We start from the raw sequence: 288358 nt of genomic DNA, 5'->3' as shown, positions 1-288358 counted from the left end.
ATTTAAGGGGAAAAGATACCTAATACTTTAGTCCTATAGAGCTTAAGCCTTGTTACCCTAAATCATAAATATTTGAAGCTGCACCACCCCACCTCCCTCTGCTTAAGCCTGCACACACATGAAGGCTCTCTGAAGAGAAAAGCCATATAGTCAGATACACCCACATCCTGCATGCACACACGATTACAAACTTTGCAACTGCTATCTCTATCTCTTTTACCCAAAAAAGGAAACTCACTGAAATATGTATTCAGGTTGCGTATGAGGGTCCTTCCTTGTTCCTAGAATGTGAGGCTGTTTATCTCCACCAATAGAGATGGAGGTCCAGGCATTAAAGAAAAGGTCTTTCTCTGAATTGTTTTTATTGGGGTTTTTCTGGTATATAAATGCCTGCCTCCTTTTTGTAAGGGGCCTCCCTACCCCAGTCCACCCTGGAGTAGGTGATGGCCAATTCTTGCATGAGACTTGCAAATAAAGCCTCTGTATTGGCCTTGAGACACCTTTGATTCTTATTTCATTTTGGGGAAATTATTGTCCCACACAGTTTTGGTGCTGAAACCCAGGAGTACCCTGGACTGAAGCAGACCCCTTTTATTGGAGCCACAACCTAGTACGCACTGGGATTTCCCAGAGGTTTCGGACCCAAGGGGAGTGGAGCTGCCTGGCCGAGGGGAACAACTGGAGAGAGGGACTAGGTAAGACATACCGCTTATTAAAACTCTGACAATAATTCAGCATACGTATGTGAGAGTGAAATTCTGGCCAGCCAGTGAGTGAGTGTGAGTAGTTAGGAAACTTGTATGTGTACAACCCTGAGGTAAGTGCTCGGGGGTCTGGAGGTAATTGGCACTGCAGTGGACTTCTGGTAGTCCAGACTAAAGTGCAGAGTTAACACCTCAGTGAAAGGATGCTGCTTAGTAGGTTTCATGGGTGACTGAGGGGGAAGGGTGACCTTCCTCGGAAGTTTAGGCTGAGACTTTTTTGACTTGGGGAGCTTGGTGAGGACATAAAACCCCTGAGCAGGAGAAAGAGCAGTCTAAAATTGTGCAGTCAGAGCATGTGAGGCACCTGTGTATAGTCCTCTAGGCAATTGATTGCAAAAATAAAATTGGAATGAATTGCCAAAGTGTAAGGGAAAGGATAGGAAGAAAATGGTTAAATATAGTTGTTTTAGCCGAAATATATTTGGAAAAGGGGTCCCCAAAATTTTGAATAAATTAGCTTTCTGGATCCATCTTGTTGCCCTTTGTTTGTACCTGTTTCTGTGTTTGTTTCTGTGTGGAGTGAGTGTGTGATCTGACACCCTGTAACATCCACTATCTCTGTCTCTCTCTGACCCCCAGTCTCCTTAGAGGAGCAGATGGGTGGCAGAGAGGAGAGAGAGAAGTATTTTATTGTCTAGGTTATGTAGTTTTGAAGGGGCTTTAATCCAAGTCCACCTGAAGGGAAGAGTAAACAAGGTTTGGAAACTCTTGAAGAGTTGTTGGAAAATATTCTCTTCCTCTTTGCTTCATTCCAGCTTGGCCAAGTTGTTGAATGTAGGAGAAAGGGAGATAAGGAGGAAGGGGGTGAATCTTTTCCCCTCAGATCAAAGGGGGGCAGGATAAAAAAGCCTTTAACCATTTCCTGCCTTACCTAAAAGAGAAAAGGTTTTTTTTTTTTGGAAATAAGATCCAAAACCAGAAAGAAATTGAATTCATTTCAATCGTTTTAAAAATCTAAAAGTGTAATGTGTCATTCCCAAATTAATGCTTAAGAAAGGTTAGAATTTATTTTACTGTTTGGCACTAAAGCAAGTTTAGCAAACAAAGATCTTAAGCAGGAAACTTAGAGTGAAAGACTGATAGCCTAATTTAAAGACCAATAAATAAGGCTATAGAGAGATAGAAGGAATTGTGCCCACCCACCTTTTGGCCTATATCCATGGGTGGGTTCTGTTAAATCTAATGTAGACACTGGCTATGGTAAAGATATTGGTTATTGTGAATTATGATTATTACTTTTTAATTAATTATCAAGCTCCAGAGGTGTCTACCTGGAGGGAAAACTGATCATATGTTGTCAGCATTGATTCAAATTCTTTAGATTTGCTTTTTACCAGGGCCAAAAAGGAGTAGTTGGAATGCTGGCCCAGCACATTTTAAGCTGACCTGATTACAATAGGTGATTCCAAAAACTTTGCAAAACTTTCAAACAAAATGTGGACATGAAAATACATATTTGGCATTAAGAAATTTATTAATTATATGGCTCCAAGAAAGCTCTCTTTACTTTAGTTCACTGTTCAGTAAGGAGATGGTCATGGAATTTACTCCTAGGATATTATGGGAGTCACATGATTGTGAAAATACTTGGCACAATGCTTAGCATAAAATGAATGCTATCTCTACCTGAATGCAAACTGTTTCAAGTTAAACATAATTGCTTCATATTCACTAACTTTATGTGGGTTCTCTTCGATGTGAAGTTTATGTCAACGATGATGAAATGAATAATTCTCTGTTGTAAGGCAACTTCAGAACACATCCAACTAAAAGTAAAGACACCAGACCGGTAGTTAATCGGTTTTGGTTTTAAAAAGTTTAAATAAATGATAATTGTTTATGGTATTGTTGTATTTCTAAAAATTTCCTTTATTGCATAATTTGGTAAACAATTGTATCAAGTTTTGTTTCTATTTAGAGGGGATTTTCAGTTAAAAATTGTTTTGCTATCATTTATGAAATTTGTGAGATTTAACTGAGCTATTGGAGTTATTTTGTTTAAATCAAGTATTTATAGAAGTATGCTTAGTTTTCTTTATTTTTAATTGAGTGGAAGAGGTTTTATGATTAAGTTTAAGAATTGTTTAGTACTTAGGAATTAACAATATTAGAATAAATTCTAAGCTGTTTCTGAGAATAGGAAATATTTTCTTTCTTTTTAGTAAAGAGCGGTTTGGTTATTTTGTTGATTATTGTTTTAATGCCAGAACCTAAAGTGGTTAATTGATTACTGTATGTGAAAAGAAAAGAATTGTGTAAAGTCTTATCAGGTTGGTTCTGCCCATACAGAACAGTCCTCCTGTATGCATGGAGGGCAGCAGGTAAAGGGTCAGCAGCGTTACTACCTTTACTACCACTAATGTCATTAACACTACTATTCCTGCTGCTATTACTATGTACATATATGTATATAGCATTTAACCCCTTCCTGGGGTCCATGTTAAATCTCACTATTGTGTCAAGTTGCAGAGACCCCTTGTAAACTATGTCCAGGAGCTAGTTCACTAGCCCCCAGCGGGGGTGGGGGAGTAGATCTATAAGAGTCCTCTATCCTTGGGGGAAAAAACCTATTTATAGATGGTTCCTTTAGAGTGACAGAAGGGGAATCATTAACAGCAAAGGGGAAAGAGCTAGCTCATACCACCTTAATCATGCAAATACTAGGGAACCTACTGATGCCCGGTAATATAGCAATAATCCACTTAGGTGGTCATCAAACTGGGCAATCATTTGAAGTTAGGGGCAATGGCTTTGCCGAGGAGGAAGCAAGGAAGGCAGGAATAATGGAAACTGAGATATCATACCAGTTATTGATCTTAATCCCCTCTTTTCCTCTGAATCTCCCTTCTCCTTCCTTTACTAAGGAAGAAATGCAGAAGGCACTGACCTTAGGAGCCTGGGAACAAGATGGCTGGTAGGTACTCCCAGGTGGAAGAGAGGTACTGACTAAAGCAGGTATGAGGCAAGTACTGTAACACCTACATCAAGGCAGCCACTGGGATATCCAAAACCTGTGTGATGTGGTCCTGAACCAGTATGTATTGCCTGGGTTTTACACTGTAGCATGACAGCTGGTGGACGGGTGCCTTGTGTGTCTGAAGACAAACAAGTCTGCGTAGCACCAGGCTCTGGCAGGAGGCAGGCCCCAGGTCTCAGACCTTTCCAAAGCATGCAAGTAGACTTCACTGAGCTGCCCCCTATAGGTCACCTTAAATACCTGCTGGTCACTTGACCTCCTGGGTAGAGGCCTTTCCTTTACCTTGGGCCACTGCTCTGGCAGTGAGTAAGGTCATGCTGGAGCAGATAATTCCAAAGTACGGGATGATAGAATGGATTGATTCGAACCAAGGGACCCATTTTACAGCTAAAATACTGTAGCCAAGAATTGGAAATCAAAGGGATGCCCATCAATTGGGGAATGGCTGAACAAGCTGTGGTATATGAAGGTGATGGAATACTATTGTGCCATAAGAAATGGGGATGATGCAGACTTCATAACAACCTGGAAAAACCTACACGACATAATGCTGAGTGAGCGGAGCAGAGCCAGGAGAACGTTGTGCACAGCCACAGATATATGGATTCTGTGAGGACCAACCCTGACATGCTGCGCTTTTCTCAGTAACCTAAGGGACAAGGACAACTCTAGAGGACTCACGATGGAGAATGCAATCTTCATCGAGAAAAAGGACTGCGAAGTTTGAATACAGACTGAGGCACACTACATGCTTGCCTTTTCTGCTTCTCTTTTGTTTTTGTTTTTGGTTTTTTTTTTTTTTTTGGTTCTGTTTCTTCTTTCTAATGATTCATTCCATTGGTCAAAATTCTTCTCCACGACATAACTAGTGCATAAATTAATTCAATGCGAATTTATACATGACAGTTATATGAGACTTCATGCCGTCTTGGGGAGGGAGGGGAGAAAAACTGGAACTCAAAACTATGTAGAACCGTGTGTGGTAAACTAAAAATAAATAAAGAAATTTATAAAAATAAAAAATAAAATAAAATACTGCAGTCCTTGGCTCAGGTCTTGGATATTACCAGGGAGTTCCATACTCCTTGGCACCCTCCCTGGTCTGGCAAAGTCGAAAGAATATATCAGGAGATTAAGAGACAACTCACTAAATTGGCCTTAGAGACCCAGCTACCCTGGACTAAATGTCTACCCTTAGCCCTCCTCAGAATTTGAACCAGGCCTCAAAGGGAGGAAGGACTCTCTCCCCTTATGAACTCCTTTTTGGACGCCCCTACCTTGGCAGAGGTAAGGGGAGTTAGGACCCACTGTGTGACAAGAAAGATAAGTTTCTGGGAGAATATATATCTTCCTTGACAAGGTACTTGCATTGTTTACAACTTAAAGGGTTAATTGCTCAAACTCCACCTCTAGGATTCAGAGTTCACAGGTACAAACCAGGAGACTGGGTTCTGATCAAATCTTGGAAAGAGGATAAACTCATTCCCAGTTGGGAAGGGCTGTTCCAGATCCGGCTAACCCCAGACACCACGGTGCAGAATCTGGAAAGGGGTTGGACGCACCATACCCGAGTAAAAGGAGCAGTTGCACCTCGAACAGTTCAGATTGTTGAGAAAACTGACCCGAAGGACTCAAAGGACGTAAAGCTTCATCGTCAGTGGACTTGAACTCTCAGTGGGTGCACGTGGTGACCCTCTTGGGTTGGATAATTCTAAATGTATTCTGGACTGTGAGTCAAAACTGTCTTCTTCCCACTTTTGAATCATGTGAATTGTAAGTACAAATGGGGACTTTCCTAACCTTGGCCCTTCTGCTAGGACTGTCCTCTCCAGCCTCCATCCCTTGGTTCCCTCAGAAAAATAATCTTGAACAATTAATGGAAACTATAGCCCAAACCTTTAATTTGACTAATTGTTGGGTCTGTGGAGGACCCCACCAGTTGGAGAACTGGCCCTGGGTCCCTGTTTCTGTAAGCCCGGCTCAGATACTAAATAAAATGTCTGAAGTCCACCTGGGTATGCCAACTTGGCTGGAAACAGAGAAACATACCTGGCCTCTAACAGAAACCCATGAAGGGAAGTATTACTTAAATCAGACAGCGAAGCTATTTTGTAGCACAGGTTGGTGCTGGACTACCTCTTGGCTGAAGAAGGGGGTGGGGGTATGTGATAAGCTCAATCTGTCCACTTGTTGTATGATGATAGATGATGTAGGGCAAATAGTAAGAGACAATAAAGAAGTTAGGAAGATTGCCTGTGTCCCAGTGCAAACCTGGTGCCCTCCTTTCAACACCTCCTGGTAGTCCTGGTTTGGAAGAACTTGGTGGAAACAAGCCCTGTGGTTTTTACTGATAGCAGTGAGTGGAGTTATACTGCTCCCTACATGTCTACCTTGTATGATGCAATTGATTACAACCACTGTGTGTAAGACGCTCTCCCAGATGGTTAAGATAGGAGATCCCACCAGAGGGCCTGTGAAGCTGATGGTTTTTAAAAAGTCAGAAGTGGGAACTGATCAGTCGGGAGGAAGACAGGTGATTCCTGATGAAGGAATCGAGGAAACTGAGAGAAGAGCTGAAGAAACTTACCAAATTTGGTGTGAGAAACTTTCAACTATGAAATGAGAAGGAAACATTGAGTGGAATGGCTGAAAGTTTCTCATTTACGGGGAAAAGATACCTAATATTTTAGTCTCTATAGAGCTTAACCCTAAATCATAAATATTTGAAGCTGCCCCTCCCAACTCCCCCTGCTTAAGCCTGCTCACACATGAAGGCTCTCTGAAGAGAAAAGCCATACAGTCAGATACACCCACACCCTGCATGCACACATGATTACAAACTTTGCAACTGCTATCTCTATCTCTTTTAGCCAAATAAGGAAACTAACTGAAATATGTGTTCAGGTTGCATATGAGGGTCCTTCCTTGTTCCTAGAATGTGAGGCCATTCATCTCCACCAGTAGAGATGGAGGTGTAGGCATTAAGGAAAAGGTCTTTTTCTGAATTGTTTTTATTGGGGTTTTTCTCTGAATTGATTTATTGGGGTTTTCTCTGAATTGTTTTTATTGGGGTTTTTCTGGTATATAAATGTCTGCCTGCTTTTTGTAAGGGGCCTCCCTACCCCAGTCTGCCCTGGAGTAGGTGATGCCCAATTCTTGCATGAGACCTGTAAATAAAGCCTCTGTCTTTACCTTGAGACACCTTTGATTGTTATTTAATTTTGGGGAAATTATTGTCCCACACAAATGTGTTTCAGAAATGAGGTACAATCTGGATAAAGAAGTGGAAATAAGCCTTGCTCTCTGGGGACTTATCTTCTTATGTGGAAAGATAGTATATAAAAGAGAGCTGAAAACCAGGGGAGAAGAGGATAAAAAGAAAGGCACTGGGACAGCAGCTACATGGAGACAAGAAGAGAGATCTGAAGACATGAATTCATGTAAGAGATCCTTGTAAAGTCCTAAACCAAGATAATGACACTGTTAATGAAGAGGTTGGAATTAAATTACTGGCAATATGAGTTAAGAGAAGTACATGAATGGGGATGTAAGATTTGTTGTGGAGGTAGAACTGATTTTAGAAACCAATTGGTCATGGAGGCAGGGTGTGGAGAGAGAAGAATCCGGAATGATTCTGAAAATGAGAATCCTCATTCCTAGAAGTATAGGAAGAATGAGGTAGAGGGAAAGATAAATGGATAGGAGTCATGATGAGAAAATGATTATGATCATTATTACAGGTTGCTGGGATAGAATGAGCACGTAGGTAAATAAGAGAGACAGTGGATATAGAAGAAGAGTTTGAGTTGAAAGCTTGAGTTCAAATCCTTCGTCAGACACAGACTAGATGTGTGATCCTTCTGTTTCTCAGGGCAACAAATTCACATTCTATTCCAATAATTCACAGCTTTCTATTTCTGTAATGTAATGGTACTAATCTTCTGAAGAGACTTCTGTTGGTCAACATCTTTTTTAGAACCATTCCAGATGAGTGGATAGTCAAAAATAGTTATTTTCTTCTTCCATGAAGAGCTGAGCATGTAACTCCCACCCCCACCCCCACTCAAGAAACTACACTGGCTACCTGTCACCTCCTGGATCAAATAGAAAATGCTCTAGCATTCAAAGCCTTTCATATCCTATTCCCTTCCTATCTTTCCAATCCTTACTTTCCATCAGGATATCTTTAATCCAGTGACACTAGCTTCCTGGCTTTACTTCAAATAGAATGCTATCTCTTAAATCTGGGCTTGTTCTCTAGCTGTCCTCCATGCCTGGGATGCTCTCTCTCCTCAGCTCAGCCTACTGACCTCTCTGTCTTCCTTTAAATGCCAACTAAAATCTCTCTTTTTTTTTACTGTAAGTTTTCCCCACCTCCTCTTAATTAAAGTGCTTTCCTCCTGTTAATTATTTCCTCTTTCCTATATATAGTTTTATAAATAGACACACATATAACACATACATACAGACATATATACATACATGCATACGTACATACATACATGCATATATATGATATGTGTGCATGATGTTTCCCCTATTAGATTGTTGGGTTCCTTGAGGGCATGGGCTGTCTTTTGCCTTTTTTGTATCCTTAGGGCTAGTGCCTGATCCATAAGTTAGTGATTAATCATCTGATGACTTTAATGTGAGGTCATTGTAGATATGAAGAAAGGACACACAGAGAAAAGTCAGAAAGACATTAATTCGATTCCTGCTTAGATCAAGTTATTTGATTTCTCAGCCTCTCCAGGTGACTCAATAATTGTCAAAAAAATTTGATATCTGAATGGGTGGGGGAAATGTTATGTATGCCCCAATGAATTTGCAGATCTAGGTCACGAACATATAAGTGAACTAAAATGTAGGTAAACAGTTAAGGTTTCACCTAGAAAAGAAGAATTTTCATTATCATTTGGCATTTTACTGTCAGTGTTACTCTTTAAATATCAAACTGCCAAAAAACAAAACAAAACACCTTGTACTTATGTTAATGTAACAGATGTGAACAGCAGGCTTGTTTTTATAGTACATATTTGTGTCTTTTTTCTTTGTTGTTTCTAAAATTAAAAAAAAATCTCTGTTAACTTGGATCCTTAGATAATCAATACATTTCTTAAATGTCTTAGATAAAAATCCTTATATTTCTGTCTTAAAAAAGAGGAGTTCTCAGATTATATCAGACATTTTAGATACAACTTTTATCTTTTCTTAAAGAGTTATTTCTTCTTTGTGGTACGCTGGCTTCTTCCTGCCAAGACAGTGTTGATTCTTTATGATCTCTACGGAAGGATAATGACTGCAGTATCCCTGAGTGAGTACCTCATCTCAAGAGAACATAAGATTATAGTTTTACAATGATAATGAGATTGAATTAAATTTTGGCTCAGTAATGAATTTACACTGTTTCATTCTTTGTCCTTGCTTCAAAATTTATTTTGAAAATGAAGTGTAAGACTCTTAGCAGATGATATTGTCAGAGTGAATAATGGGAATATTGAGATATTTTCTCAGGATTTTTACATAACATGTACCATGGAAACAGTCTCTGAGCAGCAAGATGGTCCAAATTAGAAATATTCTATTCTGCTATATCCTCTTTACTTTTATTTTATTTGAGATAGTCTGCTGTTACCTATACTAGTTTTCTCATGTAAGATCCTCTGGGGATAAAACCTAGTAGTATAACCAATAGTATTTTCTGTTTGAATATTGGAGACAAAATCATAAAATCATGGCTTGGAGACTTTAGAAAACATCTTACCCAGTTTCTTCATTCAACAATCTCTGACTAGCAAAGACTATTCAAAAGAAACCAAGGATTAAGTTAAATTACTTGTTCCACATCTTGAACCTTATGGGTGGTAAGACTGGGAACAGAACCTAGGTACTCAGCTTTTAAGTCTATGAACATAATCACTCCCTGATCTCCTTGCTGCTGTTAATGAAGTTCCATGAGGAAACAAAAATCTATCACAAGGTGTTTAGGGATTTCATAACTATCAAGATTCACAATGCAACCAAATACTTAAGTATGAGAAAGGAGAGGAAAGGCAATAAGAATTTACATAACATCTACTGCACATCAGGCACTAAGTTAAGCACTTTAAAAATAATATAGCATTCCATCCTCACATCAACTCTGGAAGGAGGTGCTATTAGTATCTTTATTGTACAGTTGAAGAAACTGAAGGAAACAGAAGTTATAGGACTTGCCCAGGGTCATACAGCCAGCAATTATCTGAAGTTGGATTGGAATGCAGGTCTTCCTGACTCCATGTCCAGTGCTTTATGTTCTACCCACTGGGAAACCTAGTTGCCTGTAGTAATTTTCAGACAATTAGTAGAAAGGAGACAGAAATAAAGCTGTGTATTTATATACATAGTTTTTTAACCCATTGGGGAGAATTGGTCTCTTTTCATTAACGATCACCAGACTCAAAGAGATTAGTCAGTTATTCACAACTGTGAAGCTCAGTAAGAGAAGAGGCACCATCATGTCCTAAGTTATCCCTTTGGCAGGTATAGATATTAAGTTAGAGTTCAGCAGCAGCACTAATATCACATGCTTTATCACAAGTATAAGCCATTTTCAGAGGCAAAGCAAAAACAAAATGCTTAATATGAAGAAATATGTGTACGCCTACATATCCAATAATATATTCAACTTGAAAGAAGCTGCCTTTTTGACTTTTCCGTGTGAACCTAAAATTGTCCATTTTTCATTATCTAAGGTTATAAATGTATTTTCTAATACACAGCCACTCTAATTTATATTCCCTGCTGATTGCAAAACACAAAACAAATCTCACAAAAGGCATCAAGTTAATTAAAGTTAGATTGAGAATATGAATGTAGAGATAACTCATGTTTCTGGCTTTAAATGTATATATACCTAATGCTGGACTAATATTCAAAACCTAATTCTATTGGATCTTTAATAAAAAAAGCCAAAAATAATAGGTAGCATCGGAAGATATGGGCAAATTATCTGACTTTGTTTTGTACCAGTTGAGAGTAAAATAGAAAATTTTTGAATATGGACTATAGACAGATTCATTTTACAAAACATAATTCTACTTCTTGTTTTCCCCAACTATACTCCACAAAATATATTATCTTAAATGTTTTTAAAATGCAAATACATCCTTAAAAATGTGATTTTTACCGTAAATACAAAATACCCCAAATGGTTTAAAATATATATAGATATAATTTAGTTCATTAACAATGGTTTAATTCTGGCAGCTAAATGATGCAGTGGATAGCGTATTGGGCCTGGAGTCAGAAAGGCCTGAGTTCAAATCCTTCCTCAGACACTAGCCACGTAACTTTGAATATGTCACTTAACCTCTGTTTGTCTCATAGCACCTATGAACCAGGGTTGTTGTGAGGATCAAATGAAATATTTTTTGCAGAATGTTTTGCAAACCTCGAAGTGCTACATAAATGCTAGCTATTATTAACATTATTGTTGTTGTTATAGGAAAAAAAAAAGGTTTCCCCACTAAAAATGGCATCATTTGTAAAGTGGACAAAAAATTATGTAGTATAGGCTTCCTCACTCAAACAACATACTGCTAGGTGCTACTTTCTAATTCATTTGTCTACCCTCCTCCATTATATAAATGAATTTATAATTGAATGTAGCCTTACTCCTGTAGCACAGTTACAGCATGGTTTTATTTGATCTTAACTGGTTTTTCAATTCTTTCTGTTTATTGTATTTTTTTTCTTTTTCTAGATTTGTGGGGTAACATTTTTGCATGCCTCCAATTTGTGTTTTCTTCCAGAAGATGATTAGTGAATTCTTTCCTTTTTAATTTGCTCTATAATTCTAATATGTCTTGCATAATTAAAAAGATCTTGAATTCTTGCATTTAGGATTTTTTTTTCTTTATTTGGCCATAAGCCATTCATTTCTCTGAGGCTCTGCTTAGAGATATTTAGCCAGATGAAACAAAGATGAAGTCTGAAAAGAAATGCTAGATGGTCCTCTCGTCTTTCAGGTTTACTTCATGGATTTTTCTTAACCCAAGTAATTTCTTCCTTAAAAAAATGTTTTCTTCAATCAATAAGGATTTGTTTTCTTTTGTCCACACATCCTCTCATTAAAAAGCAATACATTTAAAAATATTTCTAATAAAGATTGATATTCAAGCAAAAAGTTCATTCTGTTTATTAAGTTGCTTACTTGTCTGTCATCAGTACTATAGAATCATGTTTTGATAATTGTGTGGGTTTGTTTTTTTTGGAGGGGGAAGGCAAGGCAATTGGGGTCAAGTGACTTGCCCAAAGTCACACAGCTAGTAAGTGTCAAGTATCTGAGGCCCAATTTGAATTCAGGTCCTCCTGACTCCAGCACTGAAGCTCTACTCATTGTGGCACCTATCTGCCCCTGATAATTGTGTTTTACTCATATGTCCAATCTCGTTTCCAGAACTGGGAATTTTTTTGTTTTTGTTTTTGTTTTTGTTTTAAGTCAAATTTTCTATTCAGCTCTTGTCTTTTCACTGAGAAAGCTTGAAAGTCCTCTATTTTATTAAAAATCCATATTTTGCCTTGGAGCATGATACTCAGTTTTGCTAGGTAGGTGATTCTTGGTTTTAATCCTAGCTTGATTGACCTCTGGAATATGGTATTCCAAGCCCTTCGATCTCTTAATGTAGAAGCTGCTAGATCTTGGATTATTTTGATTGTGTTTCCACAATACTCAAATTATTTCTTTCTGGCTGCTAGCAGTATTTTCTCCTTGACCTGGAAACTCTGGAATTTGGTGACAATATTCCTAGGAGATTTCCTCTACTTCTCTAACTTGCTTTTCCAAATCCTTTTTGAGCTCTTCCATGGCCTGAGACCAGTTCATGTTTTTCTTGGAGGCTTTTGTTGTAGGTTCTTTGACTTTGTTGACTTCTTCTGGCTGTATATTTTGGTCTTTTTTGTCATCAAAGAAGGATTCCAAAGTCTGAGACTGAATCTGGGTGCATTTTCGCTGCTTGGCTATGTTCCCAGCCAACTAACTTGACCCTTGAGTTTTTCAGCGGGGTATGACTGCTTGTAGACTAAAGAGTTCTATGTTCCAAGCTTGGGGGGATGCACCAGCTCTGCCACACCAGTACTCCTCCTTCCCCAAGAACCCCCAACCTGGACTGGACTTAGATCTTCAGCAGGCTCTTCACTCCTGCTCTGGTCCGCCACTTAATTCCTCCCACCAGGTGGGCCTGGGGCCAGAGGCAGTTCTGTAGCTGCCCCACCTCCGCTGCCCCCCTTCTGCTGCCCCCAGGGGCGGTGGCTGAATGGCAAACTCTGTCCCTGTTCCCAGCAGCTTTTCCCCCTAACCTACTCTGTTGTCTTTGGTGTTTGTGGGTTGAGAAGTCTGGTAACTGCTGCAGCTCACTGATTCAGGGTGCTAGGCACGCTCTGCCTGGCTCCTGGTCTAGTTGGTCCGTGCAGCACACTCTGGGCTCTGCTCCGCTCAGCTCCACTCCCCTCCGCTCCCAGCTCTGTGCGGGATAGACCTTACCCAGAGACTATCCAGGCTGTCCTGGGCTAGAGCCCTGCTTCCCTCTGCTATTTTGTGGATTCTGCAGTTCTAGAATTGGTTCAGAGCCGTTTTTTATAGTTTTTTGGAGGGACTTGGCAGGGAGCTCACACTAGTCCCTGCTTTCCAGCTGCCATCTTCAGAACTGGGAATTTTTAGTGAGTTGTGAAGGATATTATTGTTTTTGTCTCTTCCATAGTCTGGATATCTGGATGCAGTGGCTTGGACCTGAAAGGGGTGACTGGGATCAAGTCCCATCTATACTATGTTTTTTTTCTTTCATTTATTGGAGGTCCCACACAGGTGCTAACCTCAGTCCTATCTCTTTCAACTTACGCTAAGTATAGTGCAAAAATAAGTAATCTCCATCCACAGCTATGATTCTAATAGACCCCAACTGGATATCAGAAATGATGATGATCTCAGGCCACCTGTAACCCAGGCCCTCCAAAGTGGGTATTCTGCCAGGGACTTGGTGCTGCCCATATCTTCTGCTGTGAATCAGATGGGAATTCTGGTTTTTGACTTCTTGAGACCCTTGCATCTGTGCACAATGCCTAGCTATGTGTCCTTGAACAGCAGCCTCTTTGGTACTAGCTCTGTCACTTCCTGTGCCTCCAGTAGGCCAAGGTGGAGATCATGCTGGCTTCAGGCTCCCTTTACCTGAGTTAATAATGACTTCCCTTCTTTTTCCCTAACCTTGCTCCTTCCAACCCCACTCTACCCCTTTGAAGTATATTCAGGCTTTTGGCAGTTTTCTAGTACAATCGTGGTCTGATTAGAAGAGCTTCCTGGTGATTTTTTTGGTCCATCTTGTTTATTTTTTTTCTGGTGTTCTTTTAGATCTTTTCTGTATATTTATGTCAGGATACATTTTATGCCATCCCAACCAGAAACCCACCTCTCCTTAATCTTAAGGTTTCAGTCTAGACTTTGGGATTTTACCTCGGATGACATGCTTACACTGGAAAATGAATGAGTCAGTCCTTACCTCATCTACTTTATCCATCTGGCCCAAATCCATTGTTTGATTCCACCCAACCATGCAATTGGAAGTCTAGCCACCATAAGCATTTTGCTGTCTACTTGATTTCCACAGGATGACCACTCCCCTGTCCCCTATAACTATCTTCCATCTCTTGCTCAGAGAACAATAATCAAATATTACTGTCTTTACAGAAATATGCATGTGTCTACTGCTCTGAGTCCACATACAATCCCTGTGATTTCTGTACCAAATCTCCCTTCCCTAACCACTGTTCCCCATTTCATGATGTTATTTCACTAGAAGATGAATTTATCAGTGACAGGGGATATACTATTGAGCCACAAGAAATGATGAACTCAATGATCTTAGAAAAACATGGATAGAGTTGCACAAAATAACGAAGAGTGAAATGAGCAGAATCAAAAGAAAATTGTATACAGTAACAACAATATTGTTTTAAGAGCAACTTTGAATGACTAAGTCCTTTTGATTCTTATAAATACCCAAATTAACTACAAAGGACCTATGAAGGAGGATGCTGTCTGCATCTAACTGCTAGATAGAAGTCTGTATAGAATGATACATATTTGTGTCTAATGCTAGTCATCTTTAGAGTGAGGGGAGGGAAAAAGAAATAAAAAAGAAAATTACGTGATAACTTTATTATATATTTAAAAAGAATAACAAGTTATACCTAATAGATTTGTAGTTTGATGTGCAATCAATTGCCCCTCCCCCCTGTTCTAGTATGTTATGGAAATGACTGTTTTATTTCTTAAGCTTAGAAGAAGATACAATAATATTTATATCTCCATCACCATTTTTGGTGCCTGGTACTTCATGGGTACTTAAAAATTCATGTTGATTGATTGATTTATGGTCGTATTATTTAATTAAGGTCTCATTCATGCCATTACAGTCATACTAAAATCCCAAGACCTTCTGATCAACCACTAAACTTCTTTTCCATGATCATAAAGATAGTCATTTATTTAAATATTTTCAGGTTTGTTTCATGCAAATATCTTTACTCCCAGACTAACATCATGTACAATATAAGTGCTGAGCCTTGGCTTCTACTCATGTAATTGTGTTCACTTTCACATTTACAAAGTTTCATGCTACGTACCCTTGCTGCTTGATTTTACATTAACTTTTAAAATGACTGTTTCTTCAATGCATATGTTTTATGACTTTTTAAAATTAAATTTCATCTTTTCTCGCTGGTAGAATGTTTCAATTAGTGCCAATAGGTAGTTTATTCTTCTGATTTCATGGAGCAATATTCTCTGGATGGAAAATCAAGTGATACTAACTTTGTGATCAATTCTTCATTTCTCTTTGAAGGAAAGACTTGTAACAAAACTTGTCACTCAACAATCACACAGTGACCTTGGCTCACCCAAAATATCTTTGTTTTAATTATTGTTTGACTGCTCCCATATCTGGATTTACAGTATCCTGATTAGATTTCCTTAGTCCCTTGTCTGAAGGGCTGGCTAATTGTTGCTTAGATTGTACTACATTTACAGTATTTCAGAAAATAGAATCTGAATATAGAGTTAGAATGTATATTAGAGGTCATTTCACAGATCATTTCATGGATGAAGAAATGGAAGACCAGTGTTGAGGGGAGGATGGAATTGAGTTTAAGTTACTTGTCTAACTTCCTACACATAATAAATAGCAGAAATGAAATTTAGATGCAGTTCCTCTGGATTTCAGCAGAATTTGAAATGTACTACTGTATTTCCAGGCCCCTCTCAGCATAAAGAAGCCAGACTAATCCCTTTAGAGATGCCTCAGCTTGGGAACAGATTTATCTGGGAAATGGAGGGGTAGTTTCCTTTGGAAAACTTTCTAGATTTGAACATAACAGCCATAGATAATATTTAGCCTCCTCTTGTCTCTTCTTACCATATACCTGCCCTCAGTTCCCCCACATTTCACTTTAGGAAGTGAAAAGACAGGAATTCTGTTTTACACTGTCCCAGTTTTCTATATTAATAAAAATAGAGAAGTTCTGTCCTGTCATTGTATAAGAAAATTAGAATTATAGTAGAGAGTCAACAAGGAAAATTAATTAGCTAGAAAATTCATTTTGATCATTATGTATCTATTTTATAGAAATGTCCATCAGTATCTACTTTTAAGGCAAGATATTTTCTGAAAAAATGGAATCACACATTTTAGACCCATAGGCCTTTTACTTTCTCATTTTCCCTGCTGAAGCAAGTGCTAAGACCAGGAAAATACAAGAATCCAGTAAATCATCAAAGAGAACACATTTCATGAGAATTTATTAACTGTCAGACTTTAGAAATCCAATAATCTTTACATTACTGGAAGTATATTAACATTAGAAAGTCATTGCCATATCCTCTAAGGTCTAGTACCTCAGAAAAATGACCTTTCCCATCTTTAGTATTGTTAGACTTTTTTTTGACTATAGGATAATGACATCATCATACTGACTTCTAAAATGATTCATGTAATGTGCATATGGTGATAATTTTCCTAAAGATATCTGTTGAAATAATTTGTTTTAATATTATTATGTTCAAGTACTAAAATCAGATCTTTTATTTTCATCCTAGAAAGCATTAGGAATTAATTCATGTTTTCTCATTCATCAATTATAAATTGTATGTACGTAATGTTTACCTGCATTGGATTTCTGAAGGGGGCAACATATTTCCCTGTTAGAGATATAGCACCACTTTTTGCTTTTTTTTTATTATCAGAACTTAAATATACAATAAGAAAAGAAAAAGAAACATAAAATTAAATATTGAAACTTAACACAAAATAAGAAAAGAAAACAAAAAGAATGTCGTGCAGAACAGAACAGAGGATATAAAATATATAGGAATAAAATTCCATTTCAACAAAGTCTACATAATAAAGACTCCTCATTATGTTGAGAGCAGTCCATCTTTTCTTTTCTTCCTTGTTGTTTTTCTTTTGTTCTCTGCTGTGCACTTTTAATTTTTGTTCTTTTTTCCCCTCCCCACCCAAGAAGGCTGCAAGCAAGATCAGATGTATCTATACATACATACATATATATATATATATACCCATATACACATACATACATGTATACATACCATACATACATAGACATATACTTACACTAACAAATTCTATTTCTGATCTTTGTTTTTATGTTTGTGCATATCTCTTATTTCCTATCCCTCCTTATTCCTCCACTATACTGCTACCCACTACCTTGTGCTCATATTACTTAACCTATCACCCTCCCCCAACACTCCCCCCTTATCCTCCCATTCCTATAATTCCAAATATACCCCACATTTAGCCTATTCTATACCCCACCTTTAGTCTATTCCCTCACCCCCCTCATCTAGAGATCGTTTTTTTATCCTCTCCCCTTCCATATCCCCTTAGCATTTTATTTCTTTCTGAACTTAGAAGACTTTTATACTCTTCTAGATGTATATGTATTGTACCCTCTTGAATCCATTTCTGATGAAAGTAGGTTTCCAGAACTATCAGCCCTCTTCCCCAGTCTAATTCCTTTGTGTCAATTCTTCCTCTTGTACCTCATTTGTATAAAATAATTACTCTTTTTTAGCTGTTCCTAAACGGTTTTACTTTTTAAAGTCATATATTCAGATCTATCCCAGTCTTTTTAATGAACTACCTGATTACTAATAGCAATCTTAGACATAAGTTTTACATTTTACATACATTAAAAGTAAATAACCTGTCCTTATTGAGTCCTTTGTTATTAGTCTTTGATATGTACGTGATGCTTCTCTTGGCTCTTGTATTAAGTTCATGTTATTTTTTTTAAAACAAAGTCCTGAAAGTTTGACAGTTCACCAAATGTCCTTTTTTTTTCATTCAGGATTATGCTTACCATTCCTAGGTATGAAAATTTGGGCCAGAACCTCAGTTTGTTTCCTCTTCTATATATAGTGTTCCAAGTCTTTTAGTGTCACCACTACTAGGTCTTTGTGTGATTCTAATTGTGGCACTGCCATATTTAAGTTTTTTTTTCTCTCACTGCTTGTAATATTTTATCCTTGAGCTGGAGGTTTCAGAATTTGACTATAATATTCCTATGGGTTTTCCTCATAGGTTCTCTTTCAGGTGGTGATCGATGGATTTTTTGTATTTCTACTTTTCTATTTCTATTTCTACTTTTCTACAATTTTAAAAATTCGTTCCTGGATTTTTGTATCAAGATTCTTCTTTTTGATCACAGCTTTCGAGTAGTCTGGTTATTCTTAGGTTTTCTCTTCTTGATCTTTTCTCTAGATCAGTTATTTTTCTTATGAGATGTTTCACATTCACTTTTACTTTTTCATTCTTTATATTTTGTTTTATTATTTCCTGATTTCTTATAACTTCACTGGCTTCTCCTTGACCAATTTTGATTTTCAAAGAGTTGTTTTCTTCCTTAAGATTCTGGATCTCATTTTCTAATTAGTCGACTCTTATAATCTTGTTTTTCTTAGATTTTTCTTATTTTTTTAAAGTTTTTCCTCAGTCTCATTTGATTTTGAAAGTCTTTTAAAGTTCTTTTATGAATTCATTTTGAGCAGGTGAACATTTGATGTTACTCTTTGGTGTAGAAAAGGGTTTTTTTTGCTTCAGTTCAGTATCCTCCTCTGAAGATGAACCCTGGTCTTCTCTATTCCCATAATAATTCTCTATGGTTGGATTCTCTCTCCTTTGCCTCTGCATTTTTGAAAATTTGTAGTAGAATAGTTTTTTATAATCATGTCTAGTCCTAGGGTATGGGGGTTGGAACCTCTGTCCTAACATCCTCCTTCAGTTCTCACCTCTGGCTTGGAACTGGAGCCAAGACCTCCATCCTCCTGTAATTGCCCATATCCATCGGCATCCCCACCCCACTGCTTCTGTGTTCACCGGGCATGTTCTAGTTCCTTCTTACCCTCTTCCCTGTCTCTGCAGCACCACTGGTTCTGGCATTCCTTGTCAGCAGAGGTTCCCTAGATCTTTCCAGGCTGGGATGCCTAACACCTTTCACTGTCCCAAGGGTAAAAGTTCCCATGGCTGAGGCTGAGGCAGCCTCCCAACCCAGCTAGTCCCAGAGCTTGCTACTTGTTGTTTAAGGGAACCTAAGATCTAGCCTGGAGTCATTTACTCTTCACAGGGACCAAACCTAGTCCTGGAACTTTTCTTCAAATCTTCTTCAGGTGTCCCAGGAGGGCCCTGTTCTGTTCCTGCTCTTATTTATTTTTACCACTCAATATTTCTCTGAGGAATTATTTCATTTCTTTTCTGGGGGAAAATCTTGAGAGCTTGGAATTTTCTGACTTACTCTACTATCTTCCCAGAATCCTCTCTCTGTAGTATCATTTCTTAAATTAAGCAAATGAGATTGTTTTCCCATGGGAAAAAAGTCTAATAAATGAATAAGCATTTAACAGCTGGGGATATAAAGAAAGGCAAAAAGCATAATAGACTTTCCTCTCAAGAAGGTCATAGTCTAATGGGGAAAACAACATGAAAACAACTATGGACAAATAAACTATACTGTACACTTGATAAATTGGAAATAAACAATAGAGAGAAGTCTCTAGCTTTAAGGAGTATTGGGAAAGGCTTCTTTTTGTTGGTAGGCCCTGAAGGAATTCAGGGAAACCAAAAAGTTGGATATGAAGAAGTAGAGAATTCCAGGCATGGGGAGGACCAAAAGAAAATGAATGGAGTTGAGAGGAGTATCTTGTTCAACATACAATATAGATTGCCAAGTGGTGATTATTTTAGGTTCCTTTTAATGAGTTTCTTAAAAACCTTGACAGGAATGAAAACCTTAAAAGTCTTTCTCAACCTTGCACAGGACTTTCAAGTTGCTTCCTGTTTCTACCTGGTACATGGATAAGATAACTTCATTTCTTGCAAACACACCTGAGGACACAGTGGATGTCTCCTACATTCTCATATTAATTTAAGTGCTCCTATGTTGTATGCCAGGCTATCTGATATTCCTGTTATTTTCTTGAGAAGCTCAGTCTCTGTGTCCCAAAGGAATAAGGGACCATGTCGAAAATTCTGTGAGCAGGAGGCACAATGGGTGTTGTTACAAATTGGTCCTGGAACCACATAATTGGGATTGAAATGCTACTGTAGACTTATGAAGTAGTCTCTAGGTACCTTTCTGGGTGGTCCCCCAGTAGAGAGCTGGGCACAAGGGAAGCTTCAAGAAGACTGTGGGAAGATAAAAAGGCTTCTAGGGCAATGAAGTATGTTTTAGTCCTTCCTTATGTGTGTTTCCTGCCTTTGTGATTTACTCCCAGAGTATTCTAAATTTGACTCCACTTTTCCTATAGATTCTGTGTCTATTTATGAGAAAAAGTAACCCAGACTTTTGGGGAGGAGAAGGTTTGTACCAACTATTCTTATTATACCTCTTTCTAAACTGCCTTATGGAGGCTCAAGAGTTGGAGGGTTGGTGTAGTTACCTACAGGATTACTCTTAGAACCCTAAGAGTTGTTGTTTAGTTGTTTCTTAGTTATGTCCAACTCTTTGTGACCCATTTTGGTGTTTTCTTGTGGAAGATACTGGAGAAGTAGGCATTTAACTCTGAGTACTTATCCTGAGTACCTGAATGCAGTAGTCAAGAGAGGTTTTCAAAAGCAAATAGTTAATTAAATAGCAGTTAAAAGAAGTAGCAACAAAGCATTTCCACTATAAGTCTAGGGCTCTAGGCTGTACTCTCATAAAAGTCACATGAAAGCAATGACAGCAACAGAAGGAAAGTGGCCAGGGCAAACTCGTACAAGGGCATACTTGTTGGAAAACAAACAAAACAAAGCAAAGCAAAACAAAACCAAAACTATGTGGCTAGGGCGTGCAAATGAAAATAGTTTTGCTGTTTTTGGTGGTACAATTGTACTGCTCCTACCAGGCTTGTTCTCAGCTGGTCTCCACTATGATAATCTCTGCCAGCTGTTCCCTGGACACGTGGTTTGTAGCCAGATTCTATTTGTCTGGCTTTGGACATCAGTCCCTCCACCAGTCACATATTTTTTCACTATATGCTCCTGGTAATTGTCCACTTGGTCATATGGCTATGAAATTTCTTTTTTATTACAACTACTGGCTTCAGATGAAGTCCTTCACTACAATGCTATTATTCCCTTTTTCATATGGGTCAAAGAATCAAGGCTTTTAATTTAGTAACTGTTTTAGGAAAAAAACAGAAGCCTTTACTTCTATCATAGAGCTTATGTTGTGGGGTTCAGAAGTTTTCAGTAAATGAAGAAATTATGTTAATTTAGCACTACTTGTGTTTGATGAACTTTATGCTGGCTCATAGTACTTACTACTGTATTTCCTTTCATATACATATATATGCATATACATACATACATATATATATATATATAAATAAAATCCCTTTAGTCTCTATGTCCCGAAGGTAAAAACAAGCACGTTTACATTCTGGAAGCAAGAGACAGCCTGTTGGGGTAGATACAATATGTTACTATTCTTGGAGTCAACATGAGTGGAATTCAAATGTTTTATAGACTCAAAAAAAAGCATAACCTGGAAACAAACTGAGTAGTCCGCTCAACAAAGAATTGTACCCAAGGGTAACTGCTTTTATAATGTATTTTTTGAATTTTATCATCAAGTTTTAATTAAATTATTGGGTGTGATAGTTCAGTAATGAAGAGAGGTTAATGTGATTTTTGTGATTGTATCCATTGAATAGCATTATATTGCAGTATATTACTCTCCTTATATGTGTGTGATAAGATCCTGAAAATTTATAATATGGATTATTTGAATCAAATTACTTTCTCAGTATAATTTCAGAAATGCTTTTCAAAATACATTTCGCCTACCACCAGGTTTAATTAAATCAATCCATCAATAAGCATATATTAAAAATCTATGAGAGGTAGAGACAAGATGACTGAATAAAGGCAGGGACTTGCCTGAGCTCTCCCCTAAATGTTTCCAAATTCTTTTAAATAATGACTTCAAACAAATTGTAGAGTGGAAGAACCCATTAAAAAAAAAGATGCAGTGTAACAATTTTCCAGCCCAAAACGACTTGGAAGATCAGCAGGAAAGGTCTGTTGCACCAGATGAGAGAGGAGTACAGGTCAGGACAATTCAGAGCAGGCTGCCCCAGCACAGACTGGACCCCAGCAAACTGGGAACAAGCCACAGGGCAGCTGAATCTGTAGCATCAGTACCAGTTTAAAGAATTTTGAGCCCACAGAGACAAAGGACAACTTGGAGGGTCAGCAGGAAAGATCTGACACAGCTGAGTAAGAGTGGAACACAGTCCAGTATAGGCTGTGCCAGCACAGACCTGGCCCCAGCAAACCAGAAGCAGGCCTTGTGAGTGACTGAATGAGCAGTGGCAGTGGCTACATCCGTAGCTCTCAGCCCACAGTCGATAAGGGGGGTCAAACAACTGGTCTAAAGGGAGTTTATGGGGGGTGGTTCTTTAATAACACTGAATGAGGCAGGGCTCTGTTGCTTTGCCTATACTAGGATCCAGGTCAAAGTCCTGGGTGGCAGTCCCAGGGCCAGGAGGAGCACTAGCACAGCAGATCTTGTTCAAACAGTTGAGCAAAAGAATCTCATCACAGTTCCATGATAGAAAAAAGTGACAGACATGGAAAACAGATCCAGGAGACATAAATTGGAAATTATTCGACTACCTGAAAGTCATGATTTTAAAAAAGAGCCCAGACATCATCTTTCAAGAAATTATCGAGGAAAACTGCCCTGATATTCTAGAACTAGAGGGTAAAATAGAAATTGAAAAATCTACCAATCACCTCCCAAAAGAGATCTCCAAATGAAAACTGTCAGGAATATTGTAACCAAATTCCCAAGCTCCCAGGTCAAGTAGAAAATATTGCAAGAAGCCAGAAAGAAACAATTAAAATATTGTGGAGCCACAGTGAAGATAACACAAGATTTAGCAGCTTCTACATTGAAGACTCGGAGGGCTTGGAATATGATATTCCAGAGGGCAAAAAAAAAAAAAAAAAAACTAGTATTACAATTGGAAATCACCTACCCAGGCAAACTAAATATGATCTTTCAGGGAGAAAAAATGGATAATTCAATGAAATAGAGGATTTCCAAGCATTCTTGATGAAAAGACCAGAGCTAAATAGAAAATCTGACTTCAAAAAAAGACTTCTGAGGTGCATAAATGGGTCAACAAGAAAGAGAAATCATAAGGGACTTAATAAAGTTAATCTCTTTAAATTCCTATATGGGATTATTAGGATATTTAAGAGTATATATAGACAGAGGGCACAGGGGTGAGTTGAATGTGAAGAAATGATATCTAAAAACAATAAAATTAAGTGGTAAGAGAAGAATGTATTGGGAGAAAGGGAAAGGGAGAGATAGAATGGGGTAAATTATCTCACATAAAACAGGCTGAAAAAATAACATGTAGGGGAAAATGGGGGAGCTGAGGGCAATTGAGTTAACCAAACTCATCTGAATTGGCTCAAGGAGGGAATGACATACACACTAAGTTGGGTATAGAAGTCTATCTTGGCCTACAGGAAACTAGGAGGGAATGGGGATAAGATCAGGTGGGGAGTGATAGAAGGGAGGGTTGATTGGGGGAGGGGGTAATCAGAAAGAAAACATTTTTGAAAAGGAACAGGATAAAAAGAGAGAGAGAATTGAGAAAATGGGGGGATAGGATGGAAGGAAATACAGTTAGCAATAGTAAATGAAAAAACAGTTTTTGGAGCAAGTTTCTCTGATAAAGTCCTCATTTCTCAATCATATAGAGAAGTGAGTCAAATTTATCAAAATAAGACTCATTCCCCAATTAACACATGATCAAAAGATGTGAACAGTTTTCAGATGAATTAATCAAAGCTATCTATAGCCATATTAAAAAAATTTCTAATTCACTATTGATTGGAGAAATTCAAATTAAAACAATTCTGAAATACCACCTCATACTTATTAGATTGGCTAATTGGACAGAAAAGGAAAATGACAAATGGTGGAGGGGATGTGGGGAAAACAAGACATTAATGCACTGTTGGGTGAAGTTGTGAACTGATTCAACCATTATCTAGAGCAGTTTTCAGCTATGTCCAATGGGTTATAGAACCATGCATGCCCTTTGACATAGCAATACGACTACTAGGTCTGTATCCCAAAAGATTTTTTTAAAAAAAGGGAAAGGGACCTAAATGTACAAAAAATATTTATAGCAGCTCTTTTCTGGGGGCAAAAAATAAGATACTGAATGGATGTCCATCAATTGGGGAATGGCTGAAAAAGTTGTAGTAATGATTTTGATGGAATAATGTTGTTGCATCGGAAATGATGAGCAAGATACTATCAGAAAAAACCTAGTGTGAGTTGATGCAAAGTGAAATTTGCTATGTACAAAGTAGCAATAGTATTGTAAGATGATCAACTGTAAATGACTTACCTATTCTCAGCAATAAAATGATCCAAGACAACTTTGAAGGAGTTATGATGAAAAATGGTGCCCATCCCCAGATGAATGTACAGAATGCAAAATAAATGTAAATACTTACAAATACGTAAACACTTAAAATACAATACTTACAAAATAAATGTAAATACTTTAGCGAGGGAGCACATTAGTAGTAGCATTCAGGAAAGGCTTCACGTACCTAAGTTTTTAAGGAAGTTCTAGTTGTTCTTTGTCCTAAGTTTTCAGAGGGGACCAATGTCATCACCGTGTTGTGATAAAATAGTGGATGATGGGTGATTTCTTGAGTTGTGTATATGAACTGGATTTAAGCAAGGTAGAGATTGGCAAAGTTGTCAGATTCACTCTCTCTTTCATAGTCATCAAAGTCCAGTTACAGAACAAAAGTGAAAATAACTCTGGCCTGGGATGCAGTGGATGACCTCAGTGTCTTTGAAACATATTGGAGCTCTAAGTGCTCCTCAGAGCATGCTTCAGCTGACCAGTAGGAAAGAAAACAATGTTATCATTTGCCCCTCCCTCCATGGGGAAGTCTTCACATGCTTGAAGTAGTGTTATGTTAATGGGAATGGGAAGATCTTTCCCATCCATTAATTGGCCTATGTGACCTTCTTTGAGCCAGTCACATAGAAGCCTGAATCACATGAGCATGTGTCACATGGAGCCTGTGGTAGGAGGAGTTTGCTGAATGAGTGAAGCCAGAAGTGTGAGTGTGGTGGATCTGAGAGAGAGAGAGAGAGTAAAGCAGCTAATGTGGGTGAGAGAGGGGCCTTTTGCCTACAGGAGCTTGTTTGTGGGGAGGCCTGAGGGAGGGAAGGGTTGGGGGTAGCACAGCCTCTCTGCGTTGGTAATGTATATAGACTTCTTTATTACTGTGATGGATTTGGCTTTCTGGTGTTTGCATAAATGTCTTGGTTTCATCTTTGAGCAAGATAGTGTGTTATATTTTGCGATTCAAACCTGAGAATATGCCAGCATATTCATAGCTGCTGCTGTGGGTATCACACTGGGGATATAAGTAGACATCCCCTAACTCACTGATCAGTTTGTGCCCTGTCACTTACCTTCAGCCTGGTTCAGCCTGTCCTTAGAGATGGTTTTTACTTAGGGTGTGGCCACTATGCATGCTACTGCTTCATGGAGCCACAAGTGAGAGTTGGGTAACAGGTAGATACCAAAGCTTCATGAGTGGCCCTAAATAGGGCTCAGCAAGCCCTGACACCAGAGGTGCTAGTCTTCACTGAGCACTGCCAACACCCCTTAAGGAAATAAGGGATTTTTTGGGATGGTAGTGAAGAAAAAGTGCATTCCTTCATTGGCATGGAGACCAGAGGTGGCTCCTGTATATGAAGAGCAGCAAAAAACATAGATTTCCTCAATTTAAGGTGTAAGATGGCGGGTAATATAGAATGAAGTGGGAAATTAGTTGGGTCAAGGTTTGAAAGGCTTTAAATGTCCAACAGGAGTTTATGTAGGGAGTCACTAGAGTTTATTGACTGAGAAGTAACGTGTTTAGACCTGCACTTAAGAAAAATCAGGGATAGCTTTTGGGGAGGATAGACCAGAATGGGAGGAGTCTTCAGGCAGGGAGACATATTAGGAGGCTGCTGCAATAGTCCAAGTGAGAGATGATCTGTGTCTCTTGGCACATGATTAAAAATGATATTCACTTAAGAGTTTTTTGCTTTTGACCATGTGCACCGATTTTCTCCATAAAACACCCATTTGAAATGGATCAAAAGGAAGTATTTACATGGTTTTTGCACCTATATCTAAAATGCATTAAACATTAAAGCATACTATGTAGTTTATATATCCCTGGATATTACAAGCAGTCCTGTGAATCTAGTGTACTTACAAAAACACACTAACAGTACCATCGCATTATTGTTGTTTCAAATATCCAAAATCCTTCACAGCTTAGTGACTGTCAGTAAACACTCAATAAATGCTTGGTGACTGAATTTACTTCGAGTAATATCTGATACATTTTTTTTTATGGAGACCCAAATTTTTAGCATAACCCTCTAAATTAAGAGGTCTACATCCATCCCTAAGGTGTTTGAACGTGTCACTGTGAGGTAAGGAATTAACTCTAACCACCATGTGTTAATTTATCTTCTGAGGAAATCCAGACCACAGAGTGGTACTAAGAATTTGAAAGACTGTAAATATGGAGAAAATGTGGGACTCAACTGAGACAAGGAAATTTATTCTGATTGATAGTTGAATACTGTGAGATTTTTTGTTTGTTTGCTTTTTTTGGTATTCCTTCTACAAGGTGAAATGAAAGCTACCCTATATCTAAATGATGATGATAGTAATGATGAAGATTATGTTTCCTTGTCTGTTTTATTTCAGGGTTTCAAAATTATTCCTTAACTCTGTTTAGTGACCCAGTATACTCAGGGCCACCTTCAATTTATCCATAGCAGTCCTCTTGTCTGAACTGGGAACTTCTCATACCTAAGAAAAGTAAGTCAGGGTGGGGCATGGGTGCATTTCTATTTTCTTTTCATGTTACTCCTCTACCTGGTCACCTTTATTCCAGTTCTTAGTCTTCCCATAGATAGAGATGAGATTCATGGTGAATTCATTAAGTAAACTTTTATCATTTCCTACTATGTGGTATGCAATGGGTTAAGCAGTGGACCTAAAAGTCAAAAACAAAATAGCCCTTTCCCTAGAAGAGCTGACACTCTACTAGTGTTGGATCCCTAAAAGATTATATCCTCAAAGCATAGCAAATATGTCAGCGCAGGATTCTGAACTATTACAAGCAGAGTATGGCAATCTAGTGTTCAAGGACAGCCTAGAAATTGAATTGTGAATTCTACACTAAACCTGGGCCTCACTCCCGTTTCAGATCTTCTAGCTTTTTTGGCCACAGGTTATCTACTCATCTCCCTTAAGAATGGCACAATTCTTAAACTGGTTTTAGAAAATGATGTTAGCATTGTATTTTTTTCAGGACTCTTTCCTAGATGTTCCTTTACAATTCACATCTCCGTAGATAAAGGGTAGGCCTGGGAAATTCTGCCAACCTCTCCCAGCCATGTACCTTAAGATGACATTTATTTTGCTATTATCCTGTCAGTATCATGGGCTGTGATAGTCTTTGATAAGGCTTATCAATATGTTGGGAGAGCAACTGGAAAGCCTCTTTTTCTTCAAGTTAAAGCACCAAGGATTAACTGGGGTACCTCATCCCTTCAGTCAGCATTAACAAAGGTCTCAGTGGATTAGGACTGAGTCTATTTCCTTATTTTTTTCCATTAGAAACTTTAATTTCAAATTAAATTTTAATGCAGTAATTTCTTTCCCTTGTAAATTGAGGAAGAATAAGAATGACCTTTATCCTTTTTTTCTCATGTAGAACAAAATTCTCTTCAAAATGCAGGCACCTCATGAGTCTTACTTTTTGTTTAAGCTTAGAACTGGTTTGTTTGAACATTTACTTTGAGCCTTTCTTGGGAATCAATGAGGTTAGGTATTCATGTAAAGATGGGAATATTTTCACTTAATCTTCAAGTCCACAGTCTTGCTACTTAATTCATAGATCTTTTATTTTTTGAAAAAAAAAAGGAAAAATTCATCAATAACTCATGGATGCTAAAACATACATGAGTTTTTCTTTTTTAAATATTATTTTATTTATAGGCCTGAGGAGCCTCTTATCATACATATTAATACAATTCGTAAATGGCAAGAAAAAACGAATATAGAGGACAAATAGTACATATCTTTCATAAAAGTACTAAAACTCCAAACTCATACTAATTAATTTCTCACATATGAACTAACAACAAGCAATTTAGTACAATTAGTTCTAGCTGAATTACAGCAGAATTTTAAATAAAATTTAGCAGGGATTCAAATCACTCCTACATTTGACATATATTTGCATTTAAATATCTTTTAACATTGTTTCTAAATTATTAGTTATTCAGGGGGCAAAATTTATGATTATTACATTGAAGCTTTAATGAAAAAGGGTTGAGCATATTTTAATATAATTTCATGATTATGAGAAATGAGGGTAGATTAACAATGAAAAATGCATAATACTATTTTTCATTATAGCTGGGAGGTTAAGGAATTAATTTTGTAGAATAAGAAATGAAAATATGCTTCTCCTCATTTTAGAAACCAATGTTTAGATCAGTGTAATCAACCGAAGCTTTCAAATACAATGTCATCTAGTCATCAGCTGGTAATGTACCTACATTTGCAACTCTATATTAGATTAAACTATGATTCATGTTATCCAAATAAGAATTAGATTATAGCATTCAATTATCATGTTATATTACCTTATGCCAAAATATGAGTGATCTTATAATCTTGTTTCCTATTTTTCTATGTTAGCATAAGGATTAGTTGGTTCCCATCACTAAAAAATAAATATATGATTGACTTTCCTAGGTGCAACCCTTGGACACTAAATAGTTTAACTTAGGAGCTGTATCTACAATTTGAGAAGCCTACACAACTAGGTGGATGGTAATGAATAAGTAACAAGTTAAAATAAATTATTCTTGGTGAGAAGAATAACTGATTAATGGAAGTTTTAGGCCTGATTTAGGTATAAATTTGAAGTTATGAATCATGGGATACTGATTCTCTGAAGAATGAAAATTTTAGGTGAGCAAAAAGAGAATATGGAGATAAATGGTGGGCATAAATAGGCTTTGGGATATTACTAATGTTGGCTTATGCCCAAGATGTGGGATGTATTTTATTCAAGAAATATATTTTAAAATGGAGGTGGACCAATCAAATAATGAACATGAAGGTCAATTAAAGGTTACCAATTCTCCAAAAAAATGTACCAGTTGTCCAAAAAAAACTTAAAAGTCCAGAGGAAGATCTGTAGTATTTATTATAGATACTCAAAGGTGATTTTATGGAAATACATATATATGTATGTCTCAAGACAAGAAGGCATGTGTGATTCAGATTTACACCACTGGAGCAAGTTTATGATTTATTTACTGTTTATCATCACTGATAGGAGCATGGATCCATAGAAGCATATTGAAGTAGCATTGGGCTAGTTATTCAGGCAACTATTGTAAACAAAAGCAAAATACCCTTATATTTATTAAGCAGCTACTCTGTGTTGCCATCATTTTAGGCACCAAAGATTCAAAGAGAAAAAAATAAAAGACACCACCCTCAAAGTACTTACATCCTATAGGAACAGCAGGGCATGGTGGGATGTAGAGAGGTTTAAATCTAAACCTTTCCATCTCCTTTTAATTCTACTGAATTCCTTCTGTTAATAATTTCCTATTTACCCTATACATAGTTTAGTTTGTATATATTTGCTTGTGTGTTGTCTCCCCAATTTGAATGTAATCTTTTTTTAATTTCTTTTTTTTAAATTTATTTATTTTTAGTTTACAACATTCAGTTCCACAAGCATTTGAGTTTCAAATTTTCTCCCCTTAGCTTCCCTCCTCTTCCCGCTTCCCCCTTCCCCAAGACTGCATGCAATCTGATATAGGCCCTACATATTCATTCACATTAAATATATTTCACATTAGTCATTTTGCAAAGAATTATAACCAATGGAATGAACCACAAGAGAGAAGAAACAAAACAAAAAAGAGAGCAAATAGTATGCTTTGATCTGCATTCAGACTCTATAGTTCTTTCTCTCGATGTGGATAGCATTTTCCATCATGAGCCTTTTGGAGTTGTCTTAGAACCTTGCATTGCTCAGAAGAGCCAAGTCTATCAAAGTTAGTCATCGCAAAATGCAGCTATAACTGTGTACAATGTTCTCTTGGTTCTGCTTCCCTCACTCAGCATCAATTCATTTAAGTCTTTCCAGGTTTTTCTGAGGTCCATCTGCTCATCATTTCTTATAGTACAATAATATTCCATTGTATTCACATACCACAGTTTGTTCAACCATTCCCCAATTGATGCCCATCCCCTCAATTTCTAATTCTTTGCCACCACAAAAAGAGCTGCTATAAATATTTTTGTACATGTGGGTCCTTTTCCCATTTGTATGATCTCTTAGGGATATAGCCCTAGAACTGGTATTGCTGCATCAAAGGGTATGCACGTTTTTATAGCCCTGTAGGCATAGTTCCAAATTGTTCTCCAGAATGGTTGGATCAGTTAACAACTCCACCAACAATGCATCAGTGTTGCAATTTTCCCACATCTTCTCCAGCATTTATGATTTTCCTGTTTTGTCATGTTGGCCAATCTGACAGCAGAGATGTGGTACCTAAGAGTTGTTTTGATTTGCATTTATCTAATCAATAGTGATTTAGAACATTTTTTCATATGACAATAGATAACTTTAATTTCCTCCTCTGAAAACTGCCTGCTCATATCCTTTGACTGCTTATCAATTGGGGAATGGCTTGTGCTCTTATAAATTTCACTCTGTTCTCCACATATATTAGAAATGAGGCCTTTATCAGAGACACAGATTGTAAAAATTTTTCACAGTTTTCTGCTTCCTTCCTAATCTTTATTGCATTGGCTTTGTTTGTACAAAAACTTTTCAACTTAATCAAATTATCCATTTTGCATTTCTTAATGTTCTATATCTCTTTTGGTCATACATTCTTCCATTCTCCATAAATCTGACAGGTCAGCTATTCCTTGATTTGGTATATGGTATAAGATATTGGTCTATGCCCAGTTTCTGCCATACTATTTTCCACTTTTCACAGCAGTTTTTGTGAAATAGCAAGTTCTTATCCCAGAAGCTGGAGTGTTTGGGTTTATCAGACAGTAGATTACTATAGTTATTAACTATAGTGTCTTGTGTACCTAATTATTCCACTGATCCACCACTCTATTCCTTATTTAGTATAAAGTAGTTTAGATGATTGCTGCTTTCTAATACAATTTAAAATCTGGTATGGCAAGGCCACCTTCCCTAGCATTTCTTTTCATTAATTCCCTTGATTGAATGTAATCTTCTTGGGGGCAGGAACTGTCTTTTGCCTCCTTTTATATCCCCATTACTTAGCAAGTGCCTGACATATAGTAGGTAATTAATATATTTTTATTGATTGATTGATGCTAAGTGTAATGAAAGGTAGAGAGTGTTGAAGTTGAACAAAAAATCAAGAAGAAATGTTTAAGAAGGAATTAAGGAAATATTGAATGGTTTTAGCTGACAAGATCAGGGAAAGCTGCAAGGGGCAATACCTGTGAACCTTTTGTCAAGTAGAAATGAAGAGAGTGAATCACAGGGGTGGGAGGTAGACTGAGGAATGTGGGCAGAAAGGTAATGTCATGTTGAGTTCAGGAAAGGGAGTAGTCCTATTTAGCTAGGATATTGAGGATATGAAAGGAAGTGTGTGAAATTAGATGTAACAGAGGGGTAAGTTGGAGTCAAATTATGGAGGGACATGAATTCTAAGGCAGAGTTTGTGCTTTATTTTAAAGGCAATACATAGCCATTGAACAGTTTTGATCAGTGGAGTGACACATACACACATGGTAGTGTATATGCAGAGAAAAGGATGGAAGTGAATAACTATGTTGAGATAGAATCATAGAAACAACAGGCAACCAATAGCATGTACAGCCTCTGGGAGCTGAAGGAATTAAAAATAACTTTTGGTTTTAAACCCAAGTGACTGGAGAATGGTTTTACCATCAGGTGAAGAAAAATTATGGAATGCATGGATGGATTTCTGGAAAAAGGCTTCATGATCTGATATCACAGAATCCTGAACCCTGTATCACACAATGATTATATCCACTTTTCTGGACACTACATTTAGCTTAATGTGATCTAGGACATCATTTGCTTTCTTTGCTGCTAAATCACGCTATTGATCCATGTTGAACTTTTCAAGTCTTTTTTGTAAGAACCGTTATCAAGTTAAGTCTCTACCAGTCTATTTTTGTGATGTTGCTTTTATAAACTCAAATGAAGACTTTTATATTTAATGTAATTACATTTCATCTTCAACCTACAGGGTTAGTCTATTGAGATCATTTTTGATCCTTACTCTGTCATATAAATGTTAGCTTTACTATTCTACTTTGTGGATTTGTTAAGCATATCTCTTATACCTTCATCTGATACATAGAGGTAAATAGATAGATCTAGTTTTTATTATGTTCTTACTATATGTCAGACATTGTGTTAAACTCAGAGGATACAGATGCAAGAAAATAAAATGATCCTGCTATTGAGGATTATACATCATACATTTGGAGAGGAAAGCACATAAAGTGGAAGTGGAAGGGGATAGGGTGGGGAAGAGAAGGGTCTTATCACAAGGAAATGGTTTCTCATGAGGTGCTTAAGCAGTCTAATCCAGTGGGTGATTGGAGATGGAAGTGAAATAAACATGACTATGTTATCTCTTATTTATTTATTTACTTATTTTTAGTTGAGAACACTCAGTTCCACGAGTTTTTGGGTTCCAAATTTTCTCTCCCTCCCACTCTTCCCCCAAGCCCCCAAGAGGGTATGTAATCCAATATAGGTTCTACAAATACCTTCACATTGAACTTCTTTTCATAATAGTCCAGTTGTAATGAAGAATTATTACCAATGGAATGAATCATGAGAAAGGAGAAGCGAAACCAAAAAAAAAGAGCAAAAAGTTTGCCTAAATCTAGTTTAAGGTCCAGAATTCTTTCTCTGAATGTGCGTGGCTTTTTCTATCATGTGTCTTTTGGAGCTGTCTTTGAACCTTGCATGGATGAGAGGAGTCAAGTCTATCAAAGTTAGTCCTTACAGATACCATGTGTCTGTAACCATGTATAATGATCTCCTGGTTCTGCTCCCCTCCCTCAGCATCAGTTCGCATAAGTCATTCCAAGTTATAATGAAGTCCATCTGCTCCTCACTTCTTATAGCACAACAGTATTCCAGTACAATCATATACCATAACTTGTTTAGCCATTCGCCAATTGATAGGCATCCCCCCACAAAAAGAGCTGCTATGAGTATTTTTGTATATATGAATCCATTTCCCACTTTTATAATCTCTTTGGGATACAACCCTAGAAGTGGTATTGCTGGGACAAAGGGTATGCACGTTTTTATAGCCCCTTGGTTATAGTTCCAAATTGCTCTCCAGAATGGCTGGATCAGTACACAACTCCACCAACGATGTAATAATGTTCCAATTTTCCCACATCCTCTCCAGCATTTATCATTTTCTGGTTTGTCACGTTAGCCAATCTGACAGGAGAGATGTGGTACCTAAGAGTTGTTTTGATTTGACTTTCTCTAATCAACAGTGATTTAGGGCATTTTTTCATAGATATCTTTAATTTCTTCCTCTGAAAACTCTGTGTTCATATCCTTTGACCATTTCTCAATTGGGGAATGACTTGTATTCCAGTGAATTTGTTTCAGTTCCCTATATATTTTAGATATGAGGCCCTTATCAGAAATACTGGTTGTAAAGATTTTCTCCCAATTTTCCACTTCCCTCCTTATCTTGGTTGAGTTAGCTTTGTTTATACAAAAACTTTTCAATTTAATATAATCAAAATAGTCCATTTTGCATTTTGTAATGCTCTCTATGTCTTGTTGGGTCATGAATTCTTCCCTTTCCCATCAATGTGACAGGCAAACTATTCCTTGCTCCCCCAAATTTCTTATCGTATCAATCAGCCTTTTTTCCTAAATCATGAACCCATTTTGACTTTATTTTCGTATATGGTGTAAGATGTTCCTCTGTGCCCAGTTTCTGCCATACCATTTCCCAATTTTCCCAGTAGCTTTATGAAATAGTGAATTCTTAGCCTAGAAGCTGGATTCTTTGGCTTTATTAAAGAGTAGATTGCTATAGTCGTTGACTTCTGTGTCTTGTGTACATAACCTATTCCACTGATCCACCACTGTGTTTCTTAGCCAGTACCAAGTAGTTTTGATTATCGCTGGTTTATTGTACCGTTTAATGTCTGGTATGCCTAGGCCACCTTCCCTAGCATTTATTTTCATTAATTCCCTTAATATTGTGGACGTTTTCTTATTCCAGATGAATTTTGTTATTATTTTATCCAGCTCGGTAAAATAAATTTTTGATAGTTTGATTGGTATGGCACTGAATAAATAAATCAATTTACATAAAATTGTCATTTTATTATATTAGCTCAGCTTAGCCATGAGCAACTGATGTTTTTTTTTTCCATTTATTTAGATCTGGCTTTATTTTTGGGAAAAGTGTTTCATAATTGTGTTCATAAAGGCCTTGGTTTGTCTTGGCAGGTAGACTCCCAAATAATTTATAGTGTCTACAGTAACTTTAAATGGAATTTCTCTTTCTATCTCTTGCTGTTTGGCTTTGTTAGTAATATATAGGAATGCCGAGGTTTTATGTCAGTTTATTTTATATCCTGCAACTTTGCTAATTTTTTTTTAATTTCAAGTAGTTTTTCACTTGACTCTCTAGGATTCTCCAAGTAAATCATCATATCATCTGCAAAGAGTGATAACCTAGTTTCTTCTTTGCCTATTCTAAATCCTTCAATTTCTTTTTCTTCTCTTATTGCTAAAGCTAACATTTCTAGTACCAAATTGAATAATAGGGGTGATAATGGACATCTTTGTTTCACCCCTGATCTTACTGGAAATGCCTCTAACTTATCCCCATTACATATAATGTTTACTGATGGTTTTAGGTGGATGCTACTTTTAATTTTAAGGAGGATTCCATTTATTCCCTTGCTTTCTAGTGTTTTTAATAGGCCTGGGTGTTGTATTTTATCAAAAGATTTTTCTGCATCTATTGAGATCATCATATGGTTTTTGCTAGTTTTCTTGTTGATATGATCAATTATTCTGATAGTTTTCCTAACATTAAACCAACCTTGCATTCCTGGAATAAATCCTACCTGGTCATTGTATTATCCTCTTGATATATTACTGCATCTCTTTGCTAATATTTTATTTAAAATTTTTGTCTCAGTATTCATTAGGAAAATTGGTCTATAATTTTCTTTCTCTGTTTTGACTCTTCCTGATTTAGGTATTAGTACCATATTTGTGTCAAAAAAATTTGATAGTACTCCTTCTTCACCAATTTTCCCAAATAGTCTATAAAGTATAGGAATTAATTGTTCTTTAAATATTCGATAGAATTCACATGTAAAGCCATCTGGCCCTGGAGGTTTTTTCCTAGGAAGTTCATTAATGGCTTGCTCAATGTCTTTTTCTGAGATGTGGTTATTTAGGTGTTTTATTTCCTCTTCTGTTAACCAGGGTAATTTATATTTTTGTAAATATTCATCCATTTCCCTCCGGTTGTCACCTTTATGGGCATATAATTGGGCAAGATAATTCCTAATTATTGTTTTAATGTCATCTTCGTTGGAAGTAAATTCACCCTTTTCATTTTTGATACTAGCAATTTTCTTCTTTCTTTTTTAAAATCAAATTGACTAAAGGTTTATCAATTTTATGTTTTTTTTTTTTTTTTTGGTAAAACCAGCTCTTAGTTTTATTTATGAGTCCAACAGTTTTCTTGATTTCAATTTTATTAATCTCTCCTTTGGTTTTCAGTATTTGTAATTTGGTATTTAATTGAGGATTTTCTATTTGTTCTTTTTCTACCTTTTTCAGTTTCATGCCCAATTCATTGATCTGCTTTCTATCTATTTTATTCATGTAAGCATTCAGAGATATAAAACTTCCCCTAAGAACTGCTTTTGCTGCATCCCATAAGTTTTGGTATGTTGTCTCTTTAGTGTCATTATTTTGAAATTATTAATTGTTTCTATGATTTGTTCTTTGACCCACTCATTCTTTAGGATTAGATTATTTAGTTTCCAATAAATTTTTAGTTCATCTTTCCATGGTCCTTTATTACAAATAAGTTCAATTGCATCATTATCTGAAAAGGATGCTTTGACTATTTCTGTCTTTCTGCAGTAGATTGAGAGGTTTTTATGTCCTAGTACATGGTCAGTTTTTGAGTATGTGCCATGTACCACTGAGAAAAAGGTATGTTTCTCTTTTATCCCCATTCATTTTTCTTGCGGTCTATCATATCTATCTTTTCTAAAATTCTATTCACCTCCTTAAGTTATTTCTTGTTTATTTTGAGGTTAGATGTATCAAGTTCAGAGAGGGGGAAGTTGAGGTCCCCCACTAGTATAGTTTTGCTGTCTATTTCTTCCTGTAACTCCCTTAATTTCTCCTCTAAGAATTTATATGCTATACCCGTTGGTGCATATATGTTAAGTAATGATATTGCTTCATTGTCTATTGTACCTTTTAGTAGAATATAGTGTCCTTCCTTACCTCCTTTAATTAGATCGATCTTTACTTTTGCTTTCTTTGAGAATAAGATTACTACCCTTGCTTTTTTTTAACTTTAACTGAAGCATAATATATTCTACTCCAGTCTTTTACCTTTACCTGTGTGTATCCCCCTGTTTCAAATGTGTTTCTTGTAGAAAACATATTGTAGGATTGTGATTTTTAATCCATTCTGCTATCCACCTCCATTTTATTTGGGGAGTTCATCCCATTTAGAAAGCAACCTAATTGTATCATTACAATTATATCCAAATCTCTGCATGTTGATGAAAAGAACAGCACAAGAGACTTGGCAATTTCTTTGCTAAATCTTCAACTTTCTCTGGATCTAAAATTCTTATCTACACTGTCAAAAAACTTCATGACCTGTTGTTTTTTATGCTACACTTGCTTTTAATGATCACTGATTTGTTACTAAATGCTCCAAAGTCATTTGTTTAATAATATGTTCTAGAATTTTGCTAGGAGTAGAAGTTATACTGATGAAGTACTACTACTCTCATTCCTTTTTTTTTTTTTGCATTTACTTTGTCATATAGGCAAGGCATCACTAAGGTTTTCAAGGTTCCACTGTCAAGTACCATTTTGGTTTTCAGTCATGACCTACTCAGGGGGAGGGTAATGTAGAGAGTCTGATTGAGGATCAAAATGCAGCATAGACTTCATAAGGCATGCTCAGGAAGGACAAATACCTTTCACATGACAAAAAGACAGTCTTTTTCTTGATTTAAATTTTCACTATAAATATGAACTATGAAATCTAAGTCACTTCTTTGCCTTCTGGAATTTTGGTAAGAAGCTGTCAGAAAAGATGAGAAAAGAAGAGAGACTGAGGGAGAGAGACAAAGACACAGAGAGACACAGACATAAAAATGCAGACACAGAGACAGACCTGGAATATGGCTGGCAAGCATTTATAGTAATGTTGCTTTTTATTTTTTTAAACTGTCTTTTCTTCCTGTCATTGCAAATCAGAATCACAAAATATTGACTTGTTTACTCCCTGAGTAAACATTACCTGACTAGCCATTATGGGATCTTAGCTTTGATTCAAAGAGATAACCTAAAATGATTTAAAATAATTGTTAGTGTATTTCAAGGGAGACAAGCAGTGAACACAAAGTGGACCCATGGCTTCAGTCTAAACTAGGTGTCCAAAACTAATATTATTCTTATCTACAATAACTCAATTGGAAGACAAGGGAACCTTGTATACAGTTTTTCTGATTTTGTTGTTGTTGCTCAGGCATTTCAGTCATGTCCAACTCTTCTTGACCCCTTTGGAATTTTCTTTGAAAGGATAATGGAATAGTTTGCCATTTCTTTCTGCAGCTCATTTTGCATTTACCTAAATTTTAGTAAAATATTTAATAAAGAATCCTATGTTTTTCTTAAGAAAAATGAGGATATGTGGGATAATCAATAACGCAATTAAAACTGAGAGCAGTTTAAATGACCAAACTCAAAAACTAGTCATTAATGCCTCCATTTCAACTTAGAAGGATGCATCGAATGAAGCAGCCCAGTGATCATTTTTTGATCCTGTGATGTTGAATATTTTTATTGATGATTTGGATGGTGTATGTTAGAAATAGGCTTGACACTGAAATTCAGATATCAAGGGCAATTTATTATTATTGAGGAATTCAAAGGAATTGGCAAACATTCCTGGCCAGGAGTGGACTCCACCCTTCTTTAGGAAGGGGCAGTGGAGTGTACAGAAGTGAGACCAACTTTATTCTGTTAGACTGACATAGATTGATGCACCATCAGCTCAGTACCTCCCTTCAGAGAACAGATTCGTCCACTCCCTTCTAGGTCACAATCTTCCCTATACGCTCCTAACATGCAACTCCTTGGCATGTTCCATCCTCTTCAGCATATGTCCCATGTTCAAAAATGGTGGAAAACTCCTCCCTGTGGGTGTGTAAGGTAATATTCAATTAGCGAATTAAGCATGCGTGGTAGCCATTTGACCTAGTTTTCTCTTCAACCCTGCCCATTATCTGGCCAGTTTAGACCAGTTTTGCCTATATCCTGAAACTGTGGTTTCTGCAAAACTACAAACTCTATTCCCATTGGCTGAGCACTCTCATGCTGGTTCATTTTTACTTCTTCTTTGTTCAGGCTGACACTTCATTAATTATTCTATGGAACCCAATTAACTCTTCTGTGGAAACCTTACTTTCCTTAACTTTTACCCATTTCTCACACATATTTATAAAATTTTCAGATGACACAAAACTTGGAGGGATATAGCTAATACATTAGATGATAGTATCCAAAAATGACAACAGGATAGAACACTAGATGGAATCTAATAAAATGCAATTAAATGTGAATAAATGTGTCTGAGTTAGGAAGCATGATTAGATGGCAATTTGAAAAAGAACAGGGTTCGACTATAAGTCACTAGAAAAATTAAAGCAATCTTGGATTGTATTGAGAGACATAATTGTTACATTAAAGAGGCAATAGCTGCATTTACTCTGCCCTAATCACTATATAGCTGTACTGTTCAGTTCAACTCAACTATTCTGGTATAGGAAGAACACTGATAAGCTAGGAAAAAGTCCAGAGTAGGGGAACAAAAATAGTGGAGGCCTCTTAAATACATTCCTTATGAAGATTATTTGAAAGAATTAGGGATGTTTAGCATGGAAAAGACTCAGAGGGAAATGAAATCTTTCTTCAGGTATTTGAAGACCTGTTATTTGGGATATGATCAAATGTCTGTTTTTCTCTGTAAGATAGAGTAATTAGTGAAAGCTACTGCACAAAGTCAGCCTTTGAGACAGAGTCAGTCTGAGTGACCCCCATGTTTTAACCTGGCTCAGCCTATGGATATGGTTGCTCAGCCAGCCTATAGAGAGAGCTTGGTCCCCTTAGGACTAATTTCATCTGTAGACTAATCCTGTCACCTGTAGGTTAATCCTGTCTCACAATGATATTATAATGGGGGAGGAGCTAAGGAGATACTAATCCCACTTCTTCATTGAAACCAGTCTACCAAGATTGCCTTTATCCTCATGTGTGAGATTGGCTCCTAGAAAGCACATCATGCACAGTGGCCACACCCCAGTAAAACATTTCAGCAGAAAGGTTAAACCAGATTGAGGGTAACTGACAGGACTCAAACACCAAACCCGTTGGTGAGTTAGAAGGATGTCTACCCAAGCAAGTGCAGACTTCCCCCAGTAGAATGGTCACATGAGAACAATTTATTCCAAAGGCCTTGAAAGAAGCTAAAGCAGGCACTGTGGAGTGCTTAGAGCTTGGTCAGACGTGGAAGGTGGTGAGGTCATCCACTGCATCTAGTCATTCTGACTTTTGTCCTGCCTCTGGACTTCAATGACTCTGGAAGTGAGAGTGAGGCTAAATACTGTGTAACTCTGCCTCACTTAATTCATGAGCGAGTCATTACCCTATGATGTCATTGGTCCTTTAGGAAAATGAAAGACTGATGACAACAACACTCATATGTAAATTGTTCTACTCCTGTCTAATAAAGGGAGCCCCATGTTGGAAGTAGGCAACAGACTACGCTACAACTGCCTGATACCTTGGAGTGCCAATGAACTCCTTTTGTCTTATTTCCTGAGTTTGCCTTTAATTGACTAGGGTGAGTTCTGAACCAGCATTTTCTTTCAGCACAACAAAGAAATATATTTAGTCTTGTTATTGAGGGGAAGAAAGAAAAAAAACTCTTCCTAATTATTAAGGCAATACAAAAATGGAGCAGACTCTCTTGGAAGGAAAATGTGTTCACATTATTCTATATCTTTGAATAGTTCAATCCAATCCAAGTGCCTTCTATGTGCCAGGCACTGTGCTAAGCACTGGGGATACAATTAATAAAAAGACAGACAATTCCTTACCTCAAGGAATTTAGTTTAATGAAAGGAGATAATCTAATTGAGGGAGACTGGGTGGCTCAGAGGATGGAGCACTGACCCTGGAATCAGGATGACCTTAGTTCAAATCTAGCCTCAGACTCTTAACAATAACAACACCAACAGGAGAGGGAGATGACATACAACAGGAGGCAGGAAAGTGGGATAGAACAGGGGAGAAACCAAGGCTACCTGATCTTGTTCTGTGAAATTGGATGCATGCAGAGTAGCAGATACAGAGTGGAAGTGAGGCAAAAATGTTAAGTTAGCAACAGGGTGATGAAATTAGAGGAGATGAGCTATAATACCTGGGAATGGCATCTTATTGTATGGCATGGAAACCAGGCAGAGCAGGAGAATGGTGACTCTTTACCTTTTAGGTGATAAAGGATATTCTTTTCTGTTTGTTGGTTTGTTATTGTTGTTATGATCCCTCCCAAATCTGGAATTTTGTGGTCCTACAATAAGTATATAGGTTAATATTACTTCCTTGTGATGTTTTCTTGTCACAGTATAATTATATGCTTACTTATATATAATTACTTCATAAAGTATTACTTTATTAATATAATATAATATTACTTTATTACTAAATTATTTCATACTTATATATAATTACTTATACATACATATGTGTGTGTGCGTGTGTGAAGTGAATGAATGCACGCAATGGGATGAAATCTCAAGTGATGGCTGTATCAGAAGTCAGCAGCAGCCATATACATACGTATATGTATGTATACACACACACTTATATATAATTACTTGTATGTAATTACTAGTTAGTATGTGAGGAACTATGGGCTCAAACATTTGGTGTGTGCCCTTGGTTTAGAAACCAATGGAATGAACTTATCATCTGTGGGACTATGACAGAAAGCCTCTGTGTCAGAGCTCTTCCCAAGCCTAAGGATATTGTGTTTCTGAGATGCCATGGTTAGCTTCAGTTAGTCAGTGCCCTAACTTGTTCTACTGCATTCTCCACTTTCTATATGCAGTCATCAGATCCTTAAGTACTAGTAGTAAGTAACCTACTTCTATTTCAAACTGTCATTTTTAGTAGAACAGATACCTTGCTAGGATCTGTGGAATGTTAGACCATAACACAGACCTTCCTCATTTTATTTCTTACCAACTGCATGAAAGTCCCACACTTCTAAAAGTCTTAAAGCTTAACTTTGGTCTCTAAGCTTAAGGATAGATGATAAGATCTCACCTGAAAATTGTTCTTCATTATGATAGACCAACAGGACAGATAAAAGTAAGAAGGTATTTATAAAGAGATAATAGTCGTTGGAGAAATAGTGGATAAACATTCATAATAAGAATTGGAAATTAGTTGTAGAATGTGAAGTAACACTTAGCCTTTAACTACAACTCTTTTTTCCTTTTTCTCACTTTTACTTAGATGAACCCTGACCAGGGTTTTCTGTCCTTCCAAGTCTGAAGATCATTCTGTTTGGACATAAATGCATCACTCCTTGGGCCCCTTTTGCCCTTGAGTTTCCGTTAAAGAGTAATGTATGAATATATATCAACTCAGAACCATGAGCCCCACTGATACATTTACATTTACCTAGCTGGCAAAGCCACACTCAGTGCAGTGCTATGCAGTCTTAATGAAATAACATCACTAGAAAAACAGCAATATAACATTCCCAAAGGGAATTTCGCCCAAGTCACTCTCACAGAGGGACAGTTCATGCCTTCATTGTTGTAGGGCTCCTGCTGACTTCTTGTGCAGTCATCACTTGGGATTTCATCCCACTGCATACATTCAACTTCTTACTCTCAGTCTATTGTCACTTATTACATCTGGCTTTCTCAGGTGAGATCTTATCATCTATCCTTAAGCTTAGAGACCAAAGTTAAGCTTTAAGACTTTTAGAAGTGTGGGACTTTCATGCAGTTGGTAAGAGACCAAGGAAAAGTAACATTCTCTACATTAGTTATATATTTTGTTAGCTTCCAGAGACCATGCTCTTTTGGAAGATATGCAATCAAATCAACTAATTAAATCCTCCCACGAGAAATCAGTTTATCTTTTGAACACACTCCCACCATACAGCAGGATGAATATATCTACTATATGCCTTTGTCTGACTTAGGGTTAGAAAATCCTTATAATACCCATTTATACCCTGACAAGGATCCTGTCACCTTAAAACTCATTTCAGGGGACTATTTCAGAGACAAATTAGAGGAGATGTATGAGTACCATGGTTTTCCTTACTAAGTCTCCCATCCTATAGGTTAGAATGCAGATTAAAAGGAGTCTTAGACAAGAACAGAACAAAAATATGTAGAATGTTGCAAAATCCCTGTTTTGCACCACAGTTCCTTTGTTCTAGGTTCTAAATTCCACATGAAAGTTTGGTAAATAACAGCCTCTATAGGTGATAGAAGAGAGAAAAAGGGAGGAAGAGAAAGAGGGAGAGTATTTGAATAATTTTTCCTTTACTTTGTCTTATGTCATTAACCCTTTTACCTAGAAGACTATTCTTTTTGTTTTCCTTTGTCCAACATACTTAAAACATTATTTATTTGTCATTGCTTTCCTTAGTATTTCTGTTAAGGCTCTGACTTTTCCCATCACTGACTTTCCTCCACTATCACCTGGTCTCTTTAGCTAATCTTCAGTATCTCTCTATTATTCCTCTCCTATTACCTTAAAAAAAGCCACCCAAATCTTTTCTATCCTTAAATAATATACCTTAGTCTTTCCATTGCTCTTAGCTATTACCCTACATCAATTTTTCTCTTTCTCTTATATCCTATTTTGTATATATTTGTTTAAATATTGTCTCCTTGGGAACAGGGATTGCCTTTTGCCTCATTTTGAATCCCCAGGCCTATCACAGGGCCTGACTTGTTCTAAGTGCCTGTGGAAACCCTTTTTCAGGGCTGCTCATCCACCTTTGGTATACACTTATCATCCAGCTCTCATTTGCAGTTCCAAGAAGCTGTACCATGCAGAGCAGCCAGACTCTGTGAAACTCTCTGGCTGATGGGTTAAAACTGCTAAGCTAAATTGAAGGTAACAGGTCTCAAACTCATCAACGAGTTAGTGGGATGTTTATCTCAAGCATGTAAAGCCTTCCCCATCCTTGTCCCTCCCATAACCCACCCCAGAATAGGTGGATGAGAACAATTTTTTTTTCTTTCAGTGGCTATGAAGCTGGGTGAAACATTCTCTATGGAATACTTAGAGCTTGGTTACACATCAGAGACAGTGAAGTCATCCACTGCGTCCCAGGCCCTTATCAATCATCTTGATTTTTGTCTTTTCACTGGGCTTTGATGACTCTGGAAGAGAAAATGAGTCTGACTACTTTGCACAACTCTACCTCACTTAAATCCAATTCATGAGCAAGTCAAAACATCACCTTTGTGATGTCATTAGTCCTTTTCACAAAGGAAGGACTAATAACAACTGATTGAGTCTCAGATAAACTCTTTATAAATTCCTTTTTTTATACTTAGTTCTTTTATTTCTTTTCCTCTGACTCCCTTCTGAACCCAATGAAGTCTAGCTTCCAGACTCATCATTCAACCTATATTGCTCTCTGTAAAGTTGCCAGTGATCTCTTGTATACCTGCTTCAAACTTTTTCCATAAATAACAATAATCCTCATCCTTCTTGATCTCTCTGAAGTATTTGATCCTCTGGCCACCTTTTCTTCTTATGTTCTCTCTTCTCTCTCTTTTTTTTGTTTTGTTTTGTTTTTACTGCCACTATTTTCTTTTGGTTCTCTTATCTGTCTGACTGATATTTCTTATTCTTTCTTAGCTGCTAGATCTTTATCCATGTGATAGTCACAAACTCTGGGTCTCCTGTAAGGATTAGTTTTAGTCCTACTTCAATTTTTTTAACATATTCATTTGCTTGGCAAAATTATCAGTCATATGGATAAACTCCCAACTTACTTTCTTTAAAGAAATGATTCACAGAAAAAAAAAAAAACAAACTAATAAAATAGATAAACTTTTGGTTAATTTGACTTAAAAAAAGAAGTAAAAAGAACTAGATTATCAGCATCAAAAATGAAAAGGGTAAATTCACCACCAGTGAAGAGGAAATTAAAACAATAATTAAGAACTATTTTGCCCAACTGTATGCCAATAAATTTGACAATCTTAGTGAAATGGATGAATATTTGCAAAAATATAAATTGCTCAGATTAATAGAAGAGAAAATAAAATATTTAAATAACACTCTTTCAGAAAAAGAAATTTAATAAGCCATCAATGAATTCCCAAGGAAAATATCTCTAGTTCTAGATATATTTACAAGCAAATTCTATCAAATATTTAAAGCACAATCATTTCCAATACTATACAATCTATTTGGGAAAATAGGCAAAGAAGGAGTCCTACCAAATTCTTTTTATGATACAAATATGGTACTGATACCTAAACCAAGAGGAGTCAAAACAGAGAAGAAAATTATGGACCAGTTTCCCTAATGAATATAGATACAAAAAATTTAAATAAAATATTAACAAAAAGTTTGCAATAATACACTATGACCAGGTAGGATTTATACCAGAAATGCAGGGCTAGTTCAATATTAGGAAATCTATCAACGTAATTGACCATATCAACAACCAAACTATAAGAAATCATCTCAATAGATACAGAAAAAGCTTTTGACAAAATACAACACCCATTCTATTAAAACACACTAGAGAGGATAAGAATAAATGGAGTCTTCGTTAAAATGATAAATAGCATCTACTTTAAACCTCAGTAAACATTATATGTAATGGGGATAAACTAGATGTATTTCCAATAAGATCAGGGGTGAAACAAGGATGTCCATTATCATCACTGTTATTCAAGATGGTACTAGAAACATTAGCATTAGCCATAAGAGAAGAAAAAGATATTGAAGAAATTAGAACAGGCAAAAAAGAAACAAAGCTCTCACTCTTTGCAGATGATATGATATCCTTAGGGAATCCTAGAGAATTAAGTAAAAAAATACTTGAAATTATAGACAACTTTAGCAAAGTTGCAGGATATAAAATAAGCCCACATAATCATCTGCATTTCTATATATTACTAACAAATATGACCCAACAGCAAGAGATAGAATGAGAAATTCCATTTAATGTTACCGTAGACATTACAAAATATTTGGGAGTCTATCTGCCAAAACAAGCCCAGGAATTATATGAAAAGAATTACAAAACACTATTCACACAAGTAAAGTAAGATCTAAGTAAGTGAAAAAAAAAACACTTGCTTAGGGTAGGCTGTGCTAATATAATACAAATGAAAATTCTACCTAAATTAATTTACTTATTCAGTGCCATATCAAACTCCCAAAAATATTTTATAGAGCTAGAAAAAATGAAAAAAATTCATCTGGAAGAACAAAAAGTCCAGAATATCAAGGGAATTAATGAAAAGAAATTCTAGGGAAGGTAGCCTACCCACATTAGATCTTAAATTGTTTTAGAAAGCAGAAATCATCAAAACTACTTGCTACTAGCTAAGAAATAGAGTGATGGATAAGTGGAATAGATTAGGTGCACAAGACACAGTATGCCAATGACTATAGTAATCTACTATTTGATAAAACCAAAGACTCCAACTTCTGGATAAGAACTCAATATTAGACACAAACTGCTGGGAAAACTGCAAAATAGTGTGGCAGAAACTGGGCATAGTCCAACATTTTACACCATATACCAAAATAACGTCAAAATGGGTACACAGTTTAGATATTAAGGTCAATACTATAAGCAATTTGGGAGAGCAAGGAATAGGATACCTGTCAGATTTATGGAGAATGGAAGAATTTATGACCAAATAAGAAATAGAGAATTGTAAGAAATGCAAAATGGATAATTTTGATTACATTAAATTGTAAAGTTTTTTGCACAAACAAAGCCAGTGCAACTAAGATTAGAAGGGAAGCAGAAAGTGGAAAGAATTTTTACAACCAATGTCTCTGATAAATACCTCATTTCTAAAATACACAGAGAATTTTGTCAAATTTATAAGAATACAAGTCATTCCCCAATTGATAAATGGTCAAAGGATATGAACAGGCAGTTTTCAGAGAAAGAAATTAAAGCTGTTGAAATATGAAAAAATACTCTAAATTACTATTGATTAGAGAAATGAAAGTCAAAACAATTCTTAGATGCCACATCACACCTATCAGATTGGCTAATATGATAAAACAGGAAAATGATGAATGCTGGAGGAGATGTATGAAAACTGAAACACTAATTCATTGTTGTTGGAGTTTTGAACTGATCCAACCATTCTGGAGAGTGATTTGGAACTATGCTGAAAAGATCATAAAAATGTGCATACCCTTTGACCCAGCAATACCACTTCTAGGTATGTATCCCAAAGAAATCATACAAATGGGAAAAGGACCCACATGTACAAAAGTATTTATAGCAGCTCTCATGGTGGTATCCAAGAACTGGAAACTGAGGTGATGCCTATCATTTGGGGAATGGATGAACAAGTTGTGGTATATGAAGGTAATGGAATACTATTGTGCTATAAGCAATGATGAGAAAGCAGACTTCAGAAAACTTGGAAAGACTTGAATGAACTGATGCTGAGTGAAATGAGCAGAACCAGAAGGACATTGTACACAGTAACAGCCACATTGTGCGATGACTAACTTTGATAGACTTATCTCTTCTTAGCAAAACAAGGATCCATGACAACTCCAAAGGATTCATGATAGAAAATGCTGTCCGCATCCAGAAAAAGAGCTATGAAGTCTGAATGCAGATTGAAGGATATTATTTGCTCTTTCTTTTTTTCTTTTTTTTTTGTTTCTTTCTTCTTTCTCCTGGTTCCTCCCAGTGGTTCTTCTTTACACTGTGACTAATGTGAAAATAGGTTCAGTATGAATGTATATGTAGAGTCTTTATCAAGATACACACCATTTTGGGTGTGTAGGGAGGGGAGAGATGGGGAGAAAATTTGGAACTCAAAATCTTATTGAAGGGAATGTAGAAAACTAAAAATAATTAAAATTAAAACATAATGAAAATGAGAAAAACTGAAAAAAAATAAATGATTCACAAATGGATATAAGCAGTGTTAGTCTCTTGAAATTTAGTTCTATATTACAAAATTCAACACTATGCCCCAGAAACCTCTTCATCTTGGAAAATTCTTTAAGTTCTGGAACTCACATTTCTGAAGTACCTCTGTACCTGGAGCCCCTCTCTCTGATTAAATGGCTTCTTCCAGAACCTCTCTTTAAGGGAGGTACCCAGGTCAACCATGCTATCATTTCTCACAAGCTATATGTAGTACTCTGGATGTCTCCATTGTGCCTCCCCCTACTTCCAGCTTCCTTTTTTGTATTCTCTTACCCATTAGAATTAAGCTCTTTGAGGGCAGAGAATGTCTTTCTTTTTGCTTGTATTCATATCTCCAGTGCTTAGCATGAATCCTAGCACATAGTAAGTGGTTATTAAATGCTCCCTGACCAACTAATGAATTGTCTATTGGGTATGTAAAATTATGTGTCCTAAAAGTATATCAAACAACTTTTCCAAAACAGAAGTCATTGTCTCCCCTAACCCATCCCCGCCACAATATACTCTTCTAAACATATCTATCAATATCAAAGACATGAAAATTCTTCCAGTTACTCACATTTTCAACCTTGGTTTAATCCTTTATTATTGACTGTTTCTTACTGAACAAATCCATTCAGCTGTCAATCTTGTTTTTGTTGTTGTTGTTGTTATTGTTTTTAAATTGCATCTATCTCAGGCATTCCCTTATCTCCTGTCACAGAAGCATCACCCTTTTTTAAGAACCTCATTCCATATCATCCAGATTATTATAGAGACTATCCACTGTCCGGTCCATTCTTTTCAGTGCTACCAAAGTGATTTTCCTAAAGTGTGTGTCTGACAATGTTCTTAATGTGGTTCCCTCTCATATTAAACTTCAGTTTTCCTCTAAGCCCAAATATAAATGTCTTTGAGATTTAAAACTTTGAAATCTGAACCTTTCTACTCTTCAAAACTCTTTATATAATTCCTCCTCTATATAGTTTATGCTACAATCATACTAGCCTACTTGAGATTCCTCATACATGTGTCTTCATCTCCCTTCTCCTTGCATTGATTGTCCCAATGTGCCTAGAAGTCAAGTCAACAAACAATTATGAAGCACTTCCTTTCTACCAAGTACTATTTTAAATAATAGGAATAAAAATACCAGCAAAAAAAACAGTCCCTGCCATCAATAACTTATATTCCAGAAGGATAAGGACATGCAAAGAAAGCTAAAATTGGGTTGGAGTGGATGGTTTTCATATTGAAGCATTTTGGAAAGTCATGAGTGGAGCCAAAAGAACTCTGGAATGAACCTAGGTGATCTGGGAACTTTCAATAAATAGATCTTTTGATAGGAATTGACCAAGCATAGAAAGGAGAAAAATTCTAGGGTAAGAAGCATGATGGATTATTGTGTTAAAGAATTTTGAGAGGTTAGGTGTGGAGCCCAGAAATGAATGCAGAAGAACCTAGAATGTTCCATCTTAGAATCCCTGACACCTTTCTGGAACAGAGACTTTTAACCAAGGCCTGTGGGCTGTGAATTTCAGAGCCCATGAACTGGTATGGGAAAAACAAAACAAAAAAAATCTGACTAATATTTAGTCTTTTATTTAATTACAACTAAGAAAAAATATTCTGAGAAGGGGTGCATAGATTTCTCCAGACTGTCAGAGATGTCTTTGATACAATAAAGATTAATAAGCCCTTTTAGACTCAGCTGCATGACACCTACAGTAGGTCTTTACCATCTTTTCCATCTATTAATGCTTTCACCTCTAAGATTTCCTTGCCTTGTATTTCATCTATACGAACTGTTTATATAAATATTTAGGTACATATATTATATGTGCTTGTATGTTTGTGTATACACACATATATGTAATATATACACACATTTAGATGTGATATATATATATATATATATGTGAGATACACACACACACGTATGTGCGTATTTATATTCTATGAAATATAAGCTCCTTAAGGGCAGTGACCTGGTACCATGCCTAGTACAAAGCAAGTAGAAAATAAATACTTATTTGTTTGACTGATACAGCATTCCTTCTCAGTCAGTTGCCTATTCTTCATAAAAACTGAATTTCTTGTATAGCAATGGATCCCCCTAGCCACATCTTTCCATCCCACTTTACTCTCTCATATTAATTACTTATGCTTATAACACCAGTGCTTCATCCTTAAGAGCCCTCCTATCCCTATTAAACTTATAGAATATCAAGTCATGCTATCCAAGCTCTCTTCAATAGGTTAATCATTAAGGGAGGTGGCCTCCATGCCCTTGTGCAAAGCTGAGTTTAATTAATCTATTCAAAATAAATTCATATTAAAATGCAAGTAAATGAAAGTGTTCCCACTGCCATTAATTCTATCAAAGGTATTTGCTTGTTGATTCAAATATTGTTTAATTATTGGGGAAGGAGATTTCTGTCATTTACACATTTACACATATCACACATAATTGCTAGAAATAGGTGGAAGAAGAAATGGTTGCAGTTTCCAGACCCCATCCCTTCCCTTGAAGGTGGAGCATGAAGAAATTGACTAGGATAAGCTGCTTCAAGGGCCTCTGAACATCCTTCTGCAACAAAGGGAGTGAGCCCTTCACAACTTCCCTTGTAGAATAATAGTAGAGATAACATTTAGGCAGAGAGGTAAAATAGTAGGTAAAGTTTTAAATTTCTTGACTTAGAATATAGAGGAACTAAGTTCAAATCATGCCTCTAACACTTATTAGCTGAGACCCTGGATAAGTCTTTTTAACCTCTGTTTCCCTAAATTTCCTTGTCTCCAAAGAGGGGATAACAATAATGGCTATGTACTGGGGTAGTTTTGAGGATAAAATGAGAAATATGTTCAAATATTTTGTAAAAATTTAAAATGCAATGTAAATGTTAGCTATTACTGTTTTTATTCCTATTTGATTGTGAGACTTGCAAAATGCTTTACACACATCATGTTATTTAACAACATAAGAATGTTATTGACAGTCCCATATTCTTTTTTTTTAATTTAAATTTATTTATTTAAAATATTTGGTTTTCAGCATTGATTTTCACAACAGTTTGAATTACAAATTTTCTCCCCATTTCTACCCTCCCCCCCCACTCCAAGATGGCTTATATTCTGGTTGCCCTGTTCCCCAGTGAGCCCTCCCCTATATCACCCCCCTCCCCTCTCATCCCCTTTCCCTTCCTTTCTTGTAGGGCAAGATAAATTTCTACGCCCCATTGCCTGTGTGTCTTATTTTTTAGTTGCATGCAAAAACTTTTTTTGTTTTTGAACATCTGATTTTAAAACTTTCAGTTCCAAATTCTCTCCCCTATTCCCTTCCCACCCACCCTCCCTAAGAAGTCGAGCAATTCAACCTAGGCCACACATGTATCAGTATGTATAACCCTTCCACAATATTCATGTTGTGGAAGGCTAACTACATTTTGCTCCTTCCCAACCCATTCTGCTTTATTGAATTTTCTCCCTTAACCCTGTCCCCTTTCCAAAGTGTTTGTTTTGATTACCTCCACCCCCATCTGCCCTCCCCTCCATCATCCCCCCCCCTTTTATTTTTTTTATCTTCCTCCCTCTTCTTTCCTGTGGGGTAAGATACCCAACTGAGTATGTATGGTATTCCCCCTCAGGCCAAATCTGATGAGAGCAAGGTTCACTCATTCCCCCCTCACCTGCCCTCTCCCCTCCTCCCACAGAACTGCTTCCTCTTGCCACCTTTACGAGATAATACACCCCATTCTATCTCTCCCTATCTCCCTCTCTCAGTATGTTGCTCTCTCATCCCTTAATTTCATGTTATTTCTTTTAGATATCTTCCCTTCATCTTCAACTCACCCTGTGTCTGCTCTCTCTCATTTACATATATATATATATATATATATATATATATATATATATATATATATATATATATATACAGACACATATATGAAAACACACATATATATACACATACATACACATTCACTTATATATATATATATATATATATATATATATATACATAAACATATATATACATATATATATATATATATGCATATTCCCTTCAACTACTCTAATACTGAGGTCTCATGAATCATACACATCATCTTTCCATGTAGGAATGTAAACAAAACAGTTCAACTTTAGTAAGTCCCTTGCGATTTCTTTTTCTTATTCTTTTCCTTGATTACCTTTTCATGCTTCTCTTGATTCTTGTGTTTGAAAGTCAAATTTTCTATTAAGCTCTGGTCTTCTCACTGAGAAAGCTTGAAAGTCCTCTATTTTATTGAAAATCCGTATTTTGCCTTGGAACATGATACTCAGTTTTGCTGGGTAGGTGATTCTAGGTTTTAATCCTAGCTCCATTGACCTCCGGAATGTTGTATTCCAAGCCCTTCGATCTCTTAATGTAGAAGCTGCCAGATCTTGGGTTATTCTGATTGGGTTTCCACAATACTCAAATTGTTTCTTTCTGGCTGCTTGCAGAATTTTCTCCTTGATCTGGGAGGTCTGGAATTTGGCGACAATATTCCTAGGAGATTTCTTTTTGGGATCTATTTGAGGAGGTGATCGATGGATTCTTTCAATTTCTATTTTGCCCTGTGGCTCTAGAATATCAGGGCAGTTCTCCTTGATAATTTCTTGAAAGATGGTATCTAGGCTCTTTTTTTGATCATGGCTTTCAGGTAGTCCAATAATTTTTAAATTATCTCTCCTGAATCTATTTTCCAGGTCAGTGGTTTTTCCAAGGAGATATTTCACATTGTCTTCCATTTTTTCATTCCTTTGGTTCTGTTTTATAATATCCTGATTTCTCATAAAGTCACTAGCTTCCACTTGCTCCAATCTAATTTTTAAAGTAGTATTTTCTTCAGTGGTCTTTTGGACCTCCTTTTCCATTTGGCTAATTCTGCCTTTCAAGGCATTCTTCTCCTCATTGGCTTTTTGGAGTCTTTTGCCATTTGAGTTAGTCTGTTTTTTAAGGTGTTGTTTTCTTCAGTGTATTTTTCAGTATTTTTTTGGGTCTCCTTTAGCAAGTCATTGACTTGTTTTTCATGGTTTTCTCGCATCCTTCTCATTTCTCTTCCCAATTTTTCCTCTACTTCTCTAACTTGCTTTTCCAAATCCTTTTTGAGTTCTTCTATGGCCTGGGGCCAGTTCATGTTTTTCTTGGAGGCTTTTGTTGTAGGCTCTATTACTTTGTTGTCTTCTTTAGGCTGTATGTTTTGGTCTTCTTTGTCACTAAAGAAAGAATCCAAAGTCTGAGACTGAATCTGGGCACGTTTTCGCTGCCTGGCCATATTCCCAACCCACTAACTTGATCCTTGAGTTTTTCAGTGGGGTATGACTGCTTGTAGACTAACAAGTTCTATGTTCCACGTTTTGGGGGGAGGTGCCAGCTCTGTCAGGCCCATACTACTTCTTCCCCAAGAACCCCCAGTCCAGACTGGGCTTAGATCTTCAGCAGGCTGTTGCACTCCTGCTCTGATCTGCCACTTAATTCCTCCCACCAGGTGGGCCTGGAGCTGGAAGTAACAACAGCTGTAGCTGCCCCACCTCCGCTGCCCCCGGGGCTGGAAGCCGAACCTCGAACTCCCACTCCCGCAGCTTTTCCTACTAACCTTCTCCGCAGTCTTTGGCGTTTGTGGGTCAAGGGGTGTGGTAACTGCCGCAGCTCACATATTCAGGGCACTAGGGCCCCCTCCGCCCGGCTTCTGGTCTGGATGGTCCACGCTGTTCATGCTGGGCTCTGCTCCACTCTGTTCCCAGCTCCCAGCTCCCAGCTCTGTGTAGAATAGGCCTCACCCAGAGACCATCCAGGCTGTCCTGGGCTGGAGCCCTGCTTCCCTCTGCTGTTCTGTGGGTTCTGCCATTCTAGAATTGGTTCAGAGCCATTTTTTATAGGTTTTTGGAGGGACTCGGGTACGGAGCTCACTCTAGTCCGTGCTTACCAGCCGCCATCTTGGCTCCACCCCCGACAGTCCCATATTCTGAGAAACTCATTAAAAAGATCTTCTCCTATATTAGGACACATTTCAAGGTAGACACAGGGTAAAAGAGAGGAATCTGGCCTAGTGTTATTTTCCTTTTGCTTGGATGTGGCATGCATTTACTTAGAGATCAATATTGGACTGCTTAGCCCCTTTGAAAAGAGAAAAATCTTGGGTGAGGGGGCAGCAAGTAGAGGAGGCAGGTTGATGGTCAGCTCCTTCCAGTAGATAAGAATCCAAGGAAGAGTGCGTTTGGTGTCTGGAAAGAAAAGCGGGGTGGGGTGGGGAGGTTTGGAGCCTAAGGAACAACTAGGCTCTGGGTATCATGGGTACCAAGGATTGTACTAGATCTCAAGAGCTAGAAGACTCCTCAAAGGATCAACTCCTTTTTACAGATGAGGAAACTTATTTCCCCTAATGTTCCCTAGGTAGTAAAAGTAGAGTGAACTGACTCAGAGAATAGCATGTTACCTCTCCCTAGAATACTTCAAGTGAAGACAGTATGAACACTTGTGTACTATGTTGTTGAGGTGACTTGAACCCAGATATGGACTGGACTAGGAGGATTTTGATGGTCCTTTTAACTCTGAGAGTTGGTGATTCTCCTCAGTTTTCTCCTCTTACCACCTCTGGTTAACTCCAGACATGCATGGTTGTATAATGCTACTTACATGTGTTTTAACTATTTAAAGTGACATATACACATGTGTATGGATCTATATTGATTGCCACTAGATATATGTAGTCATATACATATTTATATACATATACATACACACACACAAACATACACACACACACACACACACACACACACACACACACACACACACACACATATATATATATATATATATATATATATATATATATATATATATATACATACATTTTCAGATTAACTTTCTATAAATTGTCTAAAATTGTAACATTCAAAAGATTCTAGTCCTGGCTCAGGCAATATCTAACTTTCTAAATTAACTTTGGTTAATTTATTAAACCTCTATCAGGGCCTCAGTTTACAAATTTTACAGTTGTGGAAATTGATCTTCATGACTTCTAAGATCTCTTGTATCTTTAATTATATGAATATAAGATTATAAATTATTTTTTTGTATGTAGATCTTGAAAAAGTTTCCCTTAAATCCCATGGGCATCCAAAAACAAGAACTAGAAAGATTGTTTATTAAATGTTCCTTTCTCTAAATCTGCTTAATTTAAAAGGCACTTTATAACATAATCATTTATATTGGTCTCTGGGCATACTACTCACTCTTATAACAAATCACCAAAAGTTAAGTACTCTCATCTAAGGACACCATTTTTCTTCTCAAGAGCCAAATATATCCATACCCATGTAAAGAAAATAAAAGAATAATCACTCTGTATTTATTCGATAACTGAACTCTTTGGTCAATTTTTATTTCTTTCCTTCCAAGATATTTATCGACCAATAATGCAACTGATTAATGCTATTTATTAAAGATAAATGCCAATACTTTTAAAGGTTTTAGTTGAAACACAATAGGACTGGAATCTGAGTTGGCAAACATTTATAAAAATGAACTATTCTGACAATATTGTTCAAATACTGATGACTTGATAAATTCACATTGGTTCATTATTTGACAAATTTGGCAAGATAATTTTTAATAATAATTAGTAAATTAAAATGTACTAACCTTTTCATGAGTAAATGGAGCTTCAAACTATATGTATTATTATAGATGCTTATATATGTACATATATACATATATGCATATATACATATATACACACATATATACATATATACACATATAAATATATACATACATATACATACACGCATATACATACATATATACATATATACATACATATACACATATATACATATACATACATACATACATACATACATACATACATACATATATATGCCCACATAAGCAGTGGTGGGATTCAGCAGGTTCGCAAGGTTGGGCCTAACCAATACGTAATATTATGTTGAATTTGGCAAACTGGTTGTTAAAATGGCACTTGTAATCAGGGGTCTCTAAGGTTGGTGCCTGGGCAGCTGCTCAATGTGGAAATCACAAATTTATGTTCCTTATTCTTTTTTAACGTTCACATGTGCAACAGTGTTTTCTAAGCACCTGTAGTAATGTTCATTCTGTCCATAGGTGGAAAACATTGATGGAACTATGCTTGTAATATTTATTTATTCATTTCTTAAAACTCTTTATACCTTTGATGAAATGCTACATTTTCATTCCCACGTATTTGTTACTTCAGTAAACAAACATATAACTTAAAGAGAAAAAGTGCCAAAGAACCAGGGGGTGACAAGTTGTCATTTGTTTCCACTTTGTGTTACACCAAAAATTCCCCCGAGATATGAATGCGCTGGTGTTCCCTGAACGGTAAAACCAATAGGAAGCTGGGAGACAAGGATCCAATAGAAATATAGATTTCAGAGGTTATCTTATCACCCATTTCAGAAGCCATGGAAGCATTAGAAAAAAAAAAATATTTAGAATAGGTAGAATGAGTTTTAATTCTGCATATATTCCAACATTTGCTGCTGTGGTCACGTGGCTGCTTTCGCTCCCTAAGGATATGTTTGTGTCAGGTATTATTTAATATTTATTCATTAATATTTTAAAACTCTTTCTTATAACATATTCTAGTTTTGTGTACCTCTTTTATTGTTCTTATTTGAGTATTAAATGCATCAAATATTAATCTACCTTTCAGTATATCTTTTTGTATACTTAAAAACGGTCATTAGGGAAGAAAATTGGTTTTTTAATTTATTTGAATTCTACTACTGCAATAAGTTATGTGTGTATGTATGCATACATATATACTATTAAAACTTAAAATTGTTCTAAGACTTTCGGAACACCATAAATATGCACATACACATGTATGCATGTATGTATCTATGTATAGACATATATACATGTGTATTATATATAAACATACATATTTAAATAATATACATGTATGTGACTTTATATGTTTGTGTGTTTACATACATATGTGTGTATAACAAACAGAATAAGAAACAAAGATTAAGTCCTAACATCTCATGAATATTAAGTAATAGAGACTCAAGATTCAAACTCATATTATAAATTGAGGTACTCTAGCCACAACTTCAACACTAAGAAGAACCTCCTAGTTCCTAGAGAGTAAGGCAAGATATCCCCTTCCCCATAACTCAGATGCTTAAGTCCTATTGCCTACCAGCTGGAAATTCATTCCTTAATCTTGATCAGACTTTTCTAAACTCTGGGATATCCTTTGCTTGGGAGGAGAGAAACTTATGAAAGAAATAGCCTAAAACATGAGACAGTTGCATGTATGCATCCACATAAATACCGCCATACTGTTCATTTAAAAGAATTTTAAAAATCAAATCTAACAATGCAGAAAAAGTAACCATTCCAATGCATTAAATATGCTGATCAGATTTCAGTTGAATTCTTTCTGTTCGCAAGGTAGTATTATCTCACACTGCAATCATCAGTTGGCAGAGGCTCATGACAGAGATAAACTGTATTGTTCTTATGATTACTAAATTTTCAGTGCATTATTTAAAAATTAAATAATCTTTATATGATTACTGAAATATGTGCTTCTTATATTTCTCATTGCCGTTCATTTTACTAAATTCAATACAATGAACTGTTTTCTTGGTGGGAAAAAGCACAACTTGTTACAGGAGGATCTGAGTTTAAATCTGACCTCAAGATACTATCTGTGTGACCCTGGACAAGTCACTTAACCCTGTTTGCCTCATTTCCTCATCTGTTAAATGAACTAGAGAAGGAAATGGCAAACCACTCCAGTATCTTTGTTAAGAAAACCAGAGTCATAAAGAATCTGAGATGACTAAAACAACACAATAACAACATAATACTTCAAAGGGTTACTTGTATTAGGTGATTCACAGAATTGATAGGTGTAAAAAACATTTAATAGCATGAACATTCATACTACCTATAGCTATTGATAGTGTCAAAATTTTGTTTGGCATATATAAATATGTTTATGTTTATTTATGAACATGTGCATGCTCCCACACAAGCACCTTGTTATAGTTTCTCTCACATATGATATTGTTGATCAATCTCTTCTCTTTGGTACTCTCTTGGTTTTCAAGATTCTGCTGTCTCCTGGTACTCCTCCACTGGTGGATCCTAATATAAGTTATGCCCACTAAGTATAGGTGTCCTACAAGGTCCTGTCCTGGGCCCTCTTCTTTTCTCTGCCTATACTACTTGTAGATTTCATCAGCTTCCAGAGATTCAGTTACCATCTCTATTCCAATGATTTTCAAATATGTTTATCTAGGCTAACATTTTCCTTTGACCTTTCATGTTACCTCTCAAAGTGACTTTCAGAAATTTTGACCTGGATATCCAATAGGCATCTTAGATTCAACTCAAACTAAGAGAACTCCTCACATCAAGATTAGAGGATTTTTACTGCTTATAAATCCCATGGAATTGCCTGAAACACCTATGATATTAGGCGATTTTTCCCTAGTATCTCACAGCTAGTTAAAGGTGAGGTTTGAACCCAGCTGATAGAAAAATCCCATAACTACTCTGGGACTTGATTATAGCACCTGAAAATTGAGGGAATCGGGTCAAAACAGTGATTGTTAATCTTTTTGGTTTGGGAGTTGCCTTTTAAAAGAAGTAAGTTTCACAGTTTCTTATGTTATAATAATTTAAATACTATTGCCTAATGCCTATAATATCACAAAGCTAATATGAATTCAGAAATAATTGAATTTTATTTTTAAAATAACGCTTTATTTTTGTTTATGCTTTAATATCACATTTGTCTCTAAATATATCTTTCTCCTGCCCCAACCCAACAAGAAATATTTGTTTTATTAATCAGAACATCTACACACAATTGAGACCTAGTGATACAAATTTATGTGAAACATTATAATTTTTTGCTTAAATATTTGCTGAATTGTTATTTTGAGGGAATATTTGATAAGTAGACTTAAGGTATTTGGAGAAGAATTCATTTTTTTTCAAAAAATTTTTGGGGAAGTAGAAAGCAGTATGGCAGAAACTGGGCATAGATGAATATCTTACACCCTTTACCAAGATAAGGTTGAAATGGATACATGACCTAGATATAAAGAGAGATATTAAAAGAAAATTAGAAGAACATAGGGCATCATACTTATAATAAGACTTGTGGATAAGGAAACAATTTGTGAATAAACAAGAGAGGGCAAAACTAGGTGTAAAATGGATAACTTTGATTACATTAAATAAAAAATGCAAAAAATACATATGGCAAGGTCAGAAGGAAAGCAGACAATTGGTGAAAAAAAACAGTGTAGACAATTTCTCAGATAAAGGTTTCATAACTCAAATATATAAAGAACTCTGCCAAATATATAAGAATACCAGTCATTCCCCAATTGATTAATGGTCAAAGGTATGAACAGGCAGTTTTCCAATGAAGAAATCAAAACAATTTATAGTCGTTTAAGATGTTCTAAATCATTATTAATTAGAGAAATGCAAATTAAAAAAACATCGAGATATCATTTTACACATATCAATTTAGCTAAAATGATTGAAGGGGGAAATAAAATTGTTGGAGGGGATGTGGAAAAATTGGGACATTAATTCATAATTGGTGAAACTGCAAACTGATCCAACCTTTTTGGAGAACAATCTGGAATTATACCCAAAGAGTTATTTAAACTGCCTATGCCCTTTGACCCAGCACTAGGTCTATTTTCAAAGATGATTAAAGAAGACAAGAAAAGAACCTATATGTTCTAAAAATGTTTATAGCAGCTTTCTTTGAGGTGGCAAAGAACTGAAAAATTGCATGTGTGCCCACTGATTGGGGAATGGCTGAACAAGTTGTGGTATATGATTGTGATGTGATGTGATGATTACTGTAATGTGATGTGATGTAATGATTACTGTGCTATAAAAAATGATGAGCTCAATGGCCTTAGAAAAACATGGAAAGATTTATGCAAAACAATACAGAACAAATTGGGTAGAACCAAGAGAACATTGTATACAGTAACAGCAATACTGTTTCAAGAATGAATTTGAGTGAATAAGGCATTTTGACTACTGTAAATAACCAAATTAACTATAAAGGAGATATGAAGACAGACACTATTTGCATCCAGAGAAAGAACTAATAAATGGAAGTAGGTATAGAACAATTTTACGTACATATAAATATCTAAATCTCTGTCTATGTGTATATATATGTATATATGTATGTATATATCTATATATTTATGTATAACTTTTTTGTGTATTTAAAAGGAATAGCAAGTTGTACATGGTGAGTTTGTGGTTTCATGTACAATCATCTTTTTTATTGCAGTATGCTATGGAAATGTTTGTTTTATTCCACAAATTAAAATAAGTTTAGATCAAAAAAGCACTTTTGATTTTCTCAAAAAATTCCAATTGCTTTTACTGTTCTGAAAAATAGCCATTTGAAAAATTGTGAGAAAAATAATAAATTGTCTATCAAGTCAAGTAATGATTGAAAGTACACATATGGGCAACATACAACCCAAATTATTTTCAAACATGTAACAGCATGTCCTTACTTTTCAATTTAAATATATTTTAAAATACATAAAGATGAAAGTAAACATTTCTTTTCAACATAAAGCAATATTATAAATGGGAAAACAAATATGATACTGTATACAGTAAGAGTATAAACAGCTCAGATAAACCATTCTAGCAGGAGTGACCAGGCAAAATGAAAAAAAAAAGTCAAATTATTTTTTCTCATCAGGCATAAATAAAGCCTTGACAATATATACCCATCAACATAAAGTCTATGATCCATGCTGCATAATTTGTTTGAGGGAAATGAAAGAAAAAAAGTGACCATTGTGGGAACACATGGATTGTAGATGTCTCACTGAAAGCCTTCAAGGGATCCACAGATGGGAAATCATTGGATAATATAATCTGTCCTTTCCTTTTGAGTCTAAAATAATAATACTTTTAGTTTCAAGTTGAAAGTTTAAAATCCATTACAATATTTATTTAGAAAATATGTTTTACAAGGTCCCTTTTTTAAAAAGTTATTATAATAGTTTTACTCTTTATAATTAATGTAAATGCCAAGAAATGTGGAATAGTAGATAGAGAACCAAACTTGGAGTCAGGAAAATTGGGTTCAAATCCTGCTTCTGATACATACTGACTTGATTATCATAGAAAAGTGAAATAAATTCTCATTGCTTCGGAAAAATTTCTAAGATTATAGATTTCAGGAGCAGGTTGGTGGAGGGAATTTCCTCATCAGAAAATCCTCATACCAATGTAAACAGAGGTTCACTTCTTTTTTTTTTAAGTGTTTAATAGCCCATTGTTGCTTTGAAAATTGTATATATATATATGTATATATATACATATATACGTATATATATATATACACTGTACATACATATATCTATACACACACATATATAAATTTTCAAATCAATAATTGGATGCATGCATTTATGGAAGTATATACTCACATGCATAAATATACATACACATATTACTTTCAACCTCACTGCTATATTGTCAGGTAAATCTAGTCAATTAGGAATGAAACCTCTCACATTATTTTACTAGTTTAAGTAAATTTGGCTCTATATTATGGTGATACCCATTCAATATTATACAAAGTAAAAACATAAAAAAGTTACTGGAAGTTTTTGAAGCACATTTTTTATATATTTTGAGAAACATTTTTAAATGAGACTGTTGTCATATTTTCAAATATTTAAATTAACAAATGAAATGTATTTTTCAAAGGAGATACTTAATGTAAAAGTTTACAAAAAGGTAATCCGAATTGAAGGTATATTTCTCTTTCCTAAACTGTAAATATATATCACTTATAAATAATGTATTATGGTCATTTAATTTTATAGTATGAAGAGACTTTAGAAGTGGTCTATGCCAGTAATTATTCAAATAATGAATCCTATCTAAATAATCCTTTATTAGTATTCATCTAGTCCTAACTTGATAGATAAACTTGCAGCAATCAAAAACTTGCTCCCTCTTGACACAGCCCATTCTAGTTTCAGACAACTCTGATTTCATACTTCCTCATGTTGAGTCTGAAGATGACCCCAAGACTCTTGTTTCTCCCAGCTGTCCTCAGGCCAAGAATAAATATAAGCCATATTGTTTATGCTACCTCCTCCAAAACTTAACTATATTATCACACCCACGCAAGTCTTCTATTCTTCGTACTAATCGTCCTCAGACATTTATGATGATCCTCATATAATCTTGTTACTTATCGATAGCCTTCTTTTTAGACAGGCTTTAACTTGGTGATTTTCTTGCTAAAATATAGCTACCAACAGCTGTACAATGTTCTAGACACATTCTAATCGGGACAGAATATAACCTGAACATAGGAACCTTACTATGATCATTATATTAATACAATCCTTTCATTAATACAACCAAATATCATTCACTTTTTCAGCTGACAAATATTTCTCCATGTTTCCTTGCCTCCCTTATTAACTATTTGAAAAACAGCAACTTTGTTGACCAAAAGGTTTCTTGAACAACATATCCTTTGTACATATCAGAATAGACAGTCAATTTGAAACCACTTCAATTTATAGTCAGTTTGGAAAGTCTGGAGAGGGCTTCTGATGAAAAGCACTAGCCAGTGAGCAAGTAAAGACAGCATATATTAGCTATAGGTGAAAGATGTGGGGTGGTGGGGAGTTAACAGGGTATGGGTGAAGGGGAATTAAAGCTGGATGGACAGCCAGAATAGTCATAGAGTGCAGAAGGAAAACTCTGCAATATACCTGCCATATACCTACTCAGAGAAGTGTTATAAGAGATTGAGTCTGCACAGAACTGAAAGAGGAGAGTTTATCACTTATGCTTTTATTTTTTCCTAGGTGCTTTTATACAAATTTTATTTCTATTAAATTATAAATAAAACTGTTCATGTATTATGACATATGAGTGTACATATTAGTAAGGGGAACTAGTGACAAAATCAAGGGGGAGGGAATGTGCCAGGTACTGACATTTCCTAGATGGGTTGGGGGTAGTGAGCCAGAGAAGTGAGAAAAATCCTAAAGTATACTTGGGTTCTTCATGTCAGGCATCAATTTTCAGTCAACGAGCACTTGTTGGACACCTATAGTGTACCAAAAACTGTACTAAGCCTTGGGGCTATCAATAGACAAAAATGAAATAATAAATAAATAAAATAATCCTTGCTCTCGAAGAGGTCTCAGTCTATTGGGGTGGGCAACATAAAAATAAACATACATATATGCAAAATATTGATACAATACATAGGAGATAGAGATAAATTACTAGCATTAAGTGGTATGAAAGAAGGCTTCTTATATAAGAACAGACTTCAGCTGGAACTTGAAGGTGACCAGGGAAATCAGGAGAAGAAAATAAGAAGAGAGATAAGTCTAGGCATAGCAAATAGGTAGTGGAAATATCTATACCAAGGGCATGGAGTGTCTCATGGGGGTAAAAGTAAGGCCAATGTTACTGGACTGCAGAGTAAGTGCAGGGGAGTGTGGTATAAGAAGACTGCAAAAGTAAGAAAGACTCAGGTTGTGAAGTGCTTTTGAGTACCAAACAGAGTTTCAAATGTCATCCTGGAGGTGATAGTGAGCCATGGGAATTTTTTGAGTAGGAGGGTGACATGTCTAGACTTGTAGACTTTTACTTTAGGAAGTACAAATTGAGTGGAAAATGGACTGGAGTGGAGAGACCCTTGAATAGAGGATACCAACCAAAAGAAGGTTGTTACAACAGTAAAGGCATGAGGTAATAATGATGTGTGTCAAGATAATGGCAGTGTCAGAAAAGAGCAATTAATATGCTCATTGGACTAATATTGGTATTTGGCAATACTTATCTGTGTGAGAAGACATTTTTTGAAAGATGAAAATATATAAAGTCTCATAACATATCAGCATTAATAAACATCCACAATTAGTTTTGATGATGGAGAACACTGACCTTGAACCCCCAATTAAGCAATATATTCACACAAAAAGAATTACATACTTCTCAATTATTACAAAAATTCTCAAATATTACAAAAAGTACTCTATTAGTATGTTTAAATATTACTTTATATATTAAATTATATAATTGTTATAGAATAATTATGATTATTATATGCATATCACTATTCTAGTTTGAATTTTATCAAAACAAAATTTGAGAGGTAGGCACCATTATTATACCCATTTTATAGATGAGAAAACAGGTAATTGACTTGCCTGGTATCACATGTCTAGTAAGTATATGAAGGTCAGATTTGAAATTAGTTCTGATTCCAGGGCCAATTCTATCCAATTATCTACTTTTGCTGTCATTTTCTATTGTTTAAGACCTCTCATTATTACCTTGTTGCCCCATGCCTTAGTTCGTCCAGGAATGAGGGCCCTGTCTTCATATCACTAATATTTCTAAGGACTAGGGTGCTGCCTCAGAGTCCTTCCTGGGAAATCCTGTTTTCATTTAAAAATTAGACTTCCTTGATGCTAATGTCTAGCATAAAGTTGGGTCTTTTCACCTAAGTGTAATGGTGCAGTGCAAAGAGAACTTTAATTGAGAGTGATAAGAAAGACTGGGCATTGACCTCTAGCTGCCCATGTGTCTGACTGTAATGTAAGTTTCTACTTCCTTAGATGAAAAATAAAAGGATTAGATGACATCTAAGGTCTCTCACAGCCTTATAATATTCTTTAACTGTCTCAAGCCTCCCCACTGCCTACCATCTACCTTATTTTGTGAATAGACTACATTAATAAGTTAACATACCTTTAATGAAATCTGTTTAAGCCTCTACTGATTACCGACGCTCATACTCGCTTGACATTCACCTTCCTGTTAGGCCTCAGCTGCTCACTGTTTGGATTTTCCTGGACCAACTGTCAGGTCTGGGACTTGGTTCCTGACACCATCTCCCAAACAGCAGGACTGGCACCTTCTACTCCACCGGATTTGAATTTTGATGAATTGCCAATATTTCCATGAAATGAACATGCTTCTATATAAATACTGACCACGGCAATGATTGATTAAGGTTTGATGCTTGTGGATAAGTTATACTTTATTCAAAGCTAAAGGCACCTTTAAAGGATGGGATGATGCATGTATAATCTATGTGTATTTAAAACCTACATACACATTCCAGTGTTAGTTCAAGTGATTTCTGTGAATTTCTTATACTTCAAAAAGAGCATCATACACTCTGGTGTATGTCTAGTGAGACATTGACCCTTAATTTGAAAAGAAAATTGTAATTATGCTTTGATTGTACCTTCAGGCATTTTGATTTCTCATATTTTAATTAACATTATATTCAAAACTATTTTAATTAAAATGATTTAATTCTGTAGGGTTTAAACCTTCTATTACCATGATTAACTTGATGTCCATGAGAATTGCAGTAAAACTTCACAATTATGTCACATTAAAAAAATCAAACAGTTATGTACAAACCTAAGAATTGCATGTAGAAATACTGTCACATTTCTAAACTTTTGGTAATAGATTAACATAATATATTGGCCTGTGTCATTTAGCTCTAAAAGAATGTGAAGCCCTTGAGTGTAGTGACTATTTGACTATTTTCATTTTATTCACAGCACCTCAAACAGCACTTGTGAAAAGTAAGTGTTTAATAAATGCTTATTTATTAGTTTATCATTAGTTTATTAGTTCTCTCTCTATCATAAAATATTTCTACTAAACAAGTCACTTAACCGCTGTGCCAGTTTCCTATAAGTTTGTTATGAGAAGTAAATTACATATGCAAAACACTTAAGAAACTTTAAAGTACTACAGAAATGAAAGCTGTTTGTAGAATCTTCATGGTGTCTGTCATGATTCAGGCCAACTAAGCATAAGCTAACAAACTCTGTTAAGTGGTTTACTGTATGAGTAAAATGAAGTCACTTTATTATGAAATTCAGGTCCAATTTGTCATCACCTACAGTGACTGACTTTAAGAATAGAGAGTCTTTCTAAAGTATGGTAGTATGCTACAGGACCCTGTCCTCAATTCTATTCTTTCTGACATTTTGATCAATGACTTGAATGAAGGCACAGATGGTCTGCTAATCAAATGTATAAATAACTCAAAGTGGGAGGAATGGTTAACATACCTAATAAAAGAATCATAATACAACAAAGATATCAACAATTTGAATGATGTGCTAAATCTAACATGATTAGATTTAATAGGAATAAATATGAAGAATTGTGCTTAGATGCAAAAATCTCTTTCATAAGCAAATATGAAGGGAACACTGATGTGTAAAATTTTATTCACCAAGTATTAAAGGAAAATTATTTCCACCAAATATCAAATGAATTACCTTTGATACAAAGAGATACATAATGACAGATGTTTTTTCTTCATAAAAATACATTTGGAGATTTTGTTTGAATTCAAATTCAGTGTATCAATGATGTGGCATCAGCCAAAAAAGAACTAATGAAATTGCAAGGCTAATTAATTAAATTGCAAAATCAAAAGCAGAGTGGACAACCTGGAAAACCTTTTTACTGACAGTGGAATTTTAGTTGAACCTTGAATAGCCATGAGGATAGCCATAAGGCAGAGACAAAGAGGAAGAACATTTGAGTTGTGGGAGAATGAATAAAATAATGAAAAACCAGTATTCAATTCTGTTCAGCATACCACAATTTAATAGGCAGACAGTGAGAGATCAAGCCTATGCCATGTGAGGAATGGTGGAAGGAACTTGGGATATTCAGGGTAAAGATAAGAAAACTTGACTGACACCTTCACTTTTCAAATATTTGAATGAATATATAAATTATATGGACATTTCATGTATGTATATTACATACCACGTACCGTACTAATCATTGGTTACTCAAATAGAAAAAATAGCCATTCCCTTATCAAAGGAGTTCACCTTATATTTAGAGGAGACAGACATTGTAGGAGGGAGAGCTCAGTGGCAGGATTGATAGAAGGACCTGGAGGTAGTAAATGTGTAGCTGCAAAGCCCAGGGATCCTTAGGGTACATTGGGAAATAAGTTATTAATGACTTTGGGTCTAGAGGGTATAATTGTTGGGCTATGATAAAGTGATATTTGATGCTATATGTAGAAAAAAGGATTAGATTTGCTTGTTTGTCTTGAAAGAGCAGAAATTGGGTCAATAAAGTGAACATTGCGGGTGGGAAGATATCAGTGGTCTGAGAGACGTCAGCCAAGAATGTATTCTTTATCTAGGACAGCAACTAGGATTGTCATTTAGTGAGAGTAAAGGATAATAGATTGATAGGTTCTCTAAGTATTGCACTAACTTGCACACAGTATTCAAAGAACCAGAGGAAGTCTTCTGGAATGTTGGTTAATTTCTCTATACAGAATCCATATAAAGAGGATGGGTAAAATTAGTACAGGATCAGAAGGCATACATAGATTGCAGTGTCCACCATTTTTGGAAGTACTCACATTGATGAGTTCACAGATACCACATAAAGAAATTATTTATTATAATTAGAACTGTCTGAACAGGGAACAGATTGCCCCAGGAAGTAATGAGATTCCTGTAACTGGAGGTGTTTCAGCAGGTATTGGATGATCAGTTTGGGGGTTGGATATAGTTAACTCTAAGATTCCTCACACGCTAAAGACTCTACGATTTCATGGTTATAAGGAGAAACTAAACATATCTTTGGAAAAGAAGTAAAAAGCACATACTTTTTTATAAATACTAGTTTATTTCATAAAAATACAAAAATATAAATATACATTTATAAAAATATGAATGAATCAACACAGACTTCTTCAACTCAATAAATATGGCAGTAATAATTATTTAGTTTTTTTATATTAGTTTACAAAGTAGGTGCACAACGTCCCATATAATAAAGGGGATTGTAAGCAAGATAAGAAAAAAAAATTAGTTTCCTTCTCTTTGCAAAGGCACAAAAAAGCCTTTTAAAGTTCTCTTTACTGATGTGGTGCATCTTCCTTCCAAGATTTTTAGGCAGAGAGTGTGAATATTTCTTATAGCTATACCATTCATATTCATTCACATGAACATATTGATTAAAGCAAACCCTTACTACACAGTTATTTTGTTAGTATGTTTGAGTTTGTATTTTCCCCTGGGTAAGAGAATGCAGGCCACTTAATTTAGCAATAAAGACATTACTTTCATTAATACTGACCCAGTAAGTCCCTGGTAACTTTTATCAGTCTCGATCACTGTCATCTCCCCCATACATATCCGCAAGTTTTTTAAATCGAGGTCCCCAGTCACTGAGATAATCATAATCCTGGTTACCATCTGCAGTAAGAGATTCCAAAGAGCTGAGGGAATCTGCTATGGAATCATTCCCTTCATAAGCATATGTTGCAAGGGAATCATAAGGTGGAGCACTTGGGTCTGAATCATTCTCTTTTAATCTTTTGTGAATAAAGTCTTGTACATCAATGTTTTCCCACAATGGAGCAGTCCTCCTTATCTGAAAAATAGTTTCAGGCATTACATCCCTTCGGAGTTTACTGTCTTCTCTGGCTTCTGGATTCCGTAGTGTCCCAATGTCAAAAGCTTGGGTGTCTTCTTCCCCACCCCCTTCATCATTGTAGGTTACAATGTTGTCTCGAACATCATCTTTTGAAATGATCAAGGGTTCCTTTTTCCTCTGTCTCTTGAGTGCAGTAAATAGCACAACTAGAACTGAAAAAGGAGATGAAAATAAAATTTTAATGATTGTAAGTAAAGCATATTATGGGGATCTGAATTGGATAAAATTGTCAGATAAAAGGAGCTAGTTATTCTATGGTATCAGAGAATGTTGAGATTCAGGAAAAATATAGCTCAGCCTCAAAGAGTGAAAATAATGAATCCGGGTGAAGTGGTTACATCATTCAAATTCACACTGCATATTTCCATTGGTTTATACTCAGTCACCATATTTTATGAAATTATAACTCCTAATAATGTTTGTCCTTTTCCTGTCCAGGCCAGGAGTTTTGTCTAAGTCTGACTACAAATTACACAGCATTCCTCCACTGAGGAAAGAGCTAGGGAAAGTCATGTTGCACCTTGCATTTACTTATTATCTTAGGGTTTGCTGATATTCCCAGATTTAAAGAAAGAGCTTATGATATTATGTCATATGTGTGGGGGGCATTTTTTTCTTTACTCTTCAGAAAGCAGACAGAACTTGATAAACCATTTATAGGTATTTTTTGAAACACAACTAATTGGTATGGTGCAATGACACATGGCACTCCAAAGTCTTTACATGTAACACCAAAATTTTAGATATACTCTATACTTAACTAGCAGAGTCTTATTCCACTTTCTTAACTAAATATAATTCAATATAACTTTACCCCCACTGAAATTCCAAAATATTCTTTGGATTTCTACTTTTTTTTAATCTGCTCATAATTGTCTACCTCATGCCTTCAAAATTCATATCTCCTACCTTAACCCCAAAGGTGGCTATCATTTGGGAATGATCTCTTACTTGTTTTTTATTTAAAGTGTGTGTGTTTGGGGGGGATGTCACTGCCTAGCACTATAGCTTTCAAAAGATGGTTGTGCATATTACAACACTGCAGCCATTTTTACTCACATAAGGAAAGACAAAAGTAGGTTAAGAAACACCTGTTAGTATGTTTTTCTGAAGAATTTGTGCTTTGCAAATGAGTTAGGTTCTAGGATGGGGGTTAATTTTAATGGAAGAAAGCTGGAGATAATGGTGAGAAAGTGAAAAGAAGGTACTTTGGACTTTTCTAGTTGTTTATAGTTAGAAAAGGGAGAAACAGGACACCTCCTTTCTGTAGAGAGAAAAGTTGTGGATTGTAATTGATAAAGAGAGATTATCCAAATTCAAGGGATTTATTGGAAATTGGCAGTATTCCTACGTATCACCATGTTTTACTGATACAGAGAAATATACAGTGTACATATGTGTGTGTATGTATCTCCTCACACACAGATATATAATGTATACACATCGATATACATGTGTGTGTATATATGTATGTGCATATATACACACATGTATGTATATATGTATATGCATATACATATATACACACACATGGACCACATATAAGTATTTCCATATATAATTATAGGAAATAAACTGGTCAAAATAATAGTTCCTTATGGATAAATGAAATAAGATAAATTCAGTAGGAGTTGCCAGCCATCATTAATCATGACTGAATCATCTTGGAGACATAAAAATATTTTTTTAACATATGTGAATAGTTGAATCCTGACAGTTGGTTGCATTTATTTGTGTGTTGGCTGTTAGCATAATTTGCCCCTACACCTACTTCAAGAAAATGTTTTTTTGAAAATATTTGGATCATTTTCACTACACAAATGATTTCTCAGCCATTTCCCTTAGGCATCCACTGAAGTCCTGCAAGAGTTCCTGGCCAATGGGAAGTCATCCAGGTGGCTTATGAGGGTTTTCGGTGAAAAGCAGCCAGCTTGGAATAGCATTTGAAAATAAATTTGGCTGGCCTCACTGTCCTCAGCATAAGGATTTCTGGCTGAACAGCTAAGGAAATGAATGTTTTGGAATTGTTTGACAGTGGAACAACTGTTTAATTGAATCAAATGGTTGTCCTGTTAGGACACATTCAAATAAAACATTTGTTTTTGTGAAACCCACACTTATTTGGAAAAAGAAAATATAAGCCTTGATGTGGTCATGGTGACAGTTCAAAATAAATACAATCTTTAATTTCTTTAATTGGGGTATTATACCTTTATAACAAATTTATATTGCAATAATTGTTTCTTGTAATTAGTATGAGCACTACAAAAGATTTCATGCATTTGCCTATTAGACACCTAATATTTTTAGCAAATTTATTCTTAATTTGGCATTATTTACAAATACCAGCAGCGTCTGTCTGTCCTTTTCAACATAACTAAAAAGTTGCCAATTAATGTGAATATGTAGGCCTTATTAAGAGAATATGAAAATTAAAATGGCATTGTTTATTCTCCCCCTACAAATGTTTTCCAGATGTAGTGCTGATAAAAAGAGAGGTAGATATTTTGCAAGTTGAAAGAACATTTATTTACAGAGTCACTTACTAAGCAGAATGAGGATGCATAGGAGAATAGCAATGAGAGCCCCTGTACTCAGACCAGCTGAAAGGATCAAAGCCTCTGCATTGCAGGACTGCATATTCCCTTGGTTATCACAGGCGCACACACGGATAGTTAGTGTTCCAGTGCTACTTTGGATTGGATAATCGTTGTCAAATATTAAAATTGGTAGGAGATAAGTATTCATTTTATGGCGGCTATAGCCATCCTTTCTAGTCAGTATGCCAGCTGTGTTATCTATAATAAAGCAAGAATAAAATATGATAAGCTATTTGATATCTCAGAGAGGTAAACAACAAATGAATTTGATGAGTAAGGCTTATGTATACCTTTATTATCTACAATTGTGAAGTTTGGATTAAGAGGAAATTCTGGTACTGGTTCAAAGAAGAATTTGTGTCCCCGAGGAGGGTCATCTTTGTCCATAACACTGATTGTCTGAATCAACTGGAAAAATAACAATTAAATTGTCATTAGAAGGAAATTTAAAATGCTTCGTATTCTGGAAAATTTTGCCCTAAAAATATAGATTTTTGATTCTTTTTTCTTTAAATTTCCAATGTGGTTAAGTCATTATTGAATTGGATACCCTTTTTAAAAAATGTAACTATCAGAAAAAAATATAATTTATAATATATAGGATTTTTAAACAATTTAATAGTTTCTTTAATAGCATAATTTTTTAAAAGGCTTTTAAATGAGTTTCCTAAAAATGGATATAAAGATTTCAAACTTCGAGTAATAATTTACATGTAGGTATAGAACTTGGGACTATATATATACATACATATATGCAGACACATAAGCACATGCATACACATACACACACAAATCAATACCCATATCCCTAACTATATCCATAAATAACTGGCCCCAGGAAGTAGATAGTGTCATGGTCTACTAAGATAGTACTCAGAAAGAAGATAGACTACAGGCTACCTATAAAGGGAGCCTGGTGATAAGAGTGACAAAACATGCCAATAATACCAGAGCTGTCTATACATGATATCATTTGGGGATTAACAGAGACTCCTTAGAATTGTCAAACCTGGTACCTCTTACTCATTCCATAATGTTCATGGGAACTAGTGATAGTAACAAAGCAATCTGGATTTTTGAAAGATCACGAAGCTTTGGGCAGAAAACTGAATGAATTATTCAGCAAAAGTTGTATTTTCATCTCTGTTGTCAAATGAAGTTATGAATTTAAGGTGAAAAAATGTATAATGCAGTTCCATTTAAGAGATGGAATAGAAGTTAGCTGGGAATGAGCTTGGCTTTGCAATCTACAAAAATTATGTAGTCTTGGCCAGGGTTGGAAAATTTCTAATAAATGCAGAGGAAAAAAAAAGTATCATCTTGAAATATTCGCTATTCCAATTAAGAGAAAGTGAAAGGAGAGAAATAAATGAATTATAAATCAGATGCAATAATAAGGGTCAAGAGGTAGATTATAGAAGGGTAGGAAGAAGAATATCAGATTCATAGTAGAAAATTATGGAAAAACCATTTATATTATGGATTCAGTTATCTAAAAGCATGGGATATTGAAAATAAAATATACTAGCAATTTTATCATAAGAGGCAAATGTATCTTTTAAAGGAAGGTGAAATTAAGAATTGTTGGGATGCATATCAATACTGGAAAATGACAATCAATAGGTACAACTAGTTAAAAAATAAAGAGGTGAAACCTTTCAAAAATGAAATGGGAATAACTTGGTGAGTTATGAGGTGTCCACAGTAGAAAGAACAGGCCGTAAAAAGTAGTGAGTTCTTTAATACAGGAAAAAAAAAAAATTCAAGTTGAGGTTAGTTGACCATATTTTAGAAGGGATTTATACTTCAGGTAAGATAGGATTGCCTTAAGGATCTCCTCAAATCCTAAAAATCTATGATTCTAATACAAAGGGAATTGGGAAGCCTCAGATAAACTCCTTTCCTAAATCCACTGTCCTGGCCTGCATGTTCTTTGTATTCCACATCCTGAACAAAAGAAAAAGCAAAACAAACAAACAATAACAAAATCTTAAGTGTTGCCATATTGTTACTGTTTTATTGCTCATATTATTCTGATCTTAATATATTTTCATAATATAGATGTTAGCCAAGTACATTATAATCACTGATTGCTGATATAAAAACCTACTGTTTATATGACAGGCATTTAGAATTACTACTTTCTGAAATGATGCCAGCATATAATGAATCCCCAGTGTCTTAAGGCACTCAACTAGAGTATGTGAAAACATCCCAGTTATTCAAAAAATGAGTTGAATATTTCTCATTTACTGTACACATTTGTTCTAGCTTCCGAGAAGAGTCATAATTTTGTTTAATTTCTCAGTATATGTTCCTGGGAAGTTCAGTACAGTGGAAATACAAAGTTAATGCTTTGAAAAGTTATCTTTTTCATTCCTGCTTCTATATTCCTTAATAGATATTCATAATGACATTACCAATCATGACATCTGTGAACATTTCATTAGCAACTAAGGCAGTATTTTATTAGATGTGGAATGTGTAAGGAAACTCAGTCTTTGTTTTTAATCAATAAATAAAAAACATTTTATAACCTTATGCTTAATTTTTTCACATTTCATAAACCACTGAGGAAAACGTGCTTTAGACAATAGGTAAAAAATATCAAGAAACATGAAACTCTCTGAGCCAAATGTAGCTGTTGACTTGAAATGGAAGACATGATAGATAAAATAGAAGAATCAAACAAGAGATGCATCAATGTGTATATTATTTTAGTAGGACATTCATATTTTTAATCAGTTTAAATTCTTTATAAAAATTACTGAAACACATAATCATTTTATATGTAAACCATCACTTGAAATGCTTCAGGACAAAATGATATTTTACAGGGTGTGCCCCAAACTCTTAGTGCAGCTTTAAGCCACACTTTTCTTGAAGTCAGTATAGTTTTAAGTTTAAAACTATACTAAGACTTTTGAAAAACCCTGAAGAGGTTATCTCAACAGTCATCTAATTAACCACATACTATATGTTAAGCACTGTGCTAGATACTGTAGTTCCACAGAAATAAAATAAAAAGTTTCTGCTCTCAAGAAACCCACTAGCTAATAGGAGAGAACATGAAAACAATTATGTACTGACAAAATGTAGACAAGAGAAATTGAAGATAATATTGGAGGGAAGGCACTAACATTAAGCAGGATCAGGAAAGGCTTCTTGCAGAAAGTGGGATTTTAATAGCCACCAAAAGGGAAGGCAGGTAAAGTATTTTGCAAACTTTTAAGCTGTAAGATGTCAATTGTTATTATTATTATTATTATTCCATAGCAGCAGCAAAAGCAGTAGTAGCAGTACTAGTACTAATAGTACAAAACTAAGTGGGCTATACTTTGACTTCTGTGTGGTGATTTATATTCATTTCCATAGACTCTTAATGTTTTGGTGTTAGGATGATCCCAGAGGTAACCATTAGTACAATACTATCATTTTGTAGATAAGGAAAACAAAGCTCAGAATAATTTAGGTAAATTATTTCCTGCTAATTCAATATCTGATTGCAGGTGTGTCTAAATTCTTGATTTTGGAAAGTGATAACTTGGAAACTATATAGAACAAAGTAGAGTTCTAGATGATTCATTAGCTTTCCATGGTGACTGAGATTTTAAGCGACATATTTGAGCTTAATTTTAAATATCAGTAGGTTTTAAAATTAGCCAGGTAGTGTGCTCTCTACATCCTGAGATCCAGTTATATCTCAATTAGAAGTGCAGCACTCTGACATATCAGCAAGAGAGTTTGATTTTTAATAGATCTCAATACTTTAGATGAACTCAAAAATAAAGTGAAATAACTGAGATGAATAACATACTTGGTAATGGGTGTGATTATGTAATTCATTTCTCACTATAAATTCTGCCTGACTGAGCTGCCCTGAATTCTGATGATGAAGAAGTAATTACTGAACATTAAATGAAACTGACATAGTGCACATTCAAAATTCCTTTGCTCTGAAAGTCTGTCTAAAACCATTAGACTTACTAGTGGTTCTCTGAGTAGTGTGTTCTACATATAAAGCTTTCCTTAATCTGGAATTTGGGTGGGATAAGAGTGAAGCAGGAAATTAGGTGTGACGACGAGTAGAAAGAGAGGGGAAACTGTATCAAGTAGAAGTGCCATATCATATGAAGCCATTTTAAGTAGGGCAATCACTGAGAGAGAGCATGGGTATGCCTAGAGTATGGGACTAAGGGTAAGAAATAATCATTGTTTCTGCATGTGCTAGGCATATGTGTATTCACTCAGTCCATGCTCCATGCATACCTATGGTAAGGAGTGTAAGTTAGGGGAAAAACAAAACAAAACAAAAACATTTAAAGTCACTAGGGAGTGTGGCCTTTGAATAGGGCAAGTCATTCCTAGTAGAAAGAGTAGGCAGTAAAATGAGCTCTTGGAATGTCCCTATTACAATGTATTTCATCACAGTATCTATTTTTTTTTCTTTTCAACTGCTTTGTCACAAGGACAAAAATCCATTATTAGTTATTCAGTCCAATGACATATGGCTTCACAAGAACCTTCTTTTAAAGTGTCAAATCCAAATCCTTTTGTGTTCATTGTCCTTCACAATGTCTTCCTCCCCCTTTCTACCTTTCCAATCTTCTTATATCTTACATATCCCCATACATTTTCTTTTATCCAGTGGCCCTAGCCTTTGTACTCTTCTTCCCACATAAGACTCCATATCCAAATACAAGACATTTTAGCTGCCTAGCTCCCATGCCTGGAATGTTCTGCCTCTTCATCTTTCCTCCTAATTTCCCTAGCTTCCTTCAAATTTCAACTAAAGTTCCACCTTCTATAGGAAGCCTTTTCCAATCTCTCTTCATTCTAGTGGCTTCTCTTTGTTGATAATGCCTTATTTATCCTTTTCTATGCATAGCTGTTTGCATATTGTCTACGCCACTAGATTTTGAGTTTGTGAAGGACGTCTTTCACTTTTTTTTATTTTCATTTTTGTGTCTCTAGAGCTTTGTACAGTGCCTGGAATTCAGTAGTTTCTTAATAAATATTTATCAGTTGACTGACTGACAATACCCTTGGAAGATTAAGCAGGCTTTCTAACATGATTGACAGACTTTAGAGTAAATTAATTCACCTTACATTATAGCAAATTAGTTTAATGCATTTGTTGTCTTCTTTACACTAAATTTACTTCAATACCTTTGATAAGTAAAAAAGAGGAGAAACTGGAGAAAAATATGAAACTGTGCTGACTAGATTCACTATGAATTTATGTTATGTAATCTTACTAAAATGAGACAAACTTCCTACATTTATTTCTAATTGACTCACCATCCCACTTGACAGAACAGGTTTTCTAAAGCTTTTCATCTTTCTCCAAACCTTTCATAATTCCTACTCTCCTCTGATGTGAGAAACTTGCCTCATATTTCAATGAAAAAAATAAGGTCATTCATTCACAGAGAGCTTCCTCTTTTTACCCCTTCTTCACCTCCCATTTCCCAGATGCCTTTGCTGCCTTTATCTTTACCCCTGTCACACATGAAGATGTGGCCTTTATCCTTGCCAAGGCAAAGCACTCTATTTATACCAGTCATCCCATTCTCTCCTGTCCTCTCCAGTAGATATCCCACTTTTATATCCTACACTTTTTCACTTATCTTCAGTCTCCCCACATCTACTGGCTGCTTCCCTATTGGCTACAAACATCTCCATGTTTCCCCCATCCTTAAAAATCCCTTACTTGATCAATCCATCTCTTCTAGTTATCATCTTATACCTCTCCTCCTTTTTGTGGCTAAGCTCCTTGAACAAGTAGAATGGGTGGGCAGTGAATACCCAGCCAGGGGCACCTTGTTCCATGGAGGTTAAACCAAGAAGAGCTGCAGATAGAAAGTGGACTGAGAAAGTTATCTGCAATAGATGCTTCCACTTCCTTTCCTCTTTTCTTAACTGTTTACAATCTGGTTTCTGACCCCATCATTCAACTAAAACTTCTCTATCCTATAAATCTCTTATTTGGCAAATCTAATGGCAGGCAAATCTACCTAAGAAATCATACAATTGCAGATTCTCAGAGTTGGAAGGCACTTCAAATCCTACCTAGTCTAGCGAATAACTGAACAAGAATCTTCTCTACAATCTACCTGAAAAATCATCACTTATCTTTGTAACAACAATGCTACTTGCTGCTACTATAGCTGTGTAAGACCAACTGCACCAGCATGCAGGAGGGCTAATAGCACAGATTCTTTGATTTGATTTTCTAAGGAAAGCAACTTTATAAGGTTAACAATCTTACTTTAATTAAACATACATATATCATTCACTTAGTTCACGGGAAAAAGTCAGAACCCTGAACTTCAGAGAAAACACAAATAGAAAATCACAAACAGGAATTATGAGTAGAGAGAATAATAGGACCCAACAGACAGACTTCTGTTGGGTCTGACCAAATCACAATACATAGTTATTAGTGAGAGAAACACCAACATCTGGGTTTTCAAAGCTGTGGCGGGGGTTGGGGCGGGGCACATTCTTAATGGCTACCCAGAATCTCCTCTGGTCAAACCACGCGACCACTCTTCTAGTGAGTGAAACCTCCAAAACAAAATGCTAACCTCAGAGTATCTATACACTTCTTCAGGGTCAGAGGGTGTCACAACCATACGACTCAAACTCATGTGACCTAGGACTTCCTGTGACTTAAGTAGGTCATCAAAGACCCTTCATTCAATCAAAGACTCTTGATTAAAACAAAGGCAAGACTCAATCGAAGGCACTCGATCACGTTACTACGGAGAAACACTCAAACAAAAAACAGCAAAAGTCCACTTTGTTTGCCATTACATTTGAAAGCCAAGATTCATCAATGGTACTTGACTGCCTTAGTGCGGAGAAGCACTACTAAAAAAACAAAAAACAAAAAAAAAAACAAAGGCAAAAAGTCCCACCCTGCTTGCTATCACAATCTTATATTTGAAGATTTCAGTTATAAGGAACCCACTGTCTCCCAAGATAGCCATTTTCAGTTTAGTTTACTATAGTTGTTAAGAAGTTTTCCCTTATATATAATTAAAATCAAGCTTAATAATTGCAAAATTTATCAAGCTTTTAACAACTTTCACTTATTACTCAATTCTACTATGTGGGGCTTAGCAGAACATTATCTATTCTCTCTTCAATGTAACATACTTTCAAATACCTAAAGATTCTATACCTTCCACCCCCAAGTCTTCTTCAATCTAGTCCAATTTTCCATAGTTTCTTTGACCATTTTTCAAAAACCACAATCTTAAGGTCCTTCATTTTAACGGTCCTTCAGTTGCTTTCCAGTTAATGTTTCTTAAAATGCGGCTCGCAGAATGCAACACTATGATGAAAAAGTGATCTGACAAGGACAGAGTGCAATACTACTTATCCTCCCTCATCTTGTTTTGGAAACTATCCCTTTCTCTATGAAACTCAAAGTCTCCTCACCTTATCTGAGATGGGTCTCATTAATGGCTTTGAAAAAATTGCAATTATTCGGTCATGGTGATCATCCTGAAATGCTTGCTTATGAATCTTTAACTGAAATTTATACCGAACTATATTTATAATTGAATTCAAAGAATCCCTTTCTCAATTTGCTTTTCTCATCAGTTTTGCAAAGTTCTTTTCAATGGAGCTGAAAATTAAAAAAAAAACCTTTTGAAAGTTTAAAACTGAGAGAGCTCCTCCTTTGAGTGAAAGTATTATGTGCATCACAAGGGTGTATTCTTTCATTTACATCAAAATATGCTTCTTCTCCAGAGTGACTACCAAGGATATAGAAGCATGTAGATGAGTTTCACAGTGTATGCATACCCATGTAAATGTGTGCATGGTTTTATATGGACCACTGAATCATTAATGTAAGTCATGGTAACATTTAAAAATCTTTTAACAAAATTTTCCTTTATTTTATGGTTATGAATAATTTTAATTCTAATACATTTAATATATTTATGAAGTGTTTAGCTCTACTTTAAGATACTGTATCTCAAGAACATAAAATTTTATTTATTATCTATTTGCTTTTTACATTTCAATTTTATGAATTTTGAATCAGAAAATTTTGTGACTATTACTTCAAATTGTATTTCTAGTGAAAATTCCTTGCCTGGTCAATACTAGCCAAGACCATTAAAATAATGGCAAAGCAAGCTCTCCTGGCAGAGCTCCTAGGAAGCAGGTAAAACAATCAATAAAAGAATTATCATTCATCATTTTCTTTATCATAGGTAAAGTTCATCTTCTCAGACTACAGATGACTTCAATAAGGATTTCATCCCAGTAATTTGATGAGTGCCACTCAACATCAGCATAACAATGACTATGCAAAATAGTCTGGGATCTATATTATCTTCATTATATGTTTGCTGAATAAATTAATGCAAATCACATTTTTTCTCTGCTTGTATCCTAGGTATCTATAACAACATCATCAACAAGGAGTTTTCTGTGAAGTCAGTGGAAGCTCTGAGCCCATACGTAAAATAGGCAGGTGGCAGAAGGGAATGAGAACAAGCTATTCACATTGCTGTATATTGACAGGTGTAAAAGAAATTTAGGGAAAGTATCAAAATGAAATCTTCTCAAGCTCATCTGCCTAAGTAAATATAGAAAGAAGAAGGAAAGGGAGGGAGGAAGGGAGAGACAGAGAAGCAGAGAGAAACAGAGAGAGAGACACGCACGCAGAGTGAGAGAGAGAGAGAGAGAGAGGGGGAGAGAGAGTGAGAGAAAGGGCAAGGAGGATGAGGAGAGGAGAGGGAGAGAAAACACAATTATATATATATATATATGTGTGTATGTATGTATATACATATATATGTGTGTGTATATATATGTGTGTGTGTGTATATATATATATATATATATATATATATATATATACATAATGCATTTACCTGCCCAGGTTTTGCATTTTCACAAACAAATGTTTCATAATATTTGGCAAACTCCGGTGAATGGTCATTTATATCTAAAATTCTGATGAAGACAGGAATGTGACTACTTTGCTTTGGGTTATCTGGAATGAAAAACAAACAAACAAACATTATTTGTCTCATTTACAAAATTAACAATGATGTCACTTGCACCATTTGTAGCCTAGCAACAAATCACTTCTATGATTTTTCATTTTCCACATTGAATCACTTATGAATGTTTCAGTATACTTACAAAATACAAATAAAAAAGAAGGTATTAAAAATTAGAATGTTAATAATCCTGTTAACCAATTATCTTAAAATGATAAATTATTTGATTTATGTTGTTTTCTCTAGCCCATGATCAAAGAAGAGACCTAAAATGTTATGTATATATGGAGGTATGTATGCATATATGTGTTACCCTGGTACTGAGCACAGATGTATTATTTCATTGGTATAGGGAATTTTCTGTGCAGAAACAACTCTCTCCACTGATTCAAAAGGGAAACTTGTCTTTATCTTACATTCTTAGATAATTGTCTGGTGTTCCGAGACTTTGCCTTAACAATAGAATGTATCCAATCCAGGACTCGAACCTAGGTAATCTTGACACCAAAGAAGGCTTAAATTCTCTTTCTTTCTGTCTCTTTCTCTTTAATTATCTGAATGTTTCCCCTAAATCTGCTTCTGTATGTTTCTATCCTCTATCCTTTTGTTTGTGTTTGTCTGTCTGTGTATTTTTGCATTAGTTCTCCTAAATCTACCTGATTATGACCCATCAGTAAAACATACTCCTTCCTAAAGTCAATGTAGTATTAATAACAGAAAAAATATTTTCATAAATGAATATGATATAAAAAGAAAAGCTATATTAAAATGGTATAATATAAGAAAGAAAAATACAAGTTCATAAGGCTGACTCTTGTAAAATATGGATGTTTGCTAGTGAAAACAATAGCTTTGAATAGATTAATCTTTAACTTACTAATTTCAGTTGCGGTAATGGTAATGTTGTGCCAGGGACATGCTTCTCTGTCAAGGGGTTTCAACGTGAAGACTGACCCATTTGCAGAGTGGATATTGAATATTCTGTCCATATCAGTGTGTCGATCCACTGAGTATCTGTCAGGAAACAGAGACACATGTCAATATGTTTCACAATTTTAAGCTGTATTACAACTACTTGAAGAAACAGGTAATTTTACAAAATACCTCTGGATGAGTTACGGATTGTGACTCTTGAGACTATATTAACACTATTATTGACATTTTGGAATGAATCTACATACTTGGCTTTCCCAGCTTTGCTCTTCTGCACAATGTCCATGTTTCCTTTGGATTGCTTTTTTTTATTTTTAAGATTGCTTTCATGAACCTTCCGGGTTTAAGTACTGCTACAATTGATTTCTCTTATTCTAGGTTAGCTTTAGCAGAATGTGGGAGGTACCCTATAATTTGTTGTTGAATTTAGTATTATCAAAAATGTTGTAAACCTTTCTAATGGACTCAAGTCCCGATCCTATTAGATTACAGAGGAGTTGTCCCAGGTTGTTTTATTGACTGGAATTGCAACCCTAACTAAGTGATCTATGTTGTTGTTGTTATTCAGTAGTTTCAATTATGTCCAACTCTTCATAACTCCATTTAGGGTTTTCTTGGCAAAGATCCTGAAGTGACTTGCCATTTCCTCTTCCAACTCATTTTTTAACAGATGAGGACACTAAGGAAAACAAGGTTAAGTGACTTGCCCAAGGTCGTGAGCTAGTCTGGGGCTGAATTTGAACTCAGAATTTCCTGACTTCAGATACAAGTGCTCTATTCACTGTACCACCTAGCTGCCCCAGGTGATGTGTAATTAATAAAGTAGCATCAATCACTACTGCAGAAGCAAAAGTCTCTTTCCGCAATGTCCTATTTTTTTTTCTTGTTGTTATTGTTGTTGCTTTAAATCTTTGCAGTCACTCCTTATGCAAGTTGTATTATGGAGCACCAGAAAGTTCTGATTCTGCATTCATTCAGCTTTAATGAATGTGTCAGGAAACACACTATAGAAAATATTACCTTGTAATCTATGTGTGTCTGATCAGTTTCCAATCATCTACAAGTAGAAATCTCCCAGTTCCCAGAAGGCTTAAGTATTTTATTACCTTGCTGTCCAGTGTTGTGCAAAATGCACAGTGTTTTGATTTCTGTTTGTCAACATTTGGTGAGTCTGTTATTGGTGACAGCATAAAGCAATGTTTTGTGGCTGATATAGATGTGGGGCATAAAGCAACTTGGTAGAATTGCTCTTATGTTAAACTAAGAATTGAATTAGCCAAGGGGACCAGCTAGCCTGGATGCACCTTGTCCTTATCATATGCCAGGAAATTTCCACAATTGTTTGCTGCCTCAGAGACAAGGCTGCATCCAATTACTTTCTGGCATATTTCTTGCTGGCCTATTGACACTGTATCTATGGTACTTACATAAAGATATAATATCTGCCAAGCATTATAGTGAAGTTGAAAATTACAATTTATACCCTACCATTTTTCCTATATGTTCTAGCTGATATTGCCTTCAACTTTAACACTGGTTTATATCCTTTGAATAATGACTATATAATTTTAAAACCAAACATTCTGTATTTATCTGTCTACATATATAAGTATAAAACTATGCATGCATACATCTATAAACATCTGTATACATGCACATATGTATCTACCTATAGAATGAAGGATCCTCCTCTTAGTCTTCCAATTAACTAATAAAGGACACGAGTTTGGTTCTGTTTGGTAGGAGAACCAGATTTCCCTCAAACCCTTGCTGTGACATTATATAAAGCAACAATTGATGCCAGAGGCATTCTTTCATGTGAGATCAACTGTTACTCTAGCATCATGGAAATCAAATAGCCTATAATGAGGTTCCTCTACACATCAGCGTGACATTTGACTAAAAATATCCCATATTATTTATTGTACAATCTTCATGGATAGGTGTAATGGCAACCACACTGGCATACCCAGGATGGCTGCTAGTGCAGGTTCCTTTATCTGTTTTACTATGGAAAGCAACTTAAAAGGGGTCAAGGATCTTTTTTAATTAAACAGAAAAAAATATAGAGAAGAGAAATAAAGACCAACAGACAGGACTCTACTGCCTGAATCAAAACAATACTACTATGTATATGTTACATACACCACTGAATCAAGAGAGCCTTTACCTCTGAGCAATCAGGGAGCATATGGCTGAACATATGGCTACTCAGTCTCGACCAGTGAATCACAAGATCTTTGTTGTAAGTGAGCCCCCAAAGCAAAAAGCTCACCTCTCAAAATATATACTCTTTCAGCTAATAGGCTCAGTGCCAGAACCCTCCTGACTCGGTGCCTAATTAGAAGTTAACAAAAAGTGTGTAAGCCTTCCAACAAGCAAGCAAGCTTCCCTCAATGGGCTCCACATGAGGCCTATTGATGGGCGGGGAAGATCTTACTCCCCATTGACCTTACAACAGGGAGGCATTCAGTAGAGACTAGGACTCCAGATAATTGATATCACTTTTAAGTAGATAAACCATAAGTTCAGCACATAATGAAAACATTATATATTCAACTTTGCCAGGGTCATGATATTCTTGAAAAAATGGTAACAAAGACTATTCCCAAAAGGAAGTGAGGGGAAAGAATTTTTAATGTAGTAGTAAATCATAATCTTGTTATGAACAAATTAAGGGGAGCAAATTGGGAAACCCAAAACCCTTCTATAACTTGGAGTAGTTCAGCTCAGAAACTTATGGAATATAGAAAAGAGATCAAGTGCTTAGTGCTATAATACAAATTCCTACTGGGACAATTAATTGATGGCAGAGAAGAATGATGCCACAGAAGGGATAAAGGGAAACAATCTCATTAAAGTATTTCTTATAAGGCATTGTTCTCTAAGTCACACTTTCTATGACATACCTCAATGTTAATACAGATAGATTTGTACCTTATATCATTAATTCTAATGAAGTGTTCTCTCCTTTCCCCTTCCCCCCGAACCCCTTATTTTGCTCTTGCTTTTTATTTCATTTGATTGTAAATGAATTTTCAAGTGAGTATGTGTGATGAATAAGCTTGAAATATATGTTGTAAATACCTGAGCTGAAACATGAACTCAACTACTTGCTCTCTGGGAAAACTTGGATAAGTCACTTAACCTCTGTTTGCTCAATTATAAAACTATGATGGTAATAGCATCTATCTCCCAGGGTAGTTATGAGGATAAAATGAAGTAATATTTGTAATGTTCTTACCATGGTGCCTGGTACATAGAAAGTAGTATTAAAATAATATTACTACTACTACTACTACTACTACTACTACAACTACAACAACAACTACTACTACTACTACTGCTACTACAACTACTACTACTACTACAACTACAACAACAACTACTACTACTATTACTACTACTACTACTACTACTACAACAACTACTACTACTACTACTACTACTGCTACTACAACTACTACTACTACTACTACTACTACTACTACTACTACTACTATTCCTCCTCCTTTTACTAGACCAAATTTAGGGGAAAAGAACACAGAGAGAAGAGTTTATATTCATATTAGTTAAGAGAAAAATGGATGAGGAGTTATGCATGGTGAGGAATGATAGAACTGACATTTTTATTTGTATATTATTCCTATTCATGGGGCAGGTAAGTGGTGTAGATGGTTGGCCCTGGAGTCAGGAAGCCCTGAGTTCAAATCTGGCTTCAGAAACTTTACTAGCTATGTGACCCTGGGCACGTCACTTAACCCTGTTTGCCTCAGTTTCCTCATCTGTAAAATGAACTGGAGAAGGAAGTGGAAAACCACTCCACTATCTTTGCCAAGAAAACTCCAAATGGGGTCACAGATAGTCAGACACAACTGAAACAGCTGAACAACAACAAAACTTATTCATATGAATTAAACTGACTTTTTGTACAATTATAATTTTGTGTGTGTTTTTTGCTGACCAGTGAAATTAACATTGTTTGTAAAGAACATTCATAATTACCCCAAACACAACAAATTTAAATTATATTTTAATAGATACGTACATAACTAGGCATAGTGAAATCTCTTTATTCTATTGACAATAGTAGACTTACAGTAATACAAGCATCTTAGTTTCAAGATACTGCTTAGATTAAGAGCAATTCCCTTTCATACTGAATATAAGGATATATAATGCATCCCATTTGGCGCTTTCACTTCTCTTCTACACATTGACATGATGAATGTAATGCTAATACTTAATAGTTTACAACATAGACATAAATAGTAATGACTCTGGAGTCAAAGGACTTAGGGATAAATCTTATTTTAGATATTTACTGTGTTACCTTGTACAAGTCACTTAAATTCTTAACAAGGTGTAAGAGAACCTCATGATCACACTGGTATTGAGGAACACACTATTAAATACATCCTTAGGAACAAATGCTGTAATTAAGCAACATTTAGGAATTTTGCAATGGCGATATGAAAGAGAGAATAGTAGAATAATCAATAGGCAGGGAAGTTAAGGAAACTGGATTTTTATCTTGACTTCATTGATAAATAGTTTCATGAATATAGAGATATAGGTATACATACATATGCATGTATGTGTATCTGGTACACTAATGAAATCATATCTAGTCTATCTCTAGATATCTAAATCTCTTCTACATCTAGATATATTTCTGTATATCTGGATATATGTACATAAATATATGCAATTAGTTGTATATGCATAAATACATGTATGTATTTATCATTCTTCTTAAGTTAGAATATGCATACAGTATAGGGATAGGGATAGCAATATATTTCATTTATGTGTGTGTGTATGTGTAAAAACATGTATTTTGCTTTATAGTCAATGACCCATGTTAAGCATGTTTTACAATTTACTCCTCTCTACTCATTCTACTTTCAGCTAAACTGGATTACTTGTCCCTTACACATAACCTTCTGCCTCCTATCTCTATGCCTTTGTACTGGTATCCTTATGTCTGAAATGCTCTCCCTCCTCTTCTTCTATTCATTTCGATAACTTAGCTCAAAACTCAACTCAAATTCCACCTTCTGTAGGCCCTTCCTGGCCTCCCAATTCCTAGTGCATTCACCTCTGAGAAAACCTCCCATCTACTATCTACATATTTTATATATAAGTAGGTATTTATACATATAGTCTTTCCCATTATAATGTGAGCTCCTGGAGGGCAAAGACCATTTTGACCATTCTTTGTGTCCCTAAAACAGCACAGAGACCAAAAAAATATTAAGTCCTTAATAAATGCTTTTAAATTGATTGGATGATCAAATGAGTTTACATACACACACACACACACACACAACTAAATGCATTATGTAAATGCTATTATTATTATATTACATGATGAGTAAATATACTTCAATGGAACTGTGGTCTTACCAATTTGGTCACTGCTTTATTGGCTTGAACTACAACATATTTGCATCCCCTTATCCAATTCTACTGTTGCCCTTATTTTTCCAAAGATTCATCACAAAAAAATCCATCCAACCTCCTGATGTCTTTCTTGTAGATCTTTTTGTACTATATGGAAATCAGTGGAACCTCCAGGCTCTCTGTATGTTAATTCATGTCATGCCGCATAACTATTCCAGTTGCCTTTCTTATTAATATTATCATCAGTTGACATAAAGGTATCAATGCAATATGTTATACATCAATTCTAACTAAATATAAGAGGGATTTTCAGTAGATGGTAACAAAAGTGCTCTACTATAGAATATTCTATGTTGGTGTTTTTAGATAATGTGTTAATTGCAATAACCTCTTTGCCCCCATATCTTGAGGCCTTCCTTAATGAGATTAATGATATTTTAAAAGAGATATGTCTAAAATTTTATGTAGAAAGTACAAGGACAAGGAATACCTTTTCCATTATGCCATGCAGTTGAAATGAAAGCCCACCAGTACCTTGGAAAGGCATATCAAAGGATGAAGTAATTGGGACAAGGATTGAAAAGAGAGAATCCTGGATAGCTTTCATTTGGAGAATTAGGTAGTACTTTTAGTTATCCTAAGGTTCTTGGTAAAAAAAAAATCATCTCTAATAATAATGACAATAATAAATGACATTTTTAGAACTCTTTCAGGTTTCTAAAAACATTCCATTTTATCTTCAGAATAATCCTATGAGTTAAGTGCTATAGATACTCTAGATAATACTATTCCTATTTTACAGATGAGGCAAATAAGGTTGAGAGAAAGCTGCCCATAATAATAGCTACCGGTTATGTAGAGATTTAAGGTTTGCAAAACTCTTTACAAATTTTTATATCATTTGATCCTCATAACAATCCTGGTAGGTAGCTACTATTATTATCCCATTTAACAAATGAGGAAACTGAGGCAGGAAGAGGTTTAATGACTTCCCCCAGTATCATATAGCTAGTAAGTTTTTGAGGCCAAATTTGAATTTGGGTCTTCCTGACTCCAGGTCCAGAATTCCATCCACTGTGCCACTGAGCTACTTCAGATCCCCTAAGAAAGATTTGTGCTTAGAGCTTCTTGTCTCCAAATCTAGCACTCTGTTCATTTCACCATGCTACCCCTCTTACCTTGGATGTTCTTATGACAGTACTACCTGTTTGTGAATCTTGGAATGCCACAGCCTCTAAGGAACCAAATTACATATTGACTAAAGGACAGTGCAAAGACGTATTGTTGGTCCAAATAGTTAAAGTGATTTTGCGAATACACACACAGAACAAATGGCAAAAGGGATTGAATTGTTAAGAAATACTACAATGTGTTTTAGAGTAGTAAGTAGAGATCTGTTTCTTTTATTGTTCTTTAACAGAATCATTTTACTAAAAAGGGATAGGGATAGGGACTGACGATGCCCTTTCATTGGCACAAAAATGCCCAAGTAAATTTCTGCCTATAGAGGACAATATTGTGCTGTTTTTTCTGCACTGGCCCTTGTTTGTAAGAGGGGACAAATATAATACAAAAAACCAAAGATGAAAATATAATTTCGGTGCAGAAAACAACAACAACAAAGGAATAAGACTAAGAAACATTTTCCTCATGCAAAGCTAAACAGTTAAACATTGAAGGGGAAAAAGGTAATTTCTACCAAAAATCACAAGTTTAACCCATCTTGCCACATATCTGCACAGAATCTTAGAAAGCTTCTAGAACACATGGCTCTACAGAACAGTTTCAAAATATCAAATCCGAAATTTGGAGTAAGGATTAGAACCACCAGTATGTGAATTGCTGTATATTATAGTTTGATTGTTTTCACTGGAAAGATTACAGGATAACAAGAAAATATAAAGACCACCTCTCCCTGCTTCTACTACTTCCTGCCCTAAGACTTGAGCAGATTTTGTTTAAAGAGAGTGATACGGACATTTTTTGATTTTACTAGGCAACCTGGCAGAACGGTGTGGTCACTGGAGTGTGATTCAGAAGATAGACCTGGGGTCTCATCATGGCTCCCAAATAACTGACCATGTAACCTGGGTAAAGTCACTCTCTTCCCCTTGGCTTTTCCATAGGGAGAATGTAGGATTTGATGATCACTAAGTTCTCTTCCATTTTGTACATTATGTGATTTGATGCCTAGATCTTTCTGGAGTCCTGCTGAGGGATAAAATTTATTCATTGGTCTAATCCTTGGGTTATCTTTAAAAACAAAGATCTCATTCACAAAAGAGAGCCCTATGATGATTTTGTTCAGTTGGTAGTGATGTTGTAAATTCCATCTTCTATGGTCATAACATTTTGCTCACTGGATTCTCCATTGAGAAACTGAAACAAGAGGTGTTCCCTGAGCTGTCCAATGGCCTTTTCTCAATGTTCTTTCTTATTGACTTCTCTACAGCCTTTGATACTGCTGATCACACTCTTCTTGATACAATTTTCTCTTTCTTTTTTTCGTTCTGAAGACCACTCCCTTCTGCTTCTCTTCCTATATTTCAGACCGTTCCTTCTCAGTCTCTTTTGTTGGATCTTCATCCAGGTCATGTCCTCTAACCATAGTTGTCCCACAAAACTCTTTCATAGACACTTCTCTCCTCTACTTCTATACTACTCATATGGTGATTTCATTAGCTCCAGTGAATTTAAATACCATTTCTAAGCTGATGATTCTCAATTTTACCTATTCTGCCTGAACCTCTCTGCTGACATCCAATCACTCATCTCCAGTTGTTCTTAAGACATTTGGAACTGGATGTCAAATAGACATCTCAAACTCAGTTTCTAAAAATGAACTCAGTATCTTTCTCCCTTTACTGTCCCTCCCTTCTACCTTCTTTGATATTGTTGAGGGCAACATTATTCCTCTGGTCCCTCAGGCTCATTACCTACTAACGGCCTTCCTTAGCTCCCCACTATCTCTCACCCCCCATATATGATTTGTTTCTAAGACCTGTCAAGTTCACCTTTGAAAGTTTCAATGAATCCTCTTCTCTTCTGATACAGTTACCATCCTGGTGCAGGCCGTCCTCACCTCACGCATGGATTGTGGCAAGAGCCTGCTAATTGGTCTGTGTACCTCCAGTCTTTCCCTACTCCAGTAAATTTTTTAGATGCAAAGTGATTTTCCTGAAGCACACGCCTACTCAATAAACTTTGGTGGCTCTTGATTGTCTCCAATATCAAATATAAAATACTCTGGTATTCAAAGCCTTTTATAATCTACTTCCCTCCCCCCCAAAAAGAAAAAAAAAACCCTTCCCATTCCCAGACTTCTTACACTTACTCTCCACTTAGTACTTTTTGATCCAGTGACACTGACCTTTCTCTGCTGTTCCATGAATAAGATACCCTTGGCTCTGGGCATTGTTATTAGTTATTCTCCATGCCAGGAATGTTTTACTTTCTCATCTCTCCATCCTGGGTTTCCTGGCCTCCTTTAAGTCCTAACTAAAATTCTATCTTCTACAAGAGACCTTCACAAAACCTCATTTCTAGTGTTTTCACATTTTAAATAATTTCCTATTTATTCTATAGATAGCATACACATACATATGTGTTTATATACAGTACACATGTGCATGTATGTACATACATATTATACATACATACATACATGTTTGCTTATTTTCTCCCACATTAGAATATAAGCTTTTTGAGTGTAGAGCCTGCTTTTCGCTTCTTTTTTGTAATCCCAGCACTTAGCACAATGACTGGCACATTTTTTGTTCTGTTTTGTTGCTCAGCCATTTCAGTCATGTCCAACTCTCTATGACCCCATTTGGGGTTTTTTGTCAAAGATAAAAGAGTGGTTTAACATTTCATACTCCATCTCATTTTACATATGAGGAAACTGAGGAAAACAGGTTTAAGTGACTTCCCCAGGGTCACACAGCCAGTAAGTGTCTGAGACTGGAATTGAACTCAGATGCTCCTGACTCCAGGGCTGGTACTCTATCCATTGTGCCTCCCCTAAGTGCCTCTGGTACATACTAAGTGTTTAATAAATATGTATTAACAGAAACTCAATTATTGGGAAGGATTTACAAATTTTAGAAGCCAGTATCTTATTTCTTATAGAAATAGAGGGTGATATTCCCTGGCCTTTTTTTGCATAAAATTCATTTTAGCAAATGATCAATATCCATTGTGTACATTCTATATCTCAACAAATGCCCTCTTTTAATAGCACTCAGATGCTGGCAAACTAACCATTCTCTTTGGAGAAACCCACAGACTCTCTTCAGAGAACAGGGAGGGAGGAGCAGGGAAGAATATTGATTAGAATTGTGAAGTTTTTTAACCTCCCTACCTTCACATCCTCTTTGATCCACTCTTACTCCACCCCTAAGCAAAAATATCAAACATCCTCAAAACCTCATCCAAGAAAATGCCCACCAAAAGAAATCAGTGAAGGAAAAATCTAAGAGCTGAAAGGAAATGTAATTCTGTGTGTGTGTATAAGACAGAGAGAAACAGAGGAGAGAGAGAGACAGAGAGACAGAGAGAGAGAGACAGAGACAGAGAGAGACAGAGACAGAGAGAGATTTGTATGTACGTGTCGAGTTTTTACTTTAACTTGTTTATTCATAAATTGATAGTTTTCTAGAAAATGCTTCCCCTAGTTCCCCTAACACTTTGGCTCAAACTTTCTTAGAGAATGTATGGGCTAACATGAGTAAGAATTACAAAAATGCAGGAAGCTTGAGTGAATGGGGAAGCCTGTATGTACTGTATGCCTGTATGAGAGAGTCCTCACATAAATGAGTTCAAGTAACTTGCAAAATTATCAAAATCCATAATGATAACTCATATTTATGTAACTTTAAGTATTACAAACACAATTACACAATAAGTATATTTTATCTTTAAACAACTACAAAACAAAGAAATTAAAAATTAATTAATTATCAAGTTACTAGTTGAAGTCCTATTATTTCTATGTTGTAGGTGAGCTTGTTCAGTGAGATTAAAAGCGTTCATGGGATCAGACATTGAATTCTCATTTGGCTCATAAAAATTCCAGTGATGCTGGTAAATGATCTTTTTATACTCTTTCTGTAATTCTTTAAGGTCATTTGATACTCCCATCAACCCCATGGAGTTTGTGCACATGTTATTCCTATTTTACATATGGGTAAGCTGAGAATAAGAGAACTTAAGAAATGTGCCAAAGCCAAACAACAAATAGGCTTCTGAAGCAGTATTTCAAGCCTAATCTCCCAGATTTCATGCCCAATACTCTTGCCATTGAACCATGCATCCTACTTTACCAGTGAGGAAACTGAGGTTCACTAAAGTTAAAGGATTTACATTTCTCACATTCTCACAATTTACAAGTGATGGAGATAAGTTTTAAACCCAAGTCTTTTGACACTAGACTCAGTGGTCTTGATGCTACTAAGGGGACTGTGCATCAGCTTTGTTTTGCTTTTAGCTCTATAGGCACCTGGTGGTATAGTAGATAGACTGCTGGCACCAGAGCTAGGAAGATCGGAGTTTAAATCCTACTTCGTATACTTGTTAGATGTGTGACCTTAAGAAAATCACTTAATGTCAGGTTCCTTAACTATAAAATAGGGATAATGATAGCACTACCTCCAAGGGTTGTTGAACAAACTCAAATGATATAATATTTGAACTAATGCCTGGTACATTTTAGTTGTTATAGAAATGCTAGATGTTATTATTAGTTTCTTCAGAATGGGAATGTTATTTTTAGCTCCATAATCTTTGGAACAAAATTCCATCCAAAACTGCAATCTGGAGATCTAGTACAGTTTGTTATACTTGGATTTTGCCTGCAGAATTCTAACTCCTTCATCAGAAATTAGTTTCCTCACGTTCTTTATCTTTGCATCATCATCGGGAAAAAAAGCAGCTTGCTTTCTGTTTGCTGCTTCTCTGTGATAACTTCTAGTCTTCTGTGAGTCATAATGAAATACTTGGGCACCAAGTTTTGTTTGGTTATGAGCTCTTGAACTGACATCAATGGCAAGGGGTGCTCCTAAAAATAGCTGAACTTTAAAATGCAGTGAGATCATAAGGGGTGGGAGGTAGGAAGCATCTGTTCTCTGAACCTGTGAGGATATAATCAAGTCTGTAACCTGAGGGAAACTTGATTGCTAATGAAGTGAGGCAGAGCTGACAACAGCTGCTAATTGTAATGATAATCTCAAATCCTTTTTACATGTTGTAAGTGGCAGATGAATTTCCAAAAGTATGTGTGATGAATGTTTTGCTGCTTCGTGGGGTTAGTTCCTTACCTTCTGTGGTAGAGAACTCCTACTCTTATCTTTAATATATTCCTTTTCTTCACCACCTACTTGAACTCCTCTGACTTCTAGGAGAGCCGATCAGACCCTCCTGGATTGTATTCTTATTAAATCAGAATCCCAAAATCCCACTAATAACAGGACATTCTAAATTATTATCATAGATTGGATGAGAAAAGCATCATGATACATTGGAATATGTATGGATTTTCTGGATTTGCCATCAGTACTTGGATTTGAACTATAGATCATCCAAGTGTTGCTTGTGTAACTCTGGACAAGTAACATAACCTTCAAATTCACCCTCTGTAACAACAGAAGCTTCTACTGAACCACTCTTCTAATTCTCAAATTTTGTGATTTTATAGTTCTGAATGATTCTACATGTGGCATAAACTGAGAGACTAATGTGATCTCCTAGCCAGAAAATAGTTCTCCCAGCAGCTGTTATAATTCCTGGGATTCTAGTATTTTATATTCAAGTTTTCTATTAAAATGTAAATATTACTATGATTAAATTATAAGTACAAATAATTTTTAAAAAAAAAATCCCTGGGGGGTAGTTCAGTGGAATATGTTAGGTACAAAAGGCACAGTAGTTAATGATTATGGCAATCTGCTGTTTGATAAACCCAAAGACCCCACCTTCTGGGATAAGAACTCACTCTTTGACAAAAACTGCTGGGAAAACTGGAAAATACTATGGCAGAAACTGGGCATAGACCAACGTCTGACACTGTATACCAAATAAAGTAGAAATGAGTACACAATCTACATATGAAGGCTGATACTATAAACAAATAAGGGGAGCCAGGAATAATTTATCTGTCAGATTTATGGAGAATGGATGAATTTATGACCAAACAAGAGATAGAGAACTTTATAAAATGTAAAATAGATAATTTTGATTACATTAAATTGAAAAGTTTTTGCACAAAGCCAATGCAACCAAGTTTAGGAGGGCAGCAGAAAACTGGTAAAGAATTTTTACAACTAGTATCTCTGATAAAGGCCTCATTTCTAAAATATATAGAGAACTGAGTTAAATTTACATGAATATAAGTCATTCTCCAATTGATAAATGGTCGAAGGATATGAACAGGCAGTTTTCAGAGGAAGAAATTAAAGCTATCTATAGCCATGTGAAAAAATGCTCTTAATCACTATTGATTAGAGAGATGCAAGTCAAAACATCTTTGAAGTACCGCATTACACCTGTCAAATTAGCTATTATGGAAAAGGAAAATTATAAATGTTGGAGAGGATTTCAGAAAACTGGAACAGTAATTCATTGTTGGTGGGGCTGTGAGCTGATCCAGCCATTCTGGAGAACAATTTAGAACTATGTCCAAAGGTCTATAAAAATGTGCATACCCTTGGACCCAGCAATACCACTTCTAGGGCTATATCCCAAAGAGACCATAAAAATGGAAAAGGGCCCACATGTACAAAAATATTTATAGCAGCTTTAATAGTGGTGGCCAAGTGAGGGGATGCTTATCAATTGGGGAATGGCTGAACAAGTTGTGGTATATATATGTAATGGAATACTATTGTGGTATAAGAAATGATGAACAGGTGGATTCAGAAAAATCCTGGAAAGATTTGCATGAACTGATGCTGAGTGAAGTGAGCAGGACCAGCAGAACACTGTACACAGTAACAGCCACAGTGTGTGGGGACTGATTTTGACAGACTTAGACTACCTCAGCAATGCAAGGACCTAAAACATTTCCAAAAGCCTCGTGATAGAAATGCCATCCACATCCAGAGAAAGAACTATGGAATCAGAATGCAGAGTGAAGGAGACTATTTTCTGTTTTGTTTTGTTTTTCTTTCTCACAGTTTCTCTCATTCATTATGATTCTTCTTTGCAATATAACTAATGTAAAAATGTGTTTGATAGAAATGCATGTGTAGAGCCTATATCAGACTGCATGCTATCTTGGAGAGGGAAGGGGGATGGAGGGGGATAAAATTTAAATCTTATGGAAGTGAATGTTGAAAACTAAAAATAAATAAATTACTAAATTGGAAAAAAAAATATCTGTGAAGAGTGTGGCCTAGAGATAGCAAACTTTTGGTCCACAGGCCAAGCAATCATAAAACTCCTAAGCAGATCAAAATGCAATATGGAAACATTTAAGGCAATAAATAAAATAAAATACAACATAGATAATGTTAATTTGTCATTTTCAAAGTCTAGATGTAGCCTATAGGATTCTTTTCCTACTTGAGTTTAACACCACTAGTGTAGCCTATGGAAGCTTTGGAGAATGCTTCTTCCAATTCCCACTCCCCCTGACAATTCAGATTTCCAGAACTAAATTGGCTACAACTTCCCCTCAGTTCTGAGGTGTAGTTCTGAGATTTCAGAAATGCTTCTCTAATGTTATCAACTTGAACCCCCACTGATGAACCCCCGCTGCCTCCCACATTAACAGTTGAAAATCAATTTAATCAAACAATTTTAAGTAACTTAAAAAATTTACTAAGGTGGTACAGTAAGAACAATTAGCACAAAACATTCCCCACTACCTCCCCTCAAAATCTGTGATACAAGTCCATATTGAATGGAGGGGAAAACAAGCTCTATCTTAGAGATGGCATGTGGCCAAGGGATAGCTCCTTGTTACTGGAAGTGTTTTTCTCTCATTCTTGATGTGCTGAAAATGTTTTCCTTGGATTTGCTGGAGTTTCTTTTCTGGGCTCTTTATAGAGTCACCAGTCTCATCTGTCCTTAGCTACTAATGATCCAGAAATGTCCACAATCTAATTCAGAGATGCCAGTTAAGACACTGATGGGAACATCAGACTTGATCCTAGTGTGATGCTAGGATGCTGATGAGAAAGTGAGAAGTTCAGCATCTTCCAGATTCTTCCAAGGTGGGAAGTCCTCTTAAGGGAGATAAAGGAGACCTGTTTGAGGCCAAAGTCTCTCATTCTCTTTCCCCCTTCTCCACTCCCTCAGGAGCTTCCTTCTGAAGGATTTCATCTAGAGCTCTGTAGTCACTCCTAATGCTGGAATTTCCTCCTTCTCAACGGCATTGATCATTTGTAGAAGATCTTGTGGTCAAGTTTCTTCAGCCTATCATAAAACGTTTCTTGTTCAATAACACTGTAATAGAAAGACTTATTGTACTTAGAGTAAGGTCTTTGGATTGATTGATGGATGGACTTAGATGTGCTCTCATCCAATTTATCAGAGCTAAAATGAGATTGTGGTTTCATCCAACCCTTACAAAGAACATATCTTTAACCTTTATCAAGTAACATGTTAGCTAAGACTAATTTGATTGCAACATTCTTCTTATTAGAATGGGGCAGAGATAGGTGATTCTAAAGAGGCAGAAGAACCTGAAGGAAATATTAGCTAAAATAGAAAGGCACAAGAGAACAACATATCTACCTGCTTCATAATGTTGCTTTGAGACATTCTTGATTTTAACCATTTATATCATGTATCTGGCCTTAGTCTAAAGCAACAGTATAATACAACATGTTTGTTAAATATTCATAGAAAATCATGCCCCTTTAGGTTCTATAGATGACTTACTAATCTCTTAGTTTTTGTTTGTTTGTTTATTTTGCTTTCATTTCCATTTTTATACAGAGCTATGTGACACTTTTTCAATTGAAGATTGCTTTGGAAAGCCAGGAAGTTTCTTTGGGCATAGCGTAATGACTTATTACTTTGGGGGCAGACTTAATTTCCTACCAGATCAGGAAACTGTTCAGTATTCTAATATCATGCTTTAAATCCCCTCTAAACCATCCCATCAGTGCCTGTATCCTCTAAATATAAGCAGAGAACTATAGAGACTGAAAAGATTTTCAATGATGGGATATTTCAGAGTGTGGAAGTATTCAATCATTAGTAGTACGGATGTCAAAGATAAGTGACTATAGTATGACTGAAAATTTATTTTCCAGTAGTCTTTGTGCCTAAAATATCATCCTATGTTATATTCCTCCCTACATCCTTATACCAAGCAGCATTACAAAGAATGAATTTAGAGAAATTCAACATCATGCCTCTAACAGTTAGGCCAATCATAGTATTCAGCTCCTATCTAGAGGCATCAATGTCAGGTACTGCTTTGAGAGTATGCCAGACTGAAAGGAGAAATGTTTGAGGCTCCCCCCAAAAGTTATTGACTATGCTATTGTGTTTTCATTCCTTACTTTTAAAGATGTCAACTTGATGTAAAACAATTTAGCAGTTACCAGGGCCCATTACAAGCAGGTAAAAACAAACAAAATAAACCCAAACCCTGCCCCTCCATGCCCCACCCCACCAAAACCAAACAAATTTCTTCAACATATCTAGATCTTTAATTGGAGTTGTTAAACTTTTTTTGTTTTTTGGTTTACACTTTTTTTGGCAGCCTGGAAAAACCTAGGGATTTTTTTCTCAGAATAATGTCTTTAAATATACAAAATAAAATAAATGGGATTTCAAAGAAATGTAATTATATAAAAATACAATTTTGAAATCTTTTTTAAAAGTTCACAAACCCCAGGTTAAGACCTTTTTAGAGTGATTATAAGGCTATGGGAAAATTGTAGATCCTAAGTTAAACAGAACCTTTCACATTACAGAAGAGAAACTATACCAGAAAGGATATGTGACTTTGCAAAAGTGATTCAGATGTTAAGCATTAGACTGACAATATGAGCACAGGTCCTCTGGTTCCATAGACCATACTTTTTTTTCCTTACTATATTATCCTGGATTATCACCACATATCAATTTAGTGACTAATAAAGCTAAAATTGGGGATAGAATTACGAGAAAGTTCTCAATATGACCAGGTGGCCCCTGCGATCATCAGTGGTGGAATCAGATGTTGTAGTTCTAAAATTCACCAAAGACCCTGGATTATTCTGTACTACAAGATACATTCTGCTGCCTCACACCCTAGAACTTTTTTGTACTCTTTGTGGGAAATGTTCAATAAAAATAGAGAATGCTGGGAATGGAGTCAGCAAAATGTGAGTTAAAATTCTGTCAGAAAAAAAAAAAAGAGAAAAAAAAATTCTGTCAGACCTTAGCTGAGTGACCCTGAGCAAATCCCTTGGCCTTTGTTTACCTCAGTTTCTTATTCTGTAAAATAAGGACAATAATAGTCCCTACCTACCAAGGTTCTTGTGAGGATAAAATGAGATGATATTTGTAAAGCACTTTATAAACCTTAAAGCATTATATTTGTGGTAGCTATACTAGCTATGAATGAAGAAGCATTAGGATTTTAGCTGCTGTCATCATCCAGATTTAGGCAAGATATTTACACCATTGGGCATTACTTAGATTCAGAGTTGAACTCACACAGTTCAAGACTCTTATGTAGTTGACACCTGGAGAAAAATGCAGATAAAGAGGTGCTTACTCATAGGACATAAGTATACCATTTCACCCTTATTTAGTTCTTTGATGTTTACAAGGTAGTAGCCTCACAATGGCTCTATCTAACCTATCTATATGTGCATATATTATTATTTCCGTTTCCATAAATGAAGAAACTAAGAATTTATACCATCACTTATGCTCAGTCCCATAGCTATTATATGTAAGAATCAGGATTGAAACCCAGTCTTTTATCAGTCCTGTTTATCACAACAGGGGACCATCTTCAGTCACCCCGATTTATATCTTGCTATTGGACCCAGATGGCTCCAGAGGAAAAAGTGAGGCTGGTGACTTTCTACAACCCTCCCTCACTTAAATACAATTCATTTGCAAGTCATAGCATCACCCTCCTGATGTCATAGTCCTCTTTGAGAAGGAAAGACAAACAATAACAACAACAATCGTATCACAACATCTTGATAACATTCCATATTTTATTCTACTACATTTGTAAAAACTGAATGGGCAAAAAACATTTGATGGCACTTAGTCTTCCCATGTGGTCATTATTTTTTTATATTTAATTTAATATATTTGGTTTTCAGCATTGATTTTCACAAGAGTTTGAATTACAAATTTTCTCCCCATTTCTACTCTCCCACCCACTCCAAGATGGCGTATATTCTGGTTGCCCCATTCCCCAGTCAGCCCTCCCATCTGTCACCCCACTCCCCTCCCATCCCCCTTTCCATTCTTCTCTTGTAGGGCAAGATAAATTTCTATGCCCCATTGCCTGTGTATCTTATTTCCTAGTTGCATGAAAAAACGTTTTTTTGTTGTTTTTGAACGTCTGTTTTTAAAACTTTGAGTTCCAAATTCTCTCCCCTCTTCCCTCCCCACCCACCCTCCCTAAGAAGGCAAGCAATTCAACATAGGCCACATGCATATCATTATGTAAAACCCTTCCACAATACTCATGTTGTAAAAGATTAACTATGTTTTGCTCCTTCCTAACCTATCCTCCTTTATTGAATTTTCTCCCTTGAACCTGTCCCTTTTTGAAAGTGTTTTTGATTACCTCCTCCCCCATCTGCCCTCCTTTCTATCTTCCCCCCTTTTTTATCTTCTTCTTCCTTCTTTCCTGTGGGGTAAGATACCCAATTGAGTATGTATGGTATTCCCACCTCAGGTCAAATCCGATGAGAGCAAGATTTACTCATTCCTTCTCACCTGCCCCCTCTTCCCTTCCTAGAAAACCACTTTTTTCTTGCCACTTTAATGCGAGATAATTTACCCCATTCTATCTCTCCCTTTCTCCCTCTCTCAATGTATTCCTCTCTTATCCCTTAATTTGATTTTTTATTAGATATCATCCCTTCATATTCAACTCACCCTGTACCCTCTGTCTATATATAATATATATACATATATTTATATATGCACATATATAAAAATATATACATATATACATATACAAATATACCCCTACATATATACGTACATAGACACACACATATGTGTATATATGCATACACACACACATATATATATGCATATTTCCTTTCAGCTACTATGATACTGAGGTCTCATCATCTTTCCATGTAGGATTGTAAACAAAACAGTTCAACTTTAGTAAGTCCCTTATGATTTCTCTTTCTTGTTTACCTTTTCATGCTCCTCTTGATTCTTATGTTTGAAAGTCAAATTTTCTATTCAGCTCTGGTCTTTTCACCAAGAAAGCTTGAAAATCCGCTATTTTATTGAAAGTCCATATTTTGCCTTGGAGCATGATACTCAGTTTTGCTGGGTAGGTGATTCTTGGTTTTAATCCTAGCTCCATTGACCTCCAGAATATCATATTCCAAGCCCTTCCATCTCTTAATGTAGAAACTGCTAGATCTTGGGTTATTCTGATTATGTTTCCACAATACTCAAATTGTTTCTTTCTAGCTGCTTACAGTATTTTCTCCTTGACCTGGGAGATCTGCAATTTGGCAACAGTGTTCCTAGGAGTTTCTTTTTGGGATCTTTCTGAGGAGGTGGTCTGTGGATTCTTTCAATTTCTAGCTCTAGAATATCAGAGCAGTTCTCCTTGAGAATTTCTTGAAAGATGATATCTAGACTCTTTTTTTGATCATGGTTTTCAAGTAGTCCAATAATTTTTAAATTATCTCTCCTGGATCTATTTTCCAGGTCAGAGGTTTTTCCAATGAGCTATTTCACATTGTCTTCCACTTTTTCATTCCTTTGGTTCTGTTTTATAATATCTTGATTTCTCATAAAGTCACTAGCTTCCACTTGCTCCAGTCTAATTTTTAAGGTAGTATTTTCTTCAGTGGTCTTTTGGACCTCCATTTGGGTAATTCTGCCTTTCAAGACATTCTTCCCCTCATTGGCTTTTTGGAGCTCTTTTGCTATTTGAGTTAGTCTATTTTTTAAGGTGTTGTTTTCTTCAATATTTTTTTTTTCAGTATTATTTTGGGTCTACTTTAGCAAGTCATTGACTTGTTTTTCATGGTTTTCTTGCATCATTGTCATTTCTTGTCCCAGTTTTTCCTCTACTTCTCTAACTTGCTTTTCCAAGTCCTTTTTGAACTCTTCCAAGGCCTGAGACCAGTTCATGTTTTGCTTGGAGGCTTTTGATATAGGCTCTTTGATTTCGTCAACTTCTTCTGGCTGTATGTTTTGGTCTTCTTTGTCAGCAAAGAAAGATTCCAAAGTCTGAGACTGAATCTGAGTCCGTTTTCGCTGCCTGGCCATGTTTCCAGCCAGACCCTTGAGTTTTTTGTTGGGGTATGACTACTTGTAGAGCAAAGAGTACTTTGTTCCAAACTTGAGGGGATGTGCCTTTGATTTCAGAGATTTTTCTATACAGCCAGCTCTGCCACACCAGCACTCCTCCTTCCCCAAGAACCGCCAACCTGGACCTGATGAAAATCTTAAACAGGCTCTGCACTCATGCTCTGATCCACCACTTAATTCCTCCCACCAGTTGGGCCTGGGGCTAGAAGCAACTACAGCTGTAGTTCTGTAGCTGCACCACCCCTGCTGCCCCTGGGGTGGTGGCTGAACCATGAACTCTGTCCCCTGCAGCTTTTCCCACTATCCTTCTCTGTTGTCTTTGGTGTTCATGGGTTGAGAAGTCTGGTAACTGTCCCAGATCACTGATTCAGGGTGCTAGGGCTTGTTCTGCCTGGCTCCTGATCTGGTTGGTCCTACTACCGCCCATGCTGAGCTCTGCTCCCCTCCCCTCCGTGCACGATAGACCTCATCTAGCAACCATCCAGGCTGTCCTGGGCTGGATCCCTGCTTCCCTCTGCTATTTTGTGGGTTCTGCAGTTCTATAATTCGTTCAGAGCCATTTTTTTATAGGTTTTTGGAGGGACCTGGTAGGGAGTTCACACAAGTCCCTGCTTTCCAGCCGCCATCTTGGACCATGTGGACATTATTTGAAAGACATAGTATAGTATATAGCTACGGGGCCTTGGCATTAGGAAACCCTAGGTTAAATATTACCTGTAACACATACTAGCTATATGATCCAAAGCAAGTCATTTATTTTTTTGTGTTCCTAGACAAGCCTCTAAAATGTAAAGTTGCCAAATATTTACCAGTGGAATAGTGTAAGGAATTTACTCACTAAGAATTCCATCCTTGAAACTACATGACTGGATCAAGAGGGAAGATCAATATTATTAATTTTATTTCAGGCTTAAGGGGTAAAAGAAGTCTTGATATTCTTTGGGTTTTGTTTTTTCACTCCCTGGACACCTCCTTAAATGCCTTGGCATGGATTATAAATCATGTCTTATAGGATTCATTCCCCAGAAACTACAGTTCTTTCCCAATTGGTGCTTGCCTCTGTGGGCTTTATTACCAAGCTCTATCCAAGCCATACTTCAACTTCAGTACTTAGGCATCAGTATCAATAACTTCCTCCTTCTCTGAATTTCCAATTATTGAACCATAACCAAATCAACTCTTGTCATATTTTCCTGGATAAGGCCTATCAATTTATTTTCCTATGACTCCACTCTCCATACTAGTAATTTTCCAAACTGAATTAAAACCTGGCCTTGAGGACAAGGCATGACTTTGCTTTTCTATATATTTCTTGATTTTTAGCATGGCAATTAGAACATATTAAATGTTTAATATTTTTTCATTCAATATGTGTAAAATGTTAAAATAGTTTAGGTTTGTTTTTGTCTCACCAAAAATGTTATGAATTATTATATTCTGAGTGACTCCATAAGAGTTTTATATTGATAACTCACTAAGGGAAGCAGATAATGTTTAGTGCTAAAAAGGCAACATAAAGGAATATAAGTCCAAAAGGGCTCTTCTCAATTGGTACAGGCTCCTAGTGTAGGCCAGTATGTAGATGACATGGCCTCATTTTAAGGACAGATATATGAATAAGCATATCAATAGAACGTTGATATATTTTATTTTGGCCATGGTTACCCACAATGTGAGGCAAAATGAAAAAAATAATCTCTCAGTCTCATGCAGACTCATTATTACACAGTCACAATGTGGTCACTTTGTCACCAAAGAAGTAATTTTAATTCTTAAAACTCTTAAGATACAACTTTTGTACATTCATCAAATGATTGCCACAAACCACATATATGTCAACCTCTTCAGTATAGGTAAAGCCATAATTCTTAATGAAGTTGGAGTTTACTGAAAAAGAGAATGATGCAAAGATTCCCTTCAGTGAAGAAAATAAACAAATTGGCACAGTCAGCACACCATCTGCTAAAAGGCAACAAGTAACAATAAATTCTATCATGTGAGCTGTCAGTGCTAGAAAAAAAGACCACCATGGAAATTGTTTCATCTTTCATGCTAATATCTACTTATTTTACATAGTAAAAAAGGGGATTATGTAAAGGGAATTGTAATTTTCAAATTAATCAATATGATATGTATAATGAATATACCAGTAATTTAGATTTCTCATTAGACTCTGATTTGGGAGTTAGAGACTTACAATGCAGCTTGAAATGATCCATCAAACCCTTGACAATACTCTCACAATCACTGCATTCTTGTGTTTATGTACCTTAAATAAAGTGAATCAAAGATTGTAGAACCTGTACCAGTCATAGAACTCTGGTTCTGTGACCCATCAAATAAAGACTTCCAAAGAATTGAACAATACTCTTCCCACAGGATTCCAGAACACCTGTGTTATGGATATGTGGGCTTGTCATCTGAAGCCATTCAGGCCCTGGAAATGATTGTAATCCACCTCATACTCCACCTCTTCTCCTTCCTTCCCCACTTGTGATCAATGTATATAAACTGTGCTTTTACTCCAGCTTAAAGAGAAATCCTCACTCTGAAACTGATTAATTAAGCTTGGTTACTGGTACTCTCATCTCTAGGCCTGCTTTGTGTGACTGAGTATTCCCAGGTTAGAGACTGTCTCAATAAAATCCTGTTAACAGTTTATAAAGTCTATGGAAAACTTAAGATATGCCAGGCCAAGTAAGTATATCCCGTTATTTTAGTGACTTCAAAATTATAGTTGACACAGGGAGACATGGTAAAAAACAATGTTGGAAAAAAGTTCTGGACACAGAAATTAAAGAGACCTAATACTTTAATAGTATTCATGAGACTCATACTTTTAAATCATATATGGTTTCTTCAAGAAGCATCAAAAGATTCTAGTATTAGCAAGAACTATACATAATTTGTATTGCTGTTTAGTTGTAGTTGTCAATTAATCCTATCTGACTCTGTGAAAATCCCCACTTGGGATTTTCTTGGCAAAGATACTGGGGTGGTCTGCTATTTTCTTTTCCAGCTCATTTTCCAGATAAAGTAGCTGAAGCAAACGTGATTAAATGAATTGCCCAGAGTCACGTAGTTAGTAAATTTTTAAGGCCAAATTTGAACTCAAATCCTCCTGACTCCAGGGCTGACACCATCCACTTTACCATTTAGCTGCCTAAAACATAATTAAGTGCTAAAGAGTCTATGTACCTAAGGACTCACTTAATTACCTAAGTGCCTAAGTACCTTAGAAGTACCTAAGAGGTAAAAGTGTCTAATTACTTAAGCATCTAAGTGCCCATGTTTCTAAGTACCCAATTAAATGATTATCTAAATACCAAATTACCTAAGTACCTAAAAAGCTAACTACATTATAACCTAAGTCCCTATATAGATAATTACTGCTTATGTAGTACCTAAGTACCTACTTTTGTTGTTGTTCAATCTTTTCAGTTGTGCCTGACTCTTCCTCATTACATTTGGAGTTTTCTTAGTAAAGATACTGGACTAGCTTGCCATTTTCTTCTCCAGCTCATTTTACATCTGAGGAAACTGAGGCAAGCAGGGTTAAGTGACTTGCCAAAGGTAACACAGCTAGTAAGTGTCTGAGGCCAGATTTAAACTTAGGAAAGTAAGTCTTTCCTGACCCCAGTCCCAGCACCCCATTCACTGGGCCACCTAGCTGCCCACTTACTACTTACCTAAGTATCTAAGTTCTTACTTACCTAAGTACCCAAATACATAAGCACCTTATTACCTGAGTAACTATTTACCCAAACCCCTATGTACCTAAGTACTTAAGTATCTAATTACCTGAGTACCTAAATACCTCTCCTAATGACTTCCTAATAGTTAAAGTACTTAATTCCCTTAAATATCTAAGTGTATAATTCCCTAAGTATACAAGTACCTAAGTACCCAATTAGCTAAGCACTTAAGTATTTAAGTACCTAATTATATAAGGACCTAATTAGCTAAAGAACCATTACCTATATACTTAAATACATATGTTCAATACATTTCAAACTCTTTCAATCTATATTAAACTGGTTCAAACTGGAACAGTCATTTTTTTTTGTTTCAATTTCCTTATATTGTGTTGACCTTGTATATCTTTTATATTGTTTCCATTTTTGTGTAGATATCTAGGGCCAAAAATTTTGTGGATGACTTCAAAATCAGTGATAAGTAAAGAAAGGAAGGCTAATCAAAATTGGTGTTTCCTGTACTAGGAACAATCTGGAAGGGAACTTGTTGAGGAGTGAGTTTAGGGGAGTGTTGAGTGTGAGAATACCCCTGAGATTATTATGTATATTTTCAATGAGTTATCTTACCAGGCAAGTGCACTGCACACAGAATAAGCCCTTTTGCTGAAGGAACAAATTAGAAGCCTGCAGAGAGCCAAAGTTTTCCTCACTCAGAGATACCTTCGCTGGTTTGCTGGCTGACTTTGCTGAGCTATGCATCCCAAAATCAGCCGAAACTAGTCAAGTCATGTGGTCATCGCATCTTGGAAAATATTACTACCTGTTCCTGGGAAAGATCTGCCCATTCTTTTTTTTTTCCAAACACCTTTACAAACTTCCTCTTTGTGACTCTCAAGCATAAATCTCCCCTGCCTCTCCTGGGCTTTGAGCTCCTTTTGCACTTTGCCCTGGGAACCTTGGCACTAGGGTCTTATTTTCCTCTCAATAAAACTTTTCTGCTTTCAACCCAAGTTGGACTCCTCTGCATTTGAAGGGTGGGTTTCACCCCACTGACATAAGGTATGTTAATATTTTGGGTATTAATTCTCTTTCATTAAAGAAAAAACACAGGTTCACTAAGGGCATTCTATATAACATGAAAGTATCAGCATCCTGAATTGGATTGAAGTGAATTGAACTGTACTGGATGGAACTATTTATGAGATTAACTCAAAGCACACAGACAGACAGACAGACAGACAGACAGACAGACACACACACATACACACACACTCCTCCTTCATATTCTATCTATAAATCCAGTTGTTGCTATCTTGTGATTTCTAACTTCAAAATATCTTTCACACCCCTTTTTTCTACTCATACTAGAGAAGACCCTCATACATACACACATACACATACATATGGTAGTATAAATATCTAAATTAACTATAAAGGAGATGTGAATACAGAGAAAGAACTGATAAACAGAGGTATGTATAGAATAATTTTACATCTCTCTCTCTCTCTCTCTCTCTATTTCTCTCTCTCTCTCTCTCTCTCTATTTCTCTCTCTCTCCCCCCATTTGTGTATAATGGGGCAGGGGGGGGGCGTGCGGGGAGGGAAGCAAAAAACTAAAAGGAAAGAAAAAAAGAAATTTACATGATACATCTATTATATATTTAAAAGGAATAGGAAGTTTTACATAATAGATTTGCAATTTCTTGTGCAATAATTTTTATCATACTCTTATAGAAATGCTTGTTTTATTCAATAAATTTAAAATTTTAAAAAGTTATTTTTCTAAAGGACAGGCTTGATGCTGTCCTTTTCCTACTCAGTAAGCCCGAATAGCTCCCTATTACCTCCAGAATCAAATATAAAATGCTCTTTAGATATTTTAAGTTCTTCACAACCTGACCACTTTTTCTGTTTTAAGTTTTATGACATTTCACTCCCTATTATATACTCCACCATCCAGCAATGCTGGCATTTTTTCTGTATGACACATTACACCTGCCAGTTCCCTGCTATTTTCATTGGCTGTCTCCCAAAACTAAGATGCTTTCTCTCTTCATCTCCCACTCCTGTCTTCTCTGGCATCTCCTAAGACTCAGCTTATATCTCATAGTCATCATGCCTGTCCCTCCCTTCCTTTTTTCCCCTCTCCAACATACAATTTGTACTTTCCTTCTGAGATTACCTTCCAATTTCACTCTATACCTTGTGTGCATAGATTTTCATCTGATGTCTATCCTATTAAAATGTGAAGTACTTAAAGGCAGGAATTTTGTTCCCCCCTCCCCTTTGTATACTTTGTGACCAGCACAATACAAAACACAAATACATACATACATTTGTATTATATACACATATAATTGTGCAGTTGTAGTTGCATACATTTGAGCAAATTCATTGACAAAAAATGACCTCTGAAACTGATATTTTATGTATGTTGATATCAAATTTTCCCCATATACTAAGCAAATTATACAAACAATACCTGCCTACATGTAATGCATATACACTTAAAACTGGATTAAAAATTAAGTTATATTAACTATACTTTTGTTAACTCCTCTATTTGCAGAGATGATCGTAATAAATCCAAGACTGGTTACATATGTAGCAATTTGTTTTGAAAAAAAATCCACTGCAATATTTCTTTTTAAATGAGAAAGTGATCATATAGTTAAATGTTCTTATTAATATAAATATGGTGGGTTTTTTCCTATTAAAGTAGGAAAATTTAAAACCACACTTTTTTTTCAGAACAGTGACCTTACCCATCAATAAACATACAAGCACATTATATAGAAAGTAGGTAGGATTTATGAAGAGATATGAACAAGCATTATGCAGGTTGAAAAGGCAGAGAGGTAGGTCTGTGTTAATGGGTAGAGAATACATATGGATGACAAGAAAGATCATTTAAAATATTAGCATATATAAGGATATGTCCCTTAATAACCAGGAAAAAATCATCTATTATAAACAGTCAACATTGTAGCTTTGAAAATCCTTAAATGAAAAATATCAGGGAAGCTGATACAATAAAACAAAGTTTTAAGGTTTTACGAATTATTTTTAGACACAGAAAATGTATCTGATATACCTAGCAATTCAGAAAATGATAGTTATTAATATCTAATATTGGATATGGGGAGTTCTACCAGCATTCCACTATTTTTTCTTTTACATTTTGAGTTTTGTGATAGGAATGATATTTCAGGAAAAACTGTTTCAGTACTGTAGGTATTTATAACAAGAAAAATAACAATAGACTCATCATCCTATCCATTCCCATAATTTAGAATTGTATATTTACCTATGATTTTCTTGCTAATTTTGTTTTATTTCTAAAGGAATATGATGGAAGAATATAATTAATCATGACTGATGAATTTAAGAAAAACAATATAGTGTAGTATTTATTTTTACAAATAGAGTGTCAGTAATAGAATGAAGTTTTCATTTTTGTGTGACAATGTGAACATTTCTGAAGTACTTACTTTATCAAATTCTTTATAGCATCTGGATCATAAGCCATGACTTGTCCAATAATGCTACCCTCTTTGACATCTTCATCTACTTCAACTAAATAAAAGGGTTTGCTGAAGACAGGGGGCTCATCGACATCTTCCACAGAGATTTTGACAACTGCAGTATCCTTGAATGGCCCCAGGTGTCGGAAACGTGGATCAGGATGGGTATTACTTGCTTCTACTCTTAGAGTATATAGCATTTTCTTTTCAAAATCTAGTTGCTAGAGATAAAATTGACAAGAGTTTTCACATTTACCAACAGCACATTCCTTTGAATCCATGACAAATTAAAACAATAGCAGTCATTTCTTAATAGCATGAACTACAGATAAATAGCTTCCCCAAAGTAGTGATCATTCCACAAATGACAAAGATAACACTTACTTACATTTTAAAAAGGTAAGCTCACTGTAAAACAGTTATTTCCTAAATGTTTGTTGAATTAGATTGAATAAGGCACTGATTGGAAAAGTCATCCTCTATTTTACTTCAGACAGTTATCATCTCTTGAAAGGTCTATTGCAATTGCTTCATAATTCTTCTTGATTTTAGTCTCTTCCCTAGCCAATATTTCCATCAAATATCTGCCAAATTGATATCATAAAATACATACTTGATCATTTTAAATCCTACTGGAAATTCAATAATTTAAAATGGTTCACTATGATAAAATATAGAATCTTCAATCTGACTTTTAAGGACCACCATAATATGCTTCCCATCTTTCTTTGCAATTATATTTCACTTTGCTTCTTTTCACTCACTATTCTTTCTGCCCAAACTAGCCTACTAATTGCTTTCCATTAATCATATTCCATACCCTGCCTCTAAATTTTTGCATAAGTCAAGTTTGAACTCATACAATATATCTGCCTCTTATAATCTCTTGCTTTTTTAATGTTCAATTCAGGTGACACCTGCTATATGAGCCCTTTCTTAATCCCCCCTTTTGTTCTTTGTTTTGTTTTTCTGTCTCCATCTCTCTGCTTCTTGCTGTCTGTCTTTCTCTGTGTCTCTGTCTGTCTCTCTCTGTCTCTCTCTGTCTGTCTATCTGTCTCTCTCTCTCTCTCTCTCTCTCTCTCTCTCTCTCTCTCTCTCTCTCTCATGCTTCCTCAGTTGAATGTGAACTACTGTGTGTATAAATACTATTTGATATCTTTTTTGATCTACAAGTCCTAACACACAAGTGCTCAATAAAAATTTTTTGAGCTAAGTGTTAGTTTTTAGTTGCAAAAGAAATTTCCTTCTATTGAGTAGTCTATATTATCTTCAACCTTGTGTTCTGAGGAATACGAATATTAATGTACTCAATATTGCACTGGCATAGATTCAGAGGGAAGAATAAAATGTGAATTAAAATGAAGAGTGTCTGATCTGAGCTTTTTGTCCAAATCCCTTTTTAACTATGTTGGCTACCTAAAATATTCTCTATCTGAATCTTAAGAACACAAAATGAAACATTTTTATTAGTCCTTGGGAGGAAATGTTGAGTTGATTTTCTGTTAAAACATAAGGTAATGTAATACAATATTTTTAATTTAGCTTGATGTTTGCCAATTTCAATATATTTAGGGGAAAATCATGTTTATATGTAGTCTTAAAAATCACCAAAATAATTAGCATACTTGAAGAAAAATTTGTGATTATTATCATTACACATATTAGTTTGCTGTATTAGGAAATATAATATGCATGTAAGAAGCTAGACAATAACCTTCAAAAGTAGTTCTTTGTACCTTCCAGGTTCCTTACTCTCACCGCAAAACACCTTTAGTGAATCCAAATAAAATGAACTTCAAAAACAAGATTACATTTATTTTCTGATGTTAATTTTGATTGCACATTTATTAGTATTGTATGCATTTTTACTTGAAATGTTATACATGTTTGATATGTAGCAATCAGAAGGCATTATTAGAAGTAAACTGCCAAAACAATTCTCATTTATATAAATTCATAAAGGATGACTTTCCCCTAAAGAAGGTAGAAAATAAATCCAAAGAGCTTCATTGAAGCAAAAACTTCAAATACATAACTTTTTTATATTAATTTAGAAAAGAAACATAATGGAAAAAAGAAACCTTTTTGACAGTTATGATCCCTTCTTGTGTATCCTTGTCTGTGATGATGTCAAACATGTCTGAACCATCTCCTTCTACAAGGCTATACTCCATCTCTGCATTCTCTCCCACATCAGGATCATTAGCTTTTATTCTTCCCAGTGGAGTTCCAAGGGGCACAGACTCGGGAGAACTGAACTGATATGTACCTGCAAATTAAATGAGTTCTGCTTTGACATTGTGACTTTAGATATTGAGTAATATTTATTTCTCCTTACTTTCCTCATTTCAGTAAAGTGGCTTTAAAGTTGAAAAGGTGTTTAAATGATTTTCATCAGGAAGAGCTCTGACCTTTGTATTATAATATTATTGAAGTTAAGATTTGGAACAGGCCCTAGAGATTACCAAGTCCAAACCTCATATTTTGCAGAAGAGACATCTGAGGGCCAGAGAGATGAAGTAATTTTACCAAAATCTCAGAATTAATTAATGAAAGATTTCATATTCAAATATATTTCTCTTGACAAATAGAGGAAAAAAAAGAAAATCCATTTTTTTTCCTTTTTATTCTTCCCAGGCCTTAAAAATGATTGTTATACATGTGTCATTTAAGGAAAATAATATATTGGTAGTTGATTTTCCCCTGTGTTCTAAATTGCCACTAGCCTATACCTCTACTAAAATAACCACTTTCTAAATTGTTTTTGTTATTCTAATTTTGCTATAGCTTGATAAGGCATCCATGTGAGCAACAAGCCTGTTATTTCTATGAAGATGGGTCAAAGAAAATTGGAATCATTTTTTTAGATTCAGCAAATTCCTCTTTGTATGAGCTCTCAGACAATAATCAATAACTTTTCTGTTCATAAAGAAGCAGGAAGTACTGCTTATTCTCCCTGGATATAGATGAAACTAGCCAATTAAAGAAAAATATGGAGTACTAATTTATTTTTAGAAATCTAGTTTTGTTGCCTTCAATTAAATAGTCATGAAATAATTGCTAAAATTGGAAAGTAGAAGTCTTGCCTGACCAACTAATGCTCAATTGTAAGTGTAACCCAGGGTTCAAACTCATTTGTAGAAGACTCTCCTCATTGCTAGAGAATGATTACTCAGTGCCCAGTGCCTACATGAGCACAAAAGTTGGTGAGACCTTGAAATTGAGTAGAGATCCCAGCTCTTCTGGCTTCCAGCTTCCAAAGAGGAGATAAGCAGTTCTAGATTCTCTTCAGGGGAGAGATCACTGAAGGGAGATTAAAAACTCCAGAGAGAAGCTGACAGATAAAGGACCTGCAACCTTGATCATGTCCTTCAGTTTATCATGCCAGAATTTAAGGCGATTTCCCCTTTTGTGAGATCATGGACTCTACTTGTCTCATGGTTGAGCTTAGATATTTTTTTTTTTGAAAATTTTTTTTATTTTATTTTTTTTTAAATGCAATTTATTTATTTAACATATTTGGTTTTCAGCATTGATTTTCACAACATTTTGAATTACAAATTTTCTCCCCATTTCTACCCTCCCCCCCACTCCAAGATGGCTTATATTCTGGTTGCCCTGTTCCCCAGTCAGCCCTCCCCTCTATCACCCCCCTCCCCTCTCATCCCCTTTTCCCTTCCTTTCTTGTAGGGCAAGATAAATTTCTACGCCCCATTGCCTGTGTATCTTATTTTTTAGTTGCATACAAAAACTTTTTTTGTTTTTGAACATCTGATTTTAAAACTTTGAGTTCCAAATTCTCTTCCCTCTTCCCTTCCCACCCACCCTCCCTAAGAAGTTGAGCAATTCAACCTAGGCCACACATGTATTATTATGTAAAACCTTCCACAATACTCATGTTGTGAAAGGCTAACTACATTTTGCTCCTTCCCAACCCATCCCGCTTTATTGAATTTTCTCCCTTGACCCTGTCCCCTTTCCAAAGTGTTTGTTTTGATTACCTCCACCCCCATCTGCCCTCCCCTCCATCATCCCCCCCACCTTTTATTTTTTTTTTATATTCCTCCCTCTTCTTTCCTGTGGGGTAAGATACCCAACTGAGTATGTATGGTATTCCCCCTCAGGCCAAATCTGATGAGAGCAAGGTTCACTCATTCCCCCCTCACCTGTCCTCTCCCCTCCTCCCACAGAACTGCTTCCTCTTGCCACCTTTATGGGAGATAATCCACCCCATTCTATCTCTCCCTATCTCCCTCTCTCAGTATGTTACTCTCTCATCCCTTAATTTCATTTTATTTCTTTTAGCTATCTTCCCTTCATCTTCAACTCACCCTGTGTCTGCTCTCTCTCTTTTACATATATATATATATATATATACACATAAACATATATATACATACATATACACATAGATATATACATACATACACATTCACTTATATATATACATAAACACACACACACACACACATATATATGTGTATATATATATATATATATATATATATATATATATATATATATGCATATATATATATGCATATTCCCTTCAACTACCCTAATACTGAGGTCTCATGAATCATACTCATCATCTTTCCATGTAGGAATGTAAACAAAACAGTTCAACTTTAGTAAGTCCCTTGCAATTTCTGTTTCTTGATTACCTTTTCATGCTTCTCTTGATTCTTGTGTTTGAAAGTCAAATTTTCTATTCAGTTCTGGTCTTTTCACTGAGAAAGCTTGAAAGTCCTCTATTTTATTGAAAATCCATATTTTGCCTTGGAACATGATACTCAGTTTTGCTGGGTAGGTGATTCTAGGTTTTAATCCTAGCTCCATTGACCTCCGGAATATCGCATTCCAAGCCCTTCGATCTCTTAAGGTAGAAGCTGCCAGATCTTGGATTATTCTGATTGGGTTTCTACAATACTCAAATTGTTTCTTTCTGGCTGCTTGCAGTATTTTCTCCTTGATCTGGGAGCTCTGGAATTTGGCAACAATATTCCTAGGAGATTTCTTTTTGGGATCTATTTGAGGAGGAGATCGATGGATTCTTTCAATTTCTATTTTGCCCTGTGACTGTAGAATATCAGGGCAGTTCTCCTTGATAATTTCCTGAAAGATAGTATCTAGGCTCTTTTTTTGATCATGGCTTTCAGGTAGTCCAACAATTTTTAAATTATCTCTCCTGGATCTATTTTCCAGGTCAGTGGTTTTTCCAAGGAGATATTTCACATTGTCTTCCATTTTTTCATTCCTCTGGTTCTGTTTTATAATATCCTGATTTCTCATAAAGTCACTAGCTTCCACTTGCTCCAATCTAATTTTTAAAGTAGTATTTTCTTCTGTGGTCTTTTGGACCTCCTTTTCCATTTGGCTAATTCTGCCTTTCAAGGCATTCTTCTCCTCATTGGCTTTTTGGAGCTCTTTTGCCATTTGAGTTAGTCTGTTTTTTAAGGTGTTGTTTTCTTCAGTGTATTTTTCAGTATTTTTTTGGGTCTCCTTTAGCAAGTCATTGACTTGTTTTTCATGGTTTTCTCGCATCCTTCTCATTTCTCTTCCCAATTTTTCCTCTACTTCTCTAACTTGCTTTTCCAAATCCTTTTTGAGTTCTTCTATGGCCTGGGGCCAGTTCATGTTTTTCTTGGAGGCTTTTGTTGTAGGCTCTATGACTTTGTTGTCTTCTTTAGGCTGTATGTTTTGGTCTTCTTTGTCACCAAAGAAAGAATCCAAAGTCTGAGACTGAATCTGGGCGCGTTTTCACTGCCTGTCCATATTCCCAACCAACTAACTTGACCCTTGAGTTTTTCAGTGGGGTATGACTGCTTGTAGACTAACGAGTTCTATGTTCCACTTTTGGGGGGGAGGTGCCAGCTCTGTCAGAGCCACACTCCTCCTTCCCCAAGGACCCCCAGTCCAGACTGAGCTTAGATCTTCAGCAGGCTGTTGCACTCCTGCTCTGATCCGCCACTTAATTCCTCCCACCAGGTGGGCCTGGAGCCGGAAGTAACAACAGCTGTAGCTGCCCCACCTCCGCTGCCCCCCGGGGCTGGAAGCCGAACCGCGAACTCCTTCCACTCCCGCAGCTTTTCCCACTAACCTTCTCCGCAGTCTTTGGTGTTTGTGGGTCGAGGGGTGTGGTAACTGCCGCAGCTCACATATTCAGGGCGCTAGGGCCCCCTCCGCCCAGCTTCTGTTCTGGATCGTCCACGCCGCTCAGGCTGGGCTCTGCTCCACTCCGTTCCCAGCTCCCAGCTCCGTGTGGAATAGACCTCACCCAGAGACCATCCAGGCTGTCCTGGGCTGGAGCCCTGCTTCCCTCTGCTGTTCTGTGGGTTCTGCCATTCTAGAATTGGTTCAGAGCCATTTTTTATAGGTTTTCGGAGGGACTCGGGTATGGAGCTCACTCTAGTCCGTGCTTACCAGCCGCCATCTTGGCTCTGCCCCCCGAGCTTAGATATTTCACTACCAGTGGGAGAACTTATTCACTTCCTACCTTGACAGTATATGTTAATCTGTATAATTGTTCTTATTCCTGTTTGCTGTTGGCTCGAATTAATGGGTTGATTTGCTATTCACTAAGTGTGACAGTCTTTGTATAATTGGCATTTAATGGGAAGGAAGTTGTCTTTGGATATATTTTTTGGAAGCCTTCTTCCTTGTTAAGAGATAGAGATCAAAAACACAGCTTGAATCTAAAATTATTTCCTCTGAAACAACAATATTTAAGGGACAGAGAGATAAAATTCCCAGCCCCCCTCCATAAGGAGAGCAGAGTGACCAGCAACATGACATCAATATTTTGTTCCCTGCCTGGAAGGAATCAAATTTACCCTTGGATAAAGGTAAGTGGATAAAATTTTAGAGATAGCTATTCACATCTCTCTGTAAGTCAAATCTATTCTGCCACTTGACGACACACATAACCTATATGGGCATCATTCAAACACACACACACACACATATACACACAAACACACACATTTATTTTACTATATATTGGAAATAGCAGCAGCTGCTGTTATAGTCAAAATAGCATGAAATCTGGATTCAAGTACCGGCTATTCTACTTATTGGCTATGTGACCTTAGGCTAGTCACTTACTTTCTTTGGACACCATGTGTCATGACTATAAAAGAAATATAATAATGTTTTCACTGATGGCCATACAAGGTTATCATGAAGCTCAAGTGAGTTTTCATATAGAAAGCACGAAGGGAAATAAAAGGTTAACCACATTTATGGCATTATTATGACATAAACTAATAGCTAAACATACTTTGAAACAATTTTGGTCTTTAAGTGTATTTAACAATTTTTTTTTGCAATTCTTTTGATGAGGATGGTGATGATAATGAATGAGTTGTTTAGTAAAACTTTTTTTAATTGGCTAAATTGTTCTTTTTCTACAGCAATATATCATGGTAAAATGGGAAAAATAATTCTTCTTTACAAAATTCTAAAGCTGTGATGATTCTTGTGGCTGGATATGTGGGATGCTTCTTAGCTCATAATTCCCAACCCAGTAAGAACAAAAACAAAAACACTACCTAAAGAGTAGTTCCAGATGCCATTGATGACAATTTCAACCTGTGTGACTGGGTAAGTCACATAAATTCCCTGAGCCTCAGGTTTCTCGACTATAAAAAAGAAGGGGTGAAGTGGATAGCTTTTGATGTCCTGCATATTCTATATCTATGATTCTTCAATCTCCAATTCCTTTTTGCTGTTTAGTTGTTCAGTTATGTTCCACTCTTTGTGAATCTACGGCCCATAGCACAACACTATCTTTTATCCTTCACTAACTCTTGAAGTTTGTTCCTCTCCTTGTTCATTATTTCATGATACCACCTATCCATTTCATCCTCTGACATCCCCTTTTCCATTTTCCTTTGATCTTTTTATAACATTAGGGTCTTTTCCAGTGACTTCTGGTCTTCTCATTTTTTGGCCAAAGTATCTAAGCCTCAGTTTCAGCATTTGACCTCCCAATGGGTAGCCTGAATTAATTTATTTTATTATTGATTGGTTTGATATCCTTGATGTCCTAGGGACTCTCAAAAGACTTCTCTAGTACCAAAACTTGAAACCATCAATTCTACATTGCTCAGTTTTCCTCATAATCCAATTCTCACAGCCATACGTTGCTCCTGGAAAAACCATAGCTTTGACTATATGGATCTTTGTTGACAAGGTGGTGTCTCTGCTTTTAAGTATTCTGTATAGATTTTCCATACCTTTGCTTCCAGGGAGCAAGTGTCTTTTAATTTCATGGCTGCACTTGCCATCTGCAGTGATCTTTGGGTTGAAGAATATAAAATCTGATGCTGCTTCCATTTCTTTCTCTCTGTTTGCCAGAAAGTGATAGGACCTATTGTCAAGCTCTTAGGTTTGTTGTTTTTTTTTTTAAATGCTAATCTTCAATCCAGCTTTTGCATTCTCCTCTTTCACAATATCATCAAGAGGTATCTTAATTCTTCACTTTTTGCTATCAGAGTGGTGTCATCTGTATATCTGGGGTTATTGCTATTCTTCCCAGCAACCTTAATTACAGCTTTTGATTTATTCAGCCTGGCATTTTGCATGATGTACTTTGCATAAAAATTAAATAAACAAGGTAACAATATACAGGTTTGTTGTGCTCCTTTCCCAATCTTAAACCAACCAGTTGTTCCATGTTTAGTTCTAATAGTTGTCTCTTGGTCCTCATAAGTGTTCCCCAGGAGACAAGTAACATGATCTGGTACTCTCATCTCTCTGAGGACTTGCCACATTTTTTTTGTGTGTGATCCACATAGTCAAAAGCTTTAGTGTAGACAGTGAAGCTGAAGTAACTTTTGTTGTGTGCATTTGTTTTTTTTTTTCATTCATTTGTTTTTTGGTTTGTTTTTTGGTTTTCTAGAACTCCTTTGCTTTCTCCACAATCCAGTGAATGTTGGCAATTTGGTCTCTAGTTCCCCTGTCTCTTTGAAAACCCTCCTGCTTTTCGGGTAAGTCTTGGTTCACATTGCTGAAGTTAAGTTTGTAGAATCTTAAGAATAACCTTCTTAGCATGTGAAATGAGCACAATCATTTGGTAAATTTAACATTCCTTGGCATTGGTCTTCTTTAGGATTGGGGTGTAAACTGATCTTTTCCAATTCAGTGGCTACTGTTGTGTTTTCCAAATTCACTGGCATATTGAGTGTAGCACTTTAAACAGCATATTCTTTTAGAATTTTAAGTAGTTTAGCTGGAATTCCCTACCTTTTTTTAATGGTTTCCTCAACAGAACCCATTACATTATTTTACATAATTTACATTATGGAATCCCTAGGTTCATTCAAATTCAGGTCCAATGTCACATTCTACATGGGCTTTTTTTTGGTCCCTCACCCCAATTTAGTGCCCCACAAATGATTTTTCATTTATTTAGTATATTTTTCATTGACTTCTCTGTAGCAATATTATTCCCTTCCTTAAAATAAGCTCCCTTTTAGTAGACATGTTTTTACCTTTTGTGTTTGTATCCTGTCCCAAGAAGGAGGTACTTAATAAATCTTTGTTAGCCTGAATTGAATTAAATTTTACTTAGATCAAAGTTGTGGCAGAAGAGTAGGAGGAGGAAGCATGTTTTGCTGCATGAGAAGCAATCTAGAAGAAAGGAATTACTGATGGACTTTGAGTTAGGAAGTCCTGAATTCAAATCTCAAATGACTGTGTAATTATAAAAAAAGCATGAAAGTTCTCTGAGCCTTAGTTCCCTAATTTGTGAAATGCAATTAGGACTATTCATTGTACCCACATAGCAGGTCAATTATATGCCTCCAAGGGGTCATTGTATGTGTAAATGGGCTTGTTTTGGGGAAACCTCAGATCACCCAATCTGAAGGGACTCCACATCCCTTACCACATGGGTAGGAATAGTTTCTTAACCTTTTATGATGAGCTGGAGAGGCACAAAGGCTGCATCTTTAAAACTGGCAAGTCACTTTCTTTCCGAGATGCTCTTTTGACCTCACTACTGTTGCTATGGACTGAGTAGGTAAGTGGGGAATAATTTTCTTAACCTGATTTCCATCTTACTCCTTGGTTCTGAGGGTTTCTTGCCCTGTGGGTATTTATGCTGTTTTATTTCATCTATCATTCTCAGTTCTAGGTACCATAAGAGCAGACCCAAAAGTCTGGACCAAGGGGATCTTGGAACCTAGATTCGATGAGAAACGCTGCAGTCCCTAGAACATCAGGGAAGCTCTGAGAAGACAGTGTGCCTAGGATTCAAGCTTAATGGGAGTTTTGGACAGGGAACAAGAACTGTGCTCTATAGGAACTGAGCCATGACATGAACCTAACCCCCTTCCCAGAGACTAAGCTGGCACAAAAGCAAATTAAGCCCCATATGTTGGAGAGTTAAGTTTGTATATTTGTGATTATACCTATAGAAGTAAATATTCTTTTGAAAAGGTAATCTGTTAGTGGCCAAATGCAACTGGGGTTCTGGGGACTACCCCTAAACTTAGAGGAACACCATCAGTGGGGCTGAGGCCAATGGCAAAGACCCTAGGCTGTCCCAATTTCTCTTAAGAGTATCATAATGAATATTGATGCAAAAATTTTAAATAAAATATTAGCAAAAAGATTGCAGCAACTCATTACGAGAATAATACACTTTGACCAGGTAGGATTTATTCCAGGAATGCAAGGCTGGTTCAATATTAGGAAAACTATTAGCATAATTGACCATATCAACCACAAAACTAGCAGAAACCATATGATCATCTCAATAGACGCAGAAAAAGCCTTTGACAAAGTACAACACCCATTCCTATTAAAAACACTAGAAAGCATAGGAATAAGTGGAACCTTCCTCAAAATTATAAATAGCATCTACCTAAAACCATCAACAAGCATTATTTGTAATGGGGATAAACTAGATGCATTCCCAATAAGATCAGGGGTGAAACAAGGATGTCCATTATCACCCCTATTATTCAATTTGGTACTAGAAACATTAGCTGTAGCAATAAGAGAAGAAAAAGAAATTGAAGGAATTAGAATAGGAAAAGAAGAAACTAAATTATCACTTTTTGCAGATGATATGATGATTTATCTAGAGAATCCTAGAGAATCAAGTAAAAAACTACTTGAAATAATAAACAACTTTAGCAAAGTTGCAGGATATAAAATAAATCCACATAAATCCTCAGCATTCCTATACATTACTGACAAAGCCCAAGAGCAAGAGATAGAAAGAGAAATTCCATTCAAAGTTACTGAAGGCACTATAAAACATTTGGGAGTCTATTTGCCAAGACAAACCCAGGGCCTATATGAACATAACTATGAAACACTTTTCACGCGAATAAAATCAGATCTAAATAAATGGAGAAATATCAGTTGCTCATGGTTAGGCCGAGCTAATATAATAAAACTGACAATTCTACCTAAATTAATCTATCTATTCAGTGCCATACCAATCGAACTACCAAAAAATTTTTTTAGTGAACTGGACAAAATAATAACAAAATTCATTTGGAAAAACAAGAGGTCTAGAGTATCTAGGATATTAATGAAAAGACATGCTAGAGATGGTGGCTTAGCCACACCAGATATCAAACTGTACTACACAGCAGCAGTCATCAAAACTGCCTGGTACTGGTTAAGAAACAGGGGTGTGGATCAGTGGAATAGGATAGGTACACAAGTAGGTGAAATCAACAAGTTTAGCAATCTACTCTTTGATAAACCCAAAGAGGCCAGTTTCTGGGCTAATAATTTACTACTTCACAAAAACTGTTGGGAAAATTGGAAAATGGTAGGGCAAAAACTGGGCATAGACCAATATCTTACACCATATACCAAAATAAAGTCAAAATGGGTTCATGATTTAGGAGTAAAAGTTGATACTCTAAGTAATTTGGGAAAGCAAGGAATAGTTTACTTATCAGATTTGTGGAAAAGTAAAGAATTCATGACCCAACAAGAGATAGAGAGCATTACAAAATGCAAAATGGATAATTTTGATTATGTCAAATTGAAATGTTTTTGTACAAAAAAAGCCAATGCAACAAGAATTAGGAGGGAAGCAGAAAATTGGGAGAAAATCTTTGCAAATAGTATCTCTGATAAAGGCCTCATCTCTAAAATATACAGGGAGCTGAGCCAAATATATAGGAATACAAGCCATTCCCCAATTGAGAAATGGTCAAAGGATATGAACAGGCAGTTTTCAGAGGAAGAAATTAAAGCTATCTACAGGCATATGGAAAAATGCTCTGGATCACTGCTGATTAGAGAAATGCAAATCAAAACAACCCTTAGATACCACATCTCTCCTGTCAGATTGGATAAAATAACAAATCAGGAGAATGATAAATGCTGGAAAGGATGTGGGGAAATTGGAACATTGTTGCATTGCTGGTGGAGTTGTGAGCTGATCCAGCCATTTTGGAGGGCGATTTGGAATTATGCCCAAAGGGCACAGCCACAGCCACAGATATATGGATTCCGTGAGGACCAACCCTGACATACTGCGCTTTTCTCAGCAACCTAAGGGGCAAGGACAACTCCAGGGGACTCACGATGGAGAATGCTATCTTCATCGAGACAAAGAACTGCAAAGTTTGAATACAGACTGAGGCACACTACATGCTCGCCTTTTCTGCTTCTCTTTTGTTTTTGTTTTTGGGGTTTTTTTTTTTTTGGTTCTGTTTCTTCTTTCTCATGAATCATTCCATTGGTCAAAATTCTTCTCCACGACTTGACTAGTGCATAAATCAATTCAATGCGAAGTTATACATGACAGTTATATGAGACTTCATGCCGTCTTGGGGAGGGAGGGGGGAGGGAGGGGAGAAAAACTGGAACTCAAAACTATGTAGAACTGTGTGTGGTAAACTAAAAATAAATAAAGAAATTTATAAAAAAAAAGAGTATCAGAGAGTCTTAGGGCAAGGGTGAAATAATGTACCTGGTGTTTCAGGTAATGAGACCTAAGACAGACAGTGTTACATATATAAAACCATTTGATAACCTTAAAATTGGTTAGTATTATTAAAAGCAACCTGAATATATAAACTGAACAGAGAAAATACTGCCTCTTGTGCCACTTATGCAGAGATTCTTTGGGTAGTATGTTTGCCTATACTACAAGGAGACAGTAAAGATAAAGCAGTCCCAAAAATGAATTTCAAAGATTTTAAATGATCAAAATTGCTTTGTTTTAAATTTTGAGACTTGTCCTCAGTCTTTAGGCCACATAGAAGGGAGTGTACTGGAGAAGCAGTTCATATTAGATCACATTGCTCTGGGTAGAACAATCCTCAGAAACCATCTGGTCAAACCCTTTCATTGTGTAAATGAAAAAACTCAGCTTGAGGGGGTTAAGCAAAGTTCCTAAAGTCAAACATAGGAAACAAACTCTGGAATCATTCCCTGAGTTCAAACACATATTCTATAATTCAAGAATCAGTATTTTTTTCCTGCTGAGCCATACAGTCTGTTTGTGCTAAGTTAGAATTACTTATCCTGAAATGTGGACAATATTATTATAACTGGAGAGATGATTGGAAACTAAGTACAATAGTGTTTATGAACCAATTTGAGCTTCTCAAAAGAAATTATAAGAATTCCTGATCTCATAATGTTGTGATTCATATTTATAAAGTAGTCAAATCTACTAAAAATGTTTAAGTTAGCACCAAGGCATTTATTTAATGTATCATGGAACAATTGATTACAAAGAATGTCTTTCTAAATTTAATAAGTACTATTTATTAGAAAATGAGTTTAAAACACAAATAAATATTGAAGATGTAAAAAAGAGGTTTTATCTACTAGTGCAGAAGCAAATGCTCACCTTTTTGTCAATGATATAATTTATTTATCAAACACAGCAAAAGCACATGGTCTAGATCTGATAAATACATTTAAATGAAGGTTAAGAATTATCTGGTGGATATAGGTAGTTGACAGCTGAAATATAATTTAAATTTTATTATCCAAAGAAGCTCAATTAGATGGGATTTCATTCAATTCTCTGCCCCTCACAGTGGCATAAGTGAAACCATATTATGTTAAAACTTTGAGAAACATTTAAAATTTGTCAAGGATAAATTATATGCCAGGTTTACATGTACAGACCATGTTGATCATTTTTTTAGAAAAAAAAAGTTTAATAAAAGAAAAAAAATTAATCTACATTATGACAAATGACTTATTTGGACACTTCATTTCATTTTTAAGCTTCTATTTAGAGTTTTATACTTCCCAGTTATACGTAAAAACAATTTTTAACATTCATTTTTAAGCTTTGAGTTCCAAATTCGGTCTCTTCCTCTTTCCCTTTCAGCCCCCCTCATTAAGAAGGCCAGCAATTCAACATATGTTATAAATGTGTAGTCATGCAAAATATATCCATAATACTATGTTGTGAAAGAAAGCAGACATGAAAAAAAAAACTCAAGAAAAATAAATTAAGAAAAAAAGTATGCTCCAATCTGTATTCAGACACCATCAGTTATTTCTCTAGGGATGGAGATCATTTTTCATCATAAGTTCTTCAGTTGTCTTGGATCACTGTATTGCTGAGAATAGCTAAGTCATTCACAGCTGATCATCCTACAATAATTGCTGTTACTTTGTACCCATTACATTTCACCTAGTAGTGGTAAAGTTACCTCAAACAGCATAGTTTTATAGTCCTTTGGACATAGTTCCAAATTGCTCTATAAAATGGCTGAATTAGTTCACAACTCCACCAGTACTGCATTAAAGTCTCATTTTTCCCACATCCCCTCCAACATTTGTCATTTTGCATTTTCTGTCCTATTAGTCTAACAGGTAAGAGGTAGTACCTCAGAATTGTTTTAATTTACATTTCTACAATCAATAATGATTTAAAATATTTTTTTCATATGGCTATAGACAACTTTGACTACATCTGAAAACTGATCATAATCAATTAGGGAATGGTTCTTATTTTTACAAATTTAACACAGTTCTCTATATGTTTGAGAAATGAGGTCTTTATCAGAGAAACTTGCTTCAAAAATTTTTTCACAGTTACTATTGCTAACTGTATTCCCCTCCACCCTATCCTCCCATTTATTCAGTTCTCTTTCACATTTCACCCTGTCCCTCCTCAAAAGTGTTTTCTTCTGATTACCCTCTCACCCAACCTCCTCTCCCTTCTATCACCCCCTCCCCTTCTCTTATACCACCCCCCTCCTACTTTCCTGTAGGGCAAAATAGATTTCCATACCAAATTGAATGTGTATGTTGTTCCCTCTTTGAGCCAATTCAGATGAGAGTAAGGTTCACTCATCCCCCCTCAATTACACCTTCTTTTCTTTTCTCTGTTATGTGAGATAATTTGCTCCATTCTATTTCTTCCTTTCTTTTTTCCCATTCCATTCTTCTCTCACCCCTTAATTTTATTTTTTTATATACCATCCCTTCCTATTCAACTCATACCTGGGCCCTCTGTCCATATATACTGCTTCTAACTACCATAACAAGGAAAAAGGTCTTATAAGTTACAAATATCATCTTCCCATGTAGGAATGTAAATGGTTTAAACTTATTAAGTCCCTTATGATTTCCCTTTCCTGTTTAATGTTTTATGTTTCTCTTGACTCTTGTATTTGAAAGTCAGATTTTCTATTAAGATTTGATCTTTTCATCAAGAATATTTGAAAGTCCTCTGTCTCATTGAATGTCCATTTTCCCCCTGAAGGATTATATTCAGTTTTGCTGGGTAGGTGATTCTTTGTTGTAATCCTAGCTCCTTTGCTCTCTGTAATATCATATTCCATGTCCTCCAATTCTTTAATCTAGAAGCTACTAAATCTTGGTTTATCCTGACTCTATCTCTACAATGCTTGAATTGTTTCTTTCTGGATACCTGTAATATTTTCTCCTTGACCTGGGAACTCTGGAATTTGACTATAATAGTCCTGGCAGTTTTCATTTGGGACCTCTTTCAGTAGGTGATAAGTGGATTCTTTCAATTTCTATTTTACCTCCTGGTGCTAGAATATCAGGGCAGTTTTCCTTGATAATTTCTTGAAAGATGATGTCTGTGGTCTTTATTTTGATCATGACTTTCAGGTTGTACAATATATATATTTTTAAAATTTTCTCTCCTAGATCTATTTTCCAGGTCAGTTTTTTTCCCAATGGGATATTTCTCATCATCTTCTATTTTTCATTCTTTTGTTTTACTGTTTTTTTCTTTTCTAATAAAGTCACTAGCTTCTATTTGTTCAATTTGAATTTTTAAGGAATAATTTTCTTCAGCGAACTTTCAGACCACCTTTTCCATTTGGCCAATTCTGCTTTTTAATGCCTTCTTCTCCCTATTGGATTTTTTAACCTCTTTTACCATTTGGCCTAATTTGTTTTAAGATGTTATTTCCTTCTGTATTGTTTTGTCTTTTTTATTAAGCTATTGACTTTTTAAAAAATTATCATTTTTATTTAATATTTTACTTTTGCACATTGATTTCCACAAGATTTTGAGTTACAAATTTTTTCCCCATTTCTACCATCCCCCCCCATTCCAAGATGGCATATATTATAATTGCCACATTCCCCAGTAAGCCCTCCTTTCTGTCACCCCACTCCTGACCCCAACCCTTTTCCCCTTACTTTCTTGTAGGAGAGAATAGATTTCTATGCCCCATTCCCTATACATGTTGTTTCTCAGCTGCATGCAAAAAACAAGTTTTTTAAGCACCTGCTTTTAAGATTTTGAGTTCCAAATAGTTTCCCCTCTTCCCTTCCCACCACCCTTCCTTGAGAAGGCAAGCAATTCAAGATTGATCACACCTGTATTATTATGTAAAACACTTCCATAATGCTCATGTTGTGAAAGGCTAACTATAATTCCTTCCATCCTATCCTGTCCCCATTTATTCACTTTTCTCCCTTGACCCTGTCCCTTTACAAAAGTGTTTGCTTTTGATTACCTCATCCACCTATCTGCCCTCCCTTCTATCATCTCCTCTTTTTTATCCCCTTCCCCTTATTTACCTGTGGAGTAAGATGCCCACTTCAGTGGGTATGTTATTCCCTCCTCAGGTTGAATCTGATGAGAGATTCACTCATTCCCCCTCACCTGCCCCCTCTTCCCTTCCTACAGAACTGCTTTTTCTTGCCCCTTTTATGTGAGATAATTTAGCATATTCTATCTCTCCCTTTCTCCCTCTCTCAATATATTCCTCTCTCACACCTTAAATTTATTTAAATTTTTTAGATATTATCCCTTCATGTTCAACTCACCCTGTGCCCTCTGTCTATATATATGCATATTCCCTCAACTACCCTAATACTGAGAAAGGTCTCATGAATTACACACATCATATTTCCATGTAGCAATGTAAACAAAACAGTTCAACTTTAGTAAGTCCCTTATGAATTCTCTTTCTTGTTTACCTGTTCATGTTTCTCTCGATTATTTTATTTGAAAGTCAAATTTTCTGTTCAGCTCTGGTCTTTTCATTGAGAAAGGTTGAAAGTCCTCTATTTTATTGAAAATCCATATTTTGCTTTGGAATATTATAGTCATTTTTTCTGGGTAGGTGATTCTTGGTTTTAACTCTACCTCCTTTGATCTCTGGATTATCATATCCCAAGCCCTTAGATCCCTTAATGCTAGATCTTGTGTTATTCTGATTGTGTTTCCACAATATTCAAATTGTTTCTTTCTGGCAGCTTGCAGTATTTTCTTCTTGATCTGGAAACTCTGGAATTTGGTGACAATATTCCTAGGAGTTTTTTTTGGGGGGGATCTTTTTCAAGAGGTGATGGGTGGATTCTTTCAATTTCTATTTTACCCTCTCACCCTAGAATATCAGGGCAGTTTTCCTTGATAATTTCTTGAAAGGTGATATCTAGGCTCTTTTTTGGATCATGGCTTTCAGGTAGTCCAATAATTTTTAAATTATCTCTCCTGGATCTGTTCTCCAGTACAGTGCTTTTCCCAATGAGATATATTTCACATTCTCTTCCATTTTTTTTCATTCCTTTGTTTCTGTTTTATAATATCTTGATTTCTCATAAAGTCACTAGCTTCCTCTTGCTCCAATCTCATTTTTAAGGTGGTATTTTCTTCAGTGGTCTTTTGGACCTCCTTTTCCATTTGGCTAATTCTGCCTTTCAAGGCATTCTCCTCCTCATTGGCTTTTTGGACCTCTTTTGACATTTGAGGTAGTCTATTTTTTAAGGTTTTATTTTCTTCAGTATTTTTGGGGTCTCATTTAGCAAGTCATTGACTTGCTTTTCATGGTTTTCTTGCATCACTCTCATTTCTCTTCCTAATTTTTCCTCTACTTCTCTTACTTCCTTTTCCAAATCCTTTTTGAGCTCTTCCATGGTCTGAGACCAATTCATTTTTTTCTTGGAGGCTTTTGATGTAGGCTCTTTCACTTTGTTGACTTCTTCTGGTTGTATGTTTTGATCTTCTTGTCACCAAAAAAAGGAATCTAGAGTTGGAGTTTGAGTCAGACTTTGTTTTCACTGCCTGTTAATATTCCCAGGCAACTACTTGACCCTTGAGCTTTTTGTCAGTGTATGACTGCTTGTAGAGTAGAGAGTACTTTGTCCCAAGCTTCAGGGTCCAAGCACTGCTGTTTTCAGAGGTACTTCTACTCCACCGTCAGTACAGGCTCTGTCACAGCAGCACTTCTCCAACCAAGATTGCAATGCAGATCCAAGCAGCGCACAGCAAAAGAACCTGCCTTTGTGCCCACAAAGCAATTCTTGCATTTCCGCTCTGATCTGCTGCTAGATTCCTCCCACCTTGTGAGTCAGGGACTCGGGAAACAGCTGACGCTGGAACTGTGGAAGAAACCTCAGGAGTTTCTTGCTGCTGCCACTGCTAAGGCTTCACCACATATGCCACCCCCAGGGCTGGTGATTGCACCTCTCTGAACTCTATTCCGCAGTTTCCCAGTAACCTGCTCTTTGGCGTTTGTGGGTTGGGAATTCTGGTAACTGCCACAGGTCAGTGATTCATTCCCCTCAAGCCTGTTTCAGCTGTCTGACTCCTGGTCTGGTCTGTCCTGGTGTGGCCCACACTGGGCCATGCTCTGCTCCCAGCACTGTGTGATAGACCCTTCCAGTGACCATCCCAGCTCTCCTGGGCTGGAGACCTGTTTCCCTCTGGTATTTTGTGGATTCTACAGCTCTAGAATTTATTCAGAGCCATTTTTACAGGTGTCTGGAGTGATTTGGGGGACAGCTTACGCAAGTCCCTGCTTTCCAGCTGCCATTTTGGCTGTGCCCCCTTGACTTGTTTTTCATGATTTTCTTGCATCACTCATTTCCCATCCCAATTTTTCCTCTACCTTTCTTACTGATTTTCAATATCCTTTTTGAGCTCTTCCATGGCCTGAGACTAGTTCATTTTTTTTCTTGGTGGCCTTGTATGTAGAAGCTTTGTTGTCTTCTTCTGAGTGTGTGTTTTGATCTTTCTTGTCACCATAATAGCTTTAAATTGTCAGAATTTCCCCCACCCCTTCCCCATTGTTTGTTCATTTTCCCAGGTTATTAGCTGACTTTTTACTGTTGGTTAAGGTAGGGCTCTTCTTCCAGGAAGGAGGGCTCACTGTCCCAAACTTCAGGGGTTTTGTGCAGCTGTTTTCAGAGATACTTCTTGGGACCTGTAAATTTTCAGTTCTCCCAAGGTGGCATGATCTAAGTAGAGGTGTCTGCTCCTCTGTTGGCCTGTCTTGTCTGTGAGTGAACACAAACACTCTTTTCTGACCTGGAACTGGAGGAGGGTCCCCCCTCCACTACTGCCATAAGTTCTGGTGTGATAGTGTTCCTCCTAGCCCTGGGACTTCCACCCAGGATTGTGACCCAGATCCAAGCATGGGCAAAGCAACAGAGTCCTACCTCAGTGCTATCAAAAAGATTCCTGTATTCTTCTCACCAATTATTCTATCCCCTTACTATCTGTGGATTGATAGCTCCAGAAGCAGCTGCTGATTCTGCCTCTGCTGATTCAGTGGTTCTCCAGTGTCTGCTCCTGGTTTGTTGGGGTCAGGGCTGTGCCGGCAAAGACTGCACTGGACTGAACTCCACTCTCACCCTGGTGGAACAGACCTTTCCTGCTAACCTTCTAAGTTGTCTTTGGTGTCTGTGGGATGAGAGGTCTGTAAATCAACACTGCTTCTAGTCATGCAGTCACCCTGAGGCCTCCTCTTGGTTTGGGCTGGGGGTGGGGGTGGTGCTGTTCTACACTGGCAGTGCTCTGGACTAAGCTGTTCTCTCACCCTGGTACAACAGCCCTTTCCTGCTGACCTTCCAAGTTGTCTTAGGCTGGAAATTTGTTTCACTCCATCTTTTTGTGGGTTCCGCTGCTCTATAATTTGTTTAGAGTCTTATCTTTAGTGATATTTGACTCTATCATCTTGGCTCAGCCTCCCAGTGAACATTTCATTTTCCAACAGTTGTTTTGGTATCACAGTGACATGCACTGATATTAAGATAAATTCAAAGATCTGCCAAGTGTCTTGTTTAAATTGATTTTCCAAACTGGTCCCAGATATTAAACCGTACTTTGACTGGGAGACAACCTTTATACAGTACTTTATTATTTATGAAACATATTGAAATACACAATCTCATATTTTCCTCCCCACAATTGATCTTTGAAGTATGTAATTCAAGTTTTACTAACCCTGTATTAGAGAAGAAGAAACTGACTCAGAAAGTGGAAATGCCTTGCCCAAGGCTAAATAGTAAATGGCAGAACTACTACTCAACATAGTGTCATTTGATTACAAATTCACTTTTTCTCACCTCCTACCCCTAGAGAATGAGGGATGCAAAGAAAGCACAATAGAAGAGAGAGATTAGGACAGGAATCTACTGTTATGGAATTGATGGAATTCTGTATCACAAACTTTCTTAACAGGACAACTTCAAAGTATCATAGTAGTTTTCAATTTTAAGAATGCTTTCCAAGCTCCTAATATATGTTCTCTCATTTTATCCATTAAAAACCCGTTGAGGCATACTGTACAAGCAGAATCTTTCCCATTATATAGAAGAGAAAGTAGAGAATTAGAACAATTTTACTTTTCTGTAGTCACACAGCTCCGTGGCTGTACTGGAAATAAAAATCAAGCCTTCTCATGTTTAAATTCATTTTTTCCAGTGTAATCTCATGCCTAAAATATGTAATCCTCTTATGATATTGTCCAAGTTTAGTTTAGACTATGGCTAAGAATAACTTGAAGAAACATTGAGAGTCTGTCTTAATTGGCTATTGTAAGGGATACGTTTTAAGGGAATTTCATGTTCACATAGTGCTTGCAATTCACCAGCCTAGACAACTCTGAGTTTCAGAATTTTCTCTCTCAAAGATACGTCATTATTGTCATCATCATCATCATCATCATCATCATCATTATCATCCTTCATTCATTCATCATATATTTTTGAGCATCATATCCCTTTGTGTTGCTCTTAACTATAGCCAATGCCATCCTTACTAAAATGAAAACTTTTTCTTAGCATTTGAGAATTGTAAATATGATTGTATGATATAAACACACATCCAAATCTCATTTTAAGACATTCTGCGATTTTAATCTCAATATATTGGAAAGGTGATGAATGAGAATGAGAAAATATTTATGTATTAGGACAGGAAAGACTATTACTATAAAATCAAGTGAAGATTTAGGTTGCATAAAAGAGTCATAAGAGCAATATAATTGTATAATGCATCTATATAAATCACTACAAGATTTTTATTGATTTTCTCTTTCAACAAATTAAAGATGACTTTGCGTTTTTTAACACAAAGGGCTGAACTAGAAGATTCTAAGTACTGATAGAGCCTTCCAAGCTATAAAGTTTTCAAATTTTGTCCCAGTGATGAATTGTATGTTTATTATTAAAGATTCTGCCTAGTTAATTTCGAGATACATTACCAGAAGGTTGTACGTCCTAATACCACTGGGGAATATATTTTGTTTTGTTATTAATTATTTTGTATTGTGGTTTTTGTCCCCAGAAAAATGCTAATTAAGCTGTGGAGAAGAGATGTTTCAATCTGAGGCAATGGGAGCAGTAACCATACTGATGGATTTCTTGTGTTATTGAAGAAAGCTAATTTTTATGTGCTATTTTTAAGCACTGCAGTTTATGAGGCATTAGATAATTTATATCCACCTGACAAAGACAAAATAAGAAGCATCTAGGAGTGATTCTCTGATATATTTTGCTAATGTTGACAGGCATTCCAAATAGTTCAGATCATAAAAGGCACTAGGCAATTTTGAATTTATACAGCAATGCTTCCACAATAGAATTTTAATGTAAACATGTTTTAATTGAGAAAGGATTGGACTTAAAGTCTTGGGTTGAAGTTCTTCTTTTGGTAAATTCTGTATGTCACATTACTATGAGAATGTCACTTAGCATGTTAGTGCCCCAGGAAACTAGAAAGAGTATGTTACATACAAGTTAATCATCTGCATCAATGAGAGGAGTTTCTATACTTGGCATTCCTACAGGGGTGGGGTACTGTTGCAATAATCCGGCTAGGAGCTGCTGTGGGGGTGAAAAACCAATAACAACCAGCTCACAGAATGCTGCAAGCCCAGGTTCTTTACATCTGCTTTACCAAGGAAAGCAACGTTAAGGGGTTAACAATCTTATTTTAATACAGCATACAAATATTCACTTAGTTCAGGGGAAAAAGCCAGCACCCTGAACTTCAGAGGAAATACAAACAAATTACAAACAACAACAGACAGAATTTGTCTGATTAAAATCTCAATTCATAGTTACCAGAGTTTAACCAAGTCTGGACATCTGGGTTTACAAGCTGGAGGGCTCTTAACTACAGCTACCCAGAATCTCCACATCAACGCACCACCAAGAGTGTAAGCCCTAAGCAAATAGCTCTGTCTTCTCTTTTTATGCAGTCGTTAGCTGTCAGCCCTCCTCAAAAGTCATCTGAGAGACCAGAACGTAAGCTCTTCCTATTGGCTCTGGTCTTAGCAACTCCCCTTAGGACCGTGGGGGTTTCACACCTACATTGACTTAGCACCTAATAGCTAGGGGTTTGGGGCCTACTTGGGAGTGAACATATAATCTGACCTCCCTTCATGGGCCCCACCTGGAGCCCCACCTTAGTTACCTAATTTAATCAAGGAGATAAAGGCCAAGACTCTTCAAGGGCATTTGGTTGAATAAGTGCTAAGAGCCCATCTTGATCACCAATACATGTTGATTGCCAATACAGGTACCTGCATCCTCAAGGCCACATGTAGCCCTCTAAGGTATGGCCCTTTGACTGAATCCAAGCTTCACAGAACAAATCCTTTTATTGGGATATTTGGATTCAATCAAAGCATCATACTTGAGGACCTAGAGGGCCACATGTGGCCTCAAGGCTGGAGGTTCCCCACCCATATGCCTGTGAAATCACAGGTCTGCACAAATGAACAATAAATATTGGAAAACATATGAAAGAATGAAGGCTATAATATCCTATTTCAGTTAACATATATTAGACAATGGAAACTACTCTGGATCATCATAAATCCCTGATCAGATCTGAATTGGTGCTTTGTGGTGAAGCCATTTATTTGTTCACTCATTCATTCGTTCATTCATTCATGCATGCAATGCATCTTGAAGTTTTTTGTATACTTTATCGGTACAACATTCATTAACATCCAGTTGGTATTGTTGTTGTTTTGGTTGTTATCATAATGAAATGAGATAAATTTGTAGTCCTGATAGTGATGATTAGGCATTGGCATGAATGAATGTGTGTTGATTAAACTGACTAGAATTAGTGGACCTATTAATAATTCTGTCATAATTCAGACAGGCACAGGTAAAATAACTAGTATAAATAGTGTTTTATATTTGAAGAGCTGAGCTCAAAGCTTGGGGTGGTGCCAGGGAAGGACTGGAATGATTTGTCTCATTAATCTTGTCTCTATTCTGATATAATTTATGATACCTTCCAACTCCTCCTGAGTATGAGGGCTTACCATTTACCAATTTGGAATGTGGTAGCATGATATGGATTGATAAGTAAGGAGAGTTCATAAAGTGAGAAGGTGTGTTGATGAGAAGGCAGAAAAAATATGAAGGGCTATGGCCTGACCCTCTAGCTGGAGAGAAGCATGAGGGATTTAGCCAAAATAACTACAGTACTTTGTCCTCAAAATTCCTTCTACTACCCAACTCAGTCCTAGTAAAATTGAAGTCCTTTTTGTTTTGCTTTGTTTTGTTATTGAGTCGGTTAAATGATGGTGGCTAGTCAGGCTTGTCTTAGACTTGCTACCCAAGTGATCCCAGGCAAATTATTAAACATCTACCAAGCTTAAATTCCCTCATTTATAAAAAACAAATAATAATAATGGCACCTACCTCATAGGGTTGTTGGGAGACTCAAGTGAGATAACAATTGTGAAATGTTTTGCAAACCATATACATATATGTGCATATGTACCTATATATATATATATACACACATATGCACACTTGTATGTATACATGTATATTTTATCTATGTATGTATGAGCATCTGTATACACACATGTACCTATACATGTATCCATGTGTATATGTACATATGCGCATTATGTGGGCTGTGTGTGTTTTTGCATGTATATTTGTATATATACAGACGCATATACATACATATATACACACACAAGCTATTAATAGATATGTATATTTTAGAGCTTTTTCCACTGATTTATATTTTCAAAATAATGGGGCATTATGAAAGTAGTCTTCAAAGAAACTTCAAATATATGTTTCAAATATCCCTTACTCTGCGGGAATCTTGGAGGATTGTTGTTGACATCAGTTAAAGTGATGTTCACCGTGGTTGTTCCTGATAATCCACCCATCTGTCCTCCCATATCTTTAGCCTGGATGACCACTTGATACTGCTCCCTGTTTTCTCTGCTCATATCTGGTAATGCCGTTTTTATAATGCCTTTTGGAGAAAGGAGAGAGAAGTCATGCATTTTAATACTAAGGTTTTAAAATGGATTTATGCAAGTTATACCAGGCAGATGTTAATCACGGCAAACAAATAAAATTTAGGTATATTGAAATAAGCTTTTCAATCCATGGTCAATTTAATGTAATTGCCAGAATACAGAGCCTTCTAGCCCTGCCATTGTTCACTGTATGGTCTTTGCTAAATCAATTTAATTATCCTTTTGATAACAAACATTAGCTTTTCAGTCAATGCAAATCTTCTTGCCAAATGTTCTTGTTTCATTTTAAAAATTGTCACAAGCTTCAGGGTTTGTCTCATTCTTAGATTGCCCCATGTTTTAATTGTATGCATGAAGCTCTATCAATCTTTTGGTTTTATAGTTTAAATCTAGACACAAGAATTTATAGCACAGTAAAATAGTGTTTTAAAAGTAATGTACTTTTTTTAAAGAAGAAGACAACCCCCCCCCCTTGGTGATCTTTGAGTCATATAATGAATGAATTTTTTTGAACAATAAGAACATGCTTTAAATTATATAAAAAGTGAAAGATGTAAAGAATTCATTTGACATATGTCTCTAAAATGATTCCATTAGCAATAATGTTCAAATATTATTTTCTTACCGGATTCTGGGTCCACTGAAAAGTATGGTTGTCCTTGAAGTATGCTGTATACTATTTTGGCACTATTTCCATAGTTGGCGTCATCTGCATCTGTTGCCATAACTTGGATAACAGATGTACCTAAAGAAAGATTGCCGCCACAGCAGACACACAGATGAACACAGATGAGAATAAGTCAAAATGTTAAATAATGAGTTGGAACATCTTTTTTTGGTAGATTATGATGAATAAGCATTAAATCAGGGAATCATGAAGTCTTGACTTTGATAAATACTAGCATCCACGGTAATGGAAGACCCCCTGGACTTCCTCTCCCCTCTCCTCCTTTTCCTGTCTATTTTTATTAATTTAAATTAGTTTATTTTAATCTGGTTATACCCATAAGTGTACATTGAATAATCATAAGATCTTATCACATACATGGATGCAATGTGATTTATTTCTACATTTTTATCTGTTTGAAGTACTTCGAAGGGAAACAATTTTTACCACTGATTATAGTATATGCGTAATTTTCAGATAATGTAATGATTGCTAACTGAAGAAGAACAGTCAATGCTGAATACCACACTTACAGCCTTCCTGCTGCTCCTTATTTGTATAATTTTAATCATCCTTTGTAAACAGGATGGGATACAAAAAGAACCACTCTTTTGTTATGAGTCAAATAAAGGAGGGCCTGGAAATAAAAGTTTTGATATATTTTCTTTTTGTGCTTGTGTTTGTCATATTTACGTAACCACAAAATATTTATATACATCTCTGTTATTCTGCTTATACAGGAAAAGCTAGGTATTATAGTGGATAGAGGGCTGTGCCTGGAGTCAGGAAGACCTCAGTTCAAACCAATATCAGACACTTAATAGCTGTATGACCCTTGGTAAGCCACTTCACCCCTGTTTGCCTCAGTTCCCTCAACTGAAAATTTGTATAATAATAGCATATAGTAGATGCTTACTAAATTGTTGTTCTCTTCGCCTTCTTTCTATAAATAGGCTTAGGGAAGCAGTGTAGACTAGTAAATAGAGCTTTGGACAAGGAGGCAAAATGTCTGAGTTTCAATATGACCTCATGATATATTGCATGTCTGAGGATCAGTCTCCTCAGCTGTAAAATGTATATAGAGGCAGTATTAAATAGTGAATAGACATGTGATCATGGAATCAAGAATTAGTTCAAATCCTGACTCTTAGAAATACAAGATGTGTGACTTGAACTCTATGCTCCTTGTTAGAAGTAGATTCTCAGCTAAATCTTCCCATATTGAGTAAATTGCATATTAAGTTAAAAAATAGAGGTAATAATTATACCTAGATTTCAGTTTAATTGTAAGGATCAAATAAGCCAATGTTGGCAAAGTACAAAAAATATTAGAGAGAGAGAGAGAGAGAGAGAGAGAGAGAGAGAGAGAGAGAGAGAGAGAGAGAGAGATAAAGAAAGGGGTGGGGAGAATGTCAGCTTGAATTTTGGCAATTTAACAAATCTTCATGTTTAATTTTCTCTTGCCAAAATCATCTAACTGCTTTTCTTATACCTAAATGATAATAGAATATGAAATAAATGCTACACAATGATTTAAGTCTTTTAGACATGATCCATCACATAATAGCTTCCAATAGCTACAGCTATTGAGCTATAGTGATAGTCTCATTGTTTGTTGTCCTCAGATTTCTACAAAGAATGAAAACACAGCTTTGACATTTCATTTATGCACATCTATGTAAGTTCCAGTTGGTTATGAATATAATTTCTTCTTTCAGAAAACATGTTATTTGTCATTAAAATCCATTTCTGACTGAGTGTGCTGACCCAATGATGTACATAATTGTACTTACAACTGCATTTTCCATCTCTTCCTATGAGTAATAACAAATTTGTGTACCATCTATCCTCTGATAAATGCTCCAGCTGTAAGATAACAAATAGGTATTTTTTGCCTACACTACAGGGAAACTGAGGCAGAAAGAAGGGAAAATAATTCTGCCTGCATCAAGATTATGATTCATCTATGCAATAGTAGTAAGCAATTTCCTGTTTTATATTTCAAACTGTTCCTTAAATCACATACTGATATCTCTGTATAATATATGTTAGAATGTAGGCTGACTGCCTTCCACAGAGATACAGGGAATCACCTGAGGATGAAACTTTTCAAGATTATACCCAACACAGAGCATAATTTTAATCATGATACAGATTGGAATATGACCCCAGTTCTTCTACTGGAGTTATTTAAACTTTTTACATTGCCCTCAAGACTGACTTGCATGCATACAAAAGACTTCATGTGCAAATAGCACATTTTCTAAAGGCTCAGAAATATTTTTTACCAACACAATTAATACCTTAACGTCTTAAAAGTAGCACTGTAAAAGAAAAAGAAGAAGAAGTCAGGAAGAAACAACTTCATGGAATAAAAAACTACAAACCCTTAAGCCAAGTTCAAAATTAAAGAATAAATCATTTAGTTTCTCAGACTATAAGGGAACAGAAACCAATGGCCTGAAGATGGAGGAAAGTAATTCCTATTTGGAAGAGTAGTAGTGATAGGAAATGGGATAGAGAGGAAATGTTTTACGATATTAGATGAATTTATCTCAGATATGGTGAAAAGTCTTGCAAGTTATTATTGTGTCACAATGGAGAAGGCTCAGATAACTTTCTTGTATTGCTGATAAAGAAAAGAAATGAAAAACAAAAAAAAAATCTCCAAACCAAAACTAGCTAAGTGACAAAATAAGAAAAAGCAAGTGCTTTGGGTCTTTGAGTCTTGCTTACACTGTAGGAAACACTGATTAATTTGATAACCTTAATATATTCAGAAGATAATGAGCAAATATTTTAAATGATTTTAGCTTACATAATCTCAGTAAAATTAATAAAATTCTTTTTACCAAAGTTCTTATACTATGTTTATAAATTTCAAGATACATAGTTTCCACACTGTTGAAAACACACTATTTGAAGAACGATACCAAACTGAAAATCAAATGGTCCAATCCCTAATTTGAACTGGCTATTTTTAAAACTATCTGGTCTCAGACAAGTTTTATGTTGTGCTGTGGAGAAATAACGGTTGCCCTTTACATTGAAAACATAATGTCAAATTGACTGTGACTTCATATGCTAAATAGAGGAACCCTTGTCAAAGATGATTTTGGAGAACAGGAATATGCCTGTGGACTATATTGTCTCTGCTTTTCCCTTCCATAATTTATTCAGTTCACTTTAATGAACAGTCATTGTGAGTCTATTCTGTAGCAAAAACTATTGCTGGCCCTCGGGGGAAACATAAAGATAAATATAGAATTATCTTTGCCCTCAAGGAACCTAGGTAATCCATTTACTAAGCAATATCATAATTTTGCCCTATTGTATTTTGCTCAAAGGCCAAAAAGGAAATACTACCTAATTATTTATATATTTTTAGGAACTTATTTATGAATCAGAAAGTAGGCTTGCAAAAACATCCAAGTTTATTCACTAAGAATATTTTTTTGCCCAGCTTTAGAAGAACATATGGAGAAGGTGGAAAAGGTAATTTGGCATTTACATTTATGGCAATATTATCATATATACAATTAGCACATATGTTAGCAGGGGGGAAGTGGGCAGTATTATCCAAGTTTAATTAATTAGACCTTCAGAATGTGACCTTTGTAGCCTTTGATAAAAAATTTTTTAAACCAAAACAAAAAAGATAGTGCACTGTGAAAGACATTTATTCAATCTTACAGTTATTTTCAAAGATTAATTATACATAATTAAAAATGAATGGCTAATATAATAATTTGGAAATCCAATGAAATTTATTATTTTATTTTATTGTAGGTTGCTACATTAGCTAAAAAGTGGGTTAAAAAACAACTACTACTATTATTGCTGCTGCTGCTATTACTACTACTGTTACTATTACTACTACGACTACAGCTAGCAGAAAAGCAGCCCAGAAATATAGCAATGAATTTAGTTTTAGTTTTGCAGCTAAAGTGTAGCACTCTTAAAAGTATAGTATAAGGTGGAGGCAAGATGGCTCCTGGAAAACAGGGACTCCCGTGAGCCCTCCTCCAGATACCTCCAAATACCTGTAAAAATGACTCTGGACAAATTCTAGAGCTACAGAACCCACGAAGTGATGGAGGGAAATGAGTCTCCAGTCAAGAATGGCCTGGATAGCTGCTGGGAAGAGTCTACCACACTGTGCTGGAAGTGGAGTACAGCCCAGTGTGGGCTGCACCAGGACAGACCAGGCATGGAGAAGATTGGGTGGAGGAGATCAGGGTGAGAAGATCAGTGGAACAGGCCTCAGGGCCATGAGTCACTGAGCTGTGGCAGTTGCTAGACTTCTGAACCCACAAATGCCAGAGATGGCTGGGCAGGTCAGTGGGAATACTGCTGGATCTGGGTGAGAGAAGTGCATGGTCCAGCCTCAGCCCCGGGGTGGTGGAGGTTGCTGCAGTGGCAGCAGCAGGAAGCTCCTGTGCCTGCTTCCAGAGCTCCAGCACAGCTGCTTCTGGCCCTAGGCCCAGCCAGTGGGAGGAATCAAGAAGCAGATCACAGTGGGAGTGCAGGGAGCACTTTGCTGGCACAGAGGCAGGGTTCTCTTGCTTTGCCCTGCTTGGATCTTGGTCGCCATCTTTGTTGACAGTTTTTGGGGGAGGAGGAACGTTGGTGTGGCAGAGCTTGCAGTGACCGTTCAGTAGAAATAAGTCTGAGAAACAGCAGCGTAAGGCCCCTGCAGCTTGGGACAAAGCACTCTTAACTATAAAAGCCATCATACCCTGTCAAAAAGCTCAACAGTCAAGTAGTTGGCTGGGAAAATGAGCAGGCAGTGTAAAAGGACTTGGACTACAAAATCTTTTGGTTTTTTTTGGTGACAAAGAAGACAGAAACATATAGCCAGAAGAAGTTAACAAAGTCAAAGAGCCTATATCAAAAGCTGCAAAGAAAAATAGGAATTGGTCTCAGGTCATGGGAGAGCTCAAAAAGGATTTGGAAAAAGCAAGTAAGATTAGTAGAGGAAAAATTGGGAAGAGAAATGGAAGTGAGGCAAGAAAATCATGAAAAACAAGTCAATGACTTGCTAAAGGAGACCAAAAATACTGAAGGAAATAGCACCTTAAAAAAACAGACTAACCCAAATGGCAAAGGAGCTCCAAAAAGCCAATGAGGAGAAGAATGCTTTAAAAGGTAGAATTAGCCGAATGGAAAAGGAGAGATAGAATGGGGCAAATTATCTCACATAAAAGTGGCAAGGAAAAGCAGTAATAAGGGAAGAGGGGGCAGGTGAAAGGGAATGAGTGAATCTTGCTCTCATCCGATTTGACTTAATGAGGGAATAACAGACACACTCAATTAAGTATCTTACCCTACAGAAAAGCAGGGGGAAAGGGACAAGCTGGGGGGCGGGAGGGGGTAAGATAGAAGAGAGGGCACGTTGGGGGAGGAGGTAATGAAAAGCAAACACTTGTGAAAAGGGACAGGGTCAAGTGAGAAAAATGAATAAAGGGGGACAGGATAGGAGGGAGGGAAATATAGTCTTTCACAACACGACTCTTATGGAAGTGTTTTACATAATGATACATGTATGGTCTATGTTGAATTGCTTGGTGGGGAGGGAAGAAGGGAGAAAATTTGGAACTCAAAATTCTAAAAACAAATGCTCAAAAAAAGTTGTTTTTACATGCAACTGGGAAATAAGATATACAGGCAATGGGGTATAGAAATCTATCTAGCCCTACAAGAAAGTAAGGGGAAAGGGGATAAAGGTGGGGGAGTGTCGTGACAGAAGGTTGGGCAGACTGGGAAACTATATGCCATATTGGGGTGGGGGGGTGAGTAGAAATGGGGAGAAAACTTGTAACTCAAAATCTTATGGAAATCAGTGTTGAAAACTAAAATATTAAATAATAATAAAATAAAATAAACAGCCAAAAAAAGTGCAGCATACCTCCCATAACTCTAACGGGTTACACTCTATCTGAACACCATAAGCTCATTGTCCCATGAAGCTTATTTTTTGTCATATGTGCTCATGATATGAGAAAAACAAAATTTAAATATTTCTCATTATATTTTTAATAAAGTCATGTATTTGTAAGCAAGGACCTTACAAAGTTATCCTTTAGGTAAGAGGATTTATAATTCTTCTACATAGAAATGCTCAAGGAGAGAAATATGTGTGAATTATATGATCATAGATTTAGAGACAGAAGGAACCTTCATGGTAAGCTATTTCAGGACTCTCATTCTGCATAAAAGGAAACTGAAACCTATAGAATATTTAATCAACACTTTTGATTGACTGATAAGTGAGCACAGTGTGGCCATGCTATTAAATAGCAGAAAAGGAATTTAACCCAGGTCCTCTGAGTCCCAAAACGACACTCTTTCAACAGAATAAAAATTTGCTGTGTGATTTTGAGATAATCTCTCTATCTCTTTGGGTCTGAATTATCTCACTTTTAAGGTAAAGGAGTTAGACTGGTCCTTCCAGTACAACATTATGCTCTTGCTGTATAAAAAGCAAAAGACAGAAGGAACTTCTCCAAGGTGTGGAATAAAATTCAACCAAGTTACGTAACACGCAATATTTTACAGTGGCAATAGGCTGAAAAGAGGGAGCAAAGGAAAGAAAGAGAACATACAGAGCAAATAAATTAATCTTTCACTTCACATTGTATTCTAAAAGTCACTACTGCTTATTTTCAGCATGTTGATTTCACAAGGAATTACAAATAATTGGAAAAAACTTATTTTTGAGGGAGAAAGCAGGGCAATTGGGGTTAAGTGACTTGCCTAAGGTCACACAGCTAGTAAGTGTGTCAAGTGTCTGAGGTCAGATTTGAACTCAAGTCCTCCTGACTCCGAGGTTGGTGCTCTACTCATTGCTTCACCTAGCTGTCCCCTGGGTAAAAAGTTTCTGGTGAAATATTATAGAACTCTCCCTGATGCAAATGAAAGTATCATAGCTAAGTCATTGTAGCCAACTTGACAAATGTATTCATTATTATGGGATAACAGTCTGTAAAAGCTTATAAATGCATCATTTTATATTGCTATTAAAAAGAAAACTTTTTGTAAAAACATGCAGATAGGAGACAGGAAGGGAAATAAGAAAATCTAAATTTCTTATGAACCTATATTTTTTGATGAGAAGAAATACATAGTTCTCAGCTTAGAAAACTTCTCTAGTTTAGTCAAAAGAGAACAAGTCAGTTCACTAAAAGGTATTTACCCTTCTTTTCTTCTAGAAACTATTATATTTATCCAAAGAAATAGAGGTTAATGGTGAAATTTTGTCATCTCTATTACTTGGTATTAATAGCAAACATTTATAGACCACTTACTATGTGCTAGGCACTGGGCTAAGTATTTTACAATGATTGTCTTATTCGATCCCTACAAAAACCAAGGAAGGTAGGGGTTACTATTAGAATTTCCATTTACAGAAGAATAAACTGAGACAAACAGAGGTTAAATTACTTGCCCAGAGTGACACTGACAGGCTATCCATTTTACTAGGCAAATTCATTTGGATTATAAATTGATCAAAACAATACAAATCATTAAAAAACAAGTCAAAGTCAAGACATAAAGAACAAATATGAGTCCAATGAGAAAACAATATAATTGTATGAGTGATATACACCAATTTCACTCTTGGCTAAAACTAGGCAATGGAAGACACTTTAGTCGTTTGCTGACTTGACTCCGGATCTACCAATATTTCTGAGGTGGCAATTGACATTCATAAGAGGAATCCTATGTTTTACAGAGCATTTCCTTCAAAACAATTCTGTGAAGCAGTGTTGCAAGTATTACTATATATCCTTATTTTACAGTTGTGAAAATAGCCTCGCATTATTTAATTGCCTATTGCTCCTCAGTTTATAGATGTGATTGTCAGGATTCAAATTTAGGCCCTTGGACTACAGGCTCAACACTCTTGGCTACATTATTACTGTTGATGTTGTTATTAACCAGGTCTGTGATTTCATTGGCATAAGGACCTCAAAATCGGGAAAATCCCTTTGTCATAGTATATTGGCCCCCAGTTTGCAAGTTAATGTCTTAAGAGGATTTCCTATGATACTGTGAAGCAATCTGCCAGTATAGGTGTGTGGTTGCTCACTCATTGGGTGTTCTCATAGCACTCAACTTCAGGTTTTCCATCAGACCTCACAAATAAAGCCACACAAATCATTATTTTTGTGAAAATCAAATGTTAATTACACATTACTATCTCTTTTACATAGATGAGGATTTTGGAAGTGTGTGTGGGGGGGTCATTTACACAGGTAGATATCTTCTTATATAAGCAAACTTATGCCCCACTGCAACACCTCTCTGAAAAGCTTACTCTCTAACTTGTCCTAATACCATGAGAAGGCTTTGAACGAAAACAAGAACCAGAGTTTCATAACTAAAAAGACTAATCTTCTTAAGATGACTTTGACAAATGCCTATCAGATAATTATTCAAGAGTCTCTATTCTGACCACTTGAAATGTTGTGTGCCTTTGGTTATTATTACCATTTTATAATATCCTGTGATTAGGCATTAGAATGAATTAAGGTGAATTATTATGTCAAAAATAGGTATTCTTAAGGGATAGTTTGCCATAATCAATATAAACTTAGATATAGTGTCAGGATGAACTCATCTTTAATATCTGTCTCAGACACATAACAGTTGTGTCAACCCAGGTAAACCATTTAAGCCCTCAGCCTCCATATGGGGTCTCAACACACAATTTAAGAAGCACTGAAAGAATGGTGAGTGAAAAAAACTTAAAAAGCCCTTCCCTAAGAGATTCTTAAGACTTTAAATTGCAGAGCGGTGACTGTTCTGTCCTGGTTAAGGGAGTTTCCTCACAGACAATTCACTGTCCTAATGGAATCACAGGTCCAAATACCACACTATGATAGTTGTAATGATAATGAAATGATGATGATGATGATAGCAATAATACTAAATGAGGAAGAAGAGCATTCTTTTTATTAGAGAGTAGACATGGAAGAAAGAATAAGCAATTAAAGTGACAGATTTAACAAGAGAACTGGAATAACCATACAGTCTTTCTTTTTGAGGGGGGGAGGCAAGACAATTGGGGTTAAGTGACTTACCCAAGGTCACACAGTTAGTGTGTCAAGTGTGAGAGGGCTGGATTTGAACTCAGATCCTCTTGACTCCAAGGCTGGTGCTCTACTCACTCTGCCACCTAGCTGCCCCTAACCACACAGTCTTGGAAAAATTTATAGGGAGATAGTTGGAAGGGTTGGGGAAGCTGTGCCAACCCTGTCATAGAAAGTGATCATATAAGCTGAATTTAAGGAGAGGTGGCTCACAAAGAGAAGGAATTCCATAGCGTTTGACTGGAAACATGTTTATTCTGTTTTTACCAAAGGATAAAGCAATTTCTTTTCTTTTTTCAGGAAAAAGAATATAGCCTCAAGCAATGGGTTTTAGGACTTCTAAGACATTTTTTTTAACTTCAACCATCTCTCAATCTTCAGGTGAATTACAGTTACTGTTTCCATTCCTGACCCTATTCACAATCAGTGAAGCAACAATTGAAGCAACTTAAAAGGGATAGTTTCTTTACAATTATAGCATCTAGGGCCCTTTTGGAATTGTTCAGGTGTGCTACATAGGCTTTTTCATTCAATTTAAAATGCTGTGGTGTAATTAATTAGTCTTTCTGTGATGTTGGAGAATTTCTCCATGATACTATATATAAAGGACATATTCATTTTTTCTTTTACTTTAAAATAAGATCTGTGCTCTATCAACTTTTCTTTAGCCTATTCTGACTTTAGCATCTTGAAGTTTATTTTCCATTCCAGAGCTACAAGGAAAATAGCTTACTTCATGAGGTTATTGTAAAAATTCAAGGATACAAAAGTATATATGTGCTTATTAAAATGTACAAAGTACCATACAGACATAATGGGCTATACTATAAAAAGATGTCCAACTATTTTTCCTCAAATTTCTAGAATTTTCTAAGCTTTTTCCTTCATTACATCTAGACTTTTTCCCTATATGTACTAAAGCAATATGAATACTGTGACAGGCAACAACCTAGTTTTTGGTAACTCTGCATTTGATACATGCAAAATATGAAGATGAATATGGTGACACCGCTCTGTCTATCCATATGTAGAGATAGATAGATAGATAGATAGGTGATAGATAGATAAATAGATAGTGCTTACTATGTGTTAGGCACTACACTAAACATTTTATGATTATTATCTCATTTGATCCTCATAATAATTTGGAGACGGGTGGTATTATAATCCCTATTTTACAGATGAGGAAATTGAGGCAGGTAGCAGTTAAGTGACTTGCCCAGGGTTACACATCTAGTAAGTGTGTAAAGGTCATTCAGACTCCGGACCCAGCTCTCTACCCACTACGCCAATATGTTTCATCTTCACTGAGACCGCCAGATTTAATCACATTTCTCATTCCCCCTACCCTGTTGATTTGTTTGAACAGACATTATAAGTGTCAGTTGCCTTGTGGTGGGGGGGAAATAAAAACTTAACATTTAAGGTAGGTTGAATTTAAACAAATAAGAAATCAAATAGCTGTCAAATCATTTTACATCTATTATTACAAACAATGATCACACATGCTTATCAATTATAATTGCCCTAGCCAAATAATATTAAATTATGTATGAGAATATTTTATACCTACCAACCCCAGACATTTCTGGAACACTAGCAGTATATAAGTCCTTTGTAAATTTTGGTTCATTGTCATTGATATCATGGATTTTAATGATGAATTCAGATTCAGGCTCCACTTGTCTTCCGGTCTTCCTGTCTATAGCCTTGGCACGTAGCACATACAAGGATTTTTCTTCTCTGTCTAATTTCTTTGCAGCATGAATATCACCTGTATTTTCATCTATAATGAACAGACTGCCAGCCCCATCTCCTGTTAATATGTATTTTAAATTTCCATCTCCTTTATCTTGGTCAGTGTGTAGCTTCAGGGAAGTAGAAAAAAAGAAAAAAAATGCATAAATATTTCTAATGTCATTACAGATCAAATCATTCAGCACATATGAATAAGTCCATTCAAATCTTAACTATAATTGGGGTCAGCAATGGTTGTTTTCCTTCTGTCTTACGGTTGGAAAAATTACAAATTTCAGACTCTGTCACACTTAAAAATCACTAAACAAATGGATAAAGCCATGAGGGTATATACATGACAAGAAAGTAGCATTAAAATAAAATGACAGAAAACATGAGATATAATTCAAATTGATTCACAATTCCCAATAACTTTTCAATAAAGATTAGAAAGTTCTGCTGCTCTATTGCTTTAGAAATGGATAGATCACAGACAGACAGAGAGAAAACATTTTACTCCTTTGTGTAAAATAGTCCTTATACTTTTGAAGACAACCATTTACAACTTTAAGAAATTTCTTCAATATTTAAAGTTTTGATGTAGCCATTAAAATAGTTATAACTTATGTATTTAATTATACTTTCCCCATGTCATGACTTGTCTTTGTATAAAATGATAAATTCAATGTGATTCCTATTTTTCCTCTGGCATTATTTGGTTGTCTCTATACAGAAGATGGTATCTTGCTCCATTATCACATGGCATGTATGTTTCAGTATATATATATATATATATGTGTGTGTGTGGTGTGTGTGTGTGTATGTGTATATATATGTATATATATACACACACATAGATATATATACATATATATGTATATATACATATATAGATACAAATATATACATATATATGTATATATATACATATATAGATACAAATATATTATGTTTTATAACTTGCCATGTTAAAAAAAAATTGGCCTGTGATAAGCTTCTTCCATGGGTTAATAATTTGTTATAGGGATAAAAAAAAACCATCTGTTAAGTTCGGTGTGTTGATTTAATAGATCATCATGTTTTGGAGTAGGAATTATAACATTTACAAGAATCTATACCTATTCTGAACAGATATATTGCCTTTCTCAGAGGTGCCAGGCATCTCCTAGGTCTTCTTAGAGGAGGGGTTCTTAAGCGGTTTTTTGTGTGTTATAGATCCCTTAGCAATATGGTGAATTTTAAGGATCTCCTCTCAGAATGATGCTTTTTAAGAGAATAGAGTAAAACACATAGTCACAAAGTAAATAAACTATTTGGAAATACAGTTCTCAAAATACATATCTTTTTTAAAACCTAAATCTAAATCTAAAACTAGAAAATATCCCAATGAATACTAGTAGACTTTTTCACAAAGTTTCATTGGAAAATGAGACTTTGTGTCTGGTCGTAATAATAAAATAATGATATTAAAAAAATTTGAATTAAACTGGTAAATGACAAACTACTTTTTTCTAGATCGTGAAGAGATATCAATATTCAATAAAGCATTTAAAAAAAGTAAAAACTGATCCTCACACGTAAAACAATATAGACACAAGGGAGAAATTAGCATCTAACAATGCAATTGTGAATTGACAGTGATATTAAGACTCCCTTTTAAAATATATTAATGTGAAGGAGATAGGTTGATTAATTTAATTTATTAAGTTTCCACTATGTCTATTGGATTATGTAGGTTTAAAGGGAGAGGGAAAAAAGAGGTGACAATCAGTGTCACAAAGAACTTCTAATATGTGCAGTGGGTACTGGGGCAAGGTAGATAAGACAGAATCATAGCTATAGTAAAATTTAGAATTTAAGTATAGAAGAGAAAAACAACAACAACCACAAAAACAACACTGAATTCAATGAAGGAGTTGCTACTACCTGCAAGGATCACAAATGTTTTCATGGAGGAGGGATTATTTGAGCGTGATACTTCAATAACACTGCCATTACTTGAAATATACTTGTCACGCATCTTTTGGATCTTCCTTAAGAGTCAGTTAAGAAGCCATTCAAGAAAAAGTCTCATAATATTTCTCGTTATTGTTGAGTCCTATCCACCATTTTGTGACCCCATTTAGGATTTTCTTGGCAAAAATACTGGAGTGGTTTGCCATTTCCATGTCTAACTCATTTTATAGATGAAGAAACTGAGGCAAAAAGGGTTAGGTGACTTGCCTAGGGTCATATAGCTAGTAAGTGACTGAAGCCATATTTGAACTCACAAAGATGTCTTCCTGACTCCAGACCCAGCACCCTATCCACTGTGTCACCCAGCTACCCCATAATATTATCCATGTACTTTATGTTTTGGCAAAAATGGAATTATAGAAGTTGTAGTCCCATTAACTCTAAATTACCATTAGCTCTTTCCAAAAATCAAAGCTGCTCTCAAAGGACTAAATTTCTGACACAATTGGTGATATCCAAAAGAATATGACATACATTCTTAAACTATCAAAAGAGGAATTAAAAACAAACCTCTTGAAAGTGGAACCATTTTTAGAACAAATGTCTAACCTCATAAAGTGACTGCCATGTCAAGGAAGCCATTCAATATGCTGTATAAATTCTGGAGTTAAAAAATGATCAAAGTATAATGGTACTGAATAAAATAATAGATTTGCTCCACAATTTGCATCATAATATTTTGGAATTATTTTTCTGTATACAGATTTCCCTGTCTTTTATTCCGTCACTACTTCTTCCACTCATCTTTCATAAAATTTATTGATACATTCAGAAGATACATACACATCCCTACCCTCAACCAAAACATATTTTTGATGAAGCAACATGACATAGCCATGTATAGTCAAATATAGCTTATTTGTACATATGTGTTTATCTCTTCTGTTATATTGTGAGCTCCTTGAAAGGCAGAGAACTTCTTTTGCCTTTTTTTATATCTGCCATCACTTAGCACAGTGCCCAGAACACGGTTGATGCTTATTAAATATTTTTTGAATTGCATCATCAAAAGAATGCTAGACTTTAAGGAGGGCATCTTGGTTGAAATATAGGTTTTGCTATTTATTTCTTATGTGTCTTTAAAAAAGCCTCCCTACCCATCTGGTTCTTAGCTTTTTTCTACTGTGAAAAGAGGGAGTTGGACTTGATGATGTGTTAAATACTTCTAAGACATAGATCTATGAGTATTTTTGTATACATTATCCTAAATTATTTGTTTGGTATAATCTAATTATCAGATTATTACTATTATAAATTCCTAGTTGGCAAATAATACAGGCAAAAGGTTTTCTCTAATTTAAAAAATATTCCATTTGAGGTGTGTGTGTGTGTGGGGGTATTTCTGTCTTTTTTTTGCAGGGGTGAAGGCAGGGCAATTGGGGTTAAGAGACTTGCCCAAGGTCACACAGCTAGTAAGTGTGTCAAGTGTATGAGGCCACATTTGAACTCAGGTCCTCCTGACTCAAGGGCTGGTGCTCTATTCACTGTGCCACCTAGTTACCCCTGTGTGGGGGGTGGTATTTCTAAGCCAGATTTGTATAATAGCAGACCCATAGCATCTCAGAATTGGAAAGGATGTCTGAGCTATCTAGTTCAGCCTATGTATGAACAAGAAACTGTCATTTGTCATCTTTAGCATTAAACACCAAATTGTTGTTGTTTGTTGTCCTTTTTGAGAGGATTGATGACATCATGGGAGATGTCTTGATTTTCATATCAAGTAGATTTATTTTTTTGCTTTTTTTTAAATTTATTTTTATTTTTAGTTTACAACAGATGGTTCTACATAATTTTGAGTTCCAGATTATCTCCCCTCCCTCCCCCCTCCCTCCCCAAGACAGCATGGAATCTCATATAACTACCATGAATGACTTCACATTGAATTAATTTATACACTAGTCAAGTTGCGGAGAAGAATTACGACTAATGGAATGAATAATGAGAAAGAAGAAACAGAACCAAAACAAAAAAAACAAAAACAAAAAAAAAACAACCCAAAAACAAAAACAAAAGAGAAGAGAAAAAGGCGAACATGAAGTGTGCCTCAATCTGCATTCAAACTTCATAGTTCTTTCTCTGGATGTAGATAGCATTCTCCATCGTGAGTCCTTTGGAGTTGTGCCTGCACCTTATGTTACCGAGAGGAGCGAAGTCTGTCAGGGTGGGTCCTCATGGAATCCATATATCTGTGGTTGTGTACAGTGTTCTCCTAGCTCTGCTCTGCTCACTCAGCATTATGTCGTGTAGGTTTTTCCAGGTTGTTATGAAGTCCGTATCATCCCCATTTCTTATGGCACAATAGTATTCCATTACCTTCATATACCACAGCTTGTTTAGCCATTCCCCAATTGATGGGCATCCCTTTGATTTACAATTCTTGGCTACCACAAAAAGAGCCGCTATAAATATCCTTGTACATATGGGTCCTTTGCCCGCTTGTGTGATTTCTTTGGGATACAACCCTAGAAGTGGTATTGCTGGGTCAAAGGGTATGAACATTTCTATAGCTCTTTGGGCATAGTTCCAAACTGCTCTCCATTGATTTTCACAACAGTTTGAATTACAAATTTTCTCCCCATTTCTACCCTCCCCCCCACTCCAAGATGGCATATATTCTGGTTGCCCTGTTCACCACTCAGCCCTCCCCTCTGTCACCCCCCTCCCCTCTCATCCCCTTTTCCCTTCCTTTCCTGTAGGGTAAGACAAATTTCTACACCCCATTGCCTGTGTATCTTATTTTTTAGTTGCATGCAAAAACTTTTTTTTTTGTTTTTGAACATCTGTTTTTAAAATCTTTGAGTTCCAAATTCTCTCCCCTCTTCCCTTCCCACCCACCCTCCCTAAGAAGTCGAGCAATTCAACCTAGGCCACATGTGTATCATTATGTATAACCCTTCCACAATACTCATGTTGTGAAAGACTAACTACATTTTGCTCCTTCCCAACCCATTCCCGCTTTATTGAATTTCTCCCTTGACCCTGTCCCCTTTTGAAAGTGTTTGTTTTGACTACTTCCACTCCCATCTGCCCTCCCCTCTATCATCCCCCCCTCCTTTTATTTTTTTTTATCTTCCTCCCTCTTCTTTCCTGTGGGGTAAGATACCCAACTGAGTATGTATGGTATTCCCTCCTCAGGCCAAATCTGATGAGAGCAAGGTTTACTCATTCCCACCTCACCTGCCCTCTCCCCTCCTCCCACAGAACTGCTTCCTCTTGCCACCTTTATGCCAGATAATCCACCCCATTCTATCTCTCCCTATCTCCCTCTCTCAGTATGTTGCTCTCTCATCCCTTAATTTCATTTTATTTCTTTTAGATATCTTCCCTTCCTCTTGAACTCACCCTGTGTCTGCTCTCTCGCTTTTACATATATATACACATATACATACATGCATACTCATACATACATATACACATAGATATATACATACATACACATTCACTTATATATATACACATAAACATATATGTATGCATATTCCCTTCAGCTACCCTAATATTGAGGTCTCATGAATCATACATGTCATCTTTCCATGTAGGCATGTAAACAAAACAGTTCAACTTTAGTAAGTCCCTTGCAATTTCTGTTTCTTGATTACCTTTTCATGCTTCTCTTGATTCTTGTGTTTGAAAGTCAAATTTTCCATTCAGTTCTGGTGTTTTCACTGAGAAAGCTTGAAAGTCCTCTATTTTATTGAAAATCCATATTTTGCTTTGGAGCATGATACTCAGTTTTGCTGGGTAGGTATTCTAGGTTTTAATCCTAGCTCCATTGACCTCCGGAATATCGCATTCCAAGCCCTTCGATCTCTTAATGTAGAATGCTGCCAGATCTTGGATTATTCTGATTGGGTTTCCACAATACTCAAATTGTTTCTTTCTGGCTGCTTGCAGTATTTTCTCCTTGATCTGGGAGCTCTGGAATTTGGTGACAATATTCCTAGGAGATTTCTTTTTGGGATCTATTTGAGGAGGCGATCAATGGATTCTTTCAATTTCTATTTTGCCCTGTGACTGTAGAATATCAGGGCAGTTCTCCTTGATAATTTCTTGAAAGATGGTATCTAGGCTCTTTTTTTGATCATGGCTTTCAGGTAGTCCAATAATTTTTAAATTATCTCTCCTGGATCTATTTTCCAGGTCAGTGGTTTTTCCAAGGAGATATTTCACATTGTCTTCCATTTTTTCATTCCTTTGGTTCTGTTTTATAATATCCTGATTTCTCATAAAGTCACTAGCTTCCACTTGCTCCAATCTAATTTTTAAAGTAGTATTTTCTTCAGTGGTCTTTTGGACCTCCTTTTCCATTTGGCTAATTCTGCCTTTCAAGGCATTCTTGTCCTCATTGGCTTTTTGGAGCTCTTTTGCAATTTGAGTTAATCTATTTTTTAAGGTGTTGTTTTCTTCAGTGCATTTTTCAGCATTTTTTGGGTCATATTCCCAACCAACTAACTTGACCCTTGACTTTTTCAGTAGGGTATGACTGCTTGTAGACTAACGAGTTCTATGCTCCACGTTTGGGGGGGGAGGTGCCAGCTCTGTCATACCAGCACTACTCCTTCCCCAGCCCAGGCTGGGCTTAGATCTTTAGCAGGCTCTTCACTCCTGCTCTGATCCGCCACTTAATTACTCCCACCAGGTGGGCCTGGGGCCAGAAGCAGCAGCAACTGTAGCTGCCCCACCTCCGCTGCCCCCGGGGCTGGGAGCCGAACCGCGAACTCCTTCCAGTCCTGCAGCTTTTCCCAATAACCTTCTCTGCAGTCTTTGGTGTTTGTGGTTTGAGGAGCATGGTAACTGCCGCAGCTCACATATTCAGGGCGCTAGGGGCCCCATCCACCCGACTCCAAGTTTGGTTGTTTCACACCGCTCAGGCTGGGCTCTGCTCCACTCCATTCCCAGCTCCCAGCTCCCAGCTCCCAGCTCCCTGTGGGATAGACCTCACCCAGAGACCATCCAGGCTGTCCTGGGCTGGAGCCCGGCTTCCCTCTGATGTTCTGTGGGTTTTGCCGTTCTAGAATTGGTTCAGAGCCATCTTTTATAGGTTTTTGGAGGGACTCGGTACGGAGCTCACATTAGTTCCTGCTTACCAGCCGCCATCTTGGCTCCGCCTATAGGGTATGAACATTTTTATAGCCCTTTGGGCATAGTTCCAAATTGCTCTCCAAAATGGCTGGATCAGCTCACAACTCCACCAGCAATGTAACAATGTTCCAATTTTCCCACATCCTTTCCAACATTTATCATTTTTCTGTTTTGTTATTTTAGCCAATCTGATAGGATTGGCTGACAGGATTAAGTGAGACAGAGTTGCATAAAGTCATCATTTTCACTCTCTCTTCCAGAGTCATCAACACTAGTGGCAAGACAAAAGTCTGGATTACTGGTTATGGTGCAAGATAAATCAGATGAACTTCATGTTCTTCAATGCCTGACCAAGCTCTGAGCATGCCACATTGCCTACTTCCATCACTTTCATGGTCATTGGACAAATTGTTCTCATCCACCCATTCCACCTAAGAAAGTCTTCACATGTTTGGGATAGAAATCTTCCTATGTAACCAACAGGTTTGAGGTCTGTGGGTTACCCTCCACTTGGTTTAACCCATCTATGGAGATGATTTACCTGGGTGTGGCTGCTGCTCATGCTATAGTTTCTTGGAGCCACAGGTGAGAGTTGGGTGAATGAAGCAAAAGTGGATGAGCAACCCTGAAGAAGGCTCACCAAGTCCTTATACAGAGATACTTGTCCTGCTGAACACCCCACATGCCCCCATCCCAAATAATGTATAAGACCAAGAGAGATGTCTTAAATCAATTAATTAATTAAAATGGTAAACTACAAGCAAACAACTCCTTGATCAATGGAGAGGAATTAAGTACTTTCATCATTGGATAAAGATAGATGATGCCAATCAAGAAGTTATTTGTTCAAAGAATAAGACATTCATCTAAGCCTATATATGAAAGAGTAAGCCAATTTGGCATCACTCATTGCAGCAGTAAACTAATTCAGGTATATAGGACTCCTAGTCAAGGCCCTGTGAATGAATTATCTTTTCTAGGGAGGGTCAAAGGAGTGAGAGGGAATGGGAATAGTGTGGCTAGTGAAAGATGAAATGACTGAGGAAACAAAGATTCTAGCTTCTGGGCATTTCAATTTATTAAGCAATACATACCAATTGCTCAACAAACCAGGACTAAGCCCCCACAGCTTTTACCTTGGATCACAAATACAGGGGAGACAGATCATTATCCATTGAAAACAATTAATCAACAAGACTAATTAAAAGAAAACAATCAGAATACAGAATTAGGTAATCTAATACTTTCTAATTAGAGGAAAGATTAGGGACATACAAATTGGAAGGGGGAGAATGAACAGGCACAATTCCCTGAAATCAGAAAAAGAGGTGTCCCACCCCCCCCCCAGTGTCTGTATTCAATCAAAAGAACATGGAAACAATAACTTATTGACCAATGTGGGTCCAGCTCTCAGAGAAAAGATATGGATTGCTTGAGATTTATAATTGTAGGAAACTTCCTTACATCATTCTTTGGATGTGAATGGGTTTCTGGTCAGGATAACCTAAGGCCTTAGTTAAGGATCTCTAAACAGCAGATAGAGGTGGTAAAGCCTCCCAAACACACAGCGGCAGGTTCGAACAATGCAATAAGGTTTTCTTACAATGCCTAAAATTGAATAAAGTTTTCCTCACAAGAAATAAATTTAAATAAGCGCATAATTGAACAGCAAGGTAACTGAGATAGACCCAGAATTAAGCCACAAGTTGGATTCGGGAAAAGTTCACTCAATTGCTTCTGCCACTTGATGTTCCAGTCCCCTCAATTACCCTCAGCTGATATGCTCAGAAGCTCAAATCTTTGTTTCTTCAGTCATTTCATCCTTTACTCACCACAGTAGAGAGTTTCTTTCTCTCTCTGATTCTCTGTCTCTCTCTCTGTCTCTCTGCCTCTCTATCTCTCTATGTTGTATATATATATATATATATATATGTATGTATGTATGTATATATGTATATATATATACATATATATATGTGTGTGTGTGTGTGTGTGCGTGCGCATGTGTATGTGTATGTGTACACACACACACACACACACACACACACACACCCCTTTCACGTCTTGCTCCTAAAGTAAATGTGTGAGCTGAGGAGATCTGAAGTTCCATCATAGGTGCTAGCAGTGATTAAAATTATATCAGAGTTCACTGACACTGGTACCATTAGCCTCAGGAGTCAGGAAATAACCCAGCAGCAACCTTAGAGTAGATGGGGGTGGGCACCAATACTTGGAGGCCAGCAGAGAGCAGGGGAATTTCATAATGAATCTACAAAGAGAGAAAAGTACTTCTAGTTAACCCAGGAATTACAAGCTGACACTTTAGCCACACTTATTCTCTACGTGTGTTTCTCACTACTAATATACTTTTAAGTTTGATCTCATTCTTCTCAGGTACATTATGTTTGCAAGAGGGAAAAGTGCCCCACTTTTTTGTAAAAACCGTTCTTGGTATAATTTCTCAGTAAAAAAAAAAAAAAAAACTTTTCTTAATACTTATTGAAGCTACTGGTGGATAATAAATGGTAAGCATATCAGGAGGACTCATGAGGGACAAACCTAGAATTATGAGACAACTGGGTGACATAGAGGATGGAGATTGCCCCCCAAATCAGGAAGACAAGTTCAAATTCATACTCGCTGTGTAACCCTGGCCAAGTCACTTAATGTCTCTCTACTTCAGCTTTCTTATCCATAAAGCAGGGGTAATAACATCTACCTCCTAAGGTTCTTGTGAGGATAAGCGAGGTATTTGTAAAGCACTTTAACAAATTTAAAATTGCTACATAAAAGATAGTAAAGAAGAACAAGAACAACAACAATAATATTTAGTTTTAGGGATACCTGATAGAATCTGGAAGAAAATAAGTAGCAATTGACTTTATAGGAAGCCCAGACTACAAGTACAAATAAAAGTGCAAGTTTGTGGAATGAGGCTCATGAGAGTGCTTGATATACAAAGAAGATGTGTTCATATGAGAAGGTCTACAAACCGAAAGGAGGAAGCATAGTGGAGAACATTTGGGTGATGACCAACAGAAGAAATAATTTTATTGGAGTGTATTGCAGAATACACAATTGCAGAATACATTCTCTGGAAAGAAGGAGGAATTAACCAAATCATTTGGGAAACAACACAGAAACTACGTGGAATACTGGATACAGTACAACAGGGTGTTCCTAAAGTCTGGACACATAAGCAAAAATGCATATTTTCAATAAATGAAATGAGTGAAATATTAACAGACCTTAGTCCCCTTGACTTCTTTTTGTGGGGTATGCTAAAGAAGAAGGTGTACTCAATGAAAATCACAGATGCAACACACTTGATTGAATGCATAAAGAGCGAATGTGCGAAAATTGACAACAATGTGGAATTATTGCATTGAGTGAATCTTGCAAAGCTCATCAAACTTTGCATCACAAATGATGGAAATCATATTGAAGATGTTATTTCTTAATATTCAAATCAAAAAAAATGTTTTTGAAAATTTCATTCATTTCATTTCTTTAAAATATGCATTTTTGCCTATGTGTCCAGAGTTTAGGAACACCCTGTAGGTTTAGAGTTAGGGCAGCCTGGGTTGAATTCTTCTTTTCAAGACTTTTAGCTTTGTGATCCTTAGCCACAGGCAAATTTCAGGGATTATAAATTGAAGAATGATCACTGATCTACATTGGGGGGAAGAATGTCTTAACTGGGAACTTCTTACACTGATGAAAGCACAGGCCTAGATGAGACCTTGACTCCTGGGTTAAAAAGATGGAGTTAAATAGCGATTATATACAGGAGTTAGTCTTTGAGACAATGATAATAGACAAAGCAGAGGAGGCAGAATTACATAACTATTTAAGCTTTATGCACTTCTGTTTCCTTTGCCAAGAAGTATGATCCCTAGATTGAAAAGGAAATGAACAAAATAGTTAATAGAAAGTTTAAATACAAGATAGTAAAGGAATAGAGTAACAAGGTATGTAGCTGTCCAAAATGTATTCAAGTGACTAAGGTCAGAAGAACTGCAACCCTACTGGATCAACTGCATCCCATACTGGAAGAACTGTCTGTTGATTACATTGTCTGCATTTTTGAAAGATGATGGGAAATGGAAGAAAGGCCAAAGTAGTAGAAATGACAAAAGTTGTCCTGCTTTGGGTTTCTTTCTTTGTTCATTTGATGCAGAGAATGAAGGCTTGAAACTATAGTCTATTGAATTTGACACCACTTTCTGGAGGCAATGAGTGAATGCGTGGAGGGAGTCTATAAAATGTTATTAAAAGGATGAATATAAGCTAGTAGAAAAAGACTCAGTGATTGGAATGAAGCATAAGATTTTTAAAGAATATGTCATGTCAGACATAATTTCCTTATTTTATACAGGATTTCTAGCTTGTAAGTATAAGGTCTAGACATTGTATAAAAAACTAAAGGAAAAACTGTAAAAGCTCTAGGTGTTTCCTTGAGTACAGATGGGAGAAATATGTACTTGATAAAACCGTTGTTGGGGGGAATCTGAAATAGGGGAATGATTAGAAACAAAGGAGAGTAATAAGTAATTCATTGCTTTCTTAGGGGAGGACTCAAGTGGAGAGCACCAAAAATCTGTTCATGGCTCCCAACGTTTTATTATTTTAAATTTATGATTTGGATGAAGGCTGAGATACATTTTAAAAATATTGAAGATATTGCAAAGCCATGGTAGCTGAAACATTAGATTACTGAGTCAGGAAGTACATAGACTTATTTTTCTTCTCTTTCTCTCCATATGTATGCATATATAGATATATATTATAGATATAGATATATTTTGAATGTATTTTATATTTTATTTTTCCACAGTAACATGCAAAAACAATTTTTTAGAATTTGTATTTAAATTTCTGAGTTCCAAATTCTCTTTTCCTTCCTCCTCAACACCCGCCTCATTGAAAAGGCAAGCAATTTGATATAGGTTATACATGTGTAGTCATACAAAACATTTCCATATTAGACATGTTGTGAAATACCATAGACCAAAAAAAATCCTCGAGAAAAATATTTTAAAAGTTAAAAAATACCTATATTTAATCTGCATTCAGACACCATCAGTTCTTTCTGTGGGGACAGACAGCATTTTTCATCATAAGTCCTTCAGAGACGTCTTGGGTCATTGCATTGCTGAGAACAGCTAAGTTATTTACAGCTGATCATCTTAGAATACTGCTGATACTTTGTACACAGTAAATTTCACTTTGTATCAGCTCATGTACTTCTTTCCAGGTTTTTCTGAGAGCATACTGCTCATCACTTTTTTTACAAGAGAAAACTATCCCATGATAATCATATATAATAATTTGTTCAGTCATTCCACAACTGATGGGCATCCCTTCAATTTCCATTTCTTTGCCTCCAGAAAAGAGCTGCTATAAATATTTTTTGTACAGACAAGTCCTTTTCTTTTTTTCCCCATCTTTATTGGAATACCGACTTAGTAGCCCAAAAGGTATTCCTGGTTTTATAGCCCTTTAAGCGAAGCTCCAAATTGTTCAAGAGAATGGTTGAATCAGTTCACAACTCCACCAAGAGTGTATTAATGCCTCATTTTTCCACATCCTCTCCACTACTTATCATTTTCCTTTTCTGTCCTATTATACAATCTGATAGGTAAGAAGTTGTATCTCAGAATTGTTTTAATTTTCATTTCTTTATTCAATAGTGATTCAGAACATTTTTCCCATATGGCTATGGATAGATTTGATTACTTCATCTGGAAACTGTTCATATCTTTTGATCATTTATAAATTGGCAAATTATTATTATTTTCATAAATTTGCTTTAGTTCTCTATATGTTTGAACAATGAGGCCTTCATCAGAGAAACTTGCTTCAAAAGTTATTCACACTTAATATTTCTAACTCTATTTCCCTGCATCCTCTTTCATCCTGTTTATTCTATTTTCTTACTTCTTTCATGCTGTGCCTCCTCAAAAGTGTTTTCTTTCTGACTATGCCCTCCCACAATCTGCCATCCCTTCTATCCCCACCCCTCTTCTCTTAAACCCTTCCCCTCTTACTTACTGCAGAGTAAGACAGATTTCTATGCCCAACTGAGTGTGTATGTTACTCCCTCTTTGAGACAATCCCAAGAGTAAGATTCATTACTGGGGGGACTTCCAGGAGCCAAGCTGGAGGTATAAGCAGGAAGTCACTCTCACTTTCCCTTACTGACTTTGAAAATCCCAGAAAATACCACCCCAGGAAAAATCCTGGACCAGTGAAGCTAGTAGAAAGATGAGGCACAACAGTTTGTTATTTGTTGTTTTTTCTTTTTTAGTTTGTGAGGCTAGGGGGGTTAACAGGAAAGGTGCTTCTTGCTGTAGCTAAAGGGGATCAGTACAGGATGAGAGGCATCCTGGCAAGCCGGAGGCAAGCCCCACCTCAGAAAACTTGCAGGAGATCCTCAGTACCAGGGTGGTGGAATGGGCAAGCACCAAAATCAGGACCCCTGTGTGCCTGGGCACAGACAGGGGAATCGGCAGACCCCAGTATGGAGAACCATCACTTGCACAATGGATTAGAGTCCATCAATGGCTGAGCTTACTGGTGCTTTAGTGCAGCCCCCAGTGAGGAGGTGATCTCCAGCAGCCAGACTACCCCACTACCCCTTACCCTGTGGGCTTCAGTGCAAACCCTGGGGAAACACACAAAAACCCCACGTGGCATTGGCACACACCAGCTTCAGCTCAGCGCCAGGTAAGCTACAGCATCTAAAGCCTCCAGCTGCCAGAACCTGAGGTCCCAGCACACAAAGCCAATAACTAGGTCCCTAGTGTCCAGCACAAGAAGTGAGGGATAATGCCCCATGTGCCCCAGAATCAGAGATCACCTTTAAAAGGAAAAAGCCAAGCACGATGAATGAGAGGAAGATTCACTCAATCCCCTCACCTTCCTCCATCTTCCCCATCCACTGTAATAGCTCTTTCTTGCCTCTTTTATGTGAGATAACTTACCCAATTCTACCTTTACCTTTTCCTTTCTCCCAGTACATTCCTTTCTCACACCTTGATTTTATTTTTTTAGATATCATCTTTTTATATTCAACTCATATCATCAGTCTTAAAGTCATTAAAAAGGCAAATTTTCTATTTAATGTTTTCATCAAGAGTGCTTGAAAGGACTCTATCTCATTAAATATCCACTTTTTTCCCCTGGAATGATTATACTCAGTTTTTCTGGGTAAGTGATTCTTGGTTATAATCCTAGTTTTTTGTTTTTGTTTTTGTTTTTTGCCCTCTTGATTCTAAGCTGTTCAAGCCTTTAATGTAGAAGCTGCTAAATCTAGTGTTATCCTGACTGTGGGTCCACCATACTTGCATTGTTTCTTTCCAGTTGGTTGCAATAATTTCTCCTTGACCTGGGAACTCTGTAACTTGGCTATAATTTTCCTGGCATTTTTCATTTTGGGATCTCTTTCAGGAGGTGATCAGTGGATTCTTTCAAGTTCTATTTTACCCTCTGGCTCTAGAATATCAAGGCAGTTTTGCTTGATAATTTCTTGAAATATGTTGTGTAGGCTCATTTTTTGATTATGGTTTTCAGGTAGCCCATTAACTTTCAAATTCCCTCTCCTGGATCTATTTTCCAGGTCAGTTGTTTTTCCAGTGAGATATTTGTATATTTTCTTCTATATTTTCCTCCTTGTTTTTATTGTTTCTTGATTTCTCATAATTACTTTCCATTTGCTCCATTCTCCTTTTTAAGGCATTATTTTCTTCAGTCAACCTTTGGATCTCCTTTTCCATTTGGCCAATTTTGCTTTTTAAGATATTCTTCTCCTCATTGGTTTTTTATGCCTCTTTTTTCACTTGCCCTAGTCTGTTTTTTAAAAGTGTTATTTTCTTCAGTATTTTTTGTGTCTCCTTTACCAAGCTGTTGACTCATTTTTTGTGATTTTCTTACATCACTGATTTGTTTCTCAATTTTTCCTCTGCCTCACTTACTTGATTTTCAAAATATATTTTGAGCTTCTCTATGGCCTGAGAGGAATTCATTTTTTTTCTTGGAGACATTAGATATAGGAGCTTTGACTTTGTCATCTTCTTCTGAGTATGTGTTTTGTATTTCCTTGTCACCATAGTAACTTTTTACAATTAATTTTTTCTCTTGTTTGCTCATTTTCCCAGTCATTTTCTTGACTTTTAACTGTTTGTTAAGGTGGAGCTTTGTTTCCAGGGTGGAGGATGCACTGTCCCCAGCTTTGGGGGTTTTGTGCAGCTATTTTCAGATATACTTCTATTTACTTGTAAGTTTTCAGTTCTTCCAAGGTGGTATGATCTAAAGAGAGGTATGTCTACTATTCTGCTGACCTATGCTGTGGTCTGTGAGAGACTGAAAGCACTCTGTTCTTCCCTGGAACTATGACAAGGCTCACTGCTTCACTGCAGTTATAATCTCTGGTGTGCTAGTGATTCTTGTGCAAGGACTACCACATGGGACTTTGATCCATATCCAAAGTAAGGGCAAAGAAATGGAGTCCTGCCTCAGTGCCAGCAAAGAGAATCATGCAATGCCCTTCTGACCAATTTTTTGACTCCCTTATGGTCTGTGGGATGAAAGATCCAGAAGCAACCACTGCCACTGCTGAATAAGTAGCTTCCAAGGCCTGCTCCTGGTTTGCTAGAACTGGGTCTGTGCTGGCTTGGCCTACACTGGACTGTGCTCTACTCTCACCCAAGTTGCAAAAGAACTTTTCTGCTGACCTTCTAATTTGTCTTTGACTACAAAATTATTTCACTCTTTACTTTTGTGGGTTCTGCTGCTCCAGGAATACTTTTATGGCATTATTTAAAGGTGCTTGGGGTGGGGTTTGGATGAGAGATCAGGTGAGTTGCTGCCTTTTCTCTGCCATATTGGCTCCACTTCCCATAGTCTTTAATAGTATAATCTAAGTCCATGTAAAAGATAGAGTTTGGCAGCAAGCATTCATATCTTTTTGCTGAAAGGGAGATAAGAATTTCAGTCAACTCACGCTAAATGAGTCAATAAAGTGATATGACAGTAAAGAAATCTGTTATTATAAGCAGCTTTAAGAGAAGCTTAATGTCCAGGAGTTGAGAGGTGGTAGTTCCTTTATATGTTACTACTTTCAGACCTGATGTAATTCCTTTTTTATTTCTAAAAACCACATCTTAGGAAAGTCATTGAAAAACTAGAGATAACTTAGTAGGCAAATCTTTGAAGATCCTCAATTCTGTGTCATCTGAGAGCTATTGGCAGGAATTTGGAGGCCTTTAGAAGAAATATCATGTTCACCAAAATGATAACTATTTTCAAGTATTTACTAGTGATTTTGACTTTCAGTATTAGACAAATATAGAATGGACATGATTGAAAGGTCTGTAAAATGAGGAAATTATTATAAAGAATTCCCATTAATTCATCAAGAACAAATAATTTCAGACTAATTGTATTTTGTTTTTTGATAGGATTACTAAAATGAGAGATCATGGAAATCCTTTACTTCGATTTTAAATCTAAATACTAAATTTAAATACTTTACTTAGATTTTAGAAAGTGTTTAATAAATATCCCTTTTTTGTAGGAGCAGTTTAAGGATGTTGATTAGAAGATACTACATTACATTGACTCAGAAATTGTAGAATAATCAGAGAAGAGTAGTTATCTTTTGTTTCATGTAAAACTGGCAAGCAGTCACCAGTGTGACTATACAAACAGGGATGTGTGTTTAGCTCTGTGATGTTTAATATTTTTTTAGTGAGTTGTACGAAAGTATCAATAATATCAATGGCATGTTTATTCAATTTACTCAGAGCTGAGAGGGACTTCAGCATACATGATGACTAATAATAATGATGGTGATAAGTAGTACTTAGATATTGCTTTAATGTTTTCAAAGTGTTTTTCATATATTATATCATTTGCCTCTATATCCATAAGTGTCTGAAGATCCTAGAATGTTGAAGCAAATCTAAGATGAGATTTAACATGGATAAAAGTAATGTCAAACATTTTACTTTCAAAATAATAAACTTTACAAGGGAAGGCTTGCTTTAAAGAGAAGGGTTTTTTATTTTTAATTTCTCCTGAATATATTAACCATTGGATTTTGTAGACTGCAAGGGCTACTGCAAGTAGAATGAGGACTATTAAGAGACAACATTTCTAGGAATAGGAAACATAATAATAAAACCTAAAATTATGCAATACGTCATATTTTGCAAAGCACTTTATAAATTTTTTTTCTCATTTTATCTTTGAAACAACCCTGGGAGATAGGTGCTATATATTATACCCATCTTACAGATGAAAACACTGAGGCAGGTGGTGGTTAAAATGGCTTTCCCAGGGTCACAATGCTTCTAAGTGTTTCATGCCAAATTTGAACTCAGTTCTTCCTGACTCCAGATCCAGTGCTCCACACACTGTACTACCTAGAAGCCTCGGTATTCAAGCAATATTCTGCCTTCATCAGACCGTGGATATTATCCAGCTTTTAGGTATATCACATTTTAGGTAGAAATGACATTGACAAGCTTAAGGGAATCCAAAGAAAGGCAACCAGGATGATGATGGATCTTGTAGCCTTGCCACAGGAGTAACAGATGAAGAAACTGGAAGTATTTAAATGTATTGAAAGAAGAAAAAAAAAACTGCTTAGAGAGACAAAGTAGTCAACCTTTGATTATTTGAAAGCTACAGTGAGGAAGAAGTATTTATTTTTTCTAACTGTTTTTAGAAGTTCTATCATAGGAGCTCTAAGTATGATATCAGGGAGGAAAATCTGGCAATTATTGAAGTTCCTAAGTGAAATGGGCTGCCTCAAGAAGTAGTGGGTCACCCCTTCAAAAGTCATCAAGTGAAGTAAGAACGACCACTTTCAGTTGTTGAGTGGATTTCTTTTCAGTCATGGATTGTGCTAGGTAATCACTGAAATACCTTCCAACTCAACTTTCTGTGATTTACAGAGCTCTCAAGGAGGGGGGCACTCATTTGATTTACATAACTTGGCTGAAGATGATATTAAGAGCAATACATAGAAATGGAAAAGAGACAACTATAAGCTTGATGTAAGGAAATATTTCCAAAGAACTGTTGTTGAGACGTTTTTCGGTCATGTCCAACTCTTTGTGATTCCATTTGGGGGGTTTCTTGTCAAGGATATTAAAGTAGATTGCCACTTCCTTCTTCAGCTCTTTTTGTGGATAAGGAAATGAGGAAAATAGAGTTAAATGACTTGACCAGGGTCACATAGCTAGTAAGTGGCTGAAGGCTGATTTTAATTCATGAAGTTAAGTTTTTTTTGACTCCAGGCTTGGAACTCTATCCACTGAATAACCTAGCTGCCCTTCTAAGAATTAGAGCTAGTAAAAAGTGAAATAGGCTGCCTGGGGAAGAAATGGGTTTTCTTTGACTAGAGGTTTTAAAGTGCAAGCTGCATGACCACTTCCACTTCTCAGGTACGTTGTAGAGGTATTTTCTGCTTTGGAACAGGTTGGATTAGATGGCCTCTGAAATCCTTTCCAATATAGAATCTTTGATTTTATGAACTTACCTTAAACACTACAATTCTTTTTTTTTAGTTTTTTTTTTGGCAGGGAAATTGGGGTTAAGTGACTTGCCCAAGGTCACACAGCTAGTACATGTGTCAAATGTCTGAGGCCAGATTTGAACTCAGGTCCTCCTGACTCCAGGGCCAGTGCTCTACTCACTGTGCCACCTAGCTGCCCCAAACACTACAATTCTTAAGCAGCAGAAGAGTAGTACTTACCCCCAAAATCCCACCAGTAGCTTGGGAAGTTTTTTTTGTTGTTGTTTGGTTGTTCTGTGTTCTTTTTATATTATTATTTTTTTTGGTTAAAAATGGCCACACAATCACCAGCAGCTGCTTTCATGTGATGGACTATTAATTTCTTTGCTCTAGTGGCAAATTGAGATTTACTAGTATGAAAAGACATCACCAAGGAGTCCCTAGGTCAAGAAGTCATAGCTATTATGGATCTCCTGTCAACAACACATCTAATGCCATCCCACTGGGTATTTGTGGAGATGTTCTGTCTCTAAAAAAACAGATAGCCTATTATTTCATAGTACAGTGTACAGTGTAAGTAGGACAAGTAACAAGCTTGATTCATAGCCCTTGACAACAGGGTTGACTATATAATGACTTCCTAGTATATGTATCCTTCTTATGATGTCATTATTCTTTATTAATTTTTTGTTGTTTTTACTTTATGTAAATATTCTGACCATAACAATGTGCCATGAAAGGAATTAATTCCTGATCAGAAAATTACTAAAGTCAACTCATTCGTTCGTTACAAACAATGATAGGAGCCTACTACTTGCAAGGCACATTGCTCCGTACTATGGAGGAAACAAAGATAAATAAAGCATTTTCTTGGCTCTCAAGGAAATGACAGTCTAGTGCAAGGCCAAATGTGCTAAATGCAATGAGAGAAATATGAAGGAGAGCTGATGTCTTGGCAGTGGGGATAAAGAAGAAGATAAATGGAGGACATGGCACTTTGAACTATGGGTGATATTTTGGCAGGCAGGCATGAGAGATGGCCTTTTAAGCTTAGGCAAGAGTGTGAATGAAATTACAGAGACAAGATTGCAAGAATGATTCTGTAGAATTCTAGCAAGGAGGTTTAAAGTAGCTTATTTAAAAAGATAGATTTTAACCAATCCATGTCAACTTCTCTGTTCCTCGATGTACTTTCCAGGTACTGTGCTAGGTGTTGTGAATGTAAAGGCAGTACTAAAACTATGAAGCCCTTAAAGTGTTTATATTATTCTTGCACATAATATATAAAATATGTAGACACATAGGGCTGATAAAAAGGTGAATTGAGGAGATAAAGAACACTGCTATTGGGAAGTGGGGGTAGAAGAGAACCAGATAAGGCTTTAGAGAAAGGAGGATACCTGAGCAGAGTCTTGAATGAACACAACAATTTTAAGAGGTATCAAGAAAGGAGTAAATTTCCTTGGAGTAATAGCATTAAAAACATGGTGGACAACTTATATAAATATATAGAGGTGGATGGTAAAATCTCCAGTTCAAAAACAGGTAGCACTGTTTGGCTGGAATTTATAATACATATAAGAGGGTATTGTGAAATAAATTTAGAAAGGCAGGGTGATCTTAGATTGGGGAAGGCCATAAATCGCAGGTTTAGGCATTGGCATTTTACCTTAGAAAAATGAATTAATAAAAGCTTTATGAGCAGAACAGTGTCATGTTCATATTTTTTACTTTAGGAATATCACTACGCTAGCTCTAGGAATGAAAGACTGGAGAGGGGAGAGACAAGAGAGGAAAACTGATAGTAAGGCTATTATAAGAACCCAAACATTGGGTGCCAAAGGTAAACTCTGGTAGCAATGCCATTGGAAAGGGGTAAAACTTTGATTATGAATCATTAAAGAACATGAAAAAAGGAAAATCTAATTAAATAGAAGGAGGAAGAAGGGTTATGTCAACTATATGAAGATACAGCATAACACAGAAAAAAGGTGTTCACTAAATAATATAATTTGAGAATATTAAAGCACATTAACAGTCATAGAGAGCAACCTATACATTAAAGCAATCCTCACTATAACATAGTTATATGACAAGTTGTCACCAAGCCTTTCTTTGAAAACCTCCATGGAGGGAGAACCCACTACCTCTACAGATAGAACATTTCACTTTTAGAGAGATTTAATTTTGAGGAAGATTTTTTTAGCCAAGATTTCTTCCTTGTACCTTCATTGCTCCTACTTTTGCCCTTTGTGGCCAAATGGAACAAGTCTAATCCAAAAATCACATGACAATCCATCAAAAACTTCAAGGTAGCTATCATATCCTCTGAGACTTCTTTTCTCAAGGTTAAACATACCCAGTTTTTTCCACCGATCCTCATATAAGAGAAACTTAAGCCCTTTCACCATCCTTATCGCCATCCTCTGAACACATTTTTCTTATTGATTTTATTCTTAAATCACAGTGTTCAAAATTGAACATAATATTCCAGATTAGTTCTATTAAGATACAGAATTCTGGGTTTTCCCAGCTCCTGGAAGTTAAACCCCTCTCAATGTAGCCTAAGACCGCAGTAGCTTATTTTGTTATGACATTACAATGCTCATTCATATTGACATTGAAGTCAACTGAAACCCTCAGTACTTTTTTCAGAACTGCAGCATTTTCATATGCATCCATCTTATAGTCCAAGACTTCTACCACTATTGCATCTCATTTGATTAAACTCAGCCAAAAAGATCTAGCTGACAGATGTCAAATATCCTGCCCACATTCCTGACTGCTTCACAAACCAGATTAAAATGTAATTGGGAAATATTCAACAAAATCATTCAAAATATAATAAAATATAGATAATATTACATGTTAAAACCAAGTCAACACTCAGCCCATAGCGGTCCTTGAGTATGGATTAATGGTCGTCATTTCTATTTAATTTTAATAGCATTGCTAGCCTATCAAAGATCCTTTAGATCTTCTGTTAAACCCAGCTTGATATACATTTTTTTCTTTTTTCTAATTAAAGGGGACATCTCTTGACTCACTTCTTAAAGAGGCTATTCACTGAATGGGCATTACCTCACTCTAAGTGAGTACCTGAAAAGGCCAGGGTCTCCCATTGCATCCTGGGCCATCTCCACTCATCCTGATGAACATCTGGCCATTGGGCCCGTATGGCTCTGAAGGAGAAGGTGAGACTGGTGACATTGCACAGCCTTCCCTCACTCAAATTAAGGTCAACTGTACCTCATGTTATCATTTCCATGATGCCATGGTCCTCTTTGAAAATGGACAAACACAACAACAACAACCTGTGTATTGTTCTAAGCTTTGTGTCACCTGAAAAAAAATTGCTGATCATGTCATATATATACATACATACATATATATATATATATATATATATATATATATATATATATATATATATATAGTATGTGTGTGTGTGTATATATATAAATGTCTCCTTATCCAAGACATTGATTAAAAAAATAACAACAAAGAGCCAAGCCCAAATCCTGTAGGTACTAGAATGAAATTTTTCTGCCACATAAACGTTGAAACAACTATTCTTTGAATCCTGCCATTTAGCTATTTCTGAACTTACTTGATAGCCTAATTCATATCCCTCTCAAAAAGAGATCTCTCCAACTCTTTTTCCAAAGGAATAGTATGAGATCCTTAATCAAGTGTTTTACTAAAATCTAGATAACATATAGCTATTTTATTTCTATCAAGTATTAATATCATAATTCCACCAAACATTAAATGAATCTATTATAGTATGACCTGATTTTGGGGTCATCCTGGTTGATTGCATTCCTCAACCCCTTTTAGATGTTTGACAAATATCTATTTAATGATGCATTCTAAAAACGTCCCAGAAATCAAAGTCAAGCTCAGTGGTCTACACCTTTTAGACTCTGTTCTCTTTAATTTTTTTAGGGGGGGAATTAGTATGTTTCCTTTTCTCCAATATTAATGTCTCTCTCATTTTTTTTATGATTCTTCACATATCATTGATAGAGTCTTAGTAGTCACATCTTCCAGTTCTTTCAGGATCCAAGGTGATAAGTTTTCTTGGCCTTTCCTTGGTGAATTCAATTCCAGAAGGGCAGCTAGGTGTCCTTATTGCCTTTTACTATGTGTTTCATTTTCTTTGATATGGATTTCCTGTTAGTCATTTTTTGCCCTTGAATTTCCAGTACAGTTAAAAACAGTAGAAGTGTTAGAAACCCTTTTATAAGGGTTTGAGAAGGCAGTGGGTGCTAAGGAAACAGAAGCTCTTTCTAGGCACTGGCAGTGAAAAGATGAACAGATGCTGGAAGAGAGTTTGAAGGAATGGATGAGACTTCCCCATGTTTACATGCAGCAGGACATAACCATCCTCCAAGACCACAAATCTTATAAATACTTCCCTCTGTCATTCTACATTCTGCAATACTTTTTGTATCCCTACTCTACTCTACAATAACTCTACAACATTCATATCTCAGGATTGTATCCCTTTTCGTTTGGACTCATGCAATAGCTTCCTAAATGATCTTTTTGCCTATATTTTATCACCTCTTCAATGCATCTCCCACACTGTTGCTAGAATACTCTTCCAAATGTACCATTGTGTTTATTTCTCTCCTTTAATTAAAAAAAAATAATCAAGTAGCTTTACATTAACTTCTAACTAAATTTAAATGCTGACTCTTGGTTTTTAAGGCCCAGTACAAGATTTGTTGGATAGATATGAGTAAGGTCAATAATTACAGGTTTATGCATTTGTTTACACAGTTTCCTATTCCTGGCATGAAACATTCCCTCTCCTTCATCCATTTTATTCCTACCATAATGGGATTTAAAAAAAAATATTTGTTTGCTTAATTTTCACTATTTGGGACTTAGGGTCATTTCTTACACAATATTTGATTAAATGAAATCCTGTCTTCTTTTCCACGGGATGTGAAAATGTACTTAAGGCCTTTAACATTCCTTATACAGGGAGCCAGAAAAATAATTTTAACTGTTCCCAATTCCTTGGTGACATGCAGATCTTCCTGCCTTCATAGGCCTATTTGTGAATCCTCTAAATTTGGTTTAATTTGTAAGGTGACTTAATTTATCTAGAATTGGTTTAATTAAGTTTTTTAGTTATGGTATCAAAAATATTTAAATTTATTCAGCTTTTATAACATCAAAGCAAGTTTGGGACTACAAATCTCTATTTTCTTTACCCTTTTTGACCTAAAAGGAATGTGCAAGACTGCAACATGCAAAATAATTATTTCTCCATCACTCTGATGTAATTTTGCCAAGATGAGGCCTTGTTAAAACCTCAACAATGGTTCAGATTTATTGTTTTCTCTGAGATCTGAACCTATGCTTGAGCATAAAAATAAAACCTAAGTCTTTACCTCTAATTTTTCTGCATTATAGTAAATATATTTCAGCATGAACTACTTAAGTACATTAACTTAGAAAGGAGATATTTTTCCCTATAACTCTATCATTTGAAGCTCAGCTTAGATCCCATTAGCTCCAAAGATGCTTTACTGATTTTCTGTGGCAGGGCTAAGAAAATTTTAAGTTCTGTAATTATTTCAATAAAGCCTGGTGGCTGCTATTTTACACCCCATTCTTATTATGTGTATAAGGATTTAATTCTTATAATGTTATAATTTCAAATGCTATTCTTCTTTATTGTAAGTAAGGTAATTAATATTGCTTTCTTTGGAAAAGCATCATCTGCGGGGGACGGGGGGAAGGGGCAGAGCCAAGATGGCAGCTGGAAAGCAGGGAGTAGCGTGAGGTCCCCACCGAGCCCCTCCAAAAACCTATAAAATGGCTCTGAACCAATTCTAGAACTGCAGAACCCACAAAATAGCAGAAGGAAGCAGGGCTCCAGCCCAGGACAGCCTGGATGGTCTCTGGGTGAGGTCTATCCCGCACGGAGCTGGGAGCAGAGCAGAGCAGAGCTCAGTGGGCGCGGTGTGGACCAACCAGACCAGGAGTTGGGCAAAGGGTGCCCTAGCACCCTAAATCAGTGAGCTGCAGCAGTTACCAGACTTCTCAACCCACAAACACCAAAGACAACAGAGAAGGTTAGTGGGAAAAGCTGCTGGAGACAGTTATAAAGGAATTCGCAGTTCGGCCACCTCCCCGGGGGCAGAGGAGTTGGGGAAGCTACAAAACTACAGCTGCAGTTGCTTCCAGCCCCAGGCCCACCAGGTAGGAGGAATTAAGAGGAGGATGAGAGCAGTTGTGAAGAGCCTGCTGAAGATCTAAGTCCAGTCTGTGTTGGGGGTTCTTGGGGAAGGAGGAGTGCTGGTGTGGTAGAGCTGGCTCATCCCCCCAGGCTTCGAACATAGCTCTCTTAACTCTACAAGCAGTCATACCCCACTGAAAAACTCAAGGGTCAAGTTAGTTGGCTGGGAATATGGCCAGGCAGCGAAAATGCACCAAGATTCAGTCTCAGACTCTGGAATCTTTCTTTGGTGACAAAGAAGACCAAAACCTACAGCCTGAAGAAGTCAACAAAGTCAAAGAGCCTACAACAAAAGCCTCCAAGAAAAACATGAACTGGTCTCAGGCCATGGAAGAGCTCAAAAAGGATTTGGAAAAGCAAGTTAGAGAATTAGAGGAAAAATTGGGAAGAGAAATGAGAAGGATGTGAGAAAATCATGAAAAACAAGTCAATGATTTGCTAAAGGAGACCCAAAAAATACTGAAAAATATACTGAAGAACAGAACACCTTTAAAAAATAGACTAACTCAAATGGTAAAAGAACTCCTAAAAGCCAATGAGGAGAAGAATGCCTTGAAAGGCAGAATTAGACAAATGGAAAAGGAGGTCCAAAAGACCACTGAAGAAAATACTACCTTAAAAATTAGACTGGAGCAAGTGGAAGCTAGTGACTTTATGAGAAATCAGGATATTATAAAACAGAACCAAAGGAATGAAAAAATGGAAGACAATGTGAAATATCTCCTTGGAATAACCACTGACCTGGAAAATAGATCCAGGAGAGATAATTTAAAAATTATTGGACTACCTGAAAGCCATGATCAAAAAAAGAGCCTAGAAATCATCTTTCAAGAAATTATCAAGGAGAACTGCCCTGATATTCTAGAGCCACAGGGCAAAATAGAAATTGAAAGAATCCACAGATCGCCTCCTGAAATAGATCCAAAAAGAAATCTCCTAGGAATATTGTCGCCAAATTCCAGAGCTCCCAGATCAAGGAGAAAATACTGCAAGCAGCCAGAAAGAAACAATTTGAGTATTGTGGAAACATAATCAGAGCAATCCAAGATCTGGCAGCTTCTACATTAAGAGATCGAAGGGCTTGAAATACGATATTCTGGAGGTCAATGGAGCTAGGAATAAAACCTAGAATCACCTACCCAGCAAGACTGAGTATCATGCTCCAAGGCAAAATATGGATTTTCAATAAAATAGAGGACTTTCAAGCTTTCTCAGTAAAAAGATCAGAGCTGAATAGAAAATTTGACTTTCAATCACAAGAATCAAGAGCAGCATGAAAAGGTAATCAAGAAAAAGAACAAGAAAAATAAATTGCAAGGGACTTACTAAAGTTGAACTGTTTTGTTTACATTCCTACATGGAAAGATGATGTGTATGATTCATGAGACCTCAGTATTAGGGTAGCTGAAGGGAAAATGCATATATATCTATATATCTTTATGTATATGTGAGTTTGTATGTATGTATATATGTATGTGTGTGTGTGTATATATATAAATATATATATGTAAATATATATATATATATATATATATATATATATATATGTAAATATATATATATATTGAGAGAGAGAGAGAGTGACAGAGAGAGGGGGAGAGAGAGACAGAGAGAGAGAGAGAGAGAGAGAGAGAGGGCACAGGATGAGTTGAAGATGAAGGGAAGATATCTAAAAGAAATAAAATCAAATTAAGGGATGAGAGAGGAATATATTGAGAGAGGGAGATAAGGAGAGAGAGAACGGGGTAAATTATCTCGCATAAAAGTGGCAAGAAAAAGCAGTTCTGTAGGAAGAGAAGAGAAGGCAGGTGAGGGGGAATGAGTGAATCTTGCTCTCATCAAATTTGACCTGAGGAGGGAATACCATAGATACTCATTTGGGTATCTTACCCCACAGGAAAAAAGGAGGAAGCAGATTAAAAAAAAGGGGGGGATGATAGAAGGGAGGGCAGATGGGGGTGGAGGTAATCAAAAACAAACACTTTTGAAAGGGGACAGGGCCAAGGGAGAAAATTTAATAAAGGGGGATAGGTTAGGAAGGAGCAAAATATAATTAGTCTTTCACAACACGAGTATTGTGGAAGGGTTATACATAATGATACGCATGTGGCCTATGTTGAATTGCTTGACTTCTTAGGGATGGTGGGTGGGAAGGGAAGAGGGGAGAGAATTTGGAACTCAAAGTTTTAAAAACAGATGTTCAAAAACAACAAAAAAAAAGTTCTTGCATGCAACTAGAAAATAAGATACACAGGCAATGGGGCATAGAAATTTATGTTGCCCTACAAGAAAGGAAGGGAAAAGGGGATGGGAGGGGAGGGGGGTGACAGAAGGGAGGGCTGACTGGGGAACAGGGCAACCAGAATATACACCATCTTGGAGTAGGGGGGAGGGTAGAAATGGGGAGAAAATTTGTAATTCAAACTCTTGTGAAAATCAATGCTGAAAAGTAATTAAAAAATAAAAAAAAATAGAAAAGCATCATCTTTTTTTTGTCAAATGGACATTTGACAAACCCCCAGACTTTCAAGAGTTTGTTAAAAAATCCTCAACTTAATAGAAGATTTGACATACAAGAACTAAGAGACACATAAAGTATATACCAAAGACTGACTATAAGGAATTTAGAAGAACAGACTGTTTACCTGTTATATAACATAAAATGTAAAATGTATGTCTAACATTCTTATAAATAATTGTCGAGCTTATAAGAAAGAGGGAGATAAATCTAAGTACAATATGAATTTAAAAAGTAAAACCATTTAGAAACAGCCATAAAGAGTAACTATTTTATACAAGAGAGGTACAAGAAGAAGAAAGGATACAAAGGATTTAGGTGGGGGAAGAGGGCTGGTAGTTCTGGTAACCTACTTTCATCAGGAATGGGTTTAAGAGGGAACAATACATATATATTTAGAGGAGTATGAAAGCCTTCAAAATTTAGAAGAAATAAATTGGTAGGGGTTTAGTGAGGGGGGAGAGGACAAGGGAGGGATTTTAGAGGGGAGAGTGAGGGAATAGGTAAAAGGAGTTTAGATTAATGGGAATGGGGGGATAGAGGAAGGATCCTTAGAGGGGTGAAGACAAGTAATAGGAGGGCAGGGTGGTTGGTGGAGGAGGGGGGTAGGCAAGTAATAAGAAGACAATGTAGCGGGTAGAAGTCAAGTAGAGGAGGGAGGAAGGAAACAAAAGATATGTACAAACAGAAAAAACAAAGATCAGGAGTAGATTATATTTGGGAAAGTATATGTCTATATACACATGTACATATGTATAACTGTATGTATATATCTGTATGTGTATGTATATATCAAGAAACATATAAATTATATTGTAACCTTCGGGGGGGTAGGGGGAAGGGAAAAAGAACAAAATTAAAAAGTACACAGCAGAGAACAAAAGAAAACACAAGGAAGCAAAGAAAAATGGACAATTCTCAAGACAAGGTATATTATTTATCACATAGGCTTTCTTGAAATGAAAATTTATTGTTATATATTTTGAATCCTCTCCTATGTTCTGCTATGCACATGACATGCTTTGTTTCTTTCTTACTTTATATTTAAGTTTTGATATTTAAATTTTTGATACGTTTTTGTTTCTTTTCTCTATTTTGTATTTGTGTTCTTGTAAAATAAAATTTAATAAAAAGAAAAGCATTTATCTATGCCTCTATATAAAGTTTTGCTGATAAATAATGCCTTTACTCCTTGTTATAATCTTTATGTGTGGGAAGAATATAACCCTTTGGAATCTGAGTTTATACTTTACAAGTATGATGCAAGGAATTGGAGTATGAGTACCCTGAAGAAGCTGCTGATTTTCACTTGAGAAAGCAACCCAAGGTATTTCACTTTGTACTTGCCAGATAACTGGCATGTATCTCATAAGTTTTGAATGCCCCTTTCCATTTTACTTTCACCCCTAAACCTACATGAGAAAGTCTCCCACTTTTGCCAATAAGAAACTTTTTCAATAAGTATTCTTCTGAGCTCAAACTCAGATGGCCCCATAACAATTTGTACCATAGATAAAAAGCCTCATGATCTCTCATTAGTCAACCTTGAGTAAATCAGGAAACATTCTACTCTCATCCTCTTATGGCCCTTAATTAAACATTGCCCATAAAAGTCCCAAAACTTACATCTGGAGATATAGATAACACCTTATTCTACCAATCACTATCTTTAAAATTTATAAAAGGAAGAAGTACCTCTAATACAAGGCAGAGATGGAACTTTTCCCGTAAAAAAAGGGAAAGCTGAGAACGTATTTTCAGAGTTTCCACACCACTCAAATAAGAAACTCCTAACACATTCCACCAAAACCCTTCATCAGAATGCACATGTGGAGGCCCTCAACATTTCCCTTCCATTTCTAGCCAAATGACTTAAAGATTATCCTTGAAGACATGTCTCTGGTCATTTAAGTCTTGCGAAGGGGCATCATTTTCCCTTCCAAGGTCTTACTCCTTTGTAAATGTATTTCAAGCAAAATGAAGGAACTGAAATGGATGAGAATAAGGGAGAGTTTTTATTTCAACTGTTACGAAGAGTAGCAACAGTTCTTTCAAATTTCATTTTGCATCAAACCATATACATCATGGGAAAAAAAAAACTTCCTAATGCAAACAGCATATGACATCACATTGAAAATATTGGTTTAGATATTGTATCCCCCTATATTAAAGAAATCTTTGTAAAGCAAGATAAGACATATCTAAACATTGTAACCTTTCCCAATGATAAATACTCTATGCTGCACATAATAGGTGATTTATCGAATACTTTCATTGTCTCTTTTATGCTACTATTCAGGAGTATACTGGTAAAAGTATAGCAAGTACTTTTTGGGGGGCCTGGCTTTACATATAATACACTTTTAAGTGTAATGTGCATCATTGACATTTTGTCTCTCTCTTAAATCTAGAAATCAAACAGAAACTATCAATCCTTGATTCGAAGTGTTTGCTGCTTTGCAAGCTTTAATTTGCTCACATTGAAAATTTTACAATCAGTTCTCATAAGCATGTCAGAGCTGACACCACTATACCTTATTTTTATTGTGGCTATTTATATACATCATTCTCCTGCTAGGTAGAATGACCACTTAATATTTAGTTTTGAGTCCTTTGGACTCTGTCTCAAATTAGTCAGTCAACAAGCAATTATGGAATATTATCTGTGTTCTATGTTTTGGAAACACAAATGAAAACAAAAGAAAAATATTCTTTGATCTCAAGGAGCTTACATTCTAATAAGGAAGGGACATAATACAAAAAGTAAAACTTAAAAGAAGGGCTGGATATAGCATAGATAGGCAGAAAATCAGGAGTAGAGCCTAGAGACAAAGACATGGATGGTTTGAGTAATTTCCTGAAAATGGAGATCATGGGATGAACTAGCTAATAAGAGGAAGTGGTTATAGGAATGGGATACTCTTCCAGTGAAAGAAGGCCAAGGGTAGAGTGAACTTCCAGGGAGAGGAAGCTTTCAAATAGAGAAAGTCCAGAGAGTCAGGATGAGAGCATAAAGAGCAACAAAGACATATCTACTCTCGTTCTTTTCCCTAAAAATTAAACTTTGGGAGGGATCAGACAAAAAGAGAAAGGGGCTGCAGTGTACCTACAGGGACAGAGTATACCTTTATTTATTTAGCAAGGCAATCTAGGTTAAGTGACTTGCCCAGGGTCACATAGCTAGTTAAGAGTCAGGTTTCTGAGGCTAGATTTCAACTCCGGTTCTCCTGACTCTAGAGTCAGTGCTCTATCCATTGTGGCACCTAGCTGTCCCTTAGAGCATACTTTCAATGGGAGAAATACAGAGAGAACTCTAGAATGTGAGTGCTTCTGTTGAGTGATATAGAAAATCTGAAGTCAGGAGTAGAGGCTAAAGGGACTCACACATAGAATGTAAAAGAAACTTCAGAAGTTACACAATTTTAAACTTCGCTTGTGTGAAAATGGATACCTTGATTTGCTTGACTTATTGCCTGCTCCCCCAGAATTATTCAGGTAACCAGAAGAACTGTATGAGGACTGCCTGTACTGGCCTGACAACAATAATCTTTTGTGGTGATCAAGAGTAAACCTAGCTGGACTTGGAGAAAATCAGCAACTATGAAGCCCATTAAACCCATAGCAGCTCTGAAGCAGCCCCTGAGCCATCTGGTGGTATATGGACCTTCAATAGACATCCTTATCTGCAGAGACCCCAGGTTTTACATCCCTTTATCTTATTGTTTGTGCTCAATTCTTGAACTGTCAGGCTGATTTGTGCATCAAAGGGCCAATATGTAACACCTGCAATTCCTTAACTCCCTCCTCTTTGATATCCCCTTCCTTGGAAACAGAGACTGATTATTTCCTGCTTTTTTTCCCCAAATTCTCTGCCTCCTTTTGTTTGAAAAGTATAAATATCTCAGTTTCCAACTGGGCCTTGAACATGTTGGAACAGACAGTGTTCCAGTTTGCAAACTTATTCTCAGGCAAATAATCTGTGTATAAACTGTGATCTGACCCTCATTCCTGGTTCTCCTTTTTGGGCCTGGGGTTTCTTCTGTTCAACAGTTCACAGGAGTTTTTTCTTTAATACTTGTAAATGAATGCCCTCTATAATGACTATAAGTGAGTATTGAGGGGAAATTTTACATCTCCTGAATTAGCTCATTTCACTTTTGATTGATGCTGATCCCTCCTCCTTTCCCCCTAGTACATTTCTTAAGAACATCCCTTCTCTTCGTATTGTTCATATCTTTTACGTACAATATTTTGCAAGTCCTCTCCACCATTAGAATAGGAGTTCTGATGTGGATACAAAGAATGTGTTAAATGTTAAAAATAATATTGGGGCACCTAGGTGGCATAGTGAGTAGAGCACAGGCCCTGGAGTCAGGAGGACCTGAGTTCAAATTTGGCCTCAGACACTTGACACACTAGCTGTGTGACTTTGGAAAAGTCACTTAACCTCAATTGCCCTCCCTTCCCCCTGGCAAAATTAATAATAACATTTGTTTGACTTTATGAAGCCCTTAGTTTATTCTCTAACCTGAAAGTGCCCTGGAGTCTCTTACCTTTTTCTTGAGTTATCATAAAACTTCCCATTATACTGGACCATAAAATTGCTTGTCTCCCCACCCCACATATTAGGTGACAAAATTTCCCCCTGTCTCCCTTATCCTGTCCTTATGAAAAAAAACCCCTGTCTCTCTGTAAATTGCTAGTTCTTCTAGGGCTAGCCCACTGCTTTTGTGTCAATAAAGCTCCCGATGGCTACAGAGAAGGTCTAAGTGAATTCTTTCACATTTGAACTAGATCTCCCAACTCTGACTTCATCAATCCCTTTAGTGGGGGGCTTCACATAATCAACATTTACTATCACTCCTTCCCCAGTACTCTGGAATTCTTCCAATTACCAAGTCAAATATTCTAAATTCCTTCAAATTATCTTTGCATGACTTAGTCTCAAGTTTCCTGACTATCTCAATTGCTCTCCTGGAGTTTCCCAGGTGCTTAATGCCTTTCTATCCTTGCTAAAATGTGTGCCACAAGTTAAACAAAATTCCCAAGAACTGAACTGACCAGGAAGGGACTATTATCTTCCCCATTCTCTAAACCATTTTTCCAGGGGTGTGCTGGTAAATGTTTTACTAATATATACGAAGCAGGTGGTGGCAGAGGTTTGGCGCTGCCATTTCTCTGTTCTGGAAGAGGACCATGATATCAGGAAGGTGATGCCATGACATGCAAGTGAATTGGATTTAAATGAGGAAGGGCTGTGCAAAGTCACCAGTCATTCTTTCACCTCTGGAGCCATCTGGGTCCAGTAGCCAGATATAGATCAGGACAAGTGGAGGTGGCCCAGGATGCAGTGGGGGGTCCTTGGTTTTTTCAAGCTGAGGTCTTTAACAGGTCTCAGTTTGACTGAGGCAAAGCCTATTCAGTGATTAAGGCTTAATAAGACAAGAGGCAAAGACTGGCCTCTTTAAAAAATAGATATGAGAGGGGAAGACACTCAGGGTTTCTGGCCAAGATAGAAATAATTGCTATTTACATACATTCTGAGCCAATCAATGCCCAAATAATGACCAAGTAGGGCTTGGCCTGGGCCCTATTATGGGTCAATCCATGGGAGCCAGAGTGATTTGGGGCTAAGGCTGGTTTTTAAGAGAAAAGGAGAAAAAAGTTTCAGAAATTAAAATTTGCATTCCCTTTGGGGAGAGGAAAGAAAGAAAGAAAGAAAGAAAGAAAGAAAGAAAGAAAGAAAGAAAGAAAGAAAGAAAGAAAGAAAGAAAGAAAAAGAAAGAAAGAAAGAAAGAAAGAAAAAGAAAGAAAGGAAGGAAGGAAGGAAAGAAGGAAGAAAAGAAAAGGAAGGAAGGAGGGAAGAAAGGTTAAAAAGGCCAAGGTCTCCCACTGCATCTAGGGTCATCTCCAGTCATCCTGGTCCATATCTTGCCACTGGACCAAGACAATCTTGGAGGAGAAAGTAGGGTTGGTGATTTTGCAGGGCCCTCCCTCACTTAAATCCAATTCACTTTCAAGTTATGGCAACACCTCCCTGATGTTATGATGCTCTCAAAGAATGGAGGACAAACAACAACAACAAGGAAGGGTAGGGTGAATAGATAACGGAGGAACTTTTAGAGGGGTGGCTAAAATAAGAAATAAGAAGTTAAGAGGAAAAGGGGGTAAAAAGAGAGGCTAAGAGGGAAAAAAATGAGTACAAATAAGGAGGGAAATTCATAAATAGGAATTATAACTTTGAATGTGAATTAGGAAAAAAATAACAAAATTCATTCATTTGGAAAAAGAAAAATCAAGATTGTCAAAAGAAATAATAAGAATGTATAAAGGAAGGAGGATTAGCAGCACCAATTCTTAAAAGTACTATAAGGAAGTAACTATGAAAATTGTCCCTTACTGACAAAGAAATAGAAAGGTAGATCAATGGAATAGAGTAGAAATACAATTTATAATGGCAAATAAACATAACCTTATATTTGACAAGTGTAAATACTTAAGATTTGGGGATAAGAATTTCCATACCTATGAGTCTTTGTGTGTAATGGAAGCCATTTCTAGGGGAGGGGGAAGAGAAGAAAAAAAGAAATTTACATTAAAATTTTGTGGCACGTTTTAAAAGAATAGGAAGTTGTACATAGTATATTTGCAGTTTCATGTGTAAACATCTTTTTTATTGTACTATATTACGATGTAATGGCAAGCAAAGTGGGCCTTTTTGTTTTGCTATTTTTTTTCTTTTAGAGTTCTAGTTTTTCTCAGCATTAAAGTAATCAAGTGCCTTTGACTGAGACTTGCCTTTGTTTGAATCAAGAATCTTTAATTAATCGAGTCTTTTGTGACCCTATTAAGTCACAAGAAAGCCTAAGTCACATGAGCTTGAGTCACATGGTTGCCAAACCCTCTTACCCTATATATAAAGAGAGAAAAAGAGAGAGTGTATGTGTGTTTGTGTGTGTGTGTGTGTGTGTGTGTGTGTGTGTGTGTGTATACTTGGAAGTTAGCATTTTGCTTTGGACCTCACTCATGGGAAGACTGTTCCTGTAATTTGGCCAGATGAGACTCAGCGTAGCCCTTAAGGAGCACCCCATCCTCTGCCTTTGAAAACCCAGATGTTGGTGCTTCTTTCTCTGGTAACTATGTATGCATTACTATGGTCAGACAGAAGCCTGTCTATTGATTTGTTATTTTCTCTGTTTGTAATTTCTGTTTGAATTTGCTCTGAAGTTCGGCATGCTGACTTTTCCCCCTGAACTAAGTGAATGATAGATGTATATTTAATTAAAGTGACATTGCTAACCCCTTAAAGTTGTTTGCCTTAGAAAAGCAAATCAAAGAATCTATGCTAGCAGCCCTCCTGTGTGCTAGTGTTATTGGCTTTACACCTCCACAGCAACTGCTAGCAGCATTCCTCTTACAAAATGGCACAGTTGGGCAAATTAAAAGGAAAGCATGGGGCCGGGGATACTTGTTCATTGTTTTCCAGTTTTGGTGGCTATGGTTCCATGGAACTCCAGGAACAGCTATGGCCTGAGGGAAAACAGGCAAGTAACAGTGGCAGGAGTGGTTTCCCAGGTGCTTAGAACAGGGCCCCTGGTAGATAACCTCTCCTTCCCCCTTCCTACCCCGCTACCACTCCATCGGAGACAGGCCAGAGCAATGGTTGTGGGAGGAAAACAAGTTGTGGCTTGGGGGAGGTGGGGATGGCCAGAGCCAGGGCGTTAGTTGATTAGCCTGGCTCTGGACCATGCTTGAGGGGTGAATGTAATGAGATTGTATTGCATATGGAGCCATGGAACAGGAGTGGAGAACTGCCTTCATTACAGACTCAGCAGGAGTGGTTGGTGAATTGAGAGCGAAAGCTGAGAGCTGTCTGAATCGGGATTCAGGCAGAAGCCAGGAGCAGCTGGCTCCTGTGGGAGGACAAGGAACCCCAGAGTTTGGAATTTAGCCCCAGGGAATGATAAAAACTATGCAGCAAGGTGCTAAGAGTGTTTTTTTGATGCTTTCCCCTGGGACGGTTTGGGACGGGTGAGGGGCATGGGAGGGTGGAATTGTCTATGGTGTGTAGGGGAATGTGCTGTGGACCTCCAAGAACCTTACCCTGTTGGCTTTGTTGCCCAGCCACCCCTTAGGACTTGGAAGCAGGTAATGGAGCAGTGTGGGGAGAACACATGCCCAAGAGAACTTTATTGGGACTTCTTTTGTTTTCATTGGGACTTCGCTCATTAAAGCATACTGGTACCTGAGGGTGCCAGGAGGCTTCCCACAATGGAAGTGTGGGAAGAAGGAGACAACTCCAAGAAGGGCTTTACTTGGATAATCTGTATTAACTGAGGAGATTGTAACTTGCTGTGACTTAGGGGTGGATGGTGTTTGTATTTTCTGCCACCCCTTAAGGATGATATGTTGTGCTAGGGAAGATCCTGGCCTAGGACACCCTGCTTGTGTAAACAAGTATTTTGGGAATGATACTGAATAAAATGTTTTGTTTTGTTGTGAATGTTATGCGTTAGTTCCCTGAATGTGATTGTGAATTACAATGCCTCTGTTTGTTCTAGGATCCATGGCCATTTAGATTGTAAAGCCAAGGATGCTGGAGAGGTGGAAATGCCATGTCAAGCAAGGTGGGACTTCTGCTGTTTTTTGTTTTGGAGTGCTTCTCAGAACTAATGCAATCAAGTGCCTTTGATTGAGCCTTGCCTTTGTCTGAACCAATATTCTTTGATTGAATCGGGAGTATTTGATGACCTGCTTAAGTCACAGGAAGGCCTGGGTCACATGAGTTTGAGCCACATGGTTGTGATGCCTTCTGACCCTGAAGAAGTGTATATGTACTCTGTACTACATTTTGCTTGGGGCTCACTTATTGGAAGAGTGTTGGTGTGGAAACTCTAGGTAGCTGTTAAGGAACCTTCCAGCTTTGAAAACCCACATGTTAGTGCTTCCCTCTCTGTTAACTATGTATGTATTGCTATGATCAGACAGAAGCCTGTCAGTTGATTTGGGTTATTTTCTCTGTTTGTAATTTCTGTTTGCATATGCCCTGCAGGTCAGGGTGCTGATTTTTCCTCCGGAACTAAGTGACTGATAGATGTATGTTAAATTAAATTAAAGTGACATTGTAAACCCCTTAAAGTTGCTTTCCTTGGAAAAGCAGATGAAAGAATTTGTGCTAGCAGCTCTCTGGTATGCTGGTGTTACTGGCCTTACACCTCCACAGCAACTGCTAGCAGCATTGCTGTTACATACTGAAATGCTTATTTTATTCCAAAAATTAAAAATTAAATTTAAAAAACCTGGCTCTTTAAAAAAAATGTATGCACACTTTTAAATTTATTCTGTACTTTCTACATCTAGAAAATCAACAAAACAATAAACCAAGCCCTAATTTTGTAGCATTTGCCTATTTCTGTAGTGTAAATGCTAACACTGAAATTTTAGCAATCAACTCTCGGTAGTTATAGGTGCTAGTTCCAGCACGCCCCTGCATGCTTTTTAATGCACCTTAGAGTTACATCATCTTTTTTTTTCTTTTTTAGAGCAGGAATATTATACTGTTGACTCATATTGAGCTGTTGGGAGCACTGGAAGCAATATAAGTTTTTGTGAGGAATAGACCCCACCCTATAGTAGCTGACAAACTAATAGGGAGATAAGTCTAAACCTATAGTACCTAGAATATGCAGAATTGCCACATAAGTTCATTAAAAAACATGAAAACACTGGGTTCAGTTCTGGTGCCATATCCTGAAGGGCCTTTTAATACTCTTAAATTGTTAATACTTCTAAACTCTGAAATTGTTTAATTATTTTGTTTGTAATATGTATTTAACATTTACTCTATCTATCTATCTATCTATCTATGTCTTCCCCTCCTCTGGTTCAAGAAAAGTTCTTTGAGGGCCAGGACTATTTCATTTTATCTTTCCATCTCCAGAATGTAGCACAGTGGTTAGTACATAGTAGGTGCCTAATAAATGATTACTAACTTGAAGAGAATGTAATTAAATTAAATTTAAAAAATTTAAAAAATTAAAAAGAAAACCAAATACACAAATCTTCCCCTCTCCCCCATAGACTGCTATATAGCAATGCTCTCTTTTATACTAATTGTAAAGGTTATTTGTGTGTGTGTGTGTGTGTGTGTGTGTGTGTGTGCGTGTGTGTGTGTGAAACTGATGACTTTACGTCTATGGAATTTTATGCTATTATATTCAACAGATTCTTTATTTTTAAGAGTTTTTTTTGGATAGTGATTCTGTTATCCATCATGTTTCCTTTCTACCCCTTCCCCAAGTTCTGCCATCTGAAAATTGGATAACTATGCCTGCTATGTTTTCATATAAGTCATTGACAACAATGTTAAACAGAAGAGGGGGCAAGTGGATAGATTCTTGGAGCATGATACCTGAGACTTTCTTTGAAGTTAACGTCCTCTTCTTGAGTAAAACATTTTGTTTCAGGTCATCTAGTTAATTCTGAATCCATGTAAATTTAATCTGATCTTGCTCATATCACTTTTTACAACTACCTTACCAAAACATATGTATACTATCTACCATGCCCTCCTTTTCCTATCCTCTTCAAGTCTAGGTAACCATTCCAAAAGAGGGGAGGAGGTAAATTAGACACTCTATTCTTACCACAAATTATTCTTTAAATGATATATTATAAAGTTTTGCCATGAATCAAAATCAAAAGCAAAGACACTTGCATATATTTCATAAACTTTGTTATCTTCCCTTTTGAGAGAAATTCAATATTTTCATTATCATTCTACACCTGTGCGATAGTGGAGAGAAAAGTAAATGTAAACAAATAATAACTAGACCATGACTTGTCTATTTGAACCCCATTAAAAAAGGATGAAAAAATAGCCAAAGGATTAATAAATGTTCTCAGGCTGCATAACAACAACTTCTATTTTCAGAACTGATAACACTTCACAAATCAATAGTAAAGACTGATAGTGTATCTTCCTGAAAGAATAATTTTAATAAGAAGAAGAAGAACAATACCAGTAGTACGAATATGCATTTATATGGTACTTTCAGATTAGCAAAGCACTTTGTATATATTATCTGATTTGATCCTAACAACAACTCTGGGATGTAATTGTTTTCCTATTTTACATGTAAGAACACTGAGACACAGAAAAATTAGAGACTTGTTCAGTCACAAAGCTAATTAGCATCCGAGGGCATATTTAAATTCAAGTGTACCTCACACGAAATAGAATGTTCTACACATTGTATAATTAATAATATATGTATTTAATAATTGATATTATTTTTCCACATGAGAGAGTCTATGAAAAAGCTTTGGAACCAAAAAGTACTTTGTGAATGACATTAATAGGAATTCTACCACCAATATGTAAACAAAGATAAATCTAACACATAACTCAGTCAAGTGGATTTGTTAAATTAGATGGGTTCATGGTAATGATATAGGACCAGGTCATTGCTACCAGAATGTGCAGAAAGGTCATTCTTAAAGATCCCAGACTTGTTAATCAATGTAAACATTGAAAGAGAAAAAATAGAAAATGTGTTCTATCAAGGTTCAAAAATTTAGCACCTACTGAGTATCTAGAAAGATACCACCAAGTGGTATCCAGAATATTATAATCAACTAGATGACAAATCCCCATAAAAGCCTCAAAATGTCTTTGCTGATTTAAAAAGTAAATGGTACTGGAGCCAAAGCATTATCATAAATATAGGTATCACCTAAAATAACTCAACATGCTGTTGACCCACAAAACAATTTAGAATCAACTAATAAATATTTATAATAATGTTACTTTTTTAAAATTAGCAAAGCTATATTCTCTACCTCCCATATTCCCCATCCAAAAATAATTGGTTGCATTTATAGTTCAACAAATATTCATTAAGTGCCCACTAGATATTGCCATCTCAAATAGACTTAACTGTCACATTTCATGCATTGAAAAGCTTTCAAAATATAGAAAACTAACAGAAAAAATCAAAACCATATGGGAAAAAATGAGGTACACATCATCATCATCTTTTCTATTATTGGAATTATTATAAAGTTGTTTCAGTGAATATTAAGCTGACTCTGAATTCCATAGTTATTCAACACATTACTCATTTTATCGTGTTTAATCTTTTTATCATCTTCATAACATAAATCGCTGAATACTAAAACTAAGAAAATAATAACAGAATAGAAACTAGTCCCAGGACCATTTCTGTCTGAGCTTCATGAAAATAATGATAGAAATAAGGTTAATGTTTATATAAGGCTTCAAGGTTTTTCTTTCTTCTGATGGAAATTTCTAATTTTCAATTAATCACTGTAATCTATAAATCCAACTCTATTTCCTTAGGATAGGTTCAAAACCTCTCATTGTTTTTCTTGACATTGTTTACGAGACTTGCTTTATACTGACTCTGATCTTCCCATATACGTAGTATGTGTGTTCCATTTTCCTATACTTTTCTGTGCTAAAATCTAAAATGGGTTATACTTCCCACCAAAGACCCCATTATTTCCACTTTAATACCATTGTTTTTACTTGTTGGACTTGCTATTCTTTTTTTTTTTTTTTTTTTTGCAAGGGAGAAGGCAGGGTAATTGGGGTTAAGTAACTTGCCCAAAGTCACACAGCTATTAAGTGTGTTAAGTGTCTGAGGCTGGATTTGAACTCATGTTCTCCTGACTCCAGGGTGCTCTACTCACTGCGCCACCTAGCTGCCCCCTTGCTATTCTTTATACAAAATGTTGCATTGCCCTACTCCATGCGGGCTGTCCTTTATGCCTGGAAAGCTTTCCTATCTTCACCCCCAGGCTCCCATAAGTCCCAGTTAAAATTCTTGCTTCTACAAGAAGCCTTTCCCACTGTACCTTAATGTTAGTACTTTACCTAAGTTGATTACCTCTACTTTATTCTACATAGATCTTATTTGCACATAATTAGTTTCATGTTGTCTCACTCCATTAGATTGTGAACTCCTGGAGGGCAGGGATTGTGTTTTACCTTTATTTTTATCCTCAACATTTAAAACAGTACATAGAGGAATTTAATGAATCCTTGTTGACTCACTGTTGAATGGTCTGAGTTAAAACTTCATTTCGTTCACTCTGGCTTTTGACCTACAATATTATCTTGAAAATGCGAGACAATAATTTATGAACTGTATTTCTTTGGATAAACAGTGAGTGCCAATAGCACTATGTCAGAACCAGGCACTGAAATGTTTTCTGAAATCCTCATTCATTTCCTTCTTCTTTCCATGTGATCTGTAATATACTTTCATGTCAATATCACTCCTATGTCTCTCTCCATTGATTTTCATCCAAATGCTTTCTGCCATATTTTGGGTTTTTGGTTCCTAGGTATGCTCAAATGAATATACATATTTAAAACTATTCCTCCCCTCAGCTGCTTTCTATTGCTACTTTCATATAAGTTATACTCTTACATACTCATATTCCAGTCATGGGGTACCAGCACAAGTGTCATTGATAGCTCTGATGCTATATTTGCCTTGCTTTATAATCTTGGATGCATTATGTATACTTTGAACATTTTGGCATAAACACTATGGCTATGGATTGTATTCCTAACCATCTTTTTGGAGCATTATTGGGCATCTCTACTATTTTCTTATTCCTGTGTAACATTTTGATTCACTGTGCTAATTTGGTTATCTTTTGGGAAGGTATTACTATTTTTTTTCTCCTTTTTTCCCAAAATGAACATGTGCGTTCATATCTGTTTATGCATTATGTCTCTCAGCATAATGTAAACTCCTTTAAAGTAGATAATGTTTTGTTTTATTGTTTTTCTCTTTGTCTTTGAGGCCTCAGCACCTAGCACAGTCTCTTCTGCATAGTAAGCATTTAATAAATGCTGATTATATTTGAATATACATAGGGAATTTTCTCCTCCTCCTCCTTTTCTTCTTCCTCCCCCTCCTTTTTCTTTCTGCTCTTCTTCTAGGAACAGTGACATAATTTCCACTTACATGCCTTAGTGCTTCAGTTTCTTGCCCAGAACCTCTTAATCATTAGCCATGATTTCTAAATTTCTTCTGATAGCATCATTTATATCCATGTTAAATATCAGAAGTTCATAAAAGACCATTTTCAGGGGCAGCTAGATGGCACAGTGAATATAGAACCAGCCCTGGAGTCAGGAGGACCTGAGTTCAAATATGACCTCAGAAACTTGACACACTTAGCTGTGAGACCTTGGGCAAGTCACTTAACCCCCATTGCCCTTCCTTCCCCACTCAAAAAAAGAAAAAAATATATAAAAAAGACCATTTTCAGAGCAGCTGTAGATTTGAATCTTCCTGGCCATATCCACACCATGTTATAATTTCTCTTTTCATCATTCTCTTCTGCCTTCCAACCAAATCTTAATCTCCTCAGCTCTGGTAAGTGAGCTTTTGCCTTATCCTACCCAGGTCAGGGTTACAGAGCATTTCCTTGATCTCTCCTCACCATGCCAACACCTCCCTCATCCCTTTATATAATTTATTTTTGTTTTTCCATCAGAGTGTAAGATTCTTGAGAGAACAAGGTCTGTCTCATTTGTGTATATGTGTTTCTTCAGCATTGCACAATATTAGTACCTGGTATAGGGTACATACTTAATAAAGGTTTACTTGCTCTATCAATAACTTTCTATCTATCTGTCTGTCTTTCTGTCTGTCTATCTATCTATCTACCTCTCTGTCTGTCTGTCTGTCTATCTAACCATCTTTCATCTATCTTTCTCTCTACCTATTGGTATACTTGTTTCTCTGTCTTTGTAACACCAGCACATAAGATACTGTTCCTTATGCATTGTAGATGATGCGTATGTGTGTGTGTATGTATGTTCAATTGAATTGATTTGACTTTTGCAGAACTCTTGTTTACTTCAAGGCTCCAGAAATGCTTAAAGGGAAGTGTATTATTTATCTGTGTGCTCATTCATTCATCCAAATACCTTTCTCTCTATTTATCCATTCATTTATCTATCTATCCCTCCATCCATCCCACTGACAAATGACTTAGACCAGAATTAGGTATATAGATCAAACTCACTCAGATACTCCTTCTTTTACTGTGGGATTACTGTCTTCAAATGAACTTTTTTAGATATGAATATGTAGTTTTCAGACAAATAAATCAAAGTTATCTATAGTCATATAAAAATGCTCTCAATCACTATTAATTAGAGAAATGCAAATTAAAACAACTCTGAGGTACCAGCTCACACCCATCAGATTGACTACTGACAGAAAAGGAAAATTATTAATGTTGGAGAGGATGTAGGAAAATTGGGACACTAATACATTGTTGGTGGAGTTGTGAACTGACAACCATTCTGGAGAGCAATTTGGAACTATGCCCAAAGGGCTATAAAACTATGCATGCCCTTTGATGTAGGAATACTACTACTAGGTTTATATCCCAAAGAGATTTTTTTTAAAGAATGGAGGGAGCAGGTAGAAAACCTATTTGTTCAAAAAATTTTTTTGTGGTAACTGAGAACTGGAAATAGAGGGAATGCCCATCAACTGGGGAATGGCTAAAGAAGTTGAGATATATGATTGTAATAGAATATTATTGTGCTATAAGAAATGACAAACAGGATGATTACAGAAAAAACCCCTGCAAATACTTAAATGAACTGATACAGAGTGAAGTGAGCAGAGTCAGAAGAGCACCAAACACAGTAACAACATTATTATACGATGAACAATTGTGAATGGCTTAGCTATTCTCAGCAATACAATAGTCCAAGACAATCCTAAAGGACTCATGATGAAAAATGCTATCCACCTCCAGAGAAAGAATTGATGGCATCTGAATACAGACTGAATCAGACTATGCTCCTTCCTTCCTTCCTTCCTTCCTTCCTTCCTTCCTTCCTTCCTTCCTTCCTTCCTTCCTTCCTTCTTTCCTTCCTTCCTTTTTCCCTTCCTCCTCCCTTCTCCTCTGCTCCCCTCCCCTCCCCTCCCTCCTCTCTTTTTTGTTCAAGTTTTCATCCAAATAAAATGACTAACATGGAAGTGTTTTACATGATTGTACATGTATATCATGTATCAGATTGCTTACTGTCTCAGGGATGGTGGAGGGGAGTGAGGGAAGGACAGAATTTGGAACTCAAAACAAAACATGTTAAAATTGCTTTTACATGTAATTGGTGGAAATAAAATATTTTTTTAAAAAAAGTATCATTTTTGTTCTTTTCTTTCCCATTGGTCTCAAGCAAGGTTACTAAATCTGTCTTATGTGTGCCCTAGAGGTTCACCTGGAGCAGCTAGCTGGTCACAGTGGATAGAGTAGCAGTCCTAGAATTAGGAAGACTCACCTCTGTGAGCTCAAGTCTGGCCTCAGACACTTATTAGCTGTGCGACCCTGGGCAAGCCACTTAACCCTGTCTTTCTCAATTCTTCGTTTGTAAAATGAGCTGAAGAAAGAAATGGCAAACCACTCCATTATCTTTGCTAAAAAAACCTTACATAGGTTCGTGAAGAGGTGGATATAATTGAAATGACTGAATAACAAACAACAAAAGGCTCACTTGCCTTAGCAATCTGAGCTGCAAGGGAAGCTCTGGCCAATGTTTATGGTTATTAGCAAGCAAAATTTCTCTATTTTCTGGCAACTGTTTCTATCCTGATGTATTTTCCTTCCCCACCTCCCTCTCTCCTTCCCTCCTTTCTTCTTTCTCTCTCTCTCTCTCTCTCTCTCTCTCTCTCTCTCTCTCTCTCTCTCTCTCTCTCCCCTCCGGACTCAGGCATCGAAAGTCTGGCAGCTTGGCAGCTGATAAGCAGATTCCTATAAGACTCAATACAATATCAGTTTCCTTCTTTGAATACGTGTCTGCCTGGATAATTAGGGTATTACCTTCTATAAGATTGATATTTTTATATTTAGCTGGAGTTTTCCCCCAATTTTCATTTGCATTCTAGTTCTGTGTGATTTTATTCAATCTTTGTCACTTAAAGCCATTTATGTATGTTTTATTTAGGCTTTTGTTTAATTAGCAACATCATGTTGTTCACATGAAAAGGATTCCAAGAGTTTTGTGGGGAGAGGATAGAATATGGAAATGGGATGCTCTCTTTCTCCCTTCAAGTTCTGCCAATCCTTCTAATAATTGTCATGGACACCAGGTCACAGTGGGATAAAAATAAAAAAAAAATATTAGCTATCCTTTTTAGCCACTTTCCTCAGCTTTACAGATATTGCTAAAGGCCAGGATCAAAAAGTACTAATATATATATATAAGGAATCAATTCCAACTTTAAATTTAGTTTGGGCGCTTCCTAGAAGTCAGTATAGTTTCTCCATCCTTCCATCCATCTATCCATCCATCCATCCATTCATCCATCTATCCATGCATCCATCCGCACATACTTATGTTGATATAAACATATATGTATAAATGCTTATATACATATACACAATATATGTATGTATACACACACACGCACACATATATATATAGTATGTATATATACTTACACACATATAAAATCTTGAGACACAAAAATTCCAAGAATAAGTGATAGCATCACTAATCTGTGCCTCGGTCAGATCAGGGCATGCAAAAACAGACAGACAGACAGACAGATAGATAGATTGATAAAGATAGAGATAGTCGCTAGAGAGCTTGCCTTGAACCCTGGAAGATCTGGGTTGCATTGCCCATCTGACATATACTCAAGTAAAATTTGTATAGCATTTAGGGAGTCGAAAAGGATCAAAAATAAGGAGTCTATGCATTTTATGGAAGGAGAACCCATGAAGCAATTGGCCTTTACACCTAAAAGACAGGAATTTGTATTGAGTTAGAATAAAAAACAATCTACAATGAGAATTCTTGTCAAATTTTCAGTTCAAATTCCACCTCAATCTACCCCCAAGCAAGCAAAGAACAACATTAGCAAAATAAGCTCTCAAACAAAAGTATCATTTGACTTTTATGCAAAGAGAACTTAAAATCATGGGTAAGTTCCTTCCTGCAGAAGTCGGGGTGCAGAAGTTTAATTTTTTAATTCCTAGATAATCATCAAAACAAAGTTTATTTTTTATATTTATAAATTGAGGAAAGCTCTATTCATTTTCTTAAGCATGAAAGAAAGTTTTAGGTGGAGTAACACTGCCATCTATTAGCAATTATAAAAATTGCACCTAAAGCAGTTTTAGTCTTTGGTGCATTTTTGTGCCCATAGGATACAACAGGTTAAAAAAGACAGATAGATATATTTTTTCAAGTAAAATGTTATGATTTTTTTCAGCCTTGAATGTAGGTGTCAATGTTTCTTTCTATTTCCTAGCAATTATCTTTAATCCTAGCTTCTAGTTAAGCTTAAAACCAACATAATTTCATTTAACTTCCCATGTGTAGGTTTATTCCAATTTATAAAATTAATAAACTGTATATTTTTGTTTTAAATAATTAAAGAAAAGTGAATCCATACCCTTGAGTAAGCAGGTTCTACTAATAGTAGTTCTCAATTTTTAAAATTACTTTGAAGTATGCAAGGAATTTTTCCAAATTACCCTCATACTATGGCAAATATTCTCATTTTACAGAATAGATTTGGGCTTTTAAGAAATAACATGATATGTCTATGGTTACATAAATAAAATATAAGAAACTGGGATTTAATTTCAGATTTCTTATCTATATGTATCACATTTTTCAGTATACAAAATTGCAAATCAAAGCGTTTCAGATTTAGATTGTACTTCAGAGGCTACCTAATATAACCCATATAAAAAAATACAGTCTATCATATTTCTGATAAGTGGTATTCATGTTTTTCCGTGAATACCACCAATGAAGGGAAGCTCATTACCATTCAAAACAAATAACTTTTTTTGATATCTCTGATTACTAATAAATTTCCCTTTATATCAAGCCTAAATTTCCTTTTTAACAAATTCCCCTCATTACTGTAGCTCTTGTCTCTAGACCCCTAGATTACTCACTTCCTGTATTAACGAGTTTAATAGCTAGCTATCAATTTTTCTCTGGGATTTGAATCAGACAAGGTCTGTCTGTCGATGTTTGTACTTTGTTTGTATTTTGCTCTGAAGTTCAGGGTGGTGGTTTTTCCCCCTGAACTAAGTGAATGATATTTGTATGCTGAATTAAAGTAAGCTTGTCAACCCCTTAACGTTGCTTTCCTTATTAAAGCAGATCAAAGGAACCTGTGCTTTTGCAGCATATTGGCAGCTTTCTGGGTGCTGGTTGTTGATGGATCTTACACCCCCGCAGAAGCTGCTAGCCAGATTGTTGAAACAACTATGCATCAGTTCATGTAAGTCTTTCCATGTTTTTTCTTTTATTCTGAAATTGTCCTGCTTGTCATTTCTTATAGCACCATAATATTCCATTACAATCTTATAGCATAGCTTGCTTAGACATTTCCTAATCAGTGGACATCTTTTAAATTTACAATTCTTAGGCACCACAAAAAGAGCTTTTATAAATCTTTTCGTACTAATAGGTCCTTTTCCCTTTTGGGGGTGTCTTTGGGATATAGAGCTAGCAGTGATATTGCTTAATCAAAGGGTATGTAGTTTTAATGCCCTTTGGGCATAGCTCCAAATTGCTCTCTAGAACGGCTGGATCAGTTCACAACTCAACAGACAGTGCATTAATGTACCAGTTTTCCCACTTCTACATTTTTCATTTTCCTTCTTTGTCGTATTAACCAATATGATAGGTGTGAGGTGGTACCTCAGAGTTGTTTTAATCTACATTTCTCTAATCAATAGTGATTTACTTCTATGCATTTAAAAAATCTATCTTGGCTAGCTAGTATGTTTATCATGCATTCACACTGTTTAGTAAGCATGGTGTCTTTCTGAAAAGATCTCATGCCTCCCTCTTCTTGGCTTCATTTTTCATTGTTATTTTTTATTGGACAGTAGATTATTAAGAAATAACCTTATCCAGTAAGTTGCCATTGATATAGCTTTTTTACTTGTGTACTCATACTCCTCTCCAAACACTAAGCCGACACTGAAGTTATGGTCTACAAACATGGACTTGGTTTAAGGGAATCAATGGTTTCAGAAAGCTACTTATCAGTAGCTCTGCTGTTACATTTTGACCAGATGGAAATTCACTTCCCATTTATCATGTATTCATTTGTGGAGAAAAATGCTCTCTGATTGTTGACACTGTTCTTTACCCAATCCCTATTTTTTTTTTATTATGCTTACCTTACATTTCTCTATGTCTATTTTTCTCTTTCTTTCTCTGTATCTGCATCACTAGATATACTATTAAGAAATAGAAAAAGAAGTATTGATGAAAGCAAATAAGGCCAGTTTTTTTAATGTGTGTATGTGTGTGTGTGTGGTGGGGGGGGGCAGGCAATGGAAGTCCTATTATATTAGAATAAGCAAGCTTACCCCACATGTAATGAAATCAAGGATGCTTACAATTTCCTCTGTGATCACACGAGAATACGGAGATCCACAGGAACTCAGCAGAGGCCGCTGTAGTTTATCAGGCTGAAAAATCCTTGGTTATGTGGCCAGAAATGACAACTTAATTGCCTGGCTTATTAACTGGACCTTATAGACCCATAAACAAACAAATTGGAAGGTGGAAAATCATTTTAATGAGATACTCATCTGATTATTTAGACCAAAAAATGGGAGTTATGGATTTTTAGCCTTTTCATTTGCTATTTGGTCAAATTACAAGAAGAATGGTATACTGTTAAAAAAAAAAAAGAAACACTGCTCCTGGAAGTCTTGGACCTACCACATACTGTGTGACCTTGGATAATTCATGTCCTGATCTCACTGAGCCTCAGTTTCCTCATCTATAAAAGGGAAAGAGAATAATGTTTATACCACCTACTCCACAGTGTTCATCTCTGGAAAGTGTTGTGCATTCTGTAATGTAATATGTATGTTTTTTAAATAAACTTTCAAATGAATTTTTATGATTTTGTACCATATATGGTTCTGAAATTGTTAAAGCTTAAAACTGCACTAAGATTTTTGGAAGACCCTTTATAAAGGTAAATTAGTATTAATAGAATTATCTGTGCTTCAGTTAGAATTGGAGCTGAATTAATGACATTCAGTGATTCAGATTAAAACATTTTCTTTGTGAACTTATATTGGAGAAAATATATGCTTTCTCTAAGCACCATTTCCTCTCATAACTACTCTTTATCCACAGACACCTCCATTTGAAACTGTAAGTTATTCTATTTTTTTAAGAAACTGTTACTTTCTACAATCTACAAAACAATATCTGTGACTTCTGACTCCCACCCCTCCCATTTCTTAACAATTTCTCATAACTTCATATTTTGTCTCTATTCTGGTGATTTGCAAATATACATCTCAACCTCTGAATTTTCATCCATCTAGAAATTCTTTTGTTGTGCCTTGATATAAAAAATTTTCCACTGCTATCATCTAAAATTTAATATTTGAAATGAAATGAACTCTTTTGCCACTCTTCCCCAATATTCCCATACTTAAACTTCCTATCAAGACAATCACTGGTGCTATATTGTAATCCACTGTTCATCATATTTAATGATATAATTGATATATAATATATTGCTACTTCTACATTATTGCTTGAATTGGTTCTTTTTCAATTTCTAAGAAAAAAAATGCAAAAAACCCCCAAAACCACCTAATTCTAGACTCTAAATAACTTTCACCTAGGCTTTGGAAATAGCCTCTAATTAGTCTTCATCTGGGTTCTCCTTAATATAGTCAATCCTGTATCATCACACCCCTGTCAGATTAAGTAAATCTATTCTTTAAAATACCCCTTTTCATCATCATGATTCATACTTAAGACAGCTGGGACTCAAAGATTTCTTTCATTCCTTCCCTTCTCCTTTGTGTAATTCATTGTGCTAAGGGCTGCAGATAACAAGAAAAAAAAATAGCCACTGATCTCAGGGAGTCTACAATGCAATAAAGATGGCAAGAAATGCATGTAGATAAAGATAACACAAATTAGCATATGAATGCATGGAGTCTGGAGGGTGAAGGAACCTTAAAAACCATCTAATTCAAACCTCTTATTTTTATCCACAATGAAGCTTAGGCTACAGTGGTTAGGAAATTTACATTAAAGCTATACCTTTTGACTCTTTATCTAAAACACTTTCCACTATGCCATGCTACTATGAGTTTGTGATAGCAAATGGGGTAGATATTATTTTTATATACAGGAAACAAATAAGGTTGCATCAAGGGGTTAAAATTTGAGCCTGAATGATGGCAATGATGTCACCAGGTAGAGATAAATGGGGAAAGGAGAATTATTTAATCATACTGACAATAGAGAAATATGGGGGAAGGAAAGGCTAAGAACTAGTGTAAAAGATTGAGTCCTTCAGATAATGGATTGTCAGGGAAATGGCTGACTTTTATGATGCATATTATATCTTGTCTCTATATTTAAAATTGACCTAATCTTGAACCTAACTCTAACAGTCAATGTTCCTGATAGACAGGAAGCTTTTTTGATTTTTGGAACTGAACACTCTGGACGTGAGGTAACATGGCCTTCTGTTCTGCATTAGATTTGCCTCCCAATTTTCCTCCCACATTAGAATTGCCCTTTCACAAACCAGTATTTATTTAATCATTAGTAAATGACAGTTCTATCTAATGTGGGCTATGGCATTCTTAACTCTTTCACTGGCTCTTTTCCTGATATTTATTTGTAGTCACTCCTCAAGATTATTTATTTCCATCTTTTTTCCCTCTTACTTAATAATCTTTTCCTTGAAATCAGTATTCCCGTAGACTCAACTATCATTGATGTATAGAAATGAAGGATCTTTACCTCCAGCTCTGGTTTTTTTCTCTCTCTTAAATTGGAGTCTCATGATTTCAGCATTCTGTTGTAATGACTGATCTATCTTCATCTGCATATTCCATTGATGTTGTAAACTCACTATAACAAAAATTAAATACAATATTTTCTCCTCAAACTGCACTCCTTCCTGATTTTCTTGTTTCTATTCAAAGTGACAGTTTTGCATATTTCCTCAAACTCTAAATCTTGAGGTAATATATAATAACTCCCTCTCACTTACCATATCTACCTTCCAGTAAGTCACCAATCATGACAATTTTACTGCTGCAACTTTACTTACTTACCTATATCTCATTATTTCTATTCCAACTATAAAACTTATTTTTTCTCCCCATTACATCTGACCTGTATTGTTACAATAGTAACCTAGTTGAGCTCCTAGCTGTCTGTCCCCAATGCCCTTCATCTTTTACATTGCATCTGATTTCAGAGTTCTTAAACAGAAAAGGTGCAATGGGTAGTGAGCTCAAGGAGGATCATTAAAATTATCAGGAAGCAGTGTTTGGCTCAATATAAGGAAGAACTTTGTAATAATTAGAACTTTCCAAAAATCAAAATTTTGAAAATAGATTGAATGGATATTACTCACTACTCTTGTATAATGAATTCATGACTCCTTTAGAGGTTGGATTAGAAGATTATAGAAGTCCCTTCCAACCATAAGATTCAGTTATCCTAAAATCTGGCCCCACCATTGTCTTATACAATTCCCCTGCACTTATATACTCTGCATTTGGATTTCGTCCCATCTTGTAGTTCTTCAATTACATCCCATGTTTTTCTGATTTCATATCTCTACTTCTCCATGAAACATTTTCTCTTCCCATCTCAAAATAAAAAAAAAATGGTAGCTGTAAAAGTAGCTTTACCATAGGTACATTTCAGCCTCCATACAAAGGAAAAAAAGATATTGTACACAAACAATATCCAAACCATCCTTCAAGGCCTAGATCAAATGTCATCTGCTCTACAACCTTCCCTGAGTCCCATAGTTCTCTTCTTTGAATTCCCATAAAACTTTTTGCTGGTATCATTCAGATGCAATGTATACTTCCATCCTTGTAATGCAATTATTTATTTGTATGAATTAACTTCTGTATTAAATTATGAGGCCCTTGACTTCAAGGAATATGTTTCATCCATCTTTTTGTTCCCCATACTTGTAAGCACAAAGCCATGCACATATTGTAATTTGGAGTAATCTCTACTGATTTACAATCTCACAATAAAGGGCTATTGGAGTTAGTTTATATTTTACTCTTGCAGACTTTACATTCTGGTTTGAAAGAAGATGGCTCTGTTACAAAATAAATGAAAGGCTCACTCAAGCTAGATACCACTAGATAGGATCATGATTCTGTCAATAGAAAGGAAGCAATTCCTTTGAAGGATCATGAAAAGATGAACAAAAGATACAAGCCAGAATAGTAGAGAAAAGGAATGAATGGAACTATTGACAGGTTGTCAATCATGTATCGTTTTCACCAGCAATACAGCACTGTTACTGTTACTCTAAAATATATTTCCAGAACCAGGTCATTTTTTCAATAATATGTCCATTGATCAGTCAAGTAATCAAACAAAATATTTTCTGATTATCTGTGATACTATGATATGTGCAGTTGTGACATTTTTAGGTAAAAATTCCTCTTGCTTGCAAGGAATACATCATCTAAGAGACTGGGCATAGGCATAAATTATATATAATACACATATATGTATATGTGTGTAAATGTGCATATATGCATATATATGTATACATATAGTTGCATTTATATATGTATACGTATTATTTATCTATATACATGTATGTATTTAAGCAGAAAATAGTTCAGCATTCCAAGCAAGTCCATTATATCTAGGAGACAATTTATTTACTAATTAAATAATCTTTATGTCTTTCCAAGATGACCACAGGTATGATTTTTTAAAAATGTATCCTGCTTTAGTCTACATATTTTAAAAAGATACATTCAGTCAAAGACTGAAAAGTCTGCATCATGATTTTTTTTTACTTCACTCTTATTGGGAGCACAGTGGAATTTCTATCCTTTTGAATGTCAATATCTGCTCTTCAGGAAAGCTACAGAAGCCACCTACTATTTTGTCATACACACATAAAGTCTTAGTATAATTATAACTTAGTAATAACTCATTGAATTTGAAGAACTAACACGTGTATTAGACTGTTAGATAGCATATCACATTATTAATTCAAAAAAATTTCAAATTAGGAAAAAATCATTGATAAGTAACTATTCTATTTTTCAGTGCAATATAAACTTTTATATTTCCTGTTGCCAAAGATTTTTGCACGGGAATACTCTACTGCATGTTAAATCAACAAGCATTCTTTAAGCACGTGTTATGTGCCAGTCATTGTTCTAAGTACTGGAAATATACAAAAGAAAAGCAAAAATATTTTGCTATTGTTAAGGAGCTCACAATCTAATGGGAAAGAGTGAATGACATCAACCATGTACAATTAAGATATTTACAGGATAAATTGCAGGTATTCTCAGAGGGGAGGCACTAGCAGGGGTTGGAAGTCAAGAAGGCATCCTGTAGAAAATGTGGGTTATCATAATGTCAAGGTAGTCCTCTAAGTAACAAATAACATATTGAACTGAATTGGAGAAAAATATCTCTTAATCAGAAATTCCCTAAACCAGTGAAATTATGGTCCCAATTAAATATCATCCCATATTAATAAAGAACAGAGTTGACAGCAGCAATATATGAACTCAGCTATGCAGAAATCCACTATGTAGTTTGGCTCTAGCATGAAGTTCCAGCATGAGAATATATAAGATCAGAAACACAAGATACTTTCAAATTGTGTGAAGCCTTGATTTCTAGGATAAACACATTGTATTTCACTTGGAAGGAAATGAGGAGACTCCCATGTAAATTGGAACTAGTTGTGAAATTGATTTTGAACCACATTTTAACATACTATTTACTACCAAAATTATGTCCTATCTTATGACTTTCCTCTCTCTTCTTCCACTTTTATAAATATTTTACCTTAGTAGGAATTAACATATTTTATAAAATATTTAATATCGAATTCTAGATTCAGAGCCATTTCAATTGAATACCTTGACTAGACCCTACTTTAAAGTAAAAGTACAACTAAAATTCATCCATTTAAATGGAACAGACAACACATCTCTCACAGAATTATTACTTATGATTAGTCAAAATGATTATTCAAGCCAAGTTTCTCATGTTCAAACAGAAATATATTCTATTTGTATATATAGAGCTTTTGAAACATAAGTCAATTGTGACTCTTTTGTTACAAAATCAGAAATTCTCTGAACCAGAAAAGATAGTTAAGCCAAGTTATACATAAGAAAAAGGCCCTATAAAATATCCTCCTTAAGCCCTAAAACTAACCTCTACATGAGAATATTTGATTAGGGGAATACCCATCACCCTCCATGATGGCCCATTCTACTTTTGGATTGTTTTCATAATGAAGAACCTTTTTCATATCTCAGGGTAAAAGTTAGCTTCTTTAAAAATACTCTCCATCCCTCCTAGTTCAGCCTTCTGAGGACAAACAGGGCAAGTATAATCACTATTCGACGTGATATCCTTTAAAATACTTGGGAACAGTTATCATGGAAAACCTAAATACTATCTTCTATTCTCTTCACCAGACTAAATGTTTTCTGTTCCTCCACACAAACAATGCACAGCATGATATCAAAACATGACTTAATAATGAAAAGCACAATCCTGATTTTCCCCTCCAGAGAAGTCTTCTAGTCTAACACAGCAGCTAAGTGATACAGTGGATAAAATGTTGGCATGCAGTTAGGAAGACTTATTTTCTTGAGTTCAAACCTGGCCTCAGACACTTACTTAGCTGTGTGACCCTGGGTTCATGAAGAGTTGGACACAACTAAAATGATTGAGCACCAAAAAGTCTCATTTATGGGGAAATAGCAGCCCTGTGCGAATAAAGATAATGATCATTTATTGTATTTTGCATTTACTTTTCACAGATTTGAAAAGTTCTTGCCCAAAGTTTTTGCTTCTCAATCAACCAATGCACATTTAAAAATTACTTATTATTACAGTTTAATGTCCTTCCTACTATTCTTCTGTGCCTCACCTTCACCTCATAATAATTTTCCAGAAATGGAGGCAGAAAGGCTATCTATAGCTCATCCCTCTAGCCTTTTGATGTTCCAAACCACAAAATCTGTTCTTGCCCTTTGCACTACTTTATAAGCTCTCTTTCTCTGTTAGATTGTATAGTCATTTTTAATATTTAATTTTTTATTTTTAATTTTACCACACTCAGTTCCACAGGTTTTCGAGTTCCACATTTTCTTCCCCTAACTCCCCTCCCCCCTCCCCCCAGATTGTAAAGTTTTTAAGGGCATAGATAGCCTTTACTTTTACATTTTTTTAAACTTAGTATGTATTAATACTTAAAAAAATCCAGCCATTCATATGTTCTAGGCATACTACTAAGTTCTGTGGATGAATTGACAAAAAGGGAAACATTCCCTGCCCTTGAGGCACCTAAACTCTATTGTGAAAGACAAAGCTTACACAGAGGGAATACACAGAATGTATACAAAATACACACAAGATACTTTTTCAAGGAAAGGAAATGATAGTTGTTGCGTTCTGGAAGATTTCATGTTGAAGTTGGCACAGGAGCTGAGTCTTGAATGAAGTGAGGGCAAAAAATTTATAGGAAACTAACTTATTTGACATCGATTAGGCTTTTTCGAATTGTGCCCCCACCATGGACCTTCTGCAATTATGTGTCTATTAGGAAATGTGAAAAGTATGACTAGAATCAGTATTCTAATAGAGGCTTAACAAAATTTCAGCAGTATGAAGAAAAAAAAAAAACAAACCTATCTTTTGATACTAATTTAATAATCCTAACAATACAATCTAAATTACTATTTCTTCTTTTAAATAAAATGGAAATTGTTGATATAGTAAATATTCAGTATTATCATTCTTTGAAACACTAAGAATTCCTTTATCTCTCCTGGACTCCAGTCTCCCATGACCAGTTACACATTCCAAACTGGAAGTGCCATGCCATTGACTAGGCACTTGGAAGTTAAATTTTCTACAGTAAAACTCTACCTTTTCCCCAAAAAATCCATCCCTATTCTGGTCTTCCTTATTTCTCTCAAAGGTACTACTCATCTGTCCAGTATCTTATATTCACAACCTTGGCATTATTCTTGACTTTTTACTTTCCTTCCCTCCTTGTTTATATCATATCATTTCTATCTCCAAAACATTTGTCTTTTATTATCCTTTCTCACTAGTCACACAATCATCACCTTAGTTTAGGCCTCCACTGTTTGTAATCTAAACTTGCAAATAACCTCCTACTTGATCTCCCTGACTCAAGTCACTCCTCATGCCAATCCACCCTCCATACATCTGCTAAAGGGATTTTCACTAAGTATAATTCTCATTTATCACTCCCCTAAGTCAATGACTTCCAGTTGCCTTCAGGCAAGATAAACTTCTTTTATTCCCAAACCCACCTAACCTTTCTAACCCAACCTAAGTTTCCACTCTCATTGCTCACTTTCTCATACTCAGTTGTCCTGAAAACAATTGGTTTCTCACCATTTCTTATCAGAACAATTTGTCTCCTAACTCCATGCCTTTGTACTAATTTTCTTCCTGTTTGGAAAGCATTCCCTTCTTTCTTCCACCTCTTGGAAGCTCTCAATTGCCACATTACTACTCAAGCCCTGCTTTCTACATGGCATTTACTGAATGCAACAGGAATTTATTTCCTTTCCTTGAAAAACTATCTTAAATTTATTTAATTCTATATGTAGTTAAATACATACATGTTGTCCCCAAATAGGATTCATGCTCCATGAGAACATGGGCTATAGAATTTTTATCTTTGTATCTTTAGCAACTAACAAATCACCTGGATCATAACTGGGGTTTAATAAATGTTTGTTGGTTAAGAGACCCTGTCTATACAAATTTCTCTAGGCAATGTTGTTTTCTGGATGTCATGTGACACTACGCATAGTAGGAAATAATTGATGTGTCCTAACATGTTTGTCCAAAAACTTGTATCAGATAGAAAACTCTATGTTTCTATTTGAAGACAAAACACAATTTGAAATTTGGAGGAATGTACATGTAAACAAGACCAAATACGCTAGCTCTTTGCCTTCAAATAGCAAATTAATAATCAAACACAATTAATTGAGCATCTGATGTGTGTAGAGCAGTTTAGTAGGTAATGAAGATACACATATGTATAAAATGAGTCCTTGACCTTTCAATAATGATCTCTCTTATGATGAAACTATGAGGGTCTTCCTCTCCCAGGGAGATTCTGTTGTGAAGGCAAACCAGGCCATCTTTTGCCTCAACTCTTACTAGAATTTAATCACTGAATGAGGGTTGCCTTAGACAAACTGAAGCCTGGAAAAGACCTTAGCTTAAAAAGCACAAGGTCCCCCACTGCATCTTGGGTCACCACCAGTCACCTTCAGTAATCTTGACCTGTGTTTTGCTGCTGGACTAAGATAACCCTAGAGAAGAGAGTGAGGCCAATGACATCACACAGCTCTGCTTTAGTTAAATCCAATTCACTTGCAAGTCAAGACATCATCCTCTTGATGTCATCGGTCCTCTGTGAGAATGAAAGACAAACAACAACACATGATAATTTGGAGCAAAGAATAGCTACCATTTAGTAGCCATTCTGAAGTTAGTGATGTAAATATGTATTTTTGTAATAGCTTTGAATTCAAGTTAAACTTCATATCTTATGCTATATCATATAGATAACCATTATGAGATGAAGGATGCTTAATGTAATTTCAAAATTAATTCAATCTATAAAAAGTAATGTAGGAATTAATGTATATTAGTATCTCAACTGGTAGTGAAAATTATGTAGATATATCCAGAGACAAAATCTAGATATCCCTACCTGCCTTGATCTCTCTATCTTCATGTGTAGTTATACATAATGTATCTATATACATATTATCTACAACTACATATGAATATACATAAATGTATTTTGCTGCTATCTGTAATTTTAGAGGGAGTATCCACAGTAATGAAATCACAGATCCTTGGTATTCATTTTTAAGTACATATACAAATATATGAAAGAAGGAGAAATAAGGTTTTCCATAGATAATCAGTGGTTTATTATCAACAATAATTAAGAAAGTAGCATAATATTGACAATACTTTTTCATGAAAAAAGATTTATTTAGCTTTATTTTTTTATAAATTTGTGGGTATGTTTGAATTTTTTTAAATAACCAAAAAAAGAAACACTTTCCACAGAGGTTTCTACAGAAACCACTCTAAGAAGATATTAGAAAATATACATCTATATATATTGTAAAACTATGTATTATATGTGTATGTGTGTACATACAGAGAAACAAACACTGGAATATGTCTTCTCCTTGCATAGAATTCAATCTAAAATCAGACTGCTTATTCTCAGACTTATACAAATTATTACCCTAATTAGGGCAGTACTGTCTACAATCTTGATCAGAACTATTGAATTTTTTTTTCCAAAAGGATTTTCTACTGTGCTGCAAATTGAGTGAAAGTAATAGTAGATAATTAAGCAGAAAGAATAATTAAGCAGAGTAATTTAAGACCTGTGAGTAAAATTAAATTCAAAAATTTGCCTCTGATGAACTTGAATCAGTATGATTCCTCAATAGATAATTTAATCCTGTGTCCATATGTGTGTATAGTTTGTGTTATGGCAAGCATTCAACAAATAGTTGATGCCTAACTTTCACCTATTAATTATGAAATATAATTCAAGAAAATTATTTGACAGTGAATATATTTTTGGAATCATGGCATTTTTTTTTCTCCTAAGACACAAAGAAACATCATTTTTTCAGGAGTGGAGGATATCTCATACTTCTCTGCCTTATACTGAACAGTAGAAAGATTCATTAGGCCCTGGTACAGTTTTATGTGGGCAATGTTAGCCATTTTTACATATTCCTAAGCATTAATTGTGTCAAATTTGATCTTATTTGATAAAACAATTACTTGGAAACCTATCAATGACAACTTTAACTATGATTAAATTGTTCTTTGAATTAAATTGTTGTTGAATTTCAATCACTTAGTGACTTTAATTGATTAAAAAAATAGACCTCATTATATGAAAGAGGGCAAACACAGGACTGATGGTTCTGTAGACTTTAGGACATTAAAAAAAATACCTTTCTTTTTACCCCTGAACGATGACGTACTGTTGCACATATCACTGTGACAGAATTATCTAGAACATCATCAAACATAGGCTTCCCTGAGCCTGCCCAGAAACATCATGGCTGATTCATAGGTGTTTGGATCACATCTGATTTCAATTATATTATTGCTGCATAAAGTGTTATACATCAACATGGATTACATAAGAGTGTACTAAAATGCCATTTAACTTCTTGAAATACTGCTCTGTATTTGGAGAACACAAAGGGATGGTAATAGAGTAGAACATGGAATCGTTTTTCTGTCTCCCTTACTTCTCATTTGAGTATGATTGCATCATTCTAGCATTAAAGATACACCAATTATAGTAAAATTTTGTGTTTCACTTGCCTAAAATGAGGATGATCCAGTGTATTGAAGCAACTAGAAAAGAAGAAAATAGAGAATGCTCTGAGCTTAAAAAGGGAAAAGAGAATGTAAAATGGGGCTATGATTGTCAAATAGTTAGAAGGTTATGTAATGTGCCAAGACAGGAAGGTAAACAGACTTTCGATTTTTAATGCACAGGTGTTTCTTAACCACAAAGAATGGAGCATAAAAAAAAATTTCCTCATGCTCCATGGAATGATAATGATTTCCAATATGAGAAAAAGTATTTACTTATTTTTTTTTCTTTCCACTCCAGGAAGAAGATACATATAATGCTATTGGCTGACTAGTCTCAGATAAAAAGTAAAAAGCAAAAACAAACAAAAATTGAGAGGAGAGATGTAATGCCTTGCTGAGGAATTTATTGAGGATTGATTTGCTAGAGAAGCCAAAATACATATGTCAAATCCGAATGTCACTAGCTACTTCTGATGATTGTGTAGAAACAAAAGACAGTAGTATCTTATAGAATCATTAGCTCCATTCAAGTATCCATTTGAGTACTACAGGAGACCATATATTATTAATTTTCCCCATATTATTTTGTGTGTATATATATATATATATTCATATATATGTATGTATATATACATACACACATATACATATATATGCCTATGTATATGTGCATATGTGTGAGTGTGTTTGTGTGTGTGTATATATACATACATATATGTATGTATGTCTATACATACATATATATGTGAGCATGTTGTTTACATCTCTTGCATATAAAATTATTGAAGGAAAGGACAATTTCATATTGCCTTTGTAGTCTTCCTTCCCCTGAACAAGGCCTGGAATATCTTGGGTACTTAATGAATGCATGTTGAATGGATTTGCACACCAACAAAGTCATGGAAATAATCTTTAGAATTCGTGAAGATTTGGGCATGAAAATCAAATAATTTTACAGATAGTGTTATTTTCAACATGGCTGTAAATTAAAAGGAAAGTAAGATATGAAAAGTGATCTGCTAGACTGAGTCAGATAACAGAATTCTATCTTCTGGATCATGGCATAAAGTAAGGAATAAAAATATCTTGGTCAAGGAAAGCACAAACTGAGGGGGGATGGAGGCAAGATGTGAGGATAAATCAGGATCTCAGCTGAACTTTCCCAAATTCACCTCCAAACAAATTTAAATACACCTCAAAAGGAATTCTGGAGCAAATGCATTTCTCTGTGTTTTCCTTCTCAATATGACATATGGAAATATGTTTACAAGGATTGTATATGTTTAACCTATATCAAATCACTTGCCTTTTCAAGAAGGGGAGAGGGAAGGGAGAGTATCTGAAACACAATATTATACATACATATATACACATACATATACACCCAGCACAAAAGTGTGTATATCAACACATATGTGTGTGTATATATATATATATATACGTATGTGCGTATATGTACATATGTGTGTATATATATGTATGTATGTATGTATATACATATGTCTCTACATGTATATGAAGGCACAAATTAAATGAGGGTTCAAAATTAAAATATAGCATTCTGTAGCCACTATATTTATAGTCAAGGAAGGCTTGTATTTAAACCCTGCTTCTAATATGTACTAGTTGTTTTACTGTCTTGTTAGCTGTTTTTCCTTGGACATCTAGCAAGTGCCTGGCCTGGAATCAGGAAGACCTGAGTTCAAGTATGGTTCTTACACTTGCTTGATGTGTAACTCTGGGCAAGTCACTTAACCCTGTTTTTCTCAGTTTTCTCAAGTATAAAATGAGCCAGAGAAGAAAATGTCAAACTACTCTAGTATCTTTGCCTACAAAGACAAAACCCAAAAGAAAACAAAATAAACAAATAAAAAAAAAAAACAAATGGGGTCACAAAGAGTTGGAAAAAACCAATAAACTGGATCTTCCATTTCTGACTTTGCAAAATTAGTATGATAATAATAATATTTAAAATACTCCCCTTTCTGTAATATGTAAACATTCAAGAAATATTTTTAATGCTTGAACTGGATGGTGATTTAAAGATGTCAGAAATTTTGGGAGATAGTGATCATACCATCAGAGATAATTCAAGATAGGTAAGTATGTCAGTATCAGGAAAACATGATGTTTACTCTGTACTTTAGATAAATGCATTTCAAATAGTTTTGAAATGGAATTAATAAGAGTTAAATGGCTGAGGAATATAAAAGACAAGTCAGCTCAAGAGGTATGAGAAGTATTCAGTAACAAAATTCTGAAACATCAACCATGAAATTTAATGAAGGGAAGAAAAGGAGGGAAATGTTTAAAGGACTAATGTGAGCATGAGATTTCATATTATTTTTTACAAGATCATGTTTCCTCCCTTCCTCATTTGTAAGATAAGCATGTTGGACTAGATGGCCTCTGACGTTCCTTCTAGATCTAGTTCTATGATCTTCTGATCTTGTCTCCCAGAAAGGGAATGAAGATAATGGAAGTGAGTACAATTAAATAAAGAGAAGAATCCTGTTACATGTAGAATATTGTCTTAAGGGTAGTGGCAGAAAGGCAAGTTGGTACACATTGAAAGCTGAAAATATTGAAAAAAGTCAAGAAAAAAATGAGTTGTTATTGTACTGTTTTGCATAGCTATGGTAGTGGCAAAAGGAAAATCAAAGAAAATAGTGTCATAATTTGGGGATAGATTTGAATGAATGAATGAAAAACATTAAATTTATTAAGCATTTATTACTCTGTCATATGCCAGGGAATGTAAAGAAAAAAAGAGAGGCACACTATGTTCTTGAGAAGATGAATTTTAATGAGGGAGATGATAAATCTAAGGGAGCAAAAGCTAGAGAAGGGAGTTTCAGTCTGGAAAGTCACAGGAACAGTGAGTGGATATGTAGGGCAGTTAATTTTCATGCTTTTGAAAAGCAATGAAATTATTTGTTTGATTGCTGTGACTATATTAAAAAAATGGGAAATTGTTGTGTTTTTGTTGAGATTTGATTAGCTTCCAGTGATAAGGCAAAATGATGACCAAGGGAGTGGGGATAGGTGTGGCAGGGATGAGACTGATTATATTAATTAGATTATAACCAATTTGACCAATGTAGCACCAGGGCTAGAGTTCCTGTGGTAGATGCATAAAAGCAGCAACATGAGGAGCAAGTGTAGTTCATTGTTGTAAGGAAGATGATGATGATAAATAGAACAGAGTCTTAATTATTTTCTATCTATCTTATCTACAATCAGAAATATCTGAAAAATTATACATGTAGTGATAAATGGTAATAGGAAAGTAAAACACTAAATAAGTAAAATGCTATAAAAAACAATGCTGACTTCCTCATAGAGTTCAAGTCCAGCTTGGGCCCGAACAAACTACATCTTAGGATATGAAAAGACCTTGTAGATGTGATTGTTGATTGTGGAACCTTTGAACCTTGAATCAGTGGCCTTGTTTTCAATTCCTGGTAATGTTTATGAATGAATATGTATATATGTATATATCAAGAAATATCTAAATTATATTGTGGCTTTCTGGGGGGTGAGGGAAGGGGAAAAAAAGAACAAAGTTAAGAAGTGCATAGCAGAGGACAAAAGAAAACACAAGTAAGCAATGAAAAGATGGACAATTCTCAACACAAGGTGTATTATTTATCATACAGGCTTTCTTGAAATGAAAATTTATTGCTACATATTTTGAATCCTCTGCTATGTTCTGCTATGCACATGACATGCTTTTTTCCTTTCTTACTTTATATTTAAGTTTCAGTGTTTAAATTTATGACATGTTTTTGTTTCTTTTCTCTATTTCATATTTGTGTTCTGGTAAAAAAAAAACATTTAAGGTTTTAGGAGAAAGCATGATCAATATGAGCCAAAATATGTATTTTAGGGACTGGTTTCTTTTTTTTCTTTTATTTTTATTTCCTTTGTTCGACACTGTTATTTGATTGTTATATCAAATAAATGATATAGATACAATATACCTGGATTTCATCAAGTTTTTTTTTAATAAAACTCATAAAATCCTTGAGGACAAGATGGAGGCATGTGAACTAGATTATCATAGTTAGCTGGCTGCACAACTGATCATCTTAGAAGATTTAAAAATAATAATTTAATTGCCATATTAGAGGAAAGTCTCAATTATGTGCTCTTGATCTTGTTCTTTTATAAATATTATTAAAAGACTGAATAGAGAAAAAGATGTATGTTTATCACATTTATAAAATTTACAAAATAATATTCAATAACTCTTCCAACACACAGATACACAGCTGCCTGGAATGATGGATTAAATCTAATAAGACAAAATTTAATAAGTATAAATGAATGATCCTCTAGCGGAATAAAAATAAAACATAGCTTCACAAGTATAGACTGGGAAGATATGACTAACTAGAAAAAATTCTTATAAATATTTTACATTACTTTGGAACAAAGTTATCCAATTGCTTCACATTTTGTTCTTCTAATTAGGGAAGGATGCAATTTTTTTCTCAATAAATACCATAAACAATTCAAAAGTGACTGTAATTCTCTCAGTCTGTCTTGTCTATCTTTTTCTATCTCTGTGGCTTTCTCTGTCTCTCTGTCTTCTCTTTTTTTCTCTCTCTCCCTTATTAACAAATGTAGATGTCCTTTCATCACAAAATTATTATTTACTAATGATGACATTTTCAGTCCTTGATTCCATTGGAATATGTAAAGGAAATAGTGTGCTAGGATTTGTAGAAGTAAGGCAGCTTCTAAAGGTGCCTTACAAACCAGGAAACAGTTTATACTGTGGAATACTCTGGTTCATTGAGTTACAATTTGTCCTTTCTAGCTGAATGCATATCTATCAAAATCATAAAATAAATAAAACCATAAATTATGTGCTATCTTCCCTTAGTTCATCTATTCAGCTTTCACAGAAAAATAGCTGTGTTGATTGAGTGGGAGAAGTTTGCCCTCATGAATCAAACAACTCCTTCATGTACAGCTGTATTTAAACACCTGTGATTTTTTTTCAGAGATAAATAAAGCTGCTTTACAGTGTGCCCTGTTCCAAACACTTATCTACTTTGTAAAACTGTACCTGTTAATAGTTTTTTTTTTCTTAGTGACTTCCATGTTTTTAGGGGTGGATGGTAAGAACAATTCCCATTTAGTATGCAAACTTTAGGACCTTTTCTGTGTCTAGATTTCCCATCTTGTAAAATATGTATATCTATATATCTTATCTCCCTATATCTAAAACTGAAATCTCTTAAGAAGAGCTGATTTTGAAGTTTTATTCATTCATGATACTTAAGATGATTTTCTTCCTTTTTGGGGGGCATTAGGTTAACCAGTCTTCCATTATTGGGTTTTTGTGACTTTCATGATTCTAGATAGAGAGAAATGATAATGGAACAATCAAGTTCAAGTGGCTTTAGTTATTTTTTTCCTATTCTTCTCTACATGTTCAGTCTTTTCCCAGGGAGTCTCAAACACAAAGGGATAGAAATAGCCAAAGAATTAGGCTCCATGGGCCCATTTTTTTGACCATGTTCCCTGTGAAGCACCTCTGAGGACAAAGGAAACATTTCCAGATATCATAGATGGCCCTGCTCCCCAATGAATTCTACAGAAATAGAGAGTAAGAAAATAAATGAGGCTTGTTTTTTAGAATTAAATATTTATAAAACTTAATAGCATTATGCATCTTTTTCATTAGTATTTAAAAGCCAATAACTTGTATTGTGCTATATATTTTTTAAATTAATTGAAGCTTTTAAATTCAGGATAGAATATTTAATGTTGCAAGTAACTCTATTCAAAGCACTCTTTTTGAATATAGCATATTTATTTCTTGTTTATAAAGACCTACAGCTAACCCCTTTCATTAAATTTGCACAATATGCTCTATACTATTAGCCCTTGCCAATACTATCTGTATGGGACAGAATTTTTAAATACTAGGAGAGTCGTCTCAAGGTGAGAACAAAGTGAATTTATTGGATACAACCCCGCAAGGCAGGCATCACCTCAGTATTTGCATCAGAGAGTCAGGCGAGGTGCAAAGAAAATTTATGGTTAATATACCTAATGCAAAGATCCCCCTCCCCCCTTTCTATCCCTCTTCCCCATAGGCTGGGGGGCAGGCTTACAATCTAGGCAGGAAAAACTAGACAGAGAACTAAGAAGCCAGGTAGAACCAGTTCCTTCATGTTTTCTTTATCTGGAACTCAACTGCTGGGGTGAGGTCCAGAAGTCTAGAAGAAGAAATGAGGAGATAGATGAGGAGGGGGCCAATTCCTCTTGCCTCATTCAAAACAAATCATAGTGACCCTTCCTTTATTTGATAAATTTTCATACTAGTTCTAAGGAGGGGGCAGGAGAGGAGCTAACCATCCCCCCCCCCAATTTTGCATTCCTGGAGGTTGAGTGATCTGACCCTGACCCTTGCACTCACATAGATCCTAAGATCTGTCTGTATTCCCTGAGCCTTTTTACATTCATTTGGGTAATGGAAGTGTGGTGTGGGAGAAATCAGTTATTGCTAAGGAGAACCCTGCCCCCAGCCCCTAACTAAAAACCCCAGTTTGCATAAGAAAAAGGGACTCACTTCCTGCCATTTGGCCTTCAGCAAATGTCCTTGGGCCCCTTGACTGTTCTAAGGAATGTAGACTAATTAACCAGAGGAAAAGCTTGATGCTATCAGTCTCTTTGTTTCCTGAGCAAGCTCAGAGATGTTTCTATCTTGTGTCAACAAACCCAGCAGGAGCATCCCTTGGTCTGTCTATGGCCATTAAGGATGAAAGCCTCAGCCCCAGACATTATCTTGAATTATATGACTTTACCTCATCTTGATATTTTATGAACATGTTGTGGGATGATAATGGCAAATTGGACACAGAGATCCTGGGTTGTAATTTCAATTAACACTTTGTCAACTATCTGATTTGTTGTGTTTACAATCTATTCCATTAAGGAAGTTCCTCTTCTTGTATCATGGTCATAAAAAGTAAAATAACACAGGCTTGCCCAGTCTGACGGAACCTACAAAAAGATGGAGTGACATAATTTTCCAGATTAAGGTAATTTAGAAGGAGTTTGGGACAGGTCTATCTCACTTGGGTTAAAAGGGAGCACAGCCCAGGCCAGGCAGTGTCGAAGCAAACCATCAGGAGCCTCTTAGCTATGGCATAGATCAGCAACTGAGACCAAATGGTACTGGCTCAGTAGGCCAGTGGCACAGTGAGCCAGCTGTGAGGCCTCCAGCCCCAGGGCAGAAGGAAAAGTGCCAGCCCAGGAATGCCTGGCACAACATGCACAACTAGGCCTGGCCACCATAGCCCAGTGGGCAAGTGAGCAGCACCTCAGGCCCCTGTGCAGAAAGCCAGTGACCAGGCCCCTGCCTCCCAGGACAAGAAGGTTAGGAAAGTTCCCCCTGTTGCCCAGGAGCAGAGCTCAACTTTAAAAGTCACACAATAGACTAGAAAATGAATAAAAATAGAAAAGATTCTCACCATAAAAACCTACCATGTGGACAGTGAAGATCAAATTCAGAAAAGGACAACAATGTCAAAATTCCTACATATTAACCCTCAAAGGGGAATATGAATTGGTCTCAAGCCCATAAAGTTCTCTTGGAAAAGCTCAAAAAGAATTTTAAGAGTCAAATAAGAGAGGCAGAAGAAAAACTGGGAAAAGAAGTGAGAATTTTGTAAGGGAGACTCAACAACTTGGAAAAGGGAGCACAATAATTGACTGAAGAAAATAATCATTAAAAAATAGAATCGGTCAAATGGAAAAAAGGAACTACTGAAGAAAACAGTTTCTTAAAAATTGGAATTGGCTAAATGGAAAAGAACGTACAAAAGCTAACTGAAGAAAATAATTCATTAAGAAATAGATTGGACCCCTGACCTAATCTGGCTGTGCTACATACCCAAAGCAGTGTTGTACACAGAACAAGTGTTTAGGAGATCTAGGTATGAAATAGTCATCTGCAATAACCTCCAGGGAAATTGTCCTTTTTCTATACTCCTATACTGTTCGGTATAGACTGTTTGGTTCTTGTTTGCTTAACCTCCTTGCCAGGTTTATCTCCTCCAGGCTCCAAGCCATCAACTTACAGATGATTGCTCAGACTATGTACCCCTTGAACGTGACCCATGGAGACAGGGACAGTTGTACATCCCTTGCCAGCAGGAAGCCATTTCAGAAGCTGAGACCTTTGCCCTTTACCACAAAAGAATTTGGGTCCCACTTGTTTGAGGGTGGAAACATGGAGTTTAGACTCTCGGGAAGTCCCTTGAACACCACCCTGAATCTTCCCACTTGATCTGGCTTTTCATGCCCAAATAGACTAGCCTAGCCAAGCCTAGCCTTCCATTGTCTGGCTACCTCTGGATTGCCTTCTGGCTGTTTCCCAACCTCCATCCTGATCAAAATATCTATACCCTAGCTCCCTTACCCTAGCTCTTTTGTTGTCTGTCATCTCCAGGTAGCCTTCAGCTATTTCCCACCCTTAATCCCATTCTCTTGGTTCCTGGAGTCTGACCTCATCCCAGTCCCATCAAGCTCCTCCTTAGACTCCTCCTCAAGATCCTCCCTAAACTCCTCCTCCCATCACCCCAGGACTACCCTAGATCCCTCCTACAATCTTTGTGGATATAAGTTTCATTTTGCCTCCATGAAGGGGCTCAGATTCAATCTAGATCAGCTCAGACTGATCTGGCCCACTGGCATTAGCATCACAAATGCTCAGACTCCTTAAGAGTCTACCCAATATGGCAAATCTTTAATAAACTTTGCCTTTTTCCTTGGCAATAAAAAAAAGAAAAAAGAATTAGAATTGGGAAAGTGGAAGCTAATGACTCTATGAGACATCAAGAATTAGTCAAATAAAATAAAAAAGTGAAAAAAATAGAAAAAAATGTGATATACCTCATTGGAAAAGCAACTGACTGGAAAATAGATAAGAGAAATAATTTAAGATATTGGACTACCTGAAAGCCATGATAAAAAACAAACAAAAAAAACTTGGACGATACCTTTCAAGAAATTATCAAGGAAAACTGTTCTGATATCCTAGAACCAAATGAAGATGTAGTCATTGAAAGAGTTCCCCAGTGACCTTCTGAAAGATATCCCAAAATGAAAACTCCAAGAAATATTTTAGCCAAATTCCATCTCATGGGGAAAATAATGCAAGCACACAGAAAGAAACAATCCAAATATCAAGGAACCACAGTCAGTATTACACAGAACTTAGCAGCTTCTGCTTTAAGGGTTTGGAAGGCTGGTAATATGATATTCTTGAGGGCAAAGGAGCTTGGATTACAACCAAGAGTCAACTACCCCACAAAAGGGATCATAATCTCTCAGAGGAAAACATGGATATCCAATGGAATAGAGTACTTTCAAACTTTCCTGATATAAAGAGAAGAGCTGATTCTTTTTTGTGGTAGCAAAGAACTGGAAATTGAGGGGATGGCCATCAATTGGGGAATGGTTGAACAAGTTGTGGTATATGAATGTAATGGGATACTATTGTGCTATAAGAAATAATGAACAGGAAGATTTCAGAAAAATCAGGAAACAACTACATAAACTGATGCTTAGTGAAGTGAGCAGAAACAGGAGAACATTATACACAGTAACAACACCATTGTGCAATGATCAACTATGATAGACTTAGCTCGTCTCAGCAATACAATGATGCAAGACAATTCCACAAGATTTATGATGGAAAATACTATCTGCATCCAGAGAAAGAACTACAGAATCTAAATGCAGATGGAAGCATGGTATTTTCACTTTTCTCCCTTTCTTATGTTTTTTTTTCTCTTTTTTTCTGATTCTTCTTTCACAACATGACTAATGGGGAAATATTATTGCACATGTATAATCTATATCAGATTACTTGCCATCTTGGGGAGGGAGGTGGGGAGAAAGGGAGGGAGAAAAATATTGAAACTCAAACTCTTATAAAAGTGGACTTTAAAAACTATCTTTACATGTAATTTGAAAAAAAAAACTACTATTAAATGGAGAAAAAAAAAACAATTTATAAAAGAAAACCAAAGGAATTAGAGTAGTTCCTTTTCATATTATCAATCATTTAACAGATTTTTTAAGCAGCTACTATGAGCAAGTAGGTGCTAGGGGTGAAAGACAAAGAAGCAAACAATCCCAATCATGAGGGCCTTATATTCTAATGAGGGATAAAAAAAGTTCATATGCACAAACATGCATACATATATATCCATACATACAGGCATACATACAAATACACATAAATCCATAAACACATATGCATATATACACAATGAGAAGTTATGAGAAACTAAAGCTTCAACCCTTCAAATTGTAAGTCAAATCATTTTCTGACAAAAATATATTTTTCTGAGATGTACTTTTCTGGAAAATAATTGAACCCCCAAATGAAATAAAATAGTACACTTAACTATGTGCAGCATTAGAGTGTGTAGACTTTGTTTGGAACAGACTTCTGACTTTATTGATATAGGGAATCCATGATAAGGGTATTCTATTTACCAAGACAGATAGGCTTCTGCTCAGCAACCCCTAATCTCTGGGAGCTTTAGGGGAAACTGAAGTGTTAAGTGACTTGCCCAAAGTGACAAAACCAAGTGGAACTTGAATTGAGGTCTACCTGAAACCAAGCCTGGCTCTCTTTTCACTATACCAAGTGTATTGTTAATGTATTTTTGCTTAATGAGAAAATCTTTCCCATCCATTAATATGCCCATGTGACCTGCTTAAGTCACATGGAAGCCTAAGTCACATGAGTTTGAGTGATATGAGCCGGCATCATGAGGGTTGTGATGCCCTCTGACCCTAAGGAAATGTATATATACTCTGAGATTAGCATTTTGCTTTGGGGCTCCCTCATGGGAAGAGTGTTCTAGTGATGTAGTGATGAGACTCTGGGTAGCCATTAAGGAGCCCCCTGGCTTTGAGAAAACCCAGATGTTAGTGCTTCTCTCTCTGGTATGCTATTGGTTGGACAATTGGAAGCCCTGTCTGTTAGTCTTTGCTATTTGTATTTGCTCTGTTTATATGATTTCTGCTTACAATTTCTGTTTGTATTTTCTCCAAGGTAAAGGGTGCTTACTTTTCCCTTGAAGTATGTGTATGTATGTATACATACATACATATATATATACACAAATACATATATACATATATTTTATTAAAGTAAGATTGTTGACCCCTTTAAAGTTGCTTTCCTTTAGAAAAGCAAATCAAATAACCTGTGTTAGCAGCTCTCACATGTGCTAGTTTTATTAGTCTTACACCCCACAGCAACTGCAGGTAATGTTGTTACACCAAGTGACTCTTGTAGAACATTATACCCCAATATATAACTATGGTCAACTGCCCTTGCTAGTTAATTTACTTAATGTCACCATAGCTTCATTTTGGATATGCCTGAGGAGTACATCAAAGGCAATTAGTACCTGGACGCTCTTCAATCCATAAAACATTTGCCTCAAGGAAAGAGGCCAAGAAAGAATTTTCCCTGGTGGGGTGGGCTTGTATTCATTAGTTATTAGACCTTCAGGTTTTTTTTTTAACTAGCTTTGCCTTACATCTCATACTTTTAAATGTGTTAGAGATTTTATTTATTATTATAAAAGTTCATTAAGTAGAATTTACTTGGTATCCATTTAATATGATATTTCTGAAGTACTATATATACGATTAAAAATACATATGTGGTTTACTCAAGCATATTTAAGGTCCTTGGATAATTTGAACATGACTGGGTAAGAAAATGAACCCTTGCTGAGACTCTTCAGACACAACTCTGACTGTCTCTGAAAAACATCGTCCATTTTCTTTGCACTTTTTGAGCCAAAGTGGGAACAAGAATGCAAGCAGAAACTGCCAGAAACCTTCTCTCATAAAGCAGTCAATTCTTGTCACTGTTCACACATTTTTCCTACCTTCTACCCCCATGGAACTCTGACACAAATGCAAACTCCGTCTCTTCTCAGCAACAAATATGCAAGCCTACAAATGGGAGACTATTTCTAGCCTTGTCCAGAGTCACAAAATAAAACGTCTTTTCCTGTGATATTAAGGACAGTTGAATATTAAAATATTTTATATATAGTCTACACTAGTATAGATGAATTCAACCAATGGAAAATTAGGGCTTATGCATCATGTATTTGATATCTTAAACCATATGCACTTATGTAATGACCTATTGAATAAGTGTCAATCTCTTTACTTAAAAATGTTAATTTAAAAAATTCCCAAATATAATCAAATTTATAAAACTGGAACTGACAATAAAGTCAGTTATGTGTTAGACAATTATTTAGTAATAATACTTTTTATAGAGATAAAGAGATAGACATATATGCATATAAATATACATATATGTACATGTATTCACATATATTGATATACATAATTTAAATATATGTGTATACACACATATATACATACATAAGCACATACATATGCTTATATATAATATATACAAATGTACATATTTTATTTTTCTCATCAAAATTGTGACATCAATGGGTATATTTTAATAAAGTAGATGCTAATCTCTTTTTTTCAAAATAAGTTCTAATTCATTATTTATATCAATTTGTAGTACAGAATATAAGAGTTGTAAGGGACATTGAAGTTTTTCAGTCCAGCTCTCTATCCAATACAAGAATACTTTCCACACCATCATTGACAGATGTTCATTCAGCCTTTGGTTTGATACATTAATGAGAAAGGCAGTCTATTCTATAGTTAGAAAACTCTAGTTATTAAATTATTCTTATTTATAATGACATGAGAACTTCATGTATGCCTCTCCATTTTATTTATCTTTTGTAATTTGAAATAGCTGTGAGAAACCTCATTTTCCCCAGGGCACTTTCTTTCACACTTTATTTTCAGCATTCTTCTTAAAACATGATGATCAGACTTACATACAAACCTCTAAATATGAACTGACCAACATCATATATATTGAAAATATTATTTGTTTACTATATATAGAAAACAAAACGAAACAAAACTATGGAATCTGAATGCAGCATGAAGTATATTATTTTCACTTTTTTGTTGTTTTTTTTCTTTTAGATGTTTTTTTTTTCCTTTTGTTCTGATTCTTCTTTCACAACATGACTAATGTGGAAATATGTTTAACATGATTGTACATGTATAACCTATATCAGATTGCTTAACCCATATGAGATTGCTTGCTGTCTTGGGGAGGGGGGAGGGAAAGAGGGAGAAAAATGTGGAACTCAAAATTTTACAGAAATGAATGCTACAAACTATCTTTACACATAATTGGAAAAAATGCTATTAAGAAAAAAAATAAAATGTTATTTATTGTAATTTAAAAAATATATTTCTATTAATCGCTACCTAAGATTACATTAACATTTTTAGCAACTACATTTTAGCAATCGACTTTGAAAAAAAGAACCAATGTGAATATAAGATTTCTAATCAAGTGAAACTCATTTATTAATATGAACCACTACTAAATGTGTACTATGCAACAGACTTTTTTTAAAGTCTAGATTAGAAATTTTACAATCAGAAGCGCATATGACATATGCAGAAAACTTGAACCCCAGCAAGAACATTGGGCATCCCATGGTCTGTCTTATTTCCAATATTTTTGTAATTATTAGTGGTTAATAAGCTTCTCTTCTCTAATGTTGGCTGTTGCTTTGTTATGTTTTCCTTGTTACATTGAGATCTCTGATTTAAATGGTGTAAGGAACTCCAAGTATGGAAAAAATATCCCACTGTTGCAGATAGGCAATTACTCTGTAATTTATAGAGTTGCCTGAATCATAGAGTGGTTATTTATCTCTGTCTGTGGATATAAGCTATATTGCTAGTTCTCTTTAAGAACATTACTTCCCAATAGAAACATAAAGTGTCTACTATAGAACAATGCTATAGACATTCATTTTTCTAGGGATTGGACATAGAAACAATAAGCATGATTGCTAATAGTGGAATAAAAAGGGATGCAAATAATTATGACACACTCATATCTAAGGAAGAAAACATGAGTAGTATTGCATTACACATAGTCCAAGATGGCAGGAATATAGCAATATTGTTATATTGTCACACACACATATTTGACTGTGGTGTGTGTGTGTGTGTGTGTGTGTGTGTGTGTGTGTGTGATACAATACAGGAGCATGTAGTAAAGGAAAATAGCCTACAACTACTTTTGAAAGATAGGTGAGAGCCAGATTATGGAAGGCCTGAAATGCAGAGGTTTGTTTGTTTGTTTGTTTTAATAACATAAAACAGAGAGATACTAATTTATTTTAAGCAAGGATGTACATGATCAGAGATGTTTCTCTGGAAGAGTGTTTTCCCAATTCCATGAAAAATTAGTTGAAGAAAGGAGACTAAAAATAGGAAAAACCAATTAGGAGGCTACAATAGTAATCTAGGTAAAACATGTTGAATGCCTGAATTGGAGTAGTATCCTTATGCATGCAGAGAAGGGGATTAGTAATAATAGTTCTGGAGATAAATTTGGAAAGATCTGACAACTGATTTTATATGGGGAGTACAGAAAGACATAGGCATTAAATATGCTGCAAAAGTTATGAGACTAACTGGTTTACTAGGAGAATAGTAGTGCCCTCAAGATTAAAAGGAAGTTTTGAAGGTCATGTTTAGGTAGGAAGATAAGTTACAGTTTGAATATGTTGAGGTGAGATAGTTATGGGATGTCCTCATGGAGACATATATCACATAATTCAGGATGTATGACTAGAATCTGAAAAAAATATTAAGGCTGGATATAAATTTGGAAGTAATCTGTATAGAAATGATATTTTGAAATGAAACCCTACTTCAGTTACTCCTTGTATTGATGGCCTTGTTAGACATTTATTAATATTAATAACCTAGTTTTTATAGCACTTCAAGGTTTACATTTTTTGACATTTATAAAAATTATACAAAAGTTACTATTATTATATTTATGTTAGCTGGGGAAACTGAGGCTCAGATAGGACTTTTCCAGTCACATATAAATAGTCAATGTCTTTGTTGTATTCCTTCACTATATTTTGAGCTATGTTTAGAGATGGTAGGTTTTATAAGAAATTTACTGTCTTATTACCTAAAACAATATTATGTACATAGTAGCTATTTTTTAAAAAAGTTGAGTTGAAGGCAGCATGGCATAGTAAATTGAGCACTGAACTGAATGCAAAGAAGACTTGAGATTGATTCTCATCTCTAAGACTATTTGTATGTGGCTGGAAAAATCTTTTCTGACCCTCAGTTTCACTATCTATGAAATAAATGAAATAATAGTAACACGTAATTGTAAATGTCAAATAATATGATGTTTGTAAATTATTTTCAAACCTTAAAGTGCTATATTAATTTAGATTATTAATATCAATACAAGCCTAATGATTCTTTTTTCTAAATTTTGTCCTTCCAAGATTCTTCAAAGAAGTTTTAGCATGAAGGTCCTAGGGATTTCATAGGTTTCATAGATCTAGATTTGGAAGGGACTTTGAATCCCAATTAATATGACTCTTACATTTTACAAATAGGCAACTAAGCATCAGGGAGGTTAAATGATTTGTACATAGTCATATAGCTAGTAACTGTCACAGTCACGATTTGAACATAGGTCCTCCGATTCCAGAGCCAGCGCTATTTTCACTATGATAACCTTCTGTTGTGCGTTATAAGCTTAGAGTAGGTGAATACATTTCAAAGTCTTGTGTGCTAGGGCCTTTTTCCCATGCTTATAAGCTGAATATTGTAGACTTCCTTGCATTGAGTGAGGCACCTTTCCTAAAGTTAACCTGACTCAAGGTTTTATCTGCTGCAAAGTAATCTTGGAAGAAGTTGAAGCTGCTCCCACTGTATTCCAATCCAGAAAAATTACAGTAATTTGAGAAATAACTGAATCAATGGTCTTTGAAGACTGAATGTTCATCAGTGGAAGTCATGTTGATCACCACAAAACATACAGCTAGTCAGAGTGAATATTGACCCCTTTCCCCTACTGGCTTAGGTAATTGGAATCCTTTACTGCGACAGCATTCTTATTGTTATGTGCCTTCTTTACTATGGTAAATCTCACTTTTGAACAGACTTTTTTCTCTAAGGCCTTGTCCCACCCATGGACCAAACAATTTCTTTAGGTCTTGAAGTTAATTAGGCCTTGTGCCTATCTAATCTTTCCTTTTTTTAAAAAAAATTATTAATTTTCAACATTCACTTCCATAAGATTTTGAATTTCAAATTTTCTCTCCCTTCCTCTCTTCCTGCCCCCAAAGATGGTGTACAATTTGATATTGGCTCTACTTATGCAATCGTATTAAACATATTTTTACATTATTTATAATGTAAAGAAGAATTAGGACTAATGGTAGGAACCACAAGAAAGAGGAAAGAAAACAAAACAACAACAGAAAAGGAGAGCAAATAGTATCCTTCTCCCTGTATTCAGACTCCAGAGTTCTTTCTTTGAAAATGGACAGCATTTTCCATGGTGTGTCTTTTGGAGTCTTAGATCATTGCATTGCTGATCAGAGCTGTCTTAACAAAGTCAGGCACTGCACAATGCTGTTACTGTGCACAGTCTTCCTGATTCTGCTCATTTCACTCAGATCAATTCATATACATCTTTCCAGGTTTTTCGGAAGTTCCCTTGCAAATCATTTCTTATAACAAAATAGTATTCTATTACTTGTTCAGCCATTCCCCAATTGATGGACATCCCCTCAATTTCCAATTCTTTGCTACCACAAAGAAAGCTGCTATAAATATTTTGTACATATGGATCCATTTCCCATTTTTAGGATCTCTTTGGGACACAGACCTAGCAGTGGTATTTCCGGGTCAAAAGGTATGCACAGTTTTATAGCCCTTTGGACATAATTCCATATTGCTCTCCAAAATGGTCTGATCAGTTCACAACTCCATCAACAACGTATTAGTGTTATAAATTTTCCCACATCTTCTCCAGCATTTATCATTTTCATGTTTTATCATGCTAGGTAATCTGATAGGTGTGATGTGATACCTCAGAGTTGTTTTGATTTGCATTTCTCTAATCAATAACAATTTAGAGTTTTTTTTTCCATATGGCTATATGGAAAACTGCCCTATTGGTATCCTTTGACCATTTATCAATTGGGGAATGACTTGAATTCTAATAAATTTGACTCAGTTCTCTATATATTTTAGAAATGAGGCCTTTATCAGAGACATTGGCTGTAAAAATTCTTTCCCTGTTTTCTGCTTCCTCCTAATCTTGGCTTTTACAAAAACTTTTCCATTTAATATAATCAAAATTATCCATTTTGCATTTCATAATGATCTCTATCTCTTGTTTGTTTATTTTCCAGAAATGTGACAGGTAAACTATTCCTTGCTTTCCAAGTTTGCTTACAGTATCAGCCTTTATATCTAAATCATGTACCCATTTTGACTTTATTTTAATATATGGTGTAAGATGTTGGCCTATGCCTAGTTTCTGTCATAATATTTTCCAATTTTAACAGAAGCTTTTGTCAAATAGTGAGTTCTTATTCCAGATGCTGGAGTCTTTGGGTTTATCAAACAGAAGATTACTATATTCGTTGGCTACTGTATCTTTTGTACCTAACTTATTCCACTGATCCACCACTCTGTTTCTTAGCCAGTACCAAATAGATTTGATGATTGCTGTTTTATAATACAATTTAATATCTGGTATGGCTAGGCCACCTTCCCTTGAATTTCTTTTCATTAATTTCCTTGATATTCTGGACCTTTTGTTCTTCCAGATGAATTTTGTTATTATTTTTTTCTAGCTCTATAAAATATTTTTTGTTAGTTTGATTGGTACTGAATAAGTAAATTCATTTAGGTAGAATTGTCATTTTTCTTATATTAGCTCAGCTTACCCATGAGCAACTTATGCTTTCCCAATTATTTAGATCTGACTTCATTTGCATGAAAAGTGTTTTGAAATTGTGTTCATACAGTCACTGACTTTGTCTTGGCAAGTAGACTATCAAATATTTTATAAAGTTTTATGAAGTTCTCTTTCTATCTCTTGTTTATGGGCCTTGTTAGAGATATAGAAATGCTGATGATTTATTTGAGTTTATTTTATGTCCTGCAACTTGGCTTAAGTTATTTATTATTTCAATTAGGTTTTTTTTACTTGATTCTCTAGGATTCTCTCAGTATACCATCCTATCATCTGCAAAGAGTGATAATTTTGTTTCCTCATTGCCTATTCTAATTCCTTCAATCTCTTTTTTCTTCTCTTACTGCTAAAGCAAAGATATCTAGTACCATATTGAACAACAGTGGTGATAATGGACATTCTTGTTTCACCCCTTATCTTACTAGAAATGCTTCTAGCTTATCCCTATTACATATAATGCTTGCTGATGATTTAAGGTGGGTGCAACTTATCATTTTAAGGAAGACTCCATTTTTTCCTATGTTTTCTAGTGTTTTTAATAGGTGTGAGTGTTGTATTTTCTGAAAAGTTTATTCTGCATCTATTGTGACAATCATGATTTCTGATAGGTTTGTTGCTAATACAGTCAACTATGCTGGTAGTTTTCCTAATATTGAACCAGCCCCACATTCCTCGTATAAACTCTGTCTTGTCATAGTGTATTATTCTCATGATAAATTGCTGTAATCTTTTTGCTAATATTTTATTTAAAATTTTGCATCTATATTCATTAGAGAAATTGGTCTATAAATTTCTTTCTTTTGGCTCTTCATAATTTAGGTATCAGTACCATATTTGTATAATAAGAAGAATTTGGTAGGACTCTTTCTTCATGTATTTTCCCAAAGATCTTATGTAGTATTAGATTTAATTATTCTTTAAATGGTTATTAGGATTCTCTTGTGAATTCATCTGCCCTGAAGTTTTTTTCCTAGGGAGTTCATTGATGGCTTGTTCAATTTCTTTTTCTGAAATTGGGTTAAGTATTTTATTTCCCCTTGTGTTACTCTTAGCAACTTATATTTTTGTAAATATTCATCTACTGCACTAAGATTGTCAAATTTATTGTCATAGAGTTGGACAAAATAGCTCCTAGTTATTGTTTTAACTTCCTCTTCGTTGGTGGTGAATTCACTCTTTTCATTTTTGATACAATTAATTTGGTTTTCTTCTTACACACACACACACACACACACACACATAATGAGATAAACCAAAGGTTTATCTATTTTATTGTTTTTTTTTTAAATAAAACCAGATCCTCATTTTTTTTTATTAGTTCAATAGTTTTCTTAATTTCAATTTTATTATTTTCTCCTTTGGTTTTCAGTATTTTCTAATTCAGTATTTAAAATTTGTTCTTTTTCTAGCTTTTTCAGTTGCATGCCCATACCATTTATCTCCTCTTTCTCTATTTTATTCATGTGAGCATTTAGAGATATAGAGCTTTTCCTAAGTACAGCATTAGCTGAATCCTGTAAGTTTTGGTATGTTGTCTCATTATTGTCATTCTCTTGTATGAAGCTATTTATTGTTTCTCTAATTTGTTCTTTGAATCACTCATTTTTTAGGATTACATCATTTAGTTTCCAATTAATTCTTAGTCTATCTTTCCATGGCTCTTTATTATATTCAATTTTTATTGCATCATAATCTGAAAGGGACACATTTAATATTTCTGCTTTTCTTCATTGGATTGTGATGTTTTTATGCCCTAGTACTTGGTTAATTTTTGTGTACGTGCTATGAACCACTGAGAAAAATGTATCCCCATTTAATTTTCTCCAGAAGTCTACCATATCTAACTTTTCTATTATTATATTCACCTCCTTAACTTCTTTCTTGTTTATTTTGTGGTTAGATTTATCTAGTTCAAAAAGGCAGAGGTTAAAACCCCTCACTAGTATAGCTTTGCTGTTTCTTTCTTCCTATAACTCCCTTAACTTCTCCTCTTAACATCTGGATGCTATATCACTTGGATGCTATATCTATGTTTAGTAATGATATTATTTCATTGTCTAGGATGCCTTTTAGTAAGATATATTTTCCTTACTTACTTCCATTAATTAGATCTATTTTTGCTTTTGCTTTGTCTGAGATCAAGATTACTACCCCTGCTTTTTTTTAAATTTCAGCTGAAGCATAATATACTCTACTCCATCCTTTTACATTTACTCTGTGGGTAGCCTTCTGTTTGAAGTGTGTTTCTTGTAAACAACCTATTGTAGGGTTGTGGTTTTTAACCCACTCTGCTAGTTGCTTCTGTTTTATGGAATAGTTCATGCCATTCCCTTTCATAGTTATGATTACTATCTGTGTCTTTCTCTCCATCCTATACCCCACTTTATACTTTTATTTTACCTTTATCCCTTTCCCCCCGCACAAGAGTTTTGCTTTTGACCCCTACCTTCTTCAATCTTCCCTCCCTTCTACCACTCCCTTCTCTTTTCTTTCCCTTTTCCCTTACTACTTCTTCCCTCCCTTCTACCTTCCTACCCCCTCCCTTTTCTTTTCCTTTTCCCCTCCTACTGCCTATAGGGCAAGTTAGATTTCTATGCCAACTGAGTATGTTATTCTCTCCTTGAGCCAAATGCAATGAGAGTAAGATTCAAACAATGCCCATCTCCCTCCCTTCCTTTCTCCTACTGTAATATGTTTTTGTGCCTCTTCATGTGATGTAATTTACCCTTTTCTGCTCCCTCCTTTCCTCTTCTCCCATTAGAATCCATGTTCACCACTTAATTAGGTTTTATATCATTACATCAAAGTCAATTTATACCCACACCCTCTGTCTACACATACAACCACATCTATACATATATGTATGTATACACACATATGTATATATATGCATGTGTATACACACATACACATACATACATATATACATATGTGTGTGTGTGTGTGTATATGTGTGTGTGTGTGTGTGTGTGTATTTGTATTTGAAGATCAAATTTTCCACTGAGTTCTGGTCTTTTCCTCAGGATGATCTGGAAGTCCCCTATTTCATTCAATGTCTATCTCCTTTCCTGAAAGATTATGCTCAGTTTCACTGTGTAACTGATCCTTTGTTGTGATTCAAGCTCCTTTGCCTTATGGAATATCACATTCTAAGCCCTCCAATTCTTTCATTTAGAAGCTGCTAGTCATGCATAATCCTAATGGTTGCTCCAATGACATCTAACTTTTTTTTCTGGCTGCTTGCAGTATTTTCTCATTGACTTTACAATTCTGGAATTTTGGTGTAATATTCCTTGGCATTTTCAATTTGAGATCTCTTTCAGGAGGTGATTGGTGGATTCTTTTAATGACTATTTTCCCTTCTGGTTCTAGGACATCAGGCAGATTTTCTTGATGATTTCTTCAAAGATATGATCCAGGCTCTTTTTTAAATCATGGCTTTCAGGTAGGCCAATAATTCTTAAATTATTTCTCCTGGATGTATTTTCTAGGCCAGTAGTTTTCCTAGTGAGGTGTTTTACATTTCCTCCATTTTTTTCATTCTTTTCATTGACTGATTCATGATAGCTCATAGAGTCATTAGCTTCCACTTGCCCAACTCTAATTTTTAACCAATTGTTTTCTTCAGTTAGCTTTTGTACCTCCTTTTCCATTTGGCCAATTCTACATTTTTAAGGAGTTGTTTTCTTCAGTGTATTTTTTTTCCATTTTGTCAATTGTATTTTTAAAAGACTTGTCCACTTTTTCTTCTACCTCTCTAATTTGAATTTTAAAATTTTTCTTGAGCTCTTCCAAGCAGGCTATTTTTGGGCATGAAACCAGTTCATATTCCCCTTTGAGGTTTTAGATGTAGATATATTGACAATGCTGTGCTCTTCTGAATTTGTGTTTTAATCTTCCCTGTCTCCATAATAAGAATCTATGGTCTTTGTTTGTCTATGTTGCTTTTTGCCATTGGTGTTTGCCTTTTCCCTGGCTTTTAAATTTAACCTTTGCTTCTTGGTCACAGAGGTCACTGACACATGCTTCTTGCAGTAGTGCTAGGGGCCTTGTTACTTACTGGCTTTGTGAGCTAGGGCCTCAGGTGCTGGCAGCTGGAGGCTGTAGAGACTGTAGCTCACCTAGTACTGAGCTAGAGGTGGTGGTGGTTGCCAGTGGGTATAGAGGCCATGTAGGGTTTTTCTTTGTTTCCCCAGGGTTACATTGAAGTTTGTAGGGCAGGTTGTGAGGGTGGGGCTGCTCTTCCCACTGGAGATCACCTCCTCACCCTAGGTTGAACTAGGGCATGGACAGGCTTAGCTGCTGGTGGACAGCAATCCACTGGCAGAGGTGGTGATTCTCTGTACTGGTGTCTGCCAGTTCCACTGGCTGTTCCAAGGCATACAAGGGGGCCTCATATTGGTGCTTGCCTGCTCCCACCCCTTGAGGCCCAGGATCACCTGCTAGTTTGCTGAGTTGGGGCTTGAAGTTGGCTTTCCAGGATGCCTCCCATCCTGTACTGGTCCCCTTCAGCCACAGCAAGAGGGACCTTTCCCATTAATCCCTCTAGCCTCATGAGCTAAAAAATTGTTGCACCTCATCTTTCTGCTGGCTTCACTGTTCCATTATTTTTCCTGAGGCAGTATTTTCTGGGTTTTTAAGGTGATGAGGTAGGGTTAAAGCTACTTACTGTTTACTCTGCCATCTTGGCTCCCAGAAGTCCTATCTAATCTTTTCTGATCCCTGACTTTATGTAATATTCTGCTCAAGCAAAGTTTTTCTCATCAATGGATCTGTCATCCTCAAATCTAATTGACAGGGCCAACTAGGTAGTGTAGTGATGTGTTGGTAAGCAAAATGGGCTCCTTAGCACTTAGTTCAACAAGTGCCCTTGAAGAGTTTGGCTTTTGTTTTGAGTAATTCAGTGTATTTCACTGAGCCTTACTAGGTGATAAGCCCCAGGCCCAAACCCCTATTAGGTGTGGAACCTATGTGGGTGTGGATTAGTGACTGGGGTGGGGCCCAAGGTGGGGCTGGCTAAGGGGAGGTGTTAACTCCAGAACCATGCCCTATTAGCTGGTAACTTAATCTATGTGGATGTGAACCTCCCAGGGTCCTAAGGGGAGGGGCCAATTCAAGAACCAATCACCAGAGCCCAAGCTCTGGTCATTCAGATGATGTTTGATGATGTCTGAAGCCCTATAAGAAGGGAGGACAGAGCCATTTGTTCAGGGCTCTCCAGATGGTGTTGATGAGGAGACTCTGGGCAGTGGTAGCTAAGGAGCCCTCCAACTTGTAAACCTGGATGCTGAGACTTTGTTGAACTCTGGTAACTATGTATTGGGATTTGAATCAGACAAGGTCTGTCTGTTGATGTTTGTAATTTGTTTGTATTTTGTTCTGAAGTTCGGGGTGCTGGATTTTTCCTCTGAACTAAGTGAATGATATTTGTATGCTGAATTAAAGTAAGCTTGTCAACCCCTTCACCTTGCTTTCCTTAGTTAAGCAGATCAAAAGAACCTGTGCTGTTGGCAGCTTTCTGGGTGCTGGCTGTGGGTGGATCTTGCACCCCCACAGAAACTGCTAGCCGGATTGTTGAAACAAGTGAATAGAGTACTGGCCCTAGTGTGAAGAAGATGTGAGTTCAAACCAGACCTCAGATACTTATTACCTGTGTGACCCTGGGCAAGTCACTTAATCTTGACTGCTTCCCTTCAAACATCTAAAGGACCTCACTTTCTTTTGAAAATAACTTTTCCATTTGGACTCTGTTGTATAGGCTCATTGCAGTGTTAAATACATTTTGTATCTCACTTTTTGACTTTTACTTGATATATTGACAGAAGTATTTGCTGCCACACTTAAAAAACTGGGGAGATTCCATGTTAGATGAGAACCTTTAAAGTGGTTATTTGGATTGCTAAGTCATTTTTTCCCTATCTAACAATCAACACAGTAATAACTAGATTATCTAAGCAGTCAACTATGTGACTGTAAAAATTGTGGTTTGATGTAGAAGATCAAGTTGTCTTTTCAATTGGTATACTTTAATCAGGGAGTGATATATGCATATGGTATATGCAGGTGGTATAGAAATCTTATTCTTAATGTGTTAAATTACTCAATCACTATACTGTTAATTGTATCACATTAATAAAATTTAGAATTGGTTGCTACAGAAAAATTCTACAGAAAAAGTTACTTCCTTTGCTAAATTTAAATTTACTGTGACATCCATAATTACAAAGAGAATTGCTTTTTATTTTGTTTTGTTCTTGACTTTGTGTCTGAGGAAACTTCTCTCTAAATAAGTGAAATGTAATCCTTTATTAGAGGGTAGAACTTCAATTATAGAAATATGCTGAAAGACAATATTTTAATCATAGTATCACTTTAAACAATAGACATAATTATAGAGATGTTTGCAGGTATTATACAGAGAGACATTAAATTAAATATTTTTTTCAAGGGGGAAGGTAGGGCAATTGGGGTTAAGTGACTTGCCCAAGGTCACACAGCTAGTAAGTGTGTCAAGTGTCTGAGGTCACATTTGAACTCAGGTCCTCCTGACTCCAGGGCCGGTGCTCTACTCACTGCACCACCTAGCTGCCCCTATTAAGTTAAATATTGATAAAAAAAAAACATGATTTTTGATTCATTGATGACCTCAGAAAACATAATAGATTTTTAAATAATTCAAATGGTTTACTTGTGACTTATGAATGCACTTATTGAATAAATGCATCCTAATTTGAGCTCTTTGTCATCTAATCAAATTTCATAGACGTATGTGTCAATCCATTGTTACATGTTAACAAGACTCATTTTTTCTTCAAAAGAAAAAAAAAATCTGACCATACTCCTTTGTGGACTTTCCCACAAATTTCAAAGAGATGATTCAAAAATACCATTTCAAATTGATAAATGAAAACCCTGATATCTAATTCTACTCCTCCTCCACCCCCTTATTTTTTTTTTTTTTACCAAATTCCAGTGGAGTGTCAGATTTTCTATCCTTGGATTCAAGGATTACTGCAGACAGCTACTGCAACCATGAAAGACATTTGCTCCTCAGACAGAAAGCTATGGGTCTGGACAGCATATTAAAAATCAGCAAAGACCTATGTCGTCAAAGCTGTCGTTTATCCAGTAGCACTCTATGGCTGTGAGAGTTGGACCATTAAGACATCTCAGTGCTACAGAATTGACACTCTTGCATTGTGGTGCTAGAGAAGACTTTTGATAGTCCCTTTGACAGGAAGGAGATCAAACTTTTATTCTTTGGCCACACAATAAGAAGATAGGACTCATTGGAAAAGACCCTTATGTTGGGACAGATCAAAGGAAGAAGGAGAAGGGGCAACAGAGGATGAGATAGATAGTGTCATGGAAACAATGAACATGAATGTGTGCAGACTTTGGGAGTAAGAGGAGGATAGAACAGTCTGGCATGCTATGGTCCATGGAATCTCAGTCAGACGTGACTGAATCATTGTACAACTAGAGTAACCTACTCTTCCAAAGAATGGTGTGATATATATGAGTGGTTGTTCAGATGACCATGAAACAAAGCAACAGGGAATAATTATGCTTAATTGATTTGAAACTATACACACACGTATATACGTACATATGTGTACACACGCATACATATATACATAGACAAATATATGCGCGCAAACCTTATATGCATGTGTGCATACGTAATATGCATATATGATATAGTGATATATCACTCCTTATTCTCTCCTCACCACTTAATATTGAAATCATTGTTTCATATACACGTATATGCACATATTTAAGGCATTTCATGTATGTGCATATATGCATATTACGTATGCACACGCATATATGGTTTGCGCGCATATATTTGTCTATGTATATATGTATGCATGTGTACACATATGTACGTATATACACGTGTGTGTATAGTTTCAAATCAATTAAGCATAATTATTCCCTGTTGCTTTGTTTCATGGTCATCTGAACAACCACTCATATATCTATAGATCTGTGAGCTAAAAAGGCTGTGTGGTAAGTAGAAAAAAATGCTAGAATACTCAAAAAATCTGATTTTGAAACATGTCTCTGAAACTTGCTTCCTTTGTCATGATAAGAAAGTCACATCCCTTTCCTGATTTTCTTTATCTGTAAAAACAAGCTATAAAAAAGAACTTTGGAGAGACTCTACCTCATGGTATTATTCTGGGGGAAGTGCTTTAAATCAGTGAGTAAAAGTGAGTTGTTGCATAAATCATAAGAAAATGTAAACTGAAAAGGGGAAAAAAAAGATTCTTACAAATCCCTTTCTTTACTGATATCTTTTAATCATTCTCTCTAAGTCTACTATCTGCCCTTAAATTACCTTTGGGAAATGGGAGGCATGGGGAAGGTGTCATCTCTCTAGGATTGCAGCTTCATCAACTCTAATTGTAAGTTGCAAAACAAGGAATCATATTCAGGAATTGCGTGTGTGTTTATATCTTTATTTAAATAGTTACTATTCTTTTCTCTGGAATTTTGCTTCACATCCTGAGTTTCAAGGAAATCATTCCCTAGGAACACCATTCCTGCTCTGCAAGGTTTTCCAGCATACTTAGCCATTTTTCTTGAAATCATTCTTTTTAGCATAACAAGCGACTTAATAAAAAAGGAAAGAAAATCTATGAACACACACAAACATTATGAATGCATAGGTTTTACATCATTTCTCCATAATTACATCATTTTGGTTTATTCTTTACTTCGAGTACAAAAGAGTGTTTTATTCTCTGTTGCCCTACATCCAAAGAGAAAAATAATATAAAAACTTGGTGGAGTGAAGAATGTAAAACACAGTTTCCACATCTTCTGCTTACCCATCTTAGGTTCATATGATGGAAAAAACAAACAAACAAACAAAACAACAATAACAAAAACAGCTTCAACCACCTTGTGCTGTTAGGTTCTATTCCACCTGACAGCTTTTAATAACTTAATGTTTAATTTTATGGTGGACTTCTTCGTATTTTGGTAATTAATTAATGTCATTTTAAAGACAGAAATTGTAATGGAGAAAAGTGTCTATTTTGGGAAAGCAAGAAACCAAATATGTAGAAGCAGTGAGTGACTTTGATGAAAGACAATAGATTAGAGTAAGAGCTCACATTTATCTAATAATTATAGATTTATAAAGTGTTTTCCTCACAATATTCCTAAGAATTGCAAAGTTTAAACATTATCACATTTTGAATATTAGAAATCTAAGGCTCAGAAATTTACCTTTAATTACTTTGGTCAATTTGGTTTTGTTTTCAAATCTTATGACTACAGTTTCAATAGTCTTTGAATATATATCACACAAATAGTTGAATATAGTTAAACCCATATTTGGTTTGCTTTGTTATTTCTTGCATGTGTCTTTATCCAATCTGTTTCTTTGTGGGCATAAGGGAACTCCTGTGAGGATCTTCCTCTGTAAATACAGATTAATAATCTATCTGACTCTTAGAAAATAAAGAGCTTCCTGAATCATGTGAGATTAAATAAATTGCCCTTACTCACACAAGAAATTAAGTGCCAGAGGTTTTTCTGCATCTGGAGCCATTTTGGAAACACTTAATTATATATTAGCACAGGAAGGAGCTTCTGAAACACACCTTACTTTGCCCAATATTTCTTACTCAAATCAATATCATCATTACAATTATTGTTTACACTTTTTCAGTCTCTTTTACTTTGCCACAGTTTTACCCCTCTATTTTTCTTCTTTCTTTTTCCTCTTGTATTTTCTTCCTATACTATCTTTTATAACAGTACTCTTTTTTTCATGGGTGCAAATGAGAATATTTTAAGAGAACTCTCAGAAGCTTAATTGTTCATATGCTTTCAGTCCCCTCCAATTCTGTATATCTGAGTCAAGTTAATGTTAAGATGGGGTCAAGAAAAGAAATATGAGCATTGATGAGTGATTGTCACTCTGTGGAATGCTATCTGCAATCTTGTTACCCTTCTTATTCTATCACACTTTCAGGTAACACGCTTCCTCACTTCGAAGCCACACCTTTCCAACAAACCATTCAAGCCAAAGATAAAATATTTTAGTCTATGGCATGAGAATTGTAAATCTGAACTTTCCATGTTCCATAACTCCTATAGAATGTCAAAAGGTCTTTCTAGACTTTTGACTGAATAAATACTATTTTCTCTTTTCATATTAGATTACCATCTCCCAAATATTCATTCCTTTTAATGTTCTTTCTACTGTTATGTTTCATATGTCAGCATTTGCCTCATATACCGATCATATATAACTGTGGCTAAAAATCAAAGTTCACTAAAGGCACATAATTATAGAATTTTCACCATTAAATCAGTCCTATTTAATGACTGAGGTTTTTCTTTTTTAATGATGTTACAAGAAATTGTTCCATTTAGAATTTGATTCAATCTTTCTGTCCCCTTATAATTTAGAGTAGAAATGATAACACATATTGTCTTTGAAAGATTTTCCTCCATTTTATTGTATTACCTTTTGGATTTTCAGTTTTACAAATGAATTAAATGTTTCATTACTGAATCAGACATTTTAATATTTAAAGTCATAAAATTTTAGTGTAAGCATAAAATAATGAGATTTCTTTTCATTTTTATTTTATAATATTGAGTAATATCTTTAAAATTTCTAATTGTTATATTACCTTCTGATAGGTTTAAGGCTATGTCTTCATTATGGAAGAAATGATTTGATGTAAGTAAAATCATTATAAGGTATATATGAAAGTTCGTAGTATCCAATATGGAAAAGGAGGGACATTTCCTTTTTCTAAGGTTCTATATCACTTATTATTTCTTCTACTTAGTGAACAATTCATTTCAGGGAAATTCTCTGAACAAGTTGTTGAGATTACAGTGAGCTGAGTCTTTGTTTCAAACTTTGTATCTCACTATGAAGAGAGTGCAGCATTTCCATTGACATCATGTTTGAGAGGGTCTGAGGACATGTACTGAAGCCTGGGGATGATTTACATGGTTTGGCCTCTAATAAATCTGAGGCAACTCGTTATGCTAGGTTTCAAAAAAGGTCTTAGTTAGAAAGTCAATATTTCTAATCTCCCACCACCACTAATATCTTTCTAAGAGAACATAAGAGTTTAGGACAAACTATGGAACAACAGAAATAAGGGTCATAGGAGGGAAATCCACATGTATATGAGATCTCTCTTCGAAACACTATTTTCTGCCTGGAGACTGAGGCACATTACATTTCAATCTTCATATTTCAATTGTTATCATTCCCAGTACCAAGCACAATGTTTTGCAAACAGTAGTTGCAACATATCACTCCTGTGTGTGTGTATGTGTGTGTGTATACGTACACACAAAGATATGCAGATTAGTACACTGTACTTGCAATATATAGTATATACATATGAGTGTATATACCTATAGATACACATACATATATATGTACTTGAAGGTCCTTATTGAATGTTTGAACATGAATAAACTAAATGGCATATCTTATTAGGATAGGAACCATAGTATGCCTTTTAATGAAATTTCCCAGAGGATCTTAGTATAGTAGCTTACTCACGGAAAGTGCTCAAATAATATAGTTTTTTATGAAATTATCACTGAAATTTATAATTTATTTTGTAATTTAGCTTCCCTTTGGATTTTCTATCATTCTGAAGATAATGTTATATATTTCTTGTCATTTTTCTAGAGGATTTGATGTAATTTTTGGCTACAAACAAACAAAAAAATTGACTTGTGATTCAATTGAATATATTTATTGTGTCTTTTATGTGTAAGGAATTTGGATTTGGTAGATAAAAAGAAAAAAATGAAAATTCTTACACTGAAGGAATATATGTTCCCTGATTGAAGGCAACATGGAACCAAGTTGATATAGTTCAATTAAAACTGATGTGAAAGTGAGCACTTGCAATTGGGCAGGCCATGGGTTACTTCATGATTTGGGGGAACATAAACTGAGCTTTAAGGGAAGATAAGCATTCTGAGGTATTGAGGAGAGAGTGTATTTACAGCATGAGGACTGTCATGTCTATGAGTGTGAATGCATATGCCATGTAGTTTTTTTTTATATTTTAGTATTTAATTTTTCCCCCAGTTACATGTAATACCAATTTTTAACATTTGTTTTTTTAAAACTTTGAGTACAAAATTCATTCCCTTCCTCCCTTCCCACCCCCCCATCATTGAGAAGGCAAGCAATTCTAAATGGAATATATGTGAGTAGTCATGCGAAACATATCCATAATATCTATGTAGTTAAAGAAAACATACACAAAAAAACCTCAAGAAAAATAAAGTGAAAAAAGTATGTTTCAATCATATTCAAACATCAACAGTTCTTTCTCTGAGCATGGATAGCATTTTTCATTCTAATGAATTATCATAGATTGTAGTATTACTGAGAATAGATAAGTTATTCATAGCTGAACATCTTACAATATTGCTGTTACTTTGTATACAATACATCTCACCCATGCAAGCCTTTCCAGGTTTTTTTTGAGAGCATCCTGCTCAACATTTCTTACATTGCAATAGTATTCCATCATTATTACACACCACAGCTTGTACAGCCATTCCCCAATAGATGGGCATCCCTTCAATTTCTAGTTCTTTATTTTCAGAAAAGAGGTGCTATAAACATCTTGTACATATAGGTCCTTTTCCTTTTTTATCTCTTTTGGGATATATACCTAGTAGTGGTATTGCTAGGTCAAAAGGTACTGATGATTTTATAACCTATGAGCAGAGTTCCAAATTGCTGTATAGAATGATTTAATCAGTTAACAACTCTGCCAACAGTACAATAATGTCCCATTTTTCCTTCATCCCCTCCAACATTTGTCATTTACCTTTTCTGTCCTATTAGCCAATCTAATAGGTATAAGGCAGTACCTCAGAATTGTTTCAATTTGCACTTCTCAAATTAATAGTGAGGTAGAATATTTTTCCATATGGCAAGAGATAGCTTTAATTACTTCATCTGAAAACTGATTCTATCTTTTTGTCATTTATCAATTGGGGAATGGCTCTTATTTTTACCAATCTTACACAGTTCTCTATATGTTAGAGAAATGAGGCCTTTATCCAACAGACTTGCTTCAATTTTTTCCACAGTCACTATTGCCAATTGTATTTTCCTCCATCCTATTCCTCCTACCCTCATTTATTCTATTTTCTCTCTCCTTTCACCCAGTCCTTCCTCATAAGTGTTTTGTTTCTGACTATTTCTTCCCCCAATCTGCCCTCTCATCTATCACCCCCCCCTTCTCTTATCCCCTTCCCCTTCTACTTTCCTGTAGGGTAAGATAGAATTCTATGCCCCATTGCCTGTGTACCTTATTCCCTTTTTGAGCCAATTCTGATGAGAGTAAGGTTCACTTACTCCTCCTCAGCTCCCCCCTCTTCCCCTCTATTATAAAAGATTTTTCTTCCCTCTTGTATGTGAGATAATTTACTCCATTCTACCTCTCCCTTTCTCTTTCTCTTAGTACATTCCTCTCTCATACCTTAATTTTATGTTTTAGATATCATCTTTTCATATTCAACTCATGCCAGAGCCCTTTGTCTATATATACTCCATCTAACTACCTTAATAATGAGAAAGGTTTTATGAGTTACAAATATCATCTTCCCATGTAGGAATGTAAACAGTTTAACCTTTTTAAGTCCCCTATGATTTCCCTTTCCTATTTCCCTTAGGTGCTTCTCTTGATGCTTATATTTGCAAGTTAAATTTTCCATTCAAGTCTGGTCTTTTCATCAAGAACTCTTGAAGGTCCTCTGTCCTCTATCTCATTGAATGTCCAATTTCCCCCCTGAAGGATTATGCTCAGTTTTGTTGGGAAGGTGATTCTTGGTTGTAATCCTAGATGCTTTGTCTTCTGGAATATCATATTTCAAGCCCTCTTATCCTTTAATGCAGAAGTTGCTAAATCTTCTATTATCCTGACTGTGACTTCACCATACGTGCATTGTTTCTTTCTGGCTGCTTACAATACTTTCTCCTTGACCTGGGAACTCCGGAATTTTGCTGTAACATTCCTGGCAATTTTCTCTTTGTGATCTCATTCAGGGGGTGATGGATGGATTCTCTCAATTTTTATTTTATCCTCTGTCTCTAGAATATCAGGGCAGTTTTCCTTGATAATTTCTTGAAAGATGATGTCTAGGATCTTTTTTTTTGATCATGGCTTTCAGGTAGTCCAATAACTTTTAACATATTTTCCTTGATCTATTTTTCCATACCAGTTTTTTTTTCCAATAAGATATTTCACATTGTCTTCTATTTTTTTCATTCTTTTAGCTTTGTTTTATTGGTTTCTTGGTTTTGCGTAAAGTCATTAGCTTCCATTTATTCCATTCCAATTTTTAAGGAATTATTTTCTTCAGTGAGTTTTTGGACCTCCTTTTCCATTTGGCCAATTCTGCTTTTTAAGGCATTCTTCTCCTCATTGGCTTTTTGGATCTTTATTTGCCATTTGGTCTAGTCAATTTTTCAAGGTGTCATTTTCTTCACTTTTGGAATCTCCTTTATCAGGCTGTTGACTTATTTTTTCATGATTTTATTTCATCAGTATCATTTCTCTTCCCAATTTTCCCTCCATCTCTCTTACTTGATGTTCAAAATCCTTTTTGAGCTTTTCTTTTGGCCTGAGACCAATTCATATTTTTCTTAGAGACTTTGTATGGAGGAACTTTGACTTTATTGTCTTCTTCTGAGTGTGTGCTTTGCTCTTCCTTGTCACCATAACAACTTTCTACAGTGAGAGGTGTTTTTTCCCATTGTTTGCTCATTTTGCTACCCTATTTATTGAATTTTAATTGTTAGTTAAAGTAGGGCTCTGTTTCCAAAGTGGAGGGTGTACTGTCTCAAGCTTCAGGGATTTTGTGCAGCTATTTTCAGAGATACTTCCTGGGACCTATAAGTTTTCAGGTCTTCCAAGGTGATGTGATCTAATGAGAAGTGTATACTCCTCTCCTGGTGCTCTGGTCTGTGAGTGACCACAAGCACTCTTTTCTGGCCTGGAAATGTGATGAGGGTCTCTCCTGCACTGCTGCCACAAGCTCTGCTATACTAGTGCTTTCCTTACCCTGGGACTGCCACCCAGGACTGGGACCCAGAACCAAGTGTGGACAATGCAACAGAGTCCTGCCTCAGTGCTAGGAAAGAGACCCTTATAATCTCCTTCTGACCAGTTGTTCAATCCCCTTACCGTCTGTGGGCTGGAAGCACCAAAAGTGACCACTGCCACTGCCACTGCTGATTCAGTCACTCCCATCACAAAGCCTGCTCCTGTCACCCCCAAAGCCTGTGCTGTGTTGATGGGACCTGTGCTGGACTGTGCTCTACTTTTGCCCTGGCACAACAGACCTTTCCTGCTGATATTCTAAGTTGCTCCTGGTGTCTGTGGGCCAAGAGGTCTGGAAACTCTCAGCTGCCAGATATTCAGTCGACCTGAGGTCTGCTCCAGGCTCACCAGGGCCCATTTTGCACTGGCACAGCCTGTGCTGGACTGCACTCCTCTCAGCCTGGTGCAACAGCTTTCTTGCTGACCTTACAAGTTGTCTTTGGCTGGAAATTTGTTTCACTCTATGGTTTTATGGGTCTTGTTGCTCTAGAATTTGTTTAGGGTCATTTTTAATAGTATTTGGTAGAGTTTGGAGGAGAGCTCAGGTGAGTCCCTGCCTTTACTCCACCATCTTGGCTCGTGCCATGTAGCTTTTAATGTTATTGCACTCAATTAACTAAACTGAGAGGGACTCACCATGGGAAGACTTGCTTTCTAATTATTTTTCCCACCACTTCTTCCTGTTGAGTTCCTATTCATCCCCTAAAGTCTAACTAAATTGTCATCTCCTTAGTGAAGATTTTCTTTAAATACTTAAGTAATGTCACTGTTTTTAGTTATCCTATAAACCTTTATTTATCTCTCTCCAATGCTCATATCATTTACCATTTGCATTACAGTTATTTGTACATGTGCCATATTTGCTCTTATGGTATAAATTGCAGAAGTTCAGAGAATGTGTCTTATCTAAATTTTGTATTTCTCCTGTGCCTAGCTTAATGATCTTAACAATAAAAAATTCTTCCATTGATATTGTAACAAAATATATACTGATGTTCTTCCAAATGCAGTGTCTTGACCTTACCACTCCACTTTCTCAATAGATAGAAATGGTTCAATTACTGGATTATTGCATCTGGGAGACTGACAAGGGGAAGAAGGAAAATCATACCTATTTCTCTATTTCAGCATGGGAAGGAGGAAAGATTAGGAGGGGTATTTTTTTTTTTGCTTTTTTGTTCTTTTATTTTTAAATTTTTTATTTCTTATATTTTGTACTTTAATAAAAGCAGAAAAGCTCCATTTTTAAAATTATATGACAGTTTTTACTTTTAATCATTGATCTCATTTTTACTTATTATTTGACTGATTCACAAAAACTAGATAATGCAAAAAAAGGTTAGAAGCATTCAATATCAGGAAGTTATTCACCTCTATGAAAATACATTAAACTCAATTAAAAAGCAGCATGTATAATACTTGGGATTCAATCAAAGGAGGAGAAAAAAAGGTGACATGATTGGAATGTTAACAGTGCCATAGTTAGATAAGAAAATCCATGGTAAGGCAGGATATAATTATGACAGAAGACTTAGAATGCATAGTTATCTGTAGGCTGTCAGTTTTTCCTAATGATAAAGCAGATTAAAATTTTTTAGCTGAATTATAGATATTTCAGATGCTAGAGGAAGTGATGGGAAATATATTTTAAAATCTTATTCTAAAAACAATGAGGAGGAACTAGGTGGTTAAGTAGAAATTCTAATTTGTGGGGTATTACTCATGCCATCTTAGTGCACATGACCATATTTTACTAATTCAGACAGTGAGGTTTGTTGATATTAAGTGACTTGTCCAAGATAACACTTTTAAGAAGTAAAGAGTATTTAAACCTAGTTTCTGCAACATCAAATCTAGTATTCTTTCTATTCTACCACCATTTTTGCATATTTTATGGTTGTAAGCTTAAAATCTTTTACTATACCTTTGGACGGAAAGCATGTTGAGTGAATCTAGATATCTGTATGTCTTGGAAAAGATTTTCAGATGGGCATTTTGTTTAACATTAAAATTATCTATATGATTGTGAAAAATGGAGTGCTTAAGTCCAACATGATCCAACCTACCTTAGAATTTTTAAAATTACAACTCAAAGGCCAATGGAAAGATATAATTGGGCTATGCCATAAACTATGAATTACTTGAGAGAAATGGAAAACAACAACAACAACAAAAATACTGTCAATAAGAAACATGCAAAGGAAAAAGGAGTTGACTTCCTTGGTATTGAGACTCAGAACAAAATATGAAAAATATGAGCCATTCACTTGATTCCCTTGATATAAGAAAATAGTAAGGGAAATTATTCCCATCTATTTGGGTTTCTCAACTATGAATCATTATGGAAAGACATCAGTGGGGTCAGGACAAATAAAAAAAATAGTATCATACATCAAACAATGTATCAAAGTTTTAAAATAAATTTGGAAAGCTGGAGATAAGGGACATAGCATGAAGAAGGGCTATTATGTAAAGAATTGCATTGTGAAAGAAAGGTGCTACAAATTATCATGAAATAGCATATAGTTCAGATTTACTGGTTTTGGACCAAACTGTTATGTCACTGAAATATAAACCTATGTATTTCAGCACTTAAGTATCTTGATTTCATTAGGATGAGCACTCCCTCCATGGATTCAGACAGTGTAGAGTCTTCAACAGCTCCTGTGGTGGATAATACTTATCACTTTGAGGCTAACATGGTGATCGTTTCCGAGCCTAACTAAACTGATCATCAAGTGACAGGCCTACCACTCATCATCAGACCTTTCCTTGGCATAGCTTTCAATCAAATAAGGTTATGTCCTTGTCATGAAGAAATTTAGTGAAGAACTTCAATTGATTCACTTTTAGTTTATCTCCTTTCCCCTCTGCTTTGAAGATTTTAAATATAGTTTACCTCCTGCTGTATTTTTACCTACACATCAAAAAATGTTTCATTAACATTCTGATCCAAAATCTCTAAAGAATCCAAATAACTGGTCATTTTTTAGTTCTGCACAGAGCATTCAAAATTTTATTATACACTTCTGATCAATTGTGTTAATTTTAATTAAGTAGCAAAAATTATAAAGTGATAAGTTTTATTTTTGTGTGAGATATTTACAGAATAATATTTCCAACTGTGCAAATGCCTTATAGAGTCTAAAATCAGCAAATACGTAGCTATCAAGACTAATGGACTGAGGCACCATTGCAGAAAAAAGAAAATTGCACGTAGTCTCCTGAACTATTTTGAGACACACATCTCAGTTCAAAAGGGAATGTGGAGGGGGCAGCTAGGTGGTACAGTGAGTAGAGCACTGGCTCTGGAGTCAGGAGGCCCTGAGTTCAAATCCAGCCTCACACACTTGACACACTTACTAGCTGTGTGACCTTGGGCAAGTTATTTAACCCCAACTGCCCTGCCAAAAGGCAAAATGAAAAAAACAAAACGAAACAAAAAAAGGGAAAACGTGGAGTAGAGGCTAGACCATTAAGCAGAGGAAGATTTATTAGGAAGCTATATACCTCAGTGTCTTTCAGGGGTCTAAGGATGCTAGTGTTTGCATGTGTTCAGGCTTTTATGTAAGTATTTATTTTTCTCCAATCCTTACTCAGTTCCATTGAACTCCCTAGAATGTTTCATCCAAAAAAAATCACAAAATAAAAACAACAGCAACAAAGTAAGTCATTTGATTCAACATGACAAGTATTTAGTAAGTGCCCACTGTTGTTAATCATTGCAATGAATAAGAGAACTATACCGGGCAAAGAGCATTAAACTTTGAAGATAAAGATATAAACCTGAGTTCTTTCTCCCTTGATTATGAATTGTATGTCTCTGGGTCATGACTTACTTCTCTCCCCTTTAAAATGAGAATAATACTTCTATGCCACATACTTTTCTAAGTTGTTATTGTGAAAGTATTTGGTAAATACAAAAGTGCTATGTACTTGGGAGTCAGTATTACTATTTTTACTACTACTACTACTAATAATAATAATAAACAGATAGCATTTTATATAACACTTTAAGATTTGCAATCTGCTTTACAGATTTTTTCCTCAAAACAACCCTCAGAGGTAGTTGGTTTCTGCATTTTACTAATGAGTAAACTAGAGTGAAGTGATGTGCCCAGGGTCATATAGCTAGTAAATGTTTGAGGTCACATTCGAACTCAGATCTTCCTGACTCTGTGTCCAGGACTCTATCTGCTGTGCCTCCTAGCAGCATTTTATTTTGACTCCTTAAGTTTGCAAGTTGCAGAATATTTGCTAGTCTACACTGATGGAAGGAATTTCCTCATCAGCAAACTAAGTATACCAGTGAAATTACAATTCCACACTACTGATGCTGTTGTTCCTACAACTACTATCATTCCTTCCATCCTTAACATTGTCAATATGAAGTTTGATTATAGTAGGAGTTCTTAACCTAGATTCAATAAACTCATGATTTAAAAAAAATATTTTGATAAGTATACTTCAATAGAGTTGGTTTCCTTCGTAATCTTACACATTTTATGCATTTAAAAACATTATTCTCAGATGGATTCATGAGACTGTCAAAGAGCTCCACAACACAAAAAGGGTTTAGTGCTTTTGATTTAGAGTAGTGGTCACTTTTGGATTGCCAGTATAAAAGCAAACTTTTGGATTAATAAAATGGATAATAATGGATTTAGAAACCATTCAAACAAAATTATTTATAATAACAGTTACACACATCCTGAAACATCAGTGATGAATACTTGCTTGTCAAAAAAGAATCAAGAGAACTGACAGATATTTTCATATCACATAAAAATCATGTTAAAAGTTAAGTAAATAAGTGCTTTTTGAAAAAAAAATGTCAACGAGCAGTTAGGTGGCACAGTGTATAGATCATCAGTCCTGGAGTCAGGAGAACCTATCTTCAAATCCAGCCTCAGTCATTTGACACTTACTAGCTGTGTGATCCCGGGCAAATCACTTAATCCTGATTGTCTAAAAAACCCTTTATTTAATTAGATTTTTTTTTATTTTTAGTTTACAACACTTCGTTCTACATGTTCTTGAGTTTCAATTTTTTTCTCTTCCCTCCCCCACCCTGCCCACCCAAAACAGCATGTGGTCAGACATAGATTCTATATAAAACTTCATATTAAACTTATTTACACAATAGTTGAGTTGCAAAGAAGAATTATGGCCAATGGAATGAATCATGAGAGAGAAGAAACAAAACCCAAAAAGAAGAGGAAAAAAAGAGAGCAAATAAGTTTGCCTCAATCTGCATTCAGACTCCACAGTTCTTTTTCTGGATGTAGCTAGCTTTTTCTATCATGAGTCCTATGGACCTGTCTTTGAGCCTGGTATCACTGAGGAGAGCCAATTCTGTCAAAGTTAGTCATCACAGAATCAATGTCTGTAGTTGTGTACAATGTGCTCCTGATTCTGCTCCTCTCACTCAGCATCATATCACATAGGTCTTTCCAGGTTATTATGAAGTCTGTATCTTCCCCATTTCTTATAGTACAATAGTATTCCATTACATTCATATACCAGAACTTGTTCAGCCATTCCCTAATTGATGGGCATCGCCTTGATTTCATGTTCTTTGTCAGCACAAAAAAGATCTGCCATAAATATTTTTGTACATACAGGTCCCTTTCCCACTTGTGTGATCTCTTTGGCATACAGCACTAGGAGTGGTATTGCTGGGTCACATGGTATACACATTTTTATAGCCCTTGGGGCATAGTTCCAAAGCTCTCCAGAATGGCTGTATCTGTTCACAACTCCACCAACAATGTATTAATGTTCCTATTTTTCCATATCCTCTCCAGCATTTATCATTTTCCTGTTTTGTCATTTTAGCCAATCTGCCAGGAGAGATGTGGTACCTGAGTGTTGTTTTGATTTGAATTTCTCTAATCAGTAGTGATTTAGAGCATTTTTTCATATACCTGTAGATATCTTTAATTTCTTCCTCAGAAAACTGCCTGTTCACATAGTTTGACCATTTCTCAATTGGGGAATCAATTGTATTCCTATAAATTTGGCTCACTTCCCTGTATATTTTAGACATGAGGCCTATATCAGAGATATTGGTTGTAAAGATTTTTCTCAAAAAACAAACTTTTACAGAGCAATAGATGGATAGCTGATAGTTTGTATGAGTCACTGTTTTTTATTAATCAAAGAATTTCAATTAATTTACTTCTGAATTAATCCTATAAAATGGCTAAGATCCCAAAAAGAAAATAAGGGCCCCTCGATGATATCCTTGTGCTTTCAACTAGTTATATGCTGACAAAGAAGTGTCAAACAGAAGACTAAATCATAAGAATTTCATTATTGAATAGAAGTTATTGTAAAAATGTCATTGTTATCAAGAGTTATAAAATATTCTTCCTTAATGAGCCTAGACTTGCAAATTTTGTAAGGAAAAAGTAGTAACTGCCATCCATTACTGGAGGTTGTAAAATTTTGGCACTTATTGAATACCCATGAAGAAATGATCTCGTGGCCAGGATTTTATACCAAAAACTGAATAACCTCCATAAGCGGAGAGTACAAATCTCTTTATTAGAAATAAAAGTCCCCAAATTTCCTTAAGAATTAAACAAATAGGTTGTACTGGAAGTGGCATGCAATAAAAGATAAAATGGTGGCTCATTAATACCTAGACACAATGGTAGCCCATGCAGTTATATAAACAAGATTTTTAATCAATATAGCCAGCTAAAATATTTAAAATTTCCAATTTTGCAAAACAAAATCATTTAAGCAGTGTCTATGACTCAAATTTCTACCCAATCCTACATATTATTGCTGATTTTCCTTAAGTTCAGATTTCACCATTTCACTCTTTTAATCAACTCCGTTGACTTGCTGGTGTCTCAGAATACAATACAAATTGTTCTTGTTAGTTTTCAATGTCCTTTTCAAACTAGCTCCAATCTGTCCTTTGAACTTCATTTAATGTTACTACCCTTCTAGCATTCTATGATGTAGACAAACAGTTCTTCTGTTTCTCAAACATGGCACTTTACCATCCTTGGTCCTTTTCACTGGCTGTCTCCCAAACCTGGTGAGGCTGGGCCTCACCTCTATTTCATATACTCTCTCTCTTCTTTCCTGATTGCAAGTCCAGCACTGTGTTATACATGAAGTCTTTCCTGATCTCTTATAACCTTTCTAAATCATCTTGTATGGAATAACTTTGATTTTTTTAATACTTTCTCTATTCATTCATTATGCACATATAAGCACTTGTTTACCCCCAATAGAAAGCAAGTTCTTTGAAAATAGGGATTATTTCATATTTTGTGTTTCAATCTATATTACTTAGCACAGTACTTGGGCACATAGTAAGCATTTAATGCTTATTGGTTGCTCATTGATGCTTTGTTAATTGATTTACATGGAATTAAAGTTCTCAAAAAGTAGAGAAAGCAGAAGTAATCTACAAATAAGATGAAGTACATAACATCTTCATCATTATGCCTGCTACTAGAGTCTTTTTGAGCATGTTTTCTGTGAGACAAGAGGAAATGAACACATATCCCCAAAATAAATTTTATTTACTTTTGCAGTAGTCTGCAAAATATAAAAAAAGGTAAACGTATAATATTATCATAGGGATTCCTCCTCAGACTTTTCTTCAAATTCCATAAAATATAAGATGATAATAAATATAGCAACCATTGCTACTACTGTCTCACTACTACTGCCACTATCACTACTACCATTATCACTACTACTATCCCTATGACTGCTTCTTCTCCTCTTCTTCCTCCTACTGCTGCTGCTATTCTTATTCCTACTATTCCTCTTCCTTCTCCTCCTTCAAAAAGCTGTGCAGGGCCCTTGTGCAAGCCTTGATCTCTTTAGAAACGAACTATTACGATAGCCTTGTGGTTGGTCTCCCTTTCTCAAGTTGCCCCCTATGCCAATCTACCTTCACTCTGCTTTCATATTGATCCTTCTAAAACACATTTCTGACCATGTCACCTCCCTATTCACGTCTTATGTTTTGCTTCATAAACTGGCTCCTTCCAACCACTCTTTGTTTAGAAAAAATCTGGGCCTAGATAATACTTATATCAATTTAGCTTTGAGATAAGATGGAACTAGATAGTTTTAAAGAAAAAATTTTTTTTTGGTGACCAATCTATGGTGATAGTTAAATCTCAATGAAATGATATTGCTAAAAATAATATCCACCATTTTCTATCCTAGACTCTTTTTCCAAATATAATTGGCATATGATGTATGGTGCTTGTGTCTATTGTGCATATACCTCAAATATTTGTATCTAATCAAGAGAAAACTTTTTTAATTTTTTTTTAATTTTTGCTTATTTTTAATAAGAATAAAGGAAATAGAATCAGGGAGCTAAACATTACCTAATTCTCGAGATTTATAGACAAGAAGAAACTGTCTATCTGTTAGCAATTCTTCCTCAATAATTTCTCTTATACTTTTTGAAATTTTTCATTTCATTTATGTGATCCCCCAAATCATGAGAGCACAGCCATTATGCTTCTCTGACCACTATAGGTTATGAGTCTGATTTCACAATTACATGTCAGCTCCTCGAGTGCCAGGATTGACTCATTTTTTATGTTTGTATCCTCAAAGACATATAAAAGATATTATTTGAATTCTGTACAAAAGTGTATTTATTTTGCTTATTAATGATTTCTTTCTGAATTTCAAGTATCAGTCAATTCATAAATACCAGCAAATTCAATGTGAATTAGCATAATGAAATTATTTTCATTAATCACATGAGATTGTATTGAATAAAGTGGAGTTATTTTCCAGTACTATGGAAATTAGAGAAATTTGAAACATAGAAGACTGAATAAATCTCTAAATCTAGTTCTAAATACTATGATCTGGATGTAATTATAGTGGGGCAACTCAGTCTTTCCCAAACATGCTCAATGTGCTTTGACAAAATCTAGCCCTGAACATCCATTTTTTCCTTCTCCTAGCCTTAGGTGGCTATTTCTTTGAGTCTCTCTCCTTTTAAGAATTTTTGAACAGAAGTTCACAATTTTTATGGAGTCTGAAGTCCAAAAGAATTAAGTTCAAATACAGTTTCAGACACTTACTAGTTGTGAGACCATGGATGACTCACTTAATCTCTATCTTCCTCAATTTCCTTATCTGTAAAATGAGGATATTAATAGTAACTACTTCCTAGGGATGTTGAAAGTATTGAATGAGAAATTTAAGTATTTAGTACAGGAACTGGCACATAGTTAGGCACTTGATAAATTACTGTTTCTTTATTTCTCTTCTTCACTCAACTCCAGCTCAAATTGTCTTTAAAAGCTGGCTAGAGGAAAACTTTCAAGCAGCTTTTCACTGGTTCATTTTTTTCCTGTTTACCCGTTCTGCCAGAATTGATAGTTTTAGCTCTTCATGACACCAAGAACATGGCAGAGTCGGTAGTTGAGTGTAGGGCAGTACTGTTACTAATGGTACTAGGAATGGACATGGCCTTGAAAGAGATAGAACAGCTGGATTTTGGAGAGAATTACAGAAAAGAAGTTGGAGTAATCTCAAAGATATATTTTATTTTTTTTTTTGGAAATACCAATTAGGGCCAGGCTCATACAAGGAAACAGGAGATAATTCTCTTCCTCAATATTCTTTCTCTTTTACTACATTTTTTTTTTGTGAACCAGGCATCCAGGGGTAAGAATAGTGCTCTTACAACAGTTTTCCTGCATTACAAGTGATGCAGAACGCTTTTCTGGTCTTAAATAACCTTAATGTTTTCCTTCTGAGGTTATCTACTATTTCAGTTATTTATGTACTGTTTGCTCATGGTGGTTTATATATTGTCTGCCCCTTAAAATTATAAACTTCTTTAAAGCTGTTGCATTTTTTTTATATCTTCAGTATTAAGCACAATTTCTGGCACGATAGTAGATGCTTAATAAAATACTTGTTGACTTAAATTGTAGCATTTTTGAGGCTAACCTGGCAACTTAATCCTTATGTTTCTTTTAGAAAATACCTCCTGAAATAAAAAAAGCTAATATATCATCTGTCTATTCATCCATCTATTTTCTCTGTCCATCTCTCTCTCTCTCTCTATCTATCTCTCTATCTATCTCTCTCTCTCATTACCTATATACTCCATCTATCTATTTTCTTTTTATACACCTAGCTATCTGTCCAAACATCTATTTTTAATTGATTTTTTCATCTACGTCGACCGATTTAACACTGTTTTCCCAAGTTATCTAGGCCAGAAGTGCTGAAGATATTCCCAGTTCCACTACTGTTCCACTCTGTCTTCCACTCCTCCCTTTGCCCCCACACTATATGAATGAGGAACATTGTGCAGATAGGGCATAGCCCAGTGTAGCTCAGTACTTTCAAACTCTGATAAACATCATCCTCAGTCTTCCCGATATTTGTTATGGACTCATGTTACTGTGCCTAGCTGTAGATCATTTTTTTATAATGCACAATTCATGCAAATTATATGTAGTCTATAAACAGCATACTTTTATAAACACTACTCTAACAAATTCTAAAAATATTCTTTTCCTTAAATCAATAAAAACAGGCACCTTCATTATCAGTCATATCAGATAAATCCACTTAACTTCTTTGCTAAATTTCTGGCACATATTACCTTTTCAGAGTTTTTATTCTGGAAATTATTGATGCACACAAGAAATGTGATTATATCCAAGAGCCAGGAGCTACATTTCTCCATCTAAGGGCAGCACTATATTTCCTACACAGTAGGGAATTCTGCATTCTTTTACATGGGCTACAGATTGACTTGACAATGAAGAGCAATTTCTCAAACAGTTTTGATCATGCAGTCTAACTTATAAACCAGATCATCCTCTAAGTGGTGTGCATCAATTTTACCACTTGGTATTCATTATATTACAATCCCCACTAAAAATCTTTCTCCAAATATTGAGATTGGCACATAGATATGCAGTTACCATTTATGAAAGTAAACATTTTTTCAACACCATACTCTCTAGAGTCTCATTTCATTCTGAATGCCAAAAACTAGTTAAAATGGTATTTGGAACTAGATTCTCCAAAACCTTCAAAATTTCCAGAAGGTGGGAAACACACACCATATCTTTTATCTTCTATGCTTATGGTTTGGCTCTTCCTGCAAGGAAGTCCACATGCTCACACAATTTGCTTTCAGAAAAAAGCAATGAAAAATGAATAACTGAAGTCCAGCCAATTCTTAATGTCAGTTTGACACATGATCATCTACAGCTTACTTTGGGGACTTGTTAGGAATTAAATATACAGTTCATGAAATGAAATATCTTTTTTTCAAGAACTATCATTTCTTACAGTAAGCACATTCATTCAACAATCATTTATTAAGCTCCTATCATGCTCTAGGAACTATTTTAAGCAATAGTTATGTAAGCAGGTATTTTATTATATTTTTTAAACTTATTTAACATTATTTTATTGATTATTATCTATATTGAATTAGTTCTACTATGTTTGCCAATCTGTATTAGAAAGGCTATGCGACAGTTGTTGAGACTGGTGATTTCTCTTGAATAAAAGAAAGCTGTTTTAATTATTCCAGCACTTCAAAACAATATTGGATCTGTAACATCCTCCACTTGGTCACGCCCTATAATGATGCAGACTGTAGTCTGGATCAAATTAAATCATAATTGTAAAGTGCTTACTTTAGTGCCTAGCATATAAGAAGTACCATATAAATATTATTTAATATTATTATTATTAAGTATTCTATGTAGAATTCCTTAATCTTCTTAATCTCTTAGAATACCAATGATCTACTTATTATTTTTACTTTAAATTTAAAAGAACTTATGAAACTTCAGTTTATTCAATAGAAAATTAAAATTATTGTGAAGTCTTATATATTTCTTCTTCTTGATTAACTACTTACACTTTATTTTATCAAATATTTTCCTATCCAATGTAGTCTCTCCTTGAAATACATCCCGAAACATGAAGCTAGCTAATCATCTGAAAACACCACTTTCATCCTGCCATTTCCCTATTTTTCAAAATGACTCCCCATTTTCTATAAGATAAATCTTCATGTAATATCCAAAGCTATACACATGGTGGCTCCAAGTTCTCAGTCAAAATCCTTAATTTCAGTTAGACAGTCTACCTGTTTTCTTGCTTCCTAAAAAGGCATATTTGATTCACCTTATATTTATCATACTTATTAGTCAAAAACGGATTTAGTAAATACATATTGTGTACTAGAGATTGTGCTAAGCATGGGGCGCTATATAGGAATGTAAAAAAAAAACCAACAGTATTTGGCCTCAAAAAGCTCACTATCTAATGAGAGAGGCAACATGAAAATAAATGCATATAAAAAAAGATATGCAGGAAAGAGAAGTGATCATCAGAGGGAAGGCACTAGGATCAGAAGGATAGGGAAATATCCTGTGGGATTTTAGCTGGCACATGAAGAAAACCAAGGAAACTAGTATGTGTAAATGAAGATGGAGAACATTCCAGGAATTGGAGATAGACAGAAAAAAATGCCTCAGTCTGAGAGATCAAGTGTCTTGTTCAGAGAACAGCAAGGAGTCTAGTGATCAAAAAGTACAAGAATGGTATGTGTGAGATGTAAAAAGACTGGAGAGATAGTGGGTGGAAGGATAAGTTATGAAGGCGTTTGAAATGCAGAGCAGAGGATTTTGTATGTGATCTTGGAGGTTATAAAGAGCCACTGGATTGCAACAATCTAAAATGTACAGGGGGAGTGGCATGGTTGGATTTATACTTTAGAAAAGTTATTTTGGTGGCTAAGTGAAGGATTGATTTGAACGGGGGTTGAATTTTGGCAGCCAGACAAGCCAACAGGCTATTTTAACAGTTTGGGCATGAAGAAATGAATGCCTGCAGCATGGTAGTAGAAATAGCCAAGGAGAGTAGAAAGCATATTCAAGGTCTGTTGCAAAAGTGAAATTGACAGGCCTCAGCAACATATTAGATATGGAAGGCGGGGTGTGTGAGGGATAGGGAAAAGTTGAGGATGACACAAGCATTGCAAGCCTGTGGGAATGGCAGTATATTGATTCTCTCAGGATTTTCATTGAGAGTAATAGGGAAGTTTGGGAGCAACCCATGTGATCTGATGAGATCACCAAGTAAAGCAGCATAGACTAAGAAGAATGGACTCAGTGAATGGCCTTTTTTTATTTTTCAGTGAAATATGAGGCAAGCTTCTTGTCTGAGTAGATAGGGAGGGGAAAAGGGAAGCCATAGAAATTTTGAAATTTCTACCTTTATTCAGCAGCTGATATGTAGAAGTTAAGGCAGTAGATAGTGGGAGTGACCCAAGGTTGAGGCTTGGCAGGAAACAACTGGCAATATAAGGGGTAAAGGACTGAAGACTTTACCAGCAGGAGTAAAATAACTCAGTTCAATCAGTCCAGAGAGTCTCAGCTCTCACTCCAGAAGTGACCTGAAGTTTCTAGAATAGTAAGTTGGGAATGGGGATATGACAGAAGTTCTATAGGCAGATGTTTTTTCCAAGTCTTTCCCTTCAGGAACCTGAAGAGAGGCTGCAATTGCCAACTTGTATCTCAGTAGAAGCAAGAAAAATCCCAGGATCTCTCACTTTGACTGTTTTCAACAACTCTGTATGCTGGCTCCTCTCACTTCACATAAAGTATACCTTGTCCATATCATTGAGAATCATATAATCAGTAGGGTCAAAAGGAATGATATTGTTCCTCTGTGGGGAAAAGTTTTATTCCTATGATACATTTTTCTTATTTTTGATTAATGAATTTTAAATGTTATTTAAAAGAGTTTTTTAAAGTTATTATACATTTGAGTTAAAATGCTGCCAATATTTAATATTAACCAAAAGATTTCATCAAATACGCACATATGTGTATACATAGGTATATACATACACATACATGCATATAGACATACATATATACACACACACATATTTATATATACACGCAGATACGTGTGTGTGTGTGTGTGTGTGTGTGTGTGTGTGTAATTCTTACCTAGGATGAACGCAACCTGAAAACATTAAGCAAAGATAGACCTAGACTTTCATTCAGTTTTTGTGTTTGGCATCTTTAATAAAAAATGCTTACCTTGCCTACATATTGAGTGTCTGTACCTGTATACTCTTCCAGCAAAAAAAACTGATTCCACATCCAACCACGCTTGGCTCGGCGTAGCATTTTCCCATGCTCTTCTGAGAGACTGAGGGTCCTTTCTCTTTGCAAATATCTGTTCATTCCTTCTTGCAAAGGTGTCAGGTCAACCATATGAAGCATACAGATCCAAATAAATAAAGAAAGGCAGGAACAAGTCCTCATTATGTGTGATTTTGACAGGATGTCGAATTCAATATTTCTTCTGTTTCTCTCTCTCTCTCTCTCTCTCTCTCTCTCTCTCAACACACACACATACACACACACACACAGTTTCAAATGCTGTCTTCTTTTTCAAAAGACCTGTAAAATGGGCAAAAAATTAAAAGATTATAGGTTAGTTTGAAAAATCATATGGTCCAATTCAACTATTAAGATATTGATAAGTACAATGCACGACTGAAATAAAATATCAACAGCTTCTTCAATCCTATACAGTAATTGAAAACTAATGTCACATCTGGGAGCGGACACAATAATCAATAGTCATTACATCATAAAAGAATGAGGCTAAATAATGTCTTAATAGCTTCATTGTCAAAATGTAAATTATACACACATTAATGTGGCTTATGCTGAAAATGCACTTTGGGAAAGTATGTCACTTCATATTCCTTTTTGTCTAGAAAATTAGGAATCTATAGTACAAATCTATGAATTGTAGGAGCAAATTGGAGGATAGAAAGCTAGGTCACTTTCCCCTGATAATCAATCATGAATCTTGTCTCCAAAAGATTTATACCTATTATTATCCCCCTATGTTCTCCAGGTCTGCTATGCAAGTTATCAAACACTCTCATTAAGAGCCTGGATGTGACCACTCAGAGGAGATGTAACCTAAATACTACGCAAGCACCCATGGCAACACTTGTACAGATATTGTAGGAAAAATTCTTATCTTCCCTCCCCTCTTTCCAAGTACACTGAAGCTGCCCACAGCAACACCACCACAGGGTGACAGACATACCTCTTTACATTATTCCCTCTAAACATTCTGGTGATCTGCTTAATCAGGTTTACAAATTTGTGTTATCCTCAAGTCCTTACAACTGCTAACCTGTACGTGCAATCAATTGTAAATCATGTAATTTTTCCCTTCATCTCTTGGATATGTTTCTCTTTCTCTAGTCTTCGGTGCTGGCCAACTTCTATACCTAGGATTCACTCCCTCCCCTATTCTACTTCACAGAATCCCTTTCTTCCTTAAAATCTGTTCCTCAAGCAGTATTCTCTACATAAAGCTTTTCCTGAATCTGAACCTACTAGAACCTTTTCTTCCCAGACTATTTTGTATTCAGTCTTTTTTGCTTATTTGTATTTTTCTCTTTATAATTATTCATTCTATACTTACTTATGCAGTTATTTTCTTTCCATTTAGAATGTAAGCTCCCTGTGTGTAGCAATTTTCAAATTCTTTGTATTTATATCCCTGGTAGCTAGTGCAAAACAAATACTTGTTGATTGATTGATTGGTGGATGCACTAAAGAGGAAAGAAACTTGGGGGGCAGAGCAAAGATGGTGGCTGAAAAGCAGGGACTTGTGTGAGCTCCCCTCGCAGGTCCCTCCAAAAACCTATAAAAATGGCTCTGAACAAATTCTAGAACTGCAGAACCCACAAAATAGCAGACAAAAGCAGGGCTCCAGCCCAGGACAGCCTGGATGATGGCTGAAAAAGGTCTATTGCACAGAACTGGGAGAGGAGTGGAGCAGAGCCCAGCATGAGCTGTGCCTGGGACAACCAGAATGGGAGCCCAGTGGAACAGACCCTAGCATGCTGAATCAGTGAGCTGTGGCAGTTACCAGACTTCTCAACCCACAAACACCAAAGACAACAGAGAGGAACTGCAGAACCCATGAAATAGCAGAGGGAAGCAGGGCTCCAGCCCAGGACAGCCAGGATGGTCACTGGGTAAGATCTATCGGGCATAGAGCAGAGTCCAGCGTGGGTGGCGGCAGGACCAACCAGACCAGGGGCCAGGCGGATCAGACCATAGCACCCTGAATCAGTGAGCTGTGGCAGTTACCAGACTTCTCAACCCACAAACACCAAAGAAAACAGAGAAGGTTAGAGGGAAAAGCTGCAGGGGGCAGAGTGAAAAGAGTTCATGGTTTGGCCACCACTCAGGGGACAGCGGGGGTGGTGCAGCTACAGAACTACAGCTGCAGATGCTTCTGGGCCCAAGCCCACCTGGTGGGAGGAATTAAGTGGCAGATCGGAGCAGGATTGCACAGCCTGCTTAAGATCTGAGTCAGGTCCTAGTTGGCAGTTCTTGGGGGAGGAGGAGCACTGGTGTGGCAGAGCTGGCTGTATAGAAAAGGCTCTGAAAAAAAACTGTGCATCCCCTCAAGCTTGGAACAAAGTAGTCTTTACAATACAAGCAGTCATACCCTGATTAAAAGCTCGAGGGTCAAGTATTTGGCTGGGAACATGGCCAGGCAGGGAAAATGGACTCAGATTCAGACTCAGACTTTGGTATCTTTCTTGGTGACAAAAAAGACCAAAACATACAGCCAGAAGAAGTCAAGAAAGTCAAAGAGCATACATCAAAAGCCTCCAAGAAAAACACGAACTGGTCTCAGGCCAAGGAAGAGCTCAAAAAGGATTTGGAAAAGGAAGTTAGAGAAGTAGAGGGAAAATTGGGAAGAGAAATGAGAAGGATGCGAGAAAATCATGAAAAACAAGTCAACAACTTGCTAAAGGAGACCCAAAAAAATACTGAAGAAAACAACCCCTTAAAAATAGATTAATTCAAATGGCAAAAGAGCTAAAAAACGCCAATGAGGAGAAGAATGCCTTGAAAGGCAGAATTAGCCAAATGGAAAAGGAGGTTGAAAAGACCACTGAAGAAAATACTACCTTAAAAATTAGATTCGAGCAAGTGGAAGCTAGTGACTTTATGAGAAATCAAGATATTATAAAAGAGAACCAAAGGAATGAAAAAGCAGAAGACAATGTGAACTATCTCACTGGAAAAACCACTGACCTGGCAAATAGATCCAGGAGAGATCATTTAAAAATTATTGGACTACTTGAAAGCCATGATCAAAAAAAGAGCATAGATATCATCCTTCAAGAAATTATCAAGGAGAACTGCCCTGATATTCTAGAGCCAGAGAGTAAAACAGAAATTGAAAGAATCCACCAATCGCCTCCTGAAAAAGATCCCAAAAAGATAACTCCTAGGAATATTGTCACCAAATTCCAGAGCTCCCAGGTCAAGCAGAAAATACTTTAAGCAGCCAGAAAGAAAGAAACAATTTTTGTATTGTGGGAAAATAATCAGGACAATACAAGATCTAGCAGCTTCTACATTAAGGGATCAAAGGGCTTGGAATATGATATTCCAGAGGTCAATGGAGCTAGGATTAAAACCAAGAATCACCTACCCAGCAAAACCGAGTATCATGCTCCAAGGCAAAATATGGATTTTCAATGAAATAGAGGACTTTCAAGCTTTCTCAGTGAAAAGACTAGAGCTGAATAGAAAATTTGACTTTCAAACACAAGAATCAAGAGAAGCATGAAAAGGTAAACAAGAAAGAGAAATCACAAGGGACTTACTAAAGTTGAACTGTTTTGGTTACCTTCCTACATGGAAAGATGATTTGTATGATTCACGAGACCTTAGTATTAGGGTAGCTGAAGGAAATATACATATACATATACATGTACACGTACATGTACATATACTACATATATACATATATACACACATACATACATATATACACACACATATATATGCATATATATACATATATATATATATATACACACACACACACACACACACACACACATATACACACACACAGAGGGCACAGGGTTAGTTGAATATGAAGGGATGATATCTAAAAAAATAGAATCAAATTAAGGGATGAGAGAGGAATATATTGAGAGAGGGAGAAAGGGAGAGATAAAATGGGGTAAATTATATTGCATAAAAGTGGCAAGAAAAAACAGTTCTGCAGGAAAGGAAGAGGGGGCAGGTGAGGCTGAATGACTGAATCTTGTTCTCATCGGATTTGACCTGAGGAGGGAATAATATACATACTTAACTGGGTATCTTAACCCACAGCAAAGTGGGGGGAAGGGAATAAAAAGGGGGGATGATAGAAGGGAAGGCAGATGGGTGAGGAGGTAATCAAAAGCAAACATTTTCTAAAAGGTATGGAGTCAAGGGAAAAAATTCAATAAAGGGGGATAGGTTAGGAAGGAGCAAAATAGAGTTAGTTTTTCATAACATGAGTATTGTGGAAAGGTTTTACATAATGGTACACATGCGGCCTATGTTTAATTGCTTGCCTTCTTAGGGAGGGTGGGTGGGGATGGGAGATGGGGGAGAATTTGGAACTCAAAGTTTTAAAAACAGATGTTCAAAAAAAAGTTTTTGCATGTAATTAGGAAATAAGATGCACAGGCAAAGGGGCATAGAAATTTATCTTGCCCTACCAGAAAGTAAGGGAAAAGGGGATGGGAAGGGAGTGGGGTGACAGAAGGGAAGGCTGACTGGGGAATGGGGCAACCAGAATATATGCCATCTTGGAGTCGTGGGAGGATAGAATGGGGGGATAATTTGTAATCCAAACTCTTGTGAAAATCAGTGCTGAAAACTAAATATATTATATAAATTAAATAAATAAATTTGAGTTTAAAAAAAGAGGAAAGAAACTTGAAGTAGGAATAGCAAGTCAGAAAGCTGTTGCAATATAATAGAATGGAGATTATAGCTTGTAAACCATGGAAAGGTAGCTTAACATTATATATATATATATATAATATATATTATATACACACACACACATATATGTATACTATGTATATATATATATGTGTGTGTGTATATATGTATATATACACATGTACACACATATATGTGTAGTGTCTAATCATGTCACTTCCTGATTAAATAAATTCTGCATGTTTCCCAATGACTTTTTCATCAAATATCATTTAATTTTTGAATCATCTTTTTTAAAAAAATGTATTTTTTATGTTTTGTAACGTATCTGATTATAAGTAGTAATGTGAATATTTATAAAAACTAAATATATGCATATTGGGAGATTTGTCCCCAAAATAGCTTATTGGTGAAGAACAAAACTGTGTGAAAACCATTGATATAAAAATCTTAAAGCCTTTGATTAAAGTGAAAAAAAATAGAACTGAGTTAAAATTCCAGTTTTGCATTTTATAAAATTTAAATTATTGGGAAAGTTACTTAATTGTATAATTATATTACATTTCCAGTAATTCTTCCAACTTAAACTACTGCTTAATGGTTTAAATTAATATTTAATTTTTGATTGTCACCAAAAATATATTGTGAAAAACTGCTCACACCACTGCTTCAAACATGCCAAAAGTAGCTTTGTTAATTTTTAAAATATGCATTTCTTCTATTAGATTCTATAAATCTGATAAGGTTATAATAATAAACATAACATTTCATTAGATATTTGAGAGATATTATGAAATGTGTTGATTTTATAATCAATTAATAGTGAATTAAAAAAAAAACTGAAATCTCATTCCTAAGAAAATTAAATGATTCCTAGTGATATCTGCAATCTTTGCTCTAGTAGACAAATTTTTGTTTTATCTATTATCAACTTGGATATATTATCCCCTTGGATTCATTTTCTTTAAAATATTAGCACAGTCTTCTGTGCGAGACGATACACTATTTTTGGAACATATGATCTAACTTAGTTCATCAGCAAAATATTTTGCCATTTAACTAGATATGGCCAATAGTATAAAAAAGGAAACAACTTCATAGTTATTTATTAAATTTTGAAACCTCTAGTATCTATTCAAGTTAGTCAGTCAAAACAAGATTTCAAAACATCCTTATGTATAAAATCATCTCAAGAAGACAATAAACAGAGGAAAATGGGATAATTTTGCAAAGATTATTATTTTTTTCTCATCAAGAAAAATGGAATCACATTACTGGGATACTGACATCACTGTCCTTGGGTACTAAATAACATAATAACAGCAGAGGTAGCCAAATTAGATTACATGTGTGTATAATTAAAATATTATAATTTAAATATGTATATGTACGTGTGTGTTTTTGTGTGTATACATACCTATATGTCGTGTTTGAGTATATAAATAGTGTATATATGTGTATATATATATATATATATATATATGTATATGCACACACACACACAGAAACAGACACAGATACAGACACACATATATGTTTTTTGCAACAAAATATTTCCCATTATACTAATTTATTTATGTCACTTAAGATTTCTAAGAAAGTTTAATAAAGAAAGTACCCTATATGATGATCTGAAAATATACACAAAGGGTTTAAAGCAAGGAGATGTAAGCTGGCCAAAAATTTGATGTTATGTGATAGAGTGTTTCCAATAAAGAACTCATGTCAAGGAGGAATTCTGGTGGGTGGTTAGGTACTCTTATTTTCAGATGACATTGTGTTGATTACATCAAGCCCCAAGAAAATTGAGACCCTCCTGGCATCTCTCTATTATCACACGAAAATTTTGGCCTATCCACCTTCAGAGGAAAGAACAAGTGGATGAAGAATCTAGACTCCCCTAGATTTCAACATGCTTCTGAATGAATACTAGTGGGGCTTGTCCATAGTCATGTGTATCTGAGATAGATAAGAAAAATGGTTAAAAGCTGGGTTAAGAGTCAAAAAGGACTGAGGTGGGGTGGAACTAAGATGGTGGAGAAAAGGTAGAGACTCACCTGAACTCTCTCCATTTTATACTTCACTTAAGACTTCAAAACAAAATAATAATACTTCAAAACAAATTCTGACGTGGCACAACCCACAAAAGGATAGGGCAAAACAATTTCCAGCCCAAGATGACTTAGGAGGTGAACAGGTAAAGCCATCTGAATCTGGTAAGAGTGAAGGACAGTACAGCACAGGCCACACCCAAGCAAACCAGCTGTGGGCCTTGGGGATGACTGAACCAGTGGTTTTCTGGATCTCTCAGCACACAGATAATAAGGGGGTCAGACAACTGGCCAGGATATTATAGGGGTCCCTTTGTTTGTACCAGGGGCAGGACTCTGTTTCACTGTGTATACTTGTATCTAGGCTGTAGTCCCAGGTATCAGTCCAAAAATGAGGAGGAGCATTAGAACACTAGAACTTGTGGCATGAGGGGAGCTGGGCTCCTGGTAACAGTTCAAGAGTGGAAAAGAGTGCTTGTAGTCACTCACAGACTAGAAAACAGGCCAGGTAACACACCTCTCCTTAGATCAGATCATCTTAGAAAAAATAAAAACTTACAGGTAATCAGAGTTATCTCCTAAAACAGTTGTACAATCATCATGAAACTTAGGACAGTGTACCTTCCACACCAAAAGCAGTCTGATTTAGCAAACAGTTAAAAGTAAAGATGTAGGCTGGAAAAATGAGGAAACAGCAGACAAATATCCTGACTAAAGTAAGTTACTATGGTGACAGGAATGACTGAAACACAAATTCAGAAAAAAAAAATCTAAAGAGCTGCATCATATATATTGTATATGAATCAGTGTTAGGCCATGGAAGAGCTCAAAAAGTATTTCATAAATCATGTAAGAGAGGTAGAGGAAAAATTGGGGAGAAATTAAGTGTGATGGAAGAAAACCAAGAAAATGATTGTTATGGAGGTGTTTTGCATGACTATACATATATAACCTATATTGAATTGCTTGCCTTAACAATAAGAGTGGGTGGGGAGGGGGAAAGAGAGAATGTGGAACTGAGAGTTTTAAAAAGAAATGATAAAAATTGTTTTTTAATGCAACTGGGAAATAAGATATACAGGCGATCAGGTATAGAAATCTATCTTGCCCTACAGGAAAATAGAAGGACAAAGGATAGGAGAAGGGAGTGAGTGATGTAAGGGAGGCTAGATTGGGGGAAGGGCTAATCAGAATGCACACTGTTTTGGGGTGGGGGAGTGGAGAGATGGGGAGAAAATTTGGAACTCAAAAGCTTGTGGAAGTGAATGCAGAAAACTAGAAAAAAATAATAAAAAGGAAAATAAAAAGAAATCATGAAAAAAGTCAACAACTTGGTAAAAAGGGCAGAAAAGAAAAACCTGAAGAAAATAACACCTTAAAAAGCAGAATAGGACAAATGGAAAAAAAGGTAAACAAATCCAGTAAAGAGAACAATACTTTGAAAAGTAAAATTTTTCAAATGGAAAAGAAAATATGTACAAAGATTCATTGAAGAAAATAATTTCTTAAAAACTAGAATTGGATAAGTGGAAGTTAGTGACTTTATGGAATATCAAGAAGCAATAAAACAAAATCAAAAGAATGAAAAAGTAGAAGAAAATGTGAAATATCTCAATAGGAAAAAAATTAGCTTACCTGGAAAACATATCCAAAAGAGATAATTTTAAAATTATTGGACTACCTAAAAGCCATGATCAAAAAAAGGAGCATATACGTCATCTTTTAAGAAATTATCAAGGAAAACTGCCTCGATATCCTAGCATCAATAGGCAAAATAGAAATCTAAATAATTCACTGATCACCTACTGAAAGAAATCCCACAATGAACACCAGGAATGACATCACCAAATTCCAGAGTTCTCAGCTCAAATAGAAAATACTGCTAGCAGTCAAAAAGAAGCAACTAAAATAGCATGGAGCCACATCAGGATAATTCAAGACTTAGCAGTTTCTACACTAAAGAACTGGGAGACTTGAAAGATAATATTCTGGAAGGCAAAAGAGCTACAATTACAGCTAAGAATCATCTACCCAGGGCAATCGAATATACTACTTCAGAGAAAAATGGATATTTGATGAAATAGAGGACTTTCAAGCATTCCTGATAAAAAGACCAGAACTGAGTAGAAAATTTGACTTTCAAATACGGGACTCAAGAGAAGCATAATAAATAATCAGGAATGGGAAACCAGAAGGGATCCAGTAAGTTTAAACTGTCTACATTCCTACGTGGGAAAATCATACCTTAACTCCTAAAAACTTTTAAATTATTAGGTCAGTTTAAAGGAATATATGTAAACAGAGGGCATGAGTATGAGTTGAATATGATGGGATAATTATCTAAAAAACTTAAAGAGTGAGAAAGAGTAATGCACTGGGAGAAAGAGAAAGAAAGAGGTACAATAGGGTAAATTATCTGACATAAAGGAAGCACAAAAGAGTTTTTACTTAGGAGAGGAAGATGAGGGAGTTAGGGGTAGGAGAGCTTGTAAATCTCACCCTCATTGGAATTGACTCAGAAAAGAAATAACATACATATTCAGCGGGGTATTAGAATCTATCTTAACATGTAAGAAAGTAGAGGGGGAGAACAGAAGAAGGGGAGGGATGATAGAAGGGAAGAGAGATTGTATGAAGTAAAAATCTGAAGTAAAACACTTTTGAGAATGAACTGGGTGAATGGAGAGAGAGCAGTATGATAAAAAGTGGGAAACTAGAATGGAATGACATACAAAGTAATCATATCTGTGAAAAAAAATTACAGCACATTTCTCTGATAAAGACTTCATTTCTCAAATATATAGAAAACTGAGTCAAATTTCTAAGAATAAGAGCCATTCTTCAATTGGTAAATGGTCAAAGTAATCAAAGCTATCTATAGTGATATGATATAATGTTCTAAATCACTATTGATTGGAAAAATGCAAATTCAGACAAGTTTGAGGTACCACCCTACACTTATCAGATTGGCTAATATGACACAAAAGGAAAACAACAAATCTTGGAAGGGATGCGGGGAAATTGAGAGACTAATACATTGATGATGAAGTGGTATATTAATTCAACCATTCTGTAGAGCAATTGGAACTATGCTGTAAGCGCTATACAATCATACATACCTTTTGACCAAGCAAATATGTACACCAGCTTTTTCAGTGGTGGTAAAGAGTTGGAAATTGAAGGGATGTCCATCAATAGGGGAATGGCTGAACAAGCTGCTGTATATGAATAAGATGGAATAGTATTATTCTATTAGAAATTATGAGGAGGATGCTCTCAGAAAAAAAGAAACTTGCAAAGACTTACATGAATTGATGGAAAGGTAATTGAACAAAACCGGGAGAACATTGTATACAGGAATCACAATATTGTGTGACGTTCAACTTGGAATAACTTAGATATTTTCAGAATGCAATAATCCAAGACAATTCTGAAAGACTTATGATGAAAAATGTTATCCATCTCCACAGAAAGAACTGATTTAGTCTAAATGCAAATTAAAACATATTTTTTTCTTTAACTTTTTTTTCTTTTTTTGTCCATGTTTTCTTTCATAACATGACTAACTTGGAAATATATTTTTCCTAACTTCACATGTGTAATAACCTAAAACAAATTGCTTCTCATCTCAATGGGGAGTGGGGAGGATATAAGGAAATAACTGGGACTCAAAAATTTTAAAAATTTAATGTTAATATTTTTACATGTAGTTGGGGAAAAATAAAATTATTTTTAAAGAGTCAAAAAGTTTGAGAAGAGCACAATGAATTGATTTTAAAAAATTCAAAAGCAATTTTTACTGATCCAGAGTTGTGTACAAGAGCAATGTCCTATCTTTTCAATACAAACATTTTACCAGTTATTATATATGACATTAACACCTAAAACATCACTTCCTCTAAAGAACTAAAGATGAACATCACATGAGGAAAATAAAAAGGTATATGATCAACATGAGCTGAGTGCAACATACAACCAATGAGAAAATCTAAAGAATGGCAGCTAAGGTTGTCATCAAAGATATATAAGAGAATTGGCTGGTCAGATGGCAAAAGTGAAGGATGACAGGAGACTGAATAGAGTTATGGTGCCCAAATGGCATCAGAAGAAACAGGAAACTACTGCCAATTGCTGGGTTGACCTGCCATGGAACAATTCTGAGAGGATGTGGAGGAAAGACAACCAAAATGAATAGACATCTTCAATATTGGAAGTTATTCCAATGGGGTCATAAATCCATTAAAGCATTTTGGCAATCATCATATTAGTTATTATTTTTTCTAAGAGAAATAGAGCCCTGACATTAAATAGTTAGATAGGATCTTTTGGTTTCATCTCCTCTCAACAGCTGGCAGATGTGAGGCTTTTTGTCATGGTGATTTCAAAGTCCTTATGACCTTTGATAGAATTAGTGTAATCACAGTACAAACTCTTTTGTATGGCTGCCTCAAGTGGTCTTCTCTCTGCTTAAAATGGTCCAAAGGATTTAGAGAACTGGGTCACTCCAGCATCAAACCTATATTTGGTCAAATTAGAGAGGCAGCAAAGAGAAGCCTGTGTTCATCAGATGGACCAGGTAGGGAGGGCTATCGTTCTTCTGACCTTCAGAGATCTTAGCATATTTCCCTCTCTACCCATGATTTAAAACTATCTAACCATCTACCATGACCCCAGGTTATCTCCAGAGTACACATCTTACTTTCATCTATGCTGCCATTTTCGACCTCTTGCTCTCAGATCAAGTTGAAAGGCTATTACAGATAAATAGGGCATGATAATATACTACTGTATGAATGCTCACAATATTTGTCAGCCTAGATTAAAGAACACTTCACTGGCTATCCCTATGATATGTGCATTGTTGTTCATCTGTCAGTTTCAAAGAACAACAATGACAGCATAGGATGATGTCTTGAATCACATATGAATTGGATTTAAGTGTGGTAGAGCTGCACAAAGTCATCAGCCTCACTCACTCATCCGGAATCACTGAACTCCAGTGGCAAGACAAAAGTCAAGATAACTGATGATGGCTCAGGATACAGTGGAAGACCTTGGCATTTTTAGTGTCTGACCAAGCTCTTCATAGCATGTGCTTTAGCAGCCTTCAAGGCCATTGGAACAAATATTTCCTGTCTACCCATCTCACCAGGCAAAGTCTTTGCATGCTTGCAGCAGACACCTCCCTAACTCACTGATGGGTTTGTGGCTCATTGGTTACCCTGTATCTGGTTTAGCCCATCTGACAAAACAATTTACTGTGGTGTGGCCACTGTGCATGGCACAGCTTCTTAGAGCCACAGGTGAGAATTGAGTGCCAGGTGGACACTAAAGGTGGATGATCATCTTGAAAAAAGCTTGGCAAGCCCTCACACCAGAGGTGCTAGTCCTGCTATAACATCTATATAGATCTGTACAGCCCTTCAATTACTTGAAGGAAAGGACTACCTCACTTTACTATTTTTATTAAAGGAACTTCAAAGAGCATCTAGCACCTAATAGGTATTTAAAATTGATTTGTCATAAATCCACAGCCCCCTGCAATCCATTCTTACCATACCTAAAGTGATAATGCCCTTTAGCCCAATTGGGGGTCTTAAATGTGTATAGCCCAGAGATTCTAATGTTAGGCATATACCTCCCATGAGGTAATGGAGAAAAATAAAAGCTTTATAAAATTATAAATAGGGAAGCTAAGTGGCACAGCAGATAGGGTGCCAGATCTGGAGTCAGGAAGACTCATCTTCCTAAGTTCAAATCTGCTCTCAGACACTAACTATGTGATATTAGGCAAGTCATTTAACTCTGTTTGCCTCAGTGTCTTCATCTGTTAAATGACTTGGACATAGAAATGGTAAACCACTCCAATATCTTTGCCAAGAAAATACCAAATGGAGGCATGAAAAGTTAGAAATGAGCGAAAAAAAACCCTTACAAATAATATATATGTTTATACATATATATACATATATATATATGCATCACACAAACACATGTGTGTAATGCCCATAAACATATAGACATACGTATATACACACATGATTACAGAGGTATAAGTGTATATTATGTGCATGATATGCACACAAATATGTACACCATATAGGCATATACATGCACACATACGTATAAATATGATACCCATATATGCATCCAGCACACAACTGCAAATATGCATATTTGTACACAAACAACTATAACTATGCAAGGATATATATATATATATATATATACACATATATGTGTGTGTGTGTGTGTGTGTGTGTGTGCATATATTGGTTTAACCAATTGGATATATATTTGAATATACATTCACATGCATATATATATATATATATATATATATATAAATATATGTATATACATACACATGTAAAGGTATACATATACATAAATTCATACATATATTTTATTTTAGAAATCTATTCATATATGTATATAAGTTCAGTAGTTTTTCAGTCCTATCTGATTCTTCTTGACTCCATTTTAGGATTTTCTTGGCCAATATATTAGAATGGCTTAGAAATAGGGTTAAGTGACTTGCCCAGACTCACACAGCTAGTAAGTGTCTAAACCCAGATTTGAACTCATGAGGATGAGTGTTGCTGCTTCTAAGCTCAGTTTTCCATCTGCTGCACTACCTAGCTGCTCACTTATAATACATACACACATACACATACACATACACATACACATACATACATATACATACACATATGCTATATATATGTAAACATACACATATTTTATATATATATATATATGTGTGTGTGTGTGTGTGTGTGTGTGTGTGTGTGTGTAAACAAACTGAAACAAATAGAATACAGAAAAGCTTGGGATAATGTACAAAACAGTATAGAATGAAATAAACAGAATGTAAGAGGCAACATGGTATACTGAATGGAACTGGAACTGTGTTTAGAGAAATTTAGGTTCACATCCATCTTCAGACCCTGAAAATAAAAATCACTTAAAACTCTGTGAGGGGAATAAGAAGTAAATCTCTGTACTCCTCCATATTTACCTTCATACAACCATAAAATAGCACTCCAAAACAAGTCCTCGAACAGTAGAACCAGCAAAAAGACAGGGTGAAACAAACTTTTAGCCCAAGAAACTCTGAATATTGGCATGAAAGGTCCATCTCACTCCTTTAAAAGAGGAGCACAGTCCAGATCATTGAGTGTCCCAGCAAGTCAGCAGCAAGCCCCACATTTACAATAGAAGTGGGGGACCCTAAGCCCCAGTGCAGTAGAATAGGCAAAAGCCAAAACTAGGATCCCTCATGTGTCTCAGCATAGCCAGGAGAATGGACAGAATCCAGCTCTTAGAGCCACCACATGCTTTAGACTTGCCTAGGGAAAACAGGCAACCTTCAGTGACCAGACAACCATGTGCTTCAGTGTAGTCCCAGGGAAACACAGAAACATGCGGCCAGCCTCAAAACACTCCAGACCTCACAACTAGGACCCCAGCTCAACAACAGGTTAGCTGCTGGAACTTTATGGCCTCTAGCAGCTCCAGCCACCATCACCACCCCCACTGCACCCCATCAGCACACCATCAGGCAAAAGTTTCCCCTGGGGGCCTCAGAGCAATATCAGTGCAGCACCAGGTAAAAAGCCAGCGCCTGCAGCCCCAGGCAGAAGTCTGAGACAGTGCCCCTTCCACCCCATGATCAGAGCTCAAATTTAAAAGAAAGGAAAAAGTCCAAAAAAAGATGAGCAAATACAATAACAAAAACAGCAAAAGAATATAACCATAGAGAGTTATTATGGTGATAGAGAACATCAAGACACAAATTCAGAAAAATGACAATCATTTCAAAATGCCTATGAGCAAAACCCCAAAGAAAAACAGTAAGTAATCTCAAGCTCAGAAAAAGCTCATGGAAGATCTCAAAAGGGAACTTTAACTAATGATATGAAATTTTAAAAAATGGGGAAAATGAGAGTGGTACAAGAGAATCATGAAAAGAAAAGTCAACAGCTTGGAGAAAGAAACACCTGTTTAAAAAGCAGAATTGGTCAAATAGAAAAGGAGATAGAAAAAAAAAACCACTCATGAAAACAGCTCCTTAAGAAGTACAATTGGCCAAATTGAAAAGGAAGTACAAAAGTTAATTGCTTAAATTCATCTGGAAGAACAAGAGATCTAGAGTATCTAGGGAATTAATGAAAAGAAATGCTAGGGAAGGTGGCCTAGGCATACCAGGCATTAAACTGTACTATAAAGCAGCAGTCATGAAAACTACCTGTTACTGGCTAAGAAACAGAGTCATGGATCAGTGGAATAGGACAGGCACACAAGACACAGAAGTCAATGACTATAGCAATCTACTCTTTGTTAAACCCTAAGAGGCCAGCTTCTGGGCTAAGAATTCACTATTTCACAAAATTGCTGGGAAAACTGGAAAATGGTAGGGCAGATACTGGGCATAGAACAATATCTTACACCATATACAAAAATAAAGTCAAAATGGGTTCATGATTTAGGAATAAAGGCTGATACTATAAGCAATTTGGAAAAGCAAGGAATAGTTTACCTATGAGATTTATGGAAAAACAAAGAATTGATGACCCAACAAGAGATAGAGAGCATTACAAAATGCAAAATGGATAATTTTTATTATGTTATGAAAAGTTTTTGTATAAAAAAGCCAATGCAACAAAGGTTAGGAGGGAAGCAGAAAATTGGGAGAAAACCTTCACAAATGGTGTCTCCGATAAAGGCCTCATCTTTAAAATATACAGGGAACTGGGCCAAATTTTACAAGGATACAAGTCATTCCCCAATTGAGGAATGGTCAAAGGATATGAACAGGCAGTTTTCAGAGGAAGAAATTAAAGGTATCTCTAGTCATATGAAAAAATGCTCTAAATCACTACTGATTAGAGAAATTCAAATTCAAATAACTCTTAGGTACCACATCTCTCCTGACAGATTGGCTAAAATGACAAAAGAGGAAAATGATAAATGCTGGAGAGGATGTGGGAAAATTGGAACACTGTTACACCGCTGGTGGAGTTGTGAACTGATCCAGCCATTCTGGAGATCAATTTGGAACTATGCCCAAAGGGCTATAAAAATGTGTATAGCCTTTGACCACTTCTAGGGTTGTATCCCAAAGAGATCACACAAGTGGGAAAAGGACCCATATGTACAAAAATGTTTATAGTGACTCTTTTTGTAGTAGCAAAGAATTCTAAATCAAGGAGATGCCCATCAATTGGGGAATGGCTGAACAAGTTGTGGTATATGGAGGTAATGGAATTCTATTTTGCTGTAAGAAATGGGGAAGATACAGACTTTAAAATAACCTGGAAAAACCTACACAATATAATGCTGAGTGAACTGAGCAGAACCAGAACACTATACACAACCACAGATATATGGATTCTGTGATGACTAATCCTGATAGACTGCTCTTCTCAGCAATACAAGGTGCAAAGACAACTCCAAAGGACTCATGATGGAGAGAGCTATCTACATCCAGAGAAAGAACTTTGGAGTCTGAATGCAGATTGAGGGAAACAGTTTGCTCTCCTTTTCTTCCCTTTGTATTTTTTCCCTTTTCTTTTTGTTTTTTTTTTGTTTGTTTGTTTTGTTTCTTCTTTCTTGTGATTCATTCCATTGGTCATAATTCTTCTTTACAACTTGACTATTGTGCAAATAAGTTTAATGGGAAGTTATATGTAGAAGTTATATCAGATTCCATGCCCATCTTGGGAAGGAAGGGTTGGGGAAGAAAATCTGGAACTCAAAATTCAGTGTGGAACCGAGTGTTGTAAACTAAAAAATAAAAAATCTCAATTATTAGAAAAAAATCAGTGTTCCTATTGCATTTGTTTGTTTGGTAGGAAAACTGATGGAAAAAGGAACTGACTTGGCCCTCTGTAGCAAATCCAAAAAATGAATCCAGGCCTCCTGTGTCACAGTGCTATTTGTACTATTCTGTTCTGATTCTTTTTATTTGTTCATAATATATAAATTTCCCATTAAAATTTGGTACCATTCTGAGATCCCTTTACATATATACTAATTTAAATCCAAGTAAGATTTTTTTCCATAAAATTAATTTAACAACTTTTGTTAGGCGAAATGAAATTGATATGACATTTTAAATTACAATTGAATAATATATTTAAAAATCCCAACTCTGGTTCCCTTTTTCTTTTTTTTATTAACTGATTCGGTAAAACTCCCAGTGAGTTAAGTTTGATTTCCATAATAGCTTGTTGGCACTAGTTCTTAATATTAACCACAGAACACATTTTTTTGAAGTCTACAGCCTTTTGATTAAATATGTCCTTACATTTGACTTATAATTCCTGACACATTTAGAATGGATATGGGGAATTCTAGGAAAGCTCTCCTATGGCTAATTTACCACCTATAAATTCTCATGCTATTAACCAAAACAGCATATTTTAAGTGTCTCTTTGTTGCTTTGTGTTTCAAAGTCAGCAAGTTCAAATCCTATGGATTTTATTAAAAATTCTTCATATCTTTTATTCTTTAGAAAACAGCAAGCTGATTACTGGATTCTATGTTTAATTATCTCTTCACTTCTTTAATCACTTTGCTATTTAGCTGCCATTTTAGTCTTATTTTTTTGTTGATAAATAAAATAGCATATGAATTATGTATTTTGTTATCAAATGAAATGTGTTTAAGAATGTTTATGTAACTAGGGTATTCACTTGTGGTTTTTGGATTTAAAAACAAGTTTAATCCTTTATCTGATTAAATCAGTTTTAAATTCATTTAAAAAAACATTCATTGACAAATTCAAGATAAAAAAAATAACTTCCCCACATACTAAATTGAATAGGGTACACAGAACATTAAAAGGAATATACTAAATTACATTTTATGTGTAGAGATTTTGAGGTTTCACATAATAATTTATAAGTAACCAAGATTATATCTCATAATCCAAATATCACATGCCTATATTGTGCCATCCCCTACATCATAATAAACATTTAACTTCTATGTGATTTAACTCATGATTATGATTGTGATTGCTAGTGTTTTAATGTTTATTATATGGTTTAAAAATATTACTCATGATAGCCCTATAAGGTAGGTGTCATTATGATCTCCATTTAAAGGATGAGAAAACTGAGACTTCAATGTGGGTGGTGTCTGCCCAATTTGTCGTTGTAATTTGGGCTCTTCTATCACATCCCAGAAAGCTCCCCATCTTGGAAGATCATTTCAACCCCGGAATTCACACACCGGAATTATTCTTGCCCTGCTGAGATCCTCCTTCTGATTAGATGGTTCGTCCCAAAGCTTCCATTTAAACTTGTTGACTAAAGTAACTACTTCTTTGTTACTCACAAAACTGTAATCCAGACTCTCCTATAATACCTCCATACCAGGTACTTTCTCCCCCTGTTTTTTAGCTTCCTTTTCTGTGTGGTTTTCCCCCATTAGAATATAAGCTTGTAATTTTATTCCCAGTGCTTAAAATTGTGTGATACATAGTAACTATTTAATAAATGCCTGTTTACTGAGTGAGGCCGATAGAGGTTAAATCACTTGCCTATGTCTCACAATTAGAAAATATATGAGTTCAGATTTGAACTTAATTCTTCCTAACTCCAGATCCAGCTCTCTAGATATTACAGAATAGTCACACGCTGCATTGGTTGACTTCTCTGATTCTGTTTTTAGTTTAAAGGGCAATAAAACATTTATACAATAGTTTATATAATAACAACATCGACAATTGCTTATAAATAGTATCTATAGGGAATCCTTTAAAATAGATCATGATCATATAATTATAAATAATAAAGAAAATGAAAATAATAAAAATGAATAGATCTTTTTCCTTATTTTATATTTAAGTTTTGATATTTGTTTATAATTTTTCTTACTGTGAATTTGTTTTAGTAATAAAAGGGAAAAAGTAAAAATTAAATGAAATAGATCTTAAGAGATTTTTAACAGTTAAATTGTTTCCATATAAAATATACAAAAGTGCTAAAACTTAATTTTGCCCGAAAGTCCAACTGTTACCTATTCCAGAATGACCTGCACTGCAATGAATTAGTGTATTCAATCCTTTTAGAAAACTTTTATACATATTTATTTCTGTTAATCAAACTAATGGCAGAGCTTACAGGGCAATTTTAATTCTCTGTGATTTATATTATTAATAACAGCAATGTAAACACCAGTAATTTATATGTGTTTTTTCGTTGTCCAGGTGCTCAGACTGGTTATGTCACATTCCTGTCAATGTGTATCATTTGTCTAGTTATTCATTTTAGAGTTACTATTGCAAAGTCTAGGAGTCCAAGATAGAGTGATTGATTTAAGATGAAAAGGGGACAATTTAAACGTTGAAGTCGTTAATTTTGGGTCCTTTTTTCAATACCCTGTCTCTACTGGTTTGAGAACCTTTCACCCATTTAAATTTATATATTAATATGTGGAATCCTGGGATCTTATTCGTATATCAAAATCCACAGTTTGAAGACATTGACTATATGTGTGGAAGGATGTCCTTATAGCCACTAAAGCATTTATATATATATATATATAGATATATATATAGATATAGATATAGATATAGATATATATAGATATAGATATAGATATATAGATATGGATATGTATGTAAATAGGTAGCCATGTTTGTCTGCCTATGTGTATATATATGCATATACACATATATGAAGATAGCTTATTTAGCAGTGAAATCACATCTCAGAGCTGTACTTTAAGAATATCACTGTGGGTTAGGAGAGACAGATTCAAGATGGTAGAATAACAGGAAACAGAACAGTTCAATTCTCCTAAACAACTCCTCCAAACAGATCAAGAGAACACACCACACCAATTCCTGATGGGGAAATCAAGAGGAAATTCAGAGTGAGTCATTAGTCCAGCCCAGCTTGACATAGGTAGAGAGAGAAAGGTCTGTAGCACTAGGGATAGAGACCTCATGGAATACCCCAACAATCAGGAAGAGACTATACACCAAGGCAAGAGAAGGTCTCAGATTCATACAGGGCACCACTGAATCTGTGCAGGGTATAGCAACAGTTTAAGGTATAAACTAGTTACTTTGTTGTCCAGTTCTAGACTTTCAGATCCAGGGCAGACTGAAAAGGGGACCTGAACTGGGTCTGGTATTCCTTTGTGAAGATGCCCTGGGATGTCTATTGCCCAAGGGGGAAGTTATGAAGCCTCAGCAGCAGTGTGACTTAGACCCCAGGGGTAGTTTCAGTTTCAGTTTCAGTTCCAGCATCTTGCCCAACCTGCAAAGGCATAATCCAGGGGGAATCCCAGACCAAAGAGAGGCTAGTGTTCTGCCACTCTAAACTAACAGAGCTCTCTGGCTGGCAAATAATGGCAAAGGTCAGCAAGAGTTTAAAGTTCCTCAGACCCAAATGCAGGTCAAGAACTTAGAGACCTTAGACAAATAGGGCAAGAGACTTTTCACTAGAACAGACCATAATGGTAGCACTGAATTCCTGCAGGTCCTTAGACTAAGGTTTTCCTGAGAAACTGGAATAATACAACACTGAGTGGGATACAATGAAGACCCCCTCAGGGGAACCTAGACACATGGAACTCCCAAAATGCTGCAATACCCAACACCTAGCCCCACTTTGACACTACACCCAAATTTATAGTAAGAGCAAGATTAACTACAGAATGTTCCAGGCAGAACTCCAAAGGCCAGTGGCCTAAAAGGGGAGAAATTAGAATGGTGCAGATATTGTAAAATAATGATGGCTACACAGAATACTGATAACCACACCTGTCTGTACTATTTCAATGCCACTCTGTACTTTTTCCATATCTCGCTGTACTCTTTCAATACCACGGGGAAGGGAGGGGGAATTCTGCTTTTAGATTGTACCCTCAAAAGCTCATCACTCTGGACCAAAAGGAAGGGGGAACAGCATTCAGGGTCTATAAAAAGTATGTTCTTTTTGCATCTGGTGCTGTTTGACACTGAGAGCATTCTCTGTGTGAGTCGCCCTTTCTCGTGAGATCATAACAAAATTACTTTCTGCTTTCTACCTTGAGAAGCTTCTTATTTTAATTTGGGGAAGGGTCTCTGTCCCACACAACACTCAATATGCCAAGAAATCAACAAAAACATAGCCCAAACCTTCTCTCCAGAAGTGAAGCAGAGCCTAGTTCTAACCTCAAGTCTGATAATCAGACTGGAAGAATAAGCAAGTAAAAATAAAAGAATCCCACCATAAGTAACTATTATAGTGGCAGAGGAGCTCAAGGCACAAACACAGAAAGTAGTAACTCCAAAAACTCCGCAAGCAAAGCCACAGAGAAAAACAACTTGGGCAATAACTCAAAGAGAATTCCTGAAAAAGAAAAATAAAAAGAGTTAAAGTATTTTGTTTTATATAAATGAAATGAGAGTCTTGAAGATTAAACTGGAAAATAAATGAAAGCTATGGAAGAAAGAATTTCAAACAGAATTATCAATTTGGTGCAAGAGTTACAACAACTTTGCTAGGCCCCTGAAAATTAGAATGGACCAAATAGAAGCTAATGACTCCATGAAGAAACAAGAAATATTACAACAAAGTTAAAAGACTGAAAATATAGAAGAGAATGTAAGGTATGTCAAGGAAAAAATTGAAATGTGAAACAAACTAAAGATAAAAAAATTAAAAATTTTGAATTATCTGAATTCCGTGAAAAAAATAGAAACTACATATCATATTTCAAGAAATCTTAAAGGAAACTCCCCAGGTCTTTTAGAATTAGAGGGAAAAGTTGAAATAGAAAGAAGTCATTGGAGACCTTGTGAAAAAAAAATGAAAACTCACAGGAAGTCATCATCATAATCTAGAGTTTCCAATTCAAAGTAAACATCTTACAAGCAACCAGGAATAAAGAATTCAAGTACTGGGGAGCCACAGTCAGAATCATGCATGATCTATCATCTACCATTATAAGGGAACAGAGCACTTAGAAGATTAATGTTCTAGAAGGCAAAGCATATGAGTTTAGAGCTAAATGGAATATAATCTATAGTGGAAAGAAAAGACCTTTAATAAATTAGAGCAGTCCCAATCATTCCTCATTAAAGAATATTGTTGCATATAAACTTTGAAGTTCAAAAATAGGAGTGAAGAGATATATAAAAAGATTTGTAAGGATGAACAACGATAAAGAACTATGCAAGTATAAGCTGCTTAGCTGCAAATATGAGGAGAAGATATATGCACCCGGTTTCCTATCATCATTAGGGATCAAAGAAGGAATCTAACTAGACAAAGCTTGGGACTTCATATATTATGTCTTGATGATTTTAAGAGAAAAAAAATGAGGGGACGAGGATTATACTGCTGGCAAGAGTGGGACAGCAAGCTTAAGGAAAATTATCTCATATAATCAGTGTGTACATATAGATATCTACACAAAAATGAGGGGTTTGGGGAGAAAGGCTGACATAAACTTAACTCTAACTTGGATTGATCAAAAGAAGTAAGAATACATATAAACAGCACTGGAAACAGAAAAAAAAACACATTTCCTGAAATACTAAAATAAGAAGGAAAGGGGAGAAGGAGGGAATTAAAAGGAATACAATGAAGAGAAATCAAGTTTAAGGGAAATTATCTCACATAAAAAGGGATTTGGGGTGGGGAGACTGAAACTTGAACTGTGATTATTCTTATGGGAAAAAGGGAAATTACTCCTAAGGGAAAAAAAAAGAAAACTCTCAAGCATGTGCCAAAATATTTATAGCTCTTTTTGAAATAGAAAAGTGGAAATCTGAGTAGATGTTGCCTATAAATTGAGCAAAGAATGAATGAGCTATTTTATAAGATTTGGTGGAATATTATTGTGTTGGAAGAAGTGATTAAGGAGAAAGTTTCAGATAAATCTGGTGAGACTTCTATAAACTGAGAGGGCAGGTGGAGAGATGCAATAAGCATTTATATGGGACCCACTAGGTGCCAGGCACTGTCTTAAACGCTTTTTAAGCAACTATTATCTCATTTAATGCTCACAAAAATCTCCAAGGCAGATGCATTTATTACCTCCATTTTATAACTGAAGAAATTGAGGCAGAGTTGAAATGGCTAGCCAAGTGTCACACAGCAAATAAGCATCTAATGCCACATTTGAACTCAGGTCTTCCTGACTCCAGGCCTAACACTCTGTCTCCTACATCACCAAGTGCTTCTAATAAGGGCACATAAATTGGTAAAAGTATGAGTTACTCAGGTATTTCTGAATCTAGTTTCTATCCATTGTATCACCTGCTTGCCTCATGCAGAATGAAATGAACAGAACTTGGGGAAAAACATTAAACAATGACAACAGTAGTATAAAGGCAAACAATTTGGAAAAAATAGGCAGTCATTCTTATCAATGTAATGACCAACCAGAATTCTACAAGACTAAAACATACTATGTCTTCTTGATAGAAAGATAAAAGACTCAGGATACAGATTGAGACAAATACATATTTTTTTCCAATATAGTCAATGTGGAAATTTGTTTGAAGGACTATATATATATATACATGTGTATATATTTTATATATATATATATAAAATATATATATATATATAATATATATATGTAATGGGTTTTTCTTTTGTTTTTTAAGCTGGATTTTTGCTGATGCAATGAAATTATATATATATATATACACACACATATAATAAACATACATGCATACATACATATATATTATATATATGTAATACACTTTGACAGACTGTAATGGATTTATTTGAGGGATGAGAAACCTGAAGTCAGACCATGAATTAAAACTATTAGAATAATCCAGATAAAAATGGTAAGGTATTAAACTATCATGGATGCAATGGAAGATGAAAGTGAATGTTTCATTTGAGAGAAGCTATGGAAGTAAATAAGACTTGACAACTGCTTGGATATCAAGATATAAGATATTGAGGGAAAATGAAGAAATAAAGTTCACTACGAGGTTGCAAAACCAGGGAGCTTAAAGATTTTGTAGTCCTTGACAAACATAGAGAAATGATCCTTGAGGTGAGCTTAGAGAGAAAAACAATGAGCTCTATTTGGGGGGAAAATTGCTTTTAAAATGACTACAAGTCGAAGCCAGTTTAAAATGTTGAAGAGATTATTGGTGATATAGTTTAATAGAGATACTAGACATGGTATCCAAATATATAGATCTAGGAGTTATCTGTGTGGAGTTGATAATTGAAATCATGAGATCTTATCAGTTCATCAATATAGAGAATGTAGAGAGAGAAAAGAAAGCACATTATAGAGTCTTTGTGTAGAACCACTATTAGGGATTGTGACGTGAAAGATAGCACAGCAAAGGAATCTGAGGAGTGATCATAAAGAAAGAATATTAACCAAGAGAAAGTGTTACCATAAAAAGGAAAAAGGAGAAACTATCCAGAAGGAAGTGATGGTCTATAGGACATAGAGTTTATTAATGTCAAGAAAGATCAAGATTGAAAAAAACACAGGTTATTGGATGTCAATAATTTTTGAGAGAAAACCTTCATATGAATGAATCTAATTCATACGAATGGAATGATTAAAACAACATTGCAAGGGGTTGAGAAATGCGTAACAGTAAAGGATGTATACCATAAGTTTAGATGCTTTTTTAGGAATTTTATTGTGGAAGGAAGTAAAATTATAGACTGATAATTTAAGAAGATGGTAGAGTTAAGTGAGCTTTCTTGATTTGTTTTGTTTTAATAATGATAGGGAGCATGGATGTGTTTGTTAGCAGCAATAGAGGAGACAGTAAACAAAAATTGAAAATTAGAGAAAGACGGGGCACGATTGTTAAAGAAATCATTAATATGCTTTCTTATTGACATTATACAATTTACTTCTGTTAATATTATTGATTATGCATGAAAATATAAGGACACATTAAAAAAACAAAGCATATCTTTTAATAAATCAAACATTTATTAAATCCTTACTACTTAACTTGTACTGCTCTAGGGCTTAAAAGAAATATTAATGCATCTATTAATGAAATGTATCCTTATCCATGACCTTATACTAAGAAAACTAATACTTTTAAAATTAATTAATTTACTTATTTTTAGTGTTCAACATTCATTTTTACAAGATTTTGAATTCTAAATTTCCCCTCTCCATCTCCTTCTTCCTCTGCAAGATAGCATGCAATCTGATATAGTCTAAACATATATGATTATATTAGTCATGTATGATCATATTAGTCATGTTAGGAAAGGAGAATCCATAAAAAAGGGAAAACCCATGAGGAAGAAGAAAACAAAACAAAAACAGCAGAAGAAAGAGAAAATAGTATGCTTCGATCTGCATTCAGACTCCATAGTTCTTTCCCTAGATGTGGATAGCATTTTCCTTCATGAGTCTTTTGGAAGGTAGAAAATGAAGAATGAATTTAATATTGAAGAACTCTATTGGAGTGGCATAAAGATCAAAGAAAATTATCTAGCAACAAAAAAATTATGTGAAAACCATGAAAGATTCTGATCTAAGGGAATAATCTAGAGAAGGCATTATTCCTCTTAATATTCAAAATGGGAGAAAAAAACCACCCACTATCTTTTACAATATATTTTGTATTACAAAATTCTTGTACTTTGTATTTTTGAACTGTATTAAGATGGTCCTACTTGAATAAATAGTGAGGATAATAAATGAGGATCTGTTGGCACTGGTGCCATTTTAAATGTTACTATAGCAATCTCTATGGCAATGTTTTTAATTAGTGCTGAGTAGTTTCATGCATGATATGACTCTTTCGTAATCTTTAGCTACCTCATAACAGAACATACAGAATTATTTTTGTCAAATATTATACGTCAAGCCAAACAACAACAACAACATAGCAGACTTGTCTATATGCTAGCCATGGGTAACCAACATGCTACAGAGCAAAAGAGGAAAAGGCACATTTTAAAATACTGTTTCCTCTAATATTTTAAAACATTATAATCCTGATACTAATTGATGTAGCAAATAGATACTGGAAGTACCATTTACAATAATCAGGAAATGTTCAGTGAACTACTTCCGTGCACTTTGGCAAATAATTTTTTAATTGAGTTGCTGGTGTTAGGTTGTTATATTCTGTTGTGTCACAAAAGGTTTTATTGTGTTATACTAACAATAGTCAGTAATACTAACAATAGTTACAGAAAAAATGGAACTGAACTTGGAATTAGAAGACCTGGATTATAGTTCTGGCTCTTCCACTTTAATACCTCCCTGACCCTGGATAAGCCATTTTATGGAGAATCTTTTTTTTGCCATTTCTAAAATTAAGGAGGTTAAACTAGATGATCTTTAAGTGCCCTCTAGATTTAAATCAATGATCTAGTGATTAAATTGCTCCTAAATTTCCTGCCAGTTCTAAATCTTTGACCGCGAGCATTTCCATATGTCATTGATTGTGGTTAAGTCACTTTTCAGTCATGTCTGACTCTTCATGTCCACATTAGAGGGTTCTTTGTCAAATTACTGATATTTATGAAATAGAAACAAATAAAAGAGTAGATGATTGTAATAGAGTAGATATACAATTTACAGCAGGAAATAAACACAGTAACCTCTATTTGATAAGTGTAAAGACTTAAGATTGGAGGTAAGAATTCATTATTTGGCAAAAAATGTTGGGAGAACTGGAGAGTAGAATGACAGAAACTGAGCATAGACAAATATTTTATACCATTTACCAGGATAAGGTCAAAATGAATACATGATCCATATAAAAAGAAATTTTATAAGAAAATTAGAAGAACATGGGATGTATTCCTTACCAGACATATGGATAGGCAATCAAGTTATTAATAAGAGAGAGCAGAATTAGGAGTAAAATGGACAATTGCAATTATATTGAATTAAAAGGGTTTTTTTGTACAAATAAAACAAATATAGCCAGGATCAGAAATAAGTTGAAATTTGGGAAAAACAATTTTTTAGACAGTTTATCAGATAAAGGCTTGACATCTAAAATATATAATGAACTTTGTCAAATCTTTAAAAATATGAATCATTCCCAAATTGATTAAAGGTCAAAGGTTATGAACAGGCAGTTTTCCAATGAAGGAATCAAAACAATTTATAATCATATGAAAGATAATGCTCTAAATCATTATTGACCAAAGAAATGCAAATTAAAACATCCTGGAGATATCACTTTACACCTACCAGATTGGCTATAATGACAGAAGAGGAAGGTGACAAATATTGGAGGGGACATGGAAAAATTGGGACACTAATTCATTGTTGGTGGGATTGTGAACTGACTGAACCATTTTTGGGAGCAAAAATACTTATACCCTTTGACCAAGGAATACCACTACTTGGCATATTTCTAGAGATGATTAAAGAAAAAAAGGAAAAGAGCCTACGTGTTCTAAAATATTTGTTAGCAGCTCTTTTTGTGGTGGCAAAGAACTAGAAATTGCAGGGATGCCCATCAACTGGGGAATGGCTGAACATGTGCTGGTATATGATTGTGATGGAATACTACTGTGCTATAAGAAATAATGAGCTAAATGATTTTAGGAAAAGTTGGAAAGACTTTCATGAAATAATGAAGAATGAAATGAGCAGAACCAAGAGAACATTTTATATAGTACCAGCAATATTGTTTTAAGAATGGAATTGAGTGAATAAATCATTTTGACCATTGTAAATACCCAAATTAAATATATAAGTATATACTTATATAAATTTATATGTGTACACACACACATATATATATGTGTGTATATATATATACACATATATATGTGTATATACATACACATATATATGTATATATGTGTATATATGTATATGTATACATATATATACATACATATATATATATACACACATATATGTGTGTGTGTGTGTCTAATGGTAGCCACTTTTAGAGTGGGGGTGAGAAGGAACAAAAAAGGGCAAAAAAGAAATTTATATGATAATTTTATTTTATATTCAAAAGGAATAGCAAGTTGTACATAGTAGATTTGCAATTTCATGTGTGATCATCCTTTTTATTGTACTATTTTATGGAAATGCTTCATTCTGTAAATTGAAAATTAAAGAAAAAAAATAAAGATACTATAGTGGTTAGCCATTTCCTTCTCCAGCTCATTTACAGATGAGGAAACTGAGACAAAGAGTCAAGTGGCTTTTCCAAGGTCACAAAGCTAGTAAGTGTCTGAGGCCAGATTTTAAATCAGAAAGATGAATCTTCATGACTCCAGGCCCAGCACTCTATCTGCTGCAAATGTCTAGGTGCCCATAAGGTATTACATCTGTATGTGTGGGTCAGACCACTACTCACATTAAAAATATACAGAGACCACTCTTGAGAAAAGGCAAAAAGGAGTTTATTACTTTCTCATGAGAAAGGACACACCCCAGTGTGGCCCAAGATGGATGATGCCAGCATGTGTGTGTGTGTGTGTGTGTGTGTGGCATACAGCTCAAAGCCAGTTATACAGACCCTAATGCAGAGTTTCCCCACCCCCTACTGACTCTTTTTCCCATTGACTGGATTCTAAACACGGAATCTTTTCCCAGCAACAGAGAAGAAAGAACAAAAAGACATGCATGAGACCAGGGAAAAGGGAGTAAAAGCTAGATAAACAGGACCTTACAGGTGTCTGTCTACTGATGTAATTTCTTATCTCTACTTTCTGAGCAGAGCAGTTTCAAAAAATATAGAAGTGGTGCAGGGTTGGGGAGTGGATGGTAGGAGAGACAAGGTCTTTTCCCATGCTAAGGGGGGCTTCAATATTTCAGTATTCCACTCATGCATACATTTGTGACAGAGAGGAACATATTTAAAATCTTGTTTAGGATAAGAGAAAGGAAAAGAAACAAAAAGTTTGATTTTATGAAATCAAAAGAATCTGAAAATATTATTGCAAGTAACGGAAATGATTCAAAGGATGTATTTGCTAAATATGATCCTCCAACAGACATTATTGTATGTGTTAATCAGTGAGTATGATAAAAATTCAACAGTAAGGTATATTATAATTAAAAATAGAAATAGTAGATTGTTTCCTAAATATGTTCAGGAGAGAGAAAGGAAGGAAGGAAGGAAGGAAAGAAAGTTGCACTCTCATGATATGCACTGTAAATACAAAATGACCATAAATTCAATTAAAACATAATAAATGTAGCTTATACATAAAGCCAACTCCTTCAGCTATTTTATTTTCACTATACTTATGTATGGAAATATTTGATTTGTAATTCTAAGGGCTTCACTAAAAAAAAAAGAAAACAAAGAAAAAACCCTCTTGTTACTAATGATCCTTGTTACTAGGCTTTTCCCCCATCAATATAATGGAAATACAAGATGCATTGCTTGTAACCCCTTAAAAAAACAAGGTCTTTTGAACTTTTTATTTGATCTTTTTGTGCGGCTCTTTCTCTACGGGGAACATATTTCACTTTTCCACATAATTAGACAGACAGTTTTATATGCTTTTTTCCCCTTCCTTTTATTTACCTAAGAGACATTTGCTGATTGCTTACAGTGCATCACCCAGAGCCAAGAAATAAAGAGAAACATGGTCACCAAAGAATATTTTGTCTTCTTTTTCTTTCTCTTTCACAAAACTGTATTACTCAACATGATAACTCCTTAATAAGCTGCTTTTGTGAACTTTATCAATGTTATTGATGCAAGCTCACAATCCATAACACTTACAACTCATAAGCATAAAATAATCCTGTGTTATATAACACATGGCAAGTAACATTTGAAAGTCAAAATGCCATTTTGCACCACTCTCTTTTTTAATTAGGTACTTTATATGAAGTTGTGGTGGTCAATGGCGGCTTATACCAAGGGAGGCCTGATTGTAAAATATCAAAGACTTATTTAAAAAAAAATCTTATTTTACCTCCCTGATCAAAAATACTTTTTCCCCCTCATATAATTCTAAACAAGTAGTTTTTCTTCCCTGGAATAAACTGCCTCCTCACTTCCACCTCATTAAATCTCTAGTTTCCTTTAAAGTACAACTCAAATGACATCTTTGGTAAAAGGTATTTTCTGAAAATCACAGGGATTATTACTCCCTGCTTATTAAATTCACTTGGTGTAACTTTGCATAAATTTTGCATTAACTTACCTGTTTCTTGTGTTTGTCCATTTTTGAAGAGGACCATGGATGGCATCAGGGAAATGATGACATGACTTGTAGTTGACTTTGATTTGAGTAAGGGAGGGCTGTGCAAGGTCACCAGCCTCACCTTCTCCTCCAGTGCCATCTGCATCCAGTGAACAGATATTCATCAGGATGACTGGAGATGACCCAGGGTGCAATGGGAGACCCTGGCCCTTTTAGGCTAAGGCCTTTCGTGTCCTCACTTAGAGAGAGGTAATGCCCATTCTATGAATAGATCTCTTTAAGAAGTGAGTCAAGGGCAGGCCCCTTTAATTAGAAAAAAAAGAAAAAAATCAATCTGGGAGGGGAAGACCCTCAGGGTCGCTGTTCCAAAGAGAAACAGTTACCATTGACATTCACTCTAAGCCAGAAGGGCCCAAAATACAGCCAGTAAGTGGACCTTGGGCAAGGACCTCTTGTAGCACAATCTATGAGCTTAGCTTTGTCTAGTCATATCCCCAAAGTAGAACATAAGTTCCTTTAGGGAAAGGAGTCATTTCTTTTTTCTTTATGAGCCATAGAGTTGTGGGGCAGGATTTTGGTGAACCTAGGACACTTGAATTAACTACTTACAATCCTAAAACACCACCCAAGGCTATTGTAAACACAAAAGTTATGGAGAATATTTGTAAAGACCTCAAATAGTCACTAAGGAGGGTGTTCACCTAATAATATCTAGTATCCAAGAGATTGTGTGTGTGGGTGTGGGTGTGTGTGCGCGTGTGCATGAAACAGAAAGATTCCTAATGTCACATTGGAAGCAGAAAAATGTAACTGCTCCCTAATGAACGGGCAGAAAAAAAATCATATACAACAACTTTTTATTGACCTGTTATGTCCTGATTACTAACCGTAATGTTTCATACACACAACTCAGTAAATTCTGTGTTGCCAGTTACTCAGTTCTTTCCTCAGTTTGTAAATTTCTCAACCTCTATAGCTTCTGATAGTTAACAAACTACTAATTTTTAAAACTGCTTGGCTAGTTCTTCCACCACTCTGTTTCTTTTCTAATTTTCACCTCTCTTTTTTCTCCTAATTTGTAATGGTGGATTCATAATCCCACAGATGATGACCATGGGTTTTTGTTCTTCTCTGTGTAAATTCCTTCAAAGAGAAACTAACCAACCCTTAGGGGTTTATCACCTCTATGCTATTGACTCCTGAAACAGCAGTAATACATACCATGTTTCAATTGTGCTACAATGCTAGTCTTCTGATAGCGTTCATGCTATTTGCAAGTGGTGCAATTGCAATAGACAAGAAAAAGAAGCCTGGGGATAGTCTATCATGAGCCTTATATACTAGGAAAGCACATTTCAAAAATTTTGCTGAAAAACTTGGTAGGACCCTATGGTCTGTCTGCATCCCTATAAAGCAAAGCACATAGGAAAAGGCAGATAACAATATTGACCACATTATTGCACCTGCTTTTTATGAAAAAGATAAGGACAAAGAGCCTAAAGGAAGTGATTGGCTGTACAGGGTATTCAGTTTTTTTTAAAGACATGTTTATAAAGCAAAAAAAATGGCATGTATACACGTGTATAAATACGTAATAAATGAAAAGATGAATAAATATTGGGTAGTTAAATATAAGGTAGTTTGAGAGGGAAGGGAATAGTAGTTGATGGAAAAATTCATCTAGATATTGGTACTGAGGTGCTTCTTCAAGAAAAGAGAGGATTATATGAGATGGAGGCAAGAATGGAACACACTCCAGGCATGAGAGACTGTCAATGCAAAAGACAAAAACTAATTTTAGTGCATGAAGAACTGAAAGAAGGCCACTTTGGTTAGTTTGAAAGATGCTGGGGACACGGGGGTAGAGAGTAAGTGTCTTTAAATATTAGAATGTTTTAAAACATAGATGACAGGTCAAAATTCGGTTCTTTGACCATAAAGGGTATGTTACAGTTGTGTCTGACTCTTCACCATACTGTAAACCATACTGCCCATGGGGCTTTCTTGGCAAAGATAATGGAGCAATTTGACATTTCCTTCTCCAATAGATTAAGGAAAATAGAGGTTAAGTGAATTGCCCAGGGTCACACAGATGGTGAGCATCTGGGACCACATTTGAACTCAGGGCTTCCTAATTCCAGGCCCAGAACTCTATCTATTAAACATAAGGAGTAGAAATTAGGAAACTGAGTTGAAAACAGGAGGCAGATTTTTGCTCAAAAGAATAGAGGTTATGACAATTAGAACCATCTGAAAATACAATGGACTTCCTCAAGTAGTGGTAAAGGTAATCTTCCTTTGAGCTTCCTTGTAGGTTATTTGGCAATTTGCCTCGTCAGAGGTTGTCCTACTCTGGAAGTTCCTGATACTTATGAAATTGCAGGTCCAGCAAGAAGATTTACTATCCATATAGCTAGCTATGTTGAACTGGTGGCTTTATATCCCATAGACATCACAAACTTCACATGCTTAGAAACAAAACTCATCATGTCTTCCTATAAATACCGCTCTTCTGAATTCCTCTGTCATTTAGTCATCACCACCCTTCTTGTCACTCAGGCTCACAACCTTGATATCACCCTCCACTGTTTATTCTTCCTCATGGCACATGTTCGATCTCTCACCAGCTCTTGTTGATTGTACTTCACTGTCCACATGCACTTTTCTTGAGTCTCAAAAATGCCACCTTCATTTAGAATTTTATATCTTCTAGCCTGAATTATTGTTATTACCTCCTAATTTGTCTTCCTTACTCAAGCCTCTCCATTCTCCATTCTATTTAGCATACCGGAAGTCAAATTTGATAATACAGGTATCTTACCATGTCAATACACATACACACACACGCGCGCGCACACACACACACACACACACACACATATACACACAACTCTTGCTACCTCTAGTATCAAATATAAACTCATCTGTGTGATATTCCAAGCCTTTCACAATGTGGATTAATCCTACTTTTTCAATCTCATTATACATTTTTCCAATCTGCACCATTCAATAACAATGACCTATCTCCCGCCCACCCCTCCTCATTTTGTATCTTTGGATTGGCTGTCCCTTATGGTTCACATTTTATCTCTTGGAATTCAAGCTTTCTCTTTTATCTCTTTCATTAGTGTTTTCCTTAAAAATACTTTTGGCTTTTCTTTTCTCTTTTCCCTCTCACCTCTGATCCCCCTTGTCTTTTTCCTTTCCTGTCCTCTCCTTACACTCCTTTCTTCTCCTCCTCTCCCTTCTCATTTCTCTTTATTATATCATTCAACTAAGTGGAAGAAAATTTATGTAGATCATATATATATATATATATATATATATATATATATATATATGTACACACAGAGAAAAATTCTTAGAACGAATAATCTCATTTTTGATATAAAAATGTGTGCTTTTAATTTCCATTATTTTTATAAATATTGTCATTCTTTTGACATCTTCTAAAAATATCACTTTATCCTGTTCAACAGAAAAGGGGAGATGGGAATGAGAGAATATTTGAAAAGAAAATCCTTGCTCTAGAGTTCCAAGTGTTAATAGAAAAAAACAACAACAACAACACAAAGATGATGTCTTAGCTTTGCCACTCGGGATTAATTTAAAGCCATTAGCGACATTGCCTATTACATCTTTACTGTAGAATTTCATTTCACAGTGAGAGAAATCTGCAATAATACTGAACATATCAAAGTTGGAATTGAAATGACCACAAACATACCTAATATAGCCCAAAGTCTTAAAGTAACCTATCTACTATAGAGATGTCCTCTGGCCCTAATCTGCAGCTATTGATTTAGGATTGTGTGTGAAATAAATCTTCTGATTAGAAGCAGTGGGAACACATTGATTTGAGATATGTGGGATGAGGGCTGTAGTAACGGCCTTTATATATTTGACGGCAGCATATAGAAAAAGGACTAGATTGTTCTACTTATCCTGAGGAGCCAGAACTGGAAAAATGGGTGGACATTGCAGAAAAATCTAATTTTAGCTCAATATGGAGTGTGGCGGTGTTTGTGAAATTTGTGAAATGTAGAGCTCTGTTAAAGAAAACCAGGCTCTCTGAGAGACCTGATAGGTTACTTATTAGAGGCAAGTCTTCAAACAGAAGCAGTATGACCACTTGTCATGGAATTTAACCTGGGATTCTTATTTACCTACAGGTTAGACAAAATAACTTTTGCAGTTTCCACTATTTCTGAGGGTATTATTATTGTTATAAAAGCAATAAAGAAAACTGGAGGATTAAATGGAACAGTTGCGAAAAACAGAAAGGAAAATTGTCTTGGTTTTGTTGTTGTTTTTGATGATGGTGGTGTTTTTTTTTAACTGTGTAATTCTGTAAGCTGTCTCTGTCTTTTTTAGAAAGCAGGAGAATGTAAACTGAAAAAAAACAAACCAAACTAAAAATCCTAATGCACTAACAATTAAACTTTTTGAAATATCAACCCACTATTACTGTTTGATTTCTAAAGATAATTCCCTTTCCCTAAAGCTCTTATATATTTCATTTTAAAATTAAAGCATTTTTTTCAGAGTTTTGCCACAGCTGATCAAATGAAATATTTACATTGTAAAGTGTTTGGCATGTAGTAGGTGCTTAATAAGTGCTTTAAAATTAAAAAAAAATAGTGTGGTCTAGTAGACAGAGCTTTGGGCTAGTCAGACCTGACTTCCAGTCTTAACTGACCTTCCCAGATGTTTGATCTAAGGAAGTCCTTTAGGGCCTTCCACAGGCAGACTGATCCTGCCACCCTAGTCCACTTTGCATTCCTTGGTTCCTCAGGCTCAACATTATCTTCCTCCCTGCAAGTCTTTGCACTGGAATGATCTCCTTCCTTGATCTCTTATTTTTCCCGATTCCCATCCTATAAGACTCAGCCCAAATCCCACCTTCTTCAACAAGCCTCCCAATTGTTTGTGGTTTCCCCTCTCAAATCACCTTCTATCTACACTGTTTATATCTTTGTATATACCTGGTTTATTTGCATGTTTCCATTAGAATTTGAACTACTTGAAGGCAGAGTTTTTTGTTTGTTTTTTATTTCCAGAGCTTAGTATGGTGTTTATCACTTATTTAATGCTTAATAAATGCTTTAAGAAATACTTAAGAAAGACCTAAGAGCTGTAATCAACACAATGACCAAGCATAACACCAGAGGACATATTGTGAAACTTGCTCCCTACCTCCTGATAATGAGGTGAATGACAGGCTCAGGGAAGAGAGAGAGAGAGAAAGAGAAAGATAGATAGAGACAGAGAGAGAGAGAGAGAGAGAGAGAGAGAGAGAGAGAGAGAGATGTACATGGGCCATGGGGGAAAGTCAAGTTTTGCTTGACTCCTTCTCTTTTACAAGGCACTTCCCCCACCCCACCACCCAGGAGGAGGAAGTGGGAGAGAAAATAGATTTTTGTTCAGTGAAAAAATAAAATAAAAATTTTAAAACAAAATAAATCATTGTCAGTCAAAATCAGGATGAAAATCCTTATGCTACCACCTTACAAGGCTATTATGAAGAAAAAGTAGACCTTAAATGGTTCGTGTTAAGAATTGTTCCTCTAGGAACAAGTTTATATGAGGCCAAATCTTTTATGTTTAGGATAGTTATTTGTTACTTAGAGGAAAGATTTTTAGGGGTCACATATGCAAGCAGTCTCCACACTTGACACCTTCCTGGGAACTGTATTTTAAAGATGGTTGGAAAAGCAATATGGTGTAATACATAGAGCACCTGACTTGGAGTTTTAAGTCTTGGGGTCTAGTAAACACTTATTGTTTACTAGGTACCTCCTTTTGGCTACACTAAACTACAAGGATACCAAGAAAGGCAAAAAGCAAAAACCTGCCCTCAAGGAGTTTAGAATCTAGGGGAGATAGTCTACAAACAACTAGTCGTAGCTTTGCCACTTATCAGCCATATCAGCCATATGACTATGAACAAGTTATTTGATTTCTCTGACCCTCAGTTTTTTCATCTGTCAAATGGGGAAAAAACACACTTGCACTGCCTGCTTCATAGAGTTATGAGAAAATCACTCTGCAAGTCATAAAGCAAAGCATATACATGGGAGCAAGGCTTATTCCCATAAAGTAGATCATATTTTCCCAAAGGAACAAGGTTATAATTAGGGATTACATTTCTTACGAAGGACTTTGCCTCATATAAATTGGAACTATAGCCAACAATATGACATAAGAGCAAAGATAGAATTGTGAAACTCCATCATTTTAAATGATAAAGTTAGGCCTCGATTTTTTTAATGACATAAATGTACTTTCTACTAGCTACTTAAAGGTTGTATACAATTCATAAAAATGCAACCATAAGCCTACAAATTTGACTTATTTAAATTGGATGTACTAGTTATAATATTTAACCAACCTCTTTGGTTTTGGGAGATCTTAGGTGACGATTTCCATGACTCACATGTCTTTAAAAGAGTTTATTAATGCCTATTATTTTAAGTCACAATCATTTCTAATATATACCACTACCACCTACTTCTACCTTATAACAAAGAAAAAGTCAGGCAAAACCAACTTATATTGTGATAGACCTTGTAGTATATACAATATACCTAAACCTCTCTATGAAAAGGAAGAAGATACTTCCTCATTTCCACTAGGGCAAGACTGGTCATTAGACTTAGTAAATACTCCATTTTCTTTTAATGTACTTTTCATTGGCATATTAACATAGCCATTTTGTATATTATTATCCTGATTTGCCTACTTCACTCAGCATCAGTTCCTACCAGTCTTCCCATGTTTCTTACACTTCAATAATATTCCATTACATTCATATACCATAATTTCTTCAGCCATTCCCTAATCTGTGGATAACTTTATTCCTAGTTTTTTTTTTGAGCACAGAAAAATGTGCTGCTATTACTGTTCTGTTATATATCTCATATCTTTAAGAAGTTATCCTGGAAAGTTTTAACTAAAGCCTTTGTTTTCATATCAAATTTCCCAGTAGCAGGCAGACACATTCAAATCATTCTGTGGTCTTAAAGTTGCATGCAAGCTTGGGATTATTTTTTGACCAAAATGGTTTTTGCTGGACCTAAATATTTTAAGACCTTAAAAAGGACTTGAATTATGAGGGGTTGGAGTGGAGTCTACTATTGAATCTGTTGTTCTTATTTACTTTTTCTTTGTTCTTTTCCGCTTTTTAGCTCTCCAAAATTGTCGAGATCAAGCCCTGAGAGGAAAGAGAAAGGGAGAAAAGGGCAACCTTTTCATGCTTCTCTTGATTCTTGTGTTTGAAAGTGAAATTTTCTATTCAGCTCTGGTCTTTTCATTGATAAAGCCTGAAAGCCCTCTATTTTATTGACAATCCATATTTTGCCTTGGAGCATGATACTCAGTTTTGCTGGGTAGGTAATTCTTGGTTTTAATCTGAGCTCCATTGACCTCCTGAATATCATATTCCAAGCCCTTTGATCCCTTAATGTAGAAGCTGCTAGATCTTACATCATCCTGATCGTGTTCCCACAATACTCAAATTGTTTCTTTCTGGCCGCTTGCAGTATTTTCTCCTTGATCTGGGAGCTCTGGAATTTGGCAACAATATTCCTAGGAGTTTTCGTTTTGGGATCTTTTTCAGGAGGCAATTGTTGGATTCTTTCAATTTCTATTTTGCCCTGTGGCTCTAGAATATCAGGG

At 35.8% G+C, this 288358-nt stretch overlaps 1 protein-coding gene across 5 annotated transcripts; it reads right to left on the bottom strand.

The window, feature by feature from the left end:
• Positions 1-68230: 68230 nt before the first annotated feature.
• Positions 68231-250998, bottom strand: CDH9 (cadherin 9). 5 transcript variants are annotated; one of them, XM_036764997.1, is made up of 12 exons: positions 250771-250951; positions 144539-144833; positions 133829-133948; positions 133029-133196; positions 110314-110501; positions 108200-108453; positions 81076-81212; positions 80067-80188; positions 76812-76835; positions 71457-71565; positions 71113-71364; positions 68231-68718 (listed from the first exon to the last, which is right to left on the bottom strand). In XM_036764997.1, the coding sequence occupies exons 1-12, from the start codon at positions 250945-250947 to the stop codon at positions 68231-68233; spliced, it is 2334 nt and encodes a 777-aa protein (XP_036620892.1). In that variant the 5' UTR covers positions 250948-250951. The 5 variants fall into 5 exon arrangements, with proteins under 5 accessions (XP_036620892.1, XP_036620883.1, XP_036620896.1 ...); XM_036764988.1 differs by lacking the exon at positions 76812-76835 and having other exon boundaries at positions 71457-71574; positions 250771-250998; XM_036765001.1 differs by lacking the exon at positions 76812-76835 and having other exon boundaries at positions 68231-68712; positions 71457-71574.
• Between the last annotated feature and the right edge of the window lie 37360 nt (positions 250999-288358).

The sequence above is a fragment of the Trichosurus vulpecula genome, chromosome 1 (assembly GCF_011100635.1).
Source record: "Trichosurus vulpecula isolate mTriVul1 chromosome 1, mTriVul1.pri, whole genome shotgun sequence".
In the NCBI taxonomy this organism is placed as follows: Eukaryota; Metazoa; Chordata; class Mammalia; order Diprotodontia; family Phalangeridae; genus Trichosurus; species Trichosurus vulpecula.
This window is presented reverse-complemented; position numbering and strand designations above follow the sequence as displayed.

Bases quoted from the DNA above. Each gene is read 5' to 3' on its own strand.
- CDH9 (XM_036764988.1), bottom strand. From the start codon at position 250,998: ATGAGGACTTGTTCCTGCCTTTCTTTATTTATTTGGATCTGTATGCTT. The intron at 144,834-250,770 runs GTAAGCATTTTT...ACTTCCCTGAAG, and splicing joins ACACTCAATATGTAGGCAAG to CTACACACTGACCAAGATAA. The intron at 71,365-71,456 runs GTATACATAAGC...GCTTTATTATAG, and splicing joins CACAATTGTAGATAATAAAG to ATAACACAGCTGGCATACTG.